This window comes from Peromyscus eremicus, chromosome 15 (genome assembly GCF_949786415.1).
Source record: "Peromyscus eremicus chromosome 15, PerEre_H2_v1, whole genome shotgun sequence".
NCBI classification, from domain to species: domain Eukaryota; kingdom Metazoa; phylum Chordata; class Mammalia; order Rodentia; family Cricetidae; genus Peromyscus; species Peromyscus eremicus.
In genome coordinates, this window is record NC_081431.1 from 35,192,340 (window position 1) to 35,480,697 (window position 288,358).

The 288,358-nt window shown below is 39.6% G+C and overlaps 1 protein-coding gene and 1 non-coding gene across 5 annotated transcripts; both read right to left on the reverse strand.

Annotated features, from left to right (window-relative positions):
- Nucleotides 1–113,077: 113,077 nt before the first annotated feature.
- Nucleotides 113,078–242,709, reverse strand: Cop1 (COP1 E3 ubiquitin ligase). 4 transcript variants are annotated; one of them, XM_059281137.1, is made up of 20 exons: nucleotides 241,984–242,709; nucleotides 234,441–234,500; nucleotides 228,531–228,631; nucleotides 222,963–223,027; nucleotides 222,124–222,243; nucleotides 219,810–219,878; nucleotides 208,608–208,667; nucleotides 207,257–207,333; nucleotides 194,582–194,639; nucleotides 184,154–184,268; nucleotides 179,503–179,638; nucleotides 159,142–159,285; nucleotides 156,831–156,939; nucleotides 156,027–156,108; nucleotides 145,753–145,869; nucleotides 140,150–140,267; nucleotides 137,643–137,767; nucleotides 136,390–136,550; nucleotides 115,390–115,434; nucleotides 113,078–113,398 (listed from the first exon to the last, which is right to left on the reverse strand). In XM_059281137.1, the coding sequence occupies exons 1-20, from the start codon at nucleotides 242,418–242,420 to the stop codon at nucleotides 113,381–113,383; spliced, it is 2,217 nt and encodes a 738-aa protein (XP_059137120.1). In that variant the 5' UTR covers nucleotides 242,421–242,709; the 3' UTR covers nucleotides 113,078–113,380. The 4 variants fall into 4 exon arrangements, with proteins under 4 accessions (XP_059137120.1, XP_059137119.1, XP_059137123.1 ...); XM_059281136.1 differs by having other exon boundaries at nucleotides 222,951–223,027; XM_059281140.1 differs by lacking the exon at nucleotides 241,984–242,709 and adding an exon at nucleotides 228,375–228,417.
- Nucleotides 125,160–125,299, reverse strand: LOC131925884 (small Cajal body-specific RNA 3). The gene has a single exon (XR_009383384.1). It is a non-coding gene; the product is annotated as a small Cajal body-specific RNA 3 (non-coding RNA).
- Nucleotides 242,710–288,358: the final 45,649 nt, after the last annotated feature.

Sequence of the window (288,358 nt, forward strand, 5' to 3'; positions counted from 1 at the left end):
ACAGGTCACAAGAGACTCCAGATAAGTACTACCCATCAACAGTCTGTTTCCCCATCTGCCTATCCTCACTCAGCAGGTGGAATCTCTTCCTCTTTCCCTGGCTTTGGGACACCACTCTCCCATCTGCCAGGACTGTAAACCTAATGTACACCTAAAAAACAATTTCCCCCTTAAAATTCCTTAACTTCATTTTCTGCCCATGAATATACATTTGTTCCAGCAGATTTCTAATCCATTAAAGACTACAGACTGCTCCAACTTCATCCTGCACATCCCTAGCCCCAGACAGTCCTGCAGAGCCTGGACAACAAATGAAGCAGTCTGTTCTTCCTGGACTTGGTCAACATTCCAGCCTTTTGGGTCCCTAGCTATGCCCCAATGTCAACAGGAAGTAATCATGGATGATTTCAACACCCCTTGTCACTCATTTGTTATCATCAAAAAGGCTGGATATTTATTAAGTTTCAGACTTATGACTGAAGTGCCTATCCATCACATCAAAGATGAACCTGGCTGCCAGGTTATCCCAACTTCCCTCAGTCCCTACATGCTACAAGCCAGAGTATGGCTTGCATAACCCACCCTCTACCCTGACCTCTCCAGCCCAGAGGCTGGACAGCCCTTAAAAATTTTTTTTATTACTAATTGTATAAATTCTTCCCATGATCCTGATATGTATATTGTAATCAGACAGTCTCCCTATATACTTTGGCCAGTTAGTCTTGTATGAGGATTTTGCTATGTATGCACTGATACAGATTGCTACTGTCCTCTCATAGCCAAAATGGTTTACTAACTGCTTTGATTACGATTGTGAGAGCTATGTCACCTTCAGCTACAGCTTTGGTTCAGCAGGTGCACACTGCTAATCTGGTGAACTCTATCTAGAAATGTTTCATTAGCATTGGTTACTCAGGAAAAGATTGGTTGAGGATTAACAGACAGAGCTAATGCTTTAGAAAAAAAGCCATTCTTTACATGGGGACTCAAATCCAAAATACTGAGACACACTTAACCACATCATGTCATGCTAACTATAACTGATTTTTGTTACTCCTCTGCTTTACAGCAGATCAGCAATATCCTGGGATCAAGTACAGCTACAACAACAAAGTGTTTGGAATAGTTCTCAGCTTGCTATCAATATGAATATTCTTCATTTTCAGATTAGTGCCTTTGGTCATTCTAGGCTGCAGATACTCTCTGCAGAAGAGGTGGCTAGTTACTTTACCAATTCAGTTATTTAAATTTTGTTAAAAATAACTCTTTATGGACTTTTCTTATTAATTTGGAAATCATTGGAGAATTAATTATTCAACTTCTATTCCTTCTTCCAGTCATTTTCAGACTTATAAAATCCACAGTATGGTCTTCCCAAAGAGGGATTCACACACTTCATGTAATAAACAGATTTGGTAACTGATAAAGAGAAGAAACTGAGAAATCTGAGATGAAGACAACACAGAAGGCTTTAATTCTATAACACCTCATGGTGGAAGGGAAGAAATCATGAGAACTTCTAAGCAGCCCACTCTTGTGATAACTAATCTGCTCCCACAGTACAGGCATTAATCCACTCACAAAGGCAGGGGCTTCATAATCCAATAGTCTCTTACTAGGTTCCACCTCCCATCACCTTTGAATTGGGGAACAAGTTTCCAATGTTTGAACCCTAGTGAAGAATACATATACTTTGCACATGAGAGGAATGTGATATATATTATATATATATATATATATATATATATATATATATATATATATATATAATTGGAAATTACTTGTTTCAAAGAGAGCATTCCCTCCCTGATTGTAGACTGAACACAGTGACACATTTATAGTTAATGTAATAAGAGGGACAGTGTGCAGATTCAGGGGAGGTCACAAACATACTGGAGCGTCATCCTTTGTCACCCTTACAGATAACTCACTTCAGGAGGACATTTAAACCATCTATACAGGGACTCATGAGGCATCCTACCACAACTAGGAAGAACAGAGGCTACCCACCAATGGAGATGTGAATGAGGTATCCTGGGAACATGTCCTTGAGCCCAGCTCAGTCAGTGTGTGTGTGTGTGTGTGTGTGTGTGTGTGTGTGTTTGTGGTGTGTATGCGTGTATGTTCTTGGGTGTACAAGCACACATGCCACTGCATGTGTGTGGAAGTCAGAGGATAATAACCACCTTCTTGTGGGATCCAGGGATTGAATTCAGGCCTGAGCACAAGCCTTTACCCACTGAGCCATCTCAGAGGCCCAGACCACTCAAATTCTTGACCAGAGAACCTGAAAGTCAATCTTAGTTGTACTAACCCACCAAGTTCTGGAGTTGTTGGTACACAGTAATAGAGAACCAAGCAAGAAAATACTAGTAGCAATCCTATACATAGTAAAAGCATCATGTGGAAATATTATGAACAATTTCACACCAGTAAATATGAATATGTAAGTGAAATAAATTCCTTCAAAATTACAACTTACCAAACTTTTCCCAGAAATCCCCAGGCAACCAAGACAACCTTATATCTATTAAGGAAGTCAAATTCATAATAAAAAAAAATTTACAATGACAAAAACCCTAAAGTCACATTATTTTGCTGATTAATTCTAGCAAATATTTAAGGAACTGACAATTATAATGTCACTCAATCAGTTTCAAAATGTAAGAGAAAGGAGACTATATCTGAACAACTTATATTAGACAAGCATTATCCTCATTCCAAAACCAGATAAAGAAATGCTGAGGAAAGAAAATATCTGCAAGAAAGCAAATTTCCTTAATAAAATATTATCAAATCAAACTGAGCAATACACATGAAGAAAAGACATGACAAACTAGAGGTCACCAGAGGAGTTCAAGGATGATTTGATAGTTAAGAAATCAATCAGTGAGTTGAAGACAAGTCCATCAACAAGTCCACTGCTATGACTTGATAGGAGGAATACTGTGATGGTTATTCTTGGTTGTCAACTTGACTACATCTGGAATTAACTAAAACCCCAAATGGGGCAAAACTGTGAGGGATTTTTGCTTAATTTGAGACAGGAAGATCCACTTCTACTCTGGATCTTTGAGGTGGGAAGACTGGCCTTTAATCTGGGCCACACCTTCTGCTGGAAGCTTATATAAGGACATGGAAGGAGGAAGTTTTTGCTCTTTGCCTGCTTGCTTTCACCTTGCTAACAAAACCATTCCTTCACTGGCCTTAGCATCTACTTCTCCGGGATTCTGCCACATACTGAAGACCAGCTGAGATATCCAGCCTTGTGGAATGAACAACTATCAGATTCTTGGACCTTCCATTCATAGGCTTTCATTGTTGGATTGGCTGGACCACAGTCTGTAAGTTATTCTTATAAATTCCCCTTCTATATATAAACAGATTTATTCTATAAGTTCTGTTAATCTAGAGAGCCCTGACTCATACAGATACATTCTAGTGGCTCATGGTACAGAAGAGAGGGCAGAATTGACAACAATGTGTTGTACATCTCAAAAGAGCCAGAAGGGAAGCTTTTGGTATACTCATCGTAAAAATAAGACTTAAGATGATACATATGCTAATTACCATGAGAGGCTCTTTACTCAATATATCATGAATCAAAACATGGCAATATACTTTACAAATATATACAAATACTATGCATTAGTCTAAAGTAATTTTTAAAATCAATTTCACTACAAAATATTTTAAAATATGGCTAGCTTAATCAAGGCAGGAAACTCCTTTGACAACACTCAACAGACATTGGGTTTTAAATCTATCCACAAAACAGTGAGGATGCTCACAGCACTCCCAGGAAAGGGGTCCATACTGTACTGTTGTTCTTGATTCATATGTTCTTGATTAAAGAAAAACTCTCACACAATGTTGGGAGCCTTTGATATCATGTAAATGACAAAAGAAGATGTCCTCAAATGCCTTGAAGCTGGAACCCACTTAGATGGCACAAACCTTGCTCTCTCAATGAAGGAAGTGTGTTTGATATCACTAATCAGCAGAGAAAATCAAATGAAAACCATCACGAGATGCTAATGACTGTAATCAACAAGATTAGCAACATCCAGTGCTGGTGACAATACGAACACGCAAAATTTTCATATATGTTTGTGTGTATGTGTTTCATATCAAAGATGTCTAGGGTTCAGTGAGCTGACTCAATAGGCACTTGCTGCCAGGCCTAAACACTGAGTTCAAATCTCAGGAACCACACAGTAGAGGGAAAGAAACAACTTGCTCCATGTTGGCCTCTGGCTTAATGTGGTCCCACATATGCATATACAAGCACACAAAATATATTTTTAAATTTTGTAAAATGTTTTAACCATATTGAGCCATGCATAATGATTCATGGCTGTCATCTCTACTCTAGGAAGGCTACAGTAATAGAGCCACAAGTTTGAGGACAGCCTGGGTTAAACAGTAAGTTTGAGAACAGTCTATCTAGTGAGTGCTTAACTTGAAAGAATTTTCTACAAGTTTAGAAAATTGTTAATTTCTTATAACTTGTAATTTTCACTTAGCCTATGATTTAGCAAGCCCATCCAAGAGAAATGGAATGTATGTCCATAAAAGGGTTTGCACAGTAATTCTCAAAATTATTCAAGAATTAATAAAAAATGAAACAACCATTGTCCAGTAAGAGAATGGAAAAACTGTGGCTCCCAGTAGCCATAAAATATTACATAACCATGGCAATAAAGAAACTACTACATGTAACAGCACATAAATGAACTTCACAAAGCAGGATGAGCAAAAGATGTCTATGCGATATGTGCAATCCCACATAGGAGAAACCCAAGAACAAGCTAATTTACTGTAAAGCAGTAGAAGTGAGACAGTAGTTATAAGTGGGAGGTGGAGATTAACTACAATGTGGCATGAAAGAATGTTTTCTATCTTCCATCACTGTAGACAATTGTCAAGACCTGCTAAATTGTGCTATAAATATCTCATTTCACTGTATCTGCATTCTACCTGAGTTAATGAAATGTAGGAAGAAATAGAAAATTAAATGTTTCTTAACTAAAGCAAAAAGCCTAATTTAAATTAATATAAGCATGGGAACTATGAGATCAAAGATGATGAGATAAATTTTAAACGGAAGGAAATAATTAATAAAGTTAATTGAAAATAATTAATTATTTAAAATGGACTGAAAACTCTTAAAAGAGCTTTTGATATATATATAAAAGGAAACATAAAGGAGAGTGAATGCATAACTGTAGCAGTGTAGGGAATTTAAAGAATTATAAAAGCATATTAGTACAGTAATTGCCATTAAATTTGAGGGTCCAGATCCAAAAAATTATTTTTAAGAAAAAACATAAACTACAAAATTTTTTTGAAAGAATGTAAGCCCAGGTTAGATCAATAGCCACACAGAAAAAGAAACATATTTGGAAAACAAAAATACCTACTTTCCCAAAGAGTTACCAGGATTAGAATTTTAACAATGATGAATTCTATGGGATGAGAAATAGCCCAGCCAGTAAAGTCTTTGCCATGCCAGCATAAGGAGAGTTGAATCTCAACACCCACATCAAAAAGCCAAGTTGAGTACAGTGGCATTCCCGTATTACCTCAGTTCTGGGAAGGCAGAGACAGGAGGGCCCCTGTCAGGCAGTCCAGCCCAACTGACAAGCTTCAGCTTCATTGAGAGATCCTGTCTCCAAAAGCAAGGTGGAAAATGATGGAGAAAAACACTCAGCATTGACCTCCGGTGCACACACTTATGTGTGCACACACACACAAACACATGAACACCTACACACACATGTACAAAAATAGAGATGAATTATATACAATTTGCATAGACAGTTGCTCTGTTATTTTAACCGTTTGAAGGCATTAGGAAGATGTAATATCTTTCTATTAATATCACAAAACAGGTATATTTATAATACCAGCAATAGATGTAAGAAGCAGAAAAGCAACCTCAAATCACATGCCAATATGACTTTCAATGAAATAAACAACAGCAGGTTTAATCCAGCAAACTCATTCCCCATGCTCTTTCTGATTCTATTGAGTTCATACAGAAAACAGAGTTGGCTAAAATGGGAAAACTGGTCACATCAAACATTGGGTTAATAGAACAAGCAGAAACTATTCAAATCATCTTAATAGATGGTAAAAATGCTGATAAAATTCCACAAACTTTTAAAAATAATCTTAGAAAAGTGAAATGGAAAATGTCTTATTACCTAAAGCACTTCTGCTGGAACTCTACAAGATGTCTCCTGCTTAATGGTGAAATACTCAAAACTCCTGTGTAAGCCAAGAATCAAATAAGGTGCACATCCATAATGCTTCTATCCAATATTATTCCCATGCCCTTCTCAACGCAGTAAAAGAAGAAAACAGACTAAGTGTAAATAATGACCAACCAAATACTCAATCTAATTATTTGCACAAAATGATTCTTTATCCAGAAAACCCAAAGACATTAACTAAATAATTTTACAGCAAGTAAAATATATCAAGCTGACGTGATAAACCTTTATACAAAAAAACCCTGAATGACCATTAATCATATATCTTTTATCTTACAGTCTCTATCACACCTACAAACCTATTGGATCTATATTCAACTTTTTTTTTCCTCTGTTCAACTTTATAATATATCGCAAACTTTTCAAAACAGTTGTATTCCTGTGTGTTTCCATTTGCATTGTGAAGAAATTTCCATTCCTCCAAATCCTGCCAATACATGGTATTTTCAGTATGCTTCATTTTAGCCATTTTAGTGTGTTTATAGTGTAGCATAGCTCATTGTGGCTTTAATCTGCAATTCCTTTAAGATAAACTGTTTTTAAGCACCCATTCACGTCAACTGAGCCATTTAGCTGTCCCCTTTTATAAAGTGTCTTTTCAAAGTATTTGCTCATTTTTATTGGACTCTCTTTTTCTTACTAATGTGTCCTTTATATACACTAAATATGAGTTTTTTATTGGATACAAGCATTAGAAATACTTTTCTCAGTCTGTAGACTGCCTTTTCATCTGCTAATAGTATCTGTCGATAAATAGAGGCTCATTATTTTAATATAGTTCAATTTATTGTGTTTTCACTGTGTTTAGAGAATTCTATGCCCATTTAAAAAATATCTTCCTACATCAAGATCGTGGAGCTAACATCCTCTGTAGTTCCCCCAAAAGCTTATTACTTTAAACTACTATATTATCTGTGACAGAGACTTGAAATTGGCACATAGAAATCCAAAGTTAATTTTAGATGCGTATACAACTGGCACAGTATAATTTATTGAAAAGATTTATTTTTCTTGTTCACAATTGTCATAGCTCTTCTCGCTTAACCCAGCCCAACGTCACGTCTCTTCTTTCGACTTCCCAAGACCTTTAACGGTCTGCTAAGTTTCCTAAACATGCTGTGCAATGGCTGTTTTTCCACTTCACCTCACCTAGTTTGTGTGTTATTTAACACTCTAGCCTCGAACACTCCTTGTCCCTGTCTCCCAGTGCACTATTCCCTTTTGTTATTCTATTTCCTCATTTCTTCTTTTCAGTGGCCCCTTCCCCACAACACCCCTCAAGATGCCTTCTCCAGTCCCTTCCTTCTCTCTTCAGGCCTCACACTCTCGCCAAGTTGTCCTGTGCAGATCCATACCTTCCATCCCCCTAACTCAGACAATTCTCAAGTGCTACTCCCTGGCAGAGGCTGATCGGGAAAACTCCAGAATCAAGTGGCCAATTCTACCCAAAAGAAGTCCAGGAAAGCAGCCAGGGGAAACACGTGCCAAAGAAAGCACCAATGTTTTACTTCCTGCCCACTACATCTCTAGGCATCTTAAAACTCCTCACCACATCTTCCTCCCTCTTTTAAATCCCAAAGCTGAAAATTCACTGCCCTGTGCCGCACAGCCTCATCCTAAAACCTTGAAGTTCCCTTAATTACTTCTTTTGGTGCATTGATCCCCAGGTTCTGGTTACCTGAGCTTCTTGGCACCTTTCCCAACCATGTCCCTCCAATCAAGCCCAAATGCTGATTGCCTGTGTTCAGCACTTCTCTTTCATACGACTTTCTAACAGTCTTTTTGCTTTCAGCTCCTGTGTTTGCATAATTTCAGAAATGATGTTTCCATTCAAATCCTTCCTAACTGGTTACAACAATTGCTCCTTCCTGCAGACCAGGGATTGGCTCTTCTGGTCAAGTTACACCTGATATATAGAAGTCCCCATAAAAGATAACAACAGTGTGACAAATATGTCCCTCACCGTGTGCTATATGGTGGTGGGCTTGCACTGAAACAAGGGGCTTGAACTACTGTTGGCTCCAGAAGGGCAGAAGCTGCACAGGGGAAATTTCCAAGGATATCAGTATTTGGCCAGCAGCTACTTCCAATTAGATTTGAATTTCTTATGTATGCTTTGTGACCTGCCAGCACTCTGATGTAGTAAATCATTGATCTAAGAAACTAACAATAACTCTTTACCATCTCCTAACACCCACAAAGATTTTTGTCACATGGAAATATATGATGATCAGAGGCACAAATCTATAGCCACACATACTATGAGGGTGCTTATCCTGTGTGAACTATTAAGGAGCAAGAAACTGAGGGGTTTCTTGAGTCACACCTCCAGGAGTAAACACTGAGAGCCAAGGTTTGTGATCAAACCAAAGCTCTGGATGTAGACCAAAGAGGGCCTGGGTACTTGGCATTCTGGGAGCTTCATGGCAGTGGGGGAGGGCGGCAAGGGGTATGTTAAATAGAGAAGAGGAGGAATTGTTGTCTGTTAGTTCCTGAAAGAAACTGACACATAATTGCCCTTCTGTAAAGAGAAAGGGCCTCAGTTGCTTTATCAGGACTTGAGATGGGAAAGCATTGGGAAGGGACAGTGTGGGACTTGAGAGACGGCTCAGTGGTTAAGAGCACTAGCTGCTCTTCCAGAGGTCCCAAGTTACATGGTGGCTCACAACCATCTGTAACTCTGATGTCTTCTTCTGGCCTCTAAGGACACCAAGCACACACTTGGTACACAGACATTCACAGGTGCAAAACACTCATACAAATAAAATAAATAATAATGAAAATTGTTTTTAAAAGATATGGTACAATATGTTAGAAATAGCATGGTAGAGAAAGGAGATTCTCTGTAAAATCTGAAAAGGAGTTTTCGTTGAGAGGACTAGCTTAAAGGCAAAGAAAGGTAGCTGTTGTGGACAGAATGGGGAGGCCCAGAGAGGAGAGCCTTCAGAAGAAAAACTTCCCCTGAACAAAGAAAAATATCTAGCTTTTATGTTTCAGGGATAATGGGTTGTTCTACGCTGTAAGTATAGTGTGGGATAGACATTGTAAGAGGAAGAATAGAGGATCTAGGGACAGGCGGGAATAGGTAGGACCACAGCTTTTTAACTCTGTTTCAGGCAGTGAGACAGAGGTAGGGAGACAAGAGAAAAGGGAAGAAGTAGTGAGGCATGGTTTGATTTCTTCAAGATGTGGCATCTGGCCTCTGGAAATGATCAGTATCTTTAAGAGGCCAATCTGCAATGCAATAGAAACTGGGATGGTGTCCCCTCTCATAATGATCCTTAGGGTCACCAAGAATCCAAAGAACCAGAGACTCGCTGGGCACATCAGGGTTCCTGGGATTTCTGACAAAGAAAGAAAAGATTAGGTTGATTTGGCTCTGAGATAGAGATACAGACCGGGCTGAGGCAGAACCCTGCTGTATTGTCTGTCCCACAAGGACTCTGCAGTTCTGAAATGGGCCAACTCACAGAGGAAAGCCAGAACACTTTCTTCTGTGACTTGTGTATTCCTTTTATTCTTTTCAACAGAGCCATTGGGAGCACCATCACTGGGAGCACAATGGAACAGCCACCATCACTGGAAGAGGACTGCATATAAGAGACAAAGAGGAGTGACCCAGAATCCCAGAACTCCTTTCCCAATAGGACATGTAGATGAAATTCTAACCGGTCTTATTAATAGAAAACACAGAGCCAGATACAGGGATGAAAGCCCAAGAGAGATCAGAGGAATAGGAACAGCCACATGCTAACCTCACCTCACCAACTTCACAGCTTCCAAAGAAGAGACTTCCTGTCTACCCACGCCTATATGTCTTGCCGTTCTGCCATCTGGTTTGCTCTTTCTGTCCAGCTACATCACTTCCTCTTCCTGCCCAGCTCTATCACCTCCTGTCTGTCTGTACAGACCTCCAGACCTCCATGGTTAACTAGTGTTGGAATTTAAGGCGTGTGCCACCACACCTGGCTCTGTTCTCAATATGGCCTTGAACTCACAGAGATCCAGACAGATCTCTGCCTCCCAAGTGATAGGATTAAAGGTGTATACTAACATTGCATGACTTTTCGTTTACTATTAGGGGCTGGCTTTTTCCTCTGATTCTCAGGTAAATTTTATTGGGAGACACAGTATATTGGGGGATACAATACAACACCATGAGGACATCCTTCAAAGATTGAGACTCATTTGGGCAAAGGTGTCAACTCTGAGGTCTGTTCACGTGGCTTCTGTCTATCTTTTCTTATACAAAAGGGTGTCTGACTAACTCTGCCGAAAGAATAATTAGCCAGTCTTATCTTGGGGGATTCTTCACCTTTGGGGGACACATTATCCTGAAAATCAAATTAAACTCCCATCACATTGAGTTCATCTGGAATGTCTCCCAGGGCTTGGTACTGCAGCTGTGGGAGAAAAGGTCACCAAGGCTGGGCCTCGTAAGAAAATGACTTTTATTGCCTAGTCTAGTTAGAAGGCTTGGACTGTCCATCTTCACAAGGGAATGAGAGCAGATGATCTTTTACTTTGTCCACTTGAAGGCAACGAGACATTTCTCTGCATCAGAAAACAGGCCTGTGACCCAAAGGACCCCTGTTTTCTCTGTGTGAGCATCAGAAGTGAGCAAGCAGGAAAATGTCCTTCCTTAACGTGCACAGTCAAGGATGGATCGCCTGAGCCATTAGCAGAGTCAAAGATATAGGGAATCCCAAACAGCAGTTAATTTTAATTTTTTAATTGGCCCTGGCATACCCAGGATGACTTCGTGTGCAATAAATCCATCCTCCTAATTATTAGCTTGATTAACCTAATTATCAGTTGGGCTAATATTGAAATTAGTTGGTATTCTCTAAGTCAGTCACAGCGCAAAAGGGCCATAAGTATCCATAGCCAGGAGAGGAGGGTTCCAATCACACTGATGGGTAAGTGGAAACGAAGAGGCTCCCCCACCTTAAATACAGCCACACTACTGATCAGCATGCCGTAAAGTAGTTGAGCAGATTGGGAGTCAGCGGGGCCCCCAAATCTCCAGCCAGCCTTTAGGGAGTTTCGCACTGGTATAGGCACTACTGAGATGAAGTAGCCCTATGTCACAATATTAGAGACTACCTCCATGTCCCTATAGCTTCTGCCTGAAGTATCGTTAACCTTAAACCTTACTGGATCCTCTTCTCCCCAAACCTGAAGACTCAACTCAATGATCCCTCCTGCTCACTGCCCTCTCAAGGGACTCCCTAATTGTAGTCAATACATCAATAATATCCAGCGCATCGGCAGGTGGTGGGGAGGGCACTCAATAGATGCTTGAGGAGGAAATAAATCAATTACCCTGGGCTTAGCATTTCTCACATCCCTATTAATTGCCTGTTTTCTTATTAATCACTCTCAGTACTACGAGCGAGCCCCTTGAAAACAAGAAACTGATTTTCTGTGTTTGTATGTCCCTGTTCTCAGGAATGCACAGACATAGAGCACTTATTAAATGGAGCCCACTTGCTCCCACTTTGTGAAGCTAATTTTGGTATAAATCTTTCTGGCTTACAGAGTGCTTTCACGTGTGCTATTATTGCTTATACTCATGGGAACCAAGGATGGAAAGGGGCAAGGAAGGAACTGTGTGTTAGATGCATCTGTTATTCTCACTTTACAGCCAGAAGGAATACAGTTTGTAAGGTTATAATGGCTTGCCCGTGGTCATGTGACTCTAGCTGACTGACTCTGAGTCTATAGTCAGTTATTTTCTAATCAACTGCCGTCATTCATTCTCATCTCTGACCCACAAATCCCATTTCCCAAGAGAGTCCTCTCCCAAAAGGCTACTGTCTAATTCCAATCAGGAGTTAGCCCACTGCAGACTGGGGGTTAAGATAAAGCAGATGTAGTTATAGAGAAACTTGTTTTTGAAGATGATGTTTAAGAAAATTTATGTCAAGAAGAGAACATCTTCCAAGGGCAGGTAAGGAGAAAGTGTTGCATAATTATAGAAGCCTGGGAGACCCAGACCAGTCGATTGTGATGTCTGTTTTACAAAGGGATAATGTTCATTCTTAATTGCTGCATATCAAATTCTCCCAAACCTGGAAACACCCAGCCATAGTAAGCATTTATCACTGCACATAATGTTTGAGCATTGGGATTCTCTAGAGCAGCTTAGCTGAGTGGTCCTATCTCAAGCTCTCTCATGAAGGCTAGTAGAGTCTGAAGGTGTGGCTGAAGATAAGGAGCTTTCTGGATGGTGCACTCAGTGGATGCCAAGTAAAAGGTAAAAGGCCTCAGATCTACCCCTTTTGGAGCATTCCCATGGAATACTTGAGAGTCATCAGGACATGGTAGTTGGCTTTGCTCAGACTGAATGAGCCAAGCAATAGTATATGTTTGATACACTACACAAAATATGATGTCTTTTTTGAGAAAACAGAAGCAAGAAAGTCTCTCTGATGTTCTTCTGACTTTCTCTTCATATAGAGACCTTGAAAATCCTCTGGCCTTGTGTTAGGGGTGAATCTGAAATGCCTACCCTATAGGTTCATGTTTTGAATAAGTGTTCCCCATCTGGGAGTGCTATGTTGGGAAGTTGTGGAACCTTGAGAAGGTGGGGCCTCCGTGGCCAATGTGGGTCACTGTGCATGGGCCGTTAAAGGTTATAGCTAGCCTCTGGCTCCTGTTACACTCTTTCTGGTCCCCTGTGATATGAGCTATCTCCTTCACACTCACCTCTATGATCTGCTCAGCTCTGCTGCGCACTTCCTGCTGTGATGGACTGAAACCGTGAATCAAGATAAACCTTTTCTCCTGCAATTTGTTTCTGTCTCGGATTTTGTCACAGTGATGCAGAAGGTACCCAGTACAGCTTTCTCTTGGGAGACCTTCATTCCATAAATACCCTCTCTATATCTAAAGAAGAGGTACATACTCATCTGGAAAGGCATAGAATGACCAGGAAGGGTCTGGCAAGGCGGCTTGCTTAGTTCCCTAGTTTATTACCATCCCTGCATAACCTTTGACCTCTAATCATATGTCTCCACAGCTGCTGCCAACTTCTTCATTAATGGGCCATCGGTGTTTTCCCAGTTTGGACATCTTCACTTTCTGTGCCACACAAAGCTTATGTAAAATAAGTTTGTGAGCTTTTCTCTAGTTACTTGGCCTTTGATTATAGGTGCCTCAGCCATGCCTCTAAGATGCTTCTAGGTCTAGCATCCCCCTCAGGACATTAAAGCCACAGTTGGCAGTGCTCTGACACTGTCCCTTTAGTAAGGAGGAGGGAGGAGGGAGGGGAGTGAGGAGATCAAGTTCTGAGGGCCACATTGGTGCTCTGTCTGTGCTATTATGAACTAAGAAAACACATTAAATGGGGTGGGGGAGAGAACTGTAGCCCCTTTTTTTTAACTTATACATAAAGTCACATTAACACTACTGTTGGTTTGACATCAAGCAGAGCCCCAAATATTATACAAGCACTTTATCTTTCCTCTGTGCACCTGCTCAGCTTGGGCTTCCAACTACCCAAGGAACAAGGTTCTTATCCAAAGTTAATTATATAGAAGGCTATAGTGAGGTGTCCCACCCTGGGACCTAGGCCACAGAAAAGCCACCTAATTCATTTGTTTCCTTTCCCCTTTCCACTAGAATCTCTGAACAGACTAGGGATGCAGCATGGGTAGCAAGCAACACAGCCAGGGCCGCCACTGGAGTCAGGTTTCTAGTGGTGCCACAAGCACCCTGGAAAAACAACAACAACAACAAAAGGCACCCACTGGACCTGTGCAGCTGACAGACAGACTTATGAGGACTAGGGTAGGGGCATGGATGGATGAACAAACAAGGGATAAGACCTCTGCACCCACACCATTCTGAGCTTCCCCCTGACTTTGGGCAAGACTAATAACCCTGACTTGGTTCTTTTCAGAACTCTCTCCTTCTCCTTTCCAGGGAATCCTTGTTGATCAAATGCCTTGTCCTTTAGCAAAAAAAAGTCTCTGCTCTTATTACCCCTAACAATGTCCATGTCCTAGACATCATGTAATCAAGAGGTTGTAAACATCTACCTAAAACTTCCTATGGTGACCTAGCCAGAGACTTCAGAGCCTGTCATGTCTTAGGAGGGATGCACACTGTGAATCCAGCAAGTTCTCTAAAGAATGACAGGTACCATCCCACCTTCTACCCCGAGGTGACTGACTTCACACACCAATAAAGACCTGGCTGTACTTTTCCTTCTGGAGCAGCAGCTGCACAGGAAAGTCCTCTGTCTCCCCTGATGGCAATGTTCTGTTGTGCAAGGTCTATGCTTCCTTGTGATGTCATGGGAGCCCAGAAGGAGAGGTGGGCCACGTAATTTAATGTTGGTATGTGATTGTGACCAGTGTACCTATCTGCTTTAGGGCTCCTTGAAGACATGTGGTCATCTAGAAATGTGGGGTATAAGAAACAGTGAATGCATACTAACCCAGAGGATTGCTAGCATGACTGGAAAGATTAATGAAAGCTAGAATCCAGGTCCATAAAGCACCCTCACTTAAGGGGCGGAGAGCTCCCTGCCATGGGGCTGTTAAAGCAATAATCTGTAAAAATGTTGGACAGACTTTAAATGAAAGACAAATTCCAAGAGGCTTAAAAAACAGATTCTGTGTATGAGTGCGTTTTGTTTTGTTTTGGGGAATGGGTTTTTTTGTGGAGGGGTGGAGCTAAAGAAGTGGGTGAGTATAGGAATACCGAGAGACCTAAGCAAGAAGTTTGTTCTATGGAGTCCTAGGTCTCAGCTCCCCAGTCCTCTCGTCCTTCCCCAATATTAAGAGTCGTGAAGGAGTAATACTGTGTTCCCTGCTTCTGGTTCCCAGAAGGACAGGCTGAGGGAAGGGCCTCCAAGCATCTGTAATTCTGTCAAGGAAAAAAAAAAAAACCCAAGAGATAAGGAAATCTTTTAAATCACTCCCAGCCTGAATATTTGACAAAATTGGGGTTTGATTTTTTTTTTTTTTTAAATAAGGCATCTGTGGCTTTTTTAAGCAACAAAGAGACTGCTTTATGCAAATTTCCCCTCAGGGCTTTCATTAAGATGTTAACATGTTTCTTGTCAAAATATCTACTTTATTATAATGAGTCATCTTATTTCTCTTTTCTCTGGCTGAGACATCTTTGTAAGATAAACTCTCTGGGCTGAGAACAAGGTCTGTCTTGTCTCTGTCTCTGTCTCTCTGTCTCTCTGTCTCCCTGTATCTCTGTCTCTCTGTCTCTGTCTCTCTCTCTCTCTCTCTGAAAACTTTTTTGAGAGTTCCAAGGAAACCGGAGATTAAAAGAAAGGGAAGGTGGTGATATAGCTGAAGGATGATGTGCTTGACTGACTGCTAGGCCTTGGTTTGAGCTCTAGAAAAATAGAGAGGTAAATAGTCTCCTGGTCCAGTGAGACCAGCAGTCCGGCACTTGCTGTACGATGGGGGGACTCCTTTGGAGTCCAGGACGTATTACTAATGCTGAGAAGACACTAGAACCATTCTGCCCCCGCTGTCAGGGCAACCACTAAGCCCTTTGAAAACAACCTCCATTGATCCGTTGAAGCCATGGGTTACAGAGTGCCTATGGTCATAAATGCACAAATGTTTCCTCTGCAGAAACCCATTCCATGGGCCAGGAATGGAAAAGACGGTCCCTGGGAAACAAATACCAGTGGTAATTACATGGCTATGGAAATGAGAACTGCTTTCCATGACCCCTTCATGCTTTCAAAACTGGTACTATATAGTAGACTCTTACACATATTTGACAAGTTCTGATGCCAGCTAGATATGCAACCTTGGCCCCCAACTGGACCACCGTTACTTTGTGTTCACTCTAAGGACACACTTTCCAAAAGCTTTCAATTCAATGATGCTAGTCTTTTATTAATTACAGATGATTTTTCAGCCCCAGTTAATTAATTGATTTGCCCTATAAATCACACTGGATTTATTTTTTTAATTGAGACAGGATCTCACTATGTAGCTCCGGCTGGCTGAAACTCTTTAGATAGTCCTGGCTGGCCTCAAACTCATGGAGACTGTGGTGGTTTGAATGAAAACGGTTCCCATAGGCTTATATATTCGAACGCTTGGACCACCAGTTGGTGGAACTATTTGGGAAGGGTTAGAAAGTGTGGCCTTGTTGGAGGAGGTGTGTCACTGGGCCCTGGCTATAAGGTTTCAAACACCCACACCATTGCCAGTTAGCTCGGCTGAGACTCCCTCTTCCTGGGTGACCCTAGTTTGTGTCAAGTTGACAAAAAATAAGCAGCATGGGTCACATAGCTCCTGCTGTAAATGCTTAACCAAGCTGTTCCTTACAAAGAAAGCTGGCAGTTGGCTACGCCTCAACGTACTGCAGTTATGGATGTGGAGTATGAACTTCACAAAGGTATTTCTCTCTCCCTCCACCACCTCTTTTTAATTTTTTTAACCACTAAAAATGTTAAACACTCTTAGCTCTTGTGCATCATATAGAAACACACCACAGACTGCACAGCTTTTGTTCTCGGGCTCTGAGGTCAAGTGTTTACCCCAACAGCACTTTGGACTGGGCCTAGAACAGCTTGATACGCACAAGGGCAGCTCCCCAAAGGGCAGAGGTTGGTTGCTAATCACTCTGGGGAGAGTCCCTCTCAGGCCAGCCTTCTCTTGCCACATGACCCCAAGTGCAATATCCCAGAAAAAAAAAATCCACATAGAAATGCCCAGAAGTGCTTCTATTCTGAATGTCTGAATGTGATTAAAGTGAGTGGGAGGCGAGGCAGGGAGGCAAAAGCCCTTCAAGGAGACATTTGGCTCAGACAGAGAGCCTGATGTCAAAATAATGGGTTTAGAATCATTTTAAGGTATATTTAAGGTGCTAAATATTCATCGGGAAAGGAAGGAGGTGTATGAGAGAAATGAGTGGGTTTGAAGAGAACAGCATGGGGCTCAGTCTTTCAGAAGTGGCCTCACTGGAAAAGGCAGTCCCAGGAAAAAACACACATGTGATTCCACAGTGTGCAACTGGACCCCTTCTGTCAATGTCACAGGCGGGAGAAGCAAGAAGTCAGTCCACTTAGATAGAGCCTTAGGACCTGTGGGGGATAGGAGAGAGCCTTGCTGTAGTGTGTATTCCCAAAACTGGGGTAGAGATATTTCACCCTGAAGTGGGGTACAGCCAGCATCTTCAGGCCTCCTCACAGCTTCGTAATGTGAGTCAGTCCAGGGCCTATTGTAAAAAGACACTCAAAGAATAAATAGGAGGCAGGCCTCAAGAATAACTGGGACCCCAGAATTCAAGTCCCATTCCCTGCCTGCATGGCCTTAGACAAGACACTTAACTGTGTGCATCAGCGTCCTTAACGCACCTATTTCTCATGCTCTAGCATGGCTTGAATGAGACAGTCTCATAAAAAGTGCTGCACAGCACACAGCACGGTGAGGATAAAAGTTTAGTGAAGACCAGATTTTGTCCGAGACTTCCGTAATTTTCCACAAGACGTATAGTTCACAGTTAGTTGTATGAGGGCCAGTGAGATGGCTCAGCTGGTAAAAGTACTTGCTATGTAGGCCGGATGGTATGAGTTTAGTTCTCAGAATCCACTCAGAAAAGAGAACCAACTCCCAAAAGTTGTCATCTGATCTCCACGGTGTGCCCTGGCACGTGTGTGCTTGCATTCCCACTCATGCACATCATACACACATAATAATGAATACATTTTTTAATTTAAAAGTTACTTATATGGGCTAGAGAGCTGACTCTGTGGTTACGAGCACTGGCTGCTCTTTTAGGGGACCAGGGTTTAATTCCCAGCACTCACATGGTGGCAGACAACCTTCTGTAACTCCAGTCATGTGGGATGGACCCTCCTCCGGCCTCTCCAGGAACCAAGTATGCACATGGTACATGGATATATGTATGCAGACAAAACACCCTACACATAAAATAAAATAAGCAATTTTTTATGCTCAATGGACCTTATGCTGTGTTTGGTTTGGTTTGGTTTTTAAGACAGGGTCTCACAGTGTAATCTAGGCTATCCTCAAACTCACAATTCTCCTGCCTCAACGTCCCCGGTGCTAGGATCACAGGTTTGAGTCACCATACCCAGCTTGAACATACTGTGTGTACTTTTTCTGTGTATCCAAACAACTTTAAACTTGTGATTGTTGGCATTATGAATCTTAGAACTCATAATGAAATTGAAGTTGCTAAATAAACACTCCACATGTTTTGAGAATTTTGACTTCAAAATTATCAGCAATGTTTCTGTGTATTCTAGTTGGTATGCAGGGGTTTCCCTCATTTTCCTCAGAAGGGGAGACTGACTGGAAGATTCTTCATAGCTTCCCTCCAGAAAGCTGAGAGAGACATCAGTGATGTCAAAGAGTCCTCATCTACAGACCAAGGGACATCACTAGGTTCTGTTATTTTAGCTTGTTTTCACTATCAGATACTCAACATGGATTAGTTGTTGTACCCTTTTTTCCCTTCTTTCTTTGATTACAAACAAGGTGATTTTCTTCCTCACTAACTTTCCTGTTGTGTTTATGGCCCATTCACCCTCTCGAGCCACAAGTTCAATAGATGTTGTGGTTCATCTCTTATAGACGCATTTGGGCTCTTTGTACATTGTGAACTCAGACTTGTTATATTAAAGATGTGAGTGTCTCACTCACGTCCTTTTCCTCTGAGTTTTCTCTGTTTGATGGCATTTTAAATCTGTGTGGATCCTAACCTGCCATTCTTATTACTGAAAATATTAGTTCAAGCAAAGAAGAAATGAACTCCCCTCCAAGTTCTGTATGAGTCTATGTTCTTTTTACTATTCAATAACGCCACCTCTAATCCACCTACACATATAAAGCTGTACCTTTTAAGTTATTTAGTCTGGGGTGGTCTCCACATTGCTTCTCATGATCCCTGGAAAGCACACAATTCCTTTTCCCTGCTGAGGTTCCCTATACTTACTTGCTGTGTATTAAAAATATTTTTTCTTTAGAACCTATTTATGGAAACTTTGTTATCTCCCAATGACCTATATTTTGTGATTAAGCCAGTTCTGTGGCATCTTAAAAATCGTCATTATGAGACAAAACAATACTTGCTAGAATAAATTACCAGCAAAAAAGCCCAGTGCCAGGCACAGAATAGACACCCATCAGAGTTTTCAGAATGAATGACTAGACAGTGCTCTCCTGATTTTCTCATTCCATATCTTATAATTTACAATAGCTTCTTTTTCATTCTATACAGTATTTTTGCTGCTGATTTAATAGGCTCACATCTCTGAGATAGCTGGCAGCACACTGTCACCCACAGTACCCAGCCTTGTCACTCAGGAGTACATGTTCCTTTTCCTTTATTGGAGTTTCAAAGTGTAAATACGTGACATTGGTTTTAAGAATCTCATAAGCTGAATTCTAATCCTCCTTGCTCTATAGTTTACACTGTAAGGTCTCAGCTGTTTACACTTATATTTCTCTTCTTTTTATTTACATGGTATATCCATTGTCTTTAAACCTTTACAGCACTGTTGCCTCTGGTAGTTAATCCTGAAAGAAGCTTCTATACAAATTAAAATCTTTACCCCCCCCCCCAAAAAAAAATGACTGGGACACTTTCTACTGTTAGTAGACTTTTACAACTTCATTATTTTTTGAGCTGTTTTCTGTTTCCATAGACAAAACTTTCTTTTTCGTTATATTTCCTTTTTCTTCTTACTTTTTTTTTCTCATGTATAATCACGTATTTCTTTAACCCTTCTTTGTTCTTGTTCAGTCTGTCAGCTCATTGTAAGTAGCAGCAGAGTTGTCTCAGTGTTTCTTCATTTTCTTCATTTCTAATAGCATTTATTTTTTTCAAAATAAATGTCAAACTGTGATGCAGCTACAGTCTCAACGTGTTTGTGTTTTGTGTTGTTGTTAATCCTTCCCTCTATTTCATTTTTTCCCCCTAGCATGTTTTCTTTATATGCTGAAACCTGGCTTCTGTGCATAGCTGTTACATTTGTCACTATCCACATTTACCTGCAGCTTTTTACAGACTTTCTCCCTGCTGCAAACATCTGCATTAATACATTCAGGTTATAAGAAGGAGGGGGCCCAGAGGCCTTCAAGCAATGTGTTGATGTGCCATTGCCTGGTAGAGGACGGTCCAAGCAGTCAGTCACAGGCGACCTGAGGAGGAGAGGGCTAATTGACCTGGAAATGCAGATCGGTCCTATAGTGAGTAGCAATGGAAAGGAACCAACTCACATGTTTTATTCCCGTGGTCGAGGGAAAGGCCTCTTCCCACACACCTGCCAGTCAAACACAGGAAAGCAAATTGGCTTCCCAGAAAGGGACAGAGTGGAGAAGTTTCTGGAGGACTGATGAGCCAAATTCATGGTGCTATGTAAACATGAGAGCTTAATGGGAAGAGTTTAGTAAGAGGTCATGACCTCATACTCCTTTACAGCCAATTAAGTGTTTGCCTCTGAGCTGGCACAGTAGATAATTAGGCTGTTTGCATAGGTTTTAGGACAAGGACAAGGGTGCAGATCACTGGGGCTAACTCTTCATCCTCATCTCAGGGGAAGGAATAAGACATGACCAGCAACAAACAAGGTCTTGTTGGGTCACTGTGGGTGTCAAGAAGAGCAGGATATGGATGATAAGGAAAGTGGATCTAAATCTCCAGGTTTAGACAGTGAAATACTCTCAGTGTCTTTCTGAGGCTCATTCTGATTGGAGCAGCTCAGGTGACTCAGGGAGAAGTGGTCCACCCTGCCCAGCCCCCACTGCAGGGTACTTACCAACATGGGTACTTACATCCTTCTCAGAAGCAGATTTCGCTTCTAGGATGAGAATTCATTATCCATCAGAGCTTTCCAAGCTGCCCTATATTTGTTTGGTTTTATCTTTGGGACTTCCTAGAGTAGAACTACTAAGGAACAGAATCTACCAGAGGCAGGTTTGAGTGGAACTCTGGAAAGAAGGCTTCCTAGACCAGTGTGCTTCCAAGTACAGCCACAGGAGAGGGTAATTTCCTCAAAACTAGGTACTTAAACATTCTTTGTTGGGAGTCTAGAGAAGGGGCTGGTAGCTTGCGTGATGTTAGATGGGAGGGTCATGAAGAAAAGGTCCAACCTGAGATTCTGTGAGATCAAATAAGAGATAACTTTTGGTCCTTCATCCACAAGCCAAGGCAGCTGCTTCTAAGTGATGGATGGAACTCTCAGGAGGAAGTCAGAGAGAGAAGTCACACTTGGACTTTGCCAAGTCTTAAAATGACCGAACAGAGGTTCTTTAACCATCTGTAGACAATAGGATAAAGGGATTTACAATCATTTTAACCCCAAATTCCAAATGTCACTATCTGTACTTGTAAAATTTGTTCCCTCTGTACCTGCTGCTCCAGCCTCTCCTGGAGCCCTATCATTTCTCAGTCAGACTATGACAAGAACATCCAAATGAGTTCTCAAGAGTCTTGCACCTTACAAATCACCTCTATACTGACCTCCAGAGTGTCGAAATGAAAAACAGATCAAGTCACCCCCCCTCCTACTTAAAATTTCTCAGAGAATCCCTAGATCCTTGGGATAATGTCAGGTTCCTTAGCATGGTCACCAGACACCACACTACCAAGCAATGTATAGACTCCTCCAGAGCAGGGACCTGGAGTGGCTCAGCCCAGCATGGCCAGGACCTAGCACAGGACCTAGCACAAATGCCTGCCTCATAGAATTGCTTCACCTGTGTTAGTTGAGTAAATAAATAAATTTCCTGCCACTTTTAATATAATCCTATATTTCAGCCCAAACTGACTATTTCTCCACAATGCCCATCATACCTATATTTTGAAATGCTCCTTAGCCTGCCCAGACTCACCTTGTATTGTTTTCCTTAATAATCCCCAAACCCCACTCTGCCTTTTCTAGAGCCAGAAAGTTCAATATATACTATTCAGAAACAAGATAGCTTTCGAAAAGGCTCCAGACTCTGATGGAATTTGAAAAAAAAGAAAGAAACGTGCTTCAGGACGCCCTGTGCAGACAAAGGTCACTGCCTCAGCAAGAAGCAATTAATAGCCTACTCCTGCCTGGGGCTCCTCACCCTTTCGGTTCTCTCAGAAGCTGAGAGCTGGAGCCTTCCTTAAGAGAGAAAAACCAGAGCAGGGTCACCAAGCCACATTCTTCCTGCACTTCATCCATCAGAGGGGATCATGTCACAGGTTGGGGTCCCAGTGGAAGCCTGTGCATTGCCTAAGAGGGCCCACAGGTGAAAAGAAGGAGGAAAAGAAGGAGGGGAGGGAGGGAGGGAGGGAGGGGGAGGGAGGAAGGAACATAGCTGGAAATTTATTGGGAGGCAGAAAAGTGCTGAATTTGACACTAGGAAGGGAAAGATGTCAGTTCCACATCTGTTTCTGACACTTCAGGAACTCATTATTTCTCAGTGCACCATGGTGGGCTGGGTGAGGGAGCCCCAGGCAGGCTCGGTCCTGTCAATAAACCTGAATTTGCTTGGCAAAGTAAATAAGTAAACAAATAAACACAGCCCATAGCAACTGATAACAATTGAGAATAATCAAACAGTCTTGCTAACTCCCAAAGACTTGGTGAAAGTCCACTGGGGAGGAGCAGGAAGACGAGAGGCAGCCTAGAAGAATCCAACCTCTGGAGGGCCTGCTCTCGGGGTCTCTGTCTTCATGCAGTTTGGGGGTGCACAAATCCACCAGTGTGGGGGCCTCTTGTTGTATAACTACTGAAAACTTCACATTCCCCGCTCTTATAACTCCTTGTCATCAGCCTCTGTGGGCACCAGAAAGTTAATGCTCTCTACTTTCTTTTTTGAATCAATGCCTCTCAGTGAACCTACAATTTAGCTTCTTCTAGGTGGGCTGGCCAGGGTGCCTTGGGATCTGCCTCTCCTCACTCCCCTGTGGTTGGGTTATACGAGAGCCCCACCATCCCTGAGCTCAAATCTTCATGCTTTCACAGCAAGCACTAGACCCACTGACCTATCTCCCCACTTCAAAATGGATTTGAGCAGAGGAATTTTTCACACAGCATCTCTTACTGGGTTTAAGTGCAGTTGATTTACAAGCACCATTAGGAAGCCTTTCTACATCCGTTCCCTTCTTGCAGCACCCAAAATCCCTGCCAACCTCCCAACCCCTGACCTGCCCAGGTCTCTAGCAAGCAAAGACAGCTCAGCAAGTTCTCCAAACACTCTATCCATTTAAACATTCATAGCTGGTTCTCTTATCTATTTTTCCAGCAGGATATTGAACTTTTCTGAAAGAGAATGGATGATGGGTAAATGGATGAATGAGTGATTTTGACAGGAATGAATGATACTAGTTAATATGATAACCCTCTAGGACCCCATGAAAAGAGATAATAAATTAAAAAATGCTGACTAGGACAGGAAATGAAGTCTATATGAGCATCCTAGGAGCCTGTCAACCCAAGGTGTGATGGTTTGAATAAAAATGGCCACCATAGGTTCACATATCTGATGCTTGCTTGGTCCCTAGTTGGCAGAACTATTTTTGGAATGGAATAGGAAGTGTGGCCTTGTTGGAGGAGGTGTGTCACTAGGGTGGCTGTGAGGTTTCAGAAGTCCTTCCAGGCCCAGTTAGCTCACTCTGCCTACAACTTACATATCAGATATGAGCGTATGCTCCAGCGCCATCCATGCCTGCCCACCTGCCACTGTGCTCCTGCCGTGATGTTCATGGACTAACCCTTTGAAACTATAAACAAACCCCCAATTAAATGCTTCCGAAGTTGCCTTGGTCATGATACCTCTTTATAGCAACGATCAGTAACTTAGACATGAGATAAAGTAAATGATATAGTATATGGAAAGGCAAGGCAATGGCCTACAGTGTGGTTAAGAAACTGTGGTACAACATAACCAAATTGTTGTTGTAGTAGTAGTAGTAGTAGTAGTAGTAGTAGTAGTAGTAGTAGTGACCATATTGGCCACTACTATATACTCTAGTGTGAACTGAAATTCCCAGGGGAAAAAAAAGTTCGTATGCATCCATGTTAAAGATTACAATAGGCAACTGGCTCAAACTTCCACAGCTGTAACATGCTGGGATATTTTATGAGTCTGGAGCCAAATTATCTTGGGCTGTCTTTAGCCCCATTAATAGCCAGCCATTCATTACTCACTTCTGAATTTGATCTAAAATCCAGCCTCTGACCCTTCGGTAAGTATTTTTAGTATGTACAGACACCTATTTCTACCAAGCTAAAGGCTAAGAATCTTATCAGGTGGCATCTGAGCCTGTAACAGAGATGGCCTTGCTTTTCTATGACCCACTGCCTGATGGACCCACCAATTCATTTTAAAAGAATCTTGAGGGGACTGGAGAACTGGATCAGTGGGTTAAGAATACTCACTGTTCTTGCAGAGGACCAAAATTCAGTTCCCAGCACCCAGATCAGGTGGCTCACAAGTGCCTGTAACTCCAGCTCTGGGAAATTGGACACCACTTCTGGCCTCTGTAGGCACCTGAATATGTGTGCAAATGCACATACACACACACACACACACACACACACACACACACACACACATATAAATAAGAATAAGTATGTAAATAAAAGTGACTTGACTTATCACATTTTTTTCACTGTTACTCTAAAACCTTCATGAAATGGTTACTACTTTAGAATATGGTATTTGGGCAAATTGAATCCATGTTCCTGGGCTATGGCCACTCCTACTTGACTCCAGAATAAACTCTCTTCTTATTCTCTCTCAGGTGAGAGCTGTGTTTTTGTATCAAATCAACTCAAAAAGCTGGGGCTGTCTCTCAGGGCAATGAAGAAAAGGCACAGAACACTGTGGCTATAGCCTCCCATCAGCCAGGTGGTATGTCCTGCCCGTGGCCCCTTCCACCCTTTGAGGTGTTGTTTCCTAAGAGAATGAGGAAAGAGAGTCTCCCTTGGAGGCTGATTGTCCAATAGGAACATGGAGTCTTCTCCATTACTATCCAGGGAACTTTCTGAGATACACAGTCCACTGTGTTGCTTCTCCTGAGAGCCATTCTGTGATTCCCTACATAGAAAGAAGCCCAAGATCCCCAACATGGCTTACAGGGTCCCCTGAGGTCTCTACCCTGTCCATCCTAGCCTCACATCAACCCTTGCTTTTACCCAGGCATACAATCCTCTTTTAAAGCTTCAAACTTGGCCTACTACAACAAGAAGCCCATTTATTTATGGGTTGGATTTTTTTCTGCCCTGGCATCTTTACCTATGCTTGGATTCAACCTTCAGATCTCAGCGCCAAGAAACCTTCTCAGGAAAGTTTCTTGCCCTTCTGACAAGGTCCTTCTCTGGAGGACGGCCAAAGCCCACCAGCTTGCATCTACCTCTTCCCTCTCCACCAGACTGGCCCAAAGCTGATCGTTTCTCTTTTAGTGCTCTTGGAGCAACCTTATATGACTTCAGGACCCTTACCTACCCTCGGAACAGTCTGCCTCCACAGGCAGCTCTGATTCCTTCAGGGTCAGACCCTTCACGGATGCTGCTTTCTCAGCTTGGGACTATTTTCCCCCAATATCTTTGCAAAATATTCTCAGCAATTCTCATTGTCCACCAACGACCATCCCTGCTGAGGGGCCATCCTTCTTAACCTCTAAACATACACACACACACACACACACACACACACACACACACACACACACACACACTGCTCAGAGCGCTTGCCCTGCTTTCCTGTCACAGTGCTTATTACTATCCAAAGAGCCTGCATACGCTTATTTGGACATATTTATTTAAGTTTTGTCTCCTGTACTAGGATTCAGGTTTCATATGGGCAGGTTTTGCTTTTTGCTGCTGCACCCTCAACTCCTAACACCTGCTGCTTGGAATGTATCTTCGGAGTATCATGAGTTCTGTAACCTTCCTGAGACAAAATCATCTCTCAACAAACACTGAATAAATGCACATGTGAAAGAAGGAATGGATGGAAATAAAAAATTACAATGTACTCACAAACACAAGATGTTATTATGAAGATGTTCAGTCACCTGCTCACCCATGCCACCACTGGGGAGTAGCAGTGTGGATAATTTAAAGTCCACCCTCTTCAGGCTTAATTCTCCCTGTTGCCTTTCTCAAGGATTTTAGAGGGAGAGCCACATGCCCGCCTAACTTGTCCTTTACTTCTAGTGCAAGCCGACAAACTCACCTGTTAAATTTTCCAAGTTGTTTCCAGAACAATTAACTATTTCCCCCCATTCAGCATTCAGAGTAACTTCCACAAACCTTTCTATTTTCCACATTGGCAGCATGGAGGAATTTCCAACTCACTTGCAGGCAGCCTGCAATCTCAACTCCTGGCAAATACCACTCCTACACCTCATGTCCCAATTCCACAAGAGAGGCGGGAAAGATGCCAGAGAGAAACTGTGTGTTAGCATAGGTTGATAGCACGCAATGCCATCAGCCTCACTGACATATATCTGCAAAGACAGAAATAAGTTACTGGCCTCTCTGCTACTCTGAGGAAGCACAGCCATTCCCAATTCAAGGATATAAAACTTAACGGTACCCAGCTCTCTCAGAGCATAATAACTCACTTTCTAAGCAAATCCATCAAAAGCCAACCACGGTTTATTTCATAGCAGCATTTAGTGTGGTGATTCAAATTACTATAAACCCCCTGGAATCAGTCTAGGGCCCAAAAAAGTGAGGGAATAGTCACCTAAACAGACAGCTACAGCACCAACTGCCAAAGCTCTGACCTCATTTCCTCTCCTGTTAAAACCTGGGTCAATTTTAGTGCCTTTTGATTCATCCAAGGGCATCCTCTAGGAGAGCACAAAACAAGCTGCTGGGAAATGATAGGGGTGTGGCATCTTCCTAACATCACATCGTAAAGTCTTAAAACCCACCCAATACTGCTTGACCTTCATTCTCAACATCTCCCAGTTTAACTCTCCAGCACTGACCCATGGGTTTATGAAAACAGTGTGGGGTTAGAAGCTCTATTTATTAATCATGTGATATAGGGCAAGGCACTTAATCATTCTGGCCTCAATTTCCTCCCCTACAAAGTCAGGATGATAAATTCTGCCTCCTGAAACTGTACTGAGAATTAAGTGAGGTCACCTGGATGGCTCATAGGAGCTAGTCGGTAAGCAATGCTTCCTCTGTGGGATACTGTCTGGTCCACTGCTTCGCTCACACTAGCATCTCTCTGCTTGGCTGCTATTGTTGCTCGTGTTTGGTAAACTCCCTTCCATCTTCCTGTGTTTGCCTGCCTTCAGACTAGATTAAAAAAAACTCTTTGGGCACAGGAAATGCCTCCTGATCTCACATCTCTGTTGGCCTGTGTGTGTGACAAATCCAGTGCCTTCTGGGTGGAGTCAACTGACAAATGGTACACATGGTGACATTTCCAGGGGAAGTGCTTTTCTGGGTCTGCAGGGAGAGCTGAAGGGCTGAACTTCATTTGAAAAAGGAAAAAGAAGTCCTGCTCCAGAAAAGGGAATTCTCAATCCTTGGGGAATAACAATTGTCCTTAATCACTGTTGTTTCCTTAAAACTCTTTTAACAGGCAGCTTTTTAGCTGTTCTTTGCTGTGGTTGTTTTGATGAGGTTGTGTTGATGATCAAAACTTTACCATGGACTATAACCTAAATCTCTCTAAGTTCTGGATTTAGGTAGAGTTCTAGAGAATCAAATACCAGATGTCTAGAATCAGCAAACAAAAATGCAGAATATCAGGACTTGGGAAATGGTTCAGTGGGGAAAGTGCTTACTGTGTGAGCTTGAAGACCTGAGTTTGAATCTGCAGCACCTGGTGAAAGCGGGGCTCGGCAGTGCACACCTGTAACCCCAGCCCAGGCACTGGGCAGTGAGGTAATGAGAGATAGAAGGCTCCCTAGGGCTCAGTGTTCAAGCTGATGAGTGAAACTGGTAAGCTTCAAGCTCATTGAGAAACCCCATCTCAAAACATAAGGTGTGGCCTGATTAAGGAGGACACTAATACCAACCTCTGGCTACCACATGCCCATACAAAGGCAAATAAACCCACCCACCTACATGTGCACATGCACACACACACACACACACACATACACATACACATGCACATGCACACAGACAAGCATGTATGCACATGTATGCACATGTACACACACACACACAAATGCATGATATCATTAAAATCGAATTACAAATAAATGACAAATCATTTTATAGTATAAGAACATTTTATTCAGTATTTGAGACACAGCTGTGCTGAAATGTTATAGTTAAGTTGAAATTCAATTTAGAGGGACTGTGTACTGAGGCAGTACTCGTCAATAAGGGAACCAAACATACAGTGAAATAAAGGGGAAAATAAAGAAACAAAAGCTTCTCCTATGATGAAACTTCAAATCAAAATTCTAACTTATATGAAGAAAATAAGAGCTGATATAGACAATAAATCACTTAACATATCCACTTATATGACAGTGGGACAGACTTTTAAGCACACTGCTTTTGGTATGTCTTTAGAAAGAGTGAAGCCACAATTTCCATATTAAACAGAATAAGAAGTTATTTAATCAGACATTAATAAAATATAGTCAAGAAACAGAACTTATTAGAAATCCTAAAAATTAAAAAAAACTCATTGAATTTTATACATGTAATAAAAATTTGAGATTGAAACACTTTTATAGGCCATGTGAACACAAGCACGGGCTCCACAGTGAGAGACAACTGCACTTATGACTCTGAGAATGGAAACTGTTAGAGACGGACTTCATAATCTGAAAAATGAGGTTAGGGAATTTACCGAGAGAGAGAGACAGAGACACAGAGATAGAGATACTTAAAAGACAAAAAAATTATCTAATGTTTTAACATTTATTTAATTCCAGAAAAATTGGGATTTAAAAGACTGGCAGAGAATCAATATTCAAAGAGAAAAATCACTAGCACTTTTCTAAAATAAGATAAAGGCATAAATATCTTTGGATAAAATGGGTTCCAAGTGCCTGGCAAGATAAATAAAAACAAATCCACTCACACTCACATTAAAGAATGCCCTACAAGATGGTAGTACCAACAGACTCTCATCCACAAATAACAAAGGACAAGAAAACATCACCTCAAGCTGTGAAAGAAAAATAAACACCCAGAATCTGCAGTTAGCGTAAGAGTCCTAACAGAGACTGGGGTGAGACAGGCAGACGGGTCACTCTCTTATATCCAGTGGTGTTTGGAATATTCTTTACACTGTGGAAAGATGTGTCACTATGATTGGTTCAGTAGAAAGCTAAACACCCAATAGTGAGGCAGGAAGTATAGATGAGAATTCTGGACAGAGAGAGCTCTGGGAAGAAGAAAGGCAAAGTCACCAGCCAGACACAGAGGAAGCAGGATGAGCAGTACAGGGTAAAGGTAACTGAGCCACATAAAAGATATGGGTTAATTTAAGTTATAAGAACTAATTAGGAATAAGCCTAAGCTACGGCTGAGATTTCATAATTAATAATAAGTCTCTGTGTCATTTCTTGTGAGCTGGTGGCCCAAAGAAAAATCCATCTACACTGTGGTTTAGAAGAGACAGGTCAAGACTACTATGGAGTATTGCAACTGAGGACCAACCCTCTCTAATCTATCCTCCCTTCCTCAGCATGTAGGTCCTCTGAAAGATTCTACATTCAAAGAAAGAAGAAAAAGGGAAAAATATGATGCTCTTAGCCAAGTTACTATCCTGCCTTGAGCACTACCATTGATCTGGGGGTTTTGCTTGCATCTCCTTCAAGTCAAAGCAATGACAGCCTGGAAAATGTAGATTTTTTTTTGCTGAACATGAGACTTTTGCAGTAAAATAAGTATTCTAATTCTGCTTCTAAGAACAAGGATATGGGTATAGGCAGTTCACTGTCTACCCTAGCTATTATTTAAGGGAGTAAAATACTTTTTAGTTAATAAAAATATTAAGAGAATTTCACATCCACAGACCATCAGTAAGAGAGCTATCAAGAATCCAAGCATTGAAAAGAAAGAGGCATGTGAATCTCAGTTAGAGTTCAGCTTGTTCTACATAGTGAGTTCCAGTACAGCCAGGTCCATACAGTAAGATGGGAAGAAGAAAGAAGAAGAAGAAGAAGAAGAAGAAGAAGAAGAAGAAGAAGAAGAAAGGAGAAGGAGGAGGAGGAGGGGAGAGGAGGAAGGAGGAAAAGGAGGAGGAAAGGGAAGGGGAAGAGAAAGAAAGAAGGAAAGAAGGGATGGAGGGAGAGGGAGGAAAATATACTTCATTTAGAAGAAGATAAAACCAGTGGGAAGATGTAAACCACAAGAAGCAATAGTGAACACAGTCATTTACAAACTATCTTAGTCAATGCAACTGAAGTTTACCATCAAAACCTTTTTTGATTGGCTTTTAAATGGGTTGAAACTATAAGATGGTGGAGGTAATTAGATATGGCAACATGTTAAGGTTTTATAAAGCTGATGGTGAGATTACAAAATTTTATATTATTTTTTATATTTGTCTACAAATCTAGAACATTGCTGTCTTAGTTACTTTTAAGTTGCTGTGATAAGTCACCATGACCAAGGCAATTTATGGAAGAAAGAGTTTAATTTGGGGCTTGCAGTTCCAGAGAGTTAGAGTCCATGACAATCATAACAAGGAACATGGCAATAGGTAGGCAAGCATGGTGCTGGAGCAGTAGCTGAGAGCTTACATCCCTATCAGCAAGTAGGAGGCAGAAAGAGCTAACTGGAAATGGTGTGGGCTTTTGAAACCTCAAAGCCCACCCTCAGTGATATACTGCTGCCAATGAGTCCACACCTCCTAATCCTTACTAAACAGTTCCACCAACAGGGGAGAGATGGGGACAATTATACAAATATATGAGCCTGTGAGGTTCATTTTCATTCAAGCCACAATTGCATAAATTTGAAAATTAGAGAGGGCACTTCCATGAAAATTCTAATCTTCAATAAATCAAAAGATAACAGAAATAAAATTGAGACAAAATAGAAAGACTAAGGAGAAACTTTTACAACATAATACAATAGGAAAAATTATCATCTACAAAAGAGAACTTCTAAACATCAATAGATAAAAGCCAAAACTAACAAAGAAGCAGAATAGAATATGAATGAGACTTCATAGGAAAAGGTTCACAAATATATAACAAACATATAATAAATATGCTCAATCATGTAATTAGGGAAGCTTTATTTAAAACGAGTATAGAATTTCATCTTATTATTGCCCACTATAGAAAAGAAATACTTAGAGAATTGAGAATGCAAAACACTGCCAAAACAGTGAGACACGACAACTCTTGAATCCTATTGGTAGACACATTAGTTGACAAAACTTGATTAGCATACAACTTAGTAGTTCTTGTAGCTGGAGTTTTCCTGTGTCCACCTGGATCCTGCAGCTGCTCAGACCCAAGTAAACACACAGAGACATATTACTTATGAACTGTAAGGCCATGGCAGGCTTCTTGCTATCTAGTTCTTATATCTTAAATTAACCCATTTTTATAAATCTATACCTTGCCATGTGGCTGCTAGCAGTGTCTCCTGACTCAGCCTTCCATTCCCAGAATTCTTCTCTTTGCTTATCCCACCTATACTGTACTTCCTGCCTGGCTGCTGGCCAATCAGCATTTTATTTTTCAATCAATCAGAGCAACACATTCACAGCATACAGAAAGACATCCCCAGCAAGTTATTAAAATATTTAAATATACAGAGCAATAAGATGATGGTTATACTTCCAGAAGACCATTCTATGAAAATAATTGCACTTAAGTACTAAACAATATAAATGAGAATAATAATTGTAGCATTTACTTATAATCACAAACCCGACCCACCAAGACTCTAAGTTGTGAATTCATTTGTAAAGAGGGAAACTGAATTGAGATTGTTTCTGTAGTGGTTTCCTGTTTAAAACCAACCAACTAGAGAAGTGTTTTCTCAGGTTCAGCTATTAAGATGTTGACAAAGGGCACTACAGCTGTGGTGCAGACTGGAAGACTATATCTCAACAAAATCTGACAGCCATTGTCCACACATGCTGCCAAAGCCAGCATGCAAAATGCAAGAGTTATGGGGTTTTGGAGCTTCTACCAAAGTTCCAGAAACCTGCTGAAGCCAGGCAAAATGTGACAGGGTTAGATGGCCTGCAAGAAGACATGAGAGGCCACTGTGTGAAACTGAGAAGGTAAAGCCTGAGATGCAGTGAAGATCCCAGAGTGTTGGTGATGCCAGAATCATCAAACATCACCTTCACAGAATAAAGCCAGACCAAGTTAGGATGTGTGTGATTCGGATAATAAAGACAGAAGAGTGGATGGCTGACGCTCTATGAAACCCAGATGATTCTGTCATGAGCTCCAGGTGTCTGACATGGATCTGGAATATTTGGTGTTTTCCTTGTTGGGTTTTAGACTCATGTTTGTCATATCTGTCCTTGTCATGCTCCATTTCTCCCTTTTGGAATAAAAATGTGTATTTTGTGACATTGTGTATTAAAAGAATATAACTTTCTTTTGAGTTTACAGGGGTCAGTTAAGAGATAGTCTTGGGTCTCAGGAGAGAATTTGAACTTTGGAACATTGTTGGTACTGTTAAAGAATATGGTGATTTCTAGAGATGGACTAATTACATTTTGCATGAGGAGATGGCTTTTCAAGGATTAGAGGTAGAATGTTATTTAGCATAATGTGCCTACATGTAAAGTTGACCAGAGGGGGAATCTTTGTGGTTAATCATTACTGTCAACATGAATGGGTTTAGAATCATCTAGGACACATAATACTGGCATGTTTGTGAGGGCATTTCTAGAGGTTTAGCCAAGAACAGAACACTCACCCTGAATGTGGACAACACCATCTCATGGACTTAGGGCCCTAACTGAAAAGAGAAAGAAAGAGAGCCTGATACCAGCACTCATTACAGCCATAGCTAGAGCAGCTCTTACCATCATGGCTTCCACACCATAAAGGACTGTGCCTTCAAACTATGAGCCAAAATAAAACTTTCCTTCTTTAAGTTGCTTTGGTAACAAATACTGAGATATCTATGTTGTAGAATATCATAATGCCATTTAAAAAAGCAGAACTCTAGAGAGTAACATATTACAAAATACGTAAGATAAACATTGAATGTAACACAATTACATAAAAATTAATTAAATATGCTCTGTGCCTACAAAGAAGACTAGAAGAATACATACAAAATTTTTGAGTGGTTGGTGCCAAGGAAGAGTGAGAAAAAGCTACTCAGTATTCTTCTGGACTGTCATTTAAAAGAGGATATTTATACCTAATAATCTCATATGTGAAATACAAAATAGTTGTACTCATACAAGTAGAGAGTAGAATGATTTTTAGTGTTCTTAACCATAGAAAAATTGTAAATATGTGAGGTAGTAAATGTGAAATTTCCTTGATTTAGTATTTGTTATGGTCCTGGAGAAGTCTCACAAAAGACCACCATCCACGTATGCAATCAACAAGAGTGTTTATTATTCCAGCATGTTGGGGTCAACCATCCTGCACAAAGGCAAAATGTTGACAACCCTGAGAGGGACACGTGAGCTCCTTTTAAGCACAGCTAAGGGAAGTTCCTAGGTAGGGCAGTTAGATCATCTTCGATATGATTGGCTTAAGCAAGTGGCAATTATATTAGCACATTCTAATTGGCTAGAGCTAGTCAGGGGCTGATTGGGGCTACAGTTTTTCCATTTGGGGGCAGGCCTGGACAAATCCCAGGCTTTGTCCTTATTTGGCTATCACTTTGAGCTTATTGACTGTGTAGAAGCTGGTTGGCCTCATATGCACCGCTCAGGCCTGGTACTGCACATATAGGCTTCCTTATCCTTGTTGTTGGGAGTGTTGGTGACTGATTGTCCTTTGTTCATGAATTTCCATCAGAATCTGCCTACTTGATACCACGAATCAGGGACCAAGGTCTGGTTCTGAACTGAGTTGTGAGGGCAGGCTGTCATGATACTTGTCTGACCCCCTTAGTATTATGTAAATTTCCTCTGAGATTAAAACCTTCCATCCTGTAGGGAAGCTCTTTAAGTAGAAAGTTAAACAACTCTAAATAGCTTCAGGAAGTCCCTGAAACTGACCAGATTCTCTAAGCCTCTCTCTGTCAGAGGAAACCACCCAGCTACAAAAGAAAATACTCTGAGACCAGGTCAAATGCTAGAAGAAGCAGAAACCAACCAAGCCACCCAGTGATGGTTAGACCAACTGAGTCACTGGGAAGGAGCACTCTCCAAGCTGTTGAGTTGCCTGCAGGCTATACAGAGTCCTCCAGGTCCCCAGCTTTTGTGAACTGTCATACATGTTTTCTTGATGCAGCTGTCTTTGAGTCATTTCTGCTTCTGTAAGTAACCTCACCTCATATTCCTGTAAGTACCCCCAGTAAAACTCATGGGTTCACCAAGTTAGTCTTTGATGAGATCCACACTTTGGTCTCTCTGGTATTCTATCTGGGATGAGCATATACATGTGCTGCATCTCCCCAGGAAAAGTTTGATCACACAAAATTTAGCCGGGCGGTGGTGGCGCACGCCTTTAATCCCAGCACTTGGGAGGCAGAGCCAGGCGGATCTCTGTGAGTCCAAGGCCAGCCTGGGCTACCAAGTGAGTTTCAGGAAAGGCGCAAAGCTACACAGAGAAACCCTGTCTCAAAAAAAAAAAAATTTAGCCAGCCCACAATGTTTACACATGTCAATATGCTGCACACCATGCATAGGTGTAATTTTTTTCAATTAAAAATAAAATTTAAAGACTATTTTCTAAGCAAAGGGAGGCCACAAGACTCTCTGGGAGGTACTCAGAGACTTCTCACATGGTAGAGAAGCTGGGCATCTGGCCTTGTTCCTTCCTTGGTAGTGATTATTGATTTAGATGAACACACTGAATAGAAAATGAGACAAAAAAAGTTTGCATACCACAATAATGGGTTATCATGGAGCAGGTGAGCCATGTGTTTTACACATAGTCCTTTTGTGATGTAGATTGGTGTTCTAATTATCCTGATGCTTTAAAAAAATGTTTAGAAGTGGAAGAGCCAATGACTGAACCAAAGGAATCCTGTCCCTATGCTTTTCTAGATCCCCAATCTGGCTTCTTTGAGGAACCAAAATTCTAGTGGCTGAGATTACAATGTCCCTTGTAGCTCCACTCCCCTTGGATCTGTCACCCTGGGCAAGAGAATAAGATGCTTTTAGTGTTTTTTTTTTAATTTTTTTGTTGGGCTTTTGTTATTGTTGTTTTTTTTTTATAATATGCACACAATAGCATTATCCTTTGCTATCACTGAAGGCTTGAGTGTGTCACTATTTGTGGAACAGTTACCCCAGTACCAGCACAGTGAGTGGTGTGTCAGTATTGGCTGTTCTAATGATGGCTTGTTTCAATCAACTGGTTGATCTGTAGGTGATTCCCACACATCAGACTCCTCTGTGTTTAGATCAAATGAAGAGTGAGAAACTCAGTGTGAACCTTTGGTCTCCTTTCATATTTTTTTATCTAAAAGAAAAAATTTTTACATATTCTGAGCCCTCCATTCTTGAGAACACTCCACTGCTTCTTCCCCACATGCCTGGAAATGAAAACCTACCCAGGGTAGAGGAGATTGCTCAACAGGTAAGAATGCTTGCTATGTAGGCGTGAGAAGCTGTGTTCAAATCTCCAGAACTCACATTAAAAAAAATACAGGTGTCACACACAGTAATAACTGGAAGGGCAGACAGGGAAAACTGCAGGATCACTGAGGCTTGCTGACTACCAACCTAGATCCAGGTTCAGTGAGAGATTCTGTCTGAAGAGAATATGGCAGAGGATGATAAAGTAGGACACCCAACGTTTTCCTTTGGTTTCTACATGCACTCAGGCGATTTCTCTCTCTCTCTCTCTCTCTCTCTCTCTCTCTCTCTCTCTCTCTCTCTCTCTCTCTCCCCCCCCCCCCAGGCAAAGAACTCAGATTGCCCTTCCTGTGCTGTTGATAGCCAGCCCAGCTCCCTAGGGCCATCTTCTAATCTTCTACCACCCTTGTCTGACTGAGTGTTCTTAAATTTATCCTGCTGAGCAAAGACCAGTATTTCTATTTTTCAGTAAGTAGATAGATAAGAAGATGGTAAAGACTACACAATCCTTCAAAGACATTATGAAGACACTGTTTTTTCATTTTGTTTTCTTTTGTAGTTTTGTTTTTGTTTTTTTTTTCCACTTTAGTTTATATGTATGAGTATATTGACTGCATGTATGTCTGAGCACCACATACATTCAGTGGCCAAGGATGCCAGAGGAAGGTATCAAATCCCCTGGGACCAGAGTTATGGATGGTTGTGAAAGACCATGTGGGTGCTAGAACTCAAACCTGGATGCTCTAGGGGACTGGCCAGTGCTCCTAACCTCTGAGCTATCTCTCCAGGCACATGAAGACATGTCTTTAAGTTGCCTGTCTTTCCAGGACCTGCACCTGCTTTTCTCTCTGGTGTATGTGTTCTGGATGGAGAGGCTGGCTGATATGCTCATGTTGACGTGGAAGGCTTTGTCATCCCAGTGCTGGACCCTCATGCACGCCTGAGAAGTTTACATGAATGTACAGTTGCCTACTTCTCAGTTATTCCAACTGGCAAAGGAAGTTGAGTAGAGGCCAAGAGGCCAGGAATTAGCCAGGAGGACAGGAAAAGGGGTGGGAAATCAAAGAAGGAAGCAGCTCCAGGTGTGGGGCAGCTGTGAGACACTGGGGCCGCCAGGGCTAAGGCACAGTTGGGGCAGCCTCATCCTCTGTTCCATGTGTTTGGCCTGAGATTCAGAGCTCCAAACCCAACTCATACCATTGATCAAATGGCCTTGGGAAGCACTGAAAAGCAGAAAGGGCAAAGGTGAAGAGGTGGGAGAGAGGACTTGAAAAAGCATGGAGATTAAAGAAACTCCAAGGAGAGGCAGCTCTTGAAGGCAGCTCTTGAGACACTTTGATCTTTTGGAAAAATACCACTGGCTGGGGCTGGGGACTGCAGATCAGCAGTAGAGCACTTACCTAGTAAGCACGAGGGCCAAGGTTCAATCCCCAAGAACACGCACAAACTCTGATTCTTAATATGTCTTTGTAACCAAAGAGCACATCAGGAAGAGGAGGGAAAGGCAGTGATCTCTATCACCCGTGTGATTGTAGAATCTTCTTTTTCTGAAGGGGTCATTTTGGGCAAATTTGTTGACCTTTCTGGACTGACTTTCTACTTTGAAAGACAGATTAATTATACACACCTGCATAAGATTAGTTACATTGGCTTCACCAAGGGAGGCATTTATTATCATCTCATGTGAAGAAAAATCTACACAGACCATCCAAGCTTTTGTGACAACTCCTTAGTCACTGAAGACATGAAACTATTTTTGTCATATCGTCCTGGCCACATGGCTTCCAACTTCAAAAACAGCTCATCAGTCAAGATGGCTGCTAGACCACCAACCATTAGGTCTGAATTCTGGGTAGAGATTAGAAAGAAAAAATAAACAAAAGAAAATGCCGATGACTGAGTCAGCACCCTTAGGAATTTTTCCTGGGACCCTCTTCCACCCTCAAGCAATACTTGCTTATGTCACGCTGACCTCCCTAGCTGTCTCAACTTTGCACATTGTCACTTGGAAAATGGCAGAGGAAAAACAGTTGAAAGTAGATAATGGGTAGGTTGGTGTCTGTGGCAAACCCTCCAAGGTTGTTAAAGAATACAGAAAATAATGCATGTGGGGAAAAACAAAACAAAACGACTTGTAAACTCAACTGGGCTTTGTAGATGTTCTCATTCCCCCAACGACAGCCCTATGAAGTAGAAAGTGGAGGACAGAAAGGCTTTTTGTACCACTGATAGAGTGCTGAAGCTGACATCCCAGTTTCCATCTGTCCTGGCTTCTGGTAAGAGCCTAAGAGTGAGAGACTTCTCAGATCTGCTGGGAGTCTGTCGAAGGGAGGCCAGCAGTCCAGTGCCTATTGCTACCTCCCTTTCCCCCATCAACACTCCTGAAGCTGCAGCTTGGGGGAATGAGCCTCTCAGGAGCTTGAAAGCCTAAGCTGTCCCTGGAGTGGGAGCCCAGGCTCAGCCTCATGAGTTGTGGTCAGGCTGTCCTCTTTGAGATTATGGATGCTTTTAATTTTCCCTTTTACCAAGGGCCTTGGGACCTGAGGCCTTCAGGCATGAGTGCCTACAAATTGCATCTTATTACATTATTAATTACCGTGGTATCTGGAGTCAAATAACTAACACCTTGGCAAGCAAGGTTGGGAAACAGAAATCTCCCTCTTCTCCTCCTCCCTGCTGTGCTCCAGACTACAGGGAAGATATAGGGCTCCTTCATCCCAATATATTTTGAACTCTTTAAGAAAGACTCCCCTGTATGTGATAAGCTCTGATGCACTGAGGTGAGAGTTACTCACTGCAAACCAATGATAGGAACAGGTATCCTGCATCTGAATCCCTCGGTAAAGATATATGTGGAGCCGAAGCCCAATCATGTCACTGAAGGGACAAATGTTAGTGTTGAGGAGGTGAAGCGTGAAGAATTGTCGCTATAACAGATACCTGAAATAGTCAAACTGTAAAGAGGAAAAGTTTCTTTTGGTCTGGGGTTTTTATAGCCATCTCCTTGCATCTACTTTATAAGCATAATCCCTTCCTACACACTTGCCATGTGGATCAAAGAACATTTAGAGCAGGGCATGGTAATTCATGCCCATAGTTTCTACACTCAGGTGGAGGCAGAAGGGTCACCTCAAGGTTCAGGCCAGCCTGGGCTACATAGCATGACTGTTTTCTTTAAAAAGAAAGAAAAAGAAGATTGGGACTGCTCTACAGAGGCTGCTGTGGAGCTGTGCAAGATTACTACATACACACCTCAGCTCAGCCACTCCCTTACATATTCTAAATTAGACTATAGGGTCAATGTGAAGAATAGCTGCTATGGAGCAGGGTTGAGAGTCCATGAGCTGCCCCTGAGTGGCTCCTGGAACACACAGGAAAGAGGCAGGCACATCGGATGTTCCTGCTGGACACTACAGCTATCCACAGGCTTCGGAAAAGGCTAGTGTCACACAGAGTTGATAGTCACCCTGACTTTGGTCTGGTGTCCTCCATGTATAACTGGACATTGCTGGCAAGCTGCTAAACTTCTTTGTCACTTGGCTGCAAGCTGGGATGCAACTTCAGAAGAGCTGCTGTCCCAGAACCCTATCCCAGCCAGACCAGGACAGTGCTGTGGCCAAGGAGCTTCACAGAGTCTACAACTCATGGTCCCCACCAGGGTCCTCACCTGAAGAACTCCTATGGGAAAATAATAGCCTGAGCCAGCTGAATACTCCTATCCCTAAATGTGGATGAGCATGTGGGAAAACAGCCATGATGTTCTCATCATAGCCCCAAGACACAGCGTACATTCAGCAACACCTTGCCTTCTTTGCATAAAGAAAGAGACAGGATACTTAGGCCACAGATAGATGGGCTGACAGGGGCCATAGTTCTCAGGAGAACAAGGACTTAGGTTTCCCACAGTCAATGCCCTGGACACACCTAAGCATATGCTGTCCCTTGTTCAACCTTTCTCTGTCATATATGAATGAAACACCCAGGAGGTGTAGATGTAATTCTAAACAGTCTTATTAAATAAGAAACACAGAGCCAAATAAAGAGTTAAAAGCCCAAGAGGTCAGAGCACTAGTGAATAGCCTTTAATTACATCTACACCCAGGAATTCCAACATAGATGCCACTTAGAGCAGACTGAACACATGCTCTAAACTGGCTGAAACCTGACACGGTGGCACACATTTATGATTCCAGAGCTCAGGCTCCTCAGGCTGAAGTGGGAGGAGAATTGCAAGTTCAAGACCAGCCTGTGCTACATAGCTAGATTATATATGTATGTATGTATATATATATATATATATATATATATATATGTGCGTGTGTGTGTGTGTGTGTGTGTTATGTACACACAAAATAAATAAAATACACACTAAAAGAAAATAAAAACCTGAGTTAAACATGTACTTGAAGTTGAGGGAAAGGGGTTCCCTGTTATGTAGAAGGCAAAGATCTGAATCTGCCCTGCATTTTACAAAGGATGAAATCTCTACTTACTAAATGGCTATAAGGATCAAATCACATCCAAGAAAACGTCTGCACAGAGCCTGACACAGCTTGACAGATGCCAGCTACAGGTTGCTACTTTTGAACCCCTCCCAGGACCACCCACACACAACCATGCAGGTTGTGCACCTCCTAGCCCCAGAAGTCATCACACATTGTGATGTATACACCTCCCAAATTTAAACAGTGCACATTCTCTACTACTCTCCATTGACTTATGGTGGATACAAACTACTGCAGGGCATCCCCTCTGATTTTGACTTTCAGATGACCTTCTGCATTAGCCAGGGCTCTCTAGTGGACCAGAATCAATAAGACGAATACACACACACACACACACACACACACACACTTATTAAATTAGCTTTAAAATTTATTAAGCTAGCTTTAAAATAGTAACAATAGCACTTCAGAACCTGTTGGTGACTCATTAGTAGTCCCCTAATAGCTGTCTCTCACTAGGGGGATGACAACCACCAGTTACTCAGTACACAAAGCAGGCTGCCTCAATAGTCCCAATTTGATGCCAGACGTGCTGAAGGTTTCTGGAAAGCCACTGGTCCTTAATCTACTGTGAAAGCTTGACTCTGCCATCAGGCAAGGCAGCAGAGGGGGCAGATCAATTCTCTTACAAGAGGAAGGCCAAGTGAACAGAAGCCAAGAGAGTCTTCCTTCTGAAATTCCTTCGTATTTGGGCTACTACCAGAAGATGCATCTACCCTCAGGGTGGGCCTGCCCACATGAGTTAAGGTAATCAGGACATTTCTACAGGCAAGACTCCCTCGTGTTTCTAATTTATGGCAAGTTGACATTAAAACCAACCATAACACCTTCCAATTCTTCTAGCCATTTTCTCCAACCTCAAGTCACCCCGTTGGTGGAGAAGCAAGGGCAGTGTGGACAAAGTGGGTTTCATTTCCTTGCGATCTCAAGATTTCCCTAAAGCTTGGTTCACCTACTGTTCAGAGCCAGTGGATTTTTTGTTTTTGTTTTTTTTTTTTTTTTTCAGAAAAAGCATGCTACCTGCTTTGCCTTGTCCCTTCTCCTGAGCTCTCCAGCCTGGTGCTTTGTGGCTTTCTTGAGCTGATGTATTGGTGTCTTAGTTCGGGTTTCTGTTTCTGTGAAGAGACATCATGACCCGGCAACTCCTACAAAGGAAACCTGCTGTGGGATGTATGGCAAATGTGTTGCTAATTAATCAATAAAACACTGATTGGCCGTTGGCTAGGCAGGAAATATAGGCGGGGCAAGGAGGAGAATAAAGCTGGGAAGTGGAAGGCTGAGTCAGAGAGACACTGCCAGCCGCCACGATGAGAAACAGCTTGTGAAGATGCCGGTAAGCCACGAGCCATGTGGCAAGGTATAGATTAAAGGAAATGGATTAATTTAAGCTATAAGAACAGTTAGCAAGAAGCCTGCCATGGCCATACAGTTTGAAAGCAACATAAGTCTCTGTGTTTACTTGGTCGGGTCTGAGAGGCTGTGGGACTGGCAGGTGAAAGAGATTTGCCCTGACTGTGGGCCAGGCAGGAAAACTCCAGCTACAGAAACCATTTAATTGGGGCAGCTTTTCAGGTTCAGAGGTTTGATCCATTATCATCATGGTGGGAAGCATGGAGATACATAGGAGGCTGATATGGTGATGGAGAGGGTTCTACATCTGGATCCACAGATAGCAGGAAGAAAGGGACACCTGGTCTGACTTGAGCATTTGAAACCTTAAAGCCCACCCCTAGTGACACACTTCCTCCAACAAGCCCAAACCTACTCCAACAAGACCAGTCCTAATAGTGCCACTCCCTGGTGACCAAGAATTCAAATCTATGAGGCTATAGGGGTGGACTGGGTGGTTTTGTGTGTCAACTTGACACAAGCTAGAATCATTAGAGGAAGGCACACCTCATTGAAGAAATGCCTCCTTGAGATTCAGCTGTAAGGCTTTTTCTCATTTAGTCATCAATGGGGAAGGGGCCAGCCCATGGTGGGTGGTGCCATCCCTGGGCTGTTGGTCCTGGGTTCTGTAAGAAGGTGGACTGAGTGGACCAGGGGAAGCAAGCCAGTAAGCAGCACCTCTCCATGGTCTCTGCATCAGCTCCTGCCTCCAGGATCCTGCCCTGTTTGATTTCCTGTCCTGACGTCCTTCAGTGATGAACAGCAATGCTGAAGTGTAAGCCTAATAAACCCTTTCCTCCCCAACTTGCTTTTTGGTCATGGTGTCTCATTGTAGCAAATCCCAACTAAGACAAGGGGCCATTCCTATTCAAACCACCGCAGTCTGCTAGATAGAAAACAAGGCCTTGGGGTATTGATAGGTTTTTATTCTCAGACAAGCTTGAGCAAGAAACCTTGAAGACTGTTCTTGCCGTTGCTGCTCTTTTGATTTAAGTGTTATTGAGTTGCAATCCCCTGGTCATTGACGAGGTGAGCCCACAAGCCAGGGACAGAGCCTGGCTTTCAAGGCCGCCCCAGTTCCCAGTGCACTAATGAGACTTCACAGACACCGAATCCTTGCAGCTTCCAAACAAAACCTTGTTGCACCAATCCCAGGACTCTAGGGAAACACTCCATCATTACCCAGGCTTTGCTCAGCTGGTCCTCACTGACGGCTAGCAATCCTCAGCTGAGAGTTCCCTGCCTTAGGGCTCTCTGGCCCGCTCCCCACTCCCTGCCTGTTACCACACTGCAGGCACCCCCAGTCTCCTATGGGTTTAGCTCCCAACACCCTGTGCAAAGTCAGCCAGGAAAGTGGCCCCTGAACTGTGCTAATGAGGGTAACACGGCAAGCTTAGTTAGGACTTTATCCAATTGCTCATTCTGTGCCAGAGGCTGACAGGCTTGAGCTGTGCAAGTCCCCTGTGTTAACTCCACAGCTCCTGAACTTCTCTCCATGTTATCTGCCAAAGAGCAAAGGATGGTATCTCCTCTCTCAGAACACCTTGACACAAAGCCCAAGATGGAATAGGCTCCTGGCCAAATTTGAGTCTCGTTACTTCCTCTTTCTCACACTAGAGTTTTTGCTTTGTTTTTACATTGTATTATTATTACGTTAATCACGACATGATCCCGACTTTTTAAGAGAAATAATAAATAATAAAACTATACAATCAGAAGCTCAGTGGTAAAGTGTTTGTGTTGCAGCCACATGGGCCTGAGTTTGGATCACTAGTACCCATATGACTGGATCACTAGTACCCATATGGCACCAGCCATGGCTGTAACTGGGTGGGAGTAGAGACAGGTAAAACCCTGGGTTCGCTGGCCAACCAGACTAGGCAATCAGTGAACTCTGGGTTAAGTGAGAGACCCTGTCTGAAAACATAAGGTGGAAAGCTAGAGAAAGACACCCAGTGTCAACCTCTGGCCTATACACACACACACAGAGAGAGAGAGAGAGAGAGAGAGAGAGAGAGAGAGAGAGAGAGAGACAGAGACAGAGACAGAGACAGAGACAGACAGACAGACAGACAGAAACAGAGAGGGATGTATATTTTTTAAAAAGAAAACTACCAGTGTAAGTATAGGCCAGTCTCATTCTCCTCCCTCCTACCCCAGTAGTAAGCACCAAGCTTGATTTGCTCGGTTTGTTTGCTTTTACTGTGCTGATTCACCTCTTGCTGCCATCTCAGAGAATCACATTGTATGTACACTCTTCTTCCTCAACATAACGCCATCACAGCCATGTTAATATATGTAACCCTGGTTTACTTATATTATTCTTGTGTGCACAACCTAAAATGTATTCATCTATTCTGCTGTGTGAACTTTTCCTGGGGAAATATAAGCAAATGTCTATTCAGCCCAGACAGGGCACCAGTGACAGATGAAAGAAACAATGTCACCCCAAGTCTAACTTAGCAAACTAATGTGTTTAATCCAAGTTGCTTACAGAAGTTTAGGTAGGCATCTTACTGGCAGTTACACCACCAAAGAAAATGTCTCCCTGTTCCCAGCAATTGCTAATAGTTTCTATCTCCCCAGGGCCTCTTGAACCCCGGCCCTCTTTCTACAGTGAAATGTTGATGGGTTCAGTATTCTATGGGCCAGTTGCTGAGAACTCAAGAGAGCAAAGGCCATGTCCACAACACACTCTAATTCTGATTCTGGAAGGTATACAAGCTTTACAAGGTGCTGAAATTGGTAGGCAGGGATGCAGTATACCTTCATGGTTTTAGAAAGGAAAAGTCTTGGTCTAAAAGATGACATAGTTTTGCCTGCAAGATTACAGGTAGGTAATTGCCTGGTAGAGTCAATCCCTTTCAGCTCAGCTTTGCCATCTATAAGATGGGATCTCAATAACAACATTTACAGGCATTAAGTGAAAACTATCGCATGTGAACTAAATTAAAGCATGCATTAAGTAAGTACCAAGTACATTTATAAATTAGTAATTAAACTTACATTCCCATTCTTGTGCAAAGAAACAGCCAAAGTCATAAACTGGATTCTTCATGGACATTTGATTGCAGACAATTTCCCCCAAGTCCTTGTCCCTCTAGGCTGTCTCGTCTCCTGCCATGCTTTGGGGTTCAGAAAATACTCTGATACACAGATCATGATGTTGGTCCTAGGTCTGACCTCTCTTTAAGGTGGAGCTCATTACTCTGATTTACAGATGAAGAGACTGAGGCTCAGATGTAAAGTAGCTAGCCCAGGATCCGGAAAGAGCTAGAGTCATGTTGCTTCTTCATTCTTTGCCAATGGTGATACCAAACTCCTTCTAGAAGGCCTGGATTGCCCATACTTGGTGACCAGGTCCAGGTGTGGCCCAGGGCTTAAGTCCAGTCCTGTCCCAATAGCATCTCCCTGGTCACTAACACCTCTAAGAACCTCTCCTCCATCCTCAGAGACCCTCCTGCACACGCCCACTTTGGAAGGACTGGGTCCATAGTGAGTGAGCCTCTCTCTCACAGCGACCCTTGGCCAGGAAGAAGGGCAAAGGCAGCAGCAAGGCCCAGTGAAAGAAAAAAGCCTCCAAATACAGTGCTGGATGGCTGGGCTGAGCGGTGCCATGGGGAGGAGACATGACAGCAGTCTCCAAATATGTTAAATGTGTGAGTCCCAGGAAAGAAGGCCTTTTGTTCTGTTCTGTTTTGTTTTTTATTGTTTTGCTTTTAGCTTGGGGTGAGGAGAGGGAAGTGAAGGGGGGGGGGCTGTAGGAGAGGAGCGACCATACAGAATGGGGAAGGAAGAAAGGAGAACTCAACCCTGTTGTCTCGGTAGAGCTGGTCAGGAGAGGTTGCCTGGAATGGTCTCCAGCTTAACTCTGAGCATGCTCTTTAGCAGCAGGAGCTTTCAGTCCTGCAGAAAGGCACTTCCTTGGGAGAGACCAATCCCAGAGTGGAAGGTGGGGGAGGCTGGGAGAATGGAGAGAGAAGGAAAGACAGAGGACAACGTCACAAGAGACCAGGCATGTGTACTACAGACATGAGTCTTTCCTGGCTTTGAAGAACCTCAGCCTGGCCTCCAGGTCTCTCCAGCTTGGGACGATGCTGACAATAAGAACTTAGCCCATAGAGCCGAGTGGCTGAGGGAGCAGGAAAGCTCTTGGGAAGACTTGCATCTTCGCAAAGTGCTGCCTGAGACCCTCTGAAGACCTGGGTCCCAGGCATCAGCCACCTGGAAGCAGAAGACCTGAGGCTGAGGTCCAAAGAAGACATCCAATAACTTCTGAGTACTGTGGGTGGCTGGGAAAGCCCCAAGGAGATGGAGCCACTAAACTTACCAGGGTCAGCAGTGTCTCCCTGTGAGAAGAAATGAAAGCTGTGTTCAAGGCCATAAAGTTTCAAAAGCTGGAGAGCACAGGCCCAAGGCTAAGGCTAGCTGCCAGGACTGTAGAAGACTCACCACCCCCACACCGTTCCTCCCTCCCTCCCCCCCTCCCTCCACTGCCTTTCTCAAGCAGCCTTTGGAGCTGTTATTCACATGCCACTTAATTCACCCCTTTAAAGTGCACGATTCAAAAGGTTTTGATCCTACTACATTATTAATTCTTTAAACTGTGGTAAAATAGATGTGATATAAGATTTGTCATTTTAACCATTTTTAGGTATACATTTCAGTAGCACTAATGACAGGCGCAGGATTGGACATCAACATTCTCACCACCCCCAAACAGACAGCCTGTCCCATATTAAGCCATAACCTCCCAATCCTTCCCCCCCCAGGGTAGCCTCTAATATTTTTACATTCTGTCTCTATGAATTTGCATGTTCTAGATATTTATTAAAGTAGAATCATACGGTACTGGGTTTTGTTTTGTTCTTTTTGGGTTTCAGTCTAGCTGACTACCTTCAGCAATATTTTCATTGTTCATCCAAGTCACAGCGTGTATCAGAGCTCATCTCATCCAGGGGCTGGATTCGTTTCTGTTGAATAAGGTGCATTTCCAGTTCCCTTATCGCCATTTGGAAATCCCATCATCTTCACTGATAGGCCTACAAGGTGAGGAATCTTCGTCTCTCTCTCTCTCTCTCTCTCTCTCTCTCTCTCTCTCTCTCTCTCTTACAGTATGGGGCACAGTGAAGTATCTTGTCCCCAAGCACAGCACCAGGCAGTGGGGCAGCCAGGACTGCAGTTCCATCAGAGCCAGGCCCCCTCAGCCCTGTCTTCACACCCTCTTCCTTTAGACGCCTCCCCTATCCCTCCCATGTCCTGTGTCCCTGCAGCATGCACTTTCCAGGTCCAGAGTCCCTGCATGGGACCCTGAAGCTCAGAGAATCTGGACCTTTCTCCTTTCCAGGCTGTGGTCCCCACCTGTGGTCACCTAGGACACAGAGTCAATGAATCTGAAATGCTTAGCTGTCCTTACCTCCTGATGTACACGCTTGGCAACCCCTCGGAAGAGCCAGCCCTGTCACAGCCCACAGGCCAGGGAGGCAAGATATAAACTCAGCTACTGTGAGCCATGTGTCCTATGTGGCCAGTGCTCAGAAGCCCACCCTGGATCTGACTGAACATCTTCTATGATATGAACCTGTTTTCTCTGGGAAGAGAAAGCAATTGACAGTCGTCTTCTATATAGTTTCTGATAGAATTCCTCCCCCTGAATGTACCATATTCCGGGTCTGCACTCAGTCCAAACCCTACCCACTTGTTCCCTCCTCATTGCCAGATCTGATCAGGCACTGACCCCTCTGTGCCTACACTTCTGTCCCCTGTAACAATCCCTCATGTTGGGTACTCATGCTTGTCACAGGCCCATGAGCCCTCACCTAACCCTGTGGGGCCTGGTGTGCTTCGGAATTGCTAAGGGTCCAGGTTTGGGGACAGTGACATGATACTTTTCCCCTCTGTGTGTACTGCCCCTGCAGTGTCTGGGCAGACTCCCTGCCATCAGGCACATTAATACTTCTGCAGTGCAAGGCATGAATATTCACGCCAAACGGGATAAATAAAACACTATAAATAGCCAGAGCTCAGGGCAGGTTTTACCTCCGAATGAGTTACATAAAGACTCTGTTTGCTGGTTGTGTTCCAGATAGGGGAGGCTGGGCCTGACTCAGAAACTCCTGGTTCCATCTAATTCCCCCACTCACCCCTCCTAGTTGCCACCTCTCCGCCAGTCTACATCCATGCCCTCTGGCACCCAGTGATTAACTGCAGCACAATCCATTGCCCCAAGACCTTACAGACAGCCCTGAGGAGGCCTAAGTCCTTCTCACCCCTGGTCAACAGCCACTCCCTCCTGCATACCAAAACATCTGTCTCACTGCCTTGTCCCTAACAAACCTCATTTGACAGGAACCTCTAGCCTGTCTGTCACCAAAGGGTTTACACACATGGTGGAGTATAGGCATGTGATACAGAAGAGAGTCAGCTGAGAATGAAGAATCCCCATAGGAGACCGAGGAAGACGCTTTGCCTTGTGGGTAGGGAGGTAGGGGGTTCTGATCAGTCTCTGGAATTCCTTCCTGGCCTTTGACTGCTTGGCAGTGGAGAGAGAGAGAGAGACAGACAGACAGAGACAGACAGAGACAGAGACAGAGAGATAGAGACAGAGACAGAGAGACAGGGAGAGACAGAAAGAGAGAGAGAGACAGAGAGAGAGAGACAGAGAGAGAGAGAGAGAGAGACAGAGAGAGAGAGAGAGAGAGAGAGAGAGAGAGAGAGAGAGAGAGAGAGAATGACTTTCACCCTCAGCATGAGGCCTGAGGGTGGGTTCTGAAAAAACTCTCTTCCTAGGATGCCCCAAGTTACCAGAGGATGGGCAAGGGCACTTTGGGAGAAAGAATACATGTCAGAATATTGACAAGGACAGATCCAAGCTTTTTTGTTGGTGGTAGTTTTAAAAGATGCTATTTATTTATTTTTATGTGTATGAATGTTTGCTTTTCTGTATGTATGTGTACACATATGTGTGCCTGATGTCTGTGGAGGTCATAAAAGGGTACTGAGTCCCCTGGAACTGGAGTTCCAGATGGTTGTGAACTACCATGTGGGTGCTGAGAACTGAACCCAGGTCCTGTGAAAGAGCAGCAGGTGTTATTAACTGTGGAGCCATCTCTCCAGCCTCAGGACGACCAATGCAGATTACAGAAAACCTCCCCATCCAAGCTTGGTAATACAGACTATTAACTCAGCTATTGAAGAGGCTGAAGCAAGAGGATCACAAGTTCAAGGCCTGCCTGGGCAACTTAGTGAGATAATATTTCAAAATAAAAAGTTAACAAGAAGGGCTAGGGATAGAGCTTGGTGGTGTAGCAGCTTCGAAGTTCTAGTACTGAAGGGGGAAAAACCCTTACCCTCCAAGTAGGCACAGTCAAGGGGTCTCAGGCAGCAGGGAAGTCCAGCCTTCAATGAATTTGGGAGCAGTCAGCATCTGGGATCTTGGAGTACTGATGGTGAGACTCTCCAGAAGCAAGGGAGTATCTTTTGAAGAGAACTGTCCTTTGATTTTATGCACACATACGAGGGTCAACCTTCATTGTTAAACACTGAATTGTCACCTCCTTACTGCCTAGGACTGGGAGACCTGGGTGTTTGAAGATTCCCTTGAGATGTTTGGTAGTTAGAGGCAATCTTCAGCCCCGTTTGCCCTGCAAAAGTGAAACCCATTTGCTGCTATTAGAAGGGAGGTGGCCATCAATGCCAGAACATGTGAGAGAGTGGGGCTGGCCTCATCTCACAGACCTCAAGGGCAACCCCACAGCTCCAGGCTCCTGCAGTGCCCCTTCCCATGCCCAGGACCCAGGCCCACCATGGAAGTATGATGCACACAGAGCAGGAAGGGGGGGGGGGCTAAACATGAAAAGACGACAAATAAAGACAAATGGAGAGGAACAAACCGGGAGAATGTCTGGCTTCCATTCCCTCCTCTCCCCACTTCCCCTACAAGATCTGACCTGAAATCACTGGATACACATTTTATTATGTGGATAATTTAAAGGATTAGAGTGAGGCAAAGAATTCATAAGCTGTAGTCACATTAGAAGACAAATTGTTTCCATTAATCTCGGAAGAAGAAGGGAGGGAAGGAGAGAAATGAGAAAAACGCACGTGAGCAATAGAAAGGAGGAGAGCACACTTGGGAAGGGGTGCCGGACAAGGATGCTTTCTTCTCTCCCTGCCTCAAGCAGTACCCCCACCCCTATACCAGCCCACTTGCTCCAAATAAGGCTAATCTGCAATGCAGATTTATCTCAGCTGCTTTTTGCCTCTGTTGCCAACCAGGGATGGTTTAAATAACATGTATTGTTCTGTGTGATTCCTTATGCAAATGTTTCTGGCCTGTTTGTTATTCCTGAATAATTTCCAAAGCCTGCTGTCGGGGCAGAAGAAATGGCTTACTCTCCCAGCTGTGCTAGGAGTCACCTGCCGAAGCCAAAGGACAAGAGAACAGGATTTTAATGGCCCCAGGCCCATTGTGGAAGAACCAGGTCTACAAGCCCTGGGTTCTAGACTGGAGAATGCCATGTTAGTAAAAAAATCCAAGTATCTAATCCAACAATGGGATTTTTACAGTAGAGGGAATGGAAGCCCAGAAAGGGAAGTACCAACATGCTTGCTTCACCATGGAGAGCAGGGAGCCATCTATAAAGGCAGATTGTGAGACCAAGATTTGCCCTACCATAGATGAATGAACAAAGAGTAAAAGGCTTGCCCTCAGACTGCATGAGTGAACTGTGTACGAATTCACTGGGTTCTTGTTCTTTGCTAGAATGGGCTGAGACTGTGAGAGCACAAAGTAGGCCTTCTCAGGAGGCCAATGATCTGAATGAAGGCTGAGGCGCTAGAGGTACGGTCTTACTCAATATATTTACATCCCTCTCACTTCTACTGTCTCCAAGGTTTCATGTATCCTAGGATTTTCTCAAACTTGATAGGTAGCCAAGGCTAGCCCTGAGTTCCTGATCTTCCTGTCTACGCCTCCTGAGTGCTGGGATTACAGGCGTGCACCACCAGGCCAGGTTTATGTGGTACAGGGGATCAAACCACAAGCTTTGTGCATGCTAGGCAAGCACCCAAACAACTGAACTACATCCCCAGTGCTCTACTCTGGCTACATCCTTAATGCACCCCTATAATCACCTCCCACCTACTGAATGAGGGCCACAATATAGCCAGCCATTCAGAAGGGACTTACATAATAGTCGAGGGCAATATACCGTGTCTTTTACTCACTCATTCATTCACTAGTGCCATATATTCAATAACCAAACCTGTGTTGTCCCCCAGGGATGACTAGTAAATGGTGTAGAGCTGAGATGTACAAGCTGCAGCAGAATGAGGTATAAATCTGTACTCTGTAAGTCGTAGGGGAAACTCTAACACCCTACACCTCATTTTCCTCACCTGATAAGTGAGGTAAAGCTGATGCAAGATTATGTCAGATGATATAAGCAAAACGCATAGCACAGAACCTAGCATTTGACCCCTATTTGAAAATTCTATGTATGTGTTTATATATATCTTAATATTTTTTAAGTTTATATTTTTTACTTGCTTATTTGCATGCATAATAGTACACATGTCTGTGTGTATGATCTCAGCACTCAGGAGGTAGAGGCAGGAAGATCAGGAACTCAAGGCTAGCTTTGGCTACACAAGCAAGTTTGTAACAACTCTAGGATACATGACACCCTGGGTGGGGGCGGGGCGGGGAGGTGGTAATATGAATTCATAGTAACATGGTCTGCTCCAGGGTTCTGAGGAAATCCTAGAATCTGTGAGACAGTGAAGGTGAGAAGGCTATCTGGTACCCCAGCCTCATTCTAGAGGACTGGCCTCTTGAGAGCAAGGCCTCCTTTGTGGAGTTTATAAGGAAAAATAAACTCAGTTGTATACTGGGAGTACACAGATATCCATCTACCAGTCTCTCTGCCCAAGCTTGCCTTTGAAATAAAGCTCTGGGATGCCCAGGATGGCATCAGCAAGAGGCCAAAAGATCAGACTCTAGAAGAAGAGGGCATGTGTCCAGGCAGACTGAGAGCAAAGCTGCTAGCTGCTCAGAGGGGTAGATCAGTGTGGCTCCTTCCAAAACCATGGGCTGGTTGGTGTGAACCAAGCTGTGTTTCCCAAGGTGTGGCTTGTATTCTAGAGATTAACCTACCCTGGCTCATCCAAATATTCCCTTCCCTCTGTTTGTACCTTTAGCTCTCACCCCTTTAAACTGGAAAGGATACCCACATGACCAGCATCCCTCCCTCTGTCCCACAGGGCTGTGCAGACAATTAAGCAGTAAGATTTTGCTCTTGGCTAGCTCCTAGGCTTGGGAATTTCTGTGCCGTGCACCGAGAAATGGATATAATCAGCACAGAAGTTGCTTTTCAAAACAATTAATGGTAAATTTTTTTAAAGTACTACTTAATTTAAAATATGTTAAGCAAATAACTGTGAGGTAGGGCTCAGAGAGAGCAAGATTACTGGAAGGTTTGGAAATGGGAAGCCCGCACAGAACACATGAGTGGAGGCACCAACAATGACCGGAAGGCGGAACAACAAAGACCAGCTCTGCGGTTGCTTCCGTCCAAGGCTCAAGAACTTGAGTTGACTTCACTGGCAAAGCCTCCCTTGAATCTACCACATAAATTCAAGGACCGGATCCTTCCTGTCTTACTTGCTTTTCTCTTTGCTGTGACAAATACTTGATGCAAAAGCAGCTTGAGGCAGGAAAGATGTATTTTGGTTCCCGGTTTCTGGGGATTTTAATCCGTCTCGGCAGGCAAGGCAGTGCAGCAGAGCATGTGCCAGAATGCCTTACATCATGGCTGAGCCAGGAAGCCAAGAAGGGACCAGTTGTAGGACCAGGCTATAACCCTTAAAGGTTCCAAAACCAGCCAAAACAGTGCCACAAGCTGATGCCCATGTGCTAGAATGAGCCTGTAAAAGACATGTCGCATTCAAACCAGAACACTTTCTGTAGAGGTTGGCACACACAGACTGACAGACAGATGGGGACATATGATGATGTTGATCTTATGATGTTGTGTGAGGGTATGCTCCTTAGAACAACCTCTCCTCTGCAGCCTCTACTATCAATGAGAATGTGGGATCCAGAGGAACATCAACAGAGGAAGCCAGATCACTAAGTGGATACCTCACTGGTGCACTGGTCAGGTGGGCTGTGGCCCTCAGGTGTTCCGAGTGTGAACCCCAGGCTGTCAGCACTTGCCCAAGACTGCCATTCCCATGGCCCTTCATAAACTTCCCAAACCAGCAACAGAGGGAAAAACTGGACTCTTCCAACCCTACCATCCGTAGCCCTCAGCTTCTTCTCCTGGACACACACACACACACACACACACACACACACAGAACTGAGGTAGACCAGTGTTGACATTTAAAGATGGGGCAAAAAATAAGCCTCAACAAAGGAAAACAGAGTTGACTGTTGAATCTTTCTAATGTCAAGTTTGGTCATGGTCCTGCACCTGTTCAGATCGCTGCCTCAAGCAAAGAGAACAAGCATTCACAGAGAGCTTAAAGTCCCAATGAGGATGAGCCAAGACCCCTGAGTGACTGTGGGGCCTGTAAAATCAGAAGCTGCTTCCATAACTGTTACAGTCTTAATAATAACCATAGTGATAATGTCACTGTGCCCAGCACCTTTCTGTTACGATCTTTTTCTCATCCTCCCTGAGGAGTGGGTAGAGGCAAGGGTCCTTTACTAAACTGATAGCAGATCTTGATTATCCCTGAGTTCTGGAAGGGATGTGGGAAAGGTCATAACTGGCCAGGGCTCCTAAAGCACTTGTCTTCATTTATCAACACATACCCCTGAATGCCTTGCTCATGGGGTGGATGGCTAGGGTGGTGGGGGCCAAAGCCCTGATCAGGGTCTCAGGGACCATACAATCTCCTGAAGACTGAGATAATCACACATGGAAAGTAAGAGAATAGTGTAGTGAAGGGGAGGACTGTGAATCTAGAGCAAACAGAACAGCTGTATCTTGTCCCTTAATCCTCCGTTTTCTCATTCATAGCATGGGGATGACAATAACTCCCTCACCATGCTGCTCTGAGGACTCATTGTTATGCAGCCCCCTCCCTTTTCCATGGTGGATGCATTCCCAAGCCTAGAATTACAATACAGTACCAAGCCCAAAGACACGCTACTGTTTTCCCTGTACATACACAATGCGATTCCTTCCCCATCTTAACTAAGCGCTTTTCATGCACTGTGACTGAAACTTCCAACAGTTTGAGGTGTGATGGAAAACTAGCATGCATTTCTCTTTCCTTCTTCACAACTTCACAGATCGAGCATTTGTTCTTACTGTAAATCTTAGCAACCTCAGCATATGATTTCTTTTCTTTCCTTGTTAAGTGGAGAATGGTCACCTTTATAACAACTTACAGCATCTCTTCTGCATGTCTCCATTGCCAGCTTCACAACCCTTGTGCTCTGCGCCTATTACCAAGTGCAATAAGGACCACAACCACACACACACAATACACATTACAGTGGCACCAATACCCTAATGACCAATCTGATAGCAAGATGACTACCAGGTAACTTATGATGGGTAGCATATATCAAGTGGCAATGCCAGACAAAGGGATGAGTGACCCCATCTGGATGGAGGGGAACAAAGCAAGATTCTCTCACACCACAATAATATGAAATGCAAAACTTGTCAGCTGTGCATTTCTAGAATGCTCCACCTAATAAATATTTTCAGCTTGTTGTTGACTGCAATAGAAAATGAAAACCAGTAGGTCCTACTGCTCTCCTCTCCCTCAGCTCTCACATCCCTCTCCACTTTCTTCCCACACCTGCTCCTCTCTGGAAGCCAAGATGCCACCTGCCAAGCCTGCCTGACCCTTGGGTAGCTATGCAGGCTCTTCATTTAGATCACAGCCTGAGGTAAAGAACAGATCTCCGCAGTTCTGCTCAGACCTCATCTCATAATGCAGAGCCTCCGGTAACAGATGTAATCCATTAGCATGGGAAGATGGTTTAAAAAAAACAAAACTAAACTACTGTTACTTAATTTGTGTGTTTCTTAGTTTTAATGAGACCTGGTAATTATCAAGAGTAATGGAGACTCTTCTAGAATTCTGTGAGCAACTGCTAAAATAATGTCATTGACACCTTTGTGATATCCATGCCCCAGTACAATGTGAACAGCTCCATTTGCTGCTACCCCTTGAAATCAGAGGCTTCGCTTCATGCTATGTGGGGAAGCCACTGGCAACCTCATTTCTCCCCACTCCTAGTCCACAGAGACTCAGTGAGGCCATTTATTTGGGGGTGCAAAAGATTGGAAGGCAGTGTCACTTGAAGTCTTCATGCCCAGTGTGGAAAAGGGCAAGACCTAAGGGCACAATAATTTTCTTTACAGATCTGAAGGCCACAGAGGACTGATTCAGAGGGCAGAGCACACTGGAGGACCATTACTGGAGGCATGTCTCTTCTCAAAGAGGAGAGGGATTTTTGAATACTTAGAGCTATCTCATCAAGGAATAGGCTGTTTCAAAAGGGAAGATGCTCACAGACGTTACTCAGTGGGGCTGGTAGAGAAAATCTGTGAACAACGTCAGAAGTGGGAGCATATGTGCTAAGGTTCACGGACTGTAGTTCCCAAATGTGTAGAGCATGTTTGCTGGCAGGAGGAGAGAGGGGGCATGAGGAGTTCTCCAGAAGGAAGAGGCCTCAGGCAGGCACTCAGGGATCAACAGGATTGAACTTAGCCAAAAGGGCAAGTTGGATCCCTCTCAGCTGTTAAGTCACAAGTTCCGTGTCATAGCCTGGTCCCGCCACCCTGGCCTCTTCTTCCTGCCTTTCCAGGAGAGTGCTCAAACTTGCTCACCTGCATATGGAGGACCATTATCACAACTTCAGGCCACTCCCAGCAGTCACTACAGTCCACGTTCACACACCACTCCAAGGAGTTGGGTGCTGGGGAAAGCGTGTGCTCTGAGGTAAGGATGAGTTGGCTGTGGCTCGGCTGAGCTGGGTCACCTTAATCATCTGATCCCATTATCCTGTGTTGCCGGTAGCTAGATTGAGATGGTAGGAGAAAATAAACACGCGAACAAGCTGCTGCTGGGTCAATCATGGCATCTAGATGCAGCTGAGCCGTGTGTGGATCGATGCCACCCCCACCCTACAGCTCTGCAGTTGGCAGCCTCACCTGAGCCCCTTGATATAGGGGGACATGCAGCAGCAAGTTACTTAACTTCCCCAGGCCCCAAATTCCCTTATCTATGAGCAGGAAAGGAAATACGTATCTCTTAGGGTTTGCCATGATGATGAGATGAAACAGAAGTAGTGTGTCTCTCTCATGAGATAAGATTAAGATAGTGTCTCCCACAGGGTAGGTGCTCAGCAAATAACCATCTACTCATTTTCCTTCCTCGTTCAGCCAAAGTGATAGACAGGAGTGGGGTAGACATGATACTAAGAAGGTATTTGGTATTCGGTATAGGAAGAACATCTGTCAGCCCCTCCAAGCTATGCCCAGCCAGGCATATTTGCAGCCCTGAAAGAACTGCCCTAATTTCAGGACAACTGGTGGAAGAGACAGGCGGAGAGTGAGTGACATTAACCCAATACCTAAGGGCATAGTGACTGTCTTTTTGAGGGTTTCTATTGCTCTGAAGAGACACCATGACCACAGCAATTCTTATCAAGGAAAATAATTGGGATGGCACACTTACAGTTCACTGAGGTTCAGTCCATTATCATCAGGGTGGGACATGGCAGCATAAAGGCAGACATGGTGCTGGAGAGGTCTCAGAGAGTTCTACATCTTGTAGGCAACAGGAAGAGAACTGTCTCACTGGGTGTGGCTTGAGCATATGTGAGACCTCAAAGCCAGCCTCCATAGTGACGCACTTCCTCCAACAAGTCCACACCTACTCCAACAAGTCCACACCTACTCCAAAAAGGCCACACCTCCTAACAGTGCCACTCCCTTTGGGGAGCATTTTCTTTTAAATCACCACAGTGACACCAAATGTATATCTAACTAGCCTGTTAGGCCAAGTTGAGTAATAATATCTCCAGTACCCCAACTTTGAGCTAACAGGTAATTCATTGAGCCCTGATGACTATAGAACAGGTATCAGGACACCTGCTGCACAGAGAAGGTACAAGGATTTGATACAGAATGCTTAAGTCTCCTAGCACAATGCCAATGCAACTGGATTTACAGTAACATCAGTTACCATACCCCTTCTTCTACCCGCTGCTTATTCCAGCATTTGACTGGGCCATCACAGAGATGCCAGGTACCCTGAGCAAGCAGCTGCCTCCTCAGGGTCCCTGGTACTGGGGCTGTTACCCACACTAACACCAGTGGCAGGCCAGAATGGGATGGGAAGGGAGAAAACAAAGAATGCCGAGAAACTGTCCAGTGTTTATTAGGGAAAAAAATTCTTGGTGGATTTAAATGGAAATGGTGTACCTTGTCTCATACCAGATGCCACGCTGGTCTATCTTTAGAAATTCTAACCCAAGGAAGGTTCTGAGGATGCGAGCATCTCCGCTCTCAAGGTTGGCTCTATAAATACCCTCCCACCCGGCCTCAGCAGCCCTCCTCTGATCCAGAAATAGCCCCTCCTTTCTTCTCTATGGCTCTCTCTGTTCTCCGACAGTGGCTCCCGGAAGCTCCAGCTCAGAGCTCCAAGCACGCTAGTTGTGAAGTCTCCTCCTCTGCCCTCCTTCCTCCATCTCTGTATCCCCAAAGGCCAGGCTGTGCTTCACCAGTTTGCCGTGGAGCTGGGAACAGGGAGCACATAGGCTCCAGAGAAAACCTGAAATCACTGAAGGCGAGCATAGTGGAATAATGACAGGGGACAGGGGAGAGGACAGGACACGATGGGAAGACAAAGGCTTTACTCGGTCTTCCAACAGCCATTTTCAGAGCTCCTGCTCTGAGGCAGGCAGTGGCCGAGCACTGAGGACAGTGGTGATGATAGACACAGCCTCACCCCAGGGGAGCTCAGGTCTAGTAAGCTTACAGACAAGCAAACAGGTAAGCCTTGTACAATGAAGCTCAGAAATGTGAGTGCCAAATTATTTTGGGGAAAAAAAAAAAGCTGAAGACCTGAAGACAAAAGAGGGAAGCCAAGAAGGATTGCATTCCCTCGGTTCTCTTGTATGTGCATGCTGCTTACATGGAGCGGTCTCTGTACATGGGGGTGTAAAGTGAATGTCTGCTTCTTGAATGACAATGCTCAAATGCACCAGAAGGGCTAGGTATTTAAGGTGACCTGAGGGGAAGTTATCTGTAATAAAGCTTAATATGCCCTCCTACACAAACAATCATGTAGGTATCCCATACTGGTCACATCACACACCACACATACACACACACACACACACACACACACACACACACACACACCACACCACACCACACTACCACACTACCACCACACTGTAAAACACATGACACATGTACGTACTGCATACAGACTCACCATATCCCACATATACCACAAATATGTACACCATGACACACACACACCACTATATAATATATGCCTCACATACATGTACACAACACAGCCACCATACCACAGACTACATATGTATCACATACACACACTACCACACTACACACATAACACACCACACAGACATCCCATACCACATGCACACACTATAGACATACTACACACACATAGCACATAAACACACACATACCATACATGTACACAGTACACCACACCACACCACACGTACACAGACACAGTTCATGAGCTGAAGAAGGCTCACAGGCTCTTGTCATCACACTCTAAGCTGTCTCTGTCCCAGTAAGCCTGCACTGGGAGAGGGTGTGTCTTGTGGCCACTCAACCTAGGAGAGCCCCCTCCCCATTCCCTCTCATCAACTGTGGTGAATAAATAGTAAGGATGGAAATAAGGCAAGGTGGGGAGGGGGATGAAACAGGGATACAGTGGTATGAGGACCAGTGAGGACTCAAGAGGGACAGAAAAGGCACGAATTCTAGGTGTGGTAGCACATGTCTATAACTCTAGTACTCAGGAGGTTAAGGCAGGAGGATTGCTTTGACTTTGAGGCCAGCCGAGGATACATGGTGAGTTCCAGGGCATCCCAGGCTCCAAAGTGAAAACCTGCATCAAATTAAAAAGAAAAAATAAAAGTAAATTTTAAAAAAACTAAAAGAAGAAACATCGAAGAACTGGCCTTCAATTTCCCTCTTCTGCCCCATGTCCTCAGTCTCTCTCTCTCTCTCTCTCTCTCTCTCTCTCTCTCTCTCTCTCTCTCTCTCTCTCTCCTCACCCTGCTAGAACCCAGAGCCCCTGTTTTTCTGCACATATACACGTACCCCAACCCCATGCCCCACATATTGGAACTAAGCTCCACTCCATGGTTCTAAAAACCAGTACCTGGGCTACGTCTTGCTCCCCTGGCCCCACTCTGAGAGAGCTGCAGCTGCACATGGCTGTCTATCCAGCTGTGCAACCTTGGCAAATCCTAGTCCCTCCCTGTGCCTCAGCCTAATGCTGAACCATGTGTTTCGGGCCCATAGCACAAGTGTGGGTAAAGGGTGGTGAATAGTCACTTTGGAATTGGTCTGAAGATGTGTCATGTGTAGCCACAGCCAAAGATACCATTGTTCTCTGGGAAGGGCCAGCTCCTGATCATCCAGAGAGCTATGACTGGGATCCTAACCCAGGTGGGGACTATGGTCCCTGCCCACACCCCTGGGATACCCCCTAGGACCCTCTTGTTTGAGCCCTGTAATCTGGGACAGCTTTGTGATTTGACATTAACAACCTCCATCTGTTATTTGGGGGTACAGAGGCCTGACTTTCCACCCAGTGTTGAAGAAATCACAGGCTTGTTCCTAAACTTCTGCAGGGGAAGTAAAATATTCAGCAAGAGTGCAGGGTTAAAAGCCAAGAAAGCAATTTAAAAAAAAAACAACAACAACAACAACCTCAACTCATTCTGTAATATTTCCTATTTACATTGAAGAAATGTCAATTCTTGGCTTTAAGCCTCACCAGAGACCAAGGATTTAAAGATACTTAGGAGACAGATATAAATCTTTGATAAGACAATAACCGCAAAGAAAGACACGCTGCAAATGTTAAGCTGGTTAGATTTGGTCACAGCCCTTTCCTTTCTTCCTGACTTGACTTATAAGCATTTGGATGCTCCACTTGCTACTAGAAAGAGCAGTGTCCTCTCTCATCTACAGACTTCTTCCTGTGACACAGGCACCATGTGTATGTGCCTGTTTTCACAGCAGGAAAGAGGATCAGAAGTGTGCCAAATGTCCTTCTGTTTTTATTCAGGTTCCCCAAAGTGAAACATACAGTAGCATTACCTTGGTTCCTGGTGAGACCTCAATTATTCCCAGTGCCATTGGTCATCCCCTGGCAATCTACCATACCCAGTTAGGGAGACCTGGTAAACATGAGGTCATATTGCCTGCCCAGGATCTCAGGTAGAACTTGGAAATCAGAGCTAAGAGTCTGGACTGGAACTGGGCATCAGGATAGGAGATAGAGCTAAGGGGAGACTCTGGGTATTCTGTTAGTTTCTTGAGTGCTATGTTAGATCTCAGGTTAGAAAAAGGTTGACAAGGAGAAAGTCTAACCAGAAAGCCTCTGTGGAACAAAGCATGATTCTGGGCCAGCTTGAACAAAAGAAAGGGATTGGATAAGAATGCAGAGGTGATAAGGCAGGCAAAAAAGCTGGATATAGGCAGGAAAGCCTGCTGGTCTACCTCAGAAGAGTCTATAGACTCAAGTGGTATCAGGGATCCCTGGTGTCATTGGTCAGCCATGAAGTTCAAACACCTTTGTAATTTCCTAATGACTATTAAAGGCTGAGATTGAAGCACAGCCTAAAAAGAAAACAACTGACCAGTTAGTGTAATTGCCTACAGCAATGGTAGATACTTTTATCCTTACTGTGACAACATCCACAAGGAAGGCCACTTAGGGAAGAGAGAATTGATTTTGGCTCAGTTTCAGGGTATAGTCCATTGTGATAGTGCAGGCATGGTTACAGGATCATGGCAGAGTAGATTATGTTTTGTCCACACTGAGAAAGCAGAGAGCGACGAATGTTGGCGCTCCGCTCACTTTCTTATTTAAAAATAGAAGATTTGCCGTGCGGTGTTGGTGCACGCCTTTAATCCCAGCACTTGGGAGGCAGAGCCAGGCGGATCTCTGTGAGTTCGAGACCAGCCTGGGCTACCAAGCAAGTTCCAGGAAAAGGCGCAAAGCTACACAGAGAAACCCTGTCTCGAAAAACAAAAAATAAAATAAAATAAAAATAGAAGATTTATTTATTTTTATTTTATGTGTATGAAAGTTTTGTGTGCACATATGTATGTATGTGTACTGCATGGGTGTCTAGTGCCCTCAGAGGCCAGAACAGGAGACCAGATACCCTAGACTGGAGTTATAATAGATTGTTGCAAGCCACTACATTGGTTCTGGGAACAAAATCTGGGTCTTCTGCAAGAGTAGCAAGTACTCTTAACCTGATCAATCTCTCCATCCCCCACTTCCTCCTTTTCATTCAGACTAGTACTCCAGCCCATGGAATGGTGTCACCCACATTTTGGGTGGGTCTTTCCACCTCAATTAACCCATTCTAGAAACTCTCTTAGAGACTTGCCCAAAAGTTTGTCGGCTAGATGATTCTAGTTCCTGTCTAACTGGTAACTGATATTAGACATCACAGGAATGAACAAAAAACCACAAATGTATTTCTCCCCCTGGAATTAGACTGCTTTTAGTCATTAAGTATGAATAGAGAAGTCTACTGTAAGCTGCTTTTGCTGCTCTCTGGGTGTCACTGTAGGCTGTGTTCCAGTGGAGCCCATCCCTTGTGCTCATTTGGGCTTTGCTGGCTCAGATTCCACCTGTGATTGCAACCACACTGATCCTCTTCTTCCTAAAGTTTCCCTACATGTATCTGCAGGCCCTGAAGGTTCACATGAGCTGGCACAGAGTGTTCCCTCTTTACTCACTCTACCCTCTACTACCAATGAATTCTAGTCTAGTTTTGTACCCAGTGAATGCCATGGGGGAGACACCCTTCATCTTTGAGGATGCTGTCTCCTCACAAAAATCCCTAGGAAGTGGCAACTTCTGCTATAGCTGCCTTCTTTCCCTTGAGTGTCAGGCAGAGTCAGGGGAACACTATGTGTTCCCCTTTTTCCATTTATGCCAGGGTACCAAGAAGGCCTTCTATCACCTCAGTCACTCATGAGGGCTAAGTCTTGATGGGGCTACTACACCTTCTCATCAGCCCCTAAGCTTGTTTACTTTGAACATGATGCTAAAAGCAAGAAGAAAAACCCTATCTCTCCCCAAAACTGAAGCCCAGCAAGATCAAAAAGGTCAAAGTCAAAAGGGTCTAAATCATAGGAAAGAAATATATCCACATGTGTCACTCATCTTCAGGGACCGAAGACACACTAACAGCCTTGAAGCACGCCTAGATCCTCCAAACACAGAAGAGTGATCTATGAAGGACACCAAGGTCAATACCACAAAGTGTCCTTCAAGGAACAGGTGCCATATTAGGCAAGCTATGGAGAACTCAGCGTGGAGACCCCACCTCACCAGGGCCTGGTATAGTGGTCTTATGTCAGATGGTGGTAACGTAAACAACAATGTAAACAAGGCCACGACTTTCTGTGCAGGTGCAGTAGTGCATGCTTGTAACCCCAGCACATGGGAGACTGAAGCAGAAAGACTGCAAGTTCTCGGTCAGCCTGGGCAACATAGTAAAACCCTTTCTCAAAAAAACAAAAGTCAACCCTTTCTAGCTGAGTATGATGGGCTAGTTCTAAATAGAACAAGCATTTCTAATATCCAGAAAAAAAAAATAATCCCAGCTTATGTTGAAGCTACGGCCCTTGTTACATCTCACGCCAACCACTCAGATGTTGAAATAATGGGCATCAAATCTCCTCAAAATAGAAGCTGAGAGTTAATACCAGATGGGCCCTGCCTGCCTCTCCGGCCTCGCTGCCCCTCCTTGTGCACACTGTGGCTAAGCCAATCCGCTTCTGCACCTGCCCATTGTTCCCACCTTCCTTTGGACTCAGCCTCTACACTGGGTACTGTGTTAAGGCTTGAGAGGGCTGAATGGAAGAGTTCAAGCCTTGCCTTCAGCATCACTGTGTTCTTTATGTGGCACTTTCCAAGAAACAGTCGATGCTGCAGGCTTTTTACGGCCCTCAGTCACCCAACACCTCCCTCTTTTAGCTAAAAAAGCTAAGGCCCAGGAGAGAGAAGTGGTAAGCCAGGCATAGGACCACGGAGTAGTGCAGCTAAGTGATACTTAGGCGTCTCTGCTTCCTGAGTGAGGTTCACATCACCACTTGCTCCTGCTCTCCAGGAAGGCCTTGGACAAAACCACCAGCTTCCCCGTTTCCTGGCTCACACAGCTGATGGCTTTCTACAGCGTGTTTCTGTTGGACTCGCCCTGACTTTCCTAGTCCTGAAGCTGCCATACAGGAAGGGGATAGGAGTCTGGCAGCCCTCGTTATTTGTCATTAGGGACCCCTCCATACAGTCACTCTCTGACCCAGCAGGAAGCTCATGATTCCAGGCTGGCAGATGTCCTGAATGGCTGTGCCCAGTTCTCCACCCAAGTGCACCTGGAACACTGTAGCACAAGTGCCCTCACATGATAAAAGTGATCTTCAAAGGGAGATGGTGATTCAACTCACTGGCCCCTGTGTGGAAACAAACATCACACTCAGGCATCCCCAGCTTCCCAGCCTCCTGACAGAGAGAACATATGCCAACAAGCCCTCAACCTTTTGGAAAATCCTTTGTGTTCCATCTTTGACTCCCCTCTTTAAGGGGACTACAGCTTTGTTATCACACTTGGGGCCATGTCCCTGCCCTCCAACCATTCTGGGAGCACTCCTTTGAAGACTCTAAAGGCTGTAATGAAGCCCACCTTCAGATTCCATCACCACAGCCCGAATGGAGACTCTAGAATCCCCACCTTCAACAGACCATGAGGCATTTCCTCAGCCAGGATCTCTACTTTTAGCTTGCCAAGTCCCAACGCTAGCGTGGGAATGGGACCTGGACACTCACGAGATGTCTGAATGACCTAAGTGAGCTGTGTGGGCAGTGGGGAGCTGCTCTTGAAAGGCCAAGTACCCCTTCCATATGGTAAGGGTAGAGGATGAATTCTCTGGGATTTCCCTGGCAGTTCAGGCCAGTGGGATCAGGCTCTAAGGAGCATCGGTGTTCAGAAGTGGCATGGGGCATGCTCACTGACCCTGGAAGTCAAGAGTAGGAGAGGATGCAGTCAGAGTGCAGCTACTTCCCACAGTTGTGCCAGTAAATGCCAGGGGACACCTCCACTCCCATGGGTACAGAGAAACACAGACTTCAGTTGCATGGGACGCTCCGAAAATCTCATAAAGCCTGTGAATTACACACACTATTTTGCCTGTAGTTTCAGGACTATTGCCAAAACTTGGTCCCTGTGCACCTGGGTCCTGAAGGCTGACAGCTTGGTCCCTTTTATTCACACACTCTCATGTTTGGGCTGTGCAGTGCAGATGAGTGGTCCACGTATGTTGCGGGCTATTACTTTAACTATGTAAAGGTGTGTTACATTTGTTTGTGCTGCATTTGTTTAACGATGTAAAGGTGTGTTACATTTGTTTTTATTTAATGATGGAAAGAGTTGTTGCTTTGCCTGTCTAAGGCACCGATTGGTCTAATAAAAAGCTGAGTGGCCAATAAATAGCTAGGCAGTGGAGGGATAGGCGGGGCTGGTGGGCAGTGAGAATAAGCAGGAGAGGAATCCAGGTTCCAGAGAAGAGAGAGAAAGAGGACAGGGGACAAAGAAAGGGAGGCACCTGCCTGGCTCGTCAGGCAGCTGCCAGACAGACAGATACAGAAGAAACAGGAAAAACAGGACGTACAGAATAAAAGAAAAGTAAAAAGCCCCAAGACAAAATGTAGAAGAGAAACAGGTTAAATTAAGTTATAAGAGCCAGTGGGGCAAGCATAAGATAAGGCCGAGCATTCATAACTAATAATAAGTCTCTGTGTCACGATTTGGGAGCTTGTTGGTGGCCCAAAAGAAAAGGCCTACTACACACGTACCTCCTCCCTCTTCACTCAACACCTGGTACACAGGACTCCAAGGTCCCTGAGCCCAACCACAACACAAGGAGTCTCCTTCAGACTGTTCTGTCTCTGAAGGGATCCGGATGGGTGAGGGAGGCTTCGTGGCACTTGCTTCCTATCTTGATGAAAATTCTGCTATTTTTGCTCTGCTACAGAAGAAAAATAGAAGCATGACTTACACACCCGTTTCACTGCTGCAGCCATGTACTTTCAGCAGTCTATTTTGTTTCCCACAATTACAAATATATTCGTTCCCCGAGGAATCTGAGTATGCAGGACCAGCCCTCCCTAAGTTGCTTGAGAGCAGTTGGATCCTCCCCCAGGAGATTCTAGGTGACAGGCCTACAGACAGAAAGGAGGGGCTCTGATCTTCAATAGCAAAGCCCTCGTCTGTGATCCTTGGTGGTCTGGGGCTTATTAAGCTCTCCCTGACTGTCAATTACCCATGATTACTGCTCTCTCACTGGGAGCTCCAAGGCCTGCTACCATTTGGCCAGAGACAAATAATGATTGTCTGTTTATTAACTGGAAAGAAATGCCCTGGCATAAGTGTAAATTTGAGCCAGAGCTTGGTCCTGAGAAGCTTCTCCTGGTCCAGTCTCTCCTTTCTAAAATCCCGTACTGGTGGATCTGCCAGCTGCCATGAGTCAGTGGTATAGGACAGGGGTTCTCAACCTTCCTAATGCTGCCACCCTTTAATATGGTTCCTCATGGTGACCCCAACCATGAAATCTTTGTTGCTACTTCATAACTGTAATTTTGCTACTGATATGAATTATAATGCAAATATTTGACATGCAGGATATCTGATATGTGACCCCTGTGTAAGGGTCATTGATCCCAAAGGGGCCATGGCCCATTGGTTGAGAACCACTGGTGAGACCTGCTAGAATCCCTATGGGATATTCCAGGCAGTCAAGAGCATATGGTGACCTTAACTCATTTCTTGGTTGGTGCCAGGGGATGTGGGTGCCTCTGGAGAGACTCCAGGCACAGGCTAATGTGACAAAGGGGACTGAGCAGGTGGTCATCAGGCATGATGAGCTTTAGGAAGGCACTGGCCAGAAGCCGCCAGCTGTGGGCTCCAACAGCTGGTCAGTGCCAAGGCTGTTGGGGCTCAGGTAGTCTGAATGAAAGCAAACCTCCTCTGGCTTTCTCTCTCTGCTCCTATCCTCTGGAGGAAATCCTCCTTTAGCAGGAACTCTAGGGCCACACTGACATAGGTTCAAGTCCACACTCTGCCACCTAAACATTCCAAGTTCTTGACAAACTTCACTGCACCTCAGGAACTCTTCTACGAATTGGGAATCAGGATGCTTGGGTCATAGGGTGGGAAGGTCAATGTGTAAAATAGTCCTGTGCTCACCAGCCCCTCAACACAAGATGGTCACATTGATGTGTGAGAATCTTTCCCTTGCCCTACCCAGGAAGCCTGATTCTTTACTAAACATGCAGGCTCTCCTGCCCCCAGAGCTGGCCACCTGTCCTCTGGTGTGTCTCCCACTATTGAATGGTCATGGTCTACAGTCCTTTTCCAGAAGACTGAGGGAAGGCTCCAAGCCCTAGCTCCTCCTATTTCCTCTCCTTCAAGCCAAACAACACACCTTTGCTTTGAATAGCTGGCTATTAATCTCTAATGGGACCCAGAAAGGTACAATCAAATTTGGTGTTCAGGCATAGGCGCACAGATCTGAAATCTAGTAGTTAGAAGGTTTGAGGCCAGCCTGGGCTACATAGTGAGACTTTGACTCAACAATCAAATAGAGAAAATGTCATTCACCAAGCCTGAATCCAAGTCTCAACTCGGACACCAGCCTGCAGTGCGACCTTCCATGCGGCCTGGCTCTCACAGAGCCCCTGACCTTACTGTCAGGTAAGGAGGCTCCTATACCGGCTCCCAGGAGTCCTCTCATGCTCTGAAGACTGCTCTTCTGTGGAAGCAAGAGAAATGTCCTGCAGTATTTCTCTTTATGTGAACCTCTCTGTCTCCGGCTCCTCTTGCAGTGGCTACTGGGCGGAACTTCCTGCCGGGTGGTTCTTTTGAAAGTGCGTGCCCCTCCCTGCTCCATGTCCAGTCTGCCTAACAATTGTGTTCTGGATGATCAATCGGGTTCAGGTGACTCCATAGCCTACACTCCCCTTGTATCTCAAGGGCTCTACAGTGTTCCAGGGAGCCCCAGAAGCAGTCTTTTCTTGGGGGCCTTGCCATCCATCCTCTCCTCCTTCGCTCATGCAGTCACCGTCTCAGGCATCTTAGGCTCAGGTCAGCAGTTGTTACGGTGACCCTGATCTTTGCACTTTTCCCACAGTCGATCCTGGTTGATGCAGAGCTGAATGCCACATCGGTTTCATTACAGGATCGAAGAGTGCCCTCTGGTGGAAACAGAAGCAATAACAGAACCACGCAACAGCTCTTAGAGCTTCTGTTGGGACCTAGATCAGGTCACTTGGTCACTTGCATTCCATTTTATTGGGTAAACAAGTGGTGTAGTCAATGGAAGAGGAGTTGTGATTTTCCCCCTGAGGAAGCCCAATTTCTGGTGTCCTCTACTCCACCTCTTTATTTTACTCTGAAAAGATGATAGCCCAGAGGTGTGAGGTGATTTATCTTAGGACACACAGCAAACGAATGGAAGAGACTAGATGAGTCTAAGTGCATTGATGACCTTCCAGTTCACATTCAGGAGCAAATCCAGGAGCTAGAGATTTGGACTGAACCCTGTTCCATAATTTTAGGCAAATTAACTCTACCCTGAGCTCCAACTTCCCTTTCTGAAATATGAGACAAGAATAGTGAGCTTTGAGAAAGTCAGAGAGAGTCAAGGTCAGTCTCCTGCCTCTCTGTAGTGGCCAGCTGCCAACACCCCTTTACTCCACACTCTTCAAGCCCATTTCCTTGTTTTCCAAGAAACTCGGAGAACTGGAAATTCTTTTGGGGTTGCCTCAAAAATGCAAAGATTCATCTGTGGCTTCGTCCCAGTCTCTGCTTGTAGACCTCAGGGTGTCCTGAGCCCCAGCAGAGCCTGTATAGTGCCACTGCTATTCATCACATGGGTGATAAGATCGAAGCCAGGACCCCTGGAATGAGAAGATGTCACCCACATGCCCAGCCTCAATTGAGGCACAGACACGCCTAGACTCCGAGGAAACCTGAGAAAGCTGTGGGGCCACTGAAGGTAGAGGGTACCTTGCTGGCTTTAAGCTGCTTATGCTGGGAATGGGGAGGTATGGTTGCTGTGCTAAAGAATGTGGGATTAAACAATAGCCTGAGTTTTCACCATAGCCTCTCCTAGGAGGACTTGGGTAGGGGATGAGGGGAGCCCAATTTGCCTCATTCATTCATTCATTCATTCATTCCTTTATTCATTTTCCAAAAGCCACCTATATTCTGGATAGTGTTTGAAAACTCAGAAACAGGGTAAAGTCCTAAACATTATGGGATGTGGAAGGTGGGGGTGGGGTTAAATAAGGTACACAATGTATTAGAAATACTAATATCTCTGAAGGAAAAAAAGGAAGCTAAGGAAAAGGAGAGGGAGTCCTGAGGCAAGAGAGTGGTAAAAAAGAGGCCAAGACTACTGCCGGACAGTCATCTGGCAGAAACAATTCAGAAAAGGTAAAGAGCATGTGCAAAGGTCCTCGGGTCAGTGTGTGACCACATTAAGGGCAGCATGGAGCCTGTGGCTGAGAGAAAAGAGTGTATCCATAAGAGAGATAACAGAAAAACCACAGCCAGATACCATGGGCCTCTGCCTGCCAAAGTGATTTTATCTTCTTCTTGGTGTGATGGGGGTCACTGTGTTGTTGAAGGTGGTTCATGCCCTAGTATATAGTGGGAAAGGGTCCCTCTGACTTTTGAGTGTGGTGACTAAACAGAGGCCAGGTTAGGAGTGGGCAGACCAGTGGAAGGCCATGTAGGGCACCAGAGTTGGGGAGGGTGTGTGTTCAGAAAGTAAGAACCAATAAGATTCTGCATGTTGGGTATCTAATTTGAGCAGAGTTGGAGTGTCCAGTGTCCTCTTACAAAGCTTCCCCATTGGACATCTCCCTTTTGCCTCCCCATGGTCCTTCTTATGAAGACAGGCTCAAGAAAGTCCAGTAAGCTTCCTAAGGTCACTCACAACTGGAAGGCAACAGAGCTGGAAAAGAGCCTGTCTTCCAGGAGTCAGTAAGATATAACTTCAGTTTTCTGACCCTTCATTATTTTGCTCACCTCTAAATTGGAAGGGACCACCTGAAGCATCATTATCTATGAAAGGTCAAATGAGACAAAGGTCTTAACAAAACTAACCATTTCAGCATCTCTGCTCCTGTAACCCTGACTTTCTCCAGACCCCACCTTTCATGGAAGCTGCTCTTAATCACCATTCCCCACACTCCACACCACATCGCCCCATCCTCTGAAGGACTATATTGGGTTGGGTTTAGTTTTCAGATAGTGTTTCATGTAGCCTGGCTGACTTCAAATTTATTATGTAGCCAGGGATGACCTTGAATTCCCAATCCCCCTTCCTCCATTGTGGGGATCACAGTGGCATGCCACCATGCCAAGCTTAGGATAGTGGTACTTTTGATGACTTTCTTCCAGATGTTCATTAAGATGCCTCAGTATCACCCACCCCTATGTGACAGTGAGCACCACAAATAAGCATTTCTATCCCCCCCACACACACACACGCACACATATATTTCTCTCTATAGGTTCTAGAATAGTCTTTGGACTTCAGTTGACAACCAGGTGAATTCAAGAACCTTCCTGGGCTCATATTCCTTGATTCTCCCTCCACCCCACTGTCCTTTCTCTGTAAGTGGAGGCTCTGCCCTATAGGGTCCTTTCATTCCTCAGGAAATCATCATGGGGGATCCTTTCCTTTCAGCCAGTCAGCAGCTTGGGTTCTGCTGGATCTGAACAACTCTGCTCAATGAAAATGCAACATAAGCCATGTTTCATCTCACCTTAAATTTCATAGTAAATACAAAAAAAATGTAACAGATCATAGTAAGTTTAATAATATTTTATTTAATCTAATATATCCTAGATATATCTTAAACTTGTATTTAGAATAAAAAATACTAAAGAGACACTCTGTCCCTTTTGTTTGTGCTGGGTCATTTGGATCTGGTGTGCATTTCATTTATACTTACAAAGCCGTTCAATAAGAAAAGACACACACAGTGCTCAGTAGCCACACATGGTTGATGATACCTTACCACAAAAGAACGAGTCAGGGTGAGGTAGAGCTCACCTTGCCTGCCAGGTTGCTCTCCAGACCACCATGTCCTGAATTCTACTTTTTTTTCCTTGTGGGGAGGAGGGATGTGTGTGGCGGTCATAGCAAAACCTGTGAGAGTTGGTTTTCTCCTCCTACCATTTGAGCTCTGGGAATTGAACTCAGGACATGCCCACTAAAGCCCATTTCCCCAGGGCCATCTCTCCAGCTCCTAGATCTGAATTCTTGAGCATACTTCTTGCCCATGTCCTCAGTCAAGAGACAAGCCCCAAATACTTCTCCTCTCCCTAAGTCCCACTTTGCCTTTTTCTTTTAGGTCAGGTTATCACGTAGCCCAGGATGACCTCAAACCCAAGGATGACTTTGCTCCTCCTGTCTCAACCTCCCAAGTGCTGGGAGTCCAAGTCTGTGCTGCCACACCCTCTTTATGTGGTGCTAGAGAGTGAATGCCGGGCTGCATGTGCTAAGCAAGCTCTCTACAAGGTGAGCTGCATCTCTGCACCCCTCTTTAACACTTTCCTTTTTCTTCTTGAGATGTGTTCTGCTCCCAGCCAGCCTGACCTGTGACATCAGTCCATGGGTGTTTATGTAGCCAGATTGCTGCCTGCAGGGAGACTAGAACAGACACATCCAGCCCTGAGAGTGACATGGAGGGGGTCAGGGGTAGTGGGTTTCAGGCTGGTCCAGGTCCCAGGTCAGAAAAGACCGTCTTCTTGTTTGGGCATAGCCACCTTCATTGTGTAGAAGCATTGCAAACACCTCCTAGGCTTGTGAAAATGACTCCTTCTTGTGCTTGGCTCTAAGGAGGGGTCTAGGATCCAGACAGGACAGGAATGAGAAAGCACTCTTCAGCCATATGCCACTCATTTTTCTTTCCACTGACCTTTGTGGCTTTCCTTGGGGCTGTTCCTGACCTTCTAGGTCAAGTTCATCTCAAGCAAACATGTAGATCTTAAGCTCAGGGAAGCCAGGGACAGCTCAGGCCTGTGGTCTCCTGAAAGCCATCAGGCTCCACTTCTCTGCCCAGACCTCCTTCTGACTCTCCTTACAGGCATCCCCCCATCCACGCCTGGTAGGCCTTCCCTGCACCCTCCAAAGTATCTCCCTCCTATTCCCTCCACTCCTCTCCCCTAAATTCCATCTATAAATGGAAATAATAATAATAACAATAATAGTAATAATAATAATACATTCTGTGAGGGCAAATGTGGAGATTTGGGGGATGTTGTTTGGCATGCTGGCTTTATAACAACTTCATAAGGTGGGCACCCCCTTCCCCATGTTAGAGAGGGGTAACAGACTGAGAGCTCACCCAGGTTTACAGTTCATAAGTACAGATCCAAGGCCCAAGTCTGGGACTTCTCTGTATAACTTCAGAGCTCCCTGTATCCTGTTAAGCAGCTTAGGGAAAGTGAAATGAATGGTCCATGCCCACAGGAAATGGAATCCAGGCAAGGAAGACAGTGCAAATGCATGGAAAATTCCTAAGACAGTTTCTATCCAGAAGTGTTTTATAACTAGGGAATCCAGAAGTGGGAGGCTGTGTGCGTGGGATGGGCTGCCTAGCTAGCTGCCTCAATGGCTGTGACAGGCTCCTGCATCCTGCTCTCCCTGCCTGCTGAGTTAGTGCCACTGCCCACTCCCTGGCCCCTCCAGTGTGGGCCTCACACAGCTCTAGTCTGAATGACTACAGCAGAGAGACAACAACCCCGCCCCCAGCTAGACTGACAAGGTAGCATCTGCTGCTGTGGGAAGTTAGACAATTGCACTTCTAAATAACAGCTCAACACGGAATAGAAGGGATGTCACGAGGCAGGAGATGATTAATTGCCAAATGAATTATTGAAATTGTAATTTCAGTGGAACACATGATTGCTGCAGACCAGAATGGTCAGGAGAGGCCAGGAGGAGGCTGAATGACCTGGCCCAGCAGAGAGGGCCATGTTGGCCGGGGTGGGGGTGGGGAGTGTTATCATAGAGATACTGCTGAAAGGTTGTGTGAGACTGCAGCGCAGAGGCATGCTTTCACCTTTGTGTCAGGAGGCCCCTGGAGCCGGGATGGCAGACCTTCTTGCCCTGGGCATCTCCTCGTGATGACCCATCCCACCTGGCCTTCCACCTGCTCTCTGGCTCTGTGAAATCCAAGTTCTCATCCCCGAGGCCTCCTCTGGCCTACTAGCCTCCTTTGTGTATCAGCTGCTCACTCCGCACAGTAGGTAAGAGGGCAGATCTCTCATGCATCCCGAGAGAGGAGAAGCGTCCTGCTGAGCTGGAATAGGAGAAATGAAAACTCAGCAGGCTTTGCTGCTGCTCGGTTATGTTGGAATTCATTTTCACAAGGGCTCCAACACACCCAAGCCAGGTCCCATTTCCTGAAATGTAGGACAATGGCATAAGTAGAGGCTTAACTACTGCAGCACTTAGCCTTACCTCTTACTGTGTGGGCTTGGATAATTTGCTTAGCCTTTCTGAGCCTTGGTTTTCTTATCTGTGACATGGAACTGTACACGACCAACTCTTTGGATAGGCTTCCAAATTGCATGCCTAATTCCCGGCCTAGGGCTGGCCAACAGTAACCCAGATCCATACAAATGCAGGCTATTAGGCTGGGGAGATGGATTAGTTGGTAAAATGCTTGCCACACAAGTGTGAGGTTCGATCACCAGGACCCATATAAAAGCCTGATGTGGTGGGGCACACCTGTAATCCCAGTTCTGGGGAAGCAGAGACAGGAGGATCTCTGGGACTCCAGCTAAGACGGTGAACTCCAGGCTCAGTGAGACACCCTATCTCAAAAAATAAGATGGAGAGCTATAGAGGAAGACCCCTAACCTCAACACACGCACGTACTCACGCACTCAAGCATGGAGGTACTTTATTACCAGAGAATGGTCTAACAACAAAATTCAAAAACAGCTGTTTTAGGGGGGCATTGTAGGGAACAGAGGAAGCCCTGAGTGAGTGAAGTCTCCAGTGATGTGCACTGCTGACATGGGCGCAGCCATGTCCAGGACTCTCATGCCTCAGCCCCATGGGAGTGGCAGAGCCCTCCCGGGGTGAGGCTCAGAGGCAAGCTCTTCTCAGGGTCTGAGATGGAAAGATTGACAGTGTATACAAAAACCAGCAGCTTTCTCCTCCTGGATGTTTACAGCCTGACACTGCTCACTTCAGGGACCTCCTACCAAGACTAGCTAGCCCCTCTTCCTGTGCTGTCCATAATAACAAACACACTGAGGTTCTGGGTTGCAGCAGTATAGGTACCACCCCATAAGAATGCGCACACCACACCTGAGTTCAGATTTTCTGTACAAGGTATCTGTCTGTCTGTCCTTCCTTTATTCCCTTATCATCCCTAGCCAGGGTTCTATGACCAAGCTATCTCTTGGTCTGGAGGTAGAGGCAAGGGGAGTACCACAAGTTCCTGGTCTACACAGTTGAGTGCCAGGCCATCCAGGGCTACATAGTATTCCAAAAGCACAACACACACACACACACACACACACACACACACACACACACACACACACACACTAGCTGTTTTGAGATCTCTTGGGACGCTGTTATTAAGGGTATAATGCCCTATCTATGCCACACATGGCGGACACATAGCATGTTATGGGTACAGGAGTTATAAGAGAATGGATCTGTGGCCAGGCATGTAGGAATGTCATCTACTTATGGAGAGGAGCAGAGGCATGTGGTGTCTGTAAGCTGCTGGTGGGGTTGAGCCAAGGCCGCAGGGTGCACTGTAATGTAGCCATCTCAAGGCAGATGAGAAGGCCTCAGAGACACGTGCAAAAGCCTGTTTCATTTAAAAAAAAAAAAGTCAGAGTACAATGTGGTTGCAATTGAATATCTAAGTGAAGGTAATTTTTTAATGCAAGAGCAATTGTACAGCTAGGCTACAAGAAATCTGTAATGTGCTTAACTGGGTTAGCATTAGTTTTTAGATCTAAATATGCAGTGCTTAAATGGGCAATGACTGTGGGAGGCAGTAGACCCTCAGCCTCTGGGAGGGGCAAACTCAATTTTGTGTATATGAGCAACTATGTCCAGGAATAAGTGCGTAGAAAGCTGGGGAGCACTGTACCCCAGGTTGGGGGCTAGGCTGCCCCCAACCTGGGGTACAGTGAACCATGGTGAAGGGTGCTGGGGAAGGTGAGTGCATGGCTTCCTCTGGGGGATTATGTGTCCAGAGCATAGCAGTAGAGAACTAACTGCCTTTGGATCAGAACAAAAAACTTTTAGAGGGCTTAGAACACCCACAGCACATATATTAGAAGACAAGCTGAGGCTGTATGACCTACAATGAGGTGCTGGGTCTGGGCGTGGGCCTGGGGCTGGAGGTGGGGATGGGGATGGGCCTGGAGCTGGGCCTAGAGCTGAGCCTGAGGCTGGGGCTGGGCCTGGGGTTGGGGCTGGCACTGGGGCTGGTGGTGGTGAAGGTCGTCAGGAAAGCTGAACTGGGAGAGTGGGGCCTGGATCAGCTTCCTATATACATTTTGTGGATGTTCTGACAGGCCATTGGATTGTATTGGAGGTGCTCTGCTATGGCAGACCCATTGAATTGGAACCTCCCACATCTGCGGCAGCATCTGCTCTGTTAGATGCTTAAGCTGGCTTTGGAAACCCGCAGTCTGACATCGCCCCTAGTGTCCATCGGAGGTACTGCGTGAAGGCTGGCTGCTTAACAGAGCTGGGCTTCTACTTGATGCTTTCTTAGGAAGCCTTACCACCTTCTCCCAAATACCGGCCTCCCTTGGGCTGCAGAGGTGAAGAGGTGAAAGGAGCGACCGATGTGAAGCCTGAGCTTTCTGCTGCCTCACACTTGGCCTCAGCCAGGCCCCCGGGCAGAGTAGAAAAGAAAGAATAAACACCTACAACGAGTGTGATCAGGGAGTTTGGCTTTTGGCTGGCAAACTAAATGCCATACTCCTTCTCTTTTCTCTAAATTTACTCAAATTCAAATTCTAGTCTCCATCTGTTCCAACTTGAGGGAAATGTATCCATCAAGTAGGATCCTCTCACTCTGAGCCTTTAAGGAGGCCGTCTGCCCCGGTCTCCACTTTCCTGTGGGGAAGACAAAAGCCATTTGGAGGACCCAGTGAAATAACTCTTGGAAGGCATGGGGAACAATGTCAAGCCCAGAACACTCAGTTAACTGTGTTATTGCTGATTTGTCCACACTGAGGCCAGATGATCTGCATCGAGGGTCAGGAGAAGGACCTCATGAAGCCTGTACAGCCAGGAAATGAACAAGGATCAGAGTAAATACAGGATGCTGGCTGCGTTCGAATTCAGTAACTTCTAGTGTACATCCGGGTATGTTCCCCCATTGCACATACTAAAAGAAGACACACGTCTTATTTATCGGGATTTGAAGTTTAATGGGGTGGGCTAGTATTTTTCGTTGCTTTATCTAAAAACCTCATCTCCCCCAAGACACCCATTCCTAATTCATGCCACCACTGCCCACTAAAAAAACAAAACAAAAATACTGTCACCTGCATTTTCCCAGTCTTGTAGAGTGTTTGCACATACTCAAGAGCGAGTATGGTTCATAGAAGACAGAAAACAATAGTAGGAGTACAGACAGCTAACATCTGCTGCTTTTCTAGGCTCTTCTATGGTCCAGGCACTGTCCTAAGTGCTAATCTGTTTCCCCATATTAATGCATTTCAACCTCTGTAATAAAACATAAGGCAAATGCTATCACATACCCCTTTGCACATGAGGGACCCAAGGCATAGGTCTGAGAAGGCTAGAGCCAGGCAGCCCTGGGACCTGATAACAGCTCCCTGGCCCATGGCCTGACCTCTACTGCTGATAAGCAGGGATGAGACCCCGCTGGAGGAAGACGGCACAGTACACATGTCGGTGTTGGGGCTGACAGATGGGCTGTGCCATCAGGCCATTTTCCCTCTCTCGTGTCATATACAACTGTGAATTGTGCGTTGACTCATACAAATACAAATACATTTACATCCAAAGCACCGGCCGCGCATTAACCAGCTGCCAGCACTATCTGTGGCGGGAATGTCTGGTGTGCAGCCATCGTCAGGCAGATTTATGGGGAAAAGGATTTGTGTGCTGGACTGAGCCACACTGTGCTCTGTGGAGCCTGGTCCCTCCCCTGGCCCTCTGCAAGATTTGAACCCTCCCTCCACTCCCACACACCTCTGCAGCCAGCTGTCCCGGCATGTCTCTTTGGATAAAGGCAAACCCCTAGAGCAGGAGCGCCCTTTTATTAATTCGCTGGACAACTCTTGCTTCAGGATTTAACTACATAGAAAGAAACCACACTGAGCCTCCAGTACATGTCCCTAGCCCAACAAAACTGGCAGCAGGCCTGAGAGACAACTAAAGATGGGACCAGCCAGATGTCATGACACATGTCTGCAGTTCTAGCACTAGGGAAGTAGAGACAGGAAGTTCAGTACTGCAAGGTCATCCTCAGCGACATGGCAAGTCTGAGACCAGTCTGAGCTATATGAGACCGTGTCTCAGAAAACCAACCAGGGCGGGGGGGGGGGGGGGAGGCGGGTTTAGTAAAATAACTCAGCAGGTAAAGTGCTTGCCTTGTTCACAAGAGGACCTGAGTTTGATTCTCAAAAACCCACATAACCAACTAGGTATGGTAATAAGCTAGTAATTATTACCAGGACAGGGGAAGTGGAGAGGGATGGATTCCTGGGACTCACTGGCCATCCAGTCTAGACTAATTGGTGAATGATATCCAGGCCAGTGAGATTCTGTCTTGAAGGAGGTGGACAACATTTCTGAGCATGACATCAGAGCACATATAAAACACACATAGTAATGAAAACCCCAACTCAAAAGATGTGTGTGTGTGTGAGAGAGAGATAGAGAGACAGAGACAGAGAAAGACAGAGAGAGAGAGAGAGAGAGAGAGAGAGAGAGAGAGAGAGAGAGAGAGAGAGAGAGAGAGAATATTCTAATAGGAACCCTGGGTGCAGAAGGAAAATATATAACATGGATGAGAGGCAGTGGGGAGAGGTTCAGGGGCAACTTTCCATTGCAGGGATGGAGGCAAATAGATCCACAGTGTCCTGTTGCCCAGCAGAAGGGGTAAAATATGAGTGATGGAGATATGAGTAGGGTGGCACTGTTAAGAAGTTTGGCAAAACGGGGGGGGGGGGGCATGGTAACCACCAAACAACCCAGACTATTGCCAAGGCTATTGGATGCCCTCCACAAACTGATGATAAGTCTCTATTGAAGACAACACCTACCCAACTCATTAAACACAGAGAAATCAAACTGGTGCCTATCTAGAGCCTATGGACGAATATTCTTGGTATTAGAGGGTACTCTGCACACTATCAAAGGAGAAACATGGGGTTGGGGATTTAGCTCAGTGGTAGAGCACTTGCCTAGCAAGCACAAGGCCCTGAGTTTGGTCCTCAGCTCCGAGGGGAAAAAAAAAGGAGAAACATAAACACTAACCCAGTTACAAACCTTTTCACCTACAATGGTGATCTGCCTGCAAGATGTGTTGGTGCAAGAATGGCACAAAGCTTGTGGGAGTAACCAACCAATATCTGATTGGACTTAAAATCCACTGCTTGAAATGGATCTCATAGCTGACACTGCTCAGGTGGCCAAGAACCTGAGAGTAGGCAGACAGGAACCTAAGTGAAAACCAAACACTTCCATTCTGCCAAAGGAACATGACAATAAAGTGACTCCTAATAACATTCTGCTGTACTCATAGATCAGTTTCTTGCTCAGTCATCATCAGAGAAGCTTCCTTCTATGGTATATGGGAACAAACAGAGACCCAGAACTGGATAAGGTGCAGAGAGCCAGAGACCTTGGAACACTCAGTTCTAAATGGAATGTCTCCATCAAATCCCTCCCCTCGGGTTTCAGGGAACCCTGTGGAAGAAGAGGTGAAAGAGCAAGTGGGGATGGAAGACGCCAAGGAAACAAGACCTTCTAGATACACAGGATCAATGTACACATGAACACTCACAGAGACTGAAGCAGCATGCACAGAGCCTGAGACTGGGTCCCAGGACTGAGAGGGGAATGGACACAAGCCCACATCCTTAACCCAGAAGCTATCTCCAACTGATAACTGCTGACAAAGAAAAAATAGTTGTTGCCAGTGGAGTCACCTAGGGTTTACAAACTACTCTTAAGGGCAGGCCCCATGCACAGCAGTATATGGCCAACACAAAGTGAGGTATTTGGAGAGATTTCTTGTCTCACAATGCTTTGTCAGGGCACTTTGTTTTGAATCTTACAGGTCTTTTGTGTATATATTATGATTTCCGGTGTTGTGTTTTTATGGGATTTATATGTGTGCAAATGTGTGTATTTCTGTGTCTATATATGTTTCTTGTCCTTTTTCTTTGCCTCTTTTTCTCTTGTTCATTTTTTTCTCCCTTATGGTTTGTTTTATCTTATTTTATTTTATTGTTGTTTTTTAGATGCCTGTTGGTTTTCTAATAAGAAAAAAAAAAAAAGGATGTGGATTTGAATGGGACAAAAGGTGAAGGGGACCTGGGAGGAATTAGGGGAGGGGAAACCATAAGCAGAATATATTGTATGAACATATATTTTCAATAAAGGAAAAAAAAATCTCAAAGAAGAAAGAGAAGGTAGTAGTTTGGGCAAGAGCTGGGGCTATAGCTCTGTAGTAGAGCCCTGGCTTACTAAGAATGAGGCCTGGAGTTCCAACCCCAGTAAGATGTGCACATGAGTGCATGTCACACACACACACACACACACACACACACACACACACACACACACACAGCGACATTGGTCATAAAGGAGGAAAACAGAGCAGAGACTCAATGAGGCGGCTGGTTATTGATTTTGTGTGTTTTGTAAGGGGCATTTGGGAACAACTAAATACTGAAAGAATCCTGAGGGAGGAGGGATTGAAGATGAGAGAGGGAGAAAGGGAGGGAGGAAGGAAGGGAGGGAGGGAAAGAGGGGAGCCAGGAGGGATAGAGAGCTCTGAGATGTGCTGATCTTTTAAGGACAGGCCTGGGGCTATCCAAGATTTTTCCACTTCCAGTTAGAGGTTCCATGGTGGAACCTTAAGAATGTGGCTGCTCCGTTTCTCAGGAGATTTCGTCCCTCGTGTTTGCCTGCTGCAGGGCCCACAGCTTCAACCTGCCTGTGGATTCTGCCATACCCACCCTGCAGTCCCTGAGGGCCAGGCATCCTGAGCTTTTTTCTAGGGAGCTGCGGGGAAAATGGGTACTCAGACTTCAAGGGACATGTGGAGAAGGGAAAGTCACCCCCCACAGTCCCTCACCACCTCCAACTTCCTGTGAGAGGGCCTGGATGCCATACTGTAAGCTTTTGTAGTGTGTGTGTGTGTGTTTGTGTGTGTGTGTGTGTGTGTGTGTGTGTGACGTTCTTCAAGGCTTCAGGTCTATGTTCTTTGTACAGATAAAGGTTGGGGCACATAAAAGTTAAGTAAACTACCCTAAGTCACACTGTAAATACAGAAGCTAGGCTTGGCTTAGTGAGTAGTCAAACATCAAAGCTAACACTTAACTCTCTATACCTCGAAGGTCAAACTCTGGGTGGCTGCAGGGCCTGATGGAGTCCCATGGTTGTCACCACAGTGGTCTATGATGAGCTTGACTCCTAGACCTGTTGTGTTCTGAACACCGGGCTTCTGGGATCATACCCCATGCTCTTCACAGACAGACTGACCTATGGCTTTAGAAGCCCTTGGAAAAGTTAGACTAGAGACATTATAGGAGGGACACCCCCAAAGTGCCAAACTTGTCCATGAGCATGTGGGGAAATAGCTTGGGGATACACCTCAGCACTGCCCCAGCAGCCTGCGGAGTCCTCCTGAGGACCTCTACTCAGGTAAGGCAGGATCATTGACCATGACTGCACAAAGACACTGCAGAAAAGAATTTCAGGACGAGTCAAAGAAAAGCAACACTAGTGAGTTTATTAAGTAGCAGTAAGAGATAGTACATGCTTTAGATTCAGCTGTGAGAAGAGGGAGAGGATGGGAGGGGGGAAGAAGGAGAAAAGGATAAGAGTATGCACCAGAGACACCAGAGGGGCTGGCCTATGCTGGACAATGGCTGTATATATGAATGAGTCTGCGTCTTTAAATTACCTTACTGAAAAGATGTCCTTTACAATAAGGCTTTCAGATTAAGCAGAGTTTAAAATTCAAATAAAAAAAACACAAACTGACTTACTATTTTTTTTTAAAGAGATAGTGGAGTTTTTTGACGAGGTACGTTGTTCAGATTTAGGAATGAGAAAAGGGTAAGAGTGCTCACACGGTTAGTCGAGGTCCTAGATATTCCAGACCCTGAGTAAGCAGAGTTCATTTGACATTTTCCACATCCTTTATTGGGACATCCCTAGGAAAATGAACACTATCTGTAAGCATTTAACTTATCAGCTATGTTGATGTTTCTGATTTTCAGCCAGATCTGGAGGTGAGGGGTTTCTTTCCTTCCCATGTCCATTTAATTCCAGCTGTCTTTCTACTGTGCCCCATCTATTCTGTTACAGTTTTGTTGTTTTTATTCAAGTCTAGCCGGCAAAAATTAGACAAACATTCCACCCTTAAAATGTCCCTTTAAAGAAAAGAAAGAAACAAAACAGTGAAATTTCCTTCAGCATGATGGAATCTATCCTGTTAGTATTTGTCCTAATTAGGGTTTCTATTGCTGTAATGAAACATCATGACCAAAGACAAGTTGGGGAAGAAAGGGATTTTTTCACTCACAGTTCCATGTAATAATTTGTCATCAAAAGCAGTGAGGGACCCGGGCGATGGTGGTGCATGCCTTTAATTCCAGCACTCGGGAGGCAGAGCCAGGCAGATCTTTGTGAATTCAAGGCCAGCCTGGTCTACAAAGCTGGATCCAGGACAGGCACCAAAACCACACAGAGAAACCCTGTCTCCAAAAACAACAACAACAAAAAAGCAGTGAGTGAAGGAACTCAAGCAGAGGAGGAACCTGGAAGCAGGAGTGGATGCAGAGGCCGTGGAGGTGTACTGCTTACTGCCTTGCTCAATGTGACAGCTCAACCTTCTTTCTTGAAGTACCTGGAACCACCAGCCCAGGGATAACACTACTCACAATGGGCTGGGTCCTTCCCCACCAATCACCAATTAAGAAAAAGCCTTACAGCCAGACCTTATGGAGGCATTCTCTCATTTGAGGTTCCCTCCTTTCAGATGACTCTAGCTTGTGTCAAGTTGGAATAAAACTAGCTAGCACAGTGCTCTTGCAAGGATTCTTAGGCCCATTACTTTATTCTTAGGCCCATTACTTTCGTAGCTGGGGGAAGAAAACCTTTAGTATCATTAATTTGGAGGTCAGCTTCATTTCAATTCCTGTATGTCTCTCTTGAGAATTTAGGACTCCTCCTTTCTCACCAGAGCTCCAACATGGTCGCAGTTCCCCCAGGGAACACCACGAGACTTAAGTAGTCCTCTGGAAGTAGCTGCAGCTACGCTAAACATTCTACAAAGTTAGAGAAAAGGCTACTCAGCAGTCAAGTGTCCTTGTAGCCAAGCCTGACAACTTGACTTCCGTCTCCAGGATCTTCATAATGAAAGGAGAGAAATGATTCTCACAAGTTGTCCCCTGACTTATCCTGTGACAAGCACATCCACCACCTGTACACAGATACATAATAAATGTTTTGTTTTTTCCAAACCTTATTTAAATATCACACAGAGTTAAAAGCACCAAACTGGTGTAATTGACTTTCTGGGAGATCAAGAAACTTATTTGTAAGTTACACTAATTTGATCAAAGGGATTAAAGGGACAATATTTGTCCCCTGTCCTCCAAGGTCATCTAGGTCCCAGGGATTATGAATCATCTATCAAAATGCCCTACCCTGTGCCGGTGGCAAGTCACCTGTCTTCCTGTTTGGGGAAGCCATAAAGACCACATCAGGTAGACTCAATATCTAGTCTACAAAGAAGAGGGTCGACATACAGGAAGAACTTTATCTGTATTTCCAAATGAAGCTACATCCAAGCAAACTTTTGATTTATCTTCACATAGATGTAACAATTGATAAAAGGGAAGACAGAGAGAGGCAGAGGCTCTTCCCAAGACCAAGTGACCCTTAGTACCATACCCTTTACTGGTCTTGACAATAAAAATAAATTATTAATTTTGACCACCTATATGGTCTTAAAATACCCAACAAAAAATATAAACAAAGACTAAAATGTGTTATAGAACATTATTTTAAGATATGTTACATTCATTTATGCTGTGGAACATTTGTTTAATGATGCAAAGATGTGTTGCATTCTTTCATGTTGTATTTGTTTAACTCTGTGAAGCTATGCTACTGTGCCTGTCTAAAACACCTGATTGGGCTAATAAAGAGCTGAACAGCCAATAGCAAGGCAGGATAGGCAGGACTGGCAGACAGAGAGACTAAATAGAAGGAGAAATCTGGAGAGAAGAGATGGAGGAGCAAGAAAAAAAGGGGCCAGCCACCCAGCTACCCAGCCAGATATAGAATAAGAAGGAAGGAAAAGATATACAGAAATAGAGAAAAGTAAAAGCCCAGAGGTAAAAGGTAGATGGGGATAATTTAAGTTAAGAAAATCTGGCTAGAAACAAGCCAAGCTAAGGCCAGGCATTCATAAGTAAGAATAAACCTCTGTGTATTTATTTGGGAGACGGATGCCCCAAAAAAGCAAAAAACCTAAAGAGTAAAAACAACCAACTACAAAAATGATTTTTGTTTGTTTAACAGTTCAAGGGATTACATTCTATAACAATTTGGGAAATCACAGTCAATAGATTTCCTGCATCCCTCCTCATTCTTAACCTGAGTTCACACATCAGAGCAGTGTTCTTCTCTAAGAGGTAGGCACCATGTTCTCTCAATGGTTTTGTTTTCTTTTCTTCCCCAGAACCCATTACTGTACCTGACACTCGGAAGACAGCCAAGAAAGTTTTTGGAATGAGAGCATGTGTCCTCTCATATCAAAGGATGAGAAGTAAGATGCCATATGGCTGCAGCTCTGGATTCTCCCACGCTCTCTGTGCTATGGACTGCAGCACCATGTGGCAGGGGCCGTGAGGGGAACTTCTCATCACACAGTCATCAGGTTATTTCCCCCATTTGTGCACACACACAAACAAGAATGCACACACACAAATACACACACACACACACACACACACACACACACACACACACACACAGATGTTTCTGAGAATTATTCACTAACTGACATGACCAGTAGTATCTTGAAGATCAGCTAGTCCATTTTACAGATAACAATGGATAGTCATCTGTAAAAGTCATCAGTGGACATTTACCCACAAATATAGATGGTTTCTGGAAGAGCAGAGCAACAGAGCCTGCCTTCCAGGGATGTGGATGAATAGCAGAGAAGCAAGCTGGAGAGCCCCACTTGCGGTAGACTAAATGCACCCTCATCCATATATTACAGCCTTCATCTGATGTGATGGTTTGTGGGTAGGGTCACTAAGAGCTGATTAGCTCAGGAGAATGGGGGCTTTGCAAATGAGTTAAAATACACCACCACCATGTCACTATCACTAGCAGCAGCAGCAGCACTGAGCAAGCTTGCTATCTGTCTGTCATTTGAAGCCAAAATAAAAAACTGACTGAGTCCTCCATGGAGCCTCACCCTTCTAGCCTACAGGACTGGGACAAAAAAAAATGTTATGGCCAAGGGAACAAACTGGGGGAAGGGAGTCATGAAGGAGTTGATCGGAGGAAAGGAAAGAGGGAAATGTTATAATTATATTTCACTTTTAATATTTTAAAGAAAAATACTGTGGTAAGTTGTCATTGCTGCCTAAATGGACAAAAACCCAACTCTCCTGGGTTTTCTGAAGGGGCTCCGGCTGCCTCATTCCTGGCCTTACAACCAGAGTCCCTGCATAGTCTCTGAGGACCACCTTTTACTTCTTAGCCTGGCATTACCAAGCAGCATCTCTTTGGTCTCCAACCTGCTTCATGTGCTTTTAAGGCCGGAAGGTCCCATTGGGAGGCCACACACAGAGAAGAGCATTCAGCCTTCTACCCTTCCCACATGCCTGTCTAGCTCATTAGGAAGTACAGCAGAGCACCAGGAATAACAGTGATCTTGTAGACTAGCCTGAGTGATCCTCTGGCTTCCTCTAAAACAAATATGGGCATATCTGAACTAGTTCATAATTTTTAAGAAGTGTTGCTTGAGCTGTTTTTAGCAAGTGTTCATTTGCGACATGGCTCACCAACTTAATACCTCCTAACTTGGTTGAGAAAGTTGTAAAGAATTTTTGTATCCTGGGGACAGACAGGATACAGTGGGGCTGCATTAAGCTATTTTAGTACAAACATTCAAACACTAGGTGCTGGTGACAAAAAGAAAAAATAGTGCCGCCTTGGGGAATGGGAAATATACCAGCAAAGGTGTGAAAGTTCAGTGGGGGATGTCTCCTCTCTCACAGTGCACATCTGAAGTTAAGCATTGCTAGAGTTGTAGTTTAACAAATTGCCAAAGCATTCTTGAAGGCTAAAAATCCAATTACTTCTTGGATCACAACTCCACATTTCCAGGATGCATGTATTGTCTTTCTCTTGGTCTAGGCATGAGCGGGACTGGGGAGGGAACACCTCTGCCCTCTGAGGTTTGATGACTGAGCCTGTGAAATAAACCTGAGTGTAAGACTAATGAGAGAGAAGATATGCCAGCCTGTGTGCATGGGGCCGCCCCATGAAGGAGAAGCAAGGATTCACATATCCAGTGAGGTCTAAGGACTCCTCTGAAGAGCAGAGGAGAATGTGAGCAAGAGGAAACAGAAAGTGACTTCTGATCATGATAAACAGGCCTTCAGGAGAGGTGACTTCTGTGACAAAGTCCCTCTGGGCATTTCTACCTCCAATCTTTGCTCCTATGAGCAAATCCATCTTCCAGGGGATGATAACCCAGGGAGGAGCTGCATGCCCTTGAGCTCCACTTGGAGGAGGGTCTGGCTTCAGGCAGACCCAGAAGTCCAGAGGAAGTCTCTACGGACCCTGCTGCTCTCTGGCTGCAGCTAGCAGCAAACCAAATCATTGTTCTTTGAGGTGCCGTTTTGTTGGGATTGGCCAGGGTTAGGGGATTGGGAAAAGAAAAATAATCTCAAAGAGGCAATTGAAACTCTCAAACATTAACATCTCAGCAAGCACCCCTCAACCTGCTTAGTTAAAAGCAAACCCCAAGAGCAGCTGGGGTCCTTAAGTTCTCTGCAAAGCTACAATGATAAACTGATGACACTTAGTGCAGTTAACTACCCTTTTCAGAGGAAGCGAAGGGGCAAAAGCTCATGTGTGTGCCATGAACATGGACAGAAACTGCTGAAGGGTTCGTGGGTGGGAAAAGGGGCTGGGGAGAAGGGGAACAGAGAGTCAGTAAAACATGTTTTGTTTAGAAAACTGCCATACTGAAAGCTACCTTGGGAATCCATGATCTTGCGGTTCAAGCAAAAATGTGTTAACAAGAGGGGACAGTAGAGCACAAATAATAGGAAAGGATGGGGGTCAAGAGCAGGAAGCAAAGGTTTAGGTGGGATGGGGGTCAAGAGCGGGAAGCAAAGGTTTAAGTGGGATGGGGGTCAAGAGCAGGTGAGGTTTTCAGGAGAGGAAGGTGGGTTAAACAAAATTAAGAGTCTGTAAAGAAACATTATGAAATCCCACCAGTTTTAAAGCTAATTAAAAATATAATTTTTAAAAGGGAATTTGAAGAGAAGTACTCCACATTAGTGAACAATGCTGCTCCCAGAAGACACAGGTTATTAAATGAAAATCTCAGTGCCAGGCACAGGTTATCTCCCTAGGAGTTATTGGTCAGACAGGATCCAGAGGGACTCCAAAACAATACAGGCTATTGCACTGGCCTTGGTGGCTTGCCATAACTAGAAGGTAAGGCCTTACTGTTAAAGATGTTACACACTGGTTGCAGGACACAGAGAAATTAGTCTTGAACTGGCTAGGATGTTCTCCCTGCTGGCTAGCTTTCATAGTGCCAGGAGCGGCTCTATAGGCTGTTGGTGGAGAAAAGGCATCAATGGTCTTGTCCAGCACTGGCCCCTGCATACTACAGTACTGATCTGCCAGGCAAGAAGTGCTGACTCCTGCAATAGTGACGCATGATTACGGGGTAAACATCTGCTCTCTTGAATGGATTGGAGGCCTGTTCCACAGGAGGTGATTCATTCCTGGTACTGGAAACATGCTCAAAATTCCAGGGCAGGGAGGTGATAGGCCCTAGGGGAGAAAGTATTGATGTTACTTTTCTCAAGGGTCATGTCATCAGTCTTCTAAATATTTGTGTTAATATTCATAGATTTGTGCTTCTCCCAACCTTGGTCAGTGAAGCTTACTGTAGGTGGTAATGGTTAGTGCAGTGTTTAAGGCGCTGAGAATGAGTGACTGTGAATCCTCAGCCGTAGATGGGTTATTGTATCCCCGCCCCCTCCCAAGGCTCAAGGAGCATCAAGGAAGAGGGGTAGAAAGAATGTAAGAGTCGGAAGATGGGAAGGAGTTTTGTGAAATGCTGTCCTCTGGACATGGCATGGCTTTTGTGCACATGAACCACAGCAGCTGTGGTTACCTACACACGACTTCCGCAAGATCAAGCCAATTAAAATTCTAGCATGGAGGCTGGAGAGATGATGACTCAGCAGTTAAGAGGACTGTCTGTTCTTCCAGAGGACCTGGGTTTAATTCCCAGAATCCGCACGGTGACTCATAACCATCTGTAATTCCAGTCCCAGGAGAATCTGACCTTCTTTTGACTTCTGCTGGCTCCAGGCATATAAGTAGTACATAGACATGTATGCAGACAAATGCTCACACACATACATAAATTTTAATTCCAGCATGAAGGAAGGAAGGAAGGGATCCTGAGACCCCACTCCCAGCTGAGTTAGTTGATGACTTCTGGGTAGAGGGAGAATCATCTCTCTTTAAGAGAGGGAACACTGTTCAGTTCCCCACCGCCCCCCAGTGGATGATCCCACACCCATGTATGTATATATGGGTACCACTAATTCTATGGACTGAAAATTAATAGTAAGTAAGGGGGTTGGAGAGATCACTCAATGGTTAAGAGCAGTGGCTTCTCTTATAGAAGACAAAGGCTCAATTCTCAGCACCAACAGAGCAGCTCACAACCATCTGTAATTCCAATTCCAGGGTATCCGATGCCTTCTTCTGACTTACGTGGCATCAAGCATGTATGTGGTGCATAGACATGAATGCAATCAAACACTCATACACGTAAAGTAAGATAAAATATTTAAAAAATAAGTAAGGGGGACATGAAGTTAGAAGAGAGATGTGATGGGGGCTGGTCCTAGAAGGAGTTAGAGGAGGGAGTATGGGGGAGATACGATGAAGATATATTGTATACATGTATGAAATTTTCAAGTAATAAGTACAAGTAATTTTTTAAAGAGAAAAAGTGCAAATGAGCAAGCAAACAGAAGAGATGCAGTTGATATTTTCTCCCTGGTTGGCCTGGGGGGATGGAGTTCAGTTCCACACTGAATGCTCAGGTCACACAGGAAGGAACATAGTTTTCACACCCACCTCAACAAAGCCTTAAGGGACAAAGACGCAGGACGCCCACTTCTTGGTTTTCTCCAGCCTGGGAGCCTTAACTCTGCAGATGTGTCTGCATCGCTGGAGTAAAGCTCTGCTGGCCTTTCCTGAGGTCTGGCTCTACTTTTGGGAAAGTGCTCTAAGGCAGGGCTTCTTAAACTTTTTCTACCTGAGACTCTTTTTTCACCCAAGAAATTCTTGTGTGATCTTGGGCATATAGATGTATACTTTGATTTGATTTCTTGTCTTCGTACAGTCAGAAACTGTTTACAGTTGCCAGATCTTTCTAGAAGCGCATGGAGTTGCCATCTAACCCACAGTCTAAGATGTGGTGCTCTAGGAGAGATTTCCGTTACTTCGGTCCACTTCATCCAAGGACAAAGGTGGTTTTTCAGCCCTCCAATAACTATTTCCCGAGCTCTTCCACAACTGCCACCACACCCCTCCATTGTCTTGCGGTTTGTGTCACCCGGCTCCTGGCCCTACTGTGCGTGTTGTTGCCTTGGAGGAAGGAACTGACACTGTTCCCAGATGGCTCAAACTCATGCTGGGGGAAAAGTGGGCCGAGTCTCCGTGTGAAGAGAATTCTGCTCTCATATCTCTGAAGTGCAGAGGGGACCCCGAGAAAGGGGGCTGTTCCTTACACTGCTTGTTGACAGGTTTGCGGGGCACCTCATGCAAAAACAAGGAGGGGTGTGACTGGGACAACCTCTTTCGTCATCTACCAGCTTTCTTGCTACTGTGGCTTCAATTCTTTGTGCTTTAAAGGCGCTGATGTTGTGACATAGCAAGAAATATGCACTTGGCCTTCATCCGTGGCTCCTGGCACGTAACTCTAAGATTGGAGTGAGAGACCTATCTTTTGTTATTCGTAACAAGCCTCTTTTACAGCACCTGAGTTTTTACTGTAGAGATTATTAATATTCTGACCCACCCCTTGGAAACCAATGTTAGTATACTGACCTGCCCCTTGTTGCCGCCCTGCATCCTGATGTAAAAGCCTCATTTTGGGGGAAAGGCCCCTCCCCTTCCTCTCTCTCTTCCGCTTTTCCTCCCACAAGATGTGCACCCTCTCTCTCTCTCTCTGCCCCCCTCTCTCTTCTTCTCTCTTTCTCTTCTCTCCCTCTTTCCTGTCTTTCTCTTTGTCTCTCTATTATAATAAACCCCATATCATAACAGAGATGAATGACTCTCGGAGAAGTGACATGGTGGCCAGAGGAACTGGTCATTTAATTACTGAGTTGGAAATTTCAGTCCCACCACCTGAACACCAGGCGCTGGAGAGGAAATAATCACAAACGACTCATCCTGCCTTTGAAATGAAACCTCTATAAAGGCCCCTACGAAAGGAAAACTGAACACTTCAGGTGAATGCTGGAAGGATGGCACTCACACCCAAACCTAGTGGGGATACAGGCTGCTCTAGATCCCTGCTTTCTGGACCTCACCCTGTATCCCACTTTAGTCTACTGTTCAGCCAAGCCTTTATGGTATCGCCATAGTGATTAGGGTCTTCCTGTGCATCATGAGTCATTCAGAACCTAGGCTCTGGGCACCCTACAGTAAAAGCTTTGTCAGCCAGTGTATGCAAGTCATTGGCCTGTGATGCCATCTGAGTGGGAAATGTGGTGTGAAACTGAACACTTAGTTTGCTAGCTCTGTTCTCACTCCTGGGAATCTGTGTGAGAACCTGCAGGACATCCATTTGGTACCCACAGAGAACCTGAAAACTGCTTGGTGTGGAAAAGCCATGGCAATTGACGTCAGAAGCTTATAGTATTTTGGGCATAGACAGAAAAGTATTTTCCTTTAAACATCCTGAGACTACTTAAACTGTCTCCAAAGCTTTTTATCAATTGACATTTTGGGTCCTAGTACACTCAGCTGGGTTATCAGAAAAACTGGGTATTAATAACAAGGTAGACTGGCTGATTCAGGCCCATCCCCAACTTATTTTTTACTGAGGGTGACTCTGGATCACTACTATAGCTAATAAGACACAAATGGACCCTTGTTGTGAGGATCCTTGTAAATATTCTCATTTGGGTTTTGCAGTCATCACCCCAGTCTTTTTTATTTCATTTTTATAGTAAAGACTAATTTTATGTCTGGTCTTCCAGCAGAGCAGCCACTTGGAAATTCTGAGAAAATGATCAAAAAAATATTGGGGTCTTTGGCTTTACAGAACCACTGAGTCAGCAGCAGGAGCTATCATCTGCCTCCAGGCATCTCCCCACCCCCTCAAGAAAGGGTTTCTATGTGTAACAGCTCCAGCTATCTTGGAACTCACTTTGTGACCAAGCTGACCTCGAACTCACAGAAATCACCACCGCCCGGCTCCTCCAGGCATCTTAAGTAAGAAAAATAAATCTTCATTTGTTTAAGCCTCTGTGCTGGTTAGGTTTTTGTCAGTTTGACACAAGCTAGGGTCATCTGGGAAGAAGAAATCTCAGTTGAGAAACTGCCCCATCACTGTGATCTGCAGGCAACACTATAAGACATTCCTTGATTAATGACTGATGTGGGGCCTACTATGGGTGGTGCTATCCCTGGGCAAGTAGTCTTGGGGTATGTAAGACAGAAGGCTGAGCAAGCCACCGGGAGCAAGCCAATAAGCAGCATTCCTTCATGGTCTCTGCTTCAGTTCCTGCTGCCAGGTTTCTGTGCTGACTTCCTTTCAAGATGATCTATGATCAGGATGTAGAAGCCAAATAAACCCTTTTGTCCCCAAGCTGCTTTTGGTCATGGTGTTTTATCACAGAACATTAACTAAAACAGACTCTATAGCATGTTTTCTATTATTATAATTTGGTTTTCTTTCTCCTTTTTTATGATGCTAGGGATCAAAGCAAACCTAAGGCTTTGCACATTCTAGACAATTGTTCCATCACTTACACCTCCAGCCCTGCAAAGCTCTACATGCAGGTCGTTGGGGGTCTAAGAAGCACTCCAACAGCCTTGCTTGCCTACAGGAACTAAAAAGTCATTGCCAGGATGGCTTCTTGGGTCAAACCTCACAAAAAGGAGAGATACCCAATGCTGTGATCACTACAGCCCCACTGGATTGTCAGGTGACCATTCAATGCAAGCATCAAGGAACTAACAGAGAGAACTCTTGACTATCTCAGGAGCCTCAGCTCAGCTTGTTCCCCTCTGTTCATGGGGCCTTCTCTAGCCACTGTCCTTCCTTCCACCCATTCATTCATCTGGGTCCAGTGCTGCCTCCAACCTTCTGAACCTCGTGTTTATTTATGTGTCTGCCCTAGCATGTCAGGACACATCTCACTCATATTTGCTTCCAGAATAAACTCTCTTTTGTGAGGTCAAAATAAAAAGAGTCACGCTCTTTCCTTGGTCCCAATATCCTTGCATGAACGTGTAGGGTAGTATCCTTTCTACTCTTAGGAATGAGTTATTTATCAGCCAGTGCCTCATGAGTAGTACTGGACATATGGCACTGTTTCCATGTCCACCAAGGTGCAGAGTTGTCCTATTTTTCTGCATTTCTGTGTAAAATATAGTTAACAGCTGCTGGTAAAATTCAGCCTCTCAGGGCAGTTCACCACTTGACAAACCATTGTTTCATACAGTATGTAATGACTTGGGACAGAACACAGCCTGGTCTCAACACCATGGCCCAGGAACACAGACTCCTGTCATCCCAGATAGCATTGGGAAACAGTTTCATGAAGTTTTTATAGTAACAGAACAAAGGAAATTATAAGCCAAGGCACTTTAAACATCAGATAGGTGGGGTACATCAAAGTAGAGAAGTCTCTGCTCTATGTAGGCCTCAGAAGTTCTTTGATGACATTCTTAGCCATTGGATTGGTGAGCACAAGGGGTGTGTTTATATATTCCAAAAAGATCTACTTACTAATCACAGAGATACTAAGTCACACACAGCCAGAGATTCTCTTTTCTTGAATAGAAATTACTTTTTCTCTATGGGCCTTTATTGCCAACTTAACACTGCACCTTCTGAAGAGAGAATCCTAAAATCATTTAAGGGCCAAATCAGGGATCAGAGCTACCAAATACTTCTGGTATCCCCAGCCTCTGGCAAGAACAAGGCTGCCCAGAGGCCCAAAGACATTTTTGGCCTTTAGACAATAAAAAGAAAACAAACAAAAAAACAACAATAATAAAAACCAAATAAAAAGTGGTTACTTTTCTTTGAGGTTTTTTACCCTAACCTGCTTAGATAATTTCAACTTCTTGTTCTCACCATGACCCTTCAATCAATGCTTTCCCATCTATTTTTGTGGAAACTGACTCCAACTCCAACCTCCTAATGTTGTGAAGTATCCACCAGAGAAGATCATTTGGACATGGGTCTTTATTAGGCCGGCGACTATATCGGGTGTTTGGGACCCAAGTGTAGTCCCAAGCCTTTCTCGATGTGAGTTTTTATTTAAGCCAAAAACTACATCTTGTGTTTACATACCTCAGTAAACAAGAACAGTTAGCCAGGAGTGGAAATACAGAAGCCAAAAAGCCAAGTTAGTGCATTTAGGGACTTTCCCAGAACTATGGACTCTGATAGATTAGCTCTTTGTTCTCATTTTGGCAGGTGGTGCTGTCTACGGGCTGAGTTTCAAGGCCCGAATGGCGATTCCATCATGGCATCAGTGTGGCAAGGTCTAGGGGCCAATTAAACTGAGGAAGATGTGACAGGGTAAGGCTCCTGCCAGCAGCTAGATAGCGGCGGACTAACACATGCTGGGATAGGTAACTACTTGGAATTCTCAATAGGAAAGAGTTACCTTGGAAGCAATTCATTGTTTAGCACATTCTCTGGAAGTCCCATAGGGCCTGATTTTTGTGCTGGGTGCTAAGCACACAGTGGTTGTGGACTCATTTCATATGTGTGGCAAGGGTGCCTTGTGGTACTAAGAGTCCTTCTAGGCAGCTATGTTTAGGGAAGATACTTAGAGACACTTCACAATACAGACTGGTTATGAGTTTGGACTCAGGGATCAAACTGACTTAGCTCCTCTTTAAAGAGATAAGAGCACATGCTTCACAGAGCTTTTTGAATTACAGTGTAATATGCACACGAAGAACTGAACATGATCCAGTTATACCTTGTGCAACTTAATTAGGCCTCACACACTGAACACATCTGATTCATTTGTGCTTTTTTTTTTTTGTTGTGACTGTTTGAGGGAATTAAATAAAAGTAATGCATGTAAAATATTCAACACATGCTTAGCATGTAGCTAATCTCAATAAATACTAATGACTATGTAAATTTAAGGCCTTGCCCTCTGTCTGAAGTATAGGACATAGGCCCCAAGTCTCCTTGGGGATGTCTGTACTTTATAGCCAACCAGCTATCCACCTCTCTAGTTTCAGAATGCCTAAACAGGAGGAGGAGGAGAGGCCCAGTAGTGTTTACTTGCCTGAATCAGAGCAAATGTTCCTTAAAGGCCTCTGCAAGTAGATGTCTGTTCTGCAAGCCTCAAGGCCCTGTCACTACTGAGGAGCACAACCAGCCCACCCGTGTTCTCTTATTCTGCAGTGGATTAAACTGTGTCCATGGCAAGCACTTGATGATTAGCTCCAGGAGGCAGCGTGAGTACTCCTCAAAGATGTTCATGCTAGGCAGATAGCAGCAGCTGCACACTCCTACTGGACCCAGAAATGTTTGCAGAGTTCATGAACCACCCAGAACTTCCCTGCACTCCAGCAATTTGGAAGCACTAAGGCTGAAGCTCACCAAATGGTTAAAGCTGAGCCGTTGAGCTCCTGAGGTCTATAAATAACCCACCTATAAATATTTATGTGTCCTGGGCTTCTACGTAGCCACCATCTCTCACTTGCCCTCTGAAGGGGACAGGCTGTGCATGGTCAGGAGAAGGAGGTGGTAAGGGAGACGATGAGGGCAAATATGTTCTCTTCTCTTGCCTAAAGGGAAGAGACAGGACTTGAATTCAGACACGTGCATGCTGCTTGCTAAGTAGAGGTATAGAGAAATTTTCTCTGAGATTCCATGCATGGGGCAACGTGTGCAGGAATAGATGCATGCCAGCTATGGGATCTGCATAACTAAGTGGGATGCAGAACTGCAAGGATGATGTGGCAAAGCCTAAGTTCTGCCATGGTGAGAGTGGTACAGCAAAGGGCGGTGGCAGGAGCAGTGCGGAGCTATGGACTAGTGGAAGGTTTCCATCATGAATGGTCTTCCTGGGAAGGTGCTGAACTTGGGCCAAGCGTATCGATAGGAGACTGTGCTAGATTGGAATTTGGGTTTTCCCAGCACTTATCGAAGTGTCTACTGTGTGTCTGGGTGCTAATGTCAGGGAGAGTGGCAACAGTGGAATCGAGGGGCAAAGGAGAACATTTTAATGAGGATTTTGAAAATCAAGCCATAAAAAGCTGAACAACTGGGAGAGATAAGACAAATATGTGCCAGGGGAAGGTGAGTAAGTGGTTATGTCCCTTTTTCCCATAGGACCTTTCTTTGCCTGATAAATGAGAGGAGATAAAAGATACCATACATGGGTTTTGATTGCAGAAACAATCGTTCTAGTTCCTCGCAGACCCAGCCACATAGACCCTAATGAGGAAAGCGAGGTGACATTGGGTCTGCAGCAACTTTCTAAGAAGGTGTGGCAAGCATGTCATCAGCCAAGATTTAGAACTATGGGAACTTTGGGGGACCTGGTTCTGCTCCAAGAAAGATGAAGTGCCTTATATGGAGGATGAACAGAAAGAGCTCCCCGAGTCTCTTGTGAACTTAGCACGACATGGACACTGAGAGAAAGAAACCAAGCAGAGACTAGCACATTTCTCAAATTCAGGCTAGTACAGTGCTTCTGAGTCATCTGTGTTTTGGATGACTGTGATAATTAATCCCAACTGTGAATTAGGTACTATCTAGAACTACCTGGGAGATAGACTTCTGGGCATGCTTATAGAAGAATAACTTGATTAGGTTAATTGAGATAGCAAGACCACCCATTTTGGGTATCACCATTCCCTAGGCTAAGATTCCAGACTATATACAAAGGAAAAAAATGATCTAAACACAGCATCAGTCCCTCTCTGCTTCTTGATTGTGGATGCAATGTGATCATTTGCTTCAAACTCCTAATGCTGACTGTGCCTTTCCCATCATGGTGGACTGAGAAATAATCCCTTTTCCCTATATGTTGCTTTTGTCATGGTATCTTATCACAGCCACAGAATGCAACCAAGAAAACAGCACTGGGCAGAGTAGGAACAAAGGGAGGGGAGTCTGTTAGAGTGCAATGAGGTTTGGTTGATTGGTTTTGACCACACCCTCTCTGCTGTCTAGAGGATTCACATTACTTTCATGCGGGGAAAAAATGTAAGATACAATAAAACTAGAGAACAGAGTGGCTGATGCCTTAGAAGAGTGCTGGTAAAATGGAATCAAACAAATTCAGAAATTCTCTCTGCAAAAGTAATAAGGAAGCAAGACTTGGATGGTCGGTCGAATAACAATTTCACCAAAACATGCAGGCAGTCTACTAAAGGATTGCCAGGACAAAGTATCCTGTCCTTGGTGTAGCAAAGCAGATGCAACCCATTGCATCAATGTTCCCAGGTAAATCAGCACTAGTCCTCAGGGGCAAACACTTGGCCACCTATCAGCACAGAGCTTGTCCCAACTTGATTTTGGTGGTGGAGGACCACATGTGTTGGCTTTATCCAGAGGTTGAGGAAGCGTCCTCTACCATAATCTTTATGGTAGAGGTTGTGTTGCATACAGAACAGGGTGTCCACTGAAGGTAGGCTAGTTTTTGTTGCTGGCTTTTTTGTTTGTTTGTTTTTCTGCCCTGATAGGTAATTTAGAGAGGGAAAAGAAGTGAAGGTTTATTTCGGCTTACAATTTTAGTGGTTTTAATCCATGGTGGCTGGATCCCTTGCTTTGGATCCAATGACATGGTACCAGGAGGGTGTAGTAGGGGAGGGAGGTCATCATCTCATACTCAGAAGGCAGAGAGCAAATGAATGTGACATTATATTTCAAGGAAATATCCCAGGGAACTACTTCCTCCAACTAGATCCTGCCTCCTGCTTTCTACCAATTCTCAATAATGCCATCATACTGTAAATCCATCAAGGGATCAATATATTGATTAGGTCAGAGCCAAAAGCATCTGATCACTTCTCAAAAGTCTATCAGCTAACAACCAGGTCCTTAACATATGCATTTCAGATATAAGCCACAATAGTCTCTTAGCTTTACAAAGTACTTGAAAACATTTTAATTTATAAAAAAAAAAAAAAGGCATGCAAAAACATGAACTGAACAAGGACAACAACAGACATACCAAAAGGATGGGGAATGGCCACTAAACCTCAGTCCTACACTAAGAACTGCAGGTAACTAAGGAGTCCTGAGAGTGGGAGAAAATCGTCTTTCCCAAGGAAGAGCACACCAATTGTTGTCCAGAACCAAATGCTCAGCCCTAAAAACATACATACAAGTAGTATTATACAGACTGAGCCTCTTATATTTGGAAATATATATGTATGTACATGTACATATATGTGTTTAACAAAAATAATAAAAAAAGAGGCAATGAATTTTAAAAGGAGCAAGGAGGGATATATGGGAGAATTTGGTGGGAGAAATGGGGAAGGAAACATGATATAATTATATTATGATCTCAAAAATAAAAGAATAAGGCAGGGGATGGGGTGTGTCTTGAAGAAAATTGAAAAAGAAGACAAGCAAGAGGATTATTTCATCATTATGAAGATGTACATACATTTGAAAAGACTAAGAAATAATGAAAAGGAGGGAAGTCTTTCAACACAGAAAAGCTAAGCCTCTTACTTTTAATTTGTGTTTGCCCTCATAGTCTCTCTGTCACTATTAAATAACATTACACTATTTTAATTATTTTCATTATAGTGTCTACCTTTCTCTGAGCAAATATCACTACCTAAATAACCAGTAAGTCCATAGGAAAATATTGTGGTGGTTTGATTATGAATGGCCCCCCATAGGCTCATATATTTGAATGCTTAGTTACCAGGAAGTAGAATTCTTTGAAAGAATTAGAAGGCTTGGGAGATGCAGAGTTGTTTGGAAGAAGTGTGTCATTGGGGGTGGGCTTTTCAAAAGCCCATGCCAGGTCCAGTCTCTTCTTGCTGCCTGCAGGTGAGGATGTAGTTCTCAGCTACTTCTCCAGAACCTTGTCAGATCATGTGCTACCTTGCTCTACAACATGATAATAATGGACTAAGCCTCTGAAACTATAAGCAAGCTTCAATTAAATGCATTATTTAAGAGTTGCCTTGGTCATTGTGTCTATTCACAGCAATAGAACAGTGACAAAGACAAATACAAGCAAAGTAATTACCAGGATCACAATATGATGAATTCAAATTTTCACTGTAATACTCACCTTGGGGTACCAACCTTTAAACATAATAGACACTTGCTCTTTTTTATCCATTGATACTGGAACTAAAGAGACCTCCTGTTTCATTGTAAACCTAGTGGCATAGACCTGTCTTCTGCAGCTTCTGCTTGCCTATTGATCAAATGTGTTTCTCTATTATACCATCTTTCTATTCAATCAATATTTTGCATGTCAGTTTTATAGCTTGATGGTGCAGAGATCCACAGCCAGATCTTATGCTGAGAGATAGTCTAAACTGGAGGTCTCCATCAGGTCTTTCCCCTCAGAGCTTGGGGAACACCATGGAAGAGAGGGAGGAAAGACTGTAGGAGTCAGAAGGGATGCGAGACACCAGGAGAACATGACCCACTGAATCAACTAAACAGGGCTCATATGGGCTCACAGAGACTGAAGTGGTAAGTATGAGCCTGCATGGGTTTGCACCAGGTCCTCTGCATATATGTTATGGTTGTTTAGCTTGGTGTTTTTATGGGACTCCTAACAGTGAGAACAGGTGTACCGCTGACTCCTTTGCCTTCTCTTGGGACTCTTTTCCTCCTATTGGATTGCCTTGCCCAGCCTTGATATGAGGGCTTTTGTCTTGTCTTATTGTATCTTATTTTATTGTGTTTGGTTATTGTCTCTTGGAATCCTGATTCTTAATGAAGGGAAATGGACAAGGAGTGGATCTGGGGGAGAGGGAAGGTGGGAAGAGCTGGGAGGAGGGGAAATTGTGGTTGGGATATACTATATGAGAGAAGAATCCATTTTCAATAAAATTTACTTTAAAAAATTTATAGCTTGAGTACCTAGACACAAGTTATGTTTACTTTGTTGCCGTTAAAAGTGTTAGTGTAGAAGATCTCATTTGAACTCTGCTGAAATCAGACTGTTGCCCTTGTAGGTCCAGATGGAGCCCATACTGCCAGCACCATTTAGAGCTATGTGGTTGTGGAAACCATCACAGGGGGAGGGGGAACAGAAAGAAAGAAGTGTACCAGACCAGCTACCTCCTCAACATGATCCTTAAAATAATTGGAATAAGTACTGCTGTGCTACGATGGACCAAGCAGCCATGAGGACAATAACACACTTCTAGAATACCTCCTTCTAGTTTAGTTTGATGCCAATTAGTCACTTTGGAAACTTAAGTTTTAGGTACTTTGTGAGAACCATAGTCCAGTCCTCCTGTGGTGTTGGCTTCACATGGGAAACATAACTCCAGTTACCTGTCTTTGTCTCTGAGAGCCATGCAGGTCATCTGTAGCACTTGAAAGGGTCCTTCTCAGCAAAATGACAGCCCTTTTTTTCTTGATAACACTTTCATGTAGGCAAAGTCTCCCTATGGCCAGGTATGGCTGGCTTCTTCTTGCCATCCTTTCAGATCTTCGTAAAGTATGGATTTAAGACTCAGAGTTCCTATTGGAAAAGAGCCTTTAAAGTACTAAACAAAATTATGAGACCATTCGGTAATGTCTGACACTATCTATGGTTACATCCAAATTCATAGGCCTGTCAAATATAAGTTCGCAAGAAAAGAGCCCAGGTGCTTGCAGGGTTCATTTTAATTATATTTATTTATTTACTTACTTATTTCAGTGCCAAGAATCAAACCCAGGAGCCAAGCAAACACATGAAGCCCTCATACATCCCTAGTCCTCATTCTAATTTTTAATAAGTATACTGGTTAAGCACTTGGCCAGTTTATGTTTTTATCTGTATTATTTACTTTCTCCATTTTGTTCTACTTGTCCAAAGGATTGGGTTTGTGTGCAAATATTTTCAGAAATTCTGGCGAGTAGCAGAAATAAAATAATGTCCATTGATTCAGTGTACCTCTTGGGAACTGCATCCAGGATGAGAACCTTCCCCATCACTGAGCTCCATGTCCTGAAAGGGAAAGTGTTCCATTTGTCCAGACATCTCACACACACACACAGTCCTCAATCTCCTGCAGCCGTTCTTTCTTTGACTCCAAATGCCACAGGTTCCTCTCGGCTGTTAGAGAGAGCTTCCTGGCCTGACCTGGTGTAGGCTGCAGAGGATTCTGCAGACAGAGTCCATTTGCTGTTATTTCTTAAATAATCTTATCTTTTTGGAAACTATAACAAGAGTTTAGTGTCTCTAAAAGTCCCTCTTTATTAAACTAATTTTGTCAGTGACACAATACTAACCAAGAAAGTGCATAGGGGTTCTTTTGCCAAATAACTTCCATAGTCTAGTCAAATTTCTTTTAGCTCATTTTACAATTATTCCTTCTCTCTCCCTCCCTGCCTCCTTCCATCTCTCGTGTTGGAGTCACAGGTGTGCATACGTGGCTTTGTTCTATTGTTTGTACAAGGGATGTTTTTGCAAATGACCAAATGCTTGTTTTGTTTAAAATGGAGCTTTCAAGTTTGGAGATTTCTATATTCATGGCAGCTTTTGTAGTAATGCCAGCAAAATGGATTGCTGGTATCTGACCAGGTAGTTTAAGGGCCCTAACAAGGCAGCTATCAATTTAATAGGAGGTTTTAGAATTCTTGTCTACTAGCCCTTTTTCAAATTAAAAAAAAAAATTGCTCTGTTGCATGACAAATACCAAACACAAATTTGTAGTTGATGTACATAGTCCAGAATGAAGAACCACAGCTTTAAGAACCAGTATTAATCAGCTTGCTTTTGCCAATTTAATTCTGGTTAAAGAATACGTCTATACAATGTTAGAAGTCATCATAGCAGAGGAAGCCATGAGTTGGCTACTGTTGTCTTGGGTGAATAATCTACAGGTTAGAACCCAGTATCTTCTATTACCACTGTACAACCATGGCCATCTGTTTAAGGAGGCTTGGAAGCTCGTACCTCTAAATATCATATTAAGATTGGATAACAATGTGTGTTGATAGTTATCTCAACACTGCACTGATAAATGGTGGGTTATGTGATTGTCTGGCTGCTGGCACTGCTGGTGGAGCATGTCAATACGTGTCTGAAAGTGAGAGTAAGGGCATATTTGATAAGATGCCAGGGCATGCCATCTCTGAACCACAGTGATGGGTGGTGGCATTTCCAGCACTGGGCACTGTGGCATCTAGAACTAAGAAACCAACTACTGGTCTTTTAAGTCAACATGCCCTTTATTTCCAAGAAGTGGAAAGGCTTTCAGAATGTCCAAAGGTGAAGGAAAGGCTATTTAATTGTTGCATCAGATCCTAAGAACCAGAGCAGAAGGTCTGCAAAGTCACACAGTAGCTTGTCAGAGATCACTAGAGGTTCTGCACACTGGGCAACAGTTCAGGTTTGTTGTCTAATACCATCTAATCCCCAATTGCCTGAGTTGTAAGGGTTTTTGTTTGTTTGTTTGCTTTTTGTAGTTGGCCATTTTATGTGCAAAATCAGCTGACTCCTGGATTGCAGCATTTTATAGCCTTCAGATGACAGTAGATGCTCTAATGTTTTATTTCAGCGTGGCAACACTGCAATTTGTCTAATGAGGCTTTACGACCGGGCAAAACAAGGAATCGTAACAAGGCCAGAACATCAATTTTTGCATTGCTTTTTTTTTTTTTTTTTTTTTTTTTTTTGGTCTGAGGCTCCCAGGCAATTGCCATTCATATCATATGACCATACTTTCCTCTGATGGAACAAATTTCCTATAAATGACCAGAAAAAGTAGTGGGTACATGTGGAAATTCTCGAGTCCTTTGCTACAAACATTGGCCTCTTTCATAAGTAAAAGCAAACAAAAATTCAAACTCAGCTACTAGAGGGACAGGAGAAAAAATAGAAGATTGACTGCAAAGAAATCTCAGATGACTATACCTGGGTCAGACGGTTGAAGGGTTAGTGAATACAGTACTTGATGAAATAATAAATATGTCTGCTTCTCCAATATCTCATGTAAATTTATATATTTCTTTAATGAAAGTGTTTTAATATCGCATGGTAATAGTAAACACCCATTTTCTACATTATCCCTTGTCTTCTTAATTCTTACATAACCAGCTTTATTCCTTGGAGTGGAGCTCTTGACAAAGACTGTTTTACAGAGGCCATAGCTTGTCTTTCTTTTAAGTGGTTATTGGTCTTAAGTCTTGACTTAATCTAGTGTCATCAGTTTGTAGGGTCCTGAACAATATGATGAGTAATAAAATTTTAATTAATTAGCTAATTTTATTTCTGAATGTATTGCTGACTCAGTGTGATTGACATCCTTCAGCATACCCCTATTTTTCTGGAAGGTACACAGTAACTAATTCAGGGCCCTGCTTTCAGGGAAGTCTAGGAATGCTTCCTCTGGAGAACAGAATATGGTTGCCTTTAATTTATCCAGTAGGGACATAAGATGGTTAGGGGAAAGTAGAGAGCACACCCCTGAGTTCCATATAGCATCTACCTCTATGGGATCAAAGAGGAAAAGAAACACATCAGGGTTGACTGGAAACAATTTCTACTGATGGTTGACCAGATGGAAGTGGGGGGGAGCATCTCCCGAGGAACTGCAGGATAAGCAATGCCAATGTCTACCAGGAAAGACAAGGCTAGGCAAGGCTCACCACTTCCCAAAATGATGTCATCAAGCTGTGAATTTTGAGTCCCTTGCTTAGTAGTGTTCTCTAGTTGTACGTTTCCTCTTGCTGGGCTTTTCTGACAGCTAGTTTCTGAAACCACATCCTCCAGTCTCTTTCAACAGACTTCTCTCCAGTGCTCTGGTATTTGCAATGACACATAGTTCTCTTCCTTTTCTGTCTTCACAGTCTGGCCAGAGTTGGTCTTACTTTCTTAGTAAGAAATATTGATTCTCCAACACAGCAATGTATCTTTACGTGTTGCCTGCCATTCTCTAGATTATTCCTGAACTTAGTAGCTGCTCCAAGTCTGTCCTTGCAATCCTACCATGATTCCCTCAATCTGGGCTTGGGCAGCTGGCAAGAGAACTGGATAAGGTTGCCAAGTCTGCAGCATGCTTTTTACCTGCCCTGCACACATGCTTGCTGATGTTGAGAAGCCCCAACTAGCTGCTGGTGGAAAGTTCTCAAGGACTGCTGTTAGCACCTGCTCTCAATGGATCTCTGACATGCTCAGTTGTTCTGCACTGAAGGAAGCAGTGTGGTGCTGTCTCCTCTCAGCCCCTTCCATAGCAGGTGGTGACCTAGTTTGTGGCAAGCTTGGTTAGCAAGCAAGTGAAATCTTCGGGCTGTAGAACTCTCTCAAAGGCCAGCACACATCCTTGTGTGTAGGTTGTAACTTGGAAACACAGTTTCTAGCACTGATGATCAAAAGAGACGATTGAAAGAACTTTTAGTCAGTTTGTCCTGCCTTGGTCTTAGCATCTGGGGAGAGCAAAATACACTTCCTATGTCTTCATGGCAGTTCATTTTGAAAATCTGAGCCAGATGCCAACTGAAGGTAGACACTTAGCTTCCTAGAGGACCTGGGGCAGGGATGCCATCTTCTGTGAGGTTTGTTTCAGAAAGAAGGCTGCCAGTTTCTTTAGAAAACATGGATGATTTAAGAGACAGGAAATGGGGTTACATAGTTATTTTAGACATTCAGTACATTTAAAAAGATGAAAAACTGAAAGAAGGGTTTGTGGGAAAAGTAGAAGTGGAGGAGGAAGTCATTTCTTTCCATTGCAAAAGGGAAAAGTAGGCTCTTTGTATTTACTCTTTGTTTTTTTATTACAGTAGAGAAATAGTTGTTATTCCTGTTTTCCTGTGAATGAATGAATCAGGACCAGAGTCTGAGCTCTCAAAGGGTTCTGAAGGGATGATCCACATAGGCCCCAACTTCAGTTGAGTGCAGAATCATTTTGGACATTTGGTTGACATTTTGACATTTGGTCTCTCATGATCTCCAAGGATAGAGATGTCCATAACTACAGAAGTTCCTTTCATTGTTGTAACAACATGATAGGTTCTGAATGCTTTCTTTTGCTATTTTAACTATCTAAAATTATCATCGGATAAGTAACTTGTCATCAGTCACAAGATATTTACTAGGTTTTTTGTAGGATCAACCTGTGGAACTGCTTTCTTGGTACTTGCTTCGATAGTCGATGTAAAATAGCAGATGGCCCAGTTTTTAGAATCATTGAAATTCCATGTCCTTTATACAGCTCACTTGACAATTCAGTAAAGCTGTCTTTTAAATGATCTTGTAACTATGTGTGGTTATCTTAGCTGTTTTCATTTGTTTATAAATATAATGCTTACTTTATAGGATTCTTATATGCCAATTATCTTTCACGTGTGCATATCTGCCTAAAACTTCATGATGGCATCATTCTTTCTGCTACTTGATGTTTTCTACAATTCCCCATCCAATGTCTAGAATGGAGCCAAGACTATGTGTATTAGTTATATTTGTACAGCTGTGACAAAATGCTTAAGAACCACCAGGAAAAAGGATTTGTTTTGGTTCGTGCTTTCAGGGGTTTTAGTACCTAGTTCTTGGCTCTAGGCCTATGGTAAGGCAGAGTATCATGCAGTAGGAGCACGTGGAGGAGGCAGTTCACTTCCCAGCAGAGAGGAAGCAGAGTGATGGGAAAACTAGCCATAACCTCCAACAGCATGCCCCCAGTGACTGACTTCTTCCAACTAGGCCGTACTTCCCAAATGGTACAACTATCTGGGGACAAAGTATTCAACACATGAACCTATTGGGTACAGTTTCTACTGAAATCATGACTCTAGGCTTAGTGGGAAGGGGGAAGAGTTACGCTACAGAGGCAGATTCTTGTTCACCCTAGAAACAAAACAAAACAAAACAAAACAAAACAAAACAAAACAAAACAAAACACACTGCCTAACAATTAGAACCTTTAGTCAAAATATCCCAGGAAACAATGGCTCTCAAGGACTATCAGTAGTTAGAAAGAGTCTGGAAGACTACTCATCATTATACCACATGGGAATTTCTCCATCAAATAGGATAATTGATCACGGGTAGCTTTTGAGAAAGTTTTGGATTGGTCTTTTGACTACAGAAGGTAAGAAGGAGGGGATAACTTACAGAGATATGAGAGAGAAGTCACAAGGGCTGGGTTTTCTCCTCAAATTCCTGACCCTTTTATCCTACCCTTCAGATGTGGAGACATAAAATTAATGTCAAGGTTCCCTTGAGATTCTCCGATGGTGAATACATTGCCATGTCTAGTTAAATGAACACTTGTAGCCACTAGACTGTCTAACATACCAAGAAGAGGTGGCAGGAGGACACACTTCTGTTGCAATGCTATCAGACCACTAGAAAGGCACAGAAGCAGCAAGGTAAGAACACTTCTCAAGGATCCAAATTTTAGCTTCCAGTTGTGGCCTCAGGATGGAATGCCAAGGGTTTTCCTGACAACTGAACTCTTTCATATAGCTACAACTCTTCTTCCCTTCTCTACTCTAGTCTTGCTCACTGTGATTAATGGAGGTGCTGCTGCTTTTCAGCCCAGCCCCACCAAGTGTGTGGAAAAGGAACATGTGAATGAGATAAATGGCATTGGCATTTTCCTAAAGTAGCTTTTCATTGCAGCTATGAAGATGACTTTTGAGAGGTTAGTTCACATGGATATAGGCTCATATCATGTTGAGAACACAAGGAGTGCTGTCTAGTTTTTTGTTCATTTTTTATTTTTTGAGACAGGTTTTCTCTGTGTAGTTTTGGTGCTTGTCCTGGATCTTGCTCTGTAGACCAGGCTCGCCTTGAACTCACAGAGATCTGCCTGGCTCTGCCTCCCGAGTACTGGGACTAAAGGTGTGCACCACCACCGCCCGGCCTGGCTAGTTTTTATGTCAACGTGACAAGCCAGAATCCTTTTAAAAGAGGAAACCTCAATTGAGAAAATGCCCTCACTAGATTAGCCTGTGAACAAAGCCTATCATATATCTTTTTGATTGACATTGGGGTAGTGTCCAGCCCATTGTGGGTGGTGTTACCCTGGGCTGATGGCCCTGGGTTCTAAAAGAAAGTAGTCTGAGCAAACCAACTGAAGTAAGCCAGTAAGCAGCACTCTTCCATGGCTCCTGAATCAGCTCCTGTCTCCAGGTTCCTGCCTTGAGTTCCTGCCCTTGCTTCCCTGGATGATGGACTACAAGCTGCAAGGTGAAATAAATCCTTTCCAAGTTGCTCTTGGTCATGGTGTTTTATCACAGCAATAGAAACCCTAACTAAGACACAAAGAATACAGTCCTTTCATAGATTGGTTCAAACTTCTGGAATAGCATCTAACCTTTGACGCTCCACTTTCAAAAAGTACCTTTATACTTTATTCTTCATAAGAACAAACTGAAGTGGTTAAAGTTTTGATACACAAGTGCCAATGCTGCCCCGTGTTCATGGAGTGCTTTTTAATTTCCAAAACTGCCAGCAGCTTTCCCAGAGAAGATACATTACTGACTGTAGAGAAAAGCACTTAAGTTCAATAGCACTTAAGCAGCATAGCCTGTGTTAAGAATAGAAGGCTGCCTTTTTTTTCCAGGGAGCCATAGAGCTCTGAGGCCTCTCCTGGGACTGGTCCATGCAGAATTAGGAAGTACAAGTGATGATTTAAAAAAAAAGTATACACATTCACCAAAGTCTGGACTCCCCATATGAAAAATATAGGGAAAAGTGGGCTAATTTAACAGTGGTTAATTTAGGGGAAAGTAAGTTGTGTTGATTTAAAATGTAACTCTGTAAAATTAGGCAGCATATTAAACACTGCCATAAAATGTGTGTGAATCATTTATAAGATTCAGCCATTGCAAGGAAACATTAGGTTCCAAGTCTTTGTTAAGTGCTAAGAGCTCAAGAAACATTTTATACTCAGCAAAGGAATTTCAATTATACAGTAAAGGAGAAAAAAGGAGTGAGGGAGGAAGTCAGCCTTGAAAAATAGCCCCTGCTTCCACACATTCAATAGGCTCCTCACCTTAGTATGAATCCTTTAGTGAATATCATCTGAGCCCCTGAACTCTGAGGTCTGTTAGTGGGCATAGTCTTAAAGGCACACCTTCCTAACAAAATACCTCACTGCCTGCCAAGCTTCAGCAGGAAGTCTCCATTGGTTCTCTAGAAGTACACGTAAGTGATGGACACCAACACTATATGTGTGCGCTGCTGTGGAAACAAAGCATCAAACTAGCTTTCGGCTGGGTGTTACCCATGAAGGCTTTCCTATGCTAGAGATGCTCCATTATGGAAAGAGTATCATTTTAAAGAAATATTTTTGTCCCCCACCCCCCCCCCCAAAAAAAAGAGAAGTTCAATGAAAATTACTTTTTCCTGCACTGCTCTGTGGTCAGCACCTAGAACAAGGGTCAGCAAGGTACAGCATGAAAGTCAAATGCAGTTTGTAGCTTTTTGTATGGATCATTAAGTTTTATATACTTTAATGTCTGATAAATATAAATTCCACGTTCCATTGTAATGAAATGGATTCCAATCTGACTTTACTGGAAAACAATCATATTCATTTGCTTACATTTTGTCCAGAGATGTTTTTACATGCTATAGCAGCAACACTGAACAGCTGTGGTAGACTTTGCAGCCCACAAAATCTAAAATAGGTGGCTCTTTACCGAGTTTGCTGATTCCTGGCATAGAAAAGACACTATCACACTGTAGGCACTAAGGCCTTTATTGGATGAAGGAACCTACCAGAAGCAAGCAGCAAAATGGCTGGATCTTGTTTGTAAGCAACTGCCACGTCCATTACAGACTTCTGAGGGGCCACTCAAAGGTGAATTAGGGATAGACAGAAAATAAACATGATCCCTATCATCTGGCAGTCCACGGTCCAAACTTTACAAGCACATTGGGAAACACAGCAACTACCTAGTCAGAGGGGACATACTGGCTGTGAGTAGAAGCAGCTCAGTTCAATTTTAGTTCACTCTTAAGCTTCTGGAATAAAATTTTGTTTATGTTGTATAAAACCAAGTATTAATATTTACATTTTGAGTATACAAAATTGTTTTTGCTTGGCTTCTTTCAAATTGCTTAGCAGTTGGAAGTACTGGCTGCTCTTCTGGAGGACCTGCTTTCGGGTTCCCAGCATCCACATGGAGGCTCACAACTGTCTGTCACTCCAGTTCTAGAGAATCTGATGCCCTCTTCTGGCCTCCACAGACATACATGCAGACAACCACCCATACAGATAAAATTTAATAATAAACTTTAAAAAAAAATTGAAGTTTCCTGTGTTCCCCCTCTCCCCCCCAAAAACCCCCTAAGCCTCTGGTCACAGAGTAGCATTGGAGCAGCAGCACAAAAGTCAGTTCACTTGGGGAAACTCTGCATGTATAACATGTCAGATTTGGGAGCCCAAACTTTGATTTTGTGGGCCCCCCTCCTTACTTCCAACTCCAGAGCTTTCAGTTTTGAGCAATATAAAGTTTGCTTCTAAAACTGATGAAGTACAAATGACTAAGAGAAGTGACAAGCCAAAGCCATACACAAAAGGAAGGATCTCTTGATTCTCTAATTGAGGATGTGATGGCTGCAGGTAGAATACTGTCACTCACATTTCAACCTAAGGATGACTATGGACTTTGTATATTGTAATCTTGCTAAGATTGCTTTGTTTGTTTTGGTTGTTGTTTCAAGTTTCACTCTATGAAGATATTTACCATCTTTTACAAAAATACACTTTATTAGTGACAAAGCCAAGACTATATTAGTTTCCTAAGCTCTATGATCTTTGCTGCTTTTCAAAGTCACAGATGGACAGTTGCTATGATTTCATCTGCAAATCACTTATGCATTCATCTTTAACTCTCATCATTGTATTACATTTTGCTTTGTATATACTTATCTTCATACTTTAACTTCTGTTTTGTTTTTGATGTGGTGTGAGTTTGTATGCATGAGGATGTACAGGAACTCATGTGTACATGTGTGTACAGGTCAGAGGATGCTGTGCACATTCCTTGATTTTCTTTACTTAGGTAGGGTTGTGCCAAACCCAGAGCCCACCAATAGCTAGCCAGGTTTTCCTGGGGAACCTTGTGTCTTCCTATCCATTTGCTATACCAACTCATCTGTCGTGGATTCTGAGGATTGAAACTTTTGGTCTTCACATTTGTGAGGTAAGTGTTTTTTTGTTTTTTGTTTGTTTTGTTTTTTTCTAACAAGACAATTCCCTAACCTAAAACTCTAAAACGTTGATTAAAAAGTAAAAAAAAAAGTTTAATGAGGCAAGATACTAGAACCCCTTATATCACATACCCAATGTAGTCCTCTATTTACATCTCATATTATGATGGCAATTTGTTATAATCAGTACACCAACACAGAAGTATTAATACCCAATAAAGTTCATATTTGATTTGTGTTGTGGGATATTTGATCACACTGTGTAAAGATGTGTTGCTGTTTTACCTTACCTGGCTAAGACTCCTTCTGAATGGTTTAATAAAGAACTGAATAGCCAGTAGCTAGGCAGGAGAGGATAGGCGGAACTTCTGGGCAGAGATAGAAACTCTGGGAAAAATCTGAAAGGTGGGGTACTCACCAATGAGACACATAACAAGTCTGACATACGATACTGAGGAGAGGTAATGAGCCACATAGCAGAATATATAATATAAACAGGTTAATTTAAGTCTTAAGAACTATTTGGGAACGAGCCTAAGCTAAGGCCAAGCTTTCATAATTAATAAGTTCATGTGCCATCATTTGGGAGCTGGATTTGAGTTTCCTTTATTTTTATGTAATGTCTCTTTCAGTTTCAGAATACCATCCAGGATGGTACAGAACATTTACTCAGTCTCTTTATTCTCCTTGTGGCTGTGACAATTTCTCTGACTCTGCTTTTGATAGTTCTGACAGTTTGGGAATGCCTGTCAATTATTTAGTAGGATATGACTCAAGAAGTGTTTATTTGATATCCTTCTCGTTTACACTATGACTACAGAGTAAAAGCACCATCTCATTTACATCCTATCAACACCATATACTATCAACATGACATCATCTTTGATGTTGGACTTGAATAGATGATTAAAGTAGTTCTGTGAGATTCTCCATTGTAGTAACTTTTATCTCCTTAACCACAATATACTTTTGGGGAGGAAATCACTTGTGGAGGTATGCCTCAATCAGTATCTTGAGGGTGGAGTATATCCATAAATTGGAATTCTGTCTCTTCTTTTTTACCCAGTTATTTGCTGACAACAGTATGGCTTCACAATTTGTTCTATACATATGATTGCATTTTAATGTTTATTCTATTGTTCACTTGTTCCAGTTTTGGCCAAGAAAGCTACATTTTCTTAAAACCCATTGTCCTTAAATTTTTGACTTTTACATGCTTTTTAAGATTTAGCTGAGATTTTTATCTCTTAAGATAAAAATTCCTAACAACTACCTCTCCCCAACCCTTAATCTCCCACCGTGTCAGGTCATGTATTTTCCCAGTGAACAAACAAAGTTCATGTCTGCCATATTTCTGCCTAGGTACCTATCCATCTCACCACCACACGTGGCTTCAGCCTCTTAACTTTTTTGATACTTAGTAGGCCAATCTTTTAACAAGTGGACAATACACAAGGATATTTATAATTATCCTGGAATGTAGGACAGAATTCTCACAGAAAGCAGGAACTCAACAGATCTCTCTGGAAATGAGTCCACAATTATCTAACACCCAACAGAAGCTGCAGATGCTGTCAAGCTAACTGTTCTGAGGAAGTACAAGGCACTACTACTACAAGCCAAGTAACACAATGAGCTCCGGGAAGCAGCCAACACCAGCTACATCTGCATAATTACATTAAGGGCAATGACCAATTACCCTTATATTTAGAACCAGGGCTAGATGCCTTCTAGATTTGCTAAAAGTTCACGAGCACTGTGGCCATGATGTTTCCAAGTGACTCACTGCAGCCCTGGTATAATGCAATCCCCTGAAGAAAAAAACTCGCTGGGCTAAGTTCTTTCAGTTAAGATGAACTCCAATAGCTGAAGCAGGATTTTGAGGTGGCTAATTTATCTTTAATCCAAGCTCCTACTAACTTTCAACTATTTTCCTAATTGAGCTTTTGCCTCCGATTCATTCACCATAAATCAGATCACATCATTCTCTTTAACTGCTTTAAAACAAAATCCAAATCCTCAATCATGTCCTAAAATGCCACTATAATGGGTTTCTCTGTTCAAACTCATCCTGAATTCTCTCTTCCTTGCCTAATAGCCTAGAAAGACAAATCTTCCTGAAAGTTGTAGCTGGGTCCCAAATTTCCCCACACTGCTTTCTTGAGATGGGGTTTCATTTCAGGTAGTCCAGACTGGCCTAGAATTTGCTATGATGCTGAGGATCATCCTGAATTCCTGACCTTCCCACCTCCACCTCCCAAGTGCTAAGCTGACAGGAGTGTGCCACTACATTTGGCTTTAGTCTCTTAATTTTTTTGATACTACGGTCAATCTTTTAACAAGAACTTAAAATAATTCAAATCTTAATGTTTTCTGTACATGAATTTATGCATAGAAATGTATGCTTGGGAATAAAGACAAGCTCAGTGAGAAACCCTACAAAACCATTGGAATGAAGATTAAGCATATCCTGCCAATTTATTCTTAGAAATTTTTTGGTGTTAAAAATGTGCATGTTCTCTAATCATAATTTAAGTATTGTATTTTTACAAGGAATATGACTATTATTTTGATCTTGATGTCCTGCAGAGGTGAACTCAAATTTAGAAAGCTTTATGATTTTCAAGAAAAAAAAATTAAATGAAGGGGCTAAGGATATAGTTCAGTTGATAAATGCATAAAGCTTTAGGTTTTATTCCCCAGCACTTAAAACTAAGAGGGATGGTACATGATTACATCCCAGCACCCAATGTGGAGGCGGGATGATTAGAAGCTCAAGGTAACTTACAGAGTGAAAATTCTAGGCTACATGGTAATCTATCTTTAAAAAGAAAAAAGAAAGAAAAGGAAAAGAAAAAAGAATAAGGAAGTACCACCTTAAAATAATTTATTTAAAAAAAAGCAAGTCCTTTTGATAACCAAATAGAATCTAACATGATCAACTCTATTATATAGAGAGCTTGAGGTAAATAATAATGTGGGCATGTAAAAACAATGCAAATGAACAACAAAAACATCACTTTCATTTAAAGGCATTCAAGGTGACATTAACTACTTCCTATTTTAAAGATTTAAAGACATGTAGCCCTAATACCAGGATCTCTGTTAGAACATTCTCCCTACATTTTTACAACTTGCCATTCATTCATCTTAACGTTCATTGGTGACAGATGGTAACTTGAATTTTTGAAGATTTATTCACGTGTATGGGTGTTTCACCGCCATGTATATCTGTGTACCATGTCAGAGTCCCTGGAACTGGGGTTATAACCGGTTGTGAGCAGATCTGTTGTTTCTTGGAATCAAATTTGGGTCTTCTACAGGAGCAGCAGTGCTCTTGACTACTGAGCCGTCTCTCTAGCCCCCAAATAGTAGCCCTTCTCTCAGACTTGGGGCCAAACGTGCAGCAGGTTTTAAATTTTATAAGTCATGTAAGATGCAATTCTCTTGAAGCTATGAAAACTAATAACTTTCACCCAAGTTTGAGGAAAAATCATTTGGAGATAAAACCTTGCCTAAACTACTGTAGGACTCTTTTTCCTCTTTATTAACCAATCTCATACAATGTGAATATGCATGCTTTGCTGCAGAAGTGTTGGACCATGGAATACTGCTTTAGTTTTGGAGGGGTTGCTATTTAATATAGTTACATGTGTTTTGTGAATTTTCTGTTATTCAAAAGATTCTAAATTCCAAGAGACACTTGGCTTCAATAATTTCAGAGGAAAAAAATTTAAGCTTACTTAGGTCTCAATAACCTTTAGCTGAGGGATCGACTGAGATAGTGTATTCTTCATGCATACTTGTACTTAACAAACCTTCCCTGCAAATGTTTCATGAAATGTGTGGAGAATTTTGCTTGAACCATTTTTGCTGGAAAGTATTCAGAATTTAAGTAGTTCTCCATGTTACTTTTGCTCGACCCAATGGTCTGATGTGAAAATGACTTATAAACTAACTCTACAATTTAGGAGGTCACATGGCTTTGAAGCTGAGGGTACCAGAGCATACAAGTTTAATTCTAAGTCAGGGGCTTGCAGATAATGAGCTGCCATGCTCATTTGTCCATATATCTGTGGCTACTTTTCTGCTGCACCAGTGGAGCAAGCTCAGCAGTTGTAACAGAGACCACATCCCCAGCAAAGCCTAAAATAGTTCCTATCTGTCCCTTTACAGAAAAGGTCTTCTGACCTTGCTCCAAGTCACTCATCAGTCTTGGCCAGTACAATCTGATAGGTCTGGTTAAAAGAAAAGCTGATTTGGTTTTATCAAAGGCTTATTGGTGCCAAAGAGAACTAGTTGTAAGGACCATCCCTCCTTTTTTACTTGATCTCAGTAAGTCAAACTCTTAGATCTTTGACCAGCTCTGGAGGGACCCAAAAGATAATGATAATCTCATCAGGGTACATAGAAAGAGATTCTTAATCTTTTTTATTGCAATCATTAAACTCACTGGAAGGAATCCACACATTTCATCTTTTGTTCATGTTGATATGCACAATTCCAAAAGGGGTGGGAAAAACAACTTTAAAATTACTCGCCAGTACATTTTTTTTCTTTTAAAATAAGATTTATTTTCATTTTAATGTGTGAGCATTTTGCCTGGATGTCTGTACGTATACCACATGCATACCTGGTGCACCAGGAGGCCAGAAGAGGATGCCAGATCTCCCACTGGAGCTACAGGTAGCTGCGAGGTACTTACTCAGCAGGTGCTGAGAACTGAACCTGGATCCTCTGTAGGAGCAGCCAGTGCTCTTCTTCACTGAGCCTCTCTCCTGCCCCAGGCAGTACCTTCTCTACAGCCCACACCTGCTACTTCTTCAAAAGACTCTCACCACACCTGACAAATGCATTCCCAGCTCAGCTGTGGCTCAATAAACTTTTATTATTTTTATTTAAAAGAATTTGTTTCCCTATCACAAAAATTAGCCACACTGCCAACAGCGAAGTTCATGGTTACACTGATGGCGGAGAATTCTCTGGGTATTCCCAATGTCTCAATGGTGTAAAAGGAGGAAAGAAGGTACTCAGAACAAATCCCAAACCCAGGCTGACTTTGGAGAGACATCACATGCCATTTTTTTCTTTCTCATCATCAGCTGCAGATGGTTTTTCGGGAGGATCAAACACAATTTGACTTCAGGAATCCCTTCACACCAATTCTAGCACCTAATGGGGGAAATAGAAGGAAAAGTTCTATAGAGTTGTTATAAAACATACAGAGTTTAATGACACTTTACTGTATGTACCACTGGAAAACCAAATAAAAATACCTACTAACTGGTATAATGTCAAAGAACTGAAAGGAACCAGATGTTCATTCCTTCTTTCAATTCAAGCACGGCATGAAAAATTTCAAATTAGTTATTGCACTAGTCAGGGAGCCTTTAAAGTGAACTATGTGAAACTGAAGGATACAAATGGGCTGAGGTGAAGCATGCACAGAATATCTTGGGAGTATTTTCTGGTATCTAAATATACTCTTAAGGAAAAATATTGTTACGGATTTTAGTATTTCTTCTCTTAATAAGCACTAGGTTGCCAACATTAAGGCAACATTAGCAATCAAGATTTAGAGGATATCAATGTTGCCTTTCCTGTTGATTTCAATTTCAATGTCAACCATCTGGTATCAAAATACGTAGATTTTTAGTGTTAAGTTATTAGCATGACATAAAAGTAAGCTGTGATGACATTAAAATTAAAAGTGAGGAAACAAGGAAGGAAATGGCTAAGAAAGGACTGAGAACATGAAAGTGGTTGTGAGACTGTCAAGGACTGTTCCACGGACACTGTAACTTTACGTCATAAAAACCTGAGATGTGCAACCCTTCACCTTCTCTTGAACTTCATGATGCTTTTTGTGTGCACGTTGTAGTACATTAGGGTTCTCTGAACATGACAGGCCAATGCTGAAAAATCTTGTTTGGTTCTGTGAGTCTACAGGATTCCATTATAGCCTTGGAGTTACTATAGGGATGTTAATAATTCCATTTGCTCCGTATGTCTAGACTGTTGATTAAGGTGTTCCATTTTCAATCCATGCCTTGCCAAGAGAATGTGAAACTAGGGACTAGGGACTTCAATCAAATTCCAAGCCCTAGTGTTAATCTTGCTTGAGACCTCCAGAAAGGAACTAATGCTGATCAGTGCAAAGGCCTTGTTTTCATTGAAGTTGTGGTCCCTCTTAAGAAAAGATATTATCAAATAGACTATGTGCCTGAAAAAGGCAACTGTCATATGAGTTACCCTGACTAGTTACCAATGCAGTTCTTCCTTGAGTTTGTATGTTTCATCTTCACAGAATGTGCTTAGTTTGAATTTGCTCCCTTGATGCTTTGGGCAACTGTGCATTTATGAATTAAAGGAAATTGTGGCAAAATAAATGTCAAGATAGACACAGTATAAAAAAATGCTTTGTGAAATTTCCAGAAGAACATATCGAAGGAAGATGTTCTCTCAGAATATGTGTTAGCTAAATTTACGTATTTAAAAATCTCCATCCAAACAAGGTTTTGTTTAGAAAAATTTCACTGCTTAGCTTAGCATTTATTTACATAAATAATGCATTATGCCCAAGGGCTAAATACTACAAGTTATAATCAAATGAAAGTTTGATGTCCTTGAACTACTAACTAAAAAAAGATCATATGCAGAAAACTATGACTCTGTCACTCAGACTGTGCTCTCGGGTTCATAGATTTTCAGATTACAGAACACTAAAATTTCCTCTCCAAGCTGACTCCCAGCTTAGCAAGGAGGGATTAAAAAAAATCTACTTGCTATGGAAGTGAAGAAAGAGAAACACGAGGAAGAACAAAGCACAGATGAAGAGAGCAAATACATCTGTACCCAAGATTCTACCACAGACTGACTGTGTACTAGATAGCCTATGTATGGCTATGTTGGTCCAGAGTAAACGCTCAAAAGTCCTCATCTGTTTATCTGACCATTTATCAATCCATGTAGCCCAGCCCCAAGAAGCATGATCATCTCCGTAACTGCAAGCTACCTATTTCTTTCAATACCAATTAAGTCATTTCTGAGGACTGAAACCCCTAATTTGAAATAATCACGAAGGCTCAGTACAGCTGTATATTTCCAAGAACCTGTTAAGAAAAGGATCTGAGTTTAAATGGGGGGTATATGAAATGGCTTACCTTAATTGTACCCTGGCTGTTAGCAGCAATCAGCACATTAGACTCCTAGGGGGGAAAAAAAAACAAAAACAAGAGCTTTAGAAACAGAGGAGGATTTCCTGCAGGGCAGTTGAAGAGAATAATTTCTTCTTCACCCTTCTTCCTCTACTTCACCCTAAGATACCAAGGGAATCGAAAGTGGAAAGACAGCTTTTAGCATATGTAAAGTTAACTTGAAAAACAGTGAGCATCTGCTTCTCTAGAACATTCTCTATTAATTGAGTCTTTACCATAAAATACAAAGAACTGACATGTTAGTATCTAGTACAAATCTCCATGGGCAGATATGTACAACCAGAAAAACATGGATAGCAGAATATTCATCTTACAGAAAGAAAGCTTGTTTCATTTTTTTCCCCAGTAAGATATTCCTCTATTCAACCTGTGTGTTAGTAACAGTTTTGTAATAACCTCAGTGAGAATTTATGTCACAAAGTACTTTCATGTTTTAAGCCTTAAGGGGAAAAACCCCATTTGTTTGGAAAGCAGGAAAGGGTAGGAAGAGAAACAATCTCAGGGTTCAGACATATCTCCGGAGAGTATGTAGCTCCAGAACTCAGAGATGCACTGAAGTCTTGCTCACAAAGATAGGCAGCTAAGTGGTGGACAGACTTTTAAGACTGTAATACAAACCATATGGCTAACAGACAAAATCTAAATGATAGCTCCGAGAACCAGACAAAATGGCCATGTTTTAATGAAGACTGGAATCTGCCTGAATATCCTTTACTTAAGGTTTCATGACCAAAGTATAAGCAGAAATAAATTTATAATCTGTATAAGAATGTCACATTAGCCAAGCTGAATTATAAACTTAGTTTCCTTGTATGACATAAGAAATATGTATTTTACAAATATATATTTCTTTTTTAAAATTTCTTTGATTTTTTTAGGTAAAGAAAGCTCCATCTGAAAACTACTTTTTTGTTACTACCTTTGTATGAGCAAATAAATAATTGGTTCTATTGTCACAGTTTTGAGAGAGATTAGAATACCCTTCAATGTAGTCAGTGGAGACAGCATCCAAGGTCACACTTGTATCAAGAGAAACAAGATGTGAGAATGGGCACTGCTAATCTTTTGCTAGTTGGGTGTTTTTCTTGCAATGGTAGGATGGAGAATGCAGGTTCACTGAGAGCTAGTTCAGATGTTTTCTTTGGGTAATTACAATACTGAGAGGGTGTGTGAAGTGAAAGTTCAGACATTTTCTTTGGGTGATCACACACACTATCGATGCTGTCATACTGAGAAGGTGTGTGAAGTGAAAGGACCAGGAAGCAAATGGGATTATTTACTCTTTCACTGATCTGAGTTTACAAAGATCAGGAGGCAGAATTCTTACACCTGCCTCAGAAAACAGTAAAACACTGAAACAAAAGCTGTCTGTGTGATACCAAAATCACCTCTAGAGTACCCAGAAAAGACTGGCTTGCAAAAAGTAACAAGAAATAAAGAAAGAAAAACAAAACCAAAAAAACTCCAATCAATTGGTTGCTGCTTAAGAAGGGTTAAAACTCCACACTTTCCGAGAAGGCTAATGCTAGAACAGATACCTCGGTACCAGGGCCCTTAAGAACCATCCATTGCTATGGGAACATATGATATAAGGACAATGAAAAGCTTTCAGATTTAGCATTAGTACTTTCTTTCATTTTGGTTCTAGTGACTTTTTAATGTAAAGAGGAAGGCAGAGGTGAACATGAGGACTGACTTTGACTAGCAGGGAACCCCTTTCTGCCATGCACTGAGACTATAAATTATGTAATTCAGTCATATGATTCCTGGGGCAAGGAAACATGGGAAAGTATGATATATACAGATTGAGTATTCTTGTCTAGAACAAGACTCAAATATAAAAATACAATTCCTTATGTTGGTGTTCAAAAGTTTCAGTATTTGGATTAGAACCCTAACTTAGAATATCTCACAATATACAAGTTTAGAGTTAATATATAAACAGGGCAATTTATCTAAATGACCACACAAGAGGAGTTTGAAGTCTACAGCATGCTAGATCAAGGAATAAGACATCTGATAACTACCCACTGTGCACAAACACGTCTTGTTTGCAATCTTAGTATTGCCATTTATAGATGATGTAACTGTTGTTGCCAGAGGTTAACTCCTAACACCCCCGGTCCACGGAGACAGATAAGTAATACACAACCTATTAACAAGTCAATGTATAAACTGAGTTAGCTCAAATGGTCTTTCAGGATTGACATATACATAGCACAGTGTCCTAAGAATTCTTACACACACTCAGAACTATTCAAAGTAGAAAACAATGAAATAAAAAAATAACATCATCACATCTTAGTACACCCTTCCTCCAAAGACCATACAAAGGAGAAATTTAGTACTAGATTTTTTTTTTCAATTTAACAGAAAAACAAAACCAGAAACTTTACTTCTGTTATTAGAGGTTATTACTTAAAAGCTTTGAACAAGCCAAGCCATATTTGCATTCTGGGTGACTGGTGTTTGCTTGCTATAATTATAGTCTTGCTAGGTGGAGATTTTACTTGTGAAATAAAAATGACAGCAATTCTCATTATTTGTTTTCTTTTTTGTGTAGCTTACTGCAAAACTCTCCTCAAAGACAGCTAGTACATTGTGTCCACTTTTTCTCCATCTAAAGATTAAGAAAGACAATGGAAAACTTAGCAGGGTTTTTTATAAAAACAGAAATCACATATACCAAATTCGTCAATAATGCCAGTGCAGTGTTCTCTCTACAATAGTGCTTAACAAAATCACTATGTTAAAATCCTAAGTAACCTGACCAAGAATAAGTATTTGCTTAGTTTAAGTTTGAGAATTTATTCCTAGAGAGATATAATTATTTGAAACGTGAATACATTTTATTATATAATAGGCACATATGCAAGCACACATATACAAATAAAATACGCATAAATAAACAACTATTATTTCTGGCCAGGACATAGTAAACAATTGGGATCTGTTCTTCTACTATGAGTAACTAGAAGAGTGAACAAAATATATATGGCACCACTGGAGTATAGACAGCATAGTACTCTAATCCCTGAGAAAAGAAACCAATACTGTGAGGCTCCTAAACACCCTGGAGCTTTCTGCTTAGAGGCAATTTCTGGACCATAAAGTAGAAAAGGGGAATCTAAATATAGCATAGAGAAATCTAAGCAGAAGATGGGGGCTCACTGAATTGAGAAGGCCAAGAATGATTTAAGAGTACTGGGAGGTTGCAATAACCATGGTTGGACTAGAATTTGTATGGAAAATATCATGAAGGAGGAAACTACAAAGAAGCAGTGCTTCAGTAATTTGCCTGGGGGTCAGTTCTCCTTGATTCTAGGTCTGAATAATAAACTTTACTTTTATATGGTAAAACTACACAGTGACAGGAAAATAACAGTAATTTTAAAAAAGCAAAACTAATGTTAATCCACATTATCAAATCCCAGTCAGATCAGAGGATGACTTAAGCTGTGTACTCCGTTCAGTATTCGTAAGTGGATTTCCTCAATTTACCTTAATAAATTTCCCTAATACTTCTTAAACAGACTCCCATGGCTTTATATATCATTTGATATCCCAGGCACTAAAATAATAAATCACTATGAATAACTTTATGCCAATAAGATTGACAAGTAATAAAAATGCAAAATAGCTCAATAGGACAGAAGGAAAAGATGGTGACTAAGGAGTGAGGAACATTTTCAAACTTAGTTTATGAATGAAACAACACCAGAGAAAGTCATGAAAATAAAACTAGCCAATTTAGGTAGGATTTATGCTGACATTAACTTGGTGTCTAATATTAACAAATCAATGACAGGCGCAGGGTATAGTTCTCTGCTACAGGAAAGCTTAGCATTTATACAAGACCCTAGGCTCAATCTCAAGCATCAAAAAATTTAAAATATCAAAGAATACAATTCATTACATTGAGAAGAGAAAAATCACATTTAATATAAAATTCACTTGAATTTATTACTAACATAATAAAAATTTTATTCAAGGTGATAAATTATCTATATATAAATGTGTAAATACATTATAAAAGCACCACATCCTTATACTAAAAACAATATAGAAATCAGAAGGAAGTAAAGCTATCCTCACTTGCAAATTACATGTCTATCTATGTACAAAATCCTAGTGAGTATCTACTGGAACTATTAAACTGACTCTTGGAGGAATGTACATCATTTACATGAAAATAAATTTTTTTAAACCAGTTATAAATGACAAACACATGGAATTTTAAAAATGTTACTTATAGAAGCATCTAAAACAATTACCTACTTACAGATAAAGACCTAATATTAAAAATTGTAAAACAATTCTGCGAGTTTCTTAAAAACAAACCTACATATATTTATGTACATGGGTCAGATAGTGTTTAAAATATTAATTATTTTTGCAATCACAATAAAAGTTTTACATACTTTTAAAATAGAAAATTAAAGGTTAATCCTAGCATGTCACCAAAGAAAAGAACTATAACAGCTAAGAAAATGGAAAGCTCAAAAACAAATCAGTATGTGATCATGCAAATTTATAAAAGAACTTGGCAAGAATAATTAGTATTACAAAGAGTACTGAAACAACCATTGTTTACTTCTCTAGTTGGCAGTGTGAACCTAGGAGAGCAGAGCCTAAGAATGAGGTGTACTAAAGTCTTATTCAATAGTCAACTTTATTTAGAGCATCAGACAATTTACACTCAGGGTTAAGAATCACATGAGTAAAGTGTCTAATCACAAGGATAAGTAACACGTGGCAGGCATAGAGGCATATAAACAAGTAACAATAGCCAGTTGTAATGAATTAAAAGTCAACTCACTCCTAACTGCCACACCTGAGAGGGGCACAACAGCACATTCCAAGAACAATTCCTTGTTTTTGAAGAAACTGAGGCCACAAGACTCTTGCCTGGTTTTTTTTTTTTTGAAATTTTTCCCACAAGCACTCAGAATTCCCCTCACATGACTCCATTCTTGGACTGTGTTCTGACAAACCATATTTATGAAAAGCAATTGTATGTGTGCTGAAATGCATATTAAAAAAACCCCTCAATCTTTATACATTGTATCACCTTAAAAATTATTTCTAATGGATTAAACACATAAATGTAAAAACCAGCAAAATATAAGATAAAAAACCCACAGAAAAGAATGTTTGAGTTTGAAAATATTCTTAGAATGCAAACAAACAAACAAAAAAAAAACAAACAAAAAACAAAACCCAAAAACCAAAACTACCTTAAAAATGCTGACAGTTTAAGAGTGTAGTCCCTGGTAAATGGACTACACCCCTGTGGAAGTCTACATCCAAGAATATATGGGCAGCACAAACTAGACTTGATGGGTTAAAAAAAAGCCAAACAACTAAACTAAAAAGAGGGCACCGAAGCTGGATGGGTAGAGAGTATGGGAGTAGGGGTGGAAGTGGGAGGAATCGGAGAAGAGGTGAATATGATCTATGATCAAAACACATTGCATAAAATTCTCAAATAACTAATAGAGAAAAAATTGCATGACTGAGTTTAAGAGGACAAATAAAACCATGGAGTTTATGACTATCTTCATAAAAGTGTTGACAAACTTATCTCATCAAATTTTAACATAACTTACACTTACCAGGATAAATTAAACTGACAATGTCAAATGTGAGCAAGGATAAGGAACAATTAGGATATCATAGTTTGCTGATAAGAATGAAAAATAATACAACTTTGGGAAAAAGTGAAAGTTCCTTACAAAGTTAATTGCATAACTATCCTATAATGTAGCAATTCTACCCTGTAGATGTATGTATGCAAAAGAAAGGATACTAAACCATATAAATATTTATTACTCAAAACAGTTCAAAACCAGAAATAGGTTTTATATCCAAAATGGGTGAACACAGTTATAAATCAAAATGCTGCTTTGATTAAAAACAACAATAACATAAAACTATATATACAAGGAATGACAACAAAACAGGCTGAAGAAATCAGACAAAAAGAAAGAATGTATTATATTATGTTGTTTCTATTATATGAAAACCAAAATATATATGCTGTTTCTAAGGAAAACCAAAACCAGGAATCAGCTTGTGGAGACTAATAAATACATCAATAATGGCTTCTATCTTATTGAACTAGTCATCTTGGAGATGGAGAAAGGGATCTTACAAAAGCATTTAACAAGTACAACAGGCCTGGAGAGATGGCTCAGAAGTTAAGAGCACCGACTGCTCTTCCAGAGGTCCTGAGTTCAATTCCCAGCAACCACATGGTGGCTCACAACCATCTGTAATGAGATCTGGCACCCTCTTCTGTGTACATAATAAATAAATAAATCTAAAAAAAAAACCCAAAACAAAACAACAAACAAACAAAAAAACAAAACAAGTACAAGAGAGCCTCAACTTGATTCACTACATATAGACATCTTTTAAATTTTATGCATCCATACACAGACATTTCAAATCACATACATGCACACACACACAGGCCTTGTGAAATTGCCTTCTAACTATCAAGTATTTTCAATAAAAGAAAGGATCTGGCTATAGAATGAAGGTGGTAGGAGGTAGTGTTCCTCAGTCAATGTACATAGCTTTTGCTGGGCCAAATGTACCCTTCTTTGATATCTGGGAGAATGGAGTTTCTTCATCAAAAGGGAACAAGATCATCCCATTACATTTCAATCCCTTACTTCCTCTCCACTTAGGCATTCTTGCTAAAAGATCATCTAGGATAATACTAAATGATGATGGTTATTATTTGACTGACAGAATAAATCCTTTATTATACCTCAGTTTTTTGATTCATTCAAACAGATACCTGGTCTTTTTAACAAACCTAACAAATACGAGGAAAGGATTTACAATGCTAATCAAAAGGACTTTTATGTTCAGTTGCCTTATCATAGCTTCAATTCTGAGACTGAGCTTCATAATTAAGTCCTTTCTGTGTGTGGATCGAGGGGTTGTGTAAGGAGCTGGCTAGAGGTTTTATTTAGGCTATTTCTCGTGAATCTGGAACTTGACATTTCAGTTAGACTGTTCTGCCCTTGGGATCTGGGTTGGAGGCACATGATGGCATGTTTAGTTTTTGACTTGAGTACTATGTATCCACCTTTGAGAACTCATGCTTGTGTAGGAAGCACTTCACCCACTGAGTCATCTCAGCTCAAACTGAGACTTTTCTGAACGAGCAATGAAAATATTTTATACTGATATCTTTTTCATTTTCTCTCTATGGGTACTTAGACTGTATGTCTGTGCATCATGTGAGTGCGGTACATGACGGGGCCAGAAAAGGCACTAAATGTCCTAGAATTGAAGTTACACATGTTTGTGAATCACCACGTGAGTGCTGGGAATCAAACCTGCATCATCTGGAAGAGCAGCCAGTGTTCTTAACTGCTTAATCACTTCTCCATCCTGATTTTTTTTTTTTTTAAATAATCATTCTAAGAAAAGGTATGTCATTCTAAGTGCTGGATAGTTCCTACTAACTTTATTGCCAGATATAAGAAATGTATAGTAATTAATTAGATAAAAATTATGTATGAATCTGTACTTCAAATATTGAGCTTATTCTAATGCAATTGTAAAAAAACACATAAAACATCAGGAATAAATTAGCCACTGATATTTATCTTTACTAAATATGTAAGAAAATCAGCATTAAAAACTGGTAAAACTGCCCCCAGGAAAATAGTCATTTAATACACAGAGGTTTTTCATAGAACTTCTAAGATGTTTTAACATTCTGAAAAAAAAAATTTACTATTTCAAAAACTTCTTCAATCAGTTCAAAATACCCTAAACTTGTGACTATCATTTTAGTGCACTTCCGTGACTGTCCTGGGAACTGAATTCAGGGCCTTGTGTTTGCTAGGTAAACACTATAACTGAGCTCAGCCACATGCTTGTTATTTTAAAACATGTATATGCAGTCAGATGAATACAAACATAAACTCTCAGAGAAGGAAAAGAAAGACCTACCCCAACCATGAACCTACCTTCACTGGAATCAACAGATTCTCTCTCCTTTCCTTCCTGGCCTCCATTTACCCCTGTTAAGATTTACCCTTTAGATCTGGGTCCTCAAAGGTCCTAATGTCACAATAAGAATATCACTAATAAGCTGTCTTCAGTGGTGAATATTAAAAAAATTTAAGACACAGGTCCCAACCTAACATAAAAAAGTACATATTACACCTGTGATTATCTCCAGGTTTGGCATGTGATCATTCCTTGGCCACCAAAGTAGTTATAGACAATCTTAAAGTATAACAATATAGACAGGTTGTGTAATTAATGATACTGGCACAGTGTACAGAATTATTATTAATATGGGGAAAAGTTGGTTCCTATAATTATCCATCTGGTTAGACAGATTTCATCTAATAGCTTTTAGAGACATTGGTGGCTGAGAAAATTAAGAGAGGCACATACCATGTCAAAAGGGTAAAGATATACACATCCAATTACACACAAACATAAACTGGTGGCACGCAGCAAGAAGATACCCTCAAAAGGGCACTCTAAAGGATTTTAATAACAAAGGAAAAATACATTACTTGGCCTTGGTTGAATCATATCCCTGATATATATTTGCAAACATAAATTAAGATAGTTGGTCACAAGTCATATGCTTTTTTCCTTGAGTTTTACCTACATAATAATATCACTGACTTTTAGTCAGGTCATTATAGAAAAGGATCTTGGTTCTAGATTAGAATTTATTATGCTAAAAAATCCAGGGAGAATAAATATAACGACTAGTTATATTTATTCAAGATTGCTTATTGAAATGAAGAACAAACTTGGATTTCTAACAGGACTAGAAAAATCAGCAAACTGTTATAACAACTGTCTCATGCAGAATTTGCTCAAAGAAAGAAATATGGGAAGTTGAGAACCACAAACAAGGATCTTTCCACAATTAATTACAAATAAGACCAGTTGAGGTGGGCTCACAGCACACCCTGATGCTGTGGGCCAATCAATTTCTGCCCAGGCTCCTTTCCTCCTATCCTTCTCCCCAAAACTTAGACGCAAACAATCAAGACTTCACACTTAGTACTAAGAATCAAGAACTTTCTTTGGAAATAGTCATTTCCAAACTTTGTTTATAGAGTTAAAGAGTATACATCTATATTTTGCTTTTTTATTAAACATAGGGACTCACTCTAGCCCAGAACAGTCTTGGACTAATGGCAGTTCTTCTGCTTTGGCTTCTCACATGCTTGGATTACTGAGTCATCATGTGTAGCAAGAAAGCAATTTTAATAAAAAGAACTTCAAGAAAGGTACTTTCAATAGCCCCTCTGTATATAAAATGTTGATAACTGATAACTTTGGATTAATTAACCCAACCCAATCACTAGAAAAATAGCAATTCTATATACACTGTACATCCTGGTTGTAGGTTCTTCAAATAAATAAGCCAACAGTAACATCTATTTTCAAAAACTATCAACTAACCTGTAATCCCTGTACTTGAGTAGTAGAGGCAGGAATTCACGGCTAATGTGGGTGACAACAGACCTTGTTTCAAAGAGCATAAAAAAAAAAAAAAAAGGACCAGAACACAGACAAGCGAAATCCATACAATACTTCAGATGGTTGAGCTAGCTTTCCTTGGTTTTCTTTTTTGTTTGCTTCTATAATCTAGTACACTCAATCAGCAAAGATATTGAACAAAATAGTAAGGAAAACAATAGAGTGGTAATTCAGAAAATGTATGGAGGGGAACGATCAGACTTAGCCAGCTGTCCTAAATCAGACAGAGACCTCCATGTTCATGTAGGATCACTGCCTTCTGCAGACAAAAGGTATTTTCTCCTTTGTCTACAAGGTTGACACCGCAGCTTCCACTGTTAGTGTGTTTTATATTAGTATGACATTTGTTAGTCCTTTTATATTCTAATTCTTTATGTACTTTTATATTATTCCAATTTCTAACTGCTTTCTCATTTAGATACATCTTAATACATTAAAACAAAGTTAATGAAAAAAATCAGGATCCAGATAATAGAAAAGAACCATTAAAAAGGCATATTTATCAAGCAAAGGCAAAGGCAGCTAGTCAGGGAGAAAAACTCTAAAGTATGTACTGTACAGGAAAGAAGGATGGAGATACACAGACACATATACACCTCAGTCATTCCAATGTTAAGAGGCCCATATCACTTTAATTATCTTTGCTACTCAAGATATCTACAGACACTTTCAAGTTCTATCACATGCCAAACTCTCATACTTGACAGTATCTTGAATAAGATTGACAATACTGTATCCACAATGATATTTACAACAAGGAAATGATTTGTACTGCTGATGAATATTAAAAACTTGAGAGAACTGCACTTCTTTCTTTAAAAACTGATTTATTTATATGGATGTGTACTTTGCCTGCATGTGTTTATATGCACCATGTGCCTGCAGAGGCCAGAAAACATCTAGCAAAGGGTGTAGTGGGGTGGAGTGCAAGGTGAGGAGCTACTGACAGCTGATGACTTCTGGAGGAGGGAAAGCCAGTTTTCTTTAAGAGTGTGGCCCCTGGTAGGCCAATTGTCTAGTGGATGATCCCACACCCATGAGCATATACAGCCAACTCAACTAGAGTGGAAGAGTTTTTTTTTTTTTTTTTTTTTTTTTTTTTTTTTTTTTTTAAAGGATATCAAATTTAGAGAAGATGGTATGGGAGCAGTCAGGGGGAAGGAGGGGAGATTGATTGTGATCAAATATATTATATAAATGTATATTATATAAATGTATGATATTCTCAAAGAATAAAAATAATATTTAGTAAAAATTCACTTTAGATCCAGGTTATTCATAATGCCTTCTTAAATAATACTTATTTTTTCATTAGAAAAGGCAGAATTCAAAACAACAAAGCAAACAGTTAATTAGATAGAATTAACAGATCCATGTTAATTCTATTAGTTAAAATTGGAATATATAGAACAAGAAAAAATTGAGTCATTTTATTATGTCAAATTCTATTACAGTAAACATAAAAATGTCAATAATGAAGTACTTTAAATGTCAAGCAATAGACTCTAATTTGTTGATTTCCTTACCACATTCACTATAAAATCTAAAGCAACAAATGATTTTGCTAAGTTGGTCAATATAATACTAGTCAGTGAACTAAGGAAAATCTGTACCTCAAACAATTTCCTGAGAAAAAACTAACAGCATTCATTGCCTTAGTTTTCTGTCTCTGCCATTCTACATCCTGGATACTAGAGAAGAACTTAGGAGGAGATGGAACCACATTCCTAGAAGTCAGGGTCCACACTCACAATCTTCTTTTACTCTCAACACAAAGAAAGATTTCATTCAGACTGGCCCTCTTCCTAACAGTCAGCACAATTTCCTAAAATGTTACAACCACCTAGCTAAAGGAAAGAAAAAAGGAAGACACAAGATAAAGAGAAACAGCTGAAGAAAGCAGGGAAGAGAAGCTCCTCTACTATATATTTACTGAAGAATTCTGAAGCAGCAGCATGTGGGGAAGTTTTCTGTCATGTGTGATTATATACACACATATATAAGATTTATAGACATATATGGTCTGTGTATACCAGCCTTGAGGTCTCTTAATCCTGCTACCTCAGCCTTCTGAGTGCTAGGATTAAAGATGTGGACTACCAAGCCTAGTGAATATATTTCAAAGATGGTACTTTCTTTTTTTTATTGAAGAAAAAGACAATATAACCTGTTTTGCTTCTCTCTAAACTGAGTGAAGTAGCAAAATCTAAGTCATGGTCATGATTTCCTCTATCTTGCAAATCACTTAGATCTCTTGGTTGATAAGTGTAACATGATAATTTCTCAGAGCTTGTATGACTTCTTGTTTCCAAGCTTGACTGTTCATCTATCATTTCCCATGAAGCCTTGGGGAACTTTGCAGAATATAGATCTCTACCTTTGTTCTTTTCTTCTTGAATTATACATTAAGAGTCTAAAACTGGAATTGTCTTGTTTCTGATTTTGAGAGATTTCAAAATTGCACTAATCAGCCAGAATTGAGAAGCACTGGTATAAGCTTTGCCATAGTCTGCGTTTGCAGTTTAATGAAAGCAGAGTGGCTTATAGCAGTACAAGGTTTCTCAATGTGCTTCAATAGGACAATGATGTGAGGCTTTGCATAAAACATGCCTACCTATTAGAAAAATCTCATATGTAAACAAATTACACCTTGCAAGGGGTACTTTGAAAGTCAAAGTTGTTCACCAAATGACTACACAGCCCCTACTGCATGTCAGACACTTATAAACATATCACACACACCTCCTGACTTTCAAATTCTCACCATTCTAACCAGGTTGCCACTGTTACCAGCACTTTATAAATGAGTATACTGGAGAGATTAAATCCTAGCCACAAGTTCAGAGCACATAAATTGGAATTCAAGAGATGTGAACTTGGGAAAGCTGACTCCAGAGTCTGTGATCTTACAACTTTACAAACCATTTGACAAGGAGCCTGCAGGTTAAAGGGCAATCAAACAACAATACACGAACATCCTCCACACACACCAACACCTCATTAAACAGTATTTTTTAAAAAATCACAAGAAATTTGGGTATGAAAACATACCTTTCAGTTTTTAATTATATAACAAAAGTCTAATTGACTAGAAATAAGAATAATAGGAATATAATACATTATATGACTAAAAAGGAAGGTGTTCTCATCTCATACGGACATACCTTCACACAGAATGGATGGCAAGTTTCCAAGTCATGACTTACTATATTTTGTCTCAAACAAGGAAAGTTGTTATCTTATCCTCATCTAGAGCTACTGAAACTTTAGAGATGATTTTTGATAAATAGCTTAACATAAAATACCCCAACTTCACTTCTCTGCCATTAATGCTTTTCCTGAGGACTTTTTTCTGGGCTATTTTGGAAGAGATAGGTATCTTAAAGGTCCATTAGTGTAGCATGAATCTTAAATGGTCTTATTAATAAAATCAAACCTGAAGTCAGGTATTGGGGTGAACGTTGAATGATCAGAGAAGCAAAACATGCCACAGCTTCCTCACCTTGCCAATTCCTCAGCTGATCCTGTTTCCTCAGACTGGAAGCTTCTGTGTCCTCATCCAAATAGATCTCAGCTGAACATACTGCTCTAAAACCTAAAGCTTAACCAGCTCTAGTTCCTGGTTTTTCACGCCTTTTATACCTTTCTGCTTTCTGCCATCAGTTCCTGGGATTAAAGGTGTGAGTCACCATGCCTAGCTGTTTCCAGTGTGGCCTTGAACTCAGAGATCTAGGTGGATCTCTGCCTCTGGAATGCTAGGATTAAAGGTGTGCGTGCCACTATTTTCTGGCCTCTATATCTAGTGGCTGTTCTGTTCTGACCCCAGATAAGTTTATTAGGGTGCACAATATTTTGGGGAACACAATATCACCACACATTAGAGGAATTTCTTTTGATCATCAACTGCTATTTTGGATAAGGGACTAGATAATATGGATGATGGTTTGATTGAGAGAAGGAGAATACAAGCATGAGAGTATGTGGGGAAAAAAAATCCGTATCTTGTTACACAGACACGATCACTTTGAAATAGCTACTCTTGTACCTGAAACAACTTAAAAATCTTTCTAGAAGGTTCAAATAGGAGTTATATCAGAGAAAGATGTACATGTAGTTTTCGTTACCTGATTCCAGTCTTTCAATAATACAATGTTAACACAAAAAGACATGACATCATTTGGGCATCGTGGAGGATGCCTGTAATCACAGTATACTGGAATAGGAGCTGGGAAGAGAGCCAGTTTGTGGCCAGCTTAGGATACCTAGTGAAATCCTGTCTCAACAAGCAAAACAAAAGCAATGAGATGTATCCCTTGCATCTGAGATCTGTTTGGCTCTCTCTAACAATATTATTTAACTTTTTCTTTTAATTAAAATATAACAACTTTATATTTTAACTAAAATTTTATTTTTAGTCCTATGTTCCTCCGCTCCCTTGCCCCCTGCATGCCCCTTTTTTCTTTACACACACACAACACACACACACAAAACCTGCTGAGACAATCTCATGTTGCTTATGTATGTATATGTTTTTAGGGCTGACCCCCTGGTACTGGATAATTAATTAGGGGGCTCATCTCTGGTGAAGATTAATTCCCTTTCTTTCTCAGAAGTCATTAATTACCAGTAGATCCTCATGATATTTCCTCCATTTACATAGATGTATCAATTGGTGTTATCATCTAGTACTATTTTACTTTCAGGCTATTATTGTTTTACTCAGTATAGCTGCTGATGGTGTATATAAAGGCTTCTGTATCCTGCCACTTTGCTAGAAATGTTGATTGCTTCTAGAGCTTTTCTAGTGGAAGTTTTGGAATCCCTTACGTGCAAATCTCATCTGCAAATAGGAATAATCTGACTTCTTTCCCTACTTATATCCCTAATTTCCTTCTCTTGACTCACTGATTTGAGCACTATGTTGAAAAGGAGGGGGAGTAGTGGACAGCCCTCTCGTTCCTGATATTAATGGGATTGCTTGAGTTTTTTCCCATTTAGGGGAATGTTGTCTGTTAGTTTGTCATACAAACTATTATATTATGTTGTTGTTCTCTCCCGTTCTACTCTCTCTTGAACTTTAAACATGAAGGCATTTTAGATTTTGTCAGAGGCTTTTTATATGTCTATTAACATATCATGGGGTTTTGTGTGTGTGTGTTCAGGCCCATTTATATGATTTTTTTTTACATTTATTGATTTGTGTATGTTGAACCATTCATTCATCTCCAAGATAAATCTACTTGATCATGGTGGATGATATATGCCTGTACTTGGTTTTGAAATATTTTACTGAAGATCTTTGTTTTTCATCTATGTTCATCTAATTTCAGCATCTTATGGCTTTATTATCACACTAAGAAGTTAGCTATCAGTTTAATGAACAATATTTTCTTAAAATCTAAGAATTCCTCTTTGGAAGAAGTCTTATCAATAAATAGCACTGGCAAAATGAGATATTCATATGCAGAAGAATGATATCTGACTCTTATGTAAGACTGGATTTTAGACTGAAACTAAAAAATGTAAGAAAAAAATTCACATACACGGTATAAAAAGGACACTATTCTGTCACGTTATTTGCTCTGCCCATGACCTTGGACTATACAGCCCAAAGGAGGTGGTACTTCCTGCCCTTGTATGTGACCTCTTACAAGGAGTGGAGAATGGTCACATGCCCCTTCTCCCTGCATCCTGCCTGCAAGGTGAATTCGCTCCTGGTCAGATCAGAGAATGACTTCCTCTGCCTACTCCATTCTGTATTCATGAGTCTATTTCCTCAATTTATATCTTAATAAATCCTGTTACCCATTTAATACTCACTGGGATTGATCTCTAATAAGTGGCACTCATGTGACAAAAAGACCCCACACTCCCTGTACCTCCTGCCTGCAGCCTCTGAGGCAGCAGCAGCAGCACACTGGCTCAGAGGCTTGTGTTCTTGCTGCAGGTCAGCCTTGCTAGCACTGCCCCTCCAGCCACTCAGTGCGAACCATGTGGATCGGATCTGAGCCCCACGCGCCCCCACTGGGGCTACTTGTATGACCATACCCTAACACATGCAGGCGGTTGCTGGTGAGTTTCTCCATCCTGCAGAGCCCACACAGCCCAAACTCCCCAGGAATGGCCTGACCACGCCTCAGGTGACCAGCTGCATACAGCAGCCCGACAGGGAACCTGTAGACTAGGCATGTCTAGGCCAGGTGACTCACAAGGCAGCGGTTCTTGTAACCACAGCCAGAAGCACGTGTTCTTCAGTGGATAGAGCACCAGAGAAAGGTGCCCGCACTAGGGCCCTTCTAGTTCCATGCTTGTAACAGCCAGATCGGTTCAGAACCCCGCCTAGTTAGAGATTACCAGCAGACTGTTCCCTTACTTTAAAAATTGTTCAGTGTAACAGCTGCTAATTCCAGGACACCTTGGGACACCGCACTTGAGACTGCACCCCTGCACAGGCTTCCACCACTTCCAGCTGAGTCCAGTCTCGGCACCGTGCACTGCCTGCTGTCACCAGCCCTATAGCACCAAACAGACAGGCGACTCCTGCCAGGTGCGTGACCATGCCTGAGCGCTTCCAGCTCATTGGTGTATTGCCTCATTGTTGTATACAATTTGTTGTGGTCCCAGCAACCCTACCTAGTGCTCAGGGGTTGCCTGGGTAAGTGCTTAATTCACAGGAGCCATTCAGGGACCTAAGTCGGACTACAACAGACCTGTTTTGGTGTTACACCTGCGACACCTACTGGCCAAGAAACAACACTACACCCCCCCAAAAAACCCTCAAGAACTGAAACAACAGCAATCAAGATTTCATCTAAGGTAAAAGTATTTGATAATAATTTTACACCTTAAAACTGATTAATAAATAAAAAATTAATAAAATCTTCTTTACAAATTTTGAATATTTCTCAAAACAAAATATTACATCACAAGAATTTAAAAATTTTTGCTCGTATAATGAATGGATTTTTATAAGACATATATGAGCTTCTTGGTATAGTCAACGTTGTAGCATTTAGCACAATAATTCACATACCACTGAAGAGCTGGTTTAATAATAATAACAAAGATGAGTCATTATTGGGACTGATACAGGCTTTACAAGGTACCACTGAAGACTTAAGTAAAAAGAATCTTTCTCTGGAATCTGCTACACAGTCTTTACAAGGCAGCAATGAAGACTTAAACAGATTCTTTCTCTGGAAACTGCTATCCAGGATTTACAAGGTAGGAATGAAGACTTAAATAAACAGATTCTTTCTCTGGAATCTGCTACCCAGATTTACAAGGTAGTAATAAAGACTTAAATAAAAGGATCCTTTGTTTGGAATCTGCTAACTTACTACAAGAACTTATGTCCATTAACAATAAATGTACAACCAGATTTGATTCTATTAATAATAAATACAAATACATAATGGATAAAACAACAACTCTCCAGAGTAATGTTGCTGCTATTCAGATACTTTATAAGGAAGAAAGATTGTCATTAATTGATAAACTAAGGGCTATGGAATCATGTGTTTCAGAAGAACATAAAAGGCTGCATGATTCCATGAAATCTCTGGAATACCTTACAACAGAGGAGGTTCATTTGCTGCAACTGACCCTAGGTGCTCAGTTGCAAGCTCTGGCAGAAACTCTCAGTAGAGATGACAAAGGAACTAATAGGCAGAAGGGCAAGGCCATACAAGTCATAACATCGACAGATGGCTCTCATACAATGGCTTATCCTGTCATTATTTGTGAGAAGTCAGATGATAGACATCTTGAGTCATATGTAGAATATAAGTTGCAACCTATTCCTATGGGAGATTTAAAAAACATTAAGGAATCGGTGGTCACCTATGGTATACGTTCAACATATGTAAAATAGATGTTAATTACGTGGTCTTCCACAAATACCATCACACCAGATGATTGGAATCAGTTATCTCAAATGTTCTAGAACATAGCCAGCAGTTACAATGGAAAAGCTGGTTGAGAGAGGAAGCTAGAATCCTGGAACAACAAGGTAAGATCAGAGGTTTTGAGATCTCCTAAGATCAAATTCTTGGTGAGGGACGTTTTGCTAATAGAAACGTACAAGCCACTTATGAACCAGGAAAACCAACTGAGCTATACACAAAAGTTTTCTAAGGCCCACAAGAACCATTAAGTGATTTTTTACAAAGGCTGACCACAGCTATTAAAAAAAAGGCAGACAAAGAACTAAAACAAGTATTAACTGAGTCCTTGGCATTTAACAATGCTAATGCAGAATGCAAAAGAATACTTACACCATTAAAGGTCAGGTCAGCACCTCTGGAAGAATGGATTCAATATACCAACAGTGTTGAGTCTCTTAACTATGGTAATGAGGCTTGGATAGGAGAAGAAATTTCCAGAGGTGGAAGGAGGCCTCGAGGTACCAAATGTTTTAACTGTGGTATACCAGGTCATGAGTGTAAACTGTACACGGGGTGCTCCTAGAAGTAATACTTCTAGAAATGAACCTAACGGGACACCCCAACCTTCTGGATTATGCAGAAGATGCAGCAAAGGCTGACATCGGACCAATGAATGAAGATCAACAATAGATATACAAGTCAACCATTTTCCGGCAGGAAACGCCTCAGGGGGCCTCTTACAGACCCCCAAATTGAACATAGTACAAATATTTCCAGTCACTGTGGACGAAATTTCTCTCCAGGACAACTAAATAACCCAGTGTCTCATGTACAGAACAATACTGCACTAGATGATAGAACAGCTCCAATAGAGGAATCAAAAGTTCCAAAGAACACCACATAACAAATATTTTGGCAGACTTCCATAAATGAACAAAGACCAAAGCTCAGACTTTGAATTAATGGCATTATTATAGAAGGCCTGGTAGACACAGGTGTGGAAGTGACTATAATTACACCAAAATCATGGCATCCGAATTGGCCTCTTCAAGAGGTAGATGTCCAATTTCTAAAACAAAGTACAAGATGGGTTGAATGCATAGGGCCAGAAGGACAAAGAGGAAGGCTGAGGCCATATGTTGCAAATGTAGCAGTGAATCTTTGGGGCTGAGATCTGTTACAGCAATGGAATACTCAGATTAAAATTCCTACAATCTCAGAAAGGGAACACAGACCAATGCATATTTCTAGGAATAATATTATAACATACTATAAAAAACAGCCATCAACCGTATAAACAGAACACAACTGCTGTTCAACTCTCAGAAGTACCCTACCTTTAAAATGGCTAACTGATAAACCTGTCTGGGCTGGACAATGACATTTCTGTTTGGAAGTTTGTCTTCTTGGCACAAAATGGCCCACTGGGCAAAGAACTGTCCTTGCCTTGACTGCTGACAGTACGAATGCTGTCCTTTCTGCATGTACAGGGCATAAGGAAAAGCAATTACTGAACTCTACCAAGACAGGGTAAGATGGTCTTTCAAAATTCTTGCTGAAGAAAATGGTCTGTCAGATATTCTAGTCCTATAGCCAAGTTGGTTACCCCAGATGCTGATTATATAGGGGACTACAGTAAAGCAATTGCATGAATCTCAGAAGAGACTTTGGACTTTTAAGTTTGAGGCTGTTATAGGCTATGGGAACTTTTGAAGTTGGACTGAATGCATTTCTGCATTATGGTATGGCTATAAGTCTATGGGGGCCAGAGAGTGAAATGTGGGGGATTGAATAGGAATGGCCTCCACAGACTCATGTGTTTGAATGCTTGGCCCATAGGGAGTGGCATTATTAGATGGGGCCTTTTTGGGGGTAAGTATGTCACTGTAGAAGCAGGCTTTGAGTCTTATATATGCTCAAGCCACACCCAATTTGGCAGTCTCCTTCTCCAGCACCATGCTTCCTGCCTTGACTATAATGGACTAAACCCCAATTAAATGTTTTCCTTTTTAAGAGTTGTCATGGTCATGGTGTCTCTTCACAGCAATAAAACCTTAACTAAGACATACCAAAATGAAAAATTTTTTTTCTTTAATAATTTACAAGTTAATTTTTTAAAAATGTGATTTATAGTAGTATTGAGCTTAAACCTATACAGATCATTTTCTTGTCTTATTCTTATTCTGTAAATCTGTTTTTTAATTCACCTCTTTACTTGCTAAAGTTTCTAGTTCAAAACTTAAGACATATACTTCAGCTTAGGCCTACACATTAACATTAATATCATTCTCTTCCCTTTCCATGTTTGGGCCCCCTGAAAGGCCTTCTAGGGTGACAACATATACAAAGTTGTTTCCAGGACCACCACCAACCATCTAGAATCCTTCTTAAAGATGTGTTTGAGACTCACAAGGATTTGTCAGACCTTTCAGAAATGTGAACAAGTAACAGTGCATGTACTTTAGTCTAACTTTCCTAATTCTACATAGTGAGAAGGCCTATACAAATTAAACAGTCTATTATTATCAAACCTGGAAGCTGAGTCACAAAATTTTAAATAAGGCATCAATAGATTATATCAAATGAAACTGCATCTGGCACTCAAATACTTTAAAGTATGTGTCAGGTCAAAATTTTCTGTGTTAAAAATAAAATTAGAGGCTATCACTCAGTGAAAGAATTCATTTTTAGCATGTACAAGGCCCAGGGGTCAATTCACAGACCCTAAATACAATCTACAACAACAACAAAATACTCCTCCTCCCTAATCAAGCACCTAAAAAGCTTAAAAGAAAAATGATACTAACAACTGTAAAGACATAAATCAAAATAGTAAAAATAATTCTTCCTACATATAATTCATGGAAAAGCCTTTACTTTAAAATGTATAAGGAAGTAGAAAATTGGAGGGTATGATTTTTATACTGTAGCAGTGTAACTTTCTTATAAATAAATTGAATGGTTAAATACTACTAAGTGTATCTGTAGAGTAATTCTACCCTGAAATAGTATTTAATTGGGAATACATCAGCTGAGCCCCTTTTTTGAACAGACACTGAATATGTAGAAAATTGGAGGGTATGATTTTTATACTGTAGCAGTGTAACTTTCTTATAAATAAATTGAATGATTAAATACTACTAAGTGTATCTGTAGAGTAATTCTACCCTGAAATAGTATTTAATTGGGAATACATCAGCTGAGCCCCTTTTTTGAACAGACACTGAATATGATCATTAACAAGAATGAGACACAGAAGTACTCTGGAGGAATCTAGTCTTAAAAAAAAAAAGAGATAACTGAAGTATGTACATGTATCCTAGGTATATGAGAGATACATCATCAAGACATTGTGTCACTGGTGACATTTCAACTAGTATCTAAAACACCCATTTTCTGTTGACAATGCCAGACAACACCTATTATTTACCTAGCTATATCTTAAAATCTAAAACAACTAATGTTGTGTATTCACAACCATTATGAAGTGCCATGGTTAAAAATATACATGAAAACTTACCCCATCTGATAGTGCCCGCCAACACACAGCACTGACAAATTCATTTGTGTCATCTTCTTTCCGGTCTTTGTCCAGAACACTCTTGACTGTATCAAACTTAAAAGTTAACAAAGTCTTAGAAAGTCCTTTATAGTACAAGTAGAGGGAGTTGTTCTCACTTCCTGAAAAGAAATAATAAATGCAATCTTTTTAGAATGGGAGAATCTGGAATTAGAATACATACATACATACATACATACATACATACATACATATTCATTTGGGACAGTCTTACACAGCCCAGATTGTTCTTAAACACACAAGTGTCTTCCTTTGCCTCTCAAATGCTGGGGTCATAAGTGTATGATACCACAACCAGCTAGAATACTATCCTTTCTATAATCCCTACACTCTGTGCTAGAAATTGAATCTAAGGCCTTTGGCTACAGTGAACTACATCTCTAGCCCCAGTTCCAGAACTCAACATTTAGATAGTAATTATTAATCCAAGTTTTAGCAAAGAGACCAATTATCTTTTATATTCAAATTTAAAAGACAAGATTACAAGATCAATTAATTATGGATTATATGAGAAGGGATTCTTGGACAAAAACTATGGTTTACTAATCTAAAGAAATAACTGTTGTTAAATGATGTAACAGTGCTTATAATTGTAAGGCTGATATGTTTTATATATAAAACAACCCATAGCAGAGGTCTGTACATTTAAAAAGCTGTTGTAAAACAAGAATCTTAAACTGCATTTAAAAGGATCACAATGTAGAGACGAAAATCAAAGTTGTGGTATTTACAAAGGCCAATCTGAATAGCCTAAAGACCTTACATCTCCATTCCCCATACAGCATTACCCTATCAGATTAGAGTCAAACTGACACATTTCAGGAGTCTCCTAAGGATAATTGTGCAGCATATCTACTTTGGTGGTACTCAAGTTCATACATTAGGAGAAAATACAATTTACTAGATAAGAGCCATGTCATTTAAAAGTGTTGACAAAAGTTCATTTACTCTTATTAGGACATTTGAATAACGACGGTATGTGTAGAATTACTAGAAAGCAGTTAAAAATCATTGGCATTACTAAGAATACAGGGCTTGAATGCAGAAAAGAAAATTAATGCTCTACAGCATGACTGGAGGAAAGAATTCAGTCCTAAGCATCAAGTGATGCTGCCGAGAACAGATCATTTTTCCGCTGAAAACTACCATGACATGTCTTCGAAAAGTTTCTTTAAAAATATAATTTCACTTACCACAAGCTATATAATCTCCATTGGAAGCAAGTCCTACAAAGTTTTTTTCATTAATATGACCCTTGAAGGAACGCAGGCAGTATGGTTTCCCCACATTCCACAGTTTTAGTTGGCTGTCTGTTGAGCTGAAATAAACACAAAGAGGAGTAAATTTTAGATTTCATGGTATGAAGCTCGTCACCACTAGTAATTAAAGCAGCAATCCAGTTTTGTGGTTAAGAATGCAGACTCTGGTGCCTGTGTGTCTGAGTCTTGTGTTCTCACAGGCTCCAATGTTTCAACAGTTAAATATGATATATGATGATCTACTTTATAGAATTAAGTGGACCCAACACTGTGAAAACCAAATTCATTTAACATGCTTTCAATAATGCCTGGGTATATAGGAAATATAAGCATTAACAGCGCCAACAGCACTGTCGCACCATCAACAAATAATGACTTTGCACTGAGAGTTGTGTTTCATTTCGAGGAGACCCTCATTCTTCTTGTTACTGGTATACTAGACATAAACTATTTTCATGCTATCCTTACATGTGAGAGATATGGTTGGAAAGTATACAATATAGTTTATTTTGCTGAAAGAATATAAAGATCTTATTGCTTACCCAAAACTTTTTTTTTTTAAATAAAACCCATTGGTAATTCTAAAGTTAGAATTCTAAATACAATTTCAGAACTGATACTATTTTGCAAACTGCTTTCCTGTACTGAATTGCTTACTTTATACTTTTTGTTAAGGGACCCTGTCAATGCACTTAAATCATCGTTTGAATTACATTTATACTTATCAAGCAGGACACTAAGATACAGTTTTCCATATATTATTTTATTTAAATAATTAAGAACTTAGTGCTGTTATTAGCCCCATTTTGGAGAAGAGGTGCAGAAGGTTACAACTGTATATAGCCAAGATCCAAACTGTTTGATTTGAGCTCTTTTAGAAATGTGCTTTAATCTGCTCATTCCACAGTATTGCAATAACTGTCCTTTTAAGTTTCAGCTTAAAATGTATTTCATTTAAGTCATTTACTGCCAATTATAGTTATCCGAAAGATGGAATACTCTTTAGCTACCACTTAATTTAAGCTTGTGAATTCATTACCTACATAACTCCCTTGGAAAGCTCAGTCATGAATATTTTTTGTTATCTTTTGTAACTGAACTGAAATCATCTTCCAAATCACCAAATTCTTATTTAGAGCAACCAGAGTGAAGGTGAAACGCAAAATCCAACACACTGGCATAACAATTTTCTAAGAAAGATAAGGAACTAAGTAAAAAAAAAGAAAAAGAAAAAAGCACAAAGCTTAGGAAGAGACACAGGTGTGTGTGTGTGTGTGTGTGTGTGTGTGTGTGTGTGTGTGTGTAGATATTAAGAATGGATATTTATAGGTAATAAGAGAACTATGAGATGGATAACCAAATATGGAATAACCATGTTATTAGAAAAGTTCTGTAGTTTCAGAATGGAGATTACTTTATATCACTGATACTTTATTACCCTCAAAAAAGCAACTTAAAAGGTTTTTACAAAGGGCATTTGCTGGGTATAAAGACACTCACTTAAAAAGTTACCTTTAAAATAGATTTTACTGTGAAACTGATGTAGGGTATTATAGAATCAACAAATTATTTAAAAAAAATCATTCTACTACTGTGTTGAAAGCAGACTGTAACACGAATCTTAAATGGTCTTACAAATAAAAAAAAGTCAGGAGCTAGGTATTGGGGTGAATTCTGAAAGATCAGAGAAGCAGAACAAGCTACAGCCAACCTCACCTCAATAATTCCTCATCTGATTCTGTTTCCATAAATCCTCAGACTGAAAGCTTCTGAGTCCTTACCAGAATCAGCTGAATTGCTGCTAAAAGCCTAAAAGCTTAAAAGACTCTAGTTCCTGGTCCTCACACCTTATATACCTTTCTGCTTCCTGCCATCACTTCCTGGGATTAAAGGTGTATGTCACCATGCCTGGCTGTTTCCAGTGTGGCCTTGAACTCACAGACATCCAGATGTATCTCTGCCTCCCAAGTGATAGGACTAAAGGTGTGTGTGCCACCATTTTCTGGTCTGTATGTCTATCTAGTGGCTGTTCTGTTCTCTGACCCCAGATAAGTTTATTAGGGTGCACAGTATATTGGAGGACACAATATCACCACAGAAGACATATAAATAACACATAGTGGTTGACTTTAATGAAATAAATTATTTTTCTTTCTATTGCATCAACCATGTTGGTTACCTCCTCAGGAGAAACAGTAACAGAAATGTTAATTAAATTACAAATATCACTTAAGAGGGCCTATCAGAAAGTAATACAGCATTTTATTCACAAGTAACATAAAAATGAACAACAAAGATAAGAAACATGTATTTTAATGGAATACATGCAAATCTGTTATTTGAGAAAGAAAATACAATCCAAAGTCATTCTTTGCATACACCTACAACAACAATGATGAGACCTCTGTACAAGCTCACCCTCCATGGGGAATAATACTCACGCAGAGACAATTTCTTCACCACTAACAAACTTGGCATAAGAGACTGCTTTTCTGTGTCCCTTGAATACCATTATTGGCTGTTTAGTGTTACGAAGATCGTAGTAGTGAACACAGTGATCTAAAATAAAATAAAGAGATAAATGCAGTAAATGAAGAAAAGGGAGGCAAAAAATTGAACTGGATTTGGTATTTTCATCAGAGCAAAGTGGTGGTTGAGTAACAGTGACCATCTTCACATAGAAACAAAAATGGCAGGTGGGTAACTGCTGTGGGATGGTCTGTATGTCAAATGTGTTGCTGATTGGTCAATAAATAAATCACTGGCCAGGCAGGAAGTGTAGGCAGGACTAACAGAGAGGAGAATTGAGAGAACAGGAAGCTGGGGGAGAGAGACACTGCCAGCCGCCACCACGACAAGCCGCATGTGAAGATGCCGGTAAGCCACAAGCCATGTGGCAAGGTATAGATTTATGGAAATGGATTAATTTAAGCTGTAAGAACAGTTAGCAAGAAGCCTGCCACGGCCATACAGTTTGTAACCAATATAAGTCTCTGTGCTTACTTGGTTGGGTCTGAGCAGCTGTGGGACTGGCGGGTGACAAAGATTTGTCCTGACTGTGGGCAACGCAGGAAAACTCTAGCTACAGGTAACTATATAAAGGGCCCAAATCAGAGGAAGAGGAAACGATTCTCAGCATGAATGTGCCCAATATCAGAGCAAACAAACAAATAAGGAAAACATTAATAGGCTTGAGGAGAGATTTCAGTACAGTAACAGAGGAGTTTAATAAAGATTCCTGGACACGTGAATACTACTAAAACTGAATTATGAATAGGAAATTAACAGATCAATAATAAATAACAAAAAAAATCAGTAATATAAGGCCTCCTATAAAAGAAAAGTTCAGGTTCATGTCTGAATTCAATCCAACATTTAAAGAATACTAGTTCCAAAAATATTAAAGAAGCAGCAACTCTTCCAAACTAATTCCACGAAGTCAGCATTATTCTCACCAAAATCAGACAAGAGAACAAAGAACCAAAACCTTAGACCAATGTCCCTGATAAGCATGGAGCCATCAAGAAAGTCTAATAGCACATTCAAAACATTATTCACTATCATTAGTCAGCATCACCTAGAGATGGAAGCATGACTCAACATATACAGAGCAATGAAGTTGATACTCTATCAACAGAATGAAGTATTATAAACCTTGGTTGTTTCAACAAATGCAGACAAAGTATTTGATAAAATTCAATGGGTCTTTATGATAAAACTAACTAAAGAAGGCAGAAAAGAAACATACTTCAACATAGTAAGTATCACATGTAAGAAACCAACAGTAAGCACTAGTAGGATTAGTAGAAGAGAATACATCTATATACAGAAGGCATTAGAATACTCAAGGAAGCTTTATTCATAGTGTACCCCCATCCCACCAAGACAGTGTGGAAGTCACAGTGGCAGGAAATGGAAGGAGCTGCTCACATTGCATCTATATGCAAGAAGCAAAGAACAACAATATACATGCTAGTGTGTGCCCTCTCCAGGTATACACACAACCCAGGATCTTCTGTCTAGGGAAAAGTCCTTGCCATAGTCAAGATGGGTCTTCTCACATCTATTAAGGCAATCTAGGTAACGTTACACAGGCATGTGCAGAGGCTCAGCTCCCAGGTAACTGGCTAATGAACAATACAGGACACTTAAAAGGAATAGGAGCTTAGTGGTATCCTCAGTTGGTGGGGTGCATGCCTATTAACATACAAAATCCAGTTTTAGTTCCTAACACAACACAAACATGGTGTGGTAGCACATGCCTGTGACCTAAGCACTTGGACAATAAAGGCAAGAGACTTAGTAGAAGTTTCAGCTACACAGCAAGTTCAAGACTAGGCTGGGATACTAGGTGCTGTCTAAAAAGACAAATGAAAAAATATGTAACCACAATATGACCTAATAACAAGTTGAGGTAACTTAGGTTTTTAAAATTTTTTACTTTATGTACATTGGTGTTTTGCCTGCAGGTTTGTCTGTGTGAGGGTGTCAGGACCCCTAGAACTGGAATTACAGATGGTTATAAGATGCCATGTGAGTGCTGGGAATTGAACCCAAGTTCTCTGGAAGAGCAGTCAGTACTCTTTACTGCTGAACCATCTCTCCAGCCCCCAGGTAACTAGTTCTTAATATCAGTTGATACAGGATCTCTTATTCAATACTTATATGGCAAGCTATATTGTGAACCAGAGTAAATCTGCCTTCATTAAGTTGCTTTTGACAAGATATTTTATCATGACAGGAAAAAAAAAAATTGAGGCTATTTCTGTATCACCTACCTTCTCCCACCAATTTCTGCCACTTACTGACACCTCAAAATACAGTGGTGTGGATACATGACTTATTCTATATACAGCAGCTATTTGTGTTGTTTCCAATTTGGGCTACAAGGAATAAAGCTTCCTTGAGTGTCTTTTGTATAAAGATATATTCTGTTTGACTGATCTTTGTGCTTATAATTCTAATATCACAGTGTCTTATTAATTCACTTTATCTCCATAGTAAGACTCAAGGGATTTGGGAAGTGGACCTTCTTTTTTCTCAAAACTGGTTTTTACTACAAAACTTAATCAAATTGTATACCATCAATAAAGACTCCCATTCTTTTCACTGAATTTGTGATAAATATACACAGATCAGTCTGCAGAGAATTAACATCTCAATATATTAAGTATCACTATTCATTAATATAGCATACATTTCCATTATTTAGGGCTTCTTTATTAGTGTTGTTGTGATAATAAACCCTTACCAAAACCAGAGTTTGAATGTTGTGAATCCATAGTCAAATTTTCTTGGGCTATTTTTAGCTCACTTGCGTCTGACCCAACAAACCTGAACTACAAAAATAGGATGTATTAAGAGACCACTAGATTCCACCAATCCTAAAACTAAATGCCATCAGATAGCATCTGAACCCAATAACAGGTATTTTCCCATTTGTCTGTAATTCTCCTGGCCTGATATTTTCATCAATGTAGCTGAAAAATGTCTTAATTTATGATTTTTTCTTTTGTTCTATGTTCATAAAAATGCCACAAAAATGCAATTATATTGAGACCTGGTATTTGGGGCAAACTCAATCTGTGTGCCAGGACCATAACTCTTAACGGGGGTTCAGAAACCCAGTTTCTTTTTCCTTTGAGTATTTTTTGTCATTTCATTTACAAAAAGTATTTTGGCTAAGTATATAATTCTGGGACTGCATACTTGCATACTTTTCCTAACTTTTAAGTACTGTTTTGTGATGACTTGATGACTTCTTGGTCTCATGTACTTGTTGATGCTAAGTCAGCTGTTAATTTTTACCTTACTCTGGACATACTTTTGTCACCATCAAAGTGTTTCTTTTCAATAGTAAGTATTATACCAAATTGTAAATGAATAATGCTAACCACATGGTAAATGATCATTTTTCCTATTTTCTACTATAAGCATATTCAACATTATACTTTATCTTCTAGCTAATTAAACAACACACAAAAAAAGAATTAACGTTTTGTTTTAGTTTGTATAAGATACAATCCTATACAGATACAAATCTCAAGAAATACACAATAAAACTACAACTATGGAAATTAGAAGGGACAAATGTAAAATTGATTTATGGAATTTAGTTACATTTCTGTATACTAATAGTACAAGCTCCCAAACATAAAAGTTATATTCACAAGAGAACTAAAAGAAAAAAAGGACTTATACACTGAAAACTATAAAATATTAAGAAGATAATAATCATGGCAAATAGTTAAAAGAGACACAATAGTAGAGAAATACAGTTTGTGAATAAGATTGTGATATTAGGAATAAAATCAGGTTTCATTGGAAGAATTCTGTCTATTATGCTCAAACCACGGTTATTCAAGAAAGGCAATTCCAAATGACAAAATGAATAAGCATAACTCATGATGTCAACAGATTAAACCAAGATCTAGTGAACTGATTCTGAAAGACGCTGGATAAAATACTGGATGTGCATTGAAGCAAACAGCAGTAAAATTAAAGTACTTGATTTCAATAGGCTAATTCATAAAAATGGATGTTCTAAGTAAGAGAACAACTCAAGCCTACTCAACTATATGAAATGGCCAGGAAACACAGTCACTAGTAAACACAGCACTATCCTTGGTTTGGTACTGAGGTAGAGACTGCAGAGAATCACTGCAAAAGAAGTACAACAACCATTTCTGGCTGACGTAAACTCAAAAACTACAGAAAAGCTACTATAGTTAGAAAGAAAAATAAATATAAGGTCTACTGGCAAGGCAAAAGGCAACAGTTTCTGTCCATATTTTTTTAAAGTAGCACAATAGAGAACAGAACTACTATTTTACTTAAAATCACAACAAAGTTATATACAGAAAAGAAAGCTGACTAGAAAAATCCCAGACCCTTCAGGAAACAAACTACAAAATTTCATTTACAAAATCAATCCAAATTATAATAAATACATTGCATGGAATTATATGGGGAAACATACAATATCAATAATAATGATTCCCAAAACTATTAAGTATTTGTAATTATAATTATTATTTTTATAATATAATAATTTTGCTGCTCTGGAAAAATATGAACATTAAAGCTTACATGGAAAAGTAAACAAGAAAATTAGGTAAGAAAAACAATGAGAATTTATACCAGAGAATAATTAAGCATCAATAAGAGAATCTATTGATAAATAACAGCCAATGATTAAACATAACTTGGGAGACCAAGTTAGTCAACTTGCTTAAGATTTCTGGCTAATGAAAAAAAGAGTAAATAAACAGGGAAACAAGTAGCACTAGTAATGACAAGGTTTAAAACATGTTCTCTTTTCTTAAATGTTGTTTCTGTTCTTATTACATGGTGCCACCTTATCTTAAAAAAAACAAAACAAATATCAAGGAACTTTCACATGTTAGATTATAGGTATTTACTTTTCAAGTATCAAGTATTTAAGAGAAAACAAAACAAAAAAATTAAGAGTAGGGTAAGCATATGACTTACTCTGCAACTCATGACCCTCGCAAAATGAAAACAGCCACTACTAGTAATGTGATGGTACAAGCGTAAAATAGGACTGCATAATACTTCAAGTGATTTGTTGCTATGACTAGAACTGCTATCTTAAAAAAAAAGTTTACATCAGTATGTACCCCATGATAAATGAATGGCATGTTCATTCCCCTTAGGTGAGTGCTTTATGCATAGCAAGAACTGAATAAATAAAGTCAGAGGAATTAATAGGCTTCTTAAAAAATTCCCAATCCTCTACAGTACAGCTGTTTAATAAACACTATTCTGTTAGTCTCCAAGAAAAATGCACATAAATATTTAGCAGAAAGCCAACAAATATCAACACACCCATCTCTATATTTAATAATAGATGACATAATAACACAATTAGGTATAACAATAAGTGAGTAATAACGATAAACCTATCATTAAAACCTAACAAAAAGAAAATTTAAGATTACAAAGGTAGTTAATTCATTCTCAAATGTGCTTGTAGGCATAATAATAAAAACTGAAAGAAGATAAATTTACTATTATTTCTTACCTGCACAGCCAAAAGCCAAATGGTATCTGGAAGAGGGACTGAATTTCACACAGCACACGTTAGCCTTTGCCTCAATGCTTGCCACGGAATTGTCTAAATTGGTAGACCACAGCTTCACTAAGGTAATGAGGATGAAAATAAAAAGAAATAATACACTGAGCAAATGTTTCTGTAACTTGACAAGTGTCACCAATGTATCTTTTGTGTCAATATGAAACATTTTATTAGGACCAAAAAAATTGAAACTGAGTAATCATGTAATAGAACAATTCTTGAATCAGAGAGCTTACTTTCAATGTTAAAAACCAACAGATGAGCAGTGATTTCACAAAGATAGGTAACAAGGACCCATAAGACAAAGTACAAAACAAGCATTCTGGAGCTAGATGGTAGGACCATGAATTAATCTCAATATTTTATAGTAAAGGCAAGAACACACATTTTAATAAAAATCATACATTTTCACATTAATGAGATATGTTAAGATAAAAACATCCCTTAAAAACTCTTCAAAACTCCCTACATAGATAGGTCTGAGCTGTTCTCAACCTTTGTCAAAGAAGCAGCTTCTTTACATCGTAAAGTAGTCCACGGAGAGGTGCATAACTGGTCAGACACTGAGAAAAGAGACTCAGTGCTCTTGGCACTAAGTGGGGCATTTATATTACCCCCCCACCCCAATATCAACACTGTGACCAAGGCTTAGGGAACACCCTGGAAGAGGAAAGAACATAAACACCAAAGGATGGGGAGGAGGGCTGTGAAACGCTGGCTTCTGGACAGACATGGCATAGTAGCACAGTCATGTGGTGACCTACACAAAACCTGTGACAGTAAACCAGTCAAAATTCTGGCACAGATGTGATAGAAGATCTCTTGGACTCAGCTCATACTGAAGAGCAACAAGGAGTGGATAGTTGCAGGGAGAGGAAGACCCATTCTTTATTGGTACTGGTAGGTCTTCCATGCTCCAATGTGTGGCTCCATACCCATGAACACGCTTGCAACTAGACTTAGTAGGTTATCAAAAAAGCAGGGATTTGGTGGTGCACACCTTTAACTACTGTGCTTGGGAGGCTGAGGCAGGCAGATCTCTGTGAGTTCAAGTCCAGCCTATTTTCATAGTTCCAGGCCATCTAGGGCAACAGTGAAACTTTTGGCTTAAAATAAATAAACAGGCAAACAAAAACAAAAACACCAACAGATATGAAGTTAGGAGTGGGTGTTGTGGGGCATATGTTGGTAGTTGGAAGGAGAAATGGGAGAGGAAATATATTTCATTATGTACATGTATGAAAAATTTTAAATCAAGAAAAATTAAAGATACTTATAAAGTACTACCTTCCAATAAATTTCATGATTATTTAAAAACGTATATAAATTTTAGTTTTCTGTGATTTAAGTAGACATAAAAAATAAAATATGAAAATCCATGGCTTTATTTTAAAGTTTTTTCTTTACATCTGATATAGTCTATTCTAAGTGGAATACACTAGAATTTATGATTAATTTGGAATCAAACTAGAGTAGATCTGACCTAAAGCAGAAAATTTAGCTGTTATTTTACAAAAGTACCAGAGCAAATGTGATTTTTAAACAATGAAAATATATGAGAATAAACATAATTCACAAAACAGAATTTTAGGCACAAGTTGCCATCCTAGTTGAAAATTAGAATAAATAACAAGCATTAAAAGCAGGGGGAAAGTTTTACTCTCCATCTTTATCCATCTTTGATCTGTTTCAATGTCTGATCCAGGAACAGTTCTCAGACAGAGCCCAGGTGATTTTGGTTTTATTTTTATTAAACAAAACTCCCCAAGTGATTCTAACATGTATTTGGGGTTGAAAGCATAGAAAACTTTAGGACCTTTAAAGATTACTGACAAAGTTACATCTCAAAATGAGTAACTAAAAAGGGTCCCAATAAAGAGGACTTCCATGAAGATGGCTTTCATAATTTACATGTGAAATCTCTAGTAAAAACTAATTATTACCAAACTAAGTAAGCTTTAAAAGAGACACTCAGCAGAGTAAGGATTTTAAATACAATAACTGTTTGTGTTCTTCTTCAGTCAGTAGACATAGATTTGTTCAGTTAACATATAAACTCTTTAGTTATTATAAATGTCATTAGTTTTGTCCTTTCCATTTCAGATAATTTGCTATCAGTATGTAAGTACACTACTGATTTCTGTATACTCATTTCATATCTTGGAACTTAAAAAAAATTCCTGAATTACAGATCAGAGAACTTGCTCAGTGACTAAGAGTACCTTCTGTTCTTGTAGAGAAGCTGGATTTGAGTCAACAGAAGGCTTTTTTTTTTTTTTTTTTTTAAATAAGCAAGCCAGGTGGTGGTGGCACAAACCTTTAATCCCAGTACCAGGGAGGCAAAGGCAGGTGAATCTCTGTGAATTCAAGGCCAGCTTGGTCTATAGAGCCAGTTCCAGGACAGCCAGGACTATACAGAGAAACCCTGTCTTGAAAAACCCTCTCCCCAAAGAAAGAAAAAAAAAAAGAAAAGAAGAAGAAGAAGAAGAAGAAGAAGAAGAAGAAGAAGAAGAAGAAGAAGAAGAAGAAGAAAGGCTATCAATGTAAAGCTATTTCTCAAGAGAACACATACAAATGGGAAATAGTTATAAAAAAAAGAAAAAGGCTCAACATTACTAATCAGAGAAATTCAAATAGAAATCACAATTTGTAATTATCTTACTCCAGTAAGAATGATTATAGAAAAGATAGAAGATAACAAATGTTGGCTGGGCTATGGAGAAAGGGACTACCATGATCCATTAAACCCAACACTAGGTATATATCCAAAAAAAGTAAAATGTGTTTACTGAGACACCTGCACTCATTTACTTATTGCAACACTATTTATAATGAGCCAAGATTGTGGTGGTATTTTACTTGTACTGAAATGTGATTTTAATTGTATGTTAATAAATAAAGTTGCCTGGGGGTCAGAGTTTTAGAGCCATAGCAAGTGTGTGGCGGTGGTGGCGCACGCCTTTAAGGACCTGGAGGGCGGTACATACTGGCAGTGACAAGGCAGTCACGTGTTTAGGTTTAAAACCAATGAGAAGGCAGAACAGCTAGACTATATAAAGACATACACACAGGAAGTAGGCCCCTTTTCAAAGAGCTCTCTTGGCTGAAGCAGGATCGCTGAAGCAGGAAGGGTAAGGCTCTTAGTTCTGACCTCTTGGCTTTCTTCTCTGAATCGGCTCTGTGTTTCTTATTTAATAAGACGGTTGGTTACATCTACACAAGATATAGAAATAAACTATTTGTTCAGACACTCTAGCCTGTCCACTTGGTAGAGATGCAGATTAATGCATCTTTCAACCCTTATCAGAGAAGCTTCTGTTGGATACAGATGGTGATTAACATGGAGACCCACAACTAGCCAAGGTGCAGAGAACAAGAGCTCAGTCCTAAATGGAACATTTATACTGCACCCTCTCCTCAGAAGGCTTAAGGAATGGGGGCAGAACGACAGTAAGACCCAGAAATGTGAATGAATATAAGAAAACAGTGTTCTCCAGACACAACCAGGAAGCTGCACTATGAATTCACAGCAGTTATGAACATACACACAAGCCCCATGCAATCCCACTATGGAGAGGGGAGGTGGACATGATGTCCCACACACAGGGTACGAGTTACTGGCAACTGATAGCTGCTGGGAGAGTCAGTCTTCTTTGAGTGTTACCACTGGTAGGTAAACTAAGCTCCAGTGGAAGGTCATATATCCATGAATATAAGACAGCACAAGGTGAGACTTGTGGAAAAAAGAAAAACAGGACACAAAGTTGGGTGAGCAGGAAGTGGAGATATATCTGGAGAAAGTAAAAGAAGGTAGTGAATATAACTAAAACTTATATGAAATTCTCAAAAAAACTAATTAAAAATTAAAAATATCCAAAACAATTAAATCAAACAAAACACATATTTATTTACATATGTTCTCCTTAGGTTCTAAAAAAGAATATAAAAATGACTGCTGGGAAAATCATATAGCAATGAAGGAGGACAAAAACACTCATTATGAATTCTATCTAGTTGGCATTAAAAAACAAATCTGTTATGTAATATTAAGTGTTCTTTCTATATGAGTTTTATTTCTTTAATGTTACTAGGTAAAGGAATGGTTTTCCTTTAGTATCATCTGATTCTTCAGCTCAATTAAAATTAGTAAATGTAAAAAAAAAATTACCATATAGAACGAAGTTTATTATCTAGTAATCTGTAATATTTGAGCTAATCAATTCCTTAAATTTGTTTTTCAAAATGCTATTTAAAAAAACAGAATACACGTTGTATTTGTATAATAAAACAGAAAAAACCTTATGAATAAAATTGACAACGCTGTTTGCCAAAACTATCACAAAACCTAAGATCTCATAAAAGATATAGGAATTATTTTGAGAATAATCCAGGGATTCTGTGATCACCGCTTACAAAACTTGACTAGAACAGGCTCATGCTCTTGATTTCTATTTCCCCAGATGGTTTTCCACTACAGCAAATGTATATAGCAGACATTTCACAGCCCTGCTAGCTTACAATATACACTATGTGGACCTTCACAGAAAAGAACAATTAAATCAATGACAAAGTATTGTCAAACTAAGAGAAACAGAGATGAGGGTCACTGCTGTGGGATGTTCTGTATGTTAAATGTGTTGCTCTGATTGGTTAATAAATAAAACAATGATTGGCCAGTAGTCAGGCAGGAAGTATAGGCGGGACAAGGAGAGAGGAGAACTCTGGGAAGTGGAAGGCTGAGGCAGAGAGATGCTGCCAGCTGCTGCCATGACAAGCGAGATGTAAGGTACCAGTAAGCCATGAGCCACATGGTCCCATGTAATTCATAGGCATGTTTTGTTTACCTGATTGATACCTGTTTACAGAGCAAAATAAAAAAGTTTACTTTGAAGAACAAAAAGAATCTAGGAAAGATTTTAGAAAAATGAAGCTAGACAAGGGAGTCAGTGAACTATAAAATAAAATAGAATTGCTCAATCTGAAGAATAAAAATACTGACAAGAAAGAAAATATTGTATAAGGTTCATAAAAGAAAATGGAAAGGTGAAATATTAATGCAAATGGCTATAAAAAAGATTTCAAATTCATGAATATTCAATGGTGTAGTTCCCAGAAGACTACTAAGAGGCTTAAGGAATGGTTGTGGTGATGTATTGTATTCACCAATAAAATTTATCTGAGGATCAGAGGAAAAAGCCAGTCACTATAGTAAACACAGAAGTTAGGCAATGGTAGCACACACCTCTAATCATATCATTCAGGAGGCAGGGATCTGTCTGGATCTCTGTGAGTTCAAAACCACACTGGGAACAGAGCCAAGCATGGTGACACATGCCTTTAATCCTAGCACTAACCCTAGAGGTCTGTAGGTCTGTACAGACAGACAGGAAGTGATACAACTGGGCAGAAAGAGGAAGTGATGTAGCTGGACAGAGAGAGCAAATCAGATGGCAGAACAGCAAGGCATATAGACGTGGGTATACAAGAAGTAGGTTAGGTCTCTTTGGAGACTGCTATGTTGGTGAGGTGAGGTTAGCTTGTGGCTTTTCCTATTCCTCTGATCTCTCAGGTTTTCACCCCTATATCTAGCTCCAGGTTTTTATTTAATAAGACTGTTTAGCAATTTGTCTACAAATGGTACTATGTATTAATAAAGGGGTAATTCACCAACATGTACTAACCTTTGGTTGATTTATGACCTTATGATAACAGTTTCAAAATAAATGAAGGCATACACTTCTACTTTAGGTGTCAGGCAGGACTCAATTCAGTTTTTTTTAAAGGTTTATTTTATTAAATTATGTGCAGGTATATACATGGGCCTGGGTGAATATAAGTACACCAAATGCATGCAGAAACCTGTGGAGACCAGACAGGGGTATCATATCTCCTGGAACTGAAATAACAGATGGTTCTGAAATGTCTTATGGGTGCTGAGAACCAAACATAGCCCTTTGCAAGAGAAGCAAGTACTCTTAATTGTCGAGTCATCTCTAGCCGCTCAACTGTGTTTTAATGCTATCTCTGAATGTAACTTGTGTTGAGTTTTTGTTTTGAAATAACCAATCAGAGCCATTCAACCCCACATACTCTTGATTTCCCCAGCTTCTGCCCTAACATGTACAGAGATTAACAAAACAACGTGTACCTCAAGATTGCTTTGTAGTTTCTTACAGAAAGAGTCACTGGCATGCTACCCTCCAGGTCAATTACTGCAGGTTCTATTGGCATATGTGGGTCTTCAAAAAGAGATTATTTGACACAATGAAAACTGAAGTTAGTACCAATTTTTAATGCAAGCAATTCATTGACTTATTACTAAGAAGTAGAAAGAAAAAAATCATTTAACAATTGTAGTTAATTTTTTAAATAAATAAATGGGACACACTTTTATTTTCACCTATCTAATTTTTTGTTCAGATTTATTTTTAAATTGTGTGTGTGTGTGTGTGTGTGTGTGTGTGTGTGTGTGTGTACATGCAAATAAAGGTGCCCTGGGAGGCCAGAGTCCTTGGAATCTCTGGAACTGAACACGGAACTATCCACTTAATCACTGAGCATCTCCAGAAAGCCTGTTTCTGTCATTTCAAAGATTTACTTTTATATCTACCTTCACATGAATAAAAAGCCTGTGATTTGCAGGGAAAAAATGAGAGGAAAATTACATAGAACATAGAAATAAATTAGACTTGATGTTTCTATCTCATATCCCAGAAAATAAGGAGACTAAGAAGAAAAGAAAAATCAGTAGGATATGAAAACCAGAACAATACTACCAAGTGTTCTCTAAATGACACTTACTGAACTCTCTATGAGAGCCAGAGTAGAGATTCTTCTCAATGCCTATGAAATAATTATCAAGGTAGTTCATAAATCAGACCACAAAGTGAATTAAAACAAATTTAAAGGGATTAAAATTATATAAAATGTTTTGTACCTATATTGTTTATAAGTCAGCAGATTTCTGAAAATTTTAAAACACATTTTATAATGGTCCATAGCTAAACAAGGTATTCAAAAAAAAACAAAACAAAACAAAAAACAAACCAACCACAGAATTAGAAGTTGAAACTAAAAACAAATGTTAATAAATGAAATTCTAGGATTAGCTACAGCAGTGCTTAGAAGAAAATGTATGAAGAAAACAAGGATTAGTCAGAGACATGAACTAAAATAGGATGAAAATAATTACATAGCAATACAGAAATATTAATGAATAAAAAATCAATGAAGTCTGAACAGCTTCCCTATGGACATCCAATGAACTGTTTTACAGATATAAAATAAAATGCATATAAGACTGTCCATGGACCACAAATAGCCCAAATGATCTTGAAAAGAAACAAAGACAGCAGATTCATATTCTTGATTTCAAAATAGCGCTTCAATTATTAAAACAATGTGGTACTGTAATAAAGATATACATAAAAACCAATGGTATACAATAAAAAGACAAGGGCTAAACCCATGAATGTAGAGTGCAACTATTTTCGTTAAGAGTTCCAAGACTATTCAATGGGGAAAGAATAATCTTTTCAGTAAGAGACATTAGAAATTCAGGCCATTTGTGTGTAAAAACAAAGCTGTCCCTTTAAACCATATACAAATTAAAATAGATCAAAGACATAAAATGTTACACTTACTGCAAAACTCATGGAAGAAAATATAGGATAAAAGTCTCATAACAATGAATCTGGCAGTAATTTCTCAAATATGCTCAAGGCATATACAACAAAAGTAAAAAAAAAAAACAAACTGGACTTTGTAACAATAATAATAAAAAAGAGAGTAGAAAATTCTATCAACAGTGTAAAAAGGCAACAAAAGGTGGAATACAAACCACACACTTGGTTAATACCCAGAATGTAAAGATAACTCTCATTTCAAGCATAAACCCAAAGAAAACTGAGAATTTTGACTTTAAAGGGGAAGGGGTTGGACATATACTTCGACAAAGCTCAATAGCTAACACACACACACACACACACACACACACACACACACGATATGTTCAATATCACTGAACAGTAGAGAAACTAAAATCAAAACTACAGTGAATTACCCCCGTATAGCCACTTCTACATTTTAATTATCTATATATTTTAAAACAAAACAAAAACAGAAGGCAGAAAGGTATGAGGGCAGGTAGGTGAGCAAAGAAGGAAGTGAGTGAATGAAAGAAGGTCAAGATGGAAAGGAAAAGGAGTGTTGGGAATAAAGGAAAACAGAGAGAGGGATGCAGTCAGTTGGGCAGGTAGTCAAGTGAATCAGGAGTAAAAGGCAAAGGAAATACAAGTGTTGACGAGGATGTGGAGAAATCAGAACACTTAGGTACTATAGCCATTATATATTGGATCTTAAATGGTATAGATACCATAAAAAGTATGGTGATAGTTCCATAAAAAAGTTGACCACAGATTACCATATGCTAGAGCAATTTCACTTCTGAAAACAACTAAAAGAAATTAAACGAATATATATATATTTGTACATATACTCATGTAGATAGTAATATTGTCCACAACAGTCAAAAAGGGTCTTTATATATAAAGGGGGGTGGGCAAAATATGTGAAATAAAGGCCCAATGCTGGGGCTACTATTATTTAGCCATTAATCTGGAAGCTACACAAAGAAAGGAATGAAAAAATAGAAGAAAATTAAAGTTACTCTCTTTAAAAGTAATTTTAAAAAGATTTATATTATTTTCTTATATATGACTGTGTGTGTTTGTATGTATACACATGTATAAAGATGCCTGTGGAAGCTTGAAGAAGGAATCAGATCCTCTGGAATGGGAAACACAAGAGAGACTTGCTGGGCTAACTTACAAGCCCACATGGGGACTCCAGACGAGGTTTCCATTCTCCAAATGAGAAGTTGTATCACAGACATACAGAGATCATTCAATTATATCATAAAAACTATTTAGGATGCATATGGAATGTCAAAATATTTTCTTTTGCTTATTTAGTTACACAGACATTAAAATAATGCAGCAAGCTGGGTGGCGGTGGCGCACGCCTTTAATCCCAGCACTCGGGAGTCAGAGCCAGGAGGATCTCTGTGAGTTCAAGGCCAGCCTGTTCTACTGAGTGAGATCCATCCAGGACAGGCACCAGAACTATACAGAGAAATCCTGTCTCAAAAATCCAAAAAAAAAAAAAAAAAAAAAAAAAAGTAGCATAAAATAGCATAACTCAGAAACCAAAATGCAGTATTTTCTAACCTCATGTTTCATATATAATTCTGTTAAAAGAACAAATATTCATCATCATCTTTTCAATACAGCCACTGTTGAATTAGTTAGAAATTTCCATAGTAACTAATTTGTATTTCCATCTAAAATTGTTTGGGACATGGTCCCCTTTAAATCTGTGTATAAAGCTGGGTTTACTGGCATTTATTATCACGAGTCACAAAAACACATTTAAAAAGCATTAGTGTACTTGATTTGAGAAAGTAAGCTAATCTGTTCACAACATCTCTACTAAAACAGGATAGGAAGAATAGCAGAAAATAACAAATAGTAAAAACAAACAAAGAAGAAAAGCAAAAAATGCCAATTAAGCTAGCAAAAAGAGATACATACAAACTTGCCTTGGAAATATTACACCATGAGGCTTTAGAATATATTGAACATTTAATATAATTTAAAATGTAGAAATTTCTAAATGCTTCAGAAAATAAAGTTTACTAGATAGTATATCTAAATAACAGTAGGGGCTGGACACATGACTCAGTGTTAGCAGCGCTTGCTATATAATCATGAGGAGTGGAGTTCTGACCCAAGTACCCATAGTACCACTAATGCCTGTAACTCCAATGGAGGGACCTAACATCCTCTTCTGGCTTTTGTATACATATATGCATATAAACAGGCATATAGACAGACAGACAGACAGACAGACAGACACACACACACAGAGACAGAGAGAGAGAGAGAGAGAGACTGAGAGAAACAAACACATACATAAGGAAAATAAGTATATATAAGAAGTTGCCAGCAACTCAGATGGCACTGTATGGCACAAATACAAAAACAGTATTGTGAAGATGCAGTGCATTCATTTCTCCTCACTCAGAAGGAAAAACTGATTTCTTGCTCAAATTATTTTTGATTCACAAAGTACTGGCATAAGTTTCATTAAATAACTTAGATAGCTGTGTCTAAAGGGAGTTCTGGGGAATGATAACTTCTCAGGGAAAATAGGAATAGTACCTTTTGCATCATCAGAACCTGAAGCCAAAAGTTTAGGATCCATCAGATTAAAGTCAACACTCCAACACCTCTTTTCATGCTCCTTGATATAGAAAAAAGAAAAAAATAATAATTTATTGATATGAGGTGGTGGCACAGACTACAGTTAAATGAAAAGCAAAGACACTGGTGGAAAGTCTCATACTTACTAAAATTAATGCTATGTAAATGCTGTAGAATATTATTTTAAGGTGTGTTACTTTTGTTTACGTTGCATTTAACCCTGTGAAGTTGTGTTACTTTGCCTGTCTAAAACACCTGATGGTCTAATAAAGAACTGAACAGCCAATAGCAAGGCAGGAGGAAGGATAGGTAGAACTGGTAAACAGAGAGAATAAATAGAAGGAGAAATCTGGGAAAAAAGATATAGCCAGAGGAGGAGGAGGATATCACAAGCTACACAACAAGCCAGAGTGAAAGTAAGTTATACAGAATCAAGAAAAGGAAAAGCCCAGAGGCAAAAGATAAATGAAATAATTTAAGAAAAGCTGGCTAGAAACAAGCCAAGCTAAGACTGGACATTTATAATTAAGAATAAGCCTCCATGTGTGATTTATTTGGGAGCTGGGTGGTGGGCCCCCAAAGGAACAAAAACAACCAATGTATTTGATACATTCTAAAAATAAAGTATAAGAAATGTCTTAGAAAAGCATTTGGTACTAAATAATGATTGAAAAATTCTAATTATGAAGCACACAAATATCTCAAACTGTTACAAAAACAAAAGAAAATAACTTTTAACATATAGTCAGTTTCCATATTTACCTGATAGACCTTTGACCTCTGTCCTGTGAATCCATCCCATAGTATGACAGTGCCTTCATAATCACTGCTGGCTAGCAGATTCTTATGGTAACTACTCCAACTGATACAGCTGAATGAAGGAGAAAGCTAAAACTTTAGGATGTAAATAAGTCCAATGGAGCATAATGAATTCCAGTGTGTTTGGGAAGATGAACACTCTTCAAAATGGTTTATATCACTTCACAATCATTCAGAAAGAGATGCTAGTAATACCTAGATTTTCTAATTGACAGTAAACTATCTAATGCTGAAGTTTACTACTTTTTACTCTGATCACAAAGTATAATATGATAGATACAAGCCAAGAGCTGCTACAAATCATCTCTGCTACATTTGAAAAGCATAACTATTAATGACAATAATAAATGCCTAGGTGGCTCAGGGAATGTTACAGCAGAATGACAGATATGAAAGATTGTTGAGCCCTATATTCAGGTTTGCCAAATCATATTAAGCTAAATAAATGAGTTTGAATTGGATTTGTGTTTACATTCAAAAGGTCTTAACCAATATAATTTATGATTGAAATTCTAATTAAAATCACCCAGTAGATTCAAAGTTGTAATATTTATGATTTTAGCTATTCTCTGAAAGTCTGCATCTAAAGCAGTTAAGTTATTGTTGAGACATATACACGTTTAAATTGGGCAATAAAATGTGTATATTATTGAACAAGGAACTAAGACAAGCAGGTAACGTTCTTCAAGAATGTATTTTGCTCTCTATTGTACTCATAGCAAATTTTAGGGGTTGGGAGATCATTTACATTTTAAAATATATTGTTTTCTGTTACAGATTCAGACAGACCTGACTCCAATTCCAGATCTGCCATTTAATAGCTGTAGCTCTGGTTAACTTAGTATATTTCATTAACTGGTAAAACAAATTGGACAACTTAGTTTTGCTTAGATTTTGGCCTTGAGCAATTTTGGCTATTTTCTGTAATGTGCCATAAAGTACTATACATTTGCATATGTGCCATGACAGAGTAGGCAGGAGCACACTTAAACTCTAATTACATTTTCCTCAAGGGATCAATGCCTACGAATACTTGTCATGAGCCAAGTATTCTGCTGAGTTTATTACTGTGATGTTTTAAAGTACAATTTTATACAAGTGATATTACTATAATGGCCCTATGCTATAAATAATTATAAAGGGGGTACAAGTACAGGCTCTAGAAGTAATACTCCCTCGATCTGCACCTCTCTACATATTAGCTAGGTCATATCAGGCAAGCTATTTACTTTTAGTTTTAGTACCCTTCAGCTAATACTGGTAACCATCTCAGACAACTGGTAAAGCACTCAAGACAATGCCTAACACATAAGCATTTAATAAATTCATTTTTGCAACATAGTCTCGACTTAGAAGACAGACTATAACAGACGTTCAAGTATGGATGCCACTAATAAATGAGTGGTCTCACAAACTGTTGTGGATAAATTTGGAAACAAAAAGAACATAATACTTGTTTATTATTAACATCATTAAAATGCACAAATAAACACATTTACCTTGGATTCAACATCTTTAATCTAAAATGTCCCAGAATCCAAAACATTCAGAGCACCAAATCTGTTGGCTAAATATACACAAACCCTGTTTCATACCAACATGTGTGAAGACACTTCTAGGGTAGGTGAAATCTGTGCTTAGGTTCACATCTTCAGATAAAGGATACTTAAAACTATGTGCATGTATTTATCAAGCTAAGAAAGGTACATGAAGGACTGATTTCTTTTTGAGCTTACACTAGTAATCAGGTTCTCATGAGAACAGCTGGGATGTCTATTTCTTCTAGAAAGGGAAGAGAGAGGAAAAAAGGAAAGGCCAAGAAAATAAAGGAAAAAGCTGATTCTGGAATTCCTGACATTCCTGGGAAACAGTTCAGCACTACTATGAATTATAACTCTTACTGAATTAAATTTAAATGTGTTCTTTAAAAGAAAAGCAAAGTATTTGTATGGAAAAAAGTCATAAAACTAGAAACAACTGTAATATTTAGAGACGTATATATTATGGGGATTATTTCTGATGTTTAGATAGTATTCATAGGCAAAAGTAAATGATAATTTCCACAAAAAGAAAGCAAACAACATCTACAGGAAAGATAGTGTTCTGCTTTAAAACAAAGCATCGCTATATAGACAATCATAGTATGCACTCTGAATGAATAAGAAGTCTCATAGAAAAAGTAAAATAATTTCATACTTATCACTAAAACAGACAGCAGCTATATACATATGACTTTGTGGCAACAAAAAAATACCTGATTTTGGAATTGCAGGTCATTTCATTCTCAGGGTAATGAATATCCACTGCATCCTGGATGACTGTGCCATATTCATAGACTTTAATCTTCTTTGTAACCCCAGCAATTGCGAAATAATCACAATCCCGGTCAAATTCGATACTAAAGGGCAGAAGGGGAAAACATATCTCATCTGTAAGATCACGCAGCCAACCTTGTGATGTTATATATAGCAACATTTCAGAATTTTCAGGCTTTTTTTTTTTTTTTTCACCTTTCTTTTTATTCTCCAGTGCTGGGGCTTGAACTCGGCATAAATGCATACTAGGCAAGGCATATATGCATACTAGGCAAGCACAATGCCACTGAGCTATGTCCTCAGCCTGCATTTTCTATTTCTAAAGAGCGTCTATCTATCTCCACAGATAAAACAGTTTCTTGAAATAGCTTCAAGTTTCACTAGGCCACATGTCCAGAATAAGTCATCAAGACATCAAATTACAAAAGATAGGGAACTGTCTAGTTATGTAACTGTCAAGCTGAACTTTTGTTCCTAGGCATATTTTCCAGTTTACCGTTAATAACCATATTACATCTTAGTATGGAAACTTTTAATGGTTTGAAATATTACTAGTGTCAAAAGAAAATTACCAATTAATTTTTTTCATAAATTCATGTTATTACTCTTTGAGGGCATGTGATATTATTTTAATAAATAAATCTGTACAAGCAGAATTACTGAAGCAATTGGGTGGTGACAAAGGGACAGAATATTAATAAAAACAGAGTAACTAAATTATCATTATTTTCCCCCTAAGTCCATTCCTTATTCCCAAAACAAATACTATCTCAGTGAACTACAAAATGTCAATGCACACTCCTTATTACACAAACAGGGAACACTCTTTAAAAAAAAAAAAAAAATCGATCCGTTCCTTTTAGAGGACTTAGGGAATCCATACTTCTCTTGTAACTTCTTCTAAATAAAAATTCCAAAATAAACAACTTCAACGCAAATACAAGATCTTATTCACCCCTATCATACAAGCTAGAAATCTTATTTGCCCTGATACAGTTAAAAATTGAAATGAACCACCAACTTCAATACTTCTCAATATGAATTAAGTGTCCTTCCCAGGTTTAGCTGTAATTCCAGAGAATACAGCAGAATTCTCACTGATCTATGATTACTAATTCTCCTAACAACCATATGAGGAAGATACTACTATTATCAACATTTTAGAATACCGAGGTTTAGAGTGAAGTAATCTGCTCAAAGTTAGCTGGCTTTTAAGATGTTTGAGATGATAGTTATCAGGTAATCTGGCTTGAGAGTTGAGGATACTAATATTTAAGGCGAAATCACAAACAAACCTCTTGTATACAAGTCAAACTATAAAGTATGAAAGTTCAAGACTCAAACTCTAATAAATTTGTTATGTGTTTTTCATACCTACGTATCTCTTACCACCAATAAGTATCATGATGAATATACTAGATACTCATAAATGCATATAAATACAACTGCACTATATATGTGTAAAAATACAAATACTTATATTGTGTATTTAGGGTATTTAGGGTGCTACTAGATGATATACTTTAATGGGTTACCTGTGCAATATTCATACAGAATTAACTTAGTTACTACTTAGATAATTTAACAAGAAGCTTACTGAGCTGATGATTAAGAAAGAAATATATATTAAATTTTTCTTAAAAACACATTGAAATACTTTTCTAAATTATAGTTTCAAATCATTCCTTAATTTCTAAGTTTTACAAAAACTTTCAGTTAAGTGTCAGCAACTATAGCACAATTTAGCTAATAACCCTCCCAAAATACACTTACATACCAATGAAACAGATTTATTGGTACAATAATATTGAGCTTCTGTTTCAGCTACCATTTCCTGAGTTATGAATTCTAACACCAAAATTATATTGATAACTTTTAATCTATCCTAACACACACACACACACACACACACACACACACACACACACACACACACACACCCCACTTAGGAAATGGTACTTGTGCTGGTTAGTTTTATGTCAACTTAACTCAGGCTATAGTTATTTTGAAAAGACCCATCTCATTTGAGAGAAGGGTCCCACAATACTGGCCTGTAGGCAAGCCTGAAGTACATTTTTTCAATTACTGATCGATGTGGGAGACCTCAAGCCATTGTGGGTAGTTCGACCCTGGGCTGTTGGTCCTGGGTGCACTAAGAATGCAGGCTGAGGATGCCATAGAGAGCAAGCTGGCAAACAGCATTTGTTCATGGCCTGAGTGTCAACTCCTGCCTTCTGGATGCCGCCCTGTTTAAAGGTCCTGCCTTGATTTCCCTTAGTGATAGACTGTGCTGTGGAAGATAAACGGAAATTAACCCTTTCCTCCCCAAGTTGCTTTTGGTCATGTGATTTTTATCATAACAACAGAAACCATGACTAAAATAGACTGGCAAATCACAACTATTGGAACAGAAATCTACTCTTAGCTGAGGTAATTTAGAATGCATAATTCAAGTAAGAATCAGCTACATAATTCTGAAATACATTCCTTTCATCTATAAACACATACTACTTAAAAAACTCAAAAGTACTCTAATGTACAAATGAAAATATGTAACTAAGAAAAGGCAAACTACTAGTTTTTAATTAAAAAAGTTTAAGCACTAACCTGTTATTAATTTGAAAACACTGAATGGAAAATTAACTAAAACACCTAAACAATGACCTATATAGTCTTTGTTGACACTTGGTTTCAGATATCCTTTTCCATTAGCAGCAGGTGTCATTATTTACCTTACTTTTAACTTGACTGTTAAAAAAAAAATCAACTTTTTGTTTTGGTCTCATTGCTGTTTTCTTCCATTTTGATTACTTAATAAATATTTTGGGGAGTAAGATATGATGATTCATGTCTATCTATAATCCTAGGGCTCAGAGGCTGAGGCAGGAGCATTCTAAGTTTGAGACTACCCTAGGAGACATAGTCTTTCACAAAAAACAAAACCAAAACCTAATCCAAATCAACCCAAAACCAATTATGCTGGGAATATCAAAACCCTAACATTATACTAAAAAAAAGCATGATCTGAAAACTGCAGTGTGTCTCTGAACATTAGTTTTTAGGTGCTGAGAGTTTTCCAGAACTCATCTAAAACAAATGAATATAGCCTCTTATTCCATAGGATGGCATTCCAGCTATTTTGATTATGTCAGATAACACAAAAGTATAACAGTGCCTAATTAGGATGAAATAAAATAGGTATAAAAACTAACTGAAATGTAGCTGTTTAATTAATTCCCAAAAGAGTAAGAAGTCTTGCTATTTATTGTTAAATGTTCATTTCTGCCATCTACTGTCATCTACAATTATTAAAACTATCGATAAAAATTTATTACAATGAAAAATTCCATTTCATCAATCAGGAGTGTCCTATACCAAGTAAGACAACCTACCACCACCACCATTACACATTCACTTAAGCCATCCGGTGTAGCAGGAATCTTAAAGAGTCTTATTAATAAAATAAGAGCCAAGTATTGGGGTGAAATGCTGGAAGGTCAGAGAGACAGAACAAGCCACATCTAACCTCACCTGGCCAACTTCTCAGTTGGTCTTGTTTCCTCAGACTGGAAGCTTCTGTGTCCTCATCCCAATGGCTCTCAGCTGAACTGTTGCTCGAAAGCCTGAACACTTAACCAGCCAAATGCTTCTAGTTTCTGGTCCTCACGCCTTATATACCTTTATGCTTTCTACCACCACTCCCCGGGATTAAAGGCTTGCTTTCTGGGATTAAAGGCATGATGAGTATCCTTGAACACATGGATTTCTGCCTCTGAAATGCTAGGATTAAAGGCGTGTGCTACCACTGCCTATCCTTTATGTTTAATATTGTGGCTGCTCTGTCTCTGACCCCAGATAACTTTATTAGCATGCACAATATTTGGGGGAATACAATACCACAATCCAGGAACCCTCTGCTCCATGAACTTAGCCAAATGGCTTCTTATACCAGATGAGGCCAGCCTACACTGCCCGTGAGGCCATACTACACAGCCTGGGAACCTCCAGTATCCATCTTCCTCTGCTAAGGTAGGCCTAACACTTCTCAGGAACCTCATGTACCAGGTGACCAGCCTGCCCACGAGATTTCTTGCAACTTTCCTCCTCAGCTAAGGTCTGTATAGATTATAAGTGCATCAGGCTCCAGCTTCCTTTTTGCCAGGCCCATCTACAGCTCCCAGGAATTTTGATACAAGAAGCTAACCCACAGGGCCTCCTACTTTACTTCTCCTGCTTGAGGTCCAACTCTCCACTATAAAACTTCCCTGAACCAGGCACCCAGAGGAAGACTGTTATCTCCATCATACTATGACTTAGTCCTCTCCTGAACACTGTAAATGTTGCATGAGGCAACTTGAATCAAGACAAACAAACTGAACCAACAGTCAGATGTGCAAGTCTCAAAAAAGACACAAAGTGAAAAACCCAGACATATCCCAAAATTCTAATTCCATAATAATGGTGCCTACTGAAATTGTCTTAGAACTTCTATACGAAGAATTGCAAGAGCACAAGCATCTTCCAACAAAGAAGACATGAATATAGTTCAAGAGAACAAAAACAATGAGAAGTCAATATAATACATGAAACTCCAAAATGAAATGATTCTCAGAATGAAAAATCCAATAAGCCAAGTGAAAAACCTCACTAACAAAATGATCATACAGCACAGAAATAAGATTTAGAAAACAAGGTAAAGGAATTGGATCAATTAAGTAAAGGTCAATGATAAATTTTAAAAAATGAATAAAATGATAAGACAGTAACAAGACACCATAAAAAGACCTAACTTTTGAGTTACGGACATAGGAGAACAATAATATAGTAAAAGCATAGAGAATATTTTCAATAAAATATAGAAAATTTCTCAAACTCAGAGAAAGAGATGCCATCCAGATAAAAGAGGGCTATATAGACAGAACCAGAAAAGAAAACTCCCTATAACCCAAAATAGTTTAAACATTAAAAACATAAAGAAAAAAATGTTTCAAGAGAGAAAGGTCAAGTCACTTACAAAGTCAAGCCCATCAGAATAGCATCTGAATATTCAGCTGAAAAATTTAAAACCAGCAGACCTGGAAAGATGTATTCTAAGTTATGAAAGCTAACTACTGTCAACACAGAATATTATACCCAGCAAAACTATCTATTAAAAATTAAACAAATAAAAACTTTCCAATATTAAATTAAACGAAGAATAAAACTTTCCAGAATTAAATGAAGAATAAAAGCTTTCCATGATAAAAACAGACTACAGAACTTATGAGCACTACTCCAGCTCTATCAGATGATACTGGGAGGGAATACTTCAATCTGAAGAAAGGGCAACCCAAGAGACCACAGAGAAAAAGCAACTCCAGAGCAGTTAATGAAAAGAGGTTAAATAAATAAATAAATAAATAAATACCCAGAAAACAACAAAATGACAAGAATCAACACACATCTTTCAATAAGACTTGACACAAGCCAGAGTCACCTGCGAAGACTGACTCTCAATCTACACAATGTCTTCATCAGATTGGTATGCAGAGAAGTCTGTGACTGATGTGTGCAGCTGGGTGCCACCCATGGCTGGGTAGGTTGAAAAAGAAAGCAGGCTAAGCACGTCAGTAAGCAGCATTCCTCCATGGCCCTGCTCCAGTTCCTATTCTGCTTAAGCTCCTCCTGCCTTGGGTTCCCTCAATGATGGACTGTGATGGCAATGTATAAGCTTTGACTTCCTTGAAAACTCTTTCCCCCCATATTGCTGTTGGTTATGGTGTTTATCACAGCAAAAGAAAGCAAACTAAAGCACCAAGTAAATGAAACTAAGAAACAAGTAGATGTTAACTATCCTAATATCTGACAAAATAGACTCCAAGCCAAAACTAGTCAGAAGATAAGGAGAGTCACTTCATACTCAATAAGATAACAATCTGGAAATAATCACTCTGAATGATGTAACTCCGACTCAAAAACACAAATGTCACATGTTGTCTCTCATATGTAGACGTGAGCTTTGAATCTTTATATACAAAGATTCAAAGGGGAAGAATCATGTGGGGAGGATTCAAGTCAAGGGGAATAGAATGCAGGTGGTATGAAGTAGGTAAAAGATCAACAAAAGAGAAAATGTTAAATGATATGGGAACAGGAAGAGGTCAAGGTAGAGAAAGGGATATGGGAGAGAATTGTGGTTTAAATGCAGACTGCACCCCATCCCGTAGGATCAGGTATTTGAACAATTGGTTTCCAGAATGTGGTGATATGAACAATTTAGGAGGCAGCACCTTCCTGGAGGAAATACATCACTAGCGACAGGTTTCAAAATTTCAAAGCCTTTCCCTACTTCCAGCTTGCTCTCTGTGCTTCTTGCTTGTAGCTTTCTGTTCCTGACGCGTGTCTCCCGCAACAGTGAACAATTCTTATTGTTCTGGAAGTGTAAGTCAAAATAAACTCTGCTTTTTGTAAGTTGCCTTGATTATGGTACTTTATCATCACAAAAGATAAGTAACTAAAATATGACTAACACCAAAGACAGTTGAAAAAACCTTCACACACACACACACACACACACACACACACACACACACACACACACACATTTAACTGAAATTATCTTATACGAAGAGGTAAGAAAATGCTGTTCCCAGACACCACAGACACAAATAACAAACCTAGTGTCAAATATGATTACCTGTTTTCAAGTTTTTGGTCACTGGGATTCTACAGAACAATCCTCACCACAAAACATTACAAGCTATTTCAATTGTTCTTAGTTGCCTTCCAGAACTTGTAAACTCCAATGGTAAATACTGCAGATACCACATCCTGGAGTAAATGGACATGGAGAAAGCAAACCAATACTGACATAGATGCTTCACCCCTATGGCTAGCTATCATAGTAGTGGAAGATTCTATGCATAATAGGGGAAGCAAGTAATCAACAATCCTACCCAGCTGTGAACTTTGCCAGCTTCAATGATGATTGGCCTGACAAGAATATCCTCACTGGGGCAATAATGGTATGCATGTTATGAGTAGCCAATGACTTTCTCAGTACATTAAAGCTCCAAAACCTGTGACTGACTAGGTCACAAACCTGAGGGGGAAACCCAACACTAAGTCCTTACCTTTACATCCACAGATTAGTGTATCTCTTAACCCTCATCAAAGTTTGTTTAGCCACCCCCTCTTCCACCTCTCCTCCGTAGATGGCAATAAACACAGAGACTCACAACTGATCAACCTGAAGAGCATAAGAGTCTATGGAGTGTTTAGCTCTAAATGGGACATCCATATCAGACTTCCTCCAACACAAGGCTCAGGGATCACCATGGAAAAGGGGGCAGAAACACTGTAAGAGCCAGGGAATATCTATAGCAAAACAGTATTTGCCAGACACAACAGTGCACTGCACACACATACAGCAGTGGTAACTGAATGGATAATATCTACACAAGATCAAGACAACTCCTGAGGAGAATTGTTTTTTTTCAGAGATCTAACCCCTGAGAGACTGACTATGTTTCAGTAGATAGCTCTACAACCATGCACATATATGTAGCACTAAGGGGACTCAGTGGGTTTGTTTTATAAATTTAAAAAAAAAAAAAAAGAGTACAAAGTTGGGAAGGGCAAGTGGTGGAGAGAAACAGGAGAGGAATTTCAGGGGGAGGGGATGGAAGGTGGATCTAATAAAAACAAATTACATGAATGAATGAAACTATCATTAATAAAAAATTCATTTTCAACAGATTTGTTTTTATTTCCAACCATACTTTTTTGCCTTTGAAAAATAGTACTACTGGAGACAAACTTAAAATATGGAAATTGCATTTTCTTTCACATTTTGCAATTTTCAATTGTTTAAGAACGTGAATTATTTCAACAGTTGAAAAACATAATTACACTCTAAGAAACTGACATATCCTTTGTCAAAAGGGCCATGAGTCAAGTGATTAAGTAGCAAGGCACTGGACCATAAAGCCCAGCTGATTAATGCATCTTTCCAGTACAATGTGGCACAAGCAAGGCAAAGTTGTATGTGCCCAAGCAGTTAAGTCTGTCACTAAGTCTCAGTCTGCTACATGGGTATGCAATTATAAAATGAGTATAAACAAACAAGGTAGATTAATATCCCCAAACACTAGAGCCCAGTTTTTCAGAAGAAAACATAGTAAGTGCAGTTGTTAAAAATCTCATTTACCACAACAGTGTGCCTCAAAAGTCACAGGGAGCTATAATTTCAAAGAAACAGATCACAGACTTAGAAAGTGATTATTATAATGAAAGAGACATTGCCAGATCTTTAGAGAGAACAAACATAGGCAAAAATCAATTAAAACTGGTATTATTCAATGGACTTTCTCCTAAAGCAATAAGTGAAAGCTCCTATTATACTTATTACACTGAGTGTTAAGCATTATTTTAAACACCATACTTAAGTTAAACTCCAAATGTCTACTATGCAGATGTTAAGTCATTTGGTGTAGGTTATATCAAATAATTAAAATTCAAGAGGCCAAATTTCAGTTTATGCTCTCAGTTATCACTCAAAACTACCATTTTAATGAGAATAAATGGGCTATTCTTCAAAGGACATAACCTTAGGCAAGAAAATAACACAGAATAACAACCTATAATATTATATAATAATAATAATAATAATAATAATAATAATAATAATAAAATTAACCTCAGAAAACAAATTAGAGGAAAAGGGAATGAGATAGACTCAGAGAATTTTTAATTAATAGGAAAGATCACACAGTATAAGTGAATGACAAATATAAGTCAAACAGGCACAGCAATTCAGAAGTCAATGATAACTCAGGCTCACCAGAAAAACAGAATGACACATGAATATTCTCTACTATCAAACATCTAAATGGCTTGCTTTCTGCTAGCTGATAGAAAATCTGACACAATGTTTCAGAAAACTACAGAAATAAGTACTGGATATATACTAATGCTAACTCAGGCTCCTTAACAAATCGAATCCTATTTTCATCTTTTCTCCATAATGATGGTGTGTGTGTGTGTGTGTGTGTGTGTGTGTGTGTGTGTGTGTGTGTGTTTGGTGTCCATGTGTGTACGTGCATAGATATGTGCTGTATGTGTACCACATGCATGCAGATGATCAAGGAAAGCATTTGATCTCTGGAACTAGCTACAGGTGGCTATGAGCCACCAGATATAGATGAGAAACTGAACCCGGGACCTCTGTAAAAATAGTGATTAAGTAGTCTTGTAAAAATAGTGATTAAGTAGTTAAGAGCAAGTGCTCTTAACAGCTGAACCATGTCTTCAGTCCCTCTAATCCATTTTAAAAAAAGGAATTAGAATAAATTTCTCAATCCAGATTGGTGACATAATCATTTACTAATATATAAAGCCCCAATTTTAATACTATGAGATCCATTACAATGTAGCTTAAATGCTCTCTTAAAATTTAATTTTTAAAAAAATTATACCCTTCAACGTATACAGAAAGGAAAAAAAAATTTCCATTTCAATCTTGCCAAAGATGTAATCAACTGCCCTACCTACAAGCAATGGGTAGGTCCAACTTGTATGTACACGATCTGAGATTTCCTAAACATAAGCAAATATATAAGAATTTGTACTCTTTAAAATTAAGTAGATGGGATTAGATCATGCTAATTTACACCATAATATCTACTAGTATTTCTTGGCAATCATTCTCCATCATCTGCATATTTTAGAGCCACCTTATTTCATTGTGGTTGTACAAAATTCAATAAATAAGAATGTATTTTGTATCACTAAAAGCCATTTAATTTTGATTTTTGTTACTATTGTTCTTTTGTCACGGTTTGAGACAGGGTCTCATGTAGCACTGTCTGACATATGTAAGTGAGGATGACCTTGAACTGTTGATCTTCCTGCTACACCTCCCAAATGCTAGGTCTTCTATAGTTTTATTTAATTTTGTTGAACTTTGTCACAGACTAGAATCTGATCTGAATCAGTGTCTCCAACAGTTAAATGTTTAGTTTTCTCTTTCAGCTTTTCATAAATAAAAATATTTATAACTAAAACCCCATTCTATTAGTTACTTTTCTAGGGCTGTGATAAAGATCATGATGGAGGCAACTTAGAAAAGCATGCCTTCACCTTACAGTTGAGTCTTGTGGTGGGAAAGCACAGCAGCAAGCAAGCATGGTGCCGTAGCTAAACGCTGAAAGCTTGTACTTTGAGCCTCAAGCAGGAAGCAAAAGAGAATGAACTGGAAATGACATAAACTTTTGAAACCTCAAAACCTGCCACCAGTGACAATTTTCCCTAGCAAGGCTACACCTCCTCAGCCTCCTCAAACAGTGTCGCCAACTGGGGACCAAGCATTCAACTGCCCAAGACTATGGGGGATATTTCATTCAAACCACCACACTCACTATGGACTATGCCGTTATGATGTGTCGGGGTGTGTGTGTGGTGTGTGTGTGTGTGTGTGTGTGTGTGTGTGTGTGTGTAACAAGAGTGATTGAAATCTCATGTTTTCCACACTGAAATAAACTTCAGTTTCAGTTTTCAAAGTTTTAAGTTTTAAAAAGCCACATACACAGATTTGATTCGATGTACTATGAAAATATTTTCCTTTTGAAAGGTTTCACCTATTTATCACATTTGTTTTCTTTTATAGCTGTCATTTTGTGATATATACTGTTTCAACTACACTTTTAACAAAATCTTTAGCCACCTCATTCCTTTAATTATTCTCATAAATGAGCATTACAATATTTCTTTCTAGTAACCAAAAATATTCTGTATGACTTATTATAATAAATCTATCAAATCTTTATTCTGAGCATGGTAGAGTTATTATTTCTATCTACACACTTTCCTCTTTTACCTCTACTGATCACAACTATTGCACTTTATACCTCCATATGTATCTATAGTTCTTTCATTCAAACTTGTGGCAGTGAGAAGCTATAAACAAACACCTGAGCACAGAACAAATATGACACTTAAAAACAAACTACAATTTCCAATACGGAACATTTTGAACTTATTCATTATAAGTAAGTGCAAAGATCTAATTATTCCATTATTATTATTATTATTTTACCTAACACACGTGTACCTGTTATGAAACTATGAAATAATTCCAAATACATATTTGCTGGGTAAATGACTCTTTTTTTTAATATTTAGAACTTCGAATATATTTTATTCCCCTTTAAAATGCGACACATAACAGGCCTGATATGTGAGAATTTAAGAGCTAACGTCCATCCTCTCAGGAACATGACATCATTCCTCATCAGATCCCACACATGACTTTTACTGGAATTCAAATGCTTATAAACCTAAGAATATGACAGACAGTGCAAGAGCATTAGCTATGGCAGGGTTCACTTTGCTAGCTGCTTCTACAAAGAATGAAAGCTAGGGCTACTACAGGCTGTGGAGCTTTGAAGCCTAATTTACCAAAACAGGCACTGCTTTTGTGCTTAAGGGGACTTTACACATAGTCATGGATCTTTGCTGTTTTGACCAAGCCAGTTCTAAGAAACAACTCAGTTTGCTTTATTCTTTAAGCAAACTTTACTTTTCACAGTGGCCTGTTCCCACTTGATGGAGCAACCAGATTTTTACAATTTTGAAATAGTCATGAGCCTCATCTCTTTAAAGTGGATTCCCACAACATTCATTCATAGATTCTACCTTTCCAAAAAGTGTTATAAACCTGAGAAAAATGTTTTTCTTTAATGTGGTGATAAACCATGTGATCATAATATATCTAAATCAAGTCAATATAACTGCTATTAAGTGTGTTTGGGGGGAGTTAATACGTATTCCATTTTATTTCGGCAGTGTTGGTGTTCTGATAAAACTTTATTTCTGAGGACCTAGGTATGCTGTTTAGTTAGCACAGTGCCTTCCTAGCATGCAGGAAATCCTGGGTAACATCCCAGCAATGCACAAAAAAATGGGTAGTACATGACTGTAATCCTAGCACCCAAAATGGAGACATAAGGGTCAGAAGTCAAAAGGTTATCCTTGGCCACACAGCAAGTTTGAGGAGAGTCTACCTTATCTCAACTCATTTATGGAAATTGAAATTGGAATTTCATATAAATCTCATACCACAAAATAGTACTCATCATTTTCAAGTGTAAAAACTATTCTTGCTTATGTACTACCTAAAATCAGGCAATGGGTTGGAACAGTTGAGCAGGTATTTGCTGACAATTACCCTGACTTAATGCACATAATCATTACATTGGAGAGGTACTAAATTGAGGCTACATTTTAAAGTCCCCACATATTTTTATCTGGTTACTTTATCAGTTTGTTCATTTTGCCTTTAGTTCCACAAATCCACAAAATTTTGTTTTAAAACAATTACTTTCTACAACATTTACTCTGACATTCCCTCTGGCTATCAGCAACTAGCTGGAACAAATACATGACCTGACAGACTCTAATGAAACACTACTGTGAATGTCAAGTGCTTAGTGTGGTAAGTCTTTTTCCTTGGGCAATTAAAACTCAAGCTGCATTCTGAAACCCTTAAAGATCAATGCTCTGATAATTAACTCTGACTCAGCAAAGCTTATATGAAGTCATAAACTATATTCATTTAAATCAGTGGTTCTCAAGAGCCCTTTGAGGGTCGAATGACCCTTTCACCGGGTTTGCCTAAAACCATCAGAAAAGACACATATTTACATTTTGATTCATAACAGTAGCAAAATTACAGTTATGAAGAAGAAACAAAATAATTTTGTAGATGGGGTCACCACAACTTAAGGAACTGTATCAAAGGATCACAGCATTAGAAACGCAGAGAACCATTGATTTAAATCAACTGAGTGGTAAACTCACCTATCCTAAACTATCTCTTCTATGCACAGTAAAATACTATCTTCTGTGGGTTCTGTATAGCAGAAATCTTTGATAAAATGACAATAAGTTCTGAAATTAAAGGTTAATAAAATCTACCAAAGCAGAAAAAGCCAAAATATGTTTCCCCCAAAGTACTATGACCTTTTGTCCTATCTGAAATGTGTATTTAGTAAGATTAGGATTAAATAGAGAGCAATTACGAAAGCAAAAATATCAATTCTACACTTCTGAAACTGAAGTAGAAAATATTTCTCAGTAGTGTTCTCAAGTAGTATTTACAAATATTAAATACAAATGACACTGCTACAGTGCTTCACACAAAATAATACAAGGCAAGTGTAACAGATAATAAGCTGGGTAGGGGAGATAGTTATAAAGTGATTGTGTATATGAGGCCCCAACACATGCAGCACACACACACGCACATAAGTAGACAAAGAAAAACAATAAATCCATTTTATATTTCCTATTAGGAGAAGGAGATAAAGCACCAAAGAAAAACATAGCAAAAATAGACTCGTCAGCTACAACCTGTTACACAAGCAATGAGAGGGAATTGAAGTGAAAACAGCTCTTATTCTAAAACTAAAATAGAAATGCAAAGGGAAGTTTTAAATGAAATCAATATAACTTTGAAGCATAAGACAGAGGGTGGGGATAAAGCTCATGGCAGAATAACTGACTACCGTGTTATTTTCTACCATGTTAGATTCTATCCACAGCACCAGAATAAAAAGTGACTAAAATATTTAAGACTTCTATTACCTGACTTCATGCTTCACTTTTTGAATTATAGCAACCAAGACAGAGCATACTGGCCTATTAACAAAGTCGTGGGCCCCATAAAATATCTGGGTCAACAATAGATTGTAGTACCTTTTGATTATATATACTACTAATATCATAGTCTTCTTAGCTTATGTAAATATACTCTATGACATGGAATGGAATGTCTTTCTCAGAACAGATCATTAAGGATAGTACAACTAGGCTTATATAACAAAACAAAAGAGTTAAGAAGATGACCATAGCTGGTTAATTGATTTTGAACAAAGATGTCAAACAAAAAGGTTATTTTGAACAAAAGACACTTCCATATTGAGAGTGAAGTATGGACCTCAACATCTAAGTAAAAATTAATTTGAAACTATTTTAGACCTAAACTTAAAACATAAAAACTAGCTGAGCATGGGGTTATACATGTACTCTCAGTACTCAAGAAGTCAGCTTAGGCAGGAAATTCAAAACCAGTCTGATTTTCAAAGATACCATCTCAAACTACCACCACCCCTTTTCCTTCTCTTCTTCCTCTACCACCACCCTAAAAAGATACTGAAAAAGATAAATTAATTGAAATCAGAAAAGAAAATACATAGATAAAATGTTCTTAATTCTGACAGGCAATGTTTACATAGGAAAAAATTTTAATTGATAAGTCAGAATTCATCAAAATGAACTACATCTATTGTTTGAAAGACACTATAAAGACAATAAGGCAAACCATAGTCTTGAATAAATGATAGTAATACACACGTTTGAAAAAGGACAATTTCCTTTACAATTGAAGTTCATTGGTGATATAAACATATAGCTAAATCACCTATCTATAGAACAAGTTTTTGTTCCGTGTAAGAGCATGTTTTAGTTTCAGTTCTCAAGTTGAAAAGGATACAAAAAACCCTTTACTTAACAACCCAAAATTTGATTATGAATACATGACATATAGGTATCATTCAATCAATCAACGAGACACCTAACACAGCAGAGTCTATGTGATAAGATTATTACTTCTAAGTAATTAGTGATGTAAGGACATGGAAATCTGAACTCCCTAAGATTTTAATGCTATTACTATAAGTCATACATTACTATATCATGATAGTATTTCAATACATTACTATATCATGATAGTATTTAGATTTTTTTTTTCACCAGTTAAATGTGAAACCATTCTTAAGTAACAGACTACTCAAAACTAGGTGATGGTCTTAGGGCTTGGTGTGGTGGTATACGCTTTAACTTCGAGCAGAGGCTGATGGCACTCTGTAAACTCAAGGTCAGCCTGGTCTACAGACTGAGTTCTAGGCAACTGAGACCCTGCCTCAAAAACAAAACAAAACAAGGTGATGCATATGGGACATAGCTGCTGATTTCTGTGTTAGGCAAAATGTCATACTTTGATTACTCAATTTTTTAATATAAATTAAACCAGTGTATAGTATGAAAATTAACAATTCTCAATGATTTAAGTTATTATAAAAATAACTATTTTCATATTTCATTTACTTTAAAGGCATATATTCCAAAAATTCTTTCCTACTATTTTACAATAGCATTTTCAGGACCTGTGAACTCCTCTAAGAAACAGTAAATGCTCAAAAATATGAATTAAGTCAATTTAATTTTAGAAATTTTATTTTGGTGGTGCTAAAGAGCCAACTCAAGGCCTCACCCCACAATGTGTCTTCTAGCAGAATAAAAACAGTTTCCTCCTAAGGACCCAGATCTGGAGATCAATCACCATTATAAACTGCAAGCGTACATATATTAAAAACTCTGTTATGGAATATAGTAAGTAGCCCATGATCTTCTAAGCAACCACTCTGAAAATGGGTCTATCAATGAGTTTTATAAGCCCTGTAGAAGATTATCAATCACTGTTCTAAGGGCTGTATTTCTTCTGAAAAGATAGAATACTACTAACAGTTAATTAGGAAATCAGAATTTATGGGACAAAAAAGCTAAAATAATTTCAAGATCTCATTTCATCTCAATTAAATAGGGTTAACTGAATTTATTTCTAGTTAGGCTAGATAATGAAAAAAAAAAAGTACCTTACCCCTTCCACCCCCTACCCCCCACCCCCAAATCAATGACAAAAAAAGTTTACTCATGCAAAGTGGTCCTCCTTATCCCCATTTCAGATTACGAGTTAAACTCTAAGCATTTATAAAAACTTTCTCCCACAGAGACCATATGTACAATAGAAAGTGTAAATACTTTTTTGCTTTATTTCTCGTCTACAGAGAAAGCAAAATTAAATCTTACTTTCCTCTAAACTTGTTGTGTACAAACATGCCGGTCTTCAACAACTGCAATTTCTCCAACACTGCAAACTTTTCTAAGAAACTACACTCTGACTTAGTGGGGATTTTCTGTTTGTTGTACTTTGGTTGTTGTTGTTGTTTTGTTTTTAACAGTCTCACTCTAGAGCCAGGCTGACCCAAACTCAAAGAAGACTAGCAGAGCTTTCCTTCAGAGGAAAAGTTAAAAGCCACTGTAGGAAGCAGCTGAATTACCAATGACCAAAAGAGCTCTCCTTGAAACTGTGTTTTTCTGCAGTCATGCACTCAGTCGGCAATTATTTGTCACTAGTACCTCCCATGTGCCAGACCTAGGAATACAGCAGGAAATCAGCTAGATAAGAAACCTTTCTAATAAAGCTGTCAGCCTAAAACATAGCTTTAAATTATACTACTTTTGAACTTTGGCCCTAGGAAGGATTCTTGAAGGAAATCTTGTCCTCTGCATTCCTATTCATCTCATTTCTCCCTAACCCTAGAGAGCTAATAACTCTTATTAACAGAAATATATGCTGATCAAAAGAGAAAGAACATTGGTAATAACTCCTTAAAATTCATCCCTTCTTCAGAAATCAAGTTATAGATTTCTTGGAGATCTACTAAGTCAAATTTAAAACTCACAAGAATTCTATAAACAGCACATTAAAATTTAGCCTAACTCTGGAAACACTGGCTGTCAGAATAAATTGATGTTTAGCAAAAAAAAAGTATTTGTAAATATCAGCTATAAAACAAAGTTTAATTCCAGTGGTTTTAGTGACCAGTTGAACACCACACAGTATAAACACACTACATTGTGTTGATTCTGAACAAGTCCCATTTTTTTCTCCTTACTTCAGCTTCCTTACTATAAAATAGAGAAGCTTACTCTAAAAGGGTGAGTTAAAAGTGCAAGTAAAATAGTTAAAATTGTCTTAAAATAGGGTAGTATTTAATCACGTGTAGTAATTAAAACAACCAGTAAATGTTTTATTATTTACAAGTAACTAATTTACATCACTCACAAAAATATAAACCATTTGCTTCTCATTAGTTCACAAGTGCTGAATAGAACTCATTTTCTATTGTTGCTCAAGAACACTTGAGCAAACATAAGCCAAATGCTAAAACAAATTAAATGATATAAAGTCGTTAAGTTTTGTGTATAATACTATTACACTGGTAATCAACCTGTAGGTCAACCCTTTAGGGGTTGAATGACCCTTTCACAGGGTTAGCCTAAGACTATCAGAAAACACAGATATTTACATTACAATTCATAACAATAGCAAAATTATAGTTAAAAGTAGCAATGAGAATTATTTTATGGTTGAGGATTACCAAAACATGAAGAATTATATTAAAGGGTCACAGCATTAGGAAGGCTGAGAACCACTGTACTATAAAAATGTGAAATTCAAACCAGAAATTCATGAATCAACTAGCACTACTACTACTAAATGCTAAGTTAGTTTGAAAGATACAATTTCAAGCCAATCCTCTCTGGTAGCCACAGAAAACCTAATAGAAAACAAAATGTAAAATATAATATAACTGCTACATTAAAAGAAAAAGTAGGAAGCATCTTTCCATAATTTGTTGTTATGAATTCAGGACCACATAATAAACAGGAGAATGAACCTGTATAAGCAACCAAATTTTAACCTTGCCAACTATGTACAGCAGAGAGAGTGTAAACACATGCTGCCACCTTGTGGACTAATGAATCAGGTTTAGTCCATTTCTTCTCAGATAAGTATCAGTGCAATAAGGTAATCCACACAACACAGATCTTATATAATTTTGATAAGAATAAGAATTTGTTCTAGCTGACAATGTTTTTGTGGTTTTTAACCCTCTTTCTGAAATTCATTAACTTTACTAATAATTAAAAGGAATCAAATCTTAGAATGAATTTATTATCAATAAGTTTCAATATCAGAAGAGCAAAAAAAGTCACCAAAATTATTAAAGTTTCAAAGCTTTCATTTTGGACTTCATCATCCATTCTTGTTTCCTATTATTCTTCATCTGTCCTGTTTGCATAACCAACTTCCTAATTTGGAAGTATTTCATTAAGAAATGTTAATCAGTATGATTGGGAGAAAATAATGAAGGCTAATCGGCTAATAAAGGCTAATGCCAAATGAACCACCACATCGACTTAAATTTGTAAAATTCTAATTTAAAATATGTAAATGTAACTGTTCACACTTTGGATATCTAGTATTTCTAGTCTGAAATTTTGTCTAGTTTTAAACTAATTCTGTTTTAGAATATAAAATGCTTTCTATGAATGTCTATATGGTAAAAAAACTATATAAGTACATCTGTTAAATTTTGGAATATATTAAATGGAACACTAGGCTTTAAAAATATTAAGGATACACTCCTCTTGAAATGGCCTGACAATAAGCCCTATATCCCTCAAGAAGACATGCTGCTTTTGCAACATGCACTTTAAAATTTTAACTGAAAAGGAAAATACCATACAGGAAAAATTAACAATGGTAAGGGACATTAACTGGAATCACAACAGGGCCCAAATATTTTAGCTTGTATATAGTCATATCAGGTCAGTATTACAAAACCTTTTTTTTTTTAATTTTTAATTTTTTTTTTTTTGAGAGAGAGAGAGAGAGAGAGAGAGAGAGAAAGAGAGAGAGAGAGAGAGAGAGAGAGAGAGAGAGAGAGAGAGAGAGAGAGAGAGAGAGGGAGGGAGAGAGAGCGCGAGCATGAGAGTGAATGCGCGCGTGAGCGCATCTCTCTACGTAGCTCTGGCTAGCCTGAAATTTTCTGTACAGAACAAGTTGTTCTCAAACGCATACAGATTACAGTTCTGCCTGCCTCTACCTCCAGAACGCTGGGGTTTAAGACATGTGCCACCACACCAGGCCCTCCTTCATAGTTTTGAATTTTGCACTTGAACTACATTTCTGAAGCATTTATCATCTATATCATATATTCTTATTAGTAGTTAAGAATTTATGTAATGTTAACCTGTTCCTATAGGATAGATTGTTTTATAAACTAACCCATTATATCATAAAGACATGAAAGTAAGATTATGAGGTCTCCTGAATGTAATGATCTGTATGTAGCCTCTTCAAGGGTGTTCATTTAGTTTATATAGCTGGTAATCAATGAAATTTTGTTAGATGAATTATGCAATTGAATGAAGTTCGAATTCCACTGGAGCTTCAAATTAACCCAAGAAAAACTAAAATTTCCAAAAGAAATCAATGTATGGATTTTTTTCTTATTTACAAGCAGATAGAAATCTCTGGAAAACTTCTAGCAATTATGTCTTTAACAGCTCAGAGTTCAGGATTAATCTTCATCCATGTAAATAAAAGCTTTAGTCCTCCACATGAAAAGCATAAAGTTTTAGTAATATTCAAAAGTTAAAATTTGACCAGGTAGGGGAGTAGCTTAACGGTAGAGTCAGCAACAGCAAGAACCCAACTGGTCACACTGTTCATCTGTTTAAAAATGCCTTTTAAGCTTGTTTATTCTAGTAAGTTTGAATATAAACAATCATTTGTAGATATCAACAGATTACTGAAAAATGGGCTAAGTGCTACACAACCTGGCAGTTTTTCAATGTCCATTATTGTAAGACATGGAAAGTTGTATATAACAGTGAAATTTGTATGTGTTTGTAAGCAAATGCACATGTGCGCAAGTGAAGAAAAGTGCATGCTAAAGTCAGAGGATAATTTTGGATGCCATTTCTCAGTGTTGTTCAGCTTTCTTTTAAGACAGGTTCTTACAGGCCTAGAACTTGCCAACATGGCAGTAAGCCCCAAGATCTGCCTCAATAGCACTGGCATAATAAGCATGCACTACTATGCCTGGCCATCATTTCACATGGGTTCTGGGTATTAAACTCAGGGTCTCCTGCTTTTGAGGCAAACAATTATTGGCTGTTATACCACAAGCCCCAGAATATATTTTTAAACTATACTGTCAGTTTGTGCTTTGTATATTTAGACTGTCTACAATTATCCCTCCTTTCCAAACAATATACTAACTGTTCAAACTATCAATGTACTATCAATATTCCATCTTCCATAGAAGCTTCACTGGAAAATCAAACATAATATTCAGGAAAGAAATGTAGCAGGTTCTATCCAGAGGGCAAGACCAAAGGGAGGACATAAGGAGCACCTTCCGTCATTACACCCAGAAAACAGATATACATCATGAAGAGAAGCTTCAGTGTTCTGTCAGATGGGTACTACTGAGCACTCCAATTATCAAGACAGCAATCTAGCTTGTGCATTCCAAATTTCAGAGATGTTATAACTGCTTCTCCAATTAATAAGTATTCTTATATTTCAATGAAACAACACAGTAAGAAGTGTGCCAAATACTTACCTAGAAACTATGCTGGAACCATTATAGAGATCACTAGCATATGACAATGTGGCCAATGGTCTTACTGAGTTGTATCGAGTAAACTTGGACAGGCATTCCTGAAATTCATCTAACTGACTTGCAGTTCTACTGTCATCTGTATCAAAAATAAAATGAAAAAAAAAAAAAAAACAATATTAAGTAAATGAATGACACAACAAAAGAACAATGACCTCATATTAAAGATATTTATTATCTTTTAAAAAACAAATATGTTTGAAGATTCTAAAGAAGACCAGCATGCTCAAATTAACTAGGTGATCTTTTAACTTTAATAAAAATGGTCTATGGAGTCACTAAAAAGTCTTTCTATGCCAGTAAGAATGTAAATGCAATCTCCTCTACTTTAGTTTTAGCACTGATTTCAGGGGAAAATAAAACTTTTTTTTTTTTTTTTTGGTTTTTCGAGACAGGGTTTCTCTGTGTAGTTTTGGTGCCTGTCCTGGATCTCGCTCTGTAGACCAGGCTGGCCTCAAACTCACAGAGATCTCCTTGGCTCTGCCTCTCGAGTGCTGGGATTAAAGGCATGCACCACTACTGCCCAGCTAAAACAATTTTTTAAAGAGCTTCTAGTGAATAGAAGTTAAATCATTCATTAAAAACAAAATCTGAGTATCAATGCTGACAGTAAAGGCTGGAGGAAGATCTACATGTTAATGGGTATTTGTTAGTTTAACAAAATGTGTTTACAGGGTTGTACATTTATCCCACGTTTATGGTCAAAGCAAAATTAAATAATACATATTAGGAAAAAGACTTGAAACTAACAAATGTGCTGACATAACTGAAGTATTCTCAGTCCTATTCTCAGAAGTACAAACAGCAATGTATAAATTACTGATTCTCAAAGACAACAGTAACGACACTCAATAGAACACCAGACAAAGTCCCCTTTAGGTAATCTATTCAAAGCTAAACCATCTGAGATTTAAATCAGAACATTAACATACAAAGTAGCTGGCAATTTATCTATTCATGAATACAGAGGTATGCTTGCAGTAAAACACAGATAAAATACTCAGTTTATCACGGCTATTGGAAATGTGGACTTATAAACCTTCCCCCAAAGAATTGAAAACACAAAACAAACAAAAATTACAACACATAATTATTACATTAGTTCCCTAAAGACCAAAAATTGAAATGATTTCTTTTAATGCTGTCCTCTCATAACTTCCTTATTTCTCATCCACATACATGCACACAGCATTTTCAAAATAAACTTCGTGATTCTACTTATTACATATTATCTGAAGTAACAATAGGCATAATAAAATTAAGATGCATAAAGTTCCACACGAGAAAAACAATTTTTAAAAAAAATTATCTTCAAAACTTACACGATATGATAAAATTTATTTAATACTTACAATAAAAACAAAGTTACTGAAAGAAATTAAACTCCATCACAGGTGTTTCATAAATGCTAAAGATTTGGGCAGTCAGAAAAACAACCTAGACTAAAAGGTCCAAGTTAGTAGTGTTTTTATTCTAAAAACAGTACAAGAATGGCCTAATTAGCATATGATATCACAACGGAAATAAAGATCCTATTCCCAAAAATTACAGTGACAAAGTCCAACAGAATATAAATAAAACATGGGTTATGGGGCAGTCAGCCACCAAAATCAACTACTACAGAATGCTATGGATATGGTAACTATTTTTATTTGTAATCCTATTATTGTGACCTATTTAATATAAGTACTGGCAAAACATTTTTTAATATTAATCTTCTTTCACATTTTGCCTTTAGTTACTAAGTACATACATAATCACAGGCATTCAAGAATCTATACTCTGTTGAAGACTATAATTTGTTTCTAGTATATGTACATGTACTCTTAGCTATCACTAAAGCTGATTAATATAAACATACAACATTTTATAAGAAAAAAACTGGGGCTAAAGAAATGGCTCAGCATTTAAAGCACACGTTGGAGATGACCTGGGTTTGGTTCCTAGCACCCACATAGTGATTTACAACCATTTATAATTCCAGTTACAGAGGATCTGACGTCCTCTGCTGACCTCCACAGGTACCAGGCATACATGTGGTGTACAGATATACTTGCAGTCAAAACAATCATATATGTAAAACAAAACAAATCAATCTACAAAAAAGAAGCTGTTATTTCAGTGTCTAAGTGTATACTAGTTATTTTTCACATATCTGGTTATAAAGTTTGGATTTTGTGTGCTTGGCTGTTATGATCAACATCAACAGATATACATCTATTGGCATATTATCTCTCCATCTTACTTATAGCTTAGTGTTTTCAATGTCTCTCTTCCTCTTGATGACTTTTTATTTACATCCTTTTTAAATTATAATTAAGAGGTCAAGACATTAATTTTCTAATAAATACCTCTCATTTTCACAACTGCAAAAAAAGGTAGAGGTGGAAAACAATGAATGCAATAAACATTTATGAACTCCACTGGGTATAAGTGAAGGTTTCCTCCTTACTGTCAAAAGAACTTCATATTCAGTAGTACAGCTAAGGGTGGTCAACGTGCAAATCCAGCATAACTTAAGATTTCTAAACACCAGAGACAATGTGCTTTAAGTACAATACAGACATTAATAAAAATTTAAGTCTGCCTTCTGGTGTGAACTTAGTAGTGTCCCATCCTATAAATCTACATCTAGAACAAATAATCTAGCTGTCACTTTTACCATTCATAGCAAGCATACCCGCGCTGCCAGTGACTTAATTCTATCTCAAGCTCTTTGTCATCTCTACTTCAAAGAAAGTATCTCAATATCTACCCTATGGTCTACCATCCTCAGCATCAAAATAGCAAGTAATGTTTAAAGGAGTCAACAGGAATTCCCTGCACCTCAAAATAAAGGTATCAGACTATTAATTTAAGCCCTCCTTATTGTAGTCTATATTCATGAACAATTAAAGGACTTAAACCCTTGGCAGTAATTGTAACATTTTCACTCATAAATATGTTCACCATTCATCTCAAATCAAATATGCTTAAGGATAAATTCTGGCATTTCCCTAAATGTGTATATGTGTGCACGTATGTGTATGTCTAGGCTGGCTACCAACTATGTAGTCAAGGATGACCTTGAACTTCCAACCCTACTGCCTCTAACTCTCAAACTAGGATTGCAGGCAAGCATACCATGCTTACTTTCACTTCTTATAATATATAGTGCTGGCGATCCAATTCAGGATACTGCATGCTAGGCAAACATTCTACCAACTGAGCCACATACTCAGCCTACATGAATAAATATTTTTTCTCCATCACCAATTATGAGGCAAATTTATCAAAAAGATCTAAACAGAATATAAACTGCTAATATAATATAATAATATAATATAATATATAACATAACATAATGTGTTCATTCATTCAGGAGCAAATCATGACTCAGTTTTGAATAACCAATGTACTACCACACAATTTTCCCCTTGATGGTTTTCATTTATAACAGGTATACTACTAATGGAATCAATTAGTTGGGCTCCTAACATGCACTAATCACTGTGTTCTATACACTTCATCTATAACTTTTATTTATTTGTTTGTTTGTTTGTCTGTTGGGCTCCTAACATGTACTAAGCACCATGTCCTATACACTTCACCTATAACTATTAATTACTTAATTTATTTATTTATATTTATATGTGAACATGCTGTGTGTGTGTGTGTGTGTGTGTGTGTGTGTGTGTGTGTGTGTGTGTGTGCCCGTGCGCATTGATGCCGAATAGAGGCTAGAAGGAGTAAGATCCTGCGGGGCTGAAGTTACAGGCAGTCTACTGACATGAGAATTGGAAACTGAACTTGGATCCTCTGGAAGAACAGCAAGCACTCTATGCCATCTTTCTAGCCCCTCACCTATAACTCTTTGAACACCTGCAGGGTTATTACTAATATCCACCCTTCACAAATGAGTAAAGATGTTGAGAAAGGTTGCAGGAAGTCTTACTACCCCTCTAAAATTAAAAACATAGTATGCTATCATGTCCATGTGGTCCTATATTATTATGTGTATTTTGAATGTTTCTAATTATTTTTTTAATTTATTTGCCTAAACACAATCTCTAAGTCCCAACCTAGAACATTCACTTATGTCTTTTTATTTTCACTTTAGCCTAGATTTTTTCACACTCGGTTACATCAATGAATATTGCACATTTATAGCACATTGTACACATGGAATTATTAGCTACCTGTTGTTTTTGCCTACAGATTTATAACATTCCACTTTATGATAAATAAGAACCAATTCTACCATCTTTTTATCCTCAGTACAAAAAATAGTGCTTAAAACTTATTAATGTTGAATAGGAGCTAACTAAATAGAACTTTTGTTTGTTTTTTTATTAGCTACACATTCATGGTTATTTTTTCAAATTTTATATAGCTTGCTCTAGAAAGATTAAACATCCCTGAATGAGAAACAGAGATTACCAGTAGACAACAGCAATATTTAAGATCTCTAAGACCCTCCACACTATGGATAAAACTGTCAAAAACACACAATTTGCTTTGCCATTAGAACTTTCCATAAATCTAACCTATGAACCTGGAAATACATCTGAAGGATGATTTTTCAGACATTTTAAGAGAAATCCTGAACATGTACCTGAGATACGAGACATCCTTGTAGAAAAATAACACTGCTCTAAGTCTTCAAAATGAGCAGTGAGTCGCTTTCGTCTTGATGCTAATGTGCTGTTATACCAAGGCTGTTTCTTTGTCTAAGGTGATAAGAAAAGACACTTACAACTCCATACAATCCACATTCTTACATGCTTACTTCTGGACTTTCAAATGTACATTATAATAAAGTGACCACAAATGGTGAAAAGGTATAATTCTCAGATCACAGTTTCAATTTTTCAAGTAAATACGAGGGATAAAAATCCTCTCACAGAATGATTAAAAAATAAAAATGAAACATTCTTTTTAAAACACTGATGTGAAGGTAATGCAGGCCAGCTGGAAGAGTGCTTGCTTGGCATGCACAAAGTCCTGGTTTCCACTTCCAATACCACATAAAACTGACAGTGGTGAGCAAGGCCTGTAAACTCGGTACTTAAAAGGCAAAGGCAGCAGGATCAGTGGTTCTGAGTTAACCTTGGGTACATAGTAAGTTTAAGGATCAGTTTTGGCTACACTTGTCTCCAAAGTGTTAAAAAAACAGAGAGAGACAAGAAAAAACAAACTATAACTTTAAAAAGACATATGAGATAAAAGAAAAAAATAAATGAGTAACACTGAAAAGAGAAAAAAATCGTGAAGCAACTTAAATTTAATTACAAGGGCTGGATGATGCAAAGAAGAAGTGGGATTTATCAGCTAAATGAGCTACAATATGAAAAGGATTAAATATAATTTTCTACCCCTCAACATATTTCAAAACCATTCAATTCAAATCCCTATAGTGATTGTACCACATCTGCAACACAACCAGAACTAATTATTTCTTCTATGAGCTACTGCTGTATACCAAAGCTTTCTGGATTCACCTCTCTAGCCCTCAATAAGATCATAAAAAAAGTAGCCTTTATTGAGACTGGACCCTTGTATGCACACTATTTTACTATTCTATGATGAAACCGGAAATATGTATGAAGCACTTTACAAATAAATGTACTTAAATTAAGCTCTGAGTTTGTTGCTACTATCATGGAACACAAGAGTAACAATTCATTAGGAAGGACTGAATAAAATGAAAAAATGGCTAACATAAAAATTTTCCCCCAAGACTGAAAAAAATAGCGAGATGATAAGGTGTTTGCCATGCAAACATGGTGATCTGTTTGATCCCCAGAATCCACTTTAAAAAGCTTTATATAGGGGAACACACTTGTTATCCCACAGCTGGAAAGTCAGAAACAGGTGGATTGGGCTTCAATGACCAGCCAGACTAACCTATTCAGTGAGCTCCAGGCCAATGAGAGAGAGATCCTGCCTCAAAATGGAAAACAAGTTTGGAGTCGGTACTTCAAACTCTGCCACCACACCTCCCATGCCAGAATGGACATTAATGTCAAAATGTGAGGAGGGAGAAAAAGAAGAAACCCTCTTTCTTTAAGTTGCTTTTATTAGTTGTTTTGACAAAAGAAGAAAAGTAACTATGGCATTTGCCAACCTTCTCCCTCATCAGAGGCAGGAAGAACCCCTCTGGTTATCTAAAACCAAGTGGTCAGCCCTATCATTATATCCATACAAGGAGCATTATGCATACTGAGCAGACTATATTTATATACTTAGGAATATAAATAAAGAAAAGGAAGCCATGAATTTGAGAAATCAAGGGAGGTTCATGCGAGGGGCTGAAGGGAGGAAAGAGAAGAAAGAAAATGATGCAATTATATTTTAATTAAAAATTGTAAATAACTAGTAGAAGAAAACATCTTGAACATGATCAAGGACATCTATAGAAATAAAGTCCTAATATAACAGGTGACAGGAGGGAAAGGGAGAGAGCAAAGAAAAGAGCACTGGATAAGAGGGAGAAAGGTACAGGAGGAAATAAATGCAAGGAGAATACAGACACTGAAATTGTGAAAATTTTTCAGAAAAAGTCACTTTTGACAAACCCCAAAGAGTGCCAGGGAAGCCACTCAGATATTTCCCTTCATCACTGTCTAATATCAAGTCCTATCACAAAAGCCTGCCAGAATCATGATTGGAATAAAGCCCCTAAGTCAAAAAATGAAAATTATTTATGAGAGAGAGAAGGATACAGCCCTAGCAGCTTCCTGTCCAGGTTGGGGTCAATGCCATTCTTGTCATTTGGCCTTGAGTCAAAGAAAATAATTTCAGGGCAAATTGGGTAACATTTCTCATTTTACCTGTAGAAATTCCTATCTTCCCTTCTGCCCATAATTTACTATGGCACACAATGCTCATTTCTAAAGTACAACTCATCTCTGTTGACAAAACTAATAGGAACAGGTCTCTACTCATTTAAAAGAAAAATTCATAGGATACTCATGCAACTATTAGAAAAAGAAAACCTACTAAGATGACAAGATATGAAAGATAATTCAGTAAAAGTTATGCAAGACCTCTATAAGTACAAATATATTGGTTGCTTTTTGATAATTACATCTTAATCCACGATAATCTCAAATTAAGTATAATTATTAAAATATATTTTTAAAAGTAAATTTTCAACATTTAAAAACTACTTAGCAATAAACATGTATAAACATGAGCAATATGTTTTTAACTTCTTATCATAAAAATATCAGCCCTCTCTTGGATAGTTTCTAACGTAAAGGCAGTTCCAATAAAAATATCAAGATGTGGCTTCTTCCATTTTTGGGGAAATGGACAGCAGACAGGGTCTTGATAAGTGATCTTGGCTGGCTTCAAACTGTTTTCCACATTAGCTTCCAAGGTGCTAAGATTAGAGGCATGAGTCATTACAACTCCTACACTTTGGGAACTCCTACACTTTGGCACGTGTGTGTGTGTGTGTGTGTGTGCGTGTCTGTGTGTGTGTGTGTGTGTGTGTGTGTGTGTGTGTGTGTGTGTGTGCGCGCGCATGCGTGTGTGCAGTCAAGGATCAAATTCAGAGTCTCAAGCAGAGAATCTAACACTAAACAATATCCCTGACTCCCCTCGCCCTCAAATGGCTTCTTTATGGAGCAAACTAAATAGGGTAATACTAAAGCTCATAGGATAAAATGAACTGGAAAACTTTACAAAAGACTGAAGAACAAAGAGTACTATGGAAGAGAATCAGGAGGGAGCCAATGAGACATTAAAACTTACCTTAAAAAGATACCCTAACAAATAAATTACACTCTCCAAAAGGCCAGTGTCGTGAGGAACTATAACAGTTCACAGGAAATGGAAAGATACAAAAGAAATAAACCTAACAGTGATTCTAAGCCAGTCTTGGACATTAGGTAGCTTTTTAATTTTTTTCCTTTTCCTATAAAGGTCATTATTACCAGGAACAGTGGTTCACGCTTGTAATTCCAGCTTTTAGGAAGCTGAAGCTGAAGAACTGCTCTGAAGCTGAGGCTAGAATGAACTATGACAGTGAGTTTCAGGGCAGCCTGAATAACAGTTCTAAGACAGACAGACAGAGAAAGACACACAGACACACATACACATCTCAGTATTAAGAATTAAGAATCCAAAATAGCTATTGGAATTTAAGTTATAAAATGTAAGTCCCTCTGATTTTTAATAATAATTTCTTAATTTTGCTCATGATAGAGAAGCTATATAAAAATTCTAAAGCAAAAACAACAGATAATTATAGAATAAAATACCTATACTATATAAAGGTCATACATTTCTGGCTTTTGTTAATCATGTTGTTAGCATTTTAAAAATTCATCCCACCTATTAAGCTGTTTTTTTAAGAGTATAACAACTCACTCTATAACTGTAGGATAACACCCTTAATTATTTTACTATGGCTGGGCATGTTCATATTCCAGAACTTACTAGACTACAAGCCCTTTTAAAAAGTTTATTTATTTTTTTATGATTTATGTGCCTGTGAGAGTATATGCTACATATGTGGCGCTGTCTATGGAGGTCAGAAAAGGGCACTGGAATCCCTACAACTGGAGTAACAAGTAGCTGTGAGCCATCTGACAAGTACTGGGAACTGAAACCAGGCCCTCTGGAGGAGCAACAAGAGTTCCTAACTGCTGAGCCACCTCTATGGCCCTAGTATATCATTTTTATGTAGTACTTCAAATCATTTCTTAGGAAGGATTCCCATATGTATAACCATCAAATCAAACGTTTCTAGCAATTACCATATGTATACAGAAGACTCAACTTCTCCATTTTCTTCTGTCTATCCCTTCTCCTACACAGACACAAACACACACATGCATGCATGAATAGGAGAACAAATGCAGCCATGCAAAAATAAGAATACAATCATGGGATACTGAAGAATGTTTTGATCCACAATGGACTGGTTGCATAATGCTAACAGCAGAAGAGCTCTACTGTCATAATACTGTAAACAACTCCCGTATTTGAGCGATGTTGATAATTAACAAACCCTTTGTTCTGCCAGTTATGTAAGCTTTTACCATAGTTAATTGTATACAGTACATAATATTAAATGATGACAGTACAAAATAGAATTCCCTGGGGGGGAAAGCCACACTTATTTTGAAGACTGACTGATTAGAATTTTAGGACAGTAGAAAGTTGAAATTTGACAAATTTGGAGTCAAAATTATCTTCGACTATTTTTATTTAGTCCCTTGAATAAATCATTTAGTGCTCACCTACTGTATCTTGCTTAGAACACTTTCCATCATCAGGAATACCTTTAGAATGCATAAACTTATGAAATGTCTAGCTTTCTCCAAGCCCAAAGCTAAGAATGTCACCACACAGCATCTGAAAGCTTCATTACCAGAGGTTTTCTGGATTTGGTACCATAACTGATCTGATGTCCCTATTTATGTTATTTAGTATGTGCACTGATTTATGACATTCTTTTGTTCTATGACATAAAAAGTTTGTATAACTGCTTCCTCACAGGAACATTTTTGTCCACAGAGCATGGTCATTTATATTTGGCACAGAAAAAAATTTTTCCTATTCCCTCTGCTATAAGAATTGTTTCATAGTTATGCATGCATGGTGGCTCATGCCTTTAATTCCAGCACTTGGACGGCAAATGGATCTTTGTGAGTTTGAGTCTGTCTGGTCTACATACTGAGTTCTAGATCAGCTGGAGCTGTATAGAAAGACCCTGTCTCAAAACCAATAAATAATAATAATAATACTGTTTCCTGCTGACAGAATTAAACAACTCTGCTCCTGGAGTATGTACTTAGTCTACCATATATTTTTGTTTGTTTGGAATGTATTCTTACTTGTATACAGTAAGTTTACTATAAAATGGTATGCTGGAAAGTACACTCATCCATCTTGCTTTTATTGGCAATTGGCTACATTGGTTAAAGTGCAGTGACTGAGCTACAACAGTGAAGTTTGTGTAAGTACACTCAATGATGTTCATACAGAAACAATCAACTAAGGATGTGATTCTCCGAATGTATCCTCATCTTAAATGATTCCTGATTAAGTTTCTTGTTCTGAACTCTCTGATGTCAGTAAGAACTAGTAGAGGACTTCTTCGGCACCATGTATTAGTTCATATTTTCTCTCTTATTTAGGAAATTCAGAATCATGTCAGATGATATGAACATGAGCATTTTTATCTCTTTAATCATGTCTTTTAGTAAAATGTTTAACCCTATCTAGAGTTTGCATTAAAAAAGTTACAGCAAGTAAGATATTTTACACACCATACTGAAGATGTTTCCCAACATGGGTCTAGATTTTGCTTGTGTTTCCAGATTTTGTATGTTGACATATTTCATTACTTCTATTTAAACAATATGTATTTACTCTGGATTCTTTTAGCAAGTCCATACAAGTACACACAAGACACATTTCTATCAAATGTCTTCCTAGTTATCACAACAACATTTACTTAATCTGTCTTTGCACTACTTCATAAACTCCTGTAGCACAGGTGATTAATAGTTTCATCCGATTGTTAACTTTATTTTGCTCCTTTATTACCGTATTCTTTTATGTTGATTGGGTAAGTAATCTCTTCATATTAACCTCCAAATCATTCATTTTATCAAAAAATTTCCAAGTCAATTGATCACATTCTTTGTACACTTAAGAAATTACTACTGGGAATTCGTTAGCAGGAACCAATTAAATAAATAATTAAGGCCATTAGTCAATCTAAATTGCCTTATGATTGCTTTATTTATTTCAGTATATGTATTTTTAAAATTATACATTTAAGACTGGTATTCTTATTACTGTTAATTAGTACTAACTTAACTTATCCTGTATCATGACAATTAATTTGTCATATGCGGATCCTTCTATGAAAATCTGGTTTTTGTGCTTATATAATATTGTAGACTCCTTCAGTAAATGCTTAATTTCTTTAAAATATATAAATAAAAATTATAATATATATTATAAAAACATTGACTGCCTTTTATCTTGAACTATTTTATGATTCAGAGTATACACAGAAATCTTCCAAATTACAACAGTATATTGTAAGATCCTAATCATGGAGTGCAGATGGCACCATATATCCTGTTTTAGAATCAATTCATTTTGTTAAACTTCCCAAAGACAAAATAAATGAAATATCCTTTTAATGAAGAACAGTAAGTACTCAAAAGAAAATTCAAAGCCTTCACATTTACAAAAACCAAAGGAAACTATGTCTACAGTACCCCGTGCTACACACACTCGACTTCATTCTTTACTTTTCTCTCTTTTATTCACTGTTCTCCAATCACTCCTCAGAACCAGGCATGGTTTTAATCGAACAGCTTATTTATTTGTTGTTCCTGCAGTTAGAGTTTACACCCAAAGATAGTCAGATACCTTACTCTCTCACTTCCTTTTGACTCTAAGTCATCTTTGTTTATTTTACTTTTGGTTATTTTCTTTCCAACTAGATTAGAAGCTTGCTTACTATAGAAATTTTTGTGCTTTGGTTTTATTCAGAACCTATAATAGGGCTTTGTAAACACCAGGTACTTAAAAATACAAACAAAAGACAATGATTGAATGAGTAGTTCTTTAACTGTACATGGTCTGAGTCATATGCTTAAACATCTCTGCTTTCTCCTCTTACTAGCTACATTTTCTTGGTCAATCTCTTTAGATGTTCTATGTACCAGTTTCCTTATTAAAAAATACAAGGCAGCATTTTAAGTTACAGTGTTAATAGCTGGGAAGTAGCCATGATAAGTCATTATAAAATAAATCTTACCTAATTATTTCTTTTAGTTTCTAACCGCTTTTCCCTCACATTCATTCTAATTCTTTATAACACTGCACAAGATACAGTTGGCCCTTCATTATTAGCAAGTTCTGCACCTATACATAGAAAATATTTTGAAAAAAGAAAATCTGTACTGAACATGTACAGACCATGTTAAAAAAAAGATTATTCCCTAAACAATACACTATAGTAACTAATAACAAAGTTTTTATATTGTAGTAACTATTACAAGTAATCTAAAGATGGTCCAAAGTACATGGGGTGATATACATAGATATAAACCCATATTTCACCATCTTAGAGAAGCGACTTGGGTATCCACATTTTTGCTAGTACAGGAAGATAGTATGTGTATGGAAAGAATTCCCTAGCAGGTAGTCAGGGCTGAGTGACTACACTGCTATTCTCGGGGAGAACACCTTCTATAAGTGTGAAAACAGTATCTGTGTCTTAAGTTTCTCCTTGAGTTCTCTACTTTGATCTATACTTTATTTTTGCTATACTCTTTAGCTTATATTTGTCAAGCTTATACTCATCTATGACTTTTTTGATCATTTTTATATCAACTTATTTTAGTTTTGTCTCACATACTGTTAAAAGTGAAGGAAAGACCAGGAATGGTAATCCATACTTGTAATCCCAGCACTCAGAAAGCTGAGGGAAAATTATTCCAAGTGTGAAGACAGTATGAGATTCATGAAAGATCCTGTCTCAAACAGCATTAACAATAAAGTAAAAGGTTAGAATTGGGAATACATTAACTCCATCTATGAAACTCTAGTAGGATTTATTCTCCACAAGCTGCCCTGCCTTCTAACAGAGTGGATCCTACTGGGAAGTGCAGAATTTTGAGCATGCATTTACTCTACCCATTGAGAAATTAGGAAGCTCTTTTCAAGTTTTTTTTTTTTCTTCTGTCCTTTTAAATCATTCATAGGAACAGAATGAAGGCAGCAAAGCTGTAGGGTTAGAGGCATCTAAGCCTTTTGAAACCAAAGCGCCAGATACTAACATGAAGGTGTAAGATCTGGTGTTTGCCCTGTTGGATTTGTCTTGCTTTATTCCAGTCTTTCCTCATTATGTCCTTATCCTTCCCTAATGCAATGGGAATGTACACTCTGTGCCTTGTATGTAAGATGTACATATGTTGTGGGTTTTATCTTCTGTTTTAATTTTACAAGGGGTCACAGTTGAAGAGATTGACTTTAGTCTCAGAAGATACTTCAGATTATGGGGCAATATAGAATATGGTGGTTTGAATAATAATAAAAAAAATCCCCTATAGCCTCATATATCTGACTACTTGGGTCCCTAGTAGGTGGCTCTGTTTGGGAAGGTTTGAAACATTTAGGAGGTGTACCTTTGCTGGAAAAAGGGTATTCTGGTAGTGTCTTTCATAGCTTGGGCCCACTTCCTCTGGAGAGATGAAACATAATCTGGCATGCTACCCCCACCATAATAAATCCTGTTTTCCTCAAAGTTGCTTTTAGTCATGCTTGCTATTTTTAATTTTCATAACAAAAAATTGTAAAGAGGCAGTAATATCAACAGGGCTTTTTGTGGATAAGAATTGGGAAGACACTAATGTAATGCCTCAGGGTATCAGAAGTCTTTTGACTACATACCAGTAAATTATATATTAGATAAAAAAAAAGTCACAAAAATTCTCAACTTTGAAAGGGATTACATTCTGATAAATTATGAATTCAAAATACTATAAAAATGCATTTAATACTTCTAGACTACTAAACAGCAAAGTTTAGCAAAATAACGCACTAGAGTACTTGCTCTTCACCCTACTGACTTCCTGAAAGGGAGCTGTGGCCTGCTGTCTCAGCCCAGCGCCACTGGAGACTACTGTACACTAAACCAGTTAGTTCCCAGATTCAGGATTGGCTTTTCTTGCTCAAGCTATTATAGTCTTTGAGGCTTTAAAATTTCTACGAACATATCTGATTATGTATTATTAAAAAAAACCAAACACCTAAATCAGATGTCTCAATAGCTATAAAGGGATACAAGTCCCTCTATGAACTTTATTATAGTATTTTTTTTAAAGCCTAAGGTGCTACAAGAGTTTAGCAATAAAGACTTGCCTAAAAGGCACACAGCCCTGGATGTAATTAATCTCAATAGTGCCAAAACAGAACAAAAATGGGTTGAACAAAACAGGTCAAAACAAGCATGCAAATTAAGATAACAGATGTACTAAGTCGTTTCAAAACTATAAAACAGGTAGTCAGTCATCCATGTACCCAGGAAGAGAATGAACCCCGAATGTTCCTAGAGCTTTTCATTTACTAAAGATAATTTTTCAACATAATGTAAATATAAATGAGCATTAAAAACACTTCATTTGTATTTTTAAAAACACTTTCTCTACAGATACTGAACCTAAATAGCATACTATTAATGCTCACTTCCTGAATTTTACAATTATATTGTAATTACAAAACATAGCATCTTTGTTTTTAAAGAAACATATACTGAATAATCATGGGTTAAAAAAAAATGTCTATACTGCACAAAACCCATGGGGAAAAACTATAACACATAACTGAAATAAAATTTAATACTTAAAAAGGAAAAACAACATATATATGAAAAAAAGGAAGTGACTCAAAATGTGGTAAAATTTTTAGTAGTTGGACAAACTATTTGAATTACATAAAGGAATTTTTTAGCAGTCTTAGTACTTTTCTCTGAATCTGAAATTATTCGAAGATACATTTTTTTGTTTGTTTGTTTTTGTTTTAAATACATATAGAAACTCAAAAACTAAGGTTGGGAAATATAAATCTCCCAGTCAAAGATGGAAAGAATAAAAGTTAAAAGGATCACACAATTAATTGGAAGAGATGAGGCTAGTGTTTATTTTATTCAAGCCTTTAGCCCATAGGAACTGCTTAATGCTCTAACATAACATATGCAATGAATCAATATTTTACCTTTCATATCTCTGAGACAAACAGATACCTGACAAAATTTTCTTCCTCTTAAGGTCTGTTATTAATCACTATGTTAAAACTACTATGTTTAACTATGTAGTTAAAAGTTCTTACCATTGACAGGCAAATAAACAAGTGATTCTGTTATTTACAAAAATGAGTAAGTCCTACTAAAAAGGGCATATCATTATCAAAGAATATTTTAGTAAACTAACTTATTATTTTACAACATAGATGATTCCACTCATAGCACCTACCAAAACATACTGTTAGGTGTATAACTTACCTGAGAAGTCCCACTGAAACCTGAAGGTTGGCTGTATTCTGTAGAATCAATAATACTACTGTAAAATGAAGAAAGAAGAATATAACTTCAGTACTTAACATTATTTTAGTAACAGGAAAAGTTGATCTAAAAAAATGTATCATTTATAAACCCAATATTTATAATTTTAAGTAAACATCTATTGCCAATCGTTTAATTAGACATCAAAGGGCCCATAAACATTACTCCTCCCAGCTCTTCAAACATACATATCAAGAAAGGTTATCAAATGGAAATAATCATAAGGCCAATGTGCACACAGATTTATTTCCATTTCCAAATAGGTTAGTAAGGTTTGGAATTTTGAGGACAAGAGGATTTACAATACTGGGGAAAACATTAGCATGCACTTGATGAGCTACAGTTAACAGACCCTACTATGGCATTCAGTAGCCATGTGCTCTTAGACAATTACCTTACATCACTCAGTTTCCTCATTACCAAATGAGGTGAATGAGGACTATCTATCTCTAGATAAGTTTCCAGCCCCCAAATGGCGTGACAAAACCTGGTAAAAGAGAACTATCAAAGGAATAGAATAAATGTAAAATAACAAAAAAGTCTTCTCTCCTAATTCCAAACCCATATGATATTAGTTTTCTCTGCCCTGACGGATACAGTCTGCTTTCTATGCTGTTTTTCATTTGGTTACACCTTCTCCTACTTAACTCTAAGACAACCTTCAGAAACTCAGGCTAGCTTATTTTCTTTATCTATTTCATCACTATTGTCTCTCTACCATCTTTAAACAAAAGTAGCTTATAAAAACTACCAACAATAGAAAGGCACTAAAAGCACTAAAGCTCATAAATGCCTTTAGTCACAAAACAGTGAAAGCTGAAGCAGATTGACCACAAGTATGAGACGCCTTTCTTCAAACAAGAGCAATAATGAAATAATAAAAATTAAAAATCTACAAACAGAAATACAACTACTAACAAATAAAAACTATAAAATATATTTTTACACGATAATTAGCTATTCACATGCTGCCTCTATTTCTACAATAAGCATGTTTATATTATTTTCATCTTAATAAAATCAAACCACTGAGGATATTAATTAAATGGTTCACTACACAAAAATCATAAATTACTTTGGCACTGAAATAACCTAAAGGTTATGAGAGGTACTTTTAGAGTTTGGATTTTTTAATTAAGCAGCAAATAACTTGACTCTAGGCAGGTAGTTCTTATGTGAGCAGGAGTTTCTCCATCTATTAAAAGATGACAACATGGCACAAAAATGTGAAACTGAAATGTAGCATTAGGTACAGCATTAAAATACAGTAAACAATTGATCTCTACTTCTATCATTAAAAATTAGCATAAACCCTCACATTTTTTAAATATTATAATCATATAGAATGCCCATATGATTTTTTAAAACTGTACACTCCTACTGACTATACAGGTCTTGGTTCATTGTCATCTACACTGTTTCTGTAGTAAAGTTCAACACACAGCCAAGAACCCTTACTGACACTATCAAGAATTTATGGACTCTTGGTATTAGATGAGCAATTAAGAAGTCAAATAAACACTAAACAAACTCAGCAACCCCCCCAACATACACACACTTGTAAAATTATAATAATTTTTTAAAAGGCCATGCATTCGAGAGGAAGTGAGGGAGGAATAATGGGAGGGGCTAGAGGAAGGGTACATGAGGGCAGCTGGAGGTGGGAAAGTTAAGAAGAGAATTATGTAATTATATCTTAATTAAAATAAATCTATGAACTCTTGAAGTCTCTTTCTTCTGATGAAATACAATGAATCTATGCATTCCCTGTAGTCATGGACTTGTGGGGAGGGCGGGCGGGGGGGGGGGGGGACCACATGCTATTTTTGGTTTCTTCATACAAGTACTAACAGCTGAGAAATAAGTGGATGCCTGCATAAAAAAATGTTTCCTTTACTAATAAAGCAATTCCTAGCATTTGTATATCACTAATAAAATCACATAGTTGTGGGGCTGAGGAGATGAGTCAGTTGTGGGTAAAGTGCCTGTTGTTGTGCACATACACAACACACAACTACAATCCCATATCCTTCCACAGACAGGAAGTACCTACATCTTGACATTACTATTTATTAAAAAAAGTTTGGACAATGTGCCATATTATTAAGTACTTTGTATTTTATTTTTAAAAAAAGTAAGGAAGAATCCTTTATTAGTCTATCCATTTCATGAACAAATACTAGGGACCAAAAAATTTTACCATCTAACATGAGACAGCATTATCAACTATTTTATGTAAGTACCAAAATTTTTAATAGTTAAAAAACTAATAAGGACATTAAAAAAATGGCATGGGAGAAAGAAATTTTTAAAGTGGTAACTAAAAGCAAATTATGAATAATACATTTGAATTAAATTGAGGAAAATAAGATGGTGATTCCTAATGTTTCTGCTGGTAAGAATGAGAACATTAAATAAAAATGCAAATAAAAACAATGTAGGCCTAGGGGTGAAGCTCAGCAACACAGTAGCCGCTGACTAGCAAACCATAGGACACTAGATTCAGCCCCAGGCATCAAGGTGCATGTGGGTTAAAGAGCACAAACACAGACTAGGAGTCACAGGACTATCAACACAACCTGTTTCAAAAAGCACAGAGAAGACATTTTGCCATGTAAAATTTTACAAAAATCAATAATGTTTCATTTCTGGTAAACATAGTAGATTTACTAATTTTGGATTGGACTGTTGTTTGAAAAAGGATGGCTTACATTTAAATGATTAGAATACATAATATCATCTAGCTAAATTATAGTAATTTTTAAATCTAAAAGGCTGAGATAAAGGCAACACTGGATTTTAAAATAAACAACAGGAACAACCCAAAACATTCAAGTACGCATGTAAAATTAAACTGCTACCAATGACGAGTGTGTTACTAACTTATGGTAGAGAAAAAAAAATAAACCTTTGTTCTTAATAAATCATGAGGAACTATAAAAAAACTTCATTGTATGATTACTGAACCATTTCTCTGTAACAAATAATTGACATAAATATTTTAAAAACTTTTAATTTCAAATAGTAAATCTCATTTATTAACAGCAAAATTCTCATGGACTGAAATGTGCAGACACCCCCGAAGATAATAAAATTATTTTCATACTCATTTATTTTCTTTTCTTTTACAAATCCTTGGACATTAAAATTTAATACAAGCAGTAAACAAATCACCTCAAATAATGTGACTACATTGTCAACTACAGCAACAGCAGCAGCTAACATCCACTGAGTCCTATGTGCAGACATGACTCTCCTCACTTCAACTGTGCTACCACACCCCATCAGTCGGCTTAGTATCCTATCTGTAAATGAACAAACTAAGGTGTACACACTAAACTTGCTTAATGTAAGTTACAGAGATGAAATGTAAACCTACAGCATATTTCTAAAATCCCTACACAAAAATTGCCAAAGTGATCTGTCTTTGGAAGAGTCACTTCCTGGTTATTTTGAATAAAAAGTTTCTCCTTAACTTCTTAATGTTTAAAGCTCAGCTCCTGGGGTGATTTGCACAGACCTCTTTATAGTTTTTGAAGTAAGAATACCTGGATTAGGATGTCAGTTGTATACTAACTGTGATGCTGGGAAGAAAATTTATCTGTTGACTATATTTTTAACCTGTAAGATGGATTAAAGAAAATAATCCATGTAAATTATAAAATGCTGCCCAATACGTGGCTGTAATATTCTGGTAGTTCCAACTTTTGAATATATAGTTCTGTTATGACAGGACAGTCCTCCTAATTTTAATACAAAATTACATTTTAGAGTATTATAAAAAAAAATTTAGCACCTTCCTGTTCTCTTAACTTACACATGATTAGAAAGCATTCTAGTTACATAATGCATACCCTGAGCAGGGAACCTAATATTTATACTTCCTTTTAAAGTATTTGTTATTCCACAATAATTCTGAAGCTGAAAAAGAAAAACAACTATTTTAAAGCTTAATTTGTAGATTCGTAGAATAGTTTCCTTCAGGAAAAATTTACTGCTTGTAGATGTAAATGCAGGAATGATGAAAATTTGTTGACAGACGGAACAGATTTCAGCCTACCACTTTACTTCCTTTTAAAGTAAACAATTTTGCTTGGTAGAATTTCAAAAACAGAAAAAGATACATTCAAAGGAATAGGCTGACGATCCACCTCTATCAGAACATGTCAACATTTCAGTTCCTCATAAAAGGTGCTGTAGTTGGCTATTTTATAACTACAGCCATTTTCCAGAGAGTTGAATATTACTATTTATTTATGATTCACAGAAGACAATTTTATTAGATGATATGCTTGCTACAAACTTTTAGGGTTATAAGAATCAATTATAGGTAATTAGAGGAAGAATTCCCAAACAATAAGGAACGACGCAAAGATAGGGTGAATATGAGAATAAAGAAACTGATGGCACTGGAGAGAAAGAGAAGCAGCTGTGGAAACAGAGAGTGGAAACAGCATGAGAAGTTTCTTTCACAAGCCAGTTTTACCATGTGTGGCTGTTTCCCTATCTTACTAGCATCAGGATAGTCACTAATCACAGAGGAGGAGCACCCTGTATGGCTGGAATCTGAAAGGGCAAGAAGCTTTCAAGATCTGATCTGATCTGATCAGGCACAGAAGCAACAGGGTTCCATTCTGAGTTGACATATACCAGTTTGTTTCAGAATTCTAAAGAGACTTTTCTAGCTTCTAGAGCCTAGGAACTTGAGATTTGAAACACTTAAAAGACATAATACACTATAAAACAATGTGCAACTTCATCAGTTCAACAGATACTTTTGGTGTTGTCAAGGTATTAACTAAAATGTATTCTTAACTGGATGTTTAAACAATGTACTACATTGTTAAGATTATCTCAGTATACTCATTTATTAACATAAAAATGCTTAAAATTTTACCACATTTACAAAATGAGGGTTTTTTTTTACCTTGTTAGGATATGCTTCAAATATACCTGTACACTTGTACATACAAACAAAATTGTGACTGAGTAACAAAAGAATTAATATATTAAAATATCAAAACACAGCAGCATTAACTTCAGGTAGGAATACTTCTTGATGTCATGCTGGCAACTTACATGTCATTAAGTAGAATTCAGAAAGGACAGTGCTCTCAGGGTTTTAGTATTTCATTTAGGATCACTATGTTTGATTTTGAAAAGAACAAAAACTTATATCTCTATACACATGGACACATGGATAGATTTAAGCGTCCTGTTTTGACACAAATTTTGGAAGTCATGTAACTTCTCTTGATATCTTGGTAAAAGTGCTACAAGCTAGATCATTTGAATATATTTAATTTTGTCATAATAACATTTACAAAATGTATCTTTCCTATCATATTGAGGGTTCTATTTGAAAAATTCAATTTCTTTATATTTCTAACATAGACTGGCCAAGACAGTAAAGGTAATCGGGCTGGTGGCAGTACAGAATGAGTATTCATTTTCTTATGGCATTTTACCTTAAGAATTAAAAAGTGCTTTAACATTGTTGGGTGGCATTTTTAATGCAGGCAGTAAACTTAATTTTATATAAGCACAGCATGAAATAGAAGAGTTTTCTTTGTCATCTTTTAAGTGCCTAGTAGGTAGTCACAGGAACTCACAGATAAGTACAAGAAGCTGGCAGAAAGACAACAGGTCCCTGATATGTTCTTTCTCTTTTATGTAAGTGTATAGTATTAAGACAGTGTTGTTCTTCTCTTATGGATGCTTTGCATTTCCTGCTGGGACTGCAGCAATCACAAACAGTACAGGCAACCTCAGCATCTGTTTATGTTAGTGCAGAAAGAAATCATAGGTAGCTGGTGAGTTTTCTCTGTAGGCATTTTTGAGAATGCATCGTTGTCTGTTCTACTTTGTTAATAGAGGATAACAGCACATCCTGGATCATATGCAAACTTTGGGGGTCTTCTCTTAACTGGCCCATGGTATCCTAGCATCATTCTTATTTTCAAGCTAGATAGAGACAGGGTTTCTTCACATGATATCTTTAACTCTATGGTGGCTTGAATAAAAACAGCCCACAAAGTCTCATATAGCTAAATGCTTAGTCACTAGAGAGTAGAACTCTTTGATAGGATTAGGAGGATTAGGAGGTATGGCCTTATTAGAGAAAGTATGTAACGGGGGGGGGGGGGGGGGGGGGGGTTGTTAAAAAAGCACATGCCAGGCCCAGTCTGTCTCTGTGTCTCTCTATTTTTTTTCTCTTTATCTCTGACTGTGGATAAGAATGTAGCTCTCAGTTACTCTCCAGCATTATATCTGCCTGCTGCCATGCTTCCTGTCATAATGATAATGGACTAAGCCCCAATTACATGTTTTCCTTTATAAGAGTTGCCATGGTTATGGTGTCTCTTCACAGCAATAGAACAATGACTAAGACTATTCCTTTCTTCTTATTTTCCAAACCACAACATGGAATTTCTTGTTCAGTAACTTCCATGGCTCATCCAGCCCTTGCTCTCCAAAAAGTTTGTTCAAAATAGCTTTCTCTAATCTACAAGTATTCTAAACTTTGCTCATAACCATTGTTTCCCAAACCATGATGATTTTTAGTAATTTCTCTAGTTCCTATCTATCCACCCACCATAACCTGATTCACAGTAATCAAACTTTGTATTATCAGAGATGCTGAGTACATCAGGAGACTAGACTCAGGTTATGGTATACAGATGTCAGTAGAAGAACCCTACACTATATTACATTTAAAATCTTAATTCTAATTAACATTAACTTCTTTTGATGACAAGATTCAGAAAGATACAAAGAGTACATAGACTCTGTCAGGTTCTTGAACTACTGGACATTTCACATTATAAGCCAAGAATGCTTATGTTTTGGAGAATACAAGCTCCCCAAGAAGAAAAAAATGATGACAAAACAAATCTGTACGAAGTTGAACCTGAAGGCATTCCAAAACTATGTCCCACATTCCAGTTCTATCTCGTGTTTACTTAAACAGAAAAGATCATTATTCAAGTCTAAAGGAATTTGTAATCAGAAACCTAGAACTACAAAGTAAACCTGTGGTGATATTGTGTTCCCCAAAATATTGTGCACCCTAATAAACTTATCTGGGGTCAGAGAACAGAACAGCCACGAGATACAGAAGCCAGAAAATGGTGGCACACACGCCTTTAATCTTATCACTTGGGAGGCAGAGATCCATCCGGATCTCTGTGAGTTCAAGGCCACACTGGAAACAGCCAGGAATGGTGACTCATGCCTTTAATCCCTGGAAGTAATGGCAGAAAGCAGAAAGGTATATAAGGTGTGAAAACCAGGAACTAACCTGGTTAAGCTTTTAGGCTTTTGAGCAGGAATTCAGCTGAGACCCATTTGGATGAGGACTCAGGCTTCCAGTCTGAGGAAACAGGATCAGCTGAGGAATTGGCAAGGTGAGGAAGCTGTGGCTTGTTCTGCTTCTCTGATCTTCCAGCATTCACTCCAATAACTGGCTCCGAGTTTGATTTTATTAATAAGACCCTCTAACAATCTGTGCTACATCGTGCTGCTATAATAGACATTGAAAGGACAAAAAGCCCTATGCAGTGGTAAAAGCCTTTAATCTCAGCATTCAGGAAGCTGAGACAGGAGACTTACTGCAAGGACAAGGTCAACCTAGGCTACATAGCATCAGCTCCCCAAGACTATATTGTAAAAGATTATAACAAAGAAGGAGGAAAGAAGGGGATGGTCAACAACCAACCATCATAGCTGTCTCTGTAAAAGCAGATGTTAGAAAGCAAAGCTTCAGAGAGCTACTTACAATGAACATCTAAGCCAATTAATTGTCTTTCAACGCATGACAATACAGAAAAGAAAATACAGAATTTAGCACTTGAAAAGTGCTTGAAAAGTAACTGCTTATATTTAAAATCCTAAGATGCTTTAAAATTAGGGAAAAAAAAAGGTAAGACACTAAAACTGGGATAATTATGTAATTATTTCATCCTTACAATTATCACCCTTGTGTGCTGCTCCTAAAATGTGGTATCACCTGCTAGATACATGGATCTTTAGTTGACATTTCTCATACTGTGTACTCAAAAAGTGGATGACATTGATTTGTGTTGAATTTTAAGTGCATGTAATAAATGATGGTATTTTCTATGGTTAAAAAAAAAGAAAAAACAAACACCTGAGTCAATTATTTGGAAAGTGGCTGCTGGGTATTTGGTAACAAACAGGCAGGAAAGAAACTTCCACCTACATGTGGTGCCCAAATGTTTGGCAAGAACTTCCACGTAAAACCTGAGAAAGCTTTAAAATAAAAAAGGATTCTTAACACAAAAAAAAAACCAGAGTCAAATGCAGCTTCTTGGTAACCATCTTTTCTCACGCAGGCTCTGTTCGCTGGCAGTGAGCAGAGGCTCAGCTCCTTTAAGAAATGGCTTCCTGACTCTGCATTAATGGCAAAAACCAAGTGCCTTTTTACAAAGCCCTGATATCAAATACTTAAATGGAGATTATGAGCAGTGGGTGGCACATTACTTGGTGGCAGCATGAACCCAAAAACTTCTCAGAGTTAAGAGTGGTAAATATGGCTTTCAGATGTGCCTCCACCATAGACTAGCTAGAACCAAGGATTGGGGTGGAGCCAGCGGACAAGGTCAAAGCATTAGTCCTACCCACACTGGCTTAGCAGCCTAAATGCTCATGCTGTCAGAAAAAGATAGAGATATGCAGTTAAGACAGATTCAAAACAAAAAATCTCTAAGCAAGTTACAGTGTATTTAAAAATATATGTAGGCTTGGGATAGTAAAGAGAAGGTATAGGCAGTCATTAAAGTTATAAATAATAGTCTTTAAAAGGGGAGTAAAGTAATATAAAAAAGCCACATAGAGATGGAAAATACACAGAGTCTGGATACTGTATGTTATTGTGTTGTCTTTGAATTGTTTGGCAGCTGAGGAAGGAGCAACAGCTGCTAAGAGACATCTGATTGTAAATGTTGCTGGATTAATCCAACCTATATATTGAAAATGCCTTGACTTCAAAATTTAAGTCAAAAGATATGTTACTTTGGAGAAGAGGGTATGCTTTCATTTCCACAGGAAATGAGAGGCTGTAGATTCATTCTATGTTAAGAAAAATCAGATTTGATTGAGGAAGAACTCCTGAAAAAAATTCTAATGAGAACGGCCTAGATGATCCAATGTTTCAGAGTGCCTCTGTTGCAGTTTCCTCTGAATTCTGCATCCAGAAAGGCTTCAAGGCTGCTGGCTGAGATGATCCAGCCTCACAGACTACTCCAGTCAGGACTTGACCATAATCCTAAATTTTCTCAGGGTTCATATAAGATTAACAGCAACCCCAATCAAAGGGAAGTAAATTAGAAAGCTATGTCCACATTCCCAAAAAACTGGATTATGGATGTCTGTCTTTGTTTAGGGGTTTGGTTACAAATTGTTATTGATCATAGTCAATCTCTTTCTAAAAGAAGAAAGAAGGATATGATATAGAAAAGATGTGGAAAAAGGATAATTATTAAATCTACTTTAATCCAAAAAACAACTGTTAATCTTACATATTTTACATCAGGATGGATTTTAGTTTCTTGATATAAATTTAAAGTTAATTTTGTTATACTGTATGTATGTTTTTACTCATGTTAATCCAAAAACAACTGTTAATCTTACATATTTTACATCAGCATGGATTTTAGTTTAATGACATAAATTTAAAGTTAATTTTGTTATACTGTATGTATATTTTTACTCATTTTTATCCAAAAAACAACTGTTAATCTTACATATTTTACATCAGTATGATTTCAGTTTATTAATATAAATTTAAAGTTAATTTTGTTATACTATATGTATATTTCTACTCTTGTTTAGGGTATTATGTTTATGCAGCTCATTTAAAAATGTAATATATAACTAAATATGGATTAATAGTTATCTATAATATCAAACTTAGTCATTATTAGGTATGTTTTCAAGGTCATACTGAGATATATTTCAGATAGATAGGCAATCTTCAAACACTTCAAAGACCTACAGAATATGGCACTTTAAATGCTTTAAGAACTTAGACTTTACTCAACAGTGAGACACATCTGCTCCTGGTAGCACCAATTACTTGAAATAGGAAGATGGGCATCAAAGAAACTCCATATGGAGTTTGTTTACTTTATAGCAAAAGTTAGTCATGTGGATAGAGAACGTGCCCTTGCTGACTGCTGATAATATGCTGAACAAACTGGACAAGCAGGACACAAAAGTGACTGCAGAACTTTGCCATAACAAGGTGGGGCAGTTCTTCAAAAACCCTGCTTCACAGAAAAGCCTGTCAGATATGCTAGGACTATAAGCTGAAGATGAATATCCCAACATTGTAGAGAAACTTTGGGTGACTGTCCAGGCAGTGTGATGTCCCTATCATTAGATAACATTACATCCTTCTGTCATCTTTGATGGAGTTAAAGACTATAGTTATAGTTTTCTTTAGTTATAATAAAAGATAAATTAGATATAAAACTTTAGACTCACCAAGATAAAATTATTTTTCTAATTTTGCCAAATGCAAATGGATTAGTGTTACTGTAATTCTTACTTAATAACTATTTTTGTTGTGTATAATCTTACTATGTTAAAGTTAAAATCTTCCTTTTTAAATAAACAAAAAAGGGGAAATGCTGTGGAATAATCCTCTTAAACACTGTAAAGATCTGTCATTAAAATTGGCTTAATAAAATACTGACTGGCCAGTAGCTGGGCAAGAAGTTAGGCAGGAAAGCCAAACTGAGAATGCTGGGAAGGAGGAAGGTAGAGTCCAGAGTTGCCAGCCCAACGCAGAGGAAGCAAGATGAGAATGGCACATTGAGAAAAGGTACCAAGCCATATGGCTAAACACAGATTAGAATTATAAGTTAATGTAGGTGTAAGAGCTAGTTAGTAATAAGCCTGAGCAACCAGTTGAGCATTTTTAAGTAATATTAAGCCTGAGTCAATTATTTGGGAAGTGGCTGCTGGGAATTTGGGAACAGGAAGGCAGGAAAGAAACTTCTGCCTAAACACACACACACACCATATACACAACAGTCTGTTATCAAAGACGTCATATATCAGGCAGCAAGTGAGTGATGGGCTTAATGATAACAATAATCCACAGAGCTAGTCATTAGGATTGTTGTAAAGAAATTAGAAAACTTGTAGAAAAAGGTGAATTACAAGGTGGCCATTGCTCTTACTTGAAAATTTTAAATATAAAACCCTGAAGTCCAAATTTAAGTAATACATATTTCTTTTCTTTTTTCTTTTCTTCTTCTTTTTTTTTTTTTTTCCAGACAGGGTTTCTCTGTGTAGTTTGGGTGCCTGTCCTGGATCTCGCTCTGTAGACCAGCCAGTACCTGGCTCTGCCTCCCAAGTGCTGGGATTAAAGGCATGCACCATCACCTGGCTGCACATATTTCATGAAATAAATTTTACAGCTAAAAGGTACCACATTCACTTACATTATTCTATAAAGAGTCAAATGAAGCTAAGTGTTATTCTAAAATCTAGGGAGTTGGGGCAAGAGATATATATTTGTATATAATATAATTCCTGCTGTATGTAATGAAGCAGACAGATAAGATTTAGAAATTTGTAAAATGGAGTTGTTTTACTTATTTTTGTTTTTTTGAAACATGGTCTCATGTAACTTAGGTTGGCCTTGAACTAGGTATGAAATCAAGGGTGATTTTGAACTCCTAATCTTCAAGCTTCCATCTCCCAAGCTAACAAGAATAGGAATACAAGGACAGGCATGGTAATGTGTCCAAAACTCCAGCCACTATGGATATTGAAGATGAAAAGACTGTGAGTCTGAACTTAACAAGATCTCAGCTTCCACTACCCACCAACACACTTACTCACACACAGCACTTCCCAAGGCCAAGTATGGAGGTACACACCTTGTAATCCTAGCACTATAAAGCACTTGGGAAGCAAGTCGAACCATTGTAGAAAGATTCTGAGTTCAAAACCAGCCCAGGACAGATAATAAGAGTTATAATAATAATAATAAAAAAAAAGAATACCAGGAAGACTTAAACTAACATATCTTTCTAATGTCCTCATTCTAAAATGTGCAGAGTAACCAACACCCCAAAATACAGTGAGTTGGAAAAAAAAGATTTAAAATTTTTTTCATCATTATCTTTTCAAGAATAGGTCTTACTTTGTACCCCTAGCTACCCTGAAACTTACTATGTAGATCGTCCTGGCTTCAAACTCACAAAGATCTTCCTACCTTTACCTTCTGGGTATTGGGATTTAAAGACATGTGCTAGGACCAAAGTTTTTTGTTTTGTTTTGTTTTGTTTTCCATCTCATTTCCTCTAATATTACCATTTTATGTCTCCAATTTTTGAATTGAAATAGGACATTAATTTATAAGACATCGAAAAATCCACCAAATTTTTTATCCATCTCGAAATTTAAAATACTATAACACCTACCTACTAACTTAATCCAAAGGATCAAGAAAAATGATTGGCTATCTGCATTTTATTTCTCAAAGGTTTTATAGTCTGCATTAAAAAGGCTCCTGAGAACTAGAGTACCATGAACACATAATACAAAATCCCAAACAATCACTAATGTGAAGCATTGTACCTGTGTGATGGAGAAGGAGCTTCAAATTGAGGCACTGTGCTATCTTCACTGACAGGGGAGTACAAGCCACTCATTTCCTGAAATTGCAATTATTTGAGTTACCATATACACTCCAAACAGAAAATGTATATTTCAAAAAGGCATATGGCATTATAGTCTGCTCTAGCCCCAGGTTCTCATCAGTCCCTTTCTGTCTTCAAACCCAAACCTCTCAAGGATTCTTTTCCATAGAGTACAAAAGCAAAGTTGATCTGAAATTAAGAAGGAAACTTTTCCTAGTGTTAAAGGACTATAAATCCCATTAAATACTGTTCTAACTAATGAAAGTACTGAATGCAGAAAAAGTCAAAAGGAAGTATACCAGAGAGGACATACAGCTTATTTTGTACACAGTGAACTGACTGTTCATGCAGGTGATGACCTATTAATGTATATTAGGATAAATAAGATGGGATGGTGACTGGATTACAACATTCAAATCTTCAAAGTAAATGACAGAAACTGGAATATATCTGTCACTCCCTAATAAAAGTAACACTTCTTGAATCAATGACTGACTTTATTTAACAATGACATAAATTATAATTTTTGCTCATTATCTCATAGGAACGGGGCTGACCATAGATGATCACATAAATTACACCTCTGAATCTCACTGACTGGCCTCCCTTTTTACTTATGTACATTTTGATTCATAGAGAAACAGCAAATATGAAAATACAACTATAGACATAATCAGGCAAAATTATTTCTGGCTTGACTCAAAAATAGAGGAACAGGTGATATAAATATAACAAATTAGAAATATAAGGGATACTGAGTTCGCATTAAACACTATAACACTCATTATCCTTTGAAATGTTTTATATGTCAGCAAAAGGAAATCATGTGTGTGATAATTTAAGCACACACTAAATTTAAATTAAATTAAACCTCAACTCACAAACCTATGAACTCCCAATGAATTTCTATAAGTAATCTGTATTTTACTATGAACTCCAACAATATTGCTAATGTATTTACATCACTTCTACTTAACATCAGTATATAGTAATTAATACATGTAGCGGAAATTTAAAAATTAAAAAAAATTACTCAATAAAACAATGAAATAATGATGTTTTAAGAAAATAATGAAGAGTTAGTAGGAAACTATTTAAATTAATTTGATTGCAAACAGAAAATTAAGCAGATTTTATTCCATTTAATCAAGAATTACAGCAATGAAAGTCAATATAAACTTAGATTTATCTTCAAAAAAGTATTCAGACTTTGTCCCACTGCACCAGATGAACTGTAATGAAGAGTAAAGAAAAGCCATGAGAAATGTAAGAATTTCTTGATTTCTTACTTCCACTCTTTTAATATCCTCTTCCAAAACACTCAGTTCCTTCTGGATCTGTTCCAATTGCTGTAGATTAAAGAAAGGGAGAAAAAATTTCTAATGTAAACCACATTTTCAACATCATGATAAAAAATCAGTCTTCGATTCATTCGATTCAGTTAAAGACAAAAGGATACTAAACTGACTACTAAGAGCAAAACTAAGGGGACCGAAAGGAAAGAAAATCAGAAGTAAATTTCAATGTTAACAAATAAAGACATTTGTCTATATGGAAATATGATACTATGTTTATTTACACTAACAGTGACTAGTTTTACTATAAAAATATAAAAATGAGCAATAGCAATAAAGTGACTTCAAACTACAAAATATCTAAAAATCTTTCACATTTCCTCATGTAGTTGACTTTTTTTTTTTTTTTTTTTTTTTTGGTTTTTTGAGACAGGGTTTCTCTGTAGCTTTGGTGCCTGTCCTCGATCTCGCTCTGTAGACCAGGCTGGCCTCGAACTCACAGAGATCCACCTGCCTCTGCCTCCCAAGTGCTGGGATTAAAGGCGTGAGACACTCTTGCCCAGCTAGTTGACTTTTTTTTTTAAAGCACATGTTATAACCTACTTTATTAGTCTGACAGTGGTTCACTTAACCCCAAAGCAACTATAAATTAAGTACTGTAATATTTACATTTCATGATTTTTAAAAACATTTAAGTATTTTGCTTTTCATATTGTTACCATTGCATCATAACTATTAGCATGTCATTAAAATGTAAGCATTTCAATCATAGGATAATATTCAATTACATATTGAAACATTCCTTTCTTACCAAAGATTTAAGATGTTTGCAACCATCATAAATCTAGAACATCCAAGTGTCTCAAATATTATCATTTTCATTGTATTAAAGGATTAGTTTAGATTTTAGAGATGATTAAAACGCAAATTAATGAACAGAAATAGCTATAAAATTTTCACTATAAATTATACTGCTTTCCAGAAACTCTATACTACCCCCATGTAAGCATAACTGGTTGTTTTACTTCAGCCCAAATACATGGAACTATTTAAAACTAGGAAACAGTAACAGATATGTGTGTAATACTGATTCCCAGATTTGAAGCAGATATCACATCTACTAGGAAAATGAGGCACAGAAAGGCTAGGTAATTTGTTGAAGACTGTTCAGTGGTGAGCGGAAGAACTGGAATTAGAATCAAAGCAGCCTTCTTGCTCTAGGAAGCAAGCTGTCAACCATGGCAACACTGTCTCAAGACAATAGCAGCTCACAGCTTAATCCTAAATGCTGGTACGAGAGCACGTGTACAGGTCTGTTAGTATGAGTATCATCTACTGCAGCAAAGTAAGCACAGTGAGTGTTATCCAACTGATGAAGTCACTGGCCCAAATGTTTGTCACCTTAGCACTCTGCTAAGCATGAAGAATAAACAATACCATGGAGGTAAGATTCAAAAACAGGATCTAAGTGAAATTAGACCTTAAACCAAAGATGGAGCCTTAAAAGACTTACAGAATTTTACAATAGGTAAAGACAAAATAAAGAGTAAATAATAACAAATGCTAAGGCTATAAGGAAAAGAGCCCATGGTAATGAATGCATTTTGCCCAACATCAATCTAATGAAAAAATATGAATCAAGGACTGAACAGTAGAAAAGGCTAACATTAAAGAGGCAGGAAGGGAAGACACAAACTAACTGGAAAGAGACAAAAGCCAAATTTAGCCACCAAATCAAGGGAAAAGATATATTCATCAGAAAAATCAATAGTTACAAAACAGTGATAGGTATTATCAAATGTTTTCAACTAAACGTTGTATCTACTTTAAGAAAATTTTGCTCATTTATAAAAAGTGTTAAAAGCATTTCTATCTTAACTAAAACACTGTTAGTGTCTTGCATGAAGACATTAACCTACAACTTGGTAGTCTTTCAAATAAAGGCTGGTCAAGTGGCCAATGTTTTGATGGCCCTGATTTATAGAGTACACACAAACCCACAGCTTCCTCTATATTCATTCCACTGCTATTCTCAACATTCAGTCCTACTCTCTAACACATAAAGTACTCTACCCCAGCTCACACGAGAGCCATGCAGTTAATGGCTCTCAACCTTCTAATTTAGCTGTCTATAAACAGCCCAGTTATTCCTCACCATTACTGAAGTCTTTTGTTTCACAGATATTTTAAAATTCCAATGGTTTTGGCTTTTAAATCAACAACGTACTCTCATGGACACCTCTTAAATACTTTTAGTTATTTTGAAATGCATCATCACTCCTAGATATCTTTATTAAAAAATTATTTTATTCTGAGGTTTCTTACTAAAATGAACACTAAAAACAGTTCAAATACAAAACATTGATATAGATAATCCACATCATATTTGGTCATTAACATAGCCAGAATAAAATCACTAATTCTTATTATATATTAAAATTTGAACTACGAAAGAAAACTCTGATGTCACCCGAAATGCCACAATAGTCAATTCTTATTTCTGTCTCATCTTTCTAGTGTCCCAATATACCTAATTTAATACACAGAAGCTGCCATATATTTAAGATGAGGTATAAAAATTGCCAATATCAAATAATTTATACTTTCAAAACCAAGATTTCAAGGCTAGAAAGGTGGCTGGCTCATTAGCTAAAGCACTTGCTGCTCTTCAGAATATCTGGGCTTGATTCCTAGCACCCACATAGCAGCTCACAACCATCTGTTAACTTCAGTTCCACGCCCTCTTTGGCCTCCACAGGCACCAGGTATGTGTGTGATACACAGACATACATGCAGTCAAAACACCCATGCATATAAAATGAAATAAAATAATTTACAAAACAAACAAAATCACTGTGCACGGTGGTGCATGCCTTTAATCCCAGCACTTGGGAGGCAGAGGTTGGTGGATCGCTGTGAGTTCAAGGCCAGCCTGGTCTACAGAGGGAGTTCCAGGACAGCCAGGACTGTTACACAGAAAAACTCTGTCTACAGAAACAAAAACAAAAGCAAAAAATAATTAAGAATTGGCCGGGCGGTGGTGGCGCACGCCTTTAATCCCAGCACTCGGGAGGCAGAGCCAGGCGGATCTCTGTGAGTTCGAGGCCAGCCTGGACTACCAAGTGAGTTCCAGGAAAAAGCACAAAGCTACACAGAGAAACCCTGTCTCAAAAAAACGGAAAAAAAAAAAAAATTAAGAATTTCAAATGGATAAACTTTAAGTGGAACAACTAACCTAGGTACAAGTGCCATCCTAATGAATATAAAAATGGTGTTAAAATTGTTTTGGATTTCAGGTAAGAAATGAAAATGGAAAAGAGAAAGACAAAGCATATTTTTAAAACTCTTTCTGGGGATTAGTTGGCAAATGCATGCCTCAAAAGCACAAGGATATGTGTTTAATCCCTAGAATTTATGTTAAAAAAAAAAGCTGGGTGTGGTGGTCTGTGATTATAATCCCAGCCTTGGGGAAGCTGAGGCAGCCTGGCCAGCCAGCTTAGTTTATTTGGCAGGTTCTATGTCAGTGAGGTTGTCATGTGACTTCCAGATATATGTACAAACATGCACCTGTATGCACACAAAAGCATACTGCAGCTATATACAGTCAGAGATAAAATCACCTCAAATATGACAGTTCTAGAATAAATATGACCAGATCACAAAGATTCAATAAAGAAGCAAAAAAGTATCAACACACATTTAACAAGTTTACACTGTACTACACACTTGGTAAGTTCAGAGCTTACTAACTACTAGATGGCAAATATTATATGCAAAGAAGTTGAATCATTTTCAAGGAATGTACCCAACAAAGGAAGTAAAAAACATCTATAAGGAAAGCTATGAAACACTGAAGAAAGAAACTAAAGGAGACACTAGAAGGTAGAAGCATCTCTAATGTTCAGGGATCAGTAAAACTAATATTGTAAACATGACAACATCACTGAACAAAATTTACAGATTTAATGTAGTCTCCAACAAAATTCCAATGATACTGTTACAGAAATAGAAAAACAAAAGCCTAAAATTTAGAAAAAAAAAAATGAAGACCCCAAATAGTTCATGCAATCCTGATCTAAGGAACAAGTTAGAAATACCATAGTACATAACTTCACATTACACAAGAGTACAACACTGAATAAAACCAAACGGTTACCACCCAAAAGAAGGCAAGACTAAAAGGGACTATCCAAAAATGACTCAGAGCTACATCCACAGAACTCTCAACAATGCATTCAAAGCACATCTTGGGAAAAACAGCCTCTCTGGAAAATGGTGTCATGAAAACCAAATACTCACATGTAAAAGAATGAAAATAGATCCCCTCTACTTATCCAGTATTCAAAACAAAACAAAACAACAATTCAAATACCTATCTATAAGACCTAAAATTGTCAGGTGGTGGTGGCACATGCCTTTGATCTAATCCTAGCACTGGAGAGGCAGACACAGGCGGATCTCTGCGAGTTCGAGGCTAGCCTAATCTACAGAGTGAGTTCAGGAGAGGCACCAAAGCTACCACAAGATCTATGTAACACCCATGAAAGAAAGGAAGGAAGGAAAGAGGGAGGGAGGAAGGAAGGGAGGAAGGGAGGGAGGGAGGGAGGGAGGGAGGGAGGGAGGGAGGGAGGAAGGAAGGAAGGAAGGAAGGGGGAAGGGTAGAAGGAGGGGGAGAGAAAGGAGGAAGAAGGAAACACACACACACACACACACACACACACACACACACACACACACACACACACACACACACACACACCCCTGTCTGGAGATTCAGCTCAGTGGTAGAGCTCCTTCCTGCCTAGTATGCATAAATCTCTGAGTTTAATCTTTAGTACCAAAAGAGTCCCTGGAGACTAATAAGGGAACTATCCCAAGCAGAAGGGTAATGGAACATGAACACAAAGTACATTACATGGATGTCTGAAGATATCACAATAAAACTTTTTTTTTGTGCAATTAATGTATGCTAATATAGAGTATGAACCTGAGATCCCAGTATTCTAAAGGCTCAGGTAGAAAGACTGACAATTAATTCAAGGCCAGCCTGATCTACATAGTCAGCTTTAGGCCTACCTGGGCTATACAGCAAGATTCTCTCTCAAAAAAAGAAAAAATTAAAATTAAAACAGCAAAAAAAGAGTGTTTATAGTGTTATAGTACAATTAAACCAGCAAATGACAAAAAAAAGAAAACCTTCATATTCACGTAATGTTTCTGTCTAAGTAATCTACTGTTACAAACAGTACCACACATAAAGTACAGTTCAAACATATCTGATGTAGCTAAAAGGAAAAAAGAAAGTGCAAGCATAAGCCCCTGTATAACAGTCCATATAATAAGGACACCCAGAGCAATACATGAGAAACAAACAGGTAAGTAGCAAGGGAGTGATAATAAAGAATAGAAACTGAAACAAAACAGAATACAGGGTAAACAAAGTCAAAAGTTGATTCTTAGAATAAAATTGATAAATCCCTTGGAAGAACCAATCAAGCATTGATAGAAGAAGAACAATAATGCTGTAAGCGATATTAGAAATGAAAGAGGTCATTAAGTTTCGACAACAACAAAAAAATTAAGAACAAACTTACATCAAAAGTTCACGGTAGAGAACTCAGGAAAGTATAACATACAAAAGGCCACCAACAAACGTCTGATTGAGCATGTAACTCTTTAAATAATCTGCAATCTTTTGAAAACAAATCAGATCTAGTTCTAAATATTGAAAAAAAAGACATGCATCACAGACTGCATAAATTCTGCTCCCCCAAAACAAAAAACAAAACCAGAAGAGTGTATGTACACCTCCCAAGTCATCTGTTAAAGTTAACAATCTTTACAGCAAAGCTGCACAAGATCTGTGTAACAAAACACAACTTCACTATGTCACCCATAAACATAGACACACACAAACAATTTAACAAACACTAACAATCCAAAAAGAGTATACAAAAGCACACAGTTTCCTTTACACAGAGTTGAATTCAAGTAAAGGGATAAAATATCTTGATGGGGTCTCCTAGAATGCAAAACATTCTATAAAAGATGACCCTGCAACAATCTTGATGGCTGGTCACTACAGGTACACAGCTGGCTGACTTACTAATGTTAAACCTATTATTTATCCAGATTAACAGAATGAAAAAAGATAAATCCTATGATTATCTCAGATGCACAAAACTCCTCAAATATACTCAATCCCATTCATAACTAAAGAAAAGAAAATCCTCTTACTCAGGGGAATAGAAATATATCTCCTTGAGTGAGTAAAAAACAAAACAAAACCCTAAGGGGGGAAGGGGGAACCTACAGAAAAACTCCATACCTAATGGTGACACGTCGAATGATTTCACTTTGAGATCAGCATCAAGACTAGGATGCTCAGCTATCACCACTTCTATTCATCACTGTACCGGATGTCCTAGCCAGCAGAGTAAGACAAGAAAAATAAATAAAAGATATAAGGATCATAGAGAAAGACATTGAATTGTTATTGCAGATTATGGTGTGTACATAGAAAACATAAAAGAATCTATAAATAAGAATTAATGAAAGTCTACTAAGGCTGCTGAGGACTAAAAATATGTAAGTCGGCTGAATTTCTATGTATCAGCAATATTAAAATAAAATTAAAGACAGCACTGAAATCATTAAAATCAAAACAAGATATGAAAGACTGGTAGCTTTTGAAAGTATCAAAAATTTTAAAAATAGTTTAAAGTCTAAAGTGTGTAGAAATATCATGTTCATGGGTTTAAAGGCACAATGCTATAAAGATATATTTTTCCCCATTTTCTATAAAGTCAATGTAATCCCCATAAAAAATCTCAGCAGACTTAACATGGAAATGTATTAGCTGATTCAAATATGTGTAAGAAAAATGCAAAGAGCCATAAATACACAAGAGTGTCTTGAAGAAAAGCAGTCACTTAAGGTTCTAGTATTTAATATGGTACTTCCCAAAGGATAGACAAGTCAAGCATGGGAGCAGAAAAGAGAGCCCAGAGAGGTATATTTATATATATGGACACATAATGAATGAAGGTGAAAAACTTCAGAGTTATGGGAGGAGAAAGGATGGACTTTCAATAAAGAATATTTGGGCAGCTGAGGATTCATGTAAAAAGATCTCTAAATACCACACTAAACAAAAATCTCCAAATAAAGCAAAATTCAAAATGTGAAAGATAATAAAATGAAGTTTCAAGTGAAAGACAGTACAGGAAAACATTTGTATAACCACAGGTAAAGAATCTTTACCTAGCACCAAAACACTTAAAGATCATTTTGATAACTACTAAAGTTAGAAACTTCTGTCTATCAAACAGCACAAATAAGACAACAGAAAACAAGTATCCTGAATGGAAGGAAACATGATCTTTGTGTTGGATAGATCAATATGACTAAGAATTTATATCAAAATAATTTATAAGCATTAAACCACAAAAAATAAGTAAATGGAAAACAAATCTTATATAAGCAGTACTTCAGACGCACATAAAAAATCCACAGAATCAGTAAACATAATACCATGTGCTGAATCTGTTATTCATCAAGGGAAATGCAACTTCAAACTCCAAAGAGATAGCCATACACACCTGGAGGAAAAATTTTTAGTTTCTAAACTAGAAAAAGTCACTGATACCTTCTGTCAAGAATAAAATGCAATATAAACATCCACACAGGTTTGTAGAAGGAATATGCAATCCAAGGAAACATTTTAGCATTCTCTCTTTAATGTGAAGATATACGTACCCCGTGACTTACTGATTCTATTCACACATGTACCTCATACAAGGTAAATACTCTAATATACACATATTATAATACTAGCATTGTTTATAAACAGTCCCAACTGAAAACAACTCAAATGTCCACCAGCAATTATTTTTATGAAAATAATATATAGTTATTCAATGAACACTATGAAATAGAATCAGTTAATGTCTTGGTTAATTTTTTGTCAACCAGAAAAGCTAGAATCATTTGGGAAGAGGGATTCTCAATTGTGTAATTTTCCCTACCAGATTAGCCTGTGGGGGCATTTTCTTTTCTTCTTTTTTTTTTATTTTGCAGTACAATTCAGTTCTACATATCAGCCACGGATTCCCTTGTTCTCCCCCTCCCGCCCCCTCACCTTCCCCCCAGCCCACCCCCCATTCCCACCTCCTCCATGGCAAAGCCTCCCCTGAGGACTGAGATCAACCTGGTAGACTCAGTCCAGGCAGGTCCAGTCCCTTCCTCCCGGGCCGAGCCAAGTGACCCTGCATAGGCCCCAGGTTTCAAACAGCCAACTCATGCAATGAGCACAGGACCCGGTCCCACTACCTGGATGCCTCCCAAACAGATCAAGCCAATCAACTGTCTCACCCATTCAGAGGGCCTGATCCAGTTGGGGACCCCTCAGCCATTGGTTCATAGTTCATGTGTTTCCGTTCGTTTGGCTATTTGTCCCTGTACTTTATCCAATCTTGGTCTCAACAATTCTCGCTCATATAAACCCTCCTCTTTCTACCCTCCTCTTTCTTGCTAATTGGATTCCCAGAGCTCCACCCGGGGCCTAGCCATGGATCTCTGCATCCAGATCCCTCAGTCGCTGGATGGGGTTTCTAGCACCACGATTAGGGTGTTTAGCCATCCCATCACCAGAGTAGGTCAGTTCGGGCTGTCTCTCGACCATTGCCAGCAGTCTGTTGTGGGGGTATCTTTGTGGATTTCTGTGGGCCTCTCTAGCACTTTGCTTCTTCCTATTCTCATGTGGTCTTCATTTACCATGGTCTCCTATTTTTTGTTCTCCCTCTCTGTTGTTGATCCAGCTGGGATCTCCCGCTCCCCCAGGCTCTCTTTCCCTCGCCCCTCGCCCTTCATTACCCCCACTCATGCATTATGTTTAATTAGTAAGGTAGGTAACAAATATGGAAATTAATCAGTTTTATAGAGAATTTTCTACCAGAGGAACAGGGGACAGGGGAGCTCACAGCGTACATACTGCTTTAAAAAAAAAAATCCACATATTAAACATTTTCAGTTTTGCTACTTGTAGTGATTCAAGGATCAGGGCTTCAACATCATCTGGAACTTGCTAGAAATGCACACTATCGGGGCCTAAAGACTCCATTTAAAAAAAGAAAAAAGACTGGACTTTAACAAGATCCTACCATGACTGAATGAACTCAATAGCTTAAGCACTGTGTAGGGCTAGAAAGATGGCAGTTAAAAGCACTTTCTCCTCGCTGGGCAGTGGTGGCTCACGCCTTTAATCCCAGCACTGGGAGGCAGAGGCAGCGGACCTCTGTGATTTCGAGGCCAGCCTGGTCTACAGAGTGAGTTCCAGGAAAGGCTCTAAAGCTACACAGAGAAACCCTGTTTCAAAACAAAACAAAACACACACACACACACACACACACACACACAAAAAAAAAAAAAAAAAAAAAAAAAAACAAGCAAGGGGTTGGGGATTTAGCTCAGTGGTAGAGCACTTGCCTAGCAAGCACAAGACCCTGGGTTCGGTCCTCAGGTCCGGAAAATAAAAATTAAAAAAAGCCGGGCAGTGGTGGCACACACCTTTAATCCCAGCACTCGGGAGGCAGAGCCAGACGGATCTCTGTGAGTTCGAGGCCAGCCTGGGCTACAGCACGAGAGCCAGGAAAGGCACCAAAACTACTCAGAGAAACCCTGTCTCAAAAACCAAACCAAACCAAACAAACAAACAAACAAACAAACAAAAAAGCACTTGCTCCTCTTGCAGAGGACCTGGGTTCAGTTTCTAGCACCTAAGTGGCTCACAACTATCTGTGAAATCAATTCCAGTGAGGTCCATCCTCCTCTTCTGACTTCCTCAAGCACCGAGTACACTTGTGGTTCATTCATATACATGCAGGCAAACACTCATACAAATAAAATAAAAACTTTTTTAACTTTAAAGGAGCACTGTGCTATAAAATAAACAAACGAATAACTGACCAATACCTGCTCTCCCACCAAAACCACCAAGAAACAAGTGAATCTTAAACATGTAATAAACATACTGTTTCTGTTAACATACAAAATAAAATTCCACCAAAGTTAGGATAAAAAAAGTGTAGTCACAAACCATGTAAAGAGCATTTAACTATCCATATCAGCATATTCCAAATCTTATCTTAACAAAGCCAGAAGTTAGTAACAAGACAAGATGAATAACCAAAAGGGAAACCCCTAAGATAATATAAAGTTCTGGGAATATGTAGTTTTATCACAATAAAAACATTATTAATCATTTTTATTTTCAAGTTAACAGCCTAGAACATAGTATTCAGTAGGTTACATATTTTTAATGAGTTAAGGTACCTTTTTAGACAGCTTTTAAAAGTGAAAATGTTAAAAGATTTGAAAAAAAAAAAAAACAGATTTCCGAGGTTTTTTTTATATATTGCCAAGAGCACAGAAGTGATCTTTACATATTATGTATGTGTGTGAAGGGGCTGAGGAAATGTGTGTACTAAATTAGAACATTCTGGTTATAAATCAGTAAGCACAAAACTGTCTTTTAGGTATCCTGCATGACTTAAGACTTTGCAAATAGATTTTAATATTTTTTTCCACATGCATTTTTTTCCATAACAAAAACTGCAACTTTCAAGTCTTATTTAAATTTCCCTGTTTTCTGATGAAAATTCATGATGGTTTCTACTTTCTACTTTTTATAACATTGAGATGAATCATTATGGTAAGTTGGCAGTGCTATACACTGGAGTATTCACCAGGGCCTTATATTGTATATGGCAGGCAAATACTTTACCACTAAACTATATTCCTAGCTATTAAAGTAAGATCCACTGAAAACTGTGTAGCATACCTCCAAAAAGGGATCTTGAAAATACTGAATTGTGCTGGGCACGGTGGCATACACCTTTAATTCCAGCACTCAGGATACTAAGGCAAGCAGATCTCTATGGGTCCAAGGCCAGCCTGGTCAAGAGTTCCAGACCTGCCAGGGCTTCATAGTGAGACCTTGCCTAAAAACCAAAACAAAATAAAAAACAATACAACAACAACAAAAGATATTGTAAGGTTTTTTAAAATAACAAAGCTTAAGAAACCCCCCCCCAAAATTAAATGCTTTTAAATTATAATATTTAAACATATTTCAGCCTAAAAAGCTTATAAACAATGGAACAAGAAATAGCAGAAACTAAACATAAAATAACATACCTCTCTCTTATTTCTCCTTGCAACCTTGAGGAATTCCATAAGGATCTGTAGCTGAGCTGCATGTGATTCCTAGAATATAAAGTTTTATTTTTTCTTAACAAATACAAGCTCACAGTTTTCATTAACAAACTGTATAACCAGTATTACAGATCTACTTAAGTTTGTTTACTACTTCTATCTAATCAGTTTTCCCATCAGCTAATTGCAATTTCAAAAGCCAAGCTACTTTTCGTAAAAAATAACAGAAGAAATTTGTGCTTTGCATGTTAAAAAAACCATGTGTAGGTAATGGCCTCTTTTCCCCAACCAAGCTCTACAACATCAAGGCAAAAATAATAATGGACCTAGCTTAGTTTCTAAACATGAAAATGATTTTCCAGAAAGAATCTTATTTGCTAGGATAAGCATTAATAAATAAAAGCTATTTTATACTTTCAGAAATGTAGGCTGCCACAAGACTGGGCCTACTAATGTTCACAGGTGTGTGTGTGTGGGGGGGGGGGTTGGTGGTGGCTGTGGCCCTGAAGCCTCTGTCCTGTCAGGAGGAAGAGGCTCTCAGTCAACAGAGAAGCTGCCCTTGAGAATATCGCTAAGTAACCCTCCTTTGGAACTGGGTGGAATGGTTTCTTCAATATGAAGCTGGTCTCTATTAAGGGATGAACAGAAATACACTGCCAGGAAAAGTCATGCAATACCTACTCACAAAGATATGAGATTAATATAAACATATTTTGGCAAAGTTTGATAAAAATCAAACCTTTGAAAACACACACACACACACACACACACACACACACACAAATAAAAATAAAAAATATAAAGGAGGATAGTGAGTACTCTAAACTAGTAACTGAAATCAAGATTGTATTGATAAATGACCATTATGACCAGGACATTTGGTGGGTATTCTAAAATGAACTAAGGAATTCCAGATGAGTAGAATAAATATATGTCAAGACCTAAAAACAGAATAATGAAAGATAGTTTATAAACAAATACAATTCTACCATTTTCTTATAGGTTTGAAAGAGAAAATAGAGGTGAACAAAACCTTCATTTACTTGACTAAGCAACAGAATTACGTGAAGCACTATTAAAACAGACTCTTGATCAGGTCTAAAAATTCTGATATTGCTTTTTACAAAAGGTCTGAGAAGAGTGCTCACCATGAACACTACCTTCTAAACAAGACAGACGCTGCACAATAAACTCCCAGCAGCAGTGACTACCTATACAAAACCGCCTGAGACTGAGCCAATCAGCAGTCCTCATAGGAACTCGTAAGGCGCCACCTTCTGGGGGAGACAAAGGTTGCTGAAGGGAGATTCCTATTTCACAGTTAAGTAGATCTGGTAAAACTCCTTTGCTCAAGTAAATAATCCCTCACTCCTGTGCTCCTAGTTAAATGCTGTGGACACACAAAAAGACATCAAAGCAAGAGGGTATTTATTAGAAAGATGGGGTTTGGTGGGGGGAAAAGGAGGTAAGAGAGGATATTGAGGTAGAAAATGATCAAACTACATTATACATATATACATGTATGTATGTATGTATGTATGTATGAAATTATGAAAAATATTTTTTAAAAAGAACAAAACCAAAGAAACAAAAAAGGTACTAGAATATATTTAACAAAGGCCTAGATAATAAAAATGAGTTACTGCTACAGGAGGGAGGAATGACACCTAATTTTCTCCTGAGGCAGAGAAGGAAGATCTGGCTGAGGTAAGTAGGAAGGGATCAATGACTCCACCCACTTCTTTATCTTAATAATTGTGTGTGTGTGTGTGTGTGTGTGTGTGTGTGTGTGTGTGTGTGTGTATCTGCAGTGAGGAGGTCAGAGGACATTTTTTATAGTCAATTCTCTCCTTCCACTATGGGATCCAGGGACAGAATTCAGGTCACCAGGTTTGCATGGCATGGGCTTTTACCCTCTAAGCCATCTTGCCAATCCTCCACCTGCTTCATAAACAGTCTATCAATCCTATGCCCAGCCAGTACTAACCCTGACACCTGATACTCCTAACCCCAGTGCCTCTGCCTCACAATACACAGTGTTAAGTTCTTAGCTTTACATCACTGTTGGCTCAGTGTACAGTTTTGTCAAGTTTGAAAATTTATTACCCTTTATTCATCTGCTTCAGAACTTACAAAATGGGCTAGAGAAATGCCTTTTCACATGTGTTTAGTCTAATTAAAAAAAAAATCAGTTACTGACTACGCCCTATTATTTCCAAACCTTTCTAGGTATTTTTCACTATATAACAAATCACTGTTTAAAACAAAGTATCTTTTAAGTCTAGGCACCACTTACTGCTTCCAGTTGTTTCTTCTTCTGCACTAGTAATTCCAACATGAGGTTGACATTGGCCAAATCAAGGTTATCCTGATCAGTTCCTAGCAAATCTTGAAATATTTGCCACCTATGCCCGTTCTAAAATTAAAAAGAACACAGTAACTTAACAACACTGCTTTAGATTCTAAAACAAACATTGAAGAAGTACTTTCTAATGTGTTTTGTTACATCAGAAGTAAGTTACATACCCATTCTAACTTCTCCCCAATTAGCGAAGCTACAATTTAAACTCTAGCTCTACTTTCAATGAATACAGCTAACAAGAATAAAAGGCACAAGGAAGATAAATATAAGTTGGTATCTCTAGGTATAATAAATCAAAACATTTAGATTTTCAGCCTTGCACATGGTAAAATATTAATTCAAGCACAGCTGTCTCAATAATTTGGGGCAAATCCTTTTAGTTAAGAAACTTTGAGCAGCTTATTCAAAATACCTTGACATATGACATTTTAGATACATTTAAACCCTATCTAAGGTGATACCACCAGGCCCTTCAAATGATAGTCAGTCTGGTAAACTATTACAGATAATACAGTTAAGCAAGTTATTATTTCCTTATTTATTTATTTGAGTACTCTTAAATAATCTTGCTTTAATAAAAGTCAATTCTTTACTAGGTATTAATATCTATATCAACTAAAGACATTAAAATGAATTTAGTAGAAATAAGAGTAAAGGGGCTAAGAATATTGCATAGTTCTACTATATGCAAAGCCCTGGGCTCAATCACCAGCATTATAAAACAAACAAAAATAGAAATAGTAATAAAAGCTGAAACATACGGTGCTACTCACTGAGTGGTCCAATTTGAACCTCTTTTCCTCAAATCTTTGCTTCTGTTTGAGAATGAGCTCATTCACTGAAAACAAAAATAAAAAAAGCACACAAAATTTGTATTCTTGTTATATTTATCTTCTACTTGTTCTGTTCACGTAGATTTTATCTTAATTTTAGAGAATCTCAAATTTAAAGAAATATGAAGGAGAAATTGTTAGCTTTCTATTCTATTTTGAATTAGAAAATTTTTTTCTGTACCTGTTACAGGAATTCTTTATAAGTAATTCTATTACTAAAGGAAATTCTTTATAATGTACACTCCTCTTTTATATGTTTCTTTATAATAATAATATTGGTATCTGGAAAGACATCATTTTTCACTGTGTGAAAACACTTACGTGTGTTCTATGAGACGAGCACTGAAGATTTTTGCTTTGTTTAAACACCATCTCATCCTTCTTAGTAATAAGATTCTTTTTTCAAATCTCAGACTGCCATATAACTTTCAGGGATGCCAAATTTCTCTTCAACCACAGTGTGACTAATCTAAGCCAAACTAGTCACTTTGTGCTCAACCCCTAATTGATACGAAGCCAAAGTCACACAGTTTGATTTTGGTTTTTGAGACAAGGTTCCACTATATAACCAGCCTGACTGGGACTCCTGATGCTCCTACCTCAGCCAGGGTTATTAAGATGCCACCCACAGCCTGGAAACACACACATTCCTAATCAATGAGAGATGTGCTCTCCTTCACATGGGAGAAAAAAAAATTCTCTGTTTCCAGAAAGAGATGGTATCTGAACCTTCTTAAAGCTATTTTGAAGTTCTGGGGTAGCTATGCAAAGGACCAAGGCATATCCTCATGAAAGAAAAAAATTAACATTATCAATGAAGTGCTGAATTAATTAGCTCTGGAAATTCTCTGTAAATGAATACAATTAAACAATGTTTAAGGGACTTTTACTTGTATTTGGGGGGTGTTTTTGTTTTGCTTTTTTTGTTTGTTCTTACAGACAAACATACCGATACCAAAAGAGCTGATAAATGATGCTACAAAACTCTATTAGGATGCAGAAATTACTTGGATGACAAATGTAACAGAGTTGGTATCCAAGATGAAATGCTGACTATGGTCCACTATACAAATAAATCAAAATAGATCCAAATCCACCTTAGGTTTGAAGCTTCAAAACTGAATGAAATGATCCATAGTCTCAAATAACTCAAAATAGCAAAAGACATAAATATGATGTAGTAGTTAGATTATAATGGGATAACCAATACTATCATTGATACAGTCTTACAAAGTACACAGGCCATACAAAGGTCAAATAAGAATGAAGCCAAAATATGCACAAACTCTCCAAATATAAAAATGAATGAAAAAATACAGATAAAAGTGTGTATTGTGCATGTGTGTGACCAACTCATGAAATATCAGAGGATGGTTTTGTGAAGGTTAACAGGGCTAAGAAATAGAAGCAGAATATTAATAAATCGGTATGATTTTAAAAAGTGGGAAACACAAACACTTCACAAAATTATTGCAATCTACAAGAGAATTGAAAATAATACAATGGAGAATGAACAAGTAAAAGTAAACCAGAGTGAGCCCAGAGGGACGACTAAACAGTTAAGAGACTTTGCTTCACTTACAGAAGACCAAATTCAGTCTCCAGCATCCACATAGTAACTATGACCACCAATGCCTTTGTCTGGCCTCTTTGGCACATACTTAGTACACAGAAATATATGGAAACCAAAAGCTCATAAACATATAATAAAAATAAACCAGTCTTTTAAAAAGAATAAACCAGAATCTAATGATTCAGTTACATTAAATTACTAGTATTTGAATAAAAACTGTGACTTAGTTACAATATTGCGTGCTATTACATATCTTAAAGTCTCACATGCCACTGTCTTTGATTTTTGCCAACACTACTACATCAAGTTCTTAAAGGTTAAAATTCTGAAATAGTTATATAAAACGAAGGTTAAAATGAAAAAGAAAATATATGAATTGGTATGAAGTATTATAGCATACAATATTACAGAAAGATTATATTAAAAGAAAAAAAGGAAAAGCAGGCATGGTGGCATAGGTTTATAAACACAGCAGCACTTGGGAGGGTTGGATGGTAAAATTATAAGTTCAAGGACAAACTGAACTGTACGGAAAAGCCCTGTCTCAAACATGTTTAGTAAGGACATAATGTAATTAAGCAAAATCAGCTTTAAACACTGACTCAGAATTTTTGTGTAGATACTGAAAACACTGATTATTTTACCCTTTAAAAACTATACTTTAAAGAAGGTGCCATGCACAACACTGGAGGAGGGAAGCAACTATCAATCTTATGCTACTAGGGACCGTTTGATCTACATTAACAGCCTGTCTGGCAAGACATATCCCACTGATGCAATAGTGGAGCAAGCATTATGGAAGTAACCAACCACTTTCTGATTGGGTTTAATGCCCAATCCACAAAATGAAACCATACCTAGCACCACTGTCAGGCCTACAACCTGTGTGACTGGACAGGTCATACGCCTTAGGGGGGAACCTGCTACTATTATCCTGCTAAATGGACACAGTATTAAACCTAATTGTTATCTAGTAGAAGGGCACACATCTAAAAATATTTGGGCAGCACAAACTGGACTTGATGCACCCAGAAAAGAAAAAACACAAGGCTAGGTTGATAGGGAAGTGCGGGGTGGGTTTGGAAGGAATTGGGAGAAGGGGGAATACGGTTAAAATACAGTGTATGAAATTTTCAAAGGCCTAATAAAAATTACTTTTTAAATTATACCTGAAATAAATAGCAGTTTGGTTGTGAAATAAAAGGACTGATCTTTCTTTTTTTTTTTTTTTTGGATGTATACTTTACTTCTCATAGCATTTCTTTAAAAAATATTTTTTAGTTTTCACTTTAAAATGTGAATAAAGGGAAAGTCTCTTAAAATACAAGCTACATATAATTGACCATTGGTATGTAACTTTTAACCAAGACTTTCATATTAGTCTTTCATATCTCTAATCTAATCAGTTCTCAGAAAAATGACTCTCTCTCTCTCTCTCTCTCTCTCTCTCTATATATATATATATATATATATATATATAAAGTCTATATTACTTTACCTAAGATACTCAATCTGTTTGTGTCTCAGTGTCATCATCTAAGAACAAGCATAATAATACTGTATCTCATAAGATTACCACGAAGACTCAATTAAGCCATCTTCATAAAGTATGTAACATAGTGCCTAACAGGAGCTCTGACTGCCTAAGTGTGAGTGTATGTATGGGAGAGATGGACAGACAAATGGGAAGAGGAGGAGGGGATAGGGAGAGAGGAAGGAGAGGATGAGAAGCAGGGAGGGAGGGAAGAAAGCGAGGAGAAGGAGAAGAGAGTATTTGTGTGTGTAAGAGAGAGCTGCAGAGTCTCCCTGTGCAGCCTGAGCTTAGAACCAAATTAAAAATCACCCCACTTTATCCTCTGAAATGCTGGGAGATTACAGGTGTTCATCACCATACAGGTCTAAATATACATTTTAAAGGTTGCAAATAGAGGTAGATTGTTAACAAGACTAAGAAAAGTTAAATTACATATTTTATAAACACAGAAACCCACATACATGAGGGGTGGGTAGAAAGTGGGGACAAAGTAAAGCCTAAGCCCTGAAATTGGGGGTTGTACTTGAAGACTCAGGGAAGGAAAAAAAAGGAACTCTGAGTATACTGAGGGGTTTTCTCAGAATTTCTTTCCTTTTCAAGTCTAAGTAATATTCTACTTTGTATTTTATCCATTGCATTTTATCCACTGAGCGCTCCATAGTTCCATCTCCTGGCCTGTGAATAATGATACTCTGAATGTGCATATACAAATACTTCTACAGAACTCTGCTTCCAATTCTTCTTGGTATCCATTTACAGAAAATTGTTGGATTATGAAAATTTTGTTTCGTTTTCAGAAAACACCATACATATTCCACTACAAACATTACACACACAGCTTCACACACAGCTTCTCCAGGTCTTTGCAATCCTTACTAGCAGCCACCCTAATGAGTACATAACCTGTGTTTTTTGAGTTCCCTTTTTCATATTCTTTAGGTTGCTGTTTTCCTTTCGCTGATTTTATACCTTAAAAAATAGAAGTCAGCCGGGCGGTGGTGGCGCACGCCTTTAATCCCAGCACTCGGGAGGCAGAGCCAGGCGGATCTCTGTGAGTTTGAGGCCAGCCGGGACTACAGAGTGAGTTCTAGGACAGGCGCAAAACTACACAGAGAAACCCTTTCTCGGCGGGGGGGGGGGGGGGGGGGGGGACGGGACACACACCGAAAACAAAAAATAGAAGTCAAGAACCAGGTCTAGATTTCCACAGGGTAAAGTAGGTGGGGAAGGACGGGGAGCTGCCTACTCTCTCCAGGCATGTCACTCTGCTAGTATCTCCACAGGGTCAGCAACATGCACATCTCTACACCAGACATCATTTTGGTTTCTTACAAAGGCTTCATTAAGTTGCAGGAACTGATTAAATCAGTGGTCACTGGGCATCAACTCACCCTTCAGTTCCTCTCATCTCCTCGTTGTTGAAGGTGGGCTGAAGTTACAAACCTCTACAAAGTAATTAGCCCCCTAAACAACCTAGAATCTCCCAGACACCAGACAACTCTCTTTACTTGTTTTTCACAGGAAGTAGAACATTCTACTTGGAACTAGTCGTTCTAATGAATTATTTATGTTTATTATTGGCATATAAGATTAGTCTTAGTATTTCTGCTGTGTTCTAATAGTCCTTATTTCCTTAATTTGTACTGAAGTTGGGTCTGTAATTTTATGTTAAGAAATTCAGTGTGTAAAACTAATAATAACTTATTTTAAGATAGGGTCTGCCTGGACCACACAGGATCTTTCTCTGTTAGCCTCCCAAGTGCTGGGTATGAACACATGCCACCACATCCAACTAAAACCACTAATTTCTGAATTCACAATTAGCACCTAACAACATTTACTCCGAGTTTTTACCACTTATAGTTAAAATTATACTACAGTTCTTACATTTCCCTATCAAATTCTGTATTTATATCCTCCTCCAATTGGGAGGTGACCTTTCCAGTTCATATACTCTATACCCAGGAATCTCCATACTCAATTTTTTCTTCTCCTATCAGTCAACACTGAACAAGCACATGTTCTCTCTCCCCACAAACCTTTCCTTTGTTACTTCTCACTGATAAACTGTCAGGAAAAACATAGAAACACATAATAAATTCTACATACAGAAACATAAAAAGGTTCTAGACCTCTGGCAATCTCTTGAAACCTAACATTCTGTCCAAACATGTGCACAAAACTCTAAAGGGTATGTTGGGGTTTGCTTTTATGAAACTGAAAAATAACAAGAAATGGTACTAACCATGTATAGAGTCTATGCCATAGCCCAAGAAGATGAAAGCACCCTGGTGAGTAACAGAGAAAAACTTGCTTACTTCTGAGTTGGGATTTCTGAATAAACTATTATTAGCATATATTTTGTGGAAAAAGTATAATAAAAATAATTTCAAAGACTCACCCAAGAAATTAGGATAGAGATGGTCAATATTGTCCACAACATAATTACACTTGGGACATCTATTATTATTGTCCTCCAAACTCTGATGAATACACTTGTAGCTATCAGCATGGGGAGAAAAAATAAAAACACAAACTTAATTAAAACAATGAAGAAATTAAGAAACTGGTCACAAAACACTGTTTATTAGTATTCTCACTTTCAATGTAACTAATATAGCCAACTTACTCCCATTTATATCTTTTTATAACAAAATACATAAAGCATTTATTGGCTGAACAATATATAAACTATTTCAAAATAAACTAAAAAACTCTTACATGTAGCATAAAATACAAATAAGGACTATGTTTTAGGTTATATGTTTTATTGTATCCTAGGAAAGCAAATGCCTATGGTCTAATTAATCTTGGGAGTACTGATATCCTCATATTACACACAGAGCTCAAACAAACAAAAATTCTACTTAAGCAAAGATGAAAATCTAGTCAAGAAGAATAAGAAAATCATCACCTTCACTACATAACAAAATAGTTATATTCACTTCACAAGAACAAAAAAGTGATTCAAAATTATATGTTAATTTTTACTAACAGGAATGGAAAAATAAAACTGTCATACTCCAGAAAACATAACCATAAATAGCTGAAGGAAACGCAACCAGTACAACTTTCCTAAAAGGTACATGCAGGAAAAACCTTAAGGTTTTATATTCCTTTTTTTAAATTTATTTTATTTATAGGGATTTATCATCAGGAAACATATATGCTATTCAATGAAGAGTTATCCAGCAGCATCATAATAGCAAACTATAACAGAAAAACCTAAACTACACATACAAATTGACTAAATCTGCAATTATCAACTCAATACAATGGTATAGTGGCAATAAAAATCACATTTTACTTGTACATATCATATATTATTTATGAGTAAGTTATTATAAATAAACTGTGACTTATATATAAAATGTATTTCATATATACTAAAGAAAATATCTTTCTTATATATTTGTGGTGCACTACTTTTTAAGAAATGCTAATTTTGCCGGGCGGTGGTGGCGCACACCTTTAATCCCAGCACTCGGGAGGCAGAGCCAGGCGGATCTCTGTGAGTTCGAGGCCAGCCTGGGCTACCAAGTGAGTTCCAGGAAAAGGCGCAAAGCTACACAGAGAAACCCTGTCTCGAAAAACCAAAAAAAAAAAAAAAAAAAAGAAATGCTAATTTTATTAGTACTCTATGTGTGTGATGGTGGGAGGCATATATGATGGATCAGAAGACAACTTTGTGGAGTAGGTTCGTTCCTTCCATCTTTACATGGCTTCTGGAGATCAAACTCAGGTTGACAGACTTGCATAACAAAACATAATTCGCACACTGAACCATCGTACTGTTTCAACGATAGACCTTTTATAACTGTGTATTACCTTGCAAAAATAAATATTCTTAAATATTGTTCAACCTTATCAAGAAAATATCAAAAACATATCACTAACATATTTGTACATTTTAAATAAACTAAAAACACATTTACAGAGCTAGTTAACAGTATTTCTGTCTGTGAGAAATACTTGTTTTTAACTCAAATTTCTATAGTAAGTACATATTGCTCTGACAATCAGAAAAGAATGAATTTCTAAGAAATGAGAAAGGTATTTAATTAAAAAACATTTCTAAAAAGAAGACACAGCTTTTCTTCTGTCCCGATTATTAGCTATTTACTTCCCTTTTATAAACTGAAGCTGCTTTTCTCATCTTGCTCCCTTCCATTCATCAAGTTTTACTGTTCTCCTCGTCTACCACCTTCACTTCACATGGGTTACTCTTAAGACAAGCAACAACAGGAACTCTCTTTAGCATAGCACAGAGGCCTAAAGCTGGAGTAATTGTCTATCCATAATAAATGCAGAGTCCAGTATCTACTAAACAAATGATAGGAACACTGTTCTAGAAACACTATCATCACCTCCTACAACAACAGCAAGACTATAATTACCATATTACAAGATATGCTCCAAATCTATTATACTTCCTATTTGGATAAACCAACAAAGGAAATAACATTGAATGTTTTTGTTTTCATTTTCTAAGACACATGATGAGGTATACAAATACAACAGACGAAGAACTCAATGTGGAAAAAGTCTTAGAGAAAAAGATGAATTATTGTTATAAGAAATAAATGTAAGAAGACTTAAGCTTTTATTAATAAATTCAAATAAAGCCAGTTATGAAGAAGGAACCTGAGGGAGGGTGTAAAGATGAGCAGAATTGACAGTAAAAAGAGAATATTTTAGATGTTTCTGGTTTTAAAAAAATTACGGAATAATGCCACAAAAACAACCTACAGCACTGGTTCTCAACTGCAGCGCTGTGACCCCCTCGGATCACATACTGGAGATCCTACATATCAGATATTTATGATTCATATTGTAGCAAAATTAGTTGTGAAGTAGCAATGAAATAACGCTATGGTTGGGGGTCCCCACACCATGAGGAACTTATTAAAGGGCGCATTAGGAAGGTTGAGAAGCGCTGCTCTAAAGGCTGATGACATAGCTAATAGTAGAATGCTTGTGTAACGCTTGCAGAATGCTTGTGTAACATTTGCAAAGCCCTGGTGAACAAATCCCAACAGCACAAAAGTAAGTAAATAAAAACTAAATGAAACAGAACAAGTTATAAAATCAGAAAGCTTGTCAGTATATTCAAAATTATTATACTATTAGAAAATGTGTCAATTTCTGTGACATCAACTATATTCCATCTCAATTGGCTGATTTCCATACTTTCCCTTCAAGAAAGAAAAAAAAAGGCCTGTGACAGAGCCAAAAGGAACTGTCCTTGCTAATGAAAGTGCAACTGACTTTTCATATTGGACTTGAAAATATCAATCTATACTAAAAAAATTAAGGTGCAACAACTTATATACCACTATATAAAATTTAACTTTAGGTGACCATCAACCCTCTTCTAACTCATTAAAGGCAAATATGTGTTTTGCTTTTCTCTGTATCTTTAAAGTCTAGTATGACACCTTGAGTTGGAAATCAATACATGCTGAATGCATGAAGGAATAGATGTAACAAAGAAGGTAACATACATTCTGCTGCTTTATGTGCTACATAAAAAGTCATATGGAAATCTACTAATTTGCAAGCTAATAAAAATTATAGTTTAATTTTTTTTTTAGTTTTTCAAGACAGGGTTTCTCTTTGGAGCCTGTCCTGGAACTCACTCTGTAGCCCAGGCTGGCCTCGAACTCACAGAGATCCGCCTACCTCTGCCTCCCGAGTGCTGGGATTAAAGGCATGCCCCACCACCGCCTGGCTATTTTTTAAAAATCTACATGAATGGATAATGCTGTTGAGGGATATTTGATCACACTGTGAACCCTGAGTTAGCATTTGTGTTAATTAAATAAAATTAACCTTGGGTCAGGAGGCTGAGTTAGCAACTAGTTGACAGAAAGTAATTATAGAGCATCAGAAAGCATCTGGAAGAGATAAAGAGACACACTGAAGTAGTAGGAAAGGATTTTTTGAGTGGCATGGCTTTTTTTGTTTTGGTAAAGCAGAAGAACATGCTTTTGGGGAGACCATCAGCAAGGACAGACGGTTAGCTAGTTGCTACTCGACCTCTTTGAGCTAGCAGGTTTTCAGCCTAGACTTTGAATCTGGAGTCTTATTTATAAATAGAACAAAAGAGATTTATTTAGTTAAAGCTACCTTTAGCAGCAAGAACAGAGCCTGCAGGAACAGAATTCCCGCCAGGCCTGGCAGTGCTGCCAGAGAAGCAGGCCGGTAACTGAGGAATTGCACTTGCTGGTTGAAATAGCAACCACTGTGCTAAGATAAAACAACATAATGCTGCTCCCAGAAGCCATAGGTTATTAAACAAAAATCTGGCTGCCACCTCTACATGAGTAATTAGTGAGGAAGGTACCCAAAGGCACCCAAGAGAATGGAGACTGATGCCACATTGTCTACCATACTAGATTAAGATCCTGCTGCTGAAAAATACTATACACTTAAGTCAAATGACAGAGAAATCAAGCAGGAATTGTGCTAGAATTTTCTCCATTCTCACTAACATTTATAGTAGTGGAAGGCATTATGCAGACTTCTGGGGTAGAAAAGTCACAAGAGTCTTTCTTACCCACCCGTGAACCTTGCAAGCTACAATAACAACCTCCCAGGCAAGATGTACCCGTATGTGCCAATAGTAGCATATCTGTTATGGGGTTGACCAATTGTTTTCTGATTGGGTTTTAGGCCTGCTGCACAGTATGAATTCATGCTGAGCACTACAAATCTGGTCAAAAGCCCATAGCTGGGGAGTATACTGGACTGAGGAGGGAACCTACTACCGTTGTTCTGCTATATGGACATGATATCAAAATGCTTTCTAAATAATTGTTTGTGACCGTATAGTAGTGCTTCTCTCAACTTTGGTCAAAGAAGTTTTTTTTTTTTGTTTTTTTTCGTTTTTGTTTTTTGTAGTGGGCTACAGTTAACCAAAGACTTATAACTGGTCAAAGTGCTAAAAATAAGTAATTTTTGAATGGTCAGCCATAAAAAGGACATGTTTAATGCTCCTCACCACAATCTTAAGGAACATGGAAAAAGAGAGAGCAGAGATGGGAAAGCAAGAGTACTGTGAAATGCTGTCTTTTGGAAGACACAACTTTTGCACCACAGATCTTACAACAGCATGGCTACCTATACATGATCTCCAAAAGATTGGGCCCATCAATAAACCATCATGGATGGGAGAGGGACACCTAAGTCGCTAAGTTTTTTCCAGGAACTATAGGCAATTAATGGTTGCCAGGGGTGAGACACAGATCATATTCATCAGTGTTATAGCCACTGGTAAGCTGTCCTTGCTTAAGTAAATAACCACCTGCCCATGTTCATTCAGGCACCCCTTATTAAATGCAGTGGGGCCACAAAACAAACAAAGACATGAACCTAAGAAAAGGACTAGTGGGGATGAGGAGGGTTGGTAGGAACAAGAGCGAGGTAAAAGGAGAGTGTAATCATAACATATACATGTATGAAATTTTCATATAATCAAATTAATCAACAAAAATGAAAAACAAAATATGAGAGTAGGAGGAGGACTTTTTAGAAGAAGAGATTTGGTGGGAAGGAAGGGGATAAAAGTATAATGAAATGAACTGACCCTCTGAAACTGTAAGCCAGCCACTCCAATTAAATGTTTTTCCTTTATAAGAGTTGCCATGGTCATGGTATCTCTTCACAGCAATAAAAACCCTAACTAAAACATGATCTAAGTATATATGATATGGGTTATCTAGAACTGGCAAACCCACACAAACAGAAAGTAGATAGTTGCTTTTGGTAACTGCAGACATTGTTTTAAAAGGTTCAGTTTTGCCAAAAGAACAAATCCTAGAGACTATACAACAATGAACATAGCACAACGTAAACTGTATGTATCAAGATAGGTAAGACTGTAAATTCTATGCCACTTTACAATTAAAAACTTAAATACATTAATATAACACATGTAGTCTAAAGACAATCTGTGTGTGAAGTGTTAACAAAGAGAGTATGGAGCCTTTTAGTCTACTCCATCCTTTTCCTATGTTTGTGTCCACCTGTTCTCTGGGTCCTCCCACCTTACTCCCAAGTGAATAACTGGTATCTCATGCTTAATGACTGATTACCCACCTTGATTTTCTAAAACAACACTGTTTCTGCCAACAGGTAATAAACACAAGATCTTAAAGCCTGTATTTCACAGAAGTCATGTACTAAACAAATTTTATATCTTGAACTGTCAAACCTATAAAGACCTATCAGTTGAAGAAACAATCTAAAATTAGTTTAAGGAGCATAATTTTTTGTCAGTTGCACTTATATTGAATGAATATCATCTTACCAAAAGCTGTGGCCACATTTTGTCATGTATGCCTCCTCAATCATATCAAAGCAGATGGGGCTACAAAAAAAAAAAGAGAAAAATCATCACAATAAATGTTGTTAAGGCAGAGTACTACACACTGGAAAGGGCTAGTGACAAAGTCAATCAAATCAAATTTAATATATGGCTAAGAGTTAAGTATTCGAATTTGTCAACAGAAATTTACAGGACTATTAGTAAAAGTAACATATTCAAGCTGACCCAAAGAGCAGTAAATTCTAAAATAAGTGCAGTGAATACACTTAAATTACTCAAATATTAACCCAGCTCATATATGATGTCCTGATGTTAAGAGTTAAATTTCAATTCTAATTCTCCTCTTATTTTTCTATAGAATATCAAAATAAGCCGGGCGGTGGTGGCTCACGCCTTTAATCCCAGCACTGGCAGAGCCAGGTGGATCTCTGTGAGTTCAAGGCCAGCCTGGGCTACCAAGTGAGACCTAGGAAAAGGCGCAAAGCTACACAGAGAAACCCTGTCTCGAAAAAACCAAAAAAAAAAAAAAAAAAAAAAAAAAAAATCAAAATAACACTCAAAGTCCCAGCATTCTTTGCACTTAAGATTGGCCATAAAGATTAATGGATATAGGGTTATAGTTAGGTAGAACAAGTTACCTGAATGGTCTGAATCATAATATGATAACTATAGTTAACAAAAAGAAGTTAAACATTTTTAATTGCCTAGGACAGGGTATTTTCATTGTTCCTACCACAACGAAATGATAAATGCCCAAGGAGAAAGACATGGCAAATTGTCTGAATCCAATCATTACATATTATACACATGTACTGAAAAGATGCACTTAAGTATACAAAATAACTATGTGTCAACTAAAATGAAAAATAAAGGGTGTTGGAGTAGCACAGTTGGCAAAACATTTGCTTTACAAGTAAGAAGACCTGAGTTCCATTCTAAAATCCATGTAATATGTGTGATTTGTAATCCAGAGCCAGGGAGGCAGAGACAGAATGCCTGGGGCTCCCTGGATGGCTGGTCTAGTCCAACTGGTGAGCTCCCAGACAATGAGACTATTTCAAATAAGGTGAACAATAAGGTGAACAACAATCCTAAAGATGACACTCAGTCCTCTGGTGTGCTCCTGCGCTCGCGCTCGCTCTCTCTCTCTCTCTCTCTCTCTCTCTCTCTCTCTCTCACACACACACACACACACACACACACACACACACACACACACCAAAACAAAACAAAAACCACCCCTACCTTTAGAAAAGTCCCTAGGGAAAATATATTTTCAATTGTTATCTTCTTTTATTGTGTAGCTATGTCCACCCACACTGATTTTGGACATAGTCTCATACACACTAGGCACTCACATGATTTAAGATACATCCCCAGCCAAAACAGAATTTTATTACATTTCTCTCTTTAGACTTACACTAATTTTGTCTTACATCACATATGTGAATTATACATAAAAATCAAATCAGGGGCTCTTACAAACGCTTATGTTTTAGTATTTAACTTTACTGATTTAACTTTTTTGGGTGGTGTGTAGCATATGCACATGTGCATGTTTATATGTGTGTATGCTAGCCCATGTGGATGAGTGTATGAGAGGTGAATGTTGGGATGTCTTCTTCAATAACTTAACCTTTTGGACAGAGAAAGGAGGAGAGTGGAAGAGTGGTCTCTCAATGAACTATGAGTGCAATGTTACTGCTACATTGGCTGTGAACCTCCAAATTCATCTGTCTCCAGCCCTAGTGCTGAGGTTACAGGTGTGCATACTGTAAGTTTTTATGAGGATACAAACTCAGGTCCTTCTGCATAGTCAGCAAGTACTTTACCTACTAAACTACTCCCCAGTTTGAATTAACTTTTTTGTTTGTTTGTTTGTTTGTTTGTTTTTGTTTTTGAGACAGGGTCTTTATATAGCCCTGGCTAGCCTGAAACTCAATATGCAGATCAGGATAGCATTGGAACTCACAGAGATATGCATGTCTCCTCCCAAGAGCTGGGATTAAAAGATGTGCACCCAGCTAAAATTTATTTTATCTGTGTGTGTAGGTCCCATGCCACAAGTGCAGGTTAGAGAATTTTCAGCAAATGGTTCTCTTTCTGCTAAGGGTTCCAGAACAGTGTTCAGATTGGCTTGTGCAGCAACTGTTTTTATCCATCTCCTGCGCCACTGCACAGGCTTCTGAAGTAGCCTGTCACTGATAGCCAATTTTTTGCCACACAATAATATCCAGTACTTTAGTGATGCCGCATTTATTAAAAAGAATTAATAATAGAACCAAACACCATTGTCACTATGATCTTATGCCAGATTTAAATTCAGCCATGTATCCTACAACTGACTTCAACTATGGAATTTTGCTGAACATGTCTAATTTTCTACATCTCAGCATCTCCTCATTTCTACAATTAGCTCATAAAGAATGAAACAATTAATTCAAAATTATCTCAAGGAGATTTTCTTTCATTTTGCCAAAACCTACATCGAGGCAGGTATCTTTTGTTTTGTTTTTGTTTGTTTTATTTTGCTTTGGTTTTGTTTTTATTTTTTTATTTTTTTTGTTTGTTTGTTTTTCCCCCGAGACAGGGTTTCTTTGTGTAACAGCCCTGGCTGTCCTGGAACTCGTTTTGTAGACTAGGCTGGCCTTGAACTCACAGAGACCTGCTTGCCCCGGCCTCCAGAGTGCTGGGATTAAAGGAGGGCAGGCATGAAATGATAGCTACATCCAATTACCATTGTTATGGTACCGTCAACTCTAACATACAAATCAAACGTTTAAAAATGTCAAAAGATAAAACAAGTGAAAGAAAGTTAAATTTATACTCAGAGAAACATAATCAAGTATAGTTTACTTGCATTTGAGGTCAATATTTAACTGGGGAGAACTTTCCTTTGACCATATTACTCAGAAAACTGGATTAAAAAACTGCTTTTTAACACTGAACACTAGTCAGCACAAGACTGACACCCTTGAGAGAAGAGAAACAAATGAATATATTCTTATTTTTTGTGGACCCAGTTTATTGTGGACTCACTCTTTGCCTGAAAACATTTTGTATGCTGTCATAACAGGAGCAGAGCAACTAATTGAGCACTTCAGGAAGCACAAAAGGGACATCAGAGAGAAAGGAACTACAAGGAGAACAACTCTGGAACAGCCACATAAGCTTCTCCCCTTTGTTACTGAGTAATTGTGACTGTACTCCCATGGTCCAAGTGCACAAGATCAGGAATAAAATGATGAGGGAGCCATTATTCAAACCCTAGGCATTTAACAGGGATCCTAGAAGGGTTATAATTTTTAAGTTTTAAAGGTTAAGTAAGACATAAATTTTAAGTTTAAAAATTAAGAAAAAAATATGAACTAGTTTATTTTTTCTTATTCTAAAGAACTCCCTTTTGGGACTGGAGAGATGGGGCTCAGAGGTTAAGAGCACCGACTGCTCTTCCAGGGGTCCTGAGTTCAATTCCCAGCACCCACATGGTAGTTCACAACCATCTGTAATGAGATCTGGCACCCTCTTCTGTATACATAATAAATAAATATTTAAAAATAAATAAATAAATAAAAGAACTCCCTTTTGGTTTTATGAGATCATCACTTAGATTTAGAGTTGATATGGTAAAATCCTAAGCTCCATGTAAACACAGTCCATTTGCTGTGTTTAACATCCTTGCATGAGATATCTTTACGAAAACACACTATCTTTCTAGGCAATTTTGACATTGTAAGTTGTTGTTGAAGTCTCCTGTCTCTCATTCACAAGAAAGGCATACTAGATTCCAGGGCTAATGGGACTTCTCATGTCACCTTAATTTTCCCTGTCATTTTATCCTGTGAAAATTACTCACAACTTAATCTTTTGTAAGATATATAAGACCATAAGCTATAAATATCTAAAATGGCAATCAATCCTACAATTAAATATAAACCTATTTTCAAGTGCGATAAAGCTAAGAGTATTCCTGAAATTAGGCGCGTGACTTTATTTAAATAACTGTTCTCGGGCTGGAGAGATGGCTCAGCGGTTAAGAGCACTGGCTGCTCTTCCAGAGGTCCTGAGTTCAAATTCCCAGCACCCACATGGTGGCTCACAACAATCTGTAATGAGATCTGGTGCCCTCTTCTGACCTGCAAGCATATAAGTAGGCAGAACACCATACACATAATAAACAAATCTTAAAAAAAAAAATAAATAACTGCTCTCAAAAAGAGTTTGTATGGGGGGGGGAGGAGGTGTCCTTATCTACTGCCTCCCACCCCAGCCTCCCATTATGATTCTTCTTAGAATAGGGGCAGCAAGGAGAAAACCATTATGAAACAGCTTCTTACCTCTGATCAAGCCCATTAAGAACCACTGGATAGCATACTAGAACTCACAGAGCTCAAGCTTTCCACCCACATAAAGGGAAGTGCTAAACTGAGACTCCAGATCTGATTCCTCATTTTGTCCCTTAGCTAGCCCATCTAAAACAGCAGGTGATAATCATTACACTAGTGTTATAGTAAAATAAGAGAGTCTAACTCCTTACAACTACTCTAAGGATAAAATGAGATGTAAAATATAAACGTATTTTTAAAGGTGTTATCAATGAGTAAAGAATTAACATTATTTGAACTTAAATCTCATTTTTATATAAAACATTACAGTAATTTGAATTGCCTCACAGTCTGACAGAGGTACAGAAAAAGACAAAAACACTCAGAGACCAATTAGAAATAAAAAGAGTTGCTAAGCTATCTAATACATATCCCACTGCAAGAATCTGATCAAAACTAAACTTAGTTTAAGAAGTGCAAAATATATTCACTGATTAATTCTTCTGAATAGCCAATCTCACCAAAAAGAAAAATAATGAAATGAGATTCTTAGTGAAATACTTGGAATTTTAACAAAAAAATTCATTGGACATTTTCACACTAGAATATAAAATATAATACCTATACAACATAGGAAAAAGAGTAGGCTGAATTCCTTTTAAGTATTCATTTTATGAGTGTGTATGGGTGCTTTGCCTACAAGTATGTCTGTGTACCATGCGCGCGCGCGCGTGTGTGTTGCCTATGGGGCCCAGAAGAGGACTCAGATGTCCTAAAAATGGAGTTGCAGACAGTTGTGAGCTACCATGTGGGTACTGGGAATCAGACCCCAGTCTTCTGACAGAGCAACAAGTGCTCTTAGCCATTGAAGTCTCCTCTCAAGCCCCTAAGCTCAATGATCTTTTTAAACAACCAGGTGATGGATTAATAATTTAGTCTTACTCCTGAGCTGGTTAGTTTTAACTGTCAACTTAACACAATCTAGTACCCGCTGGAAAGTGTCAACGAAGGGACTGTCTAGATCAGGTTGATCACTGACATGCCTGTGGGGTATGTTCTCCATTCCTAACTGGTATAAGACAACCCAGACCATTGTGGGAACTTCCACTCTTTGCTTGACCGTGGAAGTGAATCTTCTAAGCTCCTGCACTGATCTCTCCTCAATAATGAATTGTAACTGAAACTGTGAGCCAAAGAAACCTCTTCTTCCCTAAGTTGTCTGTAGTCCAGGTATTGTTACTGCAACAGAAACGAAACCAGGACACACCTAATACCAAAACCAAGTGCCAGCTGCTCCTTAGTCACCTCCAGGTCCCTATACCATTGCCTGTATTACTCTGACAGACAGTTCAACAGCCAATGTCTAAATTATCTATTAAGTAACTGAATAATACTCCGATTTCTCACACCTTTTCCACTATTTAAATGACCTAAGGTCGCTGGCATGTTTTTCTTCTACTTTTTGAAAACTGAAATGCAAATAATGGCTAAAAGTTAAATTCTACAAGTCGCCTGCTTGTTTTACTAGCTTCTACCTTATCATGTGACACTACTGATTGGATAGGAATGCAAACACTTCACCCAGGCAGGCGGTGGTGGCACACGCCTTTAATGCCAGCACTTGGGAGGCAGAGACAGGAAGACCTCTGAGTTCAAGGCCAGCCTTATCTACAGAATGAGTACCAAAACAGCCAGGGATACAGAGAGAATCCTGTCTCAAACAAACAAACAGGAATGCAAACATCTCTTAGATCCAACCTTAAACTATTTAAATTGCATACCAATAATCACAACCATTTGTGTTTCAATAACAAGTGCTGCTTCTGAATCTAAACAAAAGCAGAAATAAAAATTATATTCCTGAAGAGGCAAGAAAGTGTAGCCAATATCTTTCTCAATGGTTACGATCTCTAGCCCTATCACATTTAATAACAGCATATAAGACCATCTTCAACTTTTTTTTTTTTTTTTTTTTTTTTTGGTTTTTCGAGACAGGGTTTCTCTGTGTAGCTTTGCGCCTTTCCTGGGACTCACTTGGTAGCCCAGGCTGGCCTCGAACTCATAGAGATCCGCCTGGCTCTGCCTCCCTAGTGCTGGGATTAAAGGCGTGCACCACCACCCGGCCCAGCCCATCTTCAACTCTTAAAGTGAATCAATCTCCCCAAGAAGGACTGCTTAAGCCAACTTCCTACATCATTTAAGTCAATCAACAAGTCCCTTCGCAGGAAAGGCTCAGCATTCTACCAGTTTTTGAGCAGGAAAGATTACTTAAGCTCTCTTAATCCTATAACTGGTATTTAAAACCCAATTAAAACTCAAAAAATTCAAGACAATCAGATTCATCTTTTGCTTAAAGCCCCTCTTAGATGTCAAATGACTGGATTCTTCTGTGTCATTCAAGACGCCAGCTGTGATGCAATGACTATACAAGCGTTTCTCAAGTCAGAAGTTCCAGCAATATTACACAGCGCTGTAATAGTTCCGTATAACACAGTAACACTATCTAATAAATGTGTTTCCCTCATTCCAACAGTTGAAACGTGAAATTGGTCGTGAACAAATTTTGACTAATTATCAGCAACAGAATTACAAGGGTCCTATCCATTCAAATAAGAGACATATACACATTCCCACGCCCAATGGGTACTTAAAAAGATCACTCTGTAAAACATCCACAACCGTGTTTCGAGCACCATCTACTGTATTTACAATACAGAGTTGACTAGCAATTCCATCCCTCAGAATCTCAGGAAGTATTCTTCCTCTGAAAATGTAATTCATAAACTACTTCAGACTGATGCCTAATCCACTGGCCAAAAAACATTTAAGGTTCAAACTCCCGGCCCAAATATTTCCTTTTCTACTTAACCACTTACTGGACCTCCACCTCTATCCTTAGGCGGTCCCTTAAATGCCTTCAGTTCCTGCACATCAGCACCCACCTCAACGTAACCCCATTTTACTACTTTGCCACGGGATCCCAGTTCACTTCCACCTCCCAACCAGGAACCTTTAACTGCAAACACTCAACTCCCCGGCTCGAATCCCAGCACCACCAAGCTGCGCTCTCCGACAGCCGCCCTCCCCCACACACACACACATACACACACACACACACACACACACACACACCGGACCCTGCCAGCTTCAGCATCAGTAAACTCGTGGTCGCGCATGCAGGGGCAGCTATGAGAACCCACCAGACGAAGTCGTTGCTTTTGTCCTCGTAGGAGTTGTGGATCCCGTTGCAGAGCGGGGCGAGCAGAGGTCGCTTCCTACTGCTGCTGCTGCTGCTGCTGCTGCTGCCCAGGCTGGAGCTGCTCCCTCCAACACCGGCGCTGGGCCTGGCCGCGCAGCTGAGCCGGGACAGGCCCGCGGACACCGCCCCGCCGGTGCTCGCGCTGCCGCTGCCGGACACCGCGGCCGCCACTAGCACAGGCCGCCCCGGGCCACCGAGGCCGCCCGAGCCCGCGGCCGGAGCCGCCCCGCCAGAGACCAGCGTCGCCGCCGAGGCCGCCGCGGAAGGCGGCGACGGAGACGAGGATAAGGACGAGGAGGCGGAAGTCACCGAAGAGGCCGCCGAGGAACCGGGGCTCGTCCCAGCGGAACCCGAGCCGGTCTGGCGGCTACCTGACATCGTGCCTCCCTCCCTCCCTGGGCCCTGCGCTCTGAGGCGAGGGCCCGGATGGACCGCGACCCTCCGCCGCCCCCCGGCGCTCAGCCCCCGAGCATCCTGAGGACGCGCCGGGAGGTGGGCCGGGGGAACAATAAAGTTGGGCTTTCCACCGCCGCCCCGCCGCCGCGTCCTACGCGAGGGGGCGGGGGAAACTATCACATCAGAGAAGCCATTACTGCCGAGGAGGCCGCCGGGGTAGCCAACCCGGGCTCGCCGAGGCGGCCGTGCTTGCGCACGAGCGGCGGAAGGGGCGGGGCCCCCGGGGAGGCTGCGCACGCAGCGGCCGACGCTGAGCCGTGCCGTAGAGGCCGAGCGTCTGGTTCCGTCCCTGACGCAGCAGAGGGGTGGATGGCCGTTTTAATGGAGTCAAAGGCTGGAAGGGAGCGAAGTGGCGGGCTCGGTCTGAAGGACCAGGAACGCTCGAAAAGCAGCTGCTTACGCGTTCCCCGAGGGGACGCTGGCCGATGGCTCCCTTAGACTTGAGACGGGGCGGGGCGGTGGTGGCGCGCATGCGCGAGAGCGGCCGCGCATGCGGATCGAGCCTGGGAAAGACGGATCGCTTGCCTAGGTCTCCTGAGGCTTCGCGTTGTTGCCCCATGGTACGGCAGATGGCAGGAATATAATTTGTATTTCTGCTTTTGTTTAGTTTGAGAAGCCCTATTAAAAGAAGTAGGGGCCAGCCAGGGTAGTGAAAAGAGCCACGAGCCAAGGGTTTCGAACATGATGGTACCAGAAATTATTTGACTCCTGTTCCCCTTGTCACTTGTCTAAATAATTATTTTGTAAAGTCTCTTTGATAACTCCTAATCTATTTTCATAGAAGCAGCAAACCTAGTTTCATACAAAGTCCTCCCTGGAGTATGCAAACTTAAGCCTTAAGCTTTGCTGGTTTGGGGGGACATGGGGCATAGAGAGGGAGAACTTAGGTTGTCTATTGTCGCATCTGTCTGATGACTTTATTTGTTGTAGACCCGTTTCTCCTCTGATTAGTGCCTGCTGCCTTGAGTACTACAGCCCTTATCAGAGGAGAAATGGGGCTACAACAAATAAGTCACCAGATAGATACAGACACTGCCTTTCAGTGTCTCGGTTATTGTAAACCTTGGGGCCACCTCATTGAGTTGAGAGTTATCATCCCTGCAAAGCCCTCTAGCTTTTGAACTTTTTAAGTTTTTTGTGACTGTCCAGTGCTAACAGAGTGACAAAGGCCAAATTTAATGCCCTAGCATTTTCCAGAGTCAGTGGGTCAAAAGCAGGTGTAAGTTCTGAAACTTTATTTTTTTATTTTTTTGGAATCACTCGAAAAATGTCCCGGGACTCTTGGACTCTGAAGAGCCTCAGTAGTCTTAGACAAATTAATGAGTTTTTGAGCTGCACCCCAAATTTCAGTCATAAGATACAGGTGAAAAATGCTTAGGACCTGGGAACCTATGTAGACATTGGGGTCGCAATCAGGGTGCTTGGATAAAGCTGCCTCAAAAGCAAGGCCCAAGAGAGCTTCCTTGCCACTGTGCCAATAGTTCCCTTTCATCTGAAGTAAAGAGAAGTTGCTGGCACTCATCCCAGGGGTGGAGGACAGATCCTAGGAGGGCTGTTAGGGCTTGGAGCTTATCAGAAAAAGGTGGGTCTGGGTCTTCCTTCCAGTAATAATGATTTGAAATAGAGAATGGAACATAGATCAGAAAAGAATCACACACGTCCCCTGCGTCAGCGATTCTCAACCTATGGGTCGCAGCCCTTTCCGCCTAAGACCATCGAAACATTCATAGCAGCAAAATTGCAGTGATAACGTAATGTTATGGTTGGGGTCGCCACAACATGAACTGCATTAAAGGGTCGCCGCATTAGGAAGGTTGAGAACCACTGCTCTGTTGTTCACTTCCTCCTACTCCCACTCCCAAGGAAGAACTGGTACCTTCTGCAAAGGAAAAACAAAAAAAAAAAAACAAAAAAACGAGGCTAGTAACAGGGAGACCGGCCACTGCCTGCTCTCAGGCACCTGGGAGGGCCCAGGTCCCAGGGACCCTGCCATGGGAAGTGGTTCCAATCTGAGGGCTGTCCGTTTCCAGGGAACCGCTGCCCACTGTGGAGTTCCGGGCGGAGAGGCACCAAGTGAGAGACTGGGGGTGTGTGTGACTCCAGGAGTGGGTTGGTATGACTAGAAATTTCCCATCCTAGAGAGGAAAGGAGACATATTTTTTTGCATACAAAAAGACAAACTGCTAACAACAGCATACGGAAGGAGGCACCCACTGGCAGAATCCTGAGGAACCGGCAGAATTGTAATCAATCAAGTTAACCAGAATGAGTACACGCCAGCCCCCCTTTGGCGAGATGAGACAAAACAGAACAGCAGCAGCAACATCAAGAAAGCAGATAACTTCCTGGGCCAAATTTCCCCTCGTTCATATCATCAGTCACACAAGTTGGCCAGCCATTCTTTCAAGCAAAACCGAAACCGTGTGTCTCATTCAAGACAGAACCAGGACACAGGGGCTCCATTATTGGCCTCCCAACTTAGTGTGGGAGGACTTGGGAAGAATTTCCTGCTGGAATTTTCTTCCCAAACAAGGCAGAGGGCTTCCAGTGTCCCTCTTATCTAGAAGACGACTAACCAGAATGGGTCCGTCCTTCTTAATTAGAAGGCTCCCCATGGGCTCATCCTCAACCAGAATCAGAACAGAATTCAATATACAGACATACCTCCTAGGAGTGTAAGAACTTTATTTTGGTGTCTGGAACATGGCAGTCATTCCAGACCTTGCCAGAATCAGAGGAGTTGGGGCCTGGAATGTTTGTCAGATGGTGCATCCCCTGCAACCTCTCCCTGGCCAGGAAGTCAGGGAATGAGGCTGAGTTCCACAGTGTGGGCAATCTTGCTGGGGCCTCCAGTGAAATGATCCATGAAAGATAGTTATTGATAACTACACTGATTAAGCCAATTAAAAGTCCTTTTTATTGATACCAGACCTAGCTCAAGCCTCTAAACAGTTCCAGGAAGAGAAAGTTCAAACCTTATTCCAACATTAAGGAAGCTAAAGAGATAACAAAGCAATTAGAAAAATAGATACAATGTAATAATACTTGCCTGATGTGGAGACACCGGCCTTTAATTCTAGCACTCAGAAGCAGAGGCAAACAGATCTCTGTCAGTGTGGAAGATGACCTAGAAACAATGGGAAAATAAAAATAAAAAAATTAACAAATTAACTTTACAAGAAAGGTAATTTGGGGAAAAACTAGGAAAATTTTATATCAGTTCTGACAGGCATTACTATTCTAGATTATGGTGATAAGAAGGAAATTTTGGGACTGTCCTGAAAAGAAACTGGAATTAAGTTGCTCTATAAAAGAATCTTTAAAATCCTGGAGGGCATGACCCATGTCTGCCATTCTCATCCGCATTGTCTTTTCCCGGGCTTGGCTTAAGAGCCAATACATATAGTAAAGATAATGGAGCATAGGAAATCACTCCAAAGGTAACCCCTGGATCACAGTAGCATAATGTCAGAATTAGAGACGCCCAATGGATAATTTAAGTTAGGCTGTGTTGAGTGTAGGATAAGAAAACGAATTTCAAGTAAGCATAACCAGACAATGATTGAAAATGCAGTCTAAGTCACAAGAGAAAGATCAACACATGAGAGAGAGATTGGGAGATTAGTAAGAGGATAATATACTAATCCTAAGGAGTTCTTAAGGACCAATTGCTTGATAAACTATTTGATATATATATATATATATATATATATGATGTTTTCAAGACAGGGTTTCTCTGTGTAGCTTTGTGCCTTTGCTGGATCTCGCTCTGTAGACCAGGCTGGCCTCGAACTCACAGAGATCCTCCTGGCTCTGCCTCCCGAGTGCTGAGATTAAAGGTGTGCGCCGCCGCCGCCGCCGCCGCCACCACCACCACCACCGGGCACTATTTGTTATATTGTTATAACTAAATATCCAGTGTGGGCTGTTTGTCAAAAAGATGTATTCATAGTTTGAGAAGTTAAAATTCCAAGATTAGGTAGCCATATCTGGCTCACCGCTAGCGAGGGTCAAATTGGCTGTGTCACAATTTGGCTAAAAGCCCAGAGAGAAATAGTCTGGTGCAAAGGGGTCCAACAAACATTTGGAGTAGCCTGTCCTTATAACAACTTGCTCTTGAGAGAATGGGTTGTTCTCCCTAAAACCACCATTGATCCCTCTCTAGACAGTACCCTTATAACCTAAATGTCTTCCACTATCCTCCCTCTTAAAGATTCTATCACCCCAACACAACCTGGAGACCAGTCTCTCTTTTGTAAAATCACTCAAACCATACTAAAGCCATTGTAAGAACATTTGCTGTGCCCATGATTCTCAAATATCTCTGTAGAGAAGAACCATCCATACAGCTTTTTTTTATAACTACAGATTCTTGGATTCTACCACAGAGATACTGACTATAGGCCTGGTATAGGGCCTGTGAATATACATTCCCCAATAATGGTGAGTCTAATGTAGGTAACTAACATTATGAATCAGTTTGGGATCACGTTGAGAATCTATCTCAAAATAAAAAAAATAAATAAAAAGAAATGTAAAACACTGATTAATAAGGTAGGGAGTGCAAGAGAAATGAAGTAATCACTTCCAGGAGTCTCTTCCAAGGAGGAGAGGTTATACAATACAACATGTCTCCTAGGAACAAATCCTGAGTACTTAGAGCCTATCTTCAGTAAAATCTGAAGTTGCAAAAGGAAGCTGAGCAAATATGATGCAATTTCCCTTCATACTAGATAAATACATTGAAGTACACAGTAGTTTCTGCTGGCAAGATCTGTTAGGAAAGCAGAAAAGAGGAAGCATGGTGCACACAAGAGCACATAACACAAAGAAGCAAGACAACTCAGGAGAAACAACAAATAGATAGTTTAAAAACGGAAAGGAAAACATACTAAGCCCAAATAATTAATAGAATACCATAATATTAAATGTATTTAGCCCATGAGCTATAAAAAATACATATAGTAAAGACAAAATCCAAAATCTAACAAAAGAAATGAAGATAGAACGGAATGATTGACAGAGAATTGAACTTCCCGTATCTGTTCCGGAGATAAAATATCCAAATACACTATTTTAACAAGACAAGAGTGCTGGTTTCCATCTGCTGCAGGCTTTGTTCTCCGAATCCAGAAGTTCTCCACAAAGCTTTATCTGCCAGACTCACCTAGAAAATTTGGGGCCTGATTGCCCTGATGCTGTCTAATCCAATCTCTTAAGGGCACAATAGCTTCCTGATGATTTCTTAAGTGAATCTACTGTAATTGACCTGCATAAGTGTTGTGAAATAGACATAGTATTTGTTAAGGTCCAGAGAGAATCCCCCAAGAAAGACTAACAGTCATGTATGCAATTTAACAAGAGTGTCTATTGTTTCCAACAGGTTGGGGTGGCAAATATCGACCTAGAAGGGAGGTAGAAAGCTCCTTTTAAGTGGGAGTTAGGGGAAATCCAGGGAGGAGGGATTAATCTCATGCTGATTGGTGGAGGAAAGATTAGTCTACGGGCTGATTGGTGGGAGGCTCTAGTGGTTAGGGACCTTCTAGCTACAGGCTAGGAAAAGCTATCTTTAGCTAGCAGAAGGCTGTGGGGCGTCTGCAGATTGGTTGCTCCTGAGTTATGGTTTTCCTGAGAACTGCTTGCTCAGGCCCAGCCAGTTCCAGTAAACCAAACTAAGGTCTGGTCCCTGGCAGGACTATTAGAAACCTGTCATAGGTCTGGTCTGGCTCCCCAGCCCTCTCAGTATAAAAGAGATAAATTGAGAACCAAGAGTGATGGTGCATGCCTATAACCTGAGATGCTAAGACAGCTGAGGTGAGAAGATTGCAAGTGTAAATCCTGCCTAATCTACAGAGCAAGTTCAAGGACTGTAAATCAATAAGTGAGAGCTTCTCGAAAACAAGAGAAGTTTTAAAAAGCTGGGATGTATCTGACCGGCTGAATCCTTAGTGCCAAACACAAACAAACAAAAACTAAATTCAAGCAAAAGGAGAAATGGGTTTTTGTTGTTTTGTTATTCATTCTCAAAAGGAGAAACAGGGAAACCTTTATGAACCCAACAACGTAACGATGCACCTAGTAGGAAGCAGTCCACTAAAACCAGAGGTGGAGTGATGATTCACACAGACAACTGCAATTTCCTGGACCTATGTGAAGGCATATGTGTCTCTGGAAATATCTAACCCACTGTTTTCATTCTATCTGGGTCAGCAAGCGAGTATTAGAGAAGTTAAAGGAACACCACCAGAGCCCTCACGAGTCAACCATACCATTTTAAAGTTAGTTTTCTTCACTTAGGCATTTCTGACATTGGGTGCTGCTTCCAGGTTTGGCCAAGGTATTTGCAAAATATGACCCGAACCTATCAGAAGTATTGTAACAATGGAGAATGATAGGAAGACTGTATAAATGTGAATATGAGTTACTTAAGACTAGTAATCTTTAGAAACATTCTCCAGGTTAGGGGGAAAAAATCAACATTTACTGGAGAAAAAAAACAAAACATGAACTTGTGTACACATTCCATGAAGATATGGGAAGGTTTGGTTCTACTCAACATCCTAAGCCAAATGGTATCATTTGATTTTTTTTAAATTGCCTTGTATTTAAACTAAATAAGGTAATATTACTGGTCTTTTCTTCTTGAGTGTCAATGCCCAAACCTAACTAAGTAATACAGACAAACCATAAAGCTAGAATCAAGAAATATTTAACACAGTCTGCTGTCATTTATAACTTGTATTAAGCCACTCTCCTAAATTATGAGTGTTTTTTATTGCCTAGTATCCCGAGTATCCTATGGAAATTCAAATTCACATTGTAACACATCCTCCAGTTCCCATTGCTATCATAGGAAAGATTATTCTACACTATGTATTGTATGTTAATATAAAATATAGTCAAGAAAAGACAACTGAATTATGACACTAAATATGGGCTTAGGAGTATGTAGGGGAAAAAAAAGACAAAGGGGGAATTTTCCTGGGGACAAAAAGATTGCAAAATAACTTTAGTTCCTAGAATAAGTCATATGCCTCTTTGCCCTTATTCTTTACACATGTGCTCATGTCCAGTACCTCCCTATGACTGAGTGTTCCTTTTTTGTTTTTCATTTTGTGGGAGTTAATATTCTCCTGGCTTGTGGTTCTGGGAATGAAACTCCAGTCATTAAGTTTGGTGGCAAGTGCCTTTACCCACTGAGCCCTCTCTCTGTCCCTCTGAGTGTTTGGTTCATTCTGTGATCAAGTTTCATGCTATCATGATCAAGCTTCATGAGGAGACTCTGATGCAGAAAGAGGTGTTGTATAAAATTAAGGACAAGGCATGGTAATCAGAAAAAGGATGCATTTGTGTATGATGATTACAGAAGAGAAGGCTGTAATATAAGATGCTCCATTGAAGTATGTAATAAATTAATGATGTTAACATAGCAATAAATTATGAGCCTATATAAGTAACTTTGAATGAAAAAGACCAGGTATTTGAACATAAGAATTTTAGTTCTGTTTATATTAGCTTGGATGAGAAATTTGCCGGGGCACACTTCCTTTTTTTTTTTTTTTTTTTTTCCTTTTTCTTTATTAAGAAATTTTCTACTTACTCTACATACCACCCACAGATCCCACCTCCTTTCTCCTCCCACCCCCCAGCCCTGTCTCCCAAGCCACCCTGCATCCCCACATCCCCCAAATCAAAGTCTCCCATTGGGAGTCAGCAGAGCCCAGCACACTGAGCCTAGGCAGGTCCAAGCCCTTTCCCACTGCACCAAGGCTGCGCAAGGCATCACACCACAGACACTGGATTCCCAGAAGCCTGCCCATGCACCAGGGACAGATCCCGATCCCCATGCCTGGGTACCCCTAAAACAGTTCAAGCCAAACTACCATCTTCCATATCCAGAGGACCTAGTCCAGTCCTATGGGGGCTCCACAGCTACTAGTCCACAGTACATGGGCTTCCACTAGTGTGGCCAGTAATCTCTGCAAGCTCTCCCGTCATGGTCTCGACACCCCACCCCCCCTAGAGTCCCTCCTCTGTCTCATCAATTGGATTCCCGGAGCTCAGCCTAGTGCCTGGCCGTGGATCTCTGCATCTGCCTCCATCAGTCACTGGACAAAGGCTCTATGATGACAGCTAGGTTATTCGCTAGACCGGTCACCAGAATAGACCAGTCCAGGCACCCTCTGGACTACTGCCAGCAGACTGAGGTGGGGTCATCCTTGTGGATTCCTGAGAGCCTCCCCAGCACCCTGCCTCTTCCTATTCCCAAGATGTCCTCACCTATCATGGTATCATCAACCTTTTAAGGAGATGTCAACTTAAAGCAAACATTCTTTTATTCACTGCATCAATGTAACAGGGTTTTTGTTGTCATTTGGTTTTGTTTGTTTTGTTTTCTCAAGACAGAGTTTCTCTGTGTAGCCCTGGCTGTCCTGGAACTCGCTCTATAGACCAGGCTGTCCTTGAACTCATAGAGATCCACCTGCCTCTGCCTCTTGAATACTAGAATTAAAAGTGTGTGCTACCACCTCCCAGCAACATAACAGGTCTTATATTCTTTCTTTGAGTTGGCAGATACAGCAGGTGTCTCTTTTCTCACACAATGAATCCTCCCACACCATGCCCTGGGCATCTATCACTAAACCAGTTCGTCAACTGCATTTGCACTTACCAATTGAAAATAAGATAGCAGAAACTGATAGTATCGCAAATCTTCATTTTGGAAAAATTAGGTCAGAGCAGTGATCTTATTGGGCAAAATTTTGACACCCCACCCTGTATTCAGTGACTGAGCATTGCTGGCTGAGCAGAATCATCTGTGTTTGACCTTACCTCAACTGATACAAGAGAAAATCTGGGTTTTTAATTGTTTGAACCAGTCACTAAGATTCTTAATTATCAACTATTCTTTGTTGTATGATACCATGTTACTCTCAGGCACTTACTGCTTGCCAAGATTACAGCTAGATGTTGGTAAGGATTGTGAAGAAATTACACCCGGAATTCTGTACTGATGATCCAATTAAGCATTGGCTTCCAGGGCAGCGTCGGTTACTGTGTGTATGTTGCTTTTCCATTCTTGCCACAGCACATCACCACAAGTTCAACATCCTAAAACAAACAAGTCTTGCTTCAGATGAATTATTCCTCAGAGTATTTATTTATAAATAAATAAATAAAGCATAGCATAGCGATGCTACCCCTAGAACTTCAGGATAATCTGCCTCTAGACTCAAACAAATTATTGGTTGATTTAAGTTGACAGAACAGAAGTTCCCATTTTCTTGCTGGTAGATAGTATAAGAGACATCCTCAAGGGACTTCTAGGGGCCTCCTCATTCTTTGGATAGTGTTACTCATAAATATAAACTGACATCAATGACCTTAAATATGGTATTTGTCAGTGATTCAGAGAAGGAAGGAGGTGTTGACTGCTGCAAGCCACAGGAAAATGTAATGGAATTCAGCCACTATCACAAAAGCTATTACTTAGAAAAGTCAAGGACCTTTTCCTAAGGTCAAGCCATGGCTTAAGAAGTCTTGGTGATATTTTAGCTTTTGTATATATATTAGCCGGTTCCTACAATGAGTTTCTTGTAAAGCTATGTAGGCTTCTAAAAACTCCTAACAGTGTATTTATCTAAAATACCTATCAAGCATCCAAGACCAAATTATCTCCTGAACTAAGGTAACACCCTTATGGAAACAACACCTGTCTCCTAGGTCAGGCAGATAGCTTTATTTCTTGTGTAATTTGAGATGAGACCCTCCTTTCTTATACAGCCTTACTAATATTATAGACTCTTAACTTCTTACCTAACCACTTCTAGGAATGTAGACTGAGCACATAAATTCCCTTTTTTTTTTTTTTTTTTTTTTTGGTTTTTTCGAGACAGGGTTTCTCTGTGTAGCTTTGCGCCTTTCCTGGGACTCACTTGGTAGCCCAGGCTGGCCTCGAACTCACAGAGATCCACCTGGCTCTGCCTCCCGAGTGCTGGGATTAAAGGCGTGCGCCACCACCGCCCGGCTAAATTCCCTTTTTGATATACTAACCGATATTAGCTCTCAGTTGACCTCCTCCTTTACCACTCCCCTTTTTGGGTTGTAAAAGAAAGCCTAATGGTCATTGCCTGAGGAAAATTCTTGTCTGCCTTTATGACCTTGTAAGAATTCAAGCCTGGTGACCTTTCTCTGCCAGAGGATTGCTATTGCTTGGGTTTATAACTGAATACCTGAGAGACTTGGGGAAACTGAGAGGTATAAGGAGAGAGGGGGATTTTGAAGAGAGAACTTGAGAATGAGATGGAAGATGAGGAAGAGCCAGACAGGGTACTAGATGGGAAAGAACAAGATGAGAAGAACCTAGATGAGGCAGAATTAAGATGAGAGAATTAAGGTGGAACTTAGAGGGGACAGCTGATAAAGGTAGAGAGAAATCAGGCAAGAAAGGAGCTAGGCACGAGAACAGAACTGAAGCTGTGTAGATAGGATTTTATCTCAGAGGAATAAAGTAGACGGACAAAGAGCTTGGTGTACTTAGATTCATTTCCCGAAAATAATTCTCACCATTTGTAGTTTCTCTTCTGGGAAGAATATTATTAAGGCTGGACCCTTAATAATATTCCAGAGTTGACTAGGTGGAGCATCAGAGGCTTTTAAGGCAGTGAAACTATTCTGATTTATACTTTAATTGTGGATACAAAGATTGTATACCTATGGCAACACCCATTGAATTGGATGAAACAAAGAATTCTACTGTAAGATATATTGATTATATACTGACATCTATAGAAGCACACGTCTTGCCTGGTATATTAGCTTTTTTTTCTAACTGCTATGACAAAAGACAGAAGCAACTTAAGAGTTTATGTAGACTCATAGCTTAAGAGGCCACATCCCATCATGGCAGAGAAACATGGCAGTGGGGGCATAAGGCTGCTGGTCACATTGAGTCTGCAGTCAGGAAGCAGAAGGAAATGAATACTCATCCTCAGCTTGCTTTATCCTTTTCTTCTTTCTATTCAGTCTGCATCCCCAGCTATGGGTAGATCTCTCCAGTTTGTCCCCTCTCTAAACACTCTCACTGTCATACCCAGGAGTATGCCACCTAGATGATTCTAAACCCAGTCAAGTTGACAATAAAGAATGTTCTGGTTAATTTTTTGTTAACTTGACACAAAGTAGAGTCATCTGGGAAGAGGGAACCTCAATTGAGAAAATGCTTCCATCGTGTTGGCTTGTAGGAAAGTCTGCATTTTCTTGGTAAATGATTGATATAGGTGGGCTCAGCCTAATGTGAATGGCGCTACACCTGGATGGGTATTCCTGTGGTGTATAAAAAAAAAAAAAAAAAAAGCAAGCCCTGGGGAGCAAGCCAGGAAGTGTTGTTCTTCCACAGTCTCTGTTTCAGTCTCTGCCCTGAGCTCCTGCCCTGGTTTCCCTTCTTAATGCACTGTGATGTGTAAGTGTAAGCTAAATAAACCCTTTCCTCTCCAAGCAAGTTGTGGTCAATGTTTTATCACAGCAGTAGAGAGCAAACCAGGGTAAAGATTGAGCACCACCAAGGTAATAAATTCATTCATTCATTCTACCCATCTTCCCGGGATAAACATTGCAGTGTCGGTTTTGCTCCTGAGCTGCCCAGGTGACTAGGCTGAACAATCGCCAGCTGATGCCTTCTCTTCATCAGCTTTTCTCCTCCGCCCCTCTCCTAAGTCTTTCACTTCCCTTCATCTGAGAGGACATCTTTAGTAAATAATTTTTATAACCATTCTCATCGCAGACTTTGGCTGCTAGGAAATATCAAATATTTTACCCAGTCTGAAAAAGTTGCTTAAGAATGAACCCCGAGTTACAAAAAACAAAGGAACACCAGAGACTAATGCTTTGGGTAAATATGGAGTAATGGGTATCAAACTACTAAAAATAAGGACACCTTATATGAAAAGTTCATTTATGCCTTGGATATCAGGCAGCGTTTTCCTATGGTCCCTGAGACAGCACAAACGATGAGAGTCACGAGTTTGCCTGGAAAGCTTCCTGGCTGTGTGCTGAGAGGGATACCTAGGTAGTGACAGCTGGGCTTGCCCAGCTAAGGAGGCAGGTGTGGGACTCTGAGGATCTGCTGGAAATCCAATAGTTAGACTCTCTAGAGCTGCTGTGACATGGGCAAACAGTTCTAAAGGGACCTCAAGGGAATTTGAGTTTCTTGACATGTCTTTACACGAGTCTGAGTAGTTCCTGCACGAGGAAACCAGCTGCGACAGAAGAATCACAGGAAAAGACAGAGGACTCATCCCCAAAGCCCTCACAAAGGTGAGCATCATCTGAGACTTGTCATTGCAGTAGCTAGTACAAATTACTCTGATCCATGAGACTTTGACCATGGTTTTCAAATCCCTAACAAGAACTGAAAAAGTAAAAGAAGTGCTGAGAAATTACCATTGCACAGCATAAGAACCTGAATTCAGATCCTCAGTACCCACATTAAAAACAGGGTTTGACATCAGGTTGAGCTTCCCTAACTCTAGTGCTGGGGCAGGGGCTGGGAAGAAGTGTGTGGTTTGAAATAGGTGGATCAGTGGATCCCATTGGCCAGCTGGCTTAGTCAAACTGATCTGTTCTGGTTTTAGCCAGAGCACCTGTCTCAGAAAAATATGGTAGAGAGCAATCAAGAAAGACACCCAATGTCAGTCTCTGTCTTATCACATACACACACACACACACACACACACACACACACACACACAGTAAAATTAAGAAGTATAAATATTGAGCAATACCATCCTACAGGCTGGGATCCCAGGCTATAAACAACAGAAAAGGAGCAAGTAAGCTGAACAGCAACTTTCATCTCTCTGTGCCTTTTGACTGTGGCTGCTCACTTTCCTAGCCATCTTTGCTGTGATACACTATCTCCCCAAAACCATGAGCCAAAACAAACCCTTTCTCTTTAAGTTGCTTCTTGTAAGGTATTTGGTCATGACATACAAGAAGTAATTGATATAGGATGCATAAAGAATAAGTAAATTATAATGAAGCTATTAAGGTGGGTCCTAACCTACTTTGACTGATGTCTGTTGAAGGAAGAATTTGGCCATACAAAAAATACCATGGATAGATGAACACAAAATGACCCCATGGGTCACAAAGGAAAGGCTGCCACCTGCCAGCTAAGAAGAGCAGCCACAAGGGAAACTGAGTCCGTCAATACGTCGATCTTAGACTTGTAGCTTCAGGCACTGAGAAAAGAAATGTCTTTTGTTCATGAAAGCAGTAGTGTTTTGTTATGGCAGCCTTGCCAACTAATATAGATAAGCAGGAGACTTATCTATATTAGAATAAAGAACAGAGGTCTTTATTCACATAAACTGGAATCATGTGTTCCATTTTCTTTACTAATGTAAAATGTTTCTTTCTCATAAAGATATAGAACTTGGTGGAGTTTGCTGAGAACAACAATAAAAGTCAGTTTCTTTCCCATGAGAGGAGAAATAATAATCAATGGCATAGAGATGATTATGAGGAATTTAGCCCTGAAATAATCAATAAGAATAATGAGGCATAGTAAGCAATATGAAAAGCTATAAAAATAAAATTCTCACATATGGGGACAAAGGTGTACCAAGTCTTTTTTTTTCCTGCCAGCTCCCAAATAATGACAATAAGACTATTAATTATGAAAGCTCAGCCTATAGCTTAGGCTTGTTCCTAACTAGCTCTTATAACTTAACTTAACCAATTTATATGAATCTATATTCTATCACATAGCATTAGCTCTCTTTCATCTTGCACCCCCTGTTTCCTCTCCCTGTCTCCTGGCTTCTTCTGCATGCCTAGACTACTACTCCTCTTCCTTTCTATCCCCAGAAATCCCACTTATAGATTTTGGCTAGCTATTGGCCGTTCAGCTTTTTATTGCACCAATCACAGCAATGCAAATGTGAAAACACAGTGTACAAATATCCCACAACAAAAAGGCCAGTACAAAGAGGCATCAAACTCTGCATAAGACTTTGGACTGATGGAGAATGGCAAACCTAAGGTCCTACATAGTCACAGAGTCTGGGGTCTGAATCCTATCACCCATTCACTCTACTTCTGGTGATATTCAAGATCTGAGCCCTTTCTTATTTTTCAGTCCAGCTAGTCCTAGATTAAGCCAAACCCTCAAGATCTTGGTGCTCTGGTGGGTTTTGTGTTAACCTGACACAAGCTAGAGTCACCAGAGAGGAAGGAGCCCCAGTTGAGAGAGTGCTTCTAAAAGATCCATGCTGTGGATATCACTCTGTATAAATAAAATGCTGATTGGCCAGTAGCCAGGCAAGAAGTATAGGCAGGAAGAGCAGAGAAGAAAATTCTGGGAAGTGGAAGGCTGAGGCAGAGAGACACTGCCAGCCGCTGTGATGAGAAGCAACATGTTAAGATACCGGTAAGCCACGAGCCACGTGACAACTTATAGATTAATAAAAATGGGTTAATTTAAGATATAAGAACAGTTAGCAAGAAGCCTGCCACGGCCATACAGTTTGTAAACAATATAAAAGTCTTTGTGTTTTTACTTGGTTGGGTCTGAGCGGCTTTGGGTCTGAGCGGCTGTGGGACTGGCAGGTAAGAGAGATTTGTCCTGACTGTGGGCTAGGCAGGAAAACTCTAACTACAGATCCAGCTGTAGGGCACTTCTCAATTAGTGATCAACAGGGAAGGGCCCAGCCCGTGGTGGGTGGTGTCATTCCTGGGCTGGTGGTCCTGGGTTCTATAAGAAAGCAGGCTGAGTAAGCCAGGGGAAGCAAGCTAGTAAAGCAGCATCCCTCCATGGCCTGTGATTCAGCTCCTGCCTCCAGGATCCTGCCCTGTTTGAGTTCTTTTTTTTTTTTTTTTTCTGTTTTTTGAGACAGGGTTTCTCTGTGTAGCTTTGCACCTTTCCTGGAACTCACAGAGATCTGCCTGCCTCTGCCTCCCAAGTGCTGGGATTAAAGGCGTGTGCCACCACTGCCCAGCTATGTTTGAGTTCCTTTACTGACTCGCTTCAAGGAACAGTACTGAAGAAGTGTAAGCCAAATAAACCCTTTCTTCCCTAATTTGTTTTTTGGTCATGGTGTTTTCTCACAAGGATAGGAAACCCTAACTAGGACACAGGGAAGTTTTGTATACAACCCAGTCTTAAGCCAACAAGTGGACTTCATTCTGAGTATTTCTGCCAAAGAATGGTTCAAAGACGGGAAGACAGCTCAAGAAAGGGGAGCTTCTGCTGGAAGATCCAAGAAAGGAAGTCTGGTTTTGCCGTAGAATCAGAAGCCTGAGGCATCAGACAGGGACTGAGGCTGGTGCCGCCACCACCTTTGTCTCATCCAGCTGCCATGTGAGCCTAAGAATAAGCTTCGCACAGATGAACCAGCTAAGGAACGACATGAAATTCTGACTCCGTGATTTTAGACCTGAAGTTAGCCAGGCCTGATGATAACAGCACTAGCCTAAAATCTATAGTTATATGGGTAGTAAACTCCTTTCCTGCCATCCTTGGACTTAGCATTGCAATTGCCAGTATTTTTCAGCTAGACTGTCGGACCCATGACCATAATGACTGTCTTTTCAGTTCTATTCCCAGTATCTGGTAAAGTACCCGACTCACAGAGGATATCATCAACATACACTTCCTGAATGGATGCTGAGTTAGTATATTTTCCTATTTAAGTGTTTCAGAGACTAATAAACTTTCTGCGTATTTCTAGCTTTACAACATCACAAATATATTTAAGTATAAAGTGAATACATGACTCAGAGAACTCAATATTATCCCCTAAATATCATCACTTGTATTTTTGGTGGATGACGTCATTTAATACTCTCTCGAACACCTCTGCAGCAAAAATTTACCCCAAAGACAATTAGTTTCCACTTCTTATCTGTTTACATCCTGTCTATCACCTCAGACCAGACCTAGCAGCACTCTGATTTGGAATCATCCCCTTGGAAGCCCTTTGTGCCTTCTTCAGGTTGATGTTATTCCTTCATTTGTTAATTCTCTCATTCATATGTTAACCTGGTGACTCATTGGTATATTGCTATATGACAAACAACGTTGTGTCTACAGGCTTAAACAGCATCTTATTTGGTTCAAGACTGAAGTCTGGCTGTTTCTACTGAGCTTAGCTGGGAGATCCTTCAGATCTTGAACTCTCTTGAGTACCTGTAGTCAGGTGCTGAGCTAATTGGCTGGTGGTTACCTGGTCTGTGGTGACTTTGGCTAGAACAGCAACAATTTGCTTTGTGCATATTTCATTACTTTATCCTGGAAGATCCTTGGGTTCAGGATATTACAGGATAAGGGAGACTGAAGGAAATTACTGATGATGATGTATAACAAACACAAATCTAGACTTAATACAAGGAGGCTTTATTGAAAAGGGTCATTTCAAGGGGAGAATGGCATTGTTGCTGTGGAGAGAGTGAGACAAGAGTGAGCCAAGAGTCAGGCAAAAAGAGAGAGGAATAAACAAATTGAGACAGTCACAGAAGAGGTGGAACAGCAAGGCCTAGCTAACAGGAGCAGAAAGAGCAGAATCTCAATACCTAGGCCTTGAAGCTGAAATGTTAGCCACTGGAAGTGTCTAAGGAATTGATTCCTCTTTCCTAGGCCTACCAAAAGCTATCAACACATGCAGTGCCCAGGGCCTGACTACCATAGGCCTACACAGGAGTGGAGTGGTAGAGTGCTCCAAATACTGTGGCTGCCACTTGTCTGCTGCCACTGCTGGCTGCTATCCAAGGTCAAGGGAAACAAAAGCTAACACATGGGAGCCTTAGAAAACTCCCCACTCTCCATAATTTCTATCCAGGTACAGCAAAAGATGTCACCCACTGATGATGGACATATTTGGTATGCTATGTCTTTTTGTAATTTTTGGTATGCTATGTCTTCTGTCTTGGGGGAAGGAAGTAATCAGGGTAGTTGCTAGCCTTATGAAGAATTCATTCTAATTGGAGAATCAAACATACATAATTATACTATCTCCTTAAGTATTGGGGAAAACAGGTCTTTGTGAATTGCAAATCACTTCACTCCATAACATTGCCGCTACTAACTTTAAGGAAGATGCTTCTGATGTTTCAATCCTTATATTATACATGCTTTCTGTTGTCGTTTGCATGAATTTTTTAATAAATTAAGGATGTTCCTTTATTTCCAAGCTGCTGGAGATTCTATCAAGAATCAGGGTTCCACTGTGCCAAGTGATTCTTCTGCATATAATTTATCATATGCCATTTACTATAATTTGGTGACATCCTTTTCCCACATAAAACAAATTCCTCCTGGTCATTGTAATTTTTGAAGTATGCTAATAACTCAATTTTCTTGTATTTTATGACTTTGATGCCTATATCTGCAAGTGAGGTGTGTCATAGTTTTCTGCTTTTGTGCTTTTCCTGATCAGTTAATATCTCTAGCTTTTATTAGCTTTGTAAAATTAGTTGAATAACTCCTTTTTCCTATACTAGTCTCTGGAAGTTTGAATGAGAAATACTTTTAAAAAGGTATTTTGGGTTAGATAATTTCAACCTTTAAATTATTTTGATAATTTGATTTCTTAATTCTAGAAAATGATTACACCCGCTTTAAATTTTATTTTTTTTCACGAATTTGCTTATGTTTTATTTCTTATTTTTTTTTTAATTTTTTTATTCTCTCACATATTACATGCTGACCGAAGTTTCCCCTCTCAGGTCCTCCCCTTCCCATCCCCCATTCACTCCTTCTCCCTTTCTTTTCAGAAAAGGGCAGGCCTCCAAGGGCTATCAACCAAACATGGTATATCAAGTTATGATAAGACTAGGCACCTCCCCTCATATTAAAGCTGGATGAGGCACAACCCAGTAGGAGAAAAAGGGTCCCAAAAGCAGGCAAAAGAGTCAGAGACAGCCCTCATTCTCACTGTTACAAGTCCTACAAGAAGACCAAGCTACATCACCATAACATATATGCAAAGGGCCAGGCCAGACATATGCAGGATCCCTGATTGTCCATTCAATCTCTATGAGCCCCTATGAACCCAGGATAGTTGATTCTGTGGATTTTCTTGTGGTGTCCTTGACCCCTCTGGCTCCTACAATTCTTTTCTTCCCCATCTTCCACAGGATTCCTCTAGCTCTGCCTAATATTTAAGTGTGGTTCTCTGCATCTGTTTCCGCCAGTTGTTGGATGAAGCCTCTCTGATGATGATTATGCTAAGCCCCTGTCTACAAGTACAGCAGAGTATCATTAGGAATCATTTCATTGACTTTTTTTTGCTAGACATGTTTGATTCTATCCTCGGTCTCTGGGCTGTCCAGCCTCTGGGTCCTGGCCCTCTAGGCAGTGTCAGGGGTGGGCTCCCTCTCATTGTATGAGTCTCAAGCTGGACCAGTCATTGGTTGGCTACTCCCATAATTTCTGCACCATCTTTACCCCAGCACATCTTGCAGGCAGGGCAAATTGTAGGTCTAAGGTTTTATGGCTGGGTTGTTGTCCCAATCCCTCCACTAGAAGTCTTGCCTGGTTACAGAGATAGCCAGTTCAGGCTCCATGTCCCCCATTTCTAGGAGTTTTAGCTAGGGTCACCTTCATAGATTCATGGGAGTTTCCAGTACACTGGGTTTCTATCTCATCCCCGAAATGCCCCCCAGGTCCAGTCATCTCTCCCAGTTCTCTCTCCCTCTATTCTCCCCCGACGTGATCCCTCCTGTTCCCATCGTCACCTGCCTCCAGTCCACCCAAGATATCTATTCTATTTCCCCTTCTCAGGGAGATTCATGCATGCCCACCCCTTAAGCCCCCAATGTTACTTAGCCTCTCTGAGTCTGTGGATTGTAACATGATTATCATATACTGTACAACTAATATCCACTTATAAGTGATAACATACCGTATTTGTCTTTCTAGGTCTGGGGTACCTCACTCAGTATGATTTTTTTCTAGTTCCATCCATTTGTCTACAAATTTCATGATGTTATTTTTCTTAATAGCTAAGTAATATTCCATTGTGTAAATGTACCCATTTTCTTTATCCATTCTTTGGTTGTGGAACATCTAGGTTGTTTACTGTTTCTGGCTATTACAAATAAAATTGCTGTGAACATAGTTGAGCAAGTAAGTGTTCTTGTGGTAGGATGGAGCATCCTTTGGGTATATGCTCAGGAGTGATATAGCTGTACAAGTTTGCACTCTCACCAGCAATGGAAGAGTATTCCCGTTGCTCCACATCCTAGCCAGCATTAGCTGTTGCTTGTGTTATTGATCTTAGCATTTCTGACAGGTGTAAGATGGAGTCTCAGACCAGCTTTGGTTTGCATTTCCTTGATGGCTAAGGATGTTGAACACTTCTTTAAGTGCTTCTGGGCCATTTGAGATTCCTCTGTTGAGAATTCTGTTTAGATCTCTACCCCATTTGAAATTGGATTGTTTGGTTTGTTGTCTAGTTTCTTGAGTTCTTCATATATTTTGGAACTCAGTCCTCTGACATATGTGGGGTTAGTGAAAATCTTTTCCCATTCTGTAGGTTGATGTTTGCCTTATAGAAGTTTTTCGGTTTCATGAGGTTCCATTTATTAATTGTTGACTTAGTTCCTGCACTATTGGTATTCTGTTCAGGAAGTTGTCTCCTGTGTTAATGCATTCAAGACTATTTCCCACTTTCTCTTCTATCAGGTTCTGTGTATCTGGTTTTATGTTGAGGTCTTTGATCCACTTGGACTTGAGTTTTGTGCAAGGTGATAGATATGGATCTATTTGCCTTCTACTGTTTCTACTACTGACATTCAGTTAGACCAGCACCATTTGTTGAAGATGCTTTCTTTTTTTCCATTGTATGATTCTAGCTTCTTCATAAAAAAATCTGTTGCTGTTAGTTTTGTGCTCTTTTTTTGGAGGGTCTACCATCCAGCTCCCAAATAAACCACACATGGAGGGAGGCTTATTCTTAATTATGAATGCCCGGCCTTAGCTTTGCTTGTTTCTTGCCAGCTTTTCTTAACTTTAAATTATCCCATCTACCTTTTGCCTCTGGGCTTTTCCTATTCTCTTACTTCTGTAAATCTTACTCTTAATCCATGGGTTGCTGTGTAGCTGGGTGGCTGGCCCTTGATGTCCTCCTCCTTCTCTGGCTACTTCTTTTCTCCTCCCAGATTACTCCTTCTGTATATTCTCTCTGCCTATCCTTTCTCCTGCCTTGATATTGACCATTCATTTCTTTATTAGACTATCAGGTGTTTTAGACAGGCACAGTAACACAGCTTCACAGAGTTAAACAAATGCAACATAAACAAAAGTAACACACCTTAAAATAATATTCTGCAACAAAAATCAGATGTCTATAAGCTTGTAGATTTACATCTCAGTCTTCAATTCCATTCCATTGACCTGTCTGTTTTTATGTCAATATCATGTATTTTTACTATTAAAGCTCTGAAGTAGAGCTTGAAATCATGGATGGTGATACCTCTGGAATTTCTTTTATTGTACAAGATTGTTTTAGCTATCCTGGGTTTTGTTGTTGTTTGTTTGTTTGTTTTCATATGAAGTTGACTACTGTTCTTTCAAGGTCTGCAAAGAATTGTGTTGGAATTTTGATGGGGATTGTTCTGAATCTGTAGATTGCTTTTGGTAAGATGGCCATTTTTACTATGTTATTCCTATCCATCCATGAGGATGGGAGATATTTCCATCTTCTAATACCTTCTTCAAAGACTTAAAGTTCTTATCATACAGGTCTTTCACTTGCTTGGCTAGAGTTAGCCCAAGATATTTTATATTATTTGTGGCTATTGTGAAGAGTGTAGCTTTCCTGATTTCTTTCTCAGCCTGTTTATCATTTGTATATAGGAGGGCTACTGATTTTTTTTTTAGTTAATCTTGTGTCCAGCCACTTCACTGAAGGTGTTTATCAGCTATGGATGTTCCCTGGTAGAATTTTTGGGGTCGCTTATGTTCTTTTGTCTTTGGGTGAAAAGTTCTGTAGATATCTGTTAGATACATTTGAGTCATAATATCTGTTAACTCTGTTTAGTTTTTGTCTGGATGCCCTGTCCATTGGTGAGAGTCAGTGAAGTCTCCTGCTATTACTGTGTAGAATTTGATGTATGATTTAAGCTTTAGTAATGCTTCCTTTACAAACATGGATGCCCTGGCATTTGGGGCTTAGATGTTCATAACTGAAATGGCATCTTAGTGGATTTTTCTGTTGTTAAGTATGAAGTATCCTATCTCTTTTGATTAATTTTGATTGGAAGCCTATTTTATTAGATATTAGAATAGTTACACCAGCTAGCTTCTTGGGTCCACTTGCTTGGAAAATCTTTTTCCAACCATTTACTCTGAGGTAATGTAATGACTATATTTGACATTGAGGTGTGTTTCTTGTATGCAGCAGAAGAATGGATCCTGTTTTGAATCCATTCTGTTAGCCAGTGGCTTTTTATTGGAAAATGGAGTCCATTGATATTGAGGGGTATTAATGTCTAATGATTGTTAATTCCTCTTATTTTGTTGTTGTTGTTAGTGTGTGTGTGTGTGCGCACACCTGCCAGCGTGTGTACATGCTGACCTTTTTTTTGTTTTTGCTGGTGTGAAATTATTTATTTCCTGTGTTTTCTTAGGTAAAGCTAACCTCCTTGTGTTGGAGATTTCCTTCTAGTACCTTATGTAGAGCTGAATTTGTGGACAGATACTAAATTTAACTTTGTTATGGTATGTCTTGTTTTCTCCATCTATGGAGATTGAAAGGTTGCTGGGTATAGTAGTCTAGGCTGGCATCTGTGGTCTCCTTGAGTCTGCAAGACATCTGTCCAGGTCCTTCTGGCTCTTAGTGTCTCTGTTGAGAAGTCAGGTGTAATTCTAATAAGTCTGCCTTCATATGTTATTTGGCCTTTTCTCCTTGCATCTTTTAATACTCTTTCTTGGGTCTATATGTTTAGTGCTTTGATTATTATGTGGTAGGGTATAATATTTTTGGTGTCACATAAGCTTCTTGTACCTTTATAGGCATGTCCTTCTTAAGATTAGGAATACTTTCTTCTATGATTTTTTAAAATTATTTTCTGTGCCTTTGAGCTTGGATTCTTCTTCTTCTACTGCTATTATTCTTAGATTTGGTCTTTTCATAGTGGCCCAGATTTCCCGGATGTTTTGTGTCAGGAATTTTTAATATTTAACATTTCAATTTGTTTTGTTGTCTCTTCTGTGCCTGAGGTTCTCTCTTCCATCTCTTGTTGGTGATGCTTGCATTTGTAGTTCCTGTTCGCTCACCTAGATTTTCCATCTCCAGAATTCTCTCAGTTTGTGTTTTCTTTATTGCTTCTATTTCCACTTTCAGTTCTTGAACAATTTTATTTATTTACTTCATTTGTTTGTTTTTTCTTGGCCTTCTTTAGGAGATTTATTCATTTCCTCTCTAAGGGCCTCTATCATCCTCATTAAATTGGTTTTAAGGTCATTTTCTCATGCTTCAGCTGTGTTGGAATACCCATGGCTTGCTGTAGTAAGATAACTGGGCTCTGGTGGTGCCATATTACCCTGGCCATTGTTGATTGTGTGCTTATGCTGGCATCTAGGTATCTGGTTTTGGGGCAATTATAGGTTTTGATGCCAATTTCTGAGTTTATCTTTGTTGGATTAATTTTTTTTTTTACCTTGGTTTCTGTTTTCTTTCTGATCTTTTGGTCTGAGAGGCCTGTGGGTCTGGTGACTGGTGGATCCTCAGGTCCAGTAGGGTATCTCCATGAGGGTTTCAGTGGCCTGTGTGCTCATGGGATTTTTGTTGCCAGTGTTGCCTCTGGGTTCTAGATACCAAGGTACCCTCTGGTAGAGCAGGGGACTTCTGCTGGAGTTGTGGGGTGGGATATTGCTTATCTTTTTTAAACCTCCACTAATTCTGTATTTTATTGTGAGCTTTTGAAAAAAAATTATTACTATAACGGTTATTTTACTTCTAATGTTTGATAACATTGATAAAATAATGAACTTTATTTAAAAGAACAAGCAAGACAATTGATAAAAGGCTATTTTGGGTCATAAAACACTTCCCCATAGTGGTGGTTTGAATGAGAATGGTCCCCACAGGCTAATATATTTGAATGCTTAGTTCCCAGTTGGTAGACTGTTTTGGAAAGGATTAGGAGGTGTAACTTTGTTGGAGGGGGTATGTCACCAGGAGTAGGGTTTGAGGTTTCAAAAGCTCAAGCCAGGATAAGTCTCTCTCTCTCTCTCTCTGCTTGCTGCTTGTGGATCAGTGTAAACACTCAGCTACAACTACAGCACCATGCTGGCCTGCCTGCCTGCCTGCCTGCTGCCATGTCTCTTGCCATGATGGTCATGGACTCAGCCTCTATAACTATAAGCAAGCCCCCAATTAAATACTTTCTTTTATAAGTTGCCTTGGTTATGGTGTCTCTTCATGGCAATACAAAAGTAACTAGGGCACTGCCAAAGAATCTTTTTAAACTTGCTTTTTCTAAGTGGGTCATTCTGACAAACATATTTAGTGACTAATGTCTAATTTCTGTATTCTGAGCAGCTGTTTCTTTGTCTAATTTCCATTTATGCAATTATTGTCCATGCATTTTCTTCTCCTTTTGCCTTGCTGTCTTAGTATCCTCCATTCCCTCTGGCTCTTACACTCTTTCTGTCTCCTCTTCTTCAGGGTTCCTTGAGTCCTGAGGAAAGGGGTTTGATTGAGACATCCCATTTAGGACTGAGTCTTCCAAGGTCTCTCACTCTGCATTTGTCTGGCTGTAGGTCTCTGTATATGTTTCCATCTGCTGTAGGAGGGAGCTTCGTGATGATGGCTGAGCAAGTTGCTGATCTATGAGTATAGCAGAATGTCATTAGGAGTCATTTTATTGCTACGTTTGGGGCTGGAGAGATAGCTAGCTCATTGGTTAAGAGAATTTGCTACTTTTTTTTTGCTTTTTTGAGACAGGGTTTCTCTGTGTAGCTTTGTGCCTTTCCTGGGACTCACTTGGTAGCCCAGGCTGGCCTTGAACTCACAGAGATCCGCCTGGCTCTGCCTCCCGAGTGCTGGGATTAAAGGCGTGCATCACCACCATAGGGCAAGAATTTGCTACTCTTGAAGAGGACTGGGGTTCAATTTCTAGCACCCACATGGTGACTCACAACCACCTGTAGCTCCAGCTCCAGAGCACCTAATGATTCTTCAGGCTCTGCAGGAACCAGGTACACACACTCGATGCACGTACATGCATGCAGCCACTAACGCATAAAATCAATAAGTCTTTAAGAAAGTAAAAATGAAACAATTAATACCAACATTGTTTGAACTTACCTGTTACTCTTCTTCTAGAATTGTCATTTGATTATTTTCATTCTGTCTAGTCACAGTGCAAAATAGATGTAGCATTGCTGCAATGCCTGCACTATACGCATTTATGTACAGAGCATGCATGCTTAGTATGTTCTGTGTTTATTGCTTTTGGTTATGTCAGGCTTTCCGTTTTCATTCCTTCTTTTAATGTACCTGTTATTCATAATTTATAAACATGATTTAGGAATATATTTCTGTTGTATGACATTTTGTTTGTGTCTGACAAATAAAGCTTTCCTGGAGATCAGAGGGCAGAGCTAGCCGCTAGTTATCCATAGAGGCCAGGCAATGTTGGCACACACCTTTAATGCCAGCACATGGGAGGAGGAAGCAGGAAGATCAGGAGTTCAAGGTCACCCTGGACTACACGAGATTGAACCAGTCTAAAAGAGAAACAGAGCTAGGTGGTGGTAGTACACACCACCCACTTGGGATCTCATGCCTTTGATTCCAGCACTTGGGTAGCACACACCTTTAATCCCAGCACTTGGGAGGTAGAGACAGGAATATAAGGCATTCAGGATCGCCCCCATTCAGTCTGAGGATTCATAGAGAGAAGTTGCCCTATTTGGTCTGAGATTTTTGTAGAGGTAAGAAGTCTAGTGGCTGCTTCTCTACTTCTCTGATCTCCAGGCAAGCTTTATTTGTCAAAAAACAAACAAAATATCATATACCATATTTCATAATCTTTTAAATTTCAAATTATTACATTATGATTACAGAATTTTTCTTGTGTACATAAATTTCCTGGAATCATTGGACATCTTTTGTAAACTAGTTGAGAGCCATTTTTTCAATGTTCTATGAATTAAATGTAATATTGTACAAGTTACTAGCATTGTGTTTTTAATGCTTCTACACAGTCTTATTGAAATTTTGTATGTTGAAATATCAGCTTCTAGAATCTAAATTTTGCCTAAATTCTTTGTTTTGGCAATTCTGATTTTTTTTTAAATCTCAACGCCTATATGATTTGATTTATACACAGGTCCATTATTATTGTTTCTTTGATAAAACTGTTGTATTCCTTTTCAGCTTTTTTATTGTTGCTAACACTTTTTTTCCTAATTTTTTTTGAAGAGGGAGGTTTTGTTTGTTTGTATTTTGAAATAAGACATGACTGTGTAGCCCAATCCTATTGCCTCTGCCTCTTAAGCACAGGGGGGTGCTTCTAGGTGTGTGCCATCACAGAGAAATGGAATGCTAGAGGTCAAGAGCCAAAGTTGTCTTGAGCTGTCTTCAGACCTCTTTTCAAAGAGTGTTACATTTACTTGTGTGAATGCATGCCATAGTGCATGTACGTAGGTCAGAGGACAACCTGTGGGGATCCATTCTCTATTTCCAACATGTGGGATCCAGGGATCAAATTCAATGCCTTGGTCCGCTGGGCCATCTCACTGGCCCTTCAGTAGGCATATATTAACATCTCTGAGATTTGACTAAACTAACACATTTGTAGCTGTTGGGTAAAACTTTTAGAATATATTAACTTGGCAAACTACTAGCTTCTGTCAATCCAAAGGCTAATAATGTCATATGATAATATCTGAAATATGTAGCAGAGCCTTCTCTGCTTCCTTGTAACCTTCTGCCTGAGGTCTCCACCAATGTATTTGACAAATTCATGGACTTATGGCTTTTATTTTGTTGTCCTATGATTATAAAAATTCTTCCATGATATAATGTGTTGTTCTTGACAACCTAAAGCCATGTTCCTGGGCTGTGGCTGTTCATATTTGGCTCAGAATAAACTATATTTTTTATCCATTCATTTAATCAAGAAGAATGAAGATTATTTCATGGTTTCCAGAGGAAAGATAGCAGGGAAGCCAACTTCATTAGTTTACAGACAGTAACTGGAGAATTTTTGGTCGCTAGAAAGGAATCATTTATAAATGTGGACATCGTGATGCAGTAGGTGGAGGAGAGAATGAACTGAAATGTTCTAATAATACCGAAGGAACACATGTGGGTGTCTGTGGTACCGCTATGCCAAAGATGTGCTAATGACTTAAATGGCTGCTAACATGGAGATGAGGACAATAATGTGAGTTAAAAACAATCTAGGACCTTGATCACACTGGGCTGGTGATACCTTGAACCCAGAGCCCTTGAGAGAGACCCAGGCTGATGCCCCATCTCTCTTAATCAAGGACTCAGTTCTCAGAGAAGGAGACAGTCTTGCCACTGTCCTCAACCCCATTCCAAACTCTTGGTTCAGATATTTTGCCTGGGGGAGAAGAGCCCTCTGTATTAGACAATGCTTAATCTTGTCCCAAAGGAGTTAACTTCCTCATTCTAGCTCTAAGGACATAAAAAGGAGAAGTGGTAGGGAGAAGAGAAATAGGGAAGAGATTCATGAATTTGATGAAAATGTAAACTGGATTATAAGCTAGCTGGCTTGAAAAAGAAAACTAGGGGTAAAAAACGCCAAAGAGAAGTCTTCTTGAACTCAAAGTTATCAAACACTGACCTCAAACACAGTTCCATGAAACAAGTTAAATCTGATTATATTCTTAAGGAGCAGTCTAGGCTCGTGGGCATTGTTCAAAACAAGAGGTTGGAACTCAAATCATCAGGCTCATGCAGCCAGTGTCTTTAGCTACTAAACTATCCCATTGTTTTTATAGTTATTTTAAGTACAATTACTTACTTGGTTTCTTTTTTGGATGAATTGTATGAATGTACAGAAATCCTTCTGACTTTTGCATGTTGATTTGTGTCCTTCAATTTAGAATATTTTATATTGTTTGGTGGTTTCTCCAGGATTTTTTATATGTTAAGATGTGTCATATGTGATGGCTATTTTACTTCCTTCTTTCTCATTTGGACTCCCTTTACATATTTCTTTGTATTATTACCCTGGTGTAGCACAAATTCTAATTGGTCTTAATAATAAAACCCAGAGTCAGATATAGGGGTAAATGCTGAAAGATCAGAGAAGTAAAAGAACTAGCCAAAGTCACCTCTTATCTCCACAACTTCTCAGACTGAAAAAGGTCTGAGCTCCTGTCTCTTCCCACCTTATATTACTGTTTCCACCTCCCTAGTGCTGGGATTAAATATGTGAGCCTCCACCACCTGGCTGTGTTTCTCTTTTAGACTGGATCAATCTCATGTAGCCCAGGGTGGACAGGAACTCCTGATCCTCCTGCTGCCTCCTCCAAAGTGCTGAGATTAAACGTGTGTGCCACCACTGCCTGGCTTCTATGGTTAACTAGTGGCTAGCTCTGCACTCTGATCATCAGGCAAGCTTTATTTGTTACAGTACAAACAAAATATTACCACATTCCCCCCTTTTTGTCTAAAATTTAAAAAAAGATTATAACTAATATAAGAAAACTATATACAATAAGTACAATAACTATATACAATATATACAGGCAATAATACATCAACAATGTCTAGTGCATAGACATTTGTCAAATATAGCTTCAACGTGGGGCTGGAATTTCCATATAAGACCTCACAAAGCTTAAAAAAGTGTTCTATACACCCAAAAATGGGGCCAAGAGCAGCTTCAAAATTCATGTCTCTCATTGTGGGCCTTGTACAGAACCGAGTCCCCTGGTCACAAAGGGCTTCAGCTGCACCATGGCAGACTCCCGTGACTTCTCACAGGCCTTGGTACAAAGAGGCTTCTCCCAGCTGCTGCCTGTGGGCTTGAGAGCACAGCCACAGGCTTAAGAACACAGCTGCATGCTACTTAGTACTGCTTCCCAGAGTTGTGGTGGTGAGCTCAACTCTTGAAGGTACCTCTGCTACGAGACTAGATGCTCTGAGAACCTATGGGTTGAAGCCAACCACAATGTGCCAGTGCCAGTGCCTTGCTTGACAGGGGTAGACAGACTTTTCTTTCTGGGCTGCCAGCTCACAAAAAATGACACTGACACTTATTATTAATTATGAAAGGTCAGCCTTAGCTTAGGCTTGTTTCTAACTAGCTCTTATAGCTTAAATTAACCCATATTTTTTTTAAAGTTGTTTCTTTTTCTCTATTTTATTTTACAGACAGTTTCCTCCTCTCTCCTCTCCTCCCATCCCCTCCCCCCACCTCCCTTTCCCTCCCCCCCCCCCCACTCCTCCTTTCTCTCCATTCAATGGGGTAAGGCCTCCCATGGGAGTCAACAAAGCATGGCATATCAAGTTGCAGCAGGACAAAACTCCTCCCCCCTGCATCAAGGCTGAACAAGGCATCCCACCACAAGGAATAGGTTCCAAAGAATCAGCTCATGCATCAGGGACAGGTCCCAGACCCACTACTAGTGGCTGCCCACAAAAGACAAAGCTACACAACAGTCACCCAGATGCAGAGGGCCTAGGTCTGTCCCATGCCGGCTCCCTAGATGTCAGTCCAGAGTCTGTGAGCTCCCACAAGCTCAGGTCAGCTGTCTCTGTGGGTTTGCCCATCATGATCTTGATGCCCCCTGGCTCATATAATCCCTTCATCTTCTCTTCAACTGGACTCCCAGAGCTCGGCCAGGTGCTTGGCTATGGATCTCTGCATCTTCTTACATCAGTTACGGGATGAAGGTTCTATGATGACAATTAGGGTAGTCACCAATCTGATTACAGGGAAAGGCCAGTTCAGGTACCCTCTCCACGACTGCTAAGAGTCATCCTTGTGGTTTCCTGGAAGTTTTGCAGGCACCAGGTTCTCCCTAAGCCCTTAATGCCGCCCTCTATCAAGATATCTCTTTTATTACTCTCCCCCTCTGTCATACCCCCAATTCAACCATCCTGATCCCTCATGTTCCCATCCCCCCCATCCCATCCCCTCTACTCCCCCCCTCACACACCCTCAGTTTCCCCAAGCCATCTTATCTATTTCGTCTTCCCAGGGAGATCCATGTGTTCCTCTTAGGGTCCTCTTTGTTACCTAGCTTCTCTGGGGCTGAGGATTGTAGTCTGAAATTAACCCATATTTTTTCATCTATGTTCTTCTATGCACTCATTACTCATATTCATTATGCCCATCCTGGTTATCCCACATCTGGCTGGTGACTCTGCCTTTCTTCTTCCCAGTACTCTCTCTGCCTGAAAATCTTTCCTAGCTATTGGCCATTCAGCTTTATTAAACCAATCAGAGTGACACAGCTTCATACAATGTAAAAGAATATTCCATAACAGACAGGTATTGCTACAGAGCCTAGATTGGACTTTCCTGCCTCAGTCTCCTGAATACACCATCTCATCCAGTTTTTTTTTCTTAAACTATGCAAGGATTTGTTAGTGTTTTTTTTTCTTTGTCTCCTTGAAAAATCTATTTGCTTTTTTGTTTTGTTTTTCTGTCTTCTTTTTAAGCACTGGGGAGCAGGCCAGGCAAGAGTTCTGCCACTGAGCCCACAGCTATAAAAAAGAAAATCCACATGTTACTCACCTTCTACTAGTGCAAGACACTCCCCCTGTGGAGAAAGCTATGGTGATATTTTATTTGTGCTGAAATGTGATTTTATTTGTATGTTAATAAAGTTTGCCTGGAGATCAGAGGTCATAACGAGCCAGGAACAGCAGTTAGGCGTTGGTGGCCCATGCCCTTAATCCAATCACATGGCAGGCAGAGTCTCTGTGTGGTCAAGGACACAGGCAAGCATGGTGACCCGAGCCTTTAATCCTAGTACCAACCATAAAGACCTGGAGGTCTGTATAGGCAGGCAGTGACGAGGAAGTCATGTGGTTGGGTTTAGAGCCAATGAGAAGGCAGAACAGAAAGGCAATAAAAACACACATCAGGCAGGAAGAATCTCTCTCCTCTGGGGAAGCGATGCAGGGTGGTAACATAAGGTAGTTGTGACTCTCTGATCTCTTTGGCTATATACCTCTGTATCTGGCTCTGTGTTTCTTATTTATTAAGACTGTTTAGAATTTTGTCTACAGAAAGCCCAAACACTTATGGAAGAGTTCCTTCAGGAGAAACAAGCTTCACCACTGTGATTGATAGACCATTAAGTTCTCCCTGACTATGAAGACAGTGTATTTGTGTACTTGTGTCAGCCATAAAGACAGTGTACTTGTGTTCATTGTGAATAGCAAGACTAATAAGCACCAGATCAAATCAACTGTGAAAAACTCCATTACATTGACAGGTGTCAATACCCTGATCAGGTCTGTTAGAAAGAAGGCTTTAACTCTCTCCTAGTTATAATGTTTTAGGTGTTGCTAACAAAATTGAGATTATCTAAATGGAGTCCAGGTGGCTAATTGTAAATACATATTTTTCTCACCACAAAAATGAAATGATAGTAACTTAACAATGAGGGGAAGTAAAGAAAGAGAGAAAATACTATTTAAAATCTCGATCATTTCACTGCATTCTCCCCCACATTTTAAGTATTATGTTCCATCGTTACATATTTTTGTCTACTTATCTCAACATGTAAGTGGAGTTACCATTTTAAATTACTTCACTTTTTAAGTCTCAATACAAAAGATATAAATCTTATGCCCTGTTTACGATAGAGTGTAGCTAGAGTTTTCCTGCCTGGCCCACCTCAGGACAAATCTCTCTCACCTGCCAGACCCATAGCCGCTCAGACCCGACCAAGTAAACACAGAGACTTATATTGGTTACAAACTGTATGGCCGTGGCAGGCTTCTTGCTAACTGTTCTTACAGCTTAAATTAATCCATTTCTATAAATCTATACGTTGACACATGGCTCGTGGCTTACCGGGATCTTCACATGCGGCTTGTCATGGTGGCGGTTGGCAGTGTCTCTCTCATTCAGCTTCCTGTTCTCTCAATTCTCCTCTCTGTTAGTCCTGCCTATACTTCCTGCCTGGCCACTGGCCAATCAGTGATTTATTTATTGACCAATCAGCAACACATTTGACATACAGACCATCCCACAGCAATAGAGCATTCTGAATTTCCCTGTATAGTATTTCTGGTGAATATTATACATTCCTGTCTTGCTTTTTAGTATCTCCTTCCATTTGAAGGATATCCTTTAATATTTCTTGTAGAACAGGTTTGGTGGCTATTCATTCTCTCTGCTGCTGTTTGAGCATGCCTTTAGCTCTCTTGCAGCCCTGAGGAACAGCTTCCCTATGGCTTTGTGTTCTTTTGAAAACAGCAGGTTTTACTTTGTTTTGTTTTTACCACTAGGGCAGTACAGTTCCAAATTGTTCTTTAAAAACCCATTAGGCTAGGTTTTTTGGTAATTTTTTCAGATAGTCTATATGCTTACCATTTTTTGTCAATTTCATAAAATAAAATGAATCTTTCTACTTCTGATTGTAGATTCACCTACTTATCTCTTTAACACAAAATTTTCTTTATCAGTTTTAAAGCTAAGTTACTAGGTTCCTATGTTTTACAGTTACTATGTCTTTATGAACAGGTCCATTTACTATAAAAATGTCTCTCTGTGTGTCCCCTTCTCCTCTACTTTCTCTTCTTCCTCCCCCTTCTCCCTTCTCCTCCCCCTCCTTCTTCCTCTCCTTCTCCCCCTGCCCCATTTTTTTTCCCCGACAGGGTTTCACTGTGTATCCTTGACTGTCCTAGAACTCACTCTGTAGACCAGGCTGGACTCGAACTCACAGATCTGCCTGCCACTACTTCCCAAGTGCTAGGATTAAAGGCATGAGACACCTCTTTATGTTTCCTCCTCTTCTTTTTAAGATTATCTTTATGTATATGAATATTTGCATACATGCATGTATACACACCATGTGCAGGCCTGGTGCCTGTGGAGGTCAGAATAGGGCAACATACTTTTGAGGTACCATGTGGGTGGTGGGAATTGAACTTGGGTCTTCTGCAAAGGCAGCAAGTGTTCTTAACTACTGAGCCATGTCTCCATTTTCTATCCTTATTCTTTTTATCCTAAAGAGCATTGTGTGTGTGTGTGACATTTTTAGAATATGATAGTTCAAATGCAATGTGGTATCTTGGGTTGCATTCTGGAATAGAAAAAGTATATCAGTTGAGAAACTTGTGAAAATCCATGTAAGGTTTGCAAGTTTGTTTAATAGTAATATACCAGCAGGTGGGGTACTTATGAGACATATATGTATGAAAACACCATAGTGAAATCCATTGCTCTGTGTACTAACTTTAAAAATTAATTAAGAATATAGTTATTGATAAAAAATGTGGCACATATAAAAATGGATTTTTTTCAACTGTAAGAAGAATGAAAGTAGATGGAACTGAAAATTTATGTTAAATGAAAAAGCAGACTTATGAAGACAAATATCATGCCGTTTTTCTTATGCATAATCTAGATAGATAGACAGACAGACAGATGATAGATAGGTAAGCAGATAATATTAAAGTAGAAAGGAGACTGTGAGAGGGAAGGGAGGGGTCTAAAGAGAGAGGGGAGGAGAAAACAAGAAAGAGTAATAGAATGTATATGTCATCAAAGTGCAAGAGGAAATTTGGGAGGAAAAAAGAAGGCAGCAAGAAGAGATATAGAGGAGAGTAGTAAGAACAGCTCATCAGAATGAAGTATAATTATATGTTTGTATAAAATATAGTAAAACCACTTGCTTTGTATGTCAACAAAAATATTAATAAAAAAGGAAAAGCAGTGAAAACATTAAATTTATAAGAAAAAATGAGATCCCCTGAATTGCAGAAGGACTTTGAGGCTCCCTAAGGGAGTGGGAGGCTACTGGCTTTCAGTGAGGAAGTGATATAACATGATTTGCATTTTCAGAAGGTTTGAAATTCATACATGATGACTCATGCACGAAAATAAAACTTTCTATAATGTAGCTCGACTAGTTTTAAATTCCCTACTTCCTCCTACTAGTAAAAATAACTTGAAGACTTATTTTTAAGGATACTAGTCATTCTAGAAAAAAAAAAACCAACTACTTCTCAATCCAGTTTCCCTTGGGATAAATGTCTAGTGTTTATTTCCTCTCTTCCTTTTCCTTTCCTATCCCTTGGTATAATGCTTAATGTTTGATTGTCAGCTTGGCACCATCTAGAATCACCTATACGAGACTAGCCTCTTGGGCAGGTCTGGATTGGATCAAGTAAAGTGGAATGGCATACCCTAAATATGGTCAGCACCCTTCCAGGTACTAGGGTCCTGGACTGAATCAAAAGTGAAAGTGAGCTGGGCATCAGCATTACTTCTCTCCGCTTCCTGTGGATGCAGTGTGACCTGATGCCTCACAGGCCTGCTGTTCTGTTTTCCCCATAATGATGAACTGTATCTACAAACTTTGAACCAGAACAAACCCATTTTTCATTAACTTGCTTTTGTCACAGCAAGTAGAAAAGTGACTGATCACTTGTTAGCTGAGCACTAACTGCTGGGTGGTTTCTGCAATGATCAGTGTTGGGAAGGAATACATGATGTAGGTGTCTCCCTAGTCATGGTCCTTAAACATTATATACTGTCATCTACTGAGGCATGATTTCTCATGCCTGGACTTAAGCATTATAGAGCAACATCTTCAAGTACTAACACATATGCCACATTGTCTATTAATAGGCATATTCTTATTTTTTAAAGTTAGTACACAGAGCAACAGATTTCATTATGGTGTTTTCATACATTTATGTTTCATAAGTTCTCCTCTATCCCTCATGCCCCTAATTTTCTGGTCTCCCTCCTCTCCCCAAATATTCCCTGACTTCTTTTTTTTTCATTCTGTCTTCTTTTTTTTTTTTTTGAGACACAGTCCTAGGCCCTCTGATATGGGTCTAGTTTCACTCTTCTATAGGTGGATATTCACTTTTCTCAGCACTATTTGTCGAAGAGGTTGTCCTTTTTACCCAGTGTATACTTTGACACCTTTGATGAAAATTATGGGTTTATGGTTTGGGTCCTCTGTTCTGTTTCATTGGTCTTCATGTCTGCTTTTGTCCAAGTACCCTGCTTCTGTGGTTACTATGGCTCTGCTTTATACTGTGAGACGATGTATTTGTGAAACCTTTAGTATTGCTTTTTCTGCTTAGAATTGCTTTGGCTATTTGGGGTCTTTTATACTTGTAAATTTTTGGATTTTTTTTTTGCAGTTCTTAAAAGAATGCCATTAGAATTTTTGAAAGTGTGTGTGTGTGTGTGTGTGTGTGTGTGTGTGTGTGTGTGTGTGTGTCTGAGAGAGAGAGAGAGAGAGAGAGAGAGAGAGAGAGAGAGAGAGAGAGAGAGAGAAAGAGAGAGAGGGAGTTGGTTCTCTCCTTTTACCACATGGATCCTAGGCATAGAGTTCAGGTTATTAGGCTTGGCAGCAAGTCCCTCCACCTGCTGAGCCATTTTGCTGTCCCTTTAATACCCATTCTAATCAAGTGACAAACATAAGTAAACTGTCTATGAGCTGATGTAGTGAATGGTTAAACCCAAGGAGAGAGATGTGGGAGCCCCAATTCATGACAGTTGATTGGAAGTTCTAAAGTCTGGATTTGCTATTGCTGTACGATGTAAAGACCAGTTTAAAAACAAAAAACTCTATATGAGTCAGTTTTTGTCTGTTGTGGAATAATCTTTTTGTACACTGTGAAGATGTGTCACTTGGATTGGTTTAATAAAAAGCTAAACTGGGGCCTGGGAATTTAGCTCAGTGATAGAGCGCTTGCCTAGCAAGCGCAAGGCCCTGGGTTCAGTCCTCAGCTCTGAAAAAAATAAAAAAAATAAAAAATTAAAAAAAAAAATAAAAAGCTAAACTGTCAATAGCTAGGCAGGATTTTGGGGCAGAGAGAATGCTGGGAAGAAAGTGGAGACGCTGAGAGACAGAGAACAAACAAAACATGCAGGAGGAGATGTTAACAGCCACAAGCCACATGACAGGATGTAGATTAATAGAAATGGGTTAATTTAAGTTATAAGACTTGTTAGAAACAAGCCTAAGCTATTGGCTGAGCTTTCATATTTAATAATAAGTCTCCATGTCATGATTTGAGAGCTGACTAGTGGGACAGAAAAATACTCACTACATGTGTCACTATAATGAATGCCTAAAATAATTAGCTTAAAAGGAGAAAGGACTTATTTTGGCTTGATAATTTAGAGGCTCCAGTCCATGGTTAGGTGGATCCACTGCTTTTAGCTCTTTATTGAGGTAGCATGTCAAGGAGAGAATACAAGGTAAAACAAACCTATTCAGGTAATGATCAGAAAGCAAAGAAAGAAAATGGAGTCCTGTGATCACCTTTGAGGGGCAATGTCTAATGATCTAAGTACTCCACCATCCCCCATCTCCTGGTGCCACACTAGGCATTTAACACCTGGGCTATTGTTCAACATTCAGTATTTCAACTGTAGCATCTGGTGTAAAATAACCCACTGTCATAGGTGGAATGTTCTGAGAAGTCAAAGAAAAAGCTACACAGGATTGGAGATAAACTATCAGAAGTTGAGTCAAGAGTGGAACCAAGACCAGTGGATCCCTGCAGGTTGGTCAGAGGTCAAAGCCTGCATCATAGAATAAAAGTGGCATTTGTGCATTCCAGAATGTAATTGTACATTCTTGGCAATGATGGCACCCGTATCTGTTCATAAAGCTCCACATAACACTCCAACAATATTTATAATATTCTAGGAAACTATGTGTGTATGGGGTGGGGTGTGCATGGGTTACTCAGCCAACGTGGCTTCAGTGAGGCCAAGTGGGAGCTCTGTATTAATTGAGGAATGCTTTTCTAATTGACTAGCTCCATAAATCCACTGATAGATGTAAGGTTTATTAGAGACATCAAGAACTGTATGTTGATGTGTTGAGAGAGCCCTTGTTTGGGGAAAATAGTCTTCAAACATCTTAAGTTGGTAATAAAATGCTTTGATGATTAGTGTAAAAGGAGAAAGGTCTTATTTTCACTCATGATTTTAGAGGCTCCACTACATGGTGGAATGGTACCAGTTAGCAGCAAAAGTCATTGATTTTTACATGACTTATATTGTCTTGAAATTTTGCAGATTTAAATTATTTTCTAATAATGGTATCTGTTTACAATGGAATTTACCCTTCCTGAAAGCTGTATGCTTTTAAAACAGAGGAACTCAATAAGCCATGTAGCATTTAAAACAGAGGAACTCAATAAGCAACTAGAAAAAATGATGAGGCTGTGGAGCAAGTTCAGTGTCTTGAAATGGGCAAAGCACACGAATAGCCATTTGTTTCATAGAAAACATATAATTACCACATAGCCCCATGAAAACACATTCAAAACCTTTAGCTATTAAAGATGTTGAATTTAACTTAATTTAATTAAAAAAAAGGTATCTTAGTTAGTGTTATTATTACTGTGATGAAACACCATGACCAAAGAGCAGGTTGGGGAGGAAAAGGTTTGTTTGGTTTACATTTCCATATTGCTGTTCATCACTGAAGGAAGTCAGAATAGGAACTCAAACAGGGTAGGAACTTGGAGGCAAAAGCTGATGCAGAGGCCATGGAGGAGTGCTGCTTGCTGGCTTGCTCCTTCTTCCTTGTTCAGCTTGCTTTCTTATAGAATCTAGGACCACCAGCCCAGGGATGGCACCACCCACAATAGGTTGGGCCCTCTTCTATTGATCACTAATTAAGAAAATGCCTTACAGGCTTGCATACAGCCTGATCTTATGGAGGTATTTTCTTAATTGTGTTTCCCTCCTCTCCCACGACCTTAGCTTGTGTCAAGTTGACATAAAACTATACAAAAGGTATCCTGCATATCTGCCTGAGAAGCTACAATATTAAACAGTGACAGCACCAACTGCTGAGGAGGATGTGTAATAACCAGGTCCCTCATTCATCGATGGTAAGAATAAAAAATGCCGGGCGGTGGTGGCGCACACCTTTAATCCCAGCACTCGGGAGGCAGAGCCAGGCAGATCTCTGTGAGTTCGAGGCCAGCATGGGCTACCAAGTGAGTCCCAGGAAAGGCGCAAAGCTACACAGAGAAATCCTGTCTCAAAAAACCAAAAAATAAAATAAAATAAAATAAATAAAAAATAAAATAGTAAACCACCTGGAAAATAGCCGATTCATACGAAAGTAAGCAAACAAGAAAGGTCCTATGGTGTCCATGGAAGCCTAGCTATTCCCACCCTTCTGCTGCCTGAAGGGTCTTAGCACAGCAAGGACAGTCACAGTCATACTGTAAATCTGGCACCTATTTCTATACGCTTATTGTTACTTGCTCCAGACTGTGATATTTCTCTCACAGAACAGCAAGTGCAAAGCCTCTCACAGCCTGCTGTGCTTACACAGGCCTCCCTTGAGTTTGGCACACCCTTCCCTATCTCTTTTCACACTTTACAGTGTTTGCCCATTAATACAGGCAGGAGGCAAGCCCTTGGGCGTGGCTCTTCTTAGGCTTCTTAGGATGCTCTATGGAAGCTCCTTGTTTCAGGTTAGCTACAAATGTCACATTTCTACATATTTCTCAGACCGAAGCAGGTGCAGCCCTAAATCTATTTGCAGAGGATGGAAAAGATCAAAATATATGAAACATCTTTCTTTATCATCTATTTTACAGCAAAGTGGCGGTGGGGGGAGTGAATGATTTCCAAGAAGCACTTCCCCTTCCTACAAACATAGAAGGAAAAGACAGAAAGAGCAGGTAGAAGAAAGCTTTCTCACCCTAAAAACAAAACAAAACAAAACAAAACAAAACAAAACAAAAAACTCATAATTCTCTGCCATTTACATATGGGAGTATAGTCTCCAGCTGTGGCTTATCAGCTTTTCCTCTGGTCCCCTAGATGGCCTCAGGCTGTACCTTTTACTAAGCCCACCAACTATTTTGTCTATAAGGCTATTCTATGACATGAAGGTGCTGGATAACCTTTTGACTTGAAATCCAAGCAAAGAACACCCTACCAGTTTGCAAAACTTCATCTTCTCTACATAATATTCTCTGGGCTGGGTGTGTCTCCCATATAGCATCGAGTACTTTTTGATCGGAAGTCAACTAAGCTGTTTGTGCCTTCCGCCTGGTTACCTCCCATACCTGTCATCTCCTGTACCATTTTGTAGGACTCCATGGAGTACAGGACCTTCTTCTTCCATGTAAAGTGTATGGAGTGTGGCTTGACCTTTCCATATTCTTGTTTTGTATTCTTGAGTCTGCTCCCTACACAGGATGTTTGACAAGTTCCACTGTATTCTGAGATGTGTGTCCAATTTTTTGTCTGGTTAGTGAGACACAAAGTTGTCCTGGGGTAAATTTGACTAGACACTCAGTATGTTCGTACAAGCTCTAGATTTTGCCACAGAAAGAGGCAAGAGTCACAACATTGGTTGTCTAATGTAGAAAAGACTCCTTTCACTGACATACTTTGAGGATAGTGGACTTCATCTGGGGATCTACTTCTATTACTGGTTCTGTGGGTTCAGGGAGAGTCCACAGACTATGCTGGGGGTTGTCCTAGAGTTGATCATCCTCATCTGAAGGGTTGGTAGGGAACTGGCAAACATATTGGCTATTCTAATAGTGTTTGGACCTGATTCTTAGTGTTTTTCAGGCTGTTGATTTTCTGGACTAGACAGCAAGGTAAAATTAGATTGAACTTGGTGATATAGATGAATTCGTGCTATTGACAAGATTTCCCAGAAGACAACGGCTGCATGGTAGAATTATCTACCCACATACCCTTGTAGCCTCAGATTAAGTAGGTAGCCATGACTTTACTTCTGGACCTAGAGCCTCCATATAGTGTCTCCCAGATCTTCTTCCCCTGTGATCTAAGATAACAGGATGTTGGATTTTTGTGAAACCTTTGCCTTAGTTATTTGTGCTAGCTCCTGTTTATACATGAATGCCTCAGTGGTTTTTCTCTAAGGTGTCTTTCTCACTGTATTTGAAGATAAACAATTTCTTTTAGGTTCTCATGAAGAAAGGAATATCACATATGCTACCAATCACTCGTTATTACAGCTTCTTGAAGTTTTTTTTTTTCTCTCACAAAAGGAAGGTACCATAGTATAGAAGATGACACTAGACTCTACATGTTTATCACAGGGCCATTGTACTGTGGTCCCTAAATAGTTCTGGGCAGAAAAAGGGAACTGCTATACAGGTGTCCTGATTGTGGCCGTCAGTGAACCTGTTATTAAAGACAAAGCCAGACAGTTTTAAAGGTCAACATCTAAAGACAAGTCTCTGGCTTTAGATCTCTTTGGACAATACTTCCTTTAGCAAATACTACATAAGAGACAAGAAATTTTCCTTAGGTCTCTTTCACTGCCTAGGAGACAATTGAATCCCACCCCTTCATTAACAAATTCTATGATCACATGTTCTCTGTGTCTCAATGACTGCAAATAGTTTAATGATGTAATTAATTAAATAGCTACTTGAAATACTTAATGTAGTTTATATCTAATAAGAATTAAAATGTTATCACTAATTTGTTAAGCAAGATGTTTAAAACAATATTACACACTAAGATTTTCAGCAATTCTTTTTATTTCATATGACTTTAAAGGAGTAAATTGTTAGTGTTTCAACCTCATTTGTGATGTCAAACAGAGACACACTTACCTTGAATGAAACTTCAGATTCCATCTTCTTACAAATGCCTTCAAAGGTCCTGGGTAATGTGTTCACATGAGCACATCTTTTTTTTTTTTATAATTTGCAGTTGTAAGCAATTTGAACACCACTGGATAAGATCACCACTATCTCATGCTGACTACTCTGGTATATTTCCACTGCTCTCATTTGATGTTAGAATTACAATAGTACTAACCTGGCACAATGATATATTCCTATAATCCAAGCTATACAATCAGCTAAGACTAGAGAATTCATGAATCAGAGCCCAGGCTGGGTTGCACAGTGAGTTCAAGGACAGTTTGGACAATAGAGAGATCTTGTCTTGCCAGATGTGGTGCTGCACACACATATATATATAATCCCAGCATTGGGTGATGGTGAAAGCAGAAAGATTAGGAGTCCGAGATTACTCTGTGCTACATAGGGAGTTTGAAGCTAGCCTAAGTTATGAGTCACTGTAAAAAAGCCAGAGAGAGAGAGAGAGAGACAGAGAGAGAGAGAGAGAGAGAGAGAGAGAGAGAGAGAGAGAGAGAGAGAGAGAGGGAATATCTCAAAATTTTTCTATTGTTGGGTAAAAATACTAAAATAACAATTCAACTCTTCAGAGTTCTGTGGATGGGCAACGTTGGCTGGCATTTTCTACTTGCTGCTCCTGCTGTCCTTTCCTGGGCTCATCTGTGGCTCTGGGCATGGCTGGGAAGGTGAAATGTCCTAAAGGCTTCACGCACATGTCTGAGGTGATGGGGGAACTAGGATGATTTCCTGATTCTAGTATCCTTCAGGTGTTATTACCTTTTTCATATGATAGCTACGTTCCTTTTGCTGATATCAAACTGTTCTGATTTATTACTGCTAAGTTTCAAACCTGGGACAAAAGGCTGAGGTGCCTATTTAACATATCAAGGCAGACCTGGCCTCCAGGTTCTCCCAGCATCCCTCAGTTTCTACCTGTTACAGGGTATAAGTGGCATACCTGCCCTCTACCCTAAACTCTCCAGCCCAGGGGCTGAGCTGCCCTTCCCCAAGAGGCTCTTCCAATATAATACAGGCATGTCAGTTACCCTTTTTTATCTTCTGCCCTCCTGGCAGCTGCACCTGGTTCCCCTCGCTCCCTTCCCCTCCTCCTCTTCCACATGGCCCAGCTCAGTCTGGTCATGCCCACTCTGGACTCTCCCAGATGTCCCTGACTTTACCTATGCTCTCCCTTTTATCTACAATGAACTTTCTCCTCCACCATATCTAGGTGTGTCATTTCCTTTCCTTTTTTTTTTTTCTGATTATAAACATGAGGTTTTTAAAACTTCCTTGTATTCAGAATTTTCTTGGCAGTTCTATTACCATTTCATATAAAATTTTATGTGAACTTTAGAAGTAGCTCTACAAAAATCTTGCTTGGACATCTACTGAGACGGTTGTACTCCTAGATGAAACTGGGAGTTGATATTCTGACAACCAAGTATTCTATTTTGTAGATGTAGCATACTTTTATATTTATTTAAATCTTCTTTAATTTCTTTTATTGTTGAGTTGTTTTCAGTCTACAGATGTGTTTTTATTTTGTTAGATCTTTCTTACGTTTATTTTTAAAGATAAGTATTTATTTTTAAAATTTGGAACAAAGTCACATAACTTGCTTTCAAATTCACTACATAGACCTTTCTGGCCTTAGTCTCTAAATTCTCCTGCCTTAACCTCTCAAATTCAGCATTATAGGTGTTCATCATCAATTCTGACTTTTTGTAATATGGTAGCCAGCATTTGTTTTGTTTACTTGAAATCTCAAATACTATTGTGAATAGATATGAATATGGTTGACTTTTGAATATTCACATTGGACCTAGCATCCATGCAAACTTTATGTAGAGATATTTTATAAATTATTTCTGATTTTCTGCATACTCCAAAATGTCACATGAAGGCTCACTGGGCAAAGGTGATTACATCAAGCTCAGTATCCTGAATTCAACCCTGGGACTCACATGGTAGAAGGACAGAACCAACTTTGGAAGACTTATCCTATGACCTGCACATATGTGGCATGATTCATGGGCATGGCAATGTACGTGCACACACTGTAAATAAATGTGAAAAATGTTAGGTGCAAATAGTTGTCTTTCTTCCCAATTTGTATGTCTGAAATTGTTTTTTGCCACCTTACACTGGACAAAAACATTCTCAGTGTAAACATTCAGTCCCTCACTATCCAGTATAATTTTACTAGGAGTAGTCAGGGTGGGGTTTGAGTTGGGCTTGGATACTCCATTATGTTAAAAACTTTGATATTTATTTTTTGTTTTCCCACAGGTTTTTATCATGAATAAATATTGAGTAGTGTGTGTGTACATGCATGCATATGTGCTCTCATGAGTGTGGGCTCATATTTGTGTGGGGATGTGCATACACACATATGCACATGCATATGCATAAGGAAATTAGAAGTTGATATTGGTTGTCTTCCTGATCACTTTCCACTTTACTGAAGCAGGGTCTCCCACTGCACTCAGAATTGTTGATTCTGGCTGGTCTAGCTAGCCAGCTTCCCCTTGGGATCCCCTACCTCTGACTCCTGAGTGCTGGGATTCTAAGTGGCTGCCATTACCTGGATTTTGTGTGGACTCTGGAGACCTGAATTCTGGTCAAGGTGCTTACATGGTTTAAATTTGTATTTAAACTTGTTCTTGTTTAGTGTCCAATGTTCAGAGATCACAAAGAAGTTCAAAAAAAATAATTCAATGCAGTGAAGCAATAAAAAGTGTTGTATAGACACACAAATTTAATTAATCTGTGGGTAAGATAATGTTCTATAATAAATTCCAACCACATATAGCTGTGTTAATGTGTAAACTGAAGGGAAGGGTTAGTAGTTGTCACTGGGATTGAAGAGTTTTACAGTCCAGTATTCAGTTGACTGACTAGCCAAATATTAAAGCCAATAGAAAGATTAGTCCACGGGCTGCAGGCATCAGAAAATAGTAGCATGACCAGTAAGTATTGGCAATAAAGGTGGTAAAAGTCTTCCATGAGTTGTTGATTGAGATTTGGAGCAAAGGACATTCATAATTTCATCTCTTCCTCTTGCTCAATTACTTAAGGAAAAAGACCAACTTCCAGTTGTGGAGGAGACCACGGCATGGTTGTATTATCACAGCAAAGACATGGTGTAGTTAGGAGAACATTTGTGGAAAGTTTTGAAACTCTATTAAGACAGTCTGTCTCTCTCTTGTGTAATCCCCTTGAGGCCTCTTAGGTCCCTGTGGTTCCCCTTTGTCCTCAGGTCAAAAGAGTTTTAGCGTCCCTGGGATCCTGTGGTCTATTCCTGTCCTCTTGTGAGTCCGGCTACAGGGATTAAATCTGTTGTCTTTGTATGAAGAAATTGACTTGGGTCCCATGAATTCTATTTTTGTCCACCCAGTTGTAGTTTTACCCAACTAGCTTGCTTTTGTTTTTAATCCCCTGAGCCTTTCTAATTTTTCCCGGGAGCCACACCTCTGGCTTTTCATTGATTTGAGTCCACTTACAAGGCCATTTGTAGAATGCTTTCTTCACTCGCAGAATGAGTTACATCCTCCCATTTTTCAACAGTTTGATGGAAGACCCCCCTCTTCCTCTCATCCTTTTCTTTTGTGACTATTGCCGTATGTTTAGGATCCAAGCATCCTTCTTCACGTCCTTTCTTCAGGAAAGAAAGCGGAGGATAAATGCTGCTGTTCTGCTTTCTAGTAAACTGAGAATGCACACAGTGATATTTGCCCAGCTGTATTTATGAGCAGACTGTGTCCTTCAAGGCTAGGATTAAAGTCTGTTTTCTTCCCTTTCCAACAAGAATGTCTGACAGGCTGTCACGGAATGTGTTACACATGTTTGACTTATTAATCCTTCACAAAGCCCCACTGGACTTTTCACTCGCTGGATCACTAATGGAACGATGAACATGTTTGGTCTTCTCAGATACCAAAGTTAAGATGACTCAGCTATCATTTTTAAGTTAGGCCTTCATTTTCCTTTCTAAAGGTAGGGACTATCAATGCCATTCTTCACGCTCTCGGCTTCATAGCTGTCCTTCATGAGTTAAGAAAGATTGCCTCTGTAAGTGCAAGACCTGTTTTAGATATTCCCGGGTCTGTGCTGCAGGGGCATGCTGATCTAAAATGCCAACTGTATTTAATGTGTGACTCACTTATCTCTTCATTTTCATGAACTTTGAATCTGAGTGCCCAAATGAAGTGGCAACTTCATTTGATCACTGTTGAACCTTTGTACGGGCTTCCTCTTCAAACTCAGCTGTAGAAAACTGAAAACTATTATTTGTCTGAGATCTTTGTCTTCTCTGCTTACAGCCTCTCCATTCTGAGGCTAGATGGGAGGAATAACCAGAACTATTTTTAAAAATCCTAGAAATGAGGCCTGATAAGAGGGTATATATACTTTTTTTTCTATGTACTTCTCTCATTCCATACGTTTTTTAGAAATGGGCTAAGGAAGTATAATTTCATATTTTATATTGAAAATTTCCAGTTTTGACACTTTGTTCTTCTAGAAAACCTAAATCAGAGCCTTCCTGTGTGTTTCTTTTTCCTTTCCACAAGCTGGACTTACTTAAATAGTTTACTTAGTGAATTTAGGAAAAGTAGGAAGCACTCTAGCTTGTGTGTGTAGCAGAAGTTTCTCCTGTCCCACCCAGTCTCCAGGTCCTATGTTTCTCCTGTTCCACCCTACCCTGCAATTCCACAGCCATCTATAAAATAATCATTCAGAGGCTTGATTTTTTTTTTTCCAGCCAGGGTTTCTCTGTGTAGCTTTGCGCCTTTCTTGGAACTCGCTTGGAGACCAGGCTGGCCTCGAACTCACAGAGATCCGCCTGCCTCTGCCTTGCGAGTGCTGGGATTAAAGGCATGCGCCACCACCGCCCTGAGGCTTGATTTTAATTGGGAATTATATAGCCTATGGCTCAGGCTTCTTACTAGCTACCTCATAATTTAACTCAATCCATAACTATTAATCTATATAAAGCCACGTGTTCTGTGGCTTTACCTGCGTCCCATTACATGTTGCTCCTTGGGCAGCCAGCTTGAGTCTCCCACTCCGCCTCTCTCCTCCCAGTATCTCCCTTGGATTTTCCCACCTGGCTCCATCCTGCCCTGCCAAAGGCCAATGAAGCTTTATTTATTAGCCAATGGGAGCAATACATATTCACAGCATACAGAAAGACATCCCACAGTGTGTGTGTGTGTGTGTGTGTGTGTGTGTGTGTGTGTGTGTGTGTGTGTGGTGTGGTGTGTGTGTGTGTGTGTGTGTGTGTGGTGTGTGTGTGTGTGTGTGTGTGGTGTGCGTGTGTGTGTGTGTGTGTGTGTGTGTGTGTGTGTGTGTATGTGTGTGTGCATGTGGTACTGGTATTGCACCCAGAGCCTTAAGCATAGCAGGAAATGCTCTACCACTGAGCTATATCCACAGCCCACAAGTTATTCTTTGTTCTTTCTAGCCCCCAAGATGAGACTTCAGCCATGTTCCAAAGATTATTTTTCTCCCATTAAATAATAAAAACATAGTATAGACATAAATCAAAAGTCCAAAATTTTGTTCAGTTTAAATTTTTCACCCTTAGGCTTGGGAGGATTGAGAGGTGAAATAGGGAAGGTCTGTGTAAATGTGACATTTCCTGACTTATTTCATTTTCCACTGAATAGTTGCTGCTGCGGGCCCTTTAATATTAACCCAGAAGAGGAAAGGAACTAAAAGAAAAGCCCATTTGGACTGTATTGTTGTAAGCAAGTGATGGCACTTCATGGCTATGGAGGTCTCTAAGGCTCAGTGTAAGACTCCAGTGTAGAGACTGTCTCCCTGAGAACTTGACCTGCAGTTTCTGACTGAGCCATGCTGCTTCCATGTGGCACCCTTCCACTCTACTTGGCTATCTATAGCCCTCAACCTCTGGGGATTGAGGGTGCTTCATTTGTGGCAGGGGCTTTTGGTGTAACCAATGACCAAGGAACAATTCAGTCCTTAGCTTCACCTTTCCACAGGGCTAGTGTCTGATGCCTGGAAAAGAGGCCTTGCTTTGAACATATG

Coding starts and splice junctions, on each gene's coding strand:
- Cop1 (XM_059281136.1), bottom strand. CDS start 242,420: ATGTCAGGTAGCCGCCAGACCGGCTCGGGTTCCGCTGGGACGAGCCCC. Junction 223,028..228,530: donor TCTCTATCCTAATTTCTTGG/GTGAGTCTTTGA, acceptor TTTTGTTTTCAG/TGAATGAGCTCATTCTCAAA. Junction 137,768..140,149: donor GGTGAAGAAATTGTCTCTGC/GTGAGTATTATT, acceptor TGTTTATTTCAG/CTCAACAGACAGCCAACTAA.